At 36.7% G+C, this 288358-nt stretch overlaps 3 protein-coding genes across 4 annotated transcripts; all 3 read right to left on the bottom strand.

Moving 5' to 3' along the window:
- Positions 1-51774: 51774 nt before the first annotated feature.
- Positions 51775-195193, bottom strand: Cdh7 (cadherin 7). Of its 2 annotated transcripts, none has more exons than XM_015986427.3 (12): positions 195011-195193; positions 183521-183924; positions 138318-138612; positions 134828-134947; positions 123843-124010; positions 120718-120905; positions 99134-99387; positions 87202-87338; positions 86335-86456; positions 85388-85505; positions 82283-82534; positions 51775-54025 (listed from the first exon to the last, which is right to left on the bottom strand). In XM_015986427.3, the coding sequence occupies exons 2-12, from the start codon at positions 183728-183730 to the stop codon at positions 53535-53537; spliced, it is 2355 nt and encodes a 784-aa protein (XP_015841913.1). In that variant the 5' UTR covers positions 183731-183924; positions 195011-195193; the 3' UTR covers positions 51775-53534. The 2 variants fall into 2 exon arrangements, with proteins under 2 accessions (XP_015841913.1, XP_006992914.1); XM_006992852.4 differs by having other exon boundaries at positions 194213-195040.
- A 27403-nt stretch (positions 195194-222596) lies between these two features.
- On the bottom strand, positions 222597-276824 carry LOC143267878 (uncharacterized). The gene is made up of 3 exons (XM_076548249.1): positions 276687-276824; positions 228958-229873; positions 222597-225578 (listed from the first exon to the last, which is right to left on the bottom strand). The coding sequence occupies exons 1-3, from the start codon at positions 276822-276824 to the stop codon at positions 225121-225123; spliced, it is 1512 nt and encodes a 503-aa protein (XP_076404364.1). The 3' UTR covers positions 222597-225120.
- Positions 225583-228802, bottom strand: LOC143267750 (uncharacterized; the record flags this gene model as incomplete). The annotated part of the gene is given in 3 exon segments (XM_076547167.1): positions 225583-226828; positions 226830-228352; positions 228767-228802. Coding segments are annotated over 3 exon segments (2805 nt in total), but the record flags the coding sequence as incomplete, so codon positions are not given.
- Positions 276825-288358: the final 11534 nt, after the last annotated feature.

Below are 288358 nucleotides of genomic sequence, written 5' to 3'. Positions count from 1 at the left end.
AACAATAAATAAAGACAAAATTATGGGGAAAATTATGAGTAGAATTAGAAAGTATCAAGGAGAGAAATCACATGATGGAAGAAGCAGACTGAGAAGAGAAGCATCCATTATTGTATATAGGGGATAATTTTATTTTTAAAAATCTTGTTCTGGTTACTTTTCCTTGTCGTCTTGATACAAACTAAAGTCATCTGGGGAGAACGAACCTGTGCTGAAGAATTGTCGCAAACAGGTTGGCCTGTGGACACGTCTGTGAGTGAATGTCTTTAGTCATGATTGATGTTGGAGGGCCCAGCCAGCCCACTGAGTCATTACCATCCCTAGGCAGGGGAGGCTGGGTTGGGAAATAAAACAAACTAGCATGAGCTTAGCTGTGAAGCATTGTTCCTTCCTGTTTTTTTTTTTTTTTGCTCCCTCCCTGAATTCCCTCAATGGCGGACTGTGACCTGGAAGTGGAAACTAAACAAACCTTTTCCTCTCCAAAGTTTCTTTAGGCTATGGATGTTCTCACAGCAACATAAAATAAATTAAAACAAGTCTCTTTCTGGGAGGAGTGGGAGGGAGGAAAACTGGTGTCAGGATGTTTTGTATGAGAGAAGAATCTAATTTCAATTTTAAAACAGTAAGTTTTTTTTTCTTTTTACTGGAATGTATCATACGATTGAAATTTCATAAAGTTTTTGCAAAAACAGATCTGAAACTAAACTGAGATAGAGTTTGAGAAAGGAAACTAATCAAGGTATTGTATTACCTTATATTTACCTACAGCTATGCATAATTACGGAAAGTAATGCCTTTTGATGGACAAGGCTGCTCAGAAAAACAATAGGCTAACAAAACTCCAATAAGACAGGCATGAAAATATTCCTTTCAAAAGATTGTTCCAGGGAGTCCACATTACTCACAAAATAATACAGAATATTACTGTTACCTTTGCTTGCCCCTCAAAGTTTAAAGTTAAGTCTCTATTGCAGAAGACATTTCACACTTAGGACAGAGTACTAAGTTAATTTGAACTGAATATAACTTGGAAGATTTTTCCAATACTGTGCAAGTTGCTAAGGAAGGGAAGTGACTATAGTCCTTCCCAGATAAAACACCTGTGGACCAAGACAATGGCCAGCATGTCATTGTATGCGTAAGGGTACACTAAGTGGCACTCACGTGGTAGTGGTAGTTAACAACCTCTGTCTAATTGGACTTTAGGCCCACTGAATAGGAGAAAGATCATGTCTGGCACTGGAAAATTAGAAAATTTCCAGGATTAGTGAGGTCATGGAACTTAAAAATGAACCTACTTCTACCATATTGCTAGGCCCGTGAAATTCCTTACAGTGTTCTAATTGCTATGTATACATTTTTTTTAAAAAATTCTTGAACATTAAATTTTTAAAGTATTTCATATTCTTTTCAATCATTTCATGTGCTCATCTATCCACTTAGGTTCTCCTACTGATAATTTGGTAATTTTGGTTCTATTCTAAATACAAACACATTTTGCTTTAGTGTGTGAAAATCTCCTTCCAAACAGCTGCTGATTGGTAGTATTTTTCATGCTGTCCTATTGAAGAGAAGACTTTAATTTTATATAACCTCTGTTTCCATGGTTCCCACATCCTACACCTAACCAAGAAGTTAAAAGTGTTTTTAAATAATATACTGTATATGAATAGACATTTCTGACTGTACTGAACTTGTACAGACTTCTCTTGACCATATGATCTCAAAATTACTCCATAACAAATATTTACAAAGAGTACTTTCTGATTTTTACTGTCAATTTGACACAAACTATAATAACATAGGAAGAACAAACCTCAGTTGAGGATTGTCTCCACCAGATTGGCCTATGAGCACGTCCATAACGAGATTTAATGTTTGGTAACTGATGTATGATAGCCCAGCTCATTGGGAGTAGTATCAGCCCTGGGCAAGTAGGCCTGAACTTAACCCTGGAAATAAGATGCTGAGCTACATTCTTCTGCTTCAGTGCCTACTGGAATCCCTCCTGCCCTGACTTCCCTCATTGACGGACTGCTACCATTAAACGTACACCAAATAAACTTCTTCCTGTCCATATTGGTTTTGGTCAGAGTATTCTATCATAGAAAGAGAAAGAAAACTAAACCACAAAGAACTATATATTATCAATCTAGAGGTGGTTTAAAATTTAAGGGTGTTGTGTTTAAGTCACATGCCAATATTACATTGTTTAGTAAATAGAGTGAACCAAGTCTCTCTTGTATCTTGAGGAAGGTTGTGTATTCATATTTTAACTTTATGACTGGACTCCTGTTAGTGTGTTTTTGCATCCTGTTTATAGCACTCTTTTATCACTCTACAGGTGATACTGAAAGTATAGTAATATTTTACATAATTAGGCTTTTAATCCAGATGGTGTCAAAAGGAAAGCATATGTTTCATTTTCTCCCTTAGACAAATCAGTTTTCTCTGCACACTCCATAGCTCATTCTTTACTTTTGATTTAGGAATCACTTTGTTATACAAATTTTATAAAGTTGTATTTCCCAACTCATCAGTCTTCTGAAGAAACTGGAAATTATTTTATGTACTTTAAATTGCAAATTCTTTAAATTGAGTTTATACTTTTATTTATTCCTAAGATATCTTTTGAGTTTTTACCACATGAAAGCCTGAATCTTTGTTTCAGTGACTCATTCACTGCTAGTGAACGGATGATTACAAAAGATAGGAAGTTCAAGGGATGGATATTGCTAAGCAGGTTGCCTAAGTGCCTGCTGACATATAGGGATCAGGACAAACTTCACTATGAGTATGACATTTTGCTCGTACAAGTGAGTAGAATGTAGCCTTATGAGAAATAAAACACTATTTTTAATTTAATGAAACACTATTTTGAAGGTATTGGAGTGTATGAAAATTACTACTTTAGATACAAAGATACTGTTTCAGTATATTGGAGCTAAGAAAATGGAAGAAAGCTTCTTGCAATGAGATGTTCAGAACAAAATAAGGAGGTCTTTGTAAGCATCCAAAGACTAAACCCTTAGGCTCCAGCTGCAGTTGAGCTTCATTTTCCTTACTCATCATTGTTGCTACTTTTAAAATACAGTGTATAATTACACCTTGCTTTTTTCTGACTGTTTTAATTCCCCTCATTTATTTCCCTATGTTGTATAAAATCCCAACAATCACGTTATCATATTGTTAAACTGGGGATTTTCTTCATTATCTAAATAACATCATTAAACACATAGATATTAGATTTATTACTATTAGATTCCTAAATCAAGATTTCCAACTTTCTTATGATCTACCCTACACTATATTCTACACAAATAAAATTTCACATCTTTCAGAAATTATTTAATAAAGCATGGGATGGTTTTGATAATAAAGTAACTTCTTTGAATTAAAGTACTTCAAATCTTGCCACTACTATTTATTATTATTATTCAGACATTTAATCATTTGCTTAGGTTTTTCAGTTTTCTTTCTTGTTCTGTAAACATATCCAAAAGCATAATCTTTATTCACAAATCTTTTTTTAACTAAAAGTGTTTATATTCTTACATATTTCTAACATTTCTTTTTTATGCCATGGCATACAATAATTTTAAGGTGTACATTTAGTATCTCATTGCATGATGTAATAAATTGTTATTTCCTGTATACATATTGCTAAACTATCAGGCTTTACATAGATAAGACAGTCAAAAAACTTTCTTGATCTAACACAACTGTGCTTTTGGTTTTGAATGAGTACAAGCAGCAAATAGAGAGAAGCAGTGGATAAAGAGCAATATCTCATCAGACCAATGTTTTCAACATCTAGCAGAAATCAGATAAGGAAGCTCTGTTAAAATTGTGATGATACACTCATTGACCAAAGGGCTTTCGATAGAAAGTTGTCTCCACAGACAGGTTTTCCATTAGCCATTCACCTAAAAGCATTTCACATCCTGGGATAAAGCTTATCCGCCTTTGTGGGAAATAGTGCACCTTTCAAGTGTCCTCAAAGGCACACTGCTTTCACTACAGGCATTTGTTTTGTTCTATTTTCTTTCTCTTACAACATCAGGGAACAACCTGACCTAGGTCAGGAGAGTTTGAAGGAAATATTGACAGTAAATATACTTGTTCTGAAGATGGAGGATTAAATTGCACAATCTAAGCCGTTTCATTAGTGAGCTTAAACATCACATGTAAATCTACCAAGATAATATACATAGAAAAAACATCTGTTTCCCTGTATCCCTGAAGAAAGCAAACATGTAATGTCCTAAAGAATCACAGGAGAATGAAGAAGTGATTTTAGGATGGGTAGGAGACTCACTGTCAAGTCCAGTGAGGGGCTCAAAGGATTTAGCAGAGCAGATAAAAAGTATAAGTCAAGAGAAAAAGATTCTGTAGGAATCAACTGTGCAGGTCTGATATCTAATTAGTCTGATAAATGAAATGTATTTACCTTATCACATGGAAGTAAGGATACTCAGAAAACATTATACTCATTAAGCATTACATAAACAAGACAGACTAGGAAGGAATCCTTGTATAGACAAGACTGTAGTGCCCACTGGGAAGGTTGTGTTTGTTTAGTAAGTTAAGTTAGTCCAGAAAAGGGAAAGAGAGAAGACAGACATCTTTGTGAGCCTCAATTTACCTTTTGGAAATGGATTACTGAACAGAAAACAGAGGTTAAGAAGAACTCAGAAGTTTATAACAGTGAATGAATGAGGAGAAGATGTTTTAGTAAGAGCACAAACCAAGAAAAGAGGGTTGAGGGAGACCCCTGTAGTAAAGAGGCAAAGAGGAAAGACATCAGAATTCTGGAAGTAAGGCAAAAGCTCATGAAGGCCAACAGAACCTGGAGAGTAGGGAATAATCTCAGAGGGTCCATCATAACCTCAATATTGTAGCAAAGCGTGGGGGGAACCACCAGGAACCCCCCACCAAAGAAAAATGAAAGGTAGGTAAGAGAATGGAACACATGAGGGTTGGGACAGACAAGTGTAGATGGTCCTGACTTGAGTAACTCTTTGTAGAGATGGTAAATAGAAGAGTTAAGGAAAGAACAAATACTAGAAGAGGGAGTGTCTGTAAAGTAAAGGGTTTTTTGTTTGTTTATTTCATTTTGTTTTCAAAGGATGGTGTAGCAAAGTCAGAAGAACAAATGTAAGATTTCATAGAATTGTTAAGAGATTTCTTACATTTAATACACTTAAACAATATTTGTGTTTTAGACTCCAAATTTAGTCTTAAACATAAGAAGGTAATATATTGACATGGGTAAGCTAGTCCAAGATAATTTTAATTTTGCTCCTGTAATATTTTAACTCCCTATACTTATCATTGAGTTTAGCAATATGAACTTTTAAAAGAGCTTAACTAAGGTAGTCCATCTTGGCAAACAGTCACAGCAGAAGGACTTAATGTTGTCTTCACCTGTAGCTTTACCAGACTCAAGAGTGGTTATTTTTATCATGGGGCAATGGGTCTGCAATAGTTCTGAAGCAAATATGTTTTGGTTGTTAGCTTGGTGTTCTTGTGCGACTCTTAATAGTGGGTGTGTCTCTGACTCTTTCACGCATGCTTGGGACCATTTTCTTCCTGCTGGGTTGCCTTGCTTGCCTACTCTAATAGTAACGTTTTAGTCTATCTTTGGTTGTTATCCCCGAGAGGCCCACTCTTTTTCTGAGGGGAAACGGAGTTGTAGGTCTGGGTGAAAAAGAAGGTAGAGAAGGCCACTGGAAGGAGTAAAAGGGTAGGGAAACTGTGGTCAGGATGTGTTGTATTAGAGAAGATTAAAAAATGTTAAAAGTATCAAATATAGCAGGATTTAAAGCAACAAATCTTTACATTTATACCGAATAAAGTTCTAATTTATTACTGACAGCTTTTTATTTAATTATTAATATAGAAGGCTCAAGATTATAGGCACAATAAAATTTTGTATAATGGACCAAATGGATATAAGATTTTGTCTAGTAAAATTGGCTCTATTATCACTATATAGTTTAGTAGTAATTTCTCAATTAGTAATAGAATTACTATTAAGGCAGCATCCAGCAAGTAAAAGCTTTATCTAGTGGGAAAAACATGAATCATATTGAAAAACTATAATGACAAGCTATAGATGTCTCATTTAGTAAAGTATTAAAAAGAAAAACCTATTGTTTCTGTAAACACTATTGTGATTTGGTAGATATTACCAAAAGCTGATCATGACATAAGAAAATCTTGTTGTAAATAGAGGATCAGGAAGCAGTTTTATCTGGATGTAAGAGAATTTTTACCTTAATAGTTGCAGTAAATTTAGAGCCATATTATAAGCATCATATAACTATCTACATCAACATCATGTTATTAAAAATTTTTTCTTTCTTTAAACTTTTCAGCCACTATATACTTCAGATTTCATCTTTTTATTTTAATGGCCCTAATTTCTACAATTTAAACACTGAGAAATGAGTATGCTATATTCCAAATATTTAATGGTTGTACATACAGGCAGAACATGTTAATCATTTAAATATACTGAGACATAGCACTTCACACTCAGCTTTTCAAAGTTAAATCATCTTTGATTCCTTGGGAACATGCTGGCCATTCCTACCAGGGAAGCAGACTTTTCCACCAGAGGTGTCTTGAGTGATTAAAGATAAAGTAATGGAGAATGCTATTAGTCACTATGGAAAACATATCCATTTTTTTTCAATAAGATTAACATGTGATAATCATAGAAATTAGGGGATTGGAGCAAAATTTTTTTATTTCCTTATTTTTTCCACTTCCCAAAACCTATTTATAAACATTCACACAATTGATTTCAGACTGCATGAATAAACAGAAGTCTTTTGAATGGGAATAAAGAGGTTGAAAGAGCATGTGATTCAGTTATGATTTTTCCAGTATCACTGTAAATGCTATCTGTTTTTCCAGGAAATATTTTCCTTTTTGGTAACATAAAGCTATTCCATAAGACATTAACAAAAGTTAAATCACTTTTGAATTATATAATATATATACCCATATAGACATATACACCTGATCATGTGCATACACACACGTGCAAACATGTTAAAAGCAGGAATATCAGTATAAGACAATCTTAACAGTGTCCATGCATCTTATTGTACACATAAAACCATTTACATACATGTAATATTTAGCTGCAGGATCTAAACAAACTGAACACATTGAAACAAAAGAATTAGATTTAATAGCTAAGAGGGTGAAGGACAGAGTGAAACTTTTGTAGCCAAGAAGACTTCTCACATATTCAGTTAGTTTAGCTAATTTTTTTCTACAGAACACCTCATATCTTGCAAGGTGGCTGAGAACTGGATTGCTGCTGGGGGAATGGGGTAGGCAGGAGGTTCAAGGATAAGGTCAGAAAGAGAAAGGTCAGAAAGGTGATTGAAACCACCCTTCAGGCTGGAGAAGCAGTTTGCAATTCTGCATATTGAACACAGATTAGCTTTTAAAATAATAGGTATCTTGGAAGTCAGCAATGAAGTGAAGCTCCTGGGCATTTGTGATGGAAGCTAAATGGGTGAAGAGGAATTTCCCAGGGAGACCTTTGAGTTTCTCTGTGGGAGTATAAGAGGCAGGTTTCAAGCCAGAGCAAAGTGGAAGAGAAGTACTTTGCCAGTGCTGGCACCTACTGAGGGAAAGGTATTGAAAACAGAAATGGGAGGCTTAGGCATGAAATTCCCAATGCAAAGAGGGCAGCAGTCAAGAGCTGCCAAATGTGTGTGTGTGTGTGTGTGTGTGTGTGTGTGTGTGTGTGTGTGTGTGTGTGTAAGAAATCAAAACAGAAAAAAAGAAAGAAAGTTGAAAATTTTGCGTAGGACACTGGTAGAAAGGAATACACCATAAGGAAACAATTGCTGTTTAAACAACTACAGGAAGAAGGTTGTCTAGAGAAGTAGATCTTTAGCAGCAGGTTTCAGAAAGAAGCTAAAATTGGGAAAGTAAGCAGTATTCATTCATGAACAAGGCAACTTAGGAGGGGGATCAATTTTAGGAGACTGGTAGTGGGAGAAGTCACCATCTTTGATGCAGGAGAACCTGAAAGTCAGAAGCAGAGAGAGCAGACCAAAAGGCTAATCAGAGACAAATTCCTGAGTGCCAAAATCCTCAACCACCTTCCATTGTATCAGTGTATGGCCATCAGATATAAGGTCCTTGGAATATGGAAATTAAATACATTGCCCTCTTGCCGGGGTAGCCTTTATCAGGCAGTACTGTTGCCAGATCATGTTACTGTAGAAAAAATGTGAAGAGTCTCTAGGTAGTCATGCTTGTGTGTTGGGGGAGGAGGGGGGGTGCTTAAAGGAAAGCATACTTACAGGAAGTTCGATCCCAACCTAATGTTCTATTCAGTAAGAGGGCTCTGTCAAAATGTTTAGGTATATTTTACTCATCCAGGAAGACTGATTGGTTTGGTTTGGAGGAAACTCTCCACTCAGCACCCAGGTATTTGAAAAGTCCATCTGATTGACAGAAAGAAAGTATTTTCAGAAAAACAGAATAGAAATAAAAAGTCTCAATACTCACCCAACATTGTATTACCAATGGTGGATGTGAAGAGTTCAGTGGTGAGATGGTTTCTATCAAAGTTGCTTGAGTAAAAATGTGATTGGTGGTTTAAATGGGTAATTTAAGTCATCCATAAATTTATCACATCAACAGAAAAAGACAGAATATATGAGGAATTGGAGGGGGAAAGCATGAGAAAATGGAGCAAAGAGTCATTCAGGTCACCAAATAGAAACTTAGGTAGGTCAAAAGATAGTCAAGGGACAAGTTGTTTGTTATACTGAGGACATTATGTGAGAGGGAACCTTGTAGAGGTGGTGTCTGCAGGAAGCAAAGTCTACCATCTGCTTGGGTAATTATAGATCAAAAGGGGAAGAGAAAAGGAGTTGAAATTTACCTGTTTTGTCCACAGTATGCCATTGCTCAGGGTGAATAACTAGTGAGTAGACTGTTTAAAATGTTAGGTTATTAGTAAACATGTTTCCTGACTGGCCTTAGAGGGGGTTCCTTCGGTAGGGCAGCAAAGAATTTCGATAAACAAGTTACATGAGTTCTAGAAATCAAATTGTTAATATAAATGTTACAATTCAACCAAAATGAAGTTTTACAAAATAGTATGGCCCTTGCAAGCAGTTACCTTCCAAGCCCAAAGACCTGAAGTTGTTCTTCAGAATTAACATAAAAAAGCCAGGTGTAATGATGAATATAATCACAGAATTAGGAAGGAAGAGACACAGACACCTGGGGTTCCATGCACAGACTCCTCACAAAACAAGATGGATGGAATCTGAAAAATGACACCAAATATTGTCCACTGGCTGCAATGTATACACGTGCACACATATCTGCCACACAAATGTGGACACAACCACAAAAGCAACCCCGAGCAAAAGGATGTCTCTCCTAAGGACCCTTGTCTTATGGTTTTGGGTGAAATTTAGAGCTGTGGGCACCATGGTTCATGAACTGTTAAACTTTCTAGTTTTAAGCATAAGATCATCAAAAACGAGGCAAAACATTTACACTATGCTGAGTGTTAATTTAATATTCTCTTAAAATGTGAAATTCATGTTTGTTTTGACATCTGATACATAGAACAGCTGAAAATGTTAATTTTAAATGCTGAATTATAGAAACCTATGGGATTATAAAAATAAATTCATGACATATTGTAATGTTGACTCATTTTAGAAATAAACATTGCATGATTGATATTTACCCTTAATAAATTGGTGTAGTAATGATAAATACAAGTGAAGCAATATAATTCTGAGGTCATGAGTGCATATAATGTTAGAAAATAATTTTCATCATATGTCATGAGGTACATTTGACAGATGTAAATAATTAATGGTTATAAATCATTGTTAAGTTTGATGCATGACACATTTATAGCTTGGTTTCAAAAGAAGTAAATCTAGGTAACAGGAGAACACGTGCCTCCTTTTAACATATTCCTTACTTTTTTCCATCTTGATTTTCTCTACTTAGTGATAGAAAAATGAATTTCAGAGTCAGCTCAGACATAGAATTGAGCATCAGGGAACATGATCTACAGAGTGAAGAGAGAAAGTCAGCATGAGTCACAACAGCTAATAATAAAAAAGATGAGAAAACAACCAGTTTTTATATTATGTCATAGTTAAAATTAACAAATATGGGCAAATAATAGATGTTTTACTTTCACAATTATCTTTCCAAACCTTGAAAGGTTATCCAAGCATACAACTTTATTTCCCTCTTGTAGAATTCTAAAAGCATAACAAAAAAGTGCTGCCAAGTCATTCACAAGAGAATTAAGAGAATTGAACATGTCTTTATTTTTTTCAAGAAATTTTTTAAAATTCATTTTACATACTAATCACAGATCCCCTCTCCTTCCTCCTTCTGCCCCTCCTCCCTCCCCCCCAACTCCCCCCCCCACTCCCTGCAACCAACCTACCCCCTATTCTCTTCTATGAGGAGTCAACAAAGTCTGGTACATTCAGTAGAGGCAGGTCCAAGCCCTTCACCCTGCACCAAGGCTGTGCAAGGTGTTCCGCCATAGGTAGTGGGCTCCAAAAATCCAGCTCATGCTCCAGGGATGGACCCTGATCGTATTGCCAGGGGACCTCTTAGCAGATCAAGCTATACAACTGTCTCGCTTATACAGAGGCCTAGTCCAGGCCCATGGAGGTTCCACAGCAACTGGTCTAAAGTTCATGAGTTCCCACTAGTTTGGTTTGGTTCCCCATCATGATCTTGATGCCCCTTGCTCATAGAATCCCTTTTCTCTTTCTTCTATTGGACTCCTGGAGCTCAGCCTGGTGTTTGGCTGTAGATCTCGGTATCTGCTTCCATCAGTTACTGGATGAAGGCTCTATGATGACAGTTAGAGTACTCACTGATCTGATTACTGGGGTAAACCAGTTCAGGCACCCTCTCCACTATTGCTAGTAGTTTAAGCTGGGCTAATCCTATGGATTCCTGGGAACCTCCCCAGCACCTGGCCTCTCCCCATCCCCATGATGTCTCCCTCCATCATGGTATCTTCCTCACTGCTCCCCCACTCTGTCCCTGATCCAGCTTGACCATCCTGTTCCTTCATGTTCTCATCCTCCATCTCCTACCCTCCATTGCCTCCCCTCATCCCCAGTTTACTCATGGAGATCTCATCAATTTTCCCTTCCCAGGGTGATGCATTCATCCCTCTTCGGGTCCTCCTTTTTTAGCTAGCTTCCCTAGAGCTGTGTGTTGTAGTCTGCTTATCTTTTGCTTTACATTTAGTATCTACTTATGAGTGAGTACATGCTATGTTTGTCCTTCCAAGTCTGGATTACCCCACTCAGGATGATGTATTCTAGTTCCATCCACTTGCCTGCAAATTTCATGATGTCATTTTTTTTTTTTACAGCTGAGTAATACTACATTGTGTATAAGTACCACATTTTCCTTATCCATTCTTTGGTTGAGAGGCATCTAGGTTGTTTCCTGGTTCTGGCTATAATGAATAACGCTGCTATGAACATAGTTGATCATGTCTTTGTGGTATGATTGAACATTCCTTGAGTATATGCCTAACAGTGGAATAGCTGGGTCTTAAGGAAGATTGTGAACTCTTTAAAAGAGGAGGAGGTATGACATTTAGCACTGATATGAGTTAGATGTGTTTGTGTAGAAGAATTTCTAAACAGTCTTATTAAATAAGAAACACAGAGCCAAATACAGGGGTAAAAGTCATAGAGATCAGAGAAATAGTGAGAGCCACCAGCTAACCTTCGTTCACCATGCTGTTATAGCTTCCCAAATGAACCAACCTCTTCCTGTCTAACCTGTACCTTTATTACCTTGCTGTTCCACCTTCTCACTTCTTTATCACTGTCTGGCTGTATAGACCTCCAAGTCTCTATGGTTGGTACTGGGGTAAAAGGCTTGTCACCACACTTGGCTTTGTCCTTGAACACACAGAGACTTTGCTTGCCATGTGATTGGACTAAGGGCATGTGCTACCACCGCCTGACTTTTATTTATGGCTAGCTATCTATGTCCTCTGATCCCCAGGCAAACTTTATTTATTAATATACAAATAAAAAATCACCACATTTCACCTTTTTTTCTAATAAAAATAAAAAATAAAAAGTTAAAGCTAATATAAGAAAAGCTATATAAAATAAGTACAATAACTATATACAATATATACAAGCAATAAATATATAACAATGTCTAGTCCATTTGCACTTGACAAACTCAGAGAAAATGTTCCATTATCTATCCTATTTTGGTAAGTCCAAAATGTACCTGATTCACTTTCTATCCTAACTTGTATTACCAACAGAAAACTATCTTATAAAGTTTTTCAAACATATACACTTTACCCATCTTTAGTGAGTTTCTTTTCTGAAATTCTTAACAAGGAAAACTGTAGATGTAACCAATCTTCTTATTAAAATAAGAAACACAGAGCCAATGTAAAAGAGAAAGCAGAGAGGTCAGAGCTCAGAGATAAAATCTTACCTCCTGCAGTGCTCCTAGCTTCCCTGAGAGAGAGCTTCTTCCTGTTTGTCTGTCTTTAAATAGTCTTTCTGTTCTGCCTTCTCATTGATTGTAAGCCCAACCACATGACTGCCTCGTCACTGCCTATAAGTACCGCCCTCCAGGTCTTAAAGGCGTATGTCTCCAATACTGGCTGTATCCCTGAACACACAGAAATCTACCTAGCTCTTCTAACCACCATGCTCTTGCTATGGCTCTAATAGCTCTGACCCCAGGACAACTTTATTTATTAACATACAATTAAAATCACATTTCAGTACAAATAAAATATCACCATAGAAAACTATAACTATCTAATCTTCAACTCCCTCAGAGACCCAAGTAGGAAATAAACTTTTGATAACTGTTTTGTTATATGTAACTTTACTATGTTAAAGTTAAACCCTTCCTTTTTGATTAGACAGAAGGGGGGGGGGCTGTGGGATGTTCTGTATGCTGTGAATGTGTTGCTCAGATTGGTTGATAAATAAAGAGCTGATTGGTCAGTAGCCAGGCAGGGAGTGTAGGCAGAATAAGCAGACAAGGAGAATTCTGGGAGCAGGAAGGCTGAGTCAAGAAACGCCAGCCCGCTGTCCAGGGAGCTGCATGTAATGGCACACAGGTAAAGCCACAAAACATGTGGTGACATACAGATTAACAGAAATGGGTTGGTTTAATGTAAGTGCTAGTCAGAGGTAGGCCTGAGCTAATGGCTGAGCAGTTTTAATTAATATAAGTTTCTGGGTGACAATTTTATAAACAGCTGTGGGGTCCATGGTGCTGGGCAGGACTGGAGAAAACTTCAGCTACACGTTTGTGCAAAAAGTTTCTATAAATTTCAAAAAAATGGTACTAGATGCATAAGCATTCAATAAAACTTAGGAAAGATATTTTTCTTCTATATTTTCATGTCTGTGATATATGAGTTGGTATGTTTAATCCTGAGCTATGTGTGAAGAAAGGGTAACAATGGGCATCTTCCCAGGCAGCTCTCTATCTTATTTTAAAGCAGACTCTCACTAACCTGAAACTTGCTGTTCTAACTATGCTAAATGCTCAGCTATGTTTAGAACCTGTGTCTGCCACCCAGAACTGGAATTATAGGGGTGTACTGCTATGCCAGACTTTTTAGATATGTGCTAGATATCCAATTCTGATTTTTATGATTGCAAAAAGAGGACTTTACCTACTAAGCCATCTCCTAAGCCATAATAATGTTGAGTTTTAAAGTAAGAGGAAAAAAGAAAAAATCCATTATACTAATATTATTTAATTATTGCAATTGGAGATATAGATATAGTTTAGTAATTATATGGATATTTGAGCCAAGGTCAAATATGAAAGCTGAAGAGCATGCACCAAAAACAGGATGAGCACCCAGAGAGTATAAATATTTCTCTTTCAGAATGGGAGCAGTCACCCTGCAAAACAAATGTCTAGGAGAGGCAGTTAGCATACAAGGTTTCCAAATGTTCTTAAATGATCATATAACTTGAAAGATTCATAAAGGCCCTGCCATTTTAAGGATCACAGAGGGGACTAACATATTTTCAGTACACTTTATGCTAATTAACCAGTAATTAACAGAATAACTTTCTCACTCTAAAGGAAAAAAATGACAATATATTATTTGTCTTCCTTATCAAATAAAATTTCTCATGCAACTTACTGTCAGTGATCTATGACTATGATTTATACGAGGATATTTACAGAATGATTTAAAAACCTCCTTAAGAAGTTAGTATTCAAGCAACATTAAATATTTAATACTGAAAGGATATTTGAATTTAGATTCTGGTCTATGAGGAGAGCATTGGAGAATACAACTAAACTTACTAAAACTGATGAGATGTATGAAAAGCAAAATAAAAACATATGAAATTAAAATCATTGTCTTAAATAAAAGTATAATTAAAGAAAATGTACCAATCATTGCCTTCAAACTTGTTAATCCCACCAGGTGAGGATAAGAGTACTACCGCAATGTTTTAAGACAAATTGAACCTAGCTTTATTAAATACTTGCCAGTTCCATACCTGGGATTCCCAGAAAATGGCTATGAATTATATCAGTCAAGTGCCTAAAAGCATAACCTGCAGGGCTATGTACTTCCTTCTTTTCTACATCAGGGGCAAGAATTCATACTGATATACTTCCTACCAACATACCTCTCATCTTTTTGTGATCAAGCATATCCTGTGCAGTTGGGGCAACCAACTTCTGAAAGTGAAAATACAGGGCTTTTTTCTTACATGGACAGCCCCAGCATTACAGGAAGTTATCTCCCCTTGGGCAAGTGGGGCTCACAGGTCAGAGGCATTAATAATTTAAACTTAAAATATAACTTTAGTCCTCACAATGTAAACTATTTTGATTGATTAAGACATAAAATCACCAAGGGAGGTACTAAAAATTATCCAATTCAGGGGAGAGACATGGACGTTAAACCCCATGGAGCCATAGAAGAAAGTTGATGAAATTACAGATGAAGAAGATGACACTAATCCAAAAGAATAGAGCACAAAGGAATAGTCACTTCCTTAACCACATAAATTTATTGTAGAATATTATTTCAAGGTGTGTTGCTTTCATTTAATGATGCAAAGATGTGTTTGTGTAAATCAAATTCACCTCTGGTCAGGAGGCTGAGTCAGCAATTAGCTGATAGGAAGTGGTAGGGAGGAGCCAGGTGAAAAAGGGTTTATAAGGAGGGGCGAGAAGAAGCATAGGGCTTTTTGGAGGATTCCATCAAGGAGAGGAGGTGAGCTACTTGCTGTTCAGCCTCTGTGAAGAGCAGAATTCCACCTTAACCTTTGAATCTGGAGTTCTTCAGTGGGGCAGAGGTTTGGTGAGTTTCTTTTGTAGCTTTGCAAGAGTTAGAACCTAAGGGAACAGAATTCCCTCCAGCTACAGCCCTTGCAGCCTAACTGCTGCAGCCTAACCACGCTGGTAGCAATGGAGCTGCAGTTGCTGATTCAGACAGCTCTGGCTTAGAAGGCAGCAACAATCTAAAAAATGATAACATACACTTGTTTCAAAGAGTCTCTTTTCCCCCCTTTCTTTCCATTGTCTTGTTTCTATCACCTCAGTGCAGACAGGAGCAGTGTCTGATCCAAGGTCCTATTATAAGAACTCCATCTACAAAGACATTGGCATGAAGCCAAAATCTAGATTGTGAGCTTCGACTCTACTGTTACCTAAAGTTTCTGGGATAATAGAACAAATAAGAAGGAGGAGTTCCATTACATCAAAAGTGTTTCTGGGGAAAATACAGTGATATAGAGGCACCTGGAGTTAGAAAACTGGAAAATTTTAAGATGCTTTGAAAATGACTAAGCAGATTCCATGAGTAATTCACGTCCATTAATTGCTAAAGTTCCTCAAATATAACCTACATTCTTATGATCATCAACCCCTGATCATCAAGGGTGACTTTGATACATGGTTCCAAGTTCTAACACAGCCCTCACTTTTCAGTCCTGTTGAAAGTTTCTGAAGTTAGAAGCAGCTCTACTGATCTAACCATTTTATTTTAGTACATTGGATAGGATACTAGCTAGACTAATTTCTTGCTTAGTTTTTAAAGTCTCATTCAAATTAGTAAACATTGTAGAAGATAAACATTTAAACTTATGATGCAAAGAGAGATATTTTACTGTCTTTAAGCACCTAGCCTAAATTTAACTTCCTATAGTTACACATGCATAATTATATCATTCAAACATACCAATAAATTGGCTTGATACAAGAAATTTTGTGTCAGTTGAACAAAGTTCCAGGATTAATATTAGAAAAAAAGTTGCCCTGTGGGCTTTACTATGGGGCAACTTCAGTCAGTCTAAATAACAACGTAAGATCATTTATGTCTGTACTTCTCAAACTTTGGTATGCTTGTAGTTACTTGAAAGTGACGCATAAAAAGATTGCTAGGTCACACCCACAGTTTCTGAGCAGGTTTAGGATAACGCATGATTTACAGTTGTGACAAGTTCCCATGCAGTTCTGAGTACCTTCTCTGGGATCATGGGAACCACCAACTAAAACAAAAACGAAAACAATAAAACAAACACAAGAACAAAACCTATATAAATAAATAAATAAATAAATAAATAAATAAATAAATAAATAAATAAATAAATAAATAAATAAATAAAATCTTTGCCTTTTCATTGGGAAAAATGACACAGCCAGGAGCAAAAAAAAAAAAAAAATACTATAAAGCAATGAGGAAAATTTCCCAGACACTGAAAACAGATTAGAAGTAAACCACTGAAGACATCTTCCCTAAGATACTAGACTAGGTACACTACTGCTGTGGAATAATCATCTTGTATACCCTGAAGATGTGTCACTCTGAATGGTCTAATAAAAAACTGAATGGTCAATAGCTTGAAAGGTTTTCCAAGCACAGAGGACATCAGGAAGATGAATGGAAGAGAGGCCAGGAGACAAGGAGGAAGGTTTACTTATCAAAGCATAAGTAACGGTTTTACTAAAAGGAACACAGGTGAATGAACTGGCCTACATAGGCAATGGCTCACAATGCTTCTATTCAATTTTCAAGCAGCTAGTTTTATTACTGAAGCTATGTTACTGAAAAATGTTTTGTTCTTCAGCAATGGTTTATGTTTTTTGCTACATAAGTACATTTTCAGAAAGACCTTATGAGTTTGTTAGCCTCCTCATTCCCTACAGGAGAAAATGTTACAATACAGAGAAAGCATCACACAACTCTATAGGAACAACTATGTCACATGTGCAAAATGTTGTAGGCCTATATAGCTCAGGTAAATTCAAGCTAAAATGATCAACAGATATCATTCTATACGCATTTAAACTTCTGAAACTACAAACAAAAACAAAAACAAACAAACAAAAAACCCCAGGTATATGAAGTGTGGTGTGAGATTTGTAGTCCTGCAATGTTCTAGTGGTAGTTATGTTAATCAGTTAGTGCTACTTTAAAAAATGTCACAGATCTTTGTAATTCAGAAGGAATACAAACTTACTGAACCATGGCTCTGGAGCCTTGAAAGACTAAGTTTAAGAGACTGATATCTGACAAGGGCTTTCCTGCTGTATTAATACATGAAATAATCCCAAAAAGTGAATAAAAGAACAAGAATGACCAAGTTCATTCTTTTAAAAGGATGCCCCTATAATGAAGGCTTCGATTATTTCATGAATCATGAGAGACAGCTCTCATGACCTAGTAACCTGTTAAATCTCTCACCTTGGGAAAGAATTAGGAACAACCCAAACATTAACAAGAGAACAGAATCAAGTGTTTCCCCTTCAGCTGATTTGTATGGCATGTTGTATAGTCCAGGGGTGTGAAAAGGAGGGAAATATATCTGGGAATTGCAATGTTCAGCTGTAAAATTGACCAGCATCTGTTTTCATTGCCTATTTCAAGCTATGGTACAGTCTGTGTAATTGTTGAAATTGACAGTGGCTGTGGTGATAATCTAATTGTACTGAATTATTATTTTGATTGTATGTTAATAAATAAAGTTGTCTGGGAGTCAGAGCTATTAGAGCCATAGCAAGAGTGTGGCGGTGGTGGCACACGCCTTTAATCCCATAAGATCTCTGTGTGTTCAGGGATACAGCCAGCATTAGAGACATATGCCTTTAAGACCTAGGGGGCTGTACATTCAGACAGTGACGAGGCAGTCATGTGTTTGGGTTTACAACCAATGAGAAGGCAGAACAACATACTTTAAAAAAACGAACCGACAGGAAGTAGGTCTCTTTTCGCGAAGCTGGGACAGCAGGAGGAAGGGTGAGATTTTAGCTCTGAGCTCTGACTTCTCGGCTTTCTCTTTTACATTGTTTCTGTGTTTCTTATTTAATAAGACGGTTGGTTACATCTACATCTGGCGCCCAACGTGACAAGAATCCATTAAAAACCGCTTGGCTTGACGGCAGGTCCGCTTTCCCGCAAGGGCGGCAGGCGGTGGCAGGCGGCGGAGGAAGCGGCAGGAAGCGGCCGGCGTCTTAGTCCGAGCTGCCGGCGTCCTAGTCCGAGCTGCCAGCTTCCTAGTCTGAGCTGCCGGCTTCCTAGTCCGGGTAGCAACTTCTAGCCCGGGCCTAGGTCTGTGAGCAGCTTGCCTAAAGCCGGTGCTACAAACAACTCAGACCTGCCCTGCCGAACAGGGCCCTGCCTGTAAAGCCAACGCATGTGGTCGGAGCTTAAGGAAGCCAGACCCAAGCCTTGACTCGGCACAAGAGGGAACACGTGGCTGCATTTAAGCTTTAGCCGGCTACGCTTTCTTGTGCGTTCTCTCTTTCCTCTCTCTCTCTCTCTCTCTCTCTCTCTCTCTCTCTCTCTCTCTCTCTCTCTGGATTTACACCTGGGACACTAGGTGGCTGCTTTGAAAATCCCCTCGGATTTCTACTGTTCTATGCAGATTTGGTAAGTCATAATATATCAGATATTTTAAAGGAAACTATCTAAAAGATAATTTTTTCCACATTAAAAAACAAATGGGTTTTATGTGTACATTGGAAGAAAATTGGTTTTTGTTCGAAATTTTAGGCAGTCTGGCAATGGAACAACTATATAATATTAGTATTGGTGGAATTATGCACCTTATCACTATAATAATCCACATTTTAATATTTAAAAAGATAGTCAATTTAAGTGCCAGGATAACAGCTTTAGAAGAACTTGTTAAACCTGTAAAAATTCAGACAGAAGAAATTAACAGTGAAGTTGTTTCAAGTCGGGATCATAAGGTTGCAGAAAGAAAGCCTGTTTTCACACAGTCACCCTTAATTTATCCTGTAACTGTACAGCAGATGCCTGATCAAATGGCTACACAAAATACTTGGGCTCCAATTGAAATGTTGGATTTAAAAAGGTTTAAGGAGGCAATAGTATCTTATGGCATGCATTCCCCATATGTAAAGCAAATGTTAAACACTTGGTCAACATATAATAGGATAGTACCACAGGACTGGCGGGACCTTGCACAAGGTGTTCTGGAACCCAGCCAGAGACTCCAATTTCTGACTTGGTTTAAGGGGGAGGCTAAAAACATAGAAAAACAATGGAGGGATAAAGGAGTACAAGTTTGCCAGGATCAGCTTATGGGCGAAGGCCAATATGCTTCAGCACAAGCACAATGTTTATATGATGTCCAAACCCTAATTTTATGTCGAACGGCAGCCTTGAATGCATGGGACAAAGTTGAGGAACCAGGAAAAAAATCTGAGTCATTTACAAAGGTGAAGCAAGGCCCAAAAGAGTCTTTTACAGATTTTTTACAAAGACTGGCTTCAGCAGTAAAGAGAATGGTCTCGGATTCAGAAGCTGGTAAGGCAATAATTGAATCTTTGGCCTTTGAGAATGCGAATGCAGCATGCAAAAGAATAATCAGGCCATTATGGCAAGATCTGCACCTATGGAAGATTGGATTAGAGAAACAATTAATGTTGAAGCTGATGAGCATGATGATACATGGGTAGGAGAAGTAATTTCAAAAGGTTTGAGGAGTGTTAGATGTTTTAGATGTGGAAAGCAAGGACATTTGAAAAGGGACTGTAGACAGGTCATTTCCAGAAACAATGTTTCTTCAAGGAACAATGGCAACAGAATGCCCCTTCCTTCTGGAGTATGCAGAAGGTGTGGTAAGGGAAAACACTGGACCAACGAATGTAGATCAACAAAGGACAGACAGGGTAATCCTTTGCCTCAGTCTTCGGGAAACTCCCAGAGGGGCCCCAGTGCAAATCCAGTTCAAACCTTTCCGGCAGCCATAGAGGAAATGCCTGCTCTGGAGAGCGATTAAATAACCAAATGCCTATTGGAATAAATCATGCTGGTCAGAATGATGAAACAGAGAGAATAGAAAATTCAGGAGAAAACATAAAGAAAATTTTTTGGCAAACTTCTATTAATGAACAAAGACCAAAATTAAGGATAAAAATAAATGGTGTTTTGTTGTCTGGTCTGGTAGACACAGGTGCGGACGTTACCATAATAGCACCAGAATTTTGGCATCCAACTTGGCCTCTTCAGGAGGTAAACGTTCAACTGTTAGGAATTGGGACATTATCTCAGGTGAAACAGAGTGCAAGATGGCTCGAATGTATAGGTCCAGAAGGACAGAGAGGAAAATTGAAACCATATGTGGCTAACATAACTATGAACCTGTGGGGTCGAGACTTGTTGCAACAATGGAATACTCAGATTAACATCCCTCCAATCTCAGAAACAAATCATAAACTAGCACATGTTACTGAGAGAAATATTAGAAGATATTGTTCTAATGAGTGGTCACCAGCCATCCATATTATACAAGAACAGGGCACAGTAACTGATGATCTTCCAAAGACACCAACAGCTCTACCTTTAAAATGGTTAACAGACAAGCCTGTATGGGTCCAGCAATGGCCTTTAACAACAGAGAAACTCCAGGCTTTAGAAGAGCTGGTAGAAGAACAGTTAAATGCTCAGCATATTGAAGAATCAACCAGCCCTTGGAATTCTCCTGTATTTGTTATTAAAAAGAAATCTGGTTAATGGAGAATGGTAACAGACCTTAGAGCAATTAACAAAGTAATTCAGCCAATGGGCTCTCTACAATCTGGGATGCCTTTGCCTACTCTGTTACCAAAAGGATGGCCTCTCATAGTTATTGATTTAAAAGACTGTTTCTTTTCAATACCCTTACAAGAAAAAGACAAAGAAAGATTTGCTTTTACAGTGCCTACTTATAATAATTCTCAACCGGTTAAAAGATTTCAATGGAGGGTCCTCCCACAGGGAATGTTGAATAGCCCAACTCTGTGCCAATATTTTGTACAACAGCCATTGGAAGTGATACGTAAAAAATTTCCTAAATCTATAATTTATCATTATATGGACGATATTTTACTAGCTGACTCAAATGCAGATACTTTAGAAATAATGTTTGAAGAAGTAAAGAAAATTTTGCCTCGCTGGGGATTACAAATTGCTCCTGAAAAGATACAAAGAGGAGATTCTATTAATTATTTAGGATATAAAATAGAGCTACAAAAAATTAGACCCCAAAAGGTGCAAATTCGGAGAAATAGACTACAGACTCTTAATGACTTTCAAAGATTATTTGGAGATATTTCTCATCTATGAACTATTGTTGGGGTAAAAAATGATGAACTGACTAATTTGTTCAAAACCTTAGAAGGTGACAAGGACTTAAATAGTCCAAGAGAATTATCACCTGAAGCTGAGAAAGAATTAGCCTTGGTAGAAAAGAAAGTGCATGAAGGACACGTGAATCGTATTGATCCAAAGCTGGATTGCATTTTGGTTATCTTACCTTCTAGGCGTTCTCCTACTGGAATATTAATGCAGAGGGAAGATATTATATTGGAATGGATATTTTTACCAAATAAACCAAATAAAAAATTAAAAACTTATGTGGAAAAAATCTCTGACTTGATTTACAAAGGAAAAATGAGACTTCGTCAATTAGCAGGCATAGACCCAGCAGAAATTGTCGTACCATTAACTAAGGAGGACATTGAAAAATTATGGACAGAAAGTGAACCTTGGCAAAGAGCTTGCAGTAATTTTTTGGGAGAAATTAACAGCAAATATCCCAAAAGCAATAGAATTGATCTTATAAAGAGAGCTGATTGGATCTTGCCTCGAATTGTACGGCAAAAACCCATATCTGGAGTTCGTACATTTTATACAGATGCCAACAAAGAAGGAAAGGCAGGTTACAAATCAGAAATTTAAGTAAAGTGGTTCAAAGTCCGTATAATTCAGTTCAAAAATCAGAATTGTATGCTATTCTGTTGGTATTAATGGATTTTTCAGAACCTCTCAACATAGTAACTGACTCTCAGTATGCTGAAAGAGTGGTGTTACATATTGAGACTGCAGAATTTATCCCTGATGCTTCTGAATTAACTTCACTATTTATTCAATTACAAGATACAATCAGGAAAAGGAATCATCCTTTATATATAACTCACATTCGATCCCATACTGGTCTGCCAGGCCCTCTAGCACAAGGCAATGATGAAATTGATAAATTATTGATAGGAAATGTGCTGGAGGCCTCAGAATTTCATAAAAAACATCACGTTAATAGTAAAGGTTTAAAAAAGGATTTTTCCATAACCTGGCAACAAGCCAAAGAAATAGTAAAGAAATGTCCTACTTGTTCCTTCTACAATCAGACGCCATTACCAGCAGGATGTAACCCAAAGGGTACTCAGAGAAATGAAATCTGGCAGATGGACGTGTTTCATTTTGCAGAATTTGGAAAATTGAAATATGTACACCACACTATCGATACTTATTCAGGATTTCAATGAGCAACTGCTTTGAGTTCTGAAAAAGCTGATTCTGTAATCACTCATTTGCTAGAAGTTATGGCCATCATGGGTATACCTGCACAAATCAAAACTGACAATGCTCTATCATATGTCTCTGTTAAAATGAAACAGTTTTTTGCTTATTACAATATAAAGCATATTACAGGCATACCACATAATCCTACAGGTCAAGCAGTTATAGAAAGATCAAACAGAACTCTAAAGGATATGCTAAATAAACAGAAATGGGTAACAAAAACCCCCAGAAATAGACTGCATAATGCTCTTCTAACTTTGAATTTTCTGAATGCCAATGAGAAAGGAACAACAGCTGCAGAGAGACATTGGATAATAGAAAAAACTACAGAATTAAATCAGCCTATATACTTTAAGGATGTGCTGACCTCAGAATGGAAACCAGGGTATGTATTACATTGGGGACGTGGTTTTGCTTTTGTTTCTACAGGAGAAGATAAGCTGTGGGTAACATCAAAATTGATAAAGGTTCGATTTGAACAAGAGAGACCTCTTAATTAGAGGAGGTGATAGTTCATCAACCAGCATGAACATCCAATTTAAACTAACTTGTATCAATAAAACATGCCTTTTCATTTCATCAGATAATAACTTGCCAAAAAGGAACATCCCCAAAATTAGTCTTGGGGAAAGGTTTTTGTTTTTGTCTTTTAGGAGAATGAAGGTTAAGGAATCTGAAGAACACTGGACAAATGAGACAACTGAAGAAAAGGGACAAATCATCTATCCCAAGAAACAGAGTGAAACGGTGTATGGGTATATATTATCTAAAAAAATTTTATGTCTTCCTAAATGTTTGTTTCTGCTTTTCTCTAAAGATTTAACACTCTTGGTTTTCTAATAGTCCCAGCTCAATTAAAATTTAAAGCTGACTTTGGAGTTGGAGAATGGCTCTCTCCTTCTTTAAAATCAAGCATGTTGTTAAAAGGAAAATGCAAACTCCCTGTATCATGCCAGAATAAGAGCCATCTTCTGCTATGGTACAGGACAAAAGCAAAATTAATTAAGGGACTATTCTATTACTGATCTCAACTCTTTGATTCTATTCTGATTCTTTAAACTTTTCTCAAAGTATAAATTTTATATCAAAATTTACAAGGTTAATATATATATATACATTTTAAACTTTGTTGAGATATGAATGGTCACATAGAGTACTAACTAATTCTAGAAAAAAGGCTAGCTGCATATATATGTTTTTGTGTTCGAGTCTCTTATCAGTTTTCTGCAGGAAATCATGGCCAGGCCTAACATCAACTGAAGTCTCCAGAAAGAAGATGGGGCCCCACAACAACAACAATTCCACGTGGACAATAATAATATCATTAAGCTGACAAACATCATCCATAGTTCAGCTTTGAACTACAAGGTGCTCAGAGCAAATTTGAGATGACTAGCTGAGATGATCCAGTCTCAAAGACTACTTGAATAAGGACTTGAGATAAACCCTAAACTTTGGCATTATACACAGACTGGATAATGAAGGATATAGTTACCTCTCCTAGAATTTGACAATTAACCTAAAATTTTTCTTTCAGGATAAAGAAAACTTCGCCCATACCCAGCAGGAAGCAATTTTAAGAATACGACGCCCACATTCCCAAAGAGGTGGTGTGGGGCGGGTGGTTTTTTGGTGTTTTTAATGGGTTTTGGGTCTGGGATAATTTTCAGTATTTAGGGGGGTTGGTTACAAGTTATTGTCAAGGGTTAGGAAAAAGGCTAAGCAAAGGAGATTAGATTTAAGGTTCTTGTTTAAAAAAAAAGAAAGAGAAAGAAAGAAAGAAAGAAAGAAAGAAAGAAAGAAAGAAAGAAAGAAAGAAAGAAAGAAAGAAAGAAAGAAAAGAAAAGAAAAAAAAGAAAGAAAAGAGAAAGACAACTACTAGTTTTAAATACTTTACATTGGATTGAATTGTTTTATATTGTACACAAATTTGAAACTGATATTGTTAGAAAATGCTATATGTATATTTCTAATTGTATTTATTCCATCCATTTAACAATGTAATGCAAATTTCTGATCCTTGAATGTTATTATTATCAACTATTAGGATATAAAGAAATGAAAGCTAGTAGTTAGACATTATCATAGAACTTGTAGTCATATTGGATATGTTTTAAAAAATTGAGCAGAGATGTTTTAGACAGGTCATCTTCAAACCCTTCAGAGATCTACAGAATATGGCATTTAAAATGTTTTAATAACTTAGAAAATTTTTCTTTTTTGAGACATGTCGGCTCCTGGCAGTACCAATCTACTTTAGAGAAAATATGGGCATTGAAGAAAGTGCATATGGAGTCAACTTTCCTTGTGGCAAAAGTTAGCCACTGGACAACAAAGTATCCTCGAATCAACAGGACAAAATGGACAGACAGATCACGAAACAAGGGACTACTGATTCTTGCCAAAACAAGTGTGGTTATGGCTTTATCAAAAGGCATCTTCTGAGGCCAGGACAATATGGCCCCATCCCTGAAGTGGCCTTCTCATCCGGAAAAGGTACGGTGCCCTTTTCTTCGAAGGCAGCTTAACAGGCAGAGGGCCGATGGATTCTGTTGTACAATGGAACAGCAGCTGAAAGCTCATGCCTCTCAAAAGTAGACTGGCATTTAATAGAGGGATGTGGAGAAGAAGGGGATGCTGAGATGAAGCCATATATACACAGCCAAGAAGAATGGACAGCTGAATTAAAAAACTGTCAACAATTTCCAGAATTTAAAATCCTGAATCATGACAGGACACTAGTGGAATTCAGGTGTTTCTGGTACGTGGACTGCTCTCACCCAATGTGAGGTTGAACTGTTGACCTTGTGTACATCCTACTTCACAAATGAGTCTGTCAGATACACTAAGCCTATAGGCTGAAGATGATGCCCCAACACTGCGGAGAAACCTCAGGTGACTGCCCAGGCAGCTGGCTGTTTCTGTCAACTCACAAAATTTTTTGGAAGTTGCTTGCATGCACTTCCTGTTTTTATTTTTGTTAGCTACTATTATTCCCTTCTTGGGTCTCTGAGGGAGTTGAAGATTAGTTAGTTATGGTTGAAGATTAGTTAGTTATAGTTGAAAATTAATTAGGATAGAAAGTGCATTAGATACATCTTGGATTTACCAAAATAGGATAGATAATGGAATTGTTTTCTCTGATTTGTCAAATACCTGTTTAGGTATTTATTACTTGTATATATTGTATATAGTTATTGTACTTTTGTATATAGTTTTTCTTTTGTTAGTTATAACCTTTTGCTTTCTTTTTCTTTTTATTAAAATAGAAAAGGGGAAATGTGGTGATAATCTAATTGTACTGAATTATTATTTTGATTGTATGTTAATAAATAAAGTTGTCTGGGAGTCAGAGCTATTAGAGCCATAGCAAGAGTGTGGCGGTGGTGGCACGTGCCTTTAATCCCATAGATATCTGTGTGTTCAGGGTCAGAGCTATTAGAGCCATAGCAAGAGTGTTGCGGTGGTGGCACACGCCTTTAATCCCATAAGATCTCTGTGTGTTCAGGGATACAGCCAGCATTGGAGACATATGCCTTTAAGACCTAGGGGGCTGTACATTCAGACAGTGACGAGGCAGTCATGTGTTTGGGTTTACAACCAATGTGAAGGCAGAACAACATACTTTAAAAAAACGAACCGACAGGAAGTAGGTCTCTTTTCGCGAAGCTGGGACAGCAGGAAGAAGGGTGAGATTTTGGCTCTGAGCTCTGACTTCTCGGCTTTCTCTTTTACATTGTTTCTGTGTTTCTTATTTAATAAGACGGTTGGTTACATCTACAAGTGGCCATTAGTGTCAATTCTGAGTCATAGTGAGCTTGGCTTGTTGGATCAGGTTGGGAGTCCTAGAACAAAATTCTGTCAAAAATTAGTAAATGAATACATCCTTATTCTTAGGGACATTAGTTGAGTACGGAATTATGGGAAAAACAGAAATTACTACTTGTTTTTTTTCTTTCTAAATTACTTGAGAAGTATCTGTGAGGATCATAAGCTACAAGGCCACTTAGAACAATTCAATTATTAATGAAGAGTCACAGGTATTTTACAGGCGTTCTTCCTTTTTAATGTACAATTTAGCACATTTGAATGATAAAAAAATCTATTTGAAACTAAAATGATAATTAAATGTGAGACATATGATCTTGACCCCACTGCCAGGGCCCCCTCAAACAGATCAAAGTACACAACTGTCTCACATATGCAGAGGACCTAGTTTGGTACCATGCAGGCTTTCAGCTGTTGCTCAGCCTTAAAGCAGGAGGGAGGGGCTTGGTCCTGCCTCTGCTGAATGAACCAAGCTTTGCTGACTTCCCATGGGAAGCCTTACCCTTTTGCAGGAGGGGATGTGGAGTGGGTGAGGGAGGGAGCCTGGGGGGAGGCGGGGAGAGAGAAGAGAGGGGATCTGTGGTTGTTATGTAAAATGGATAAAAAAAATTAATAAATAAAAAAAGAAAAGAAAAAATATGGGACATATGGAGTTTATAATTCAAGGTAAATTGGTTCAAATGACTGGTACAATCACACATTAAAGCTGAGACCATGGAGCTGGAAGATATATAAATCTCAGGAAAATATATTAAATTGACAATAAATTCAGAGGTTCTTCTGAAGTGAAAACCGTCCATTATGCTTGGTCATCATAGGCTATGATGAGAGAAGATGTTTGTATTTCAGCAGCTCCATTCTCTTAACTCAGTCCATTGCTTAATTTGTTGCAAATAAAAGTTTATTCATAGGTATATATATATATATAAAATTCATGAGGAAGTGAGTGTGTAGAATAAAGTTGAAACAAAGACCAGAACCTTTTAACTTTCTATATTACTGCTATGATTGTCAGAGAACCAGATTGTTAAAAGATGAAAAAATATGCATTTTAACAAAAATTATTATCCATCTTGGAGAAATTATGGTGATATGTTTTTTTGTGTGTGTGATGCAATGACATCATTGCCAATGTATCTGTGTTTATTTCTTTACTGTTTATTACAAAAGTTCCCTAAAGAAAGCTGAGTCATTAGCAACCACTGAAACACCAGTAGCATTGTACCAATTGTAGGACGGTGATGTGATTTTAAAGTACTTGTTTTACAATAATAAAGAAAACAACTTCAGAATACAACAAAAATGGAAGCTATAATCATCACCTTACAGAGGAGGCAGCCCAGGTGTGTAAGTCTGAATCCCTGAGGTATAGCTACAACCCAGGCCCTGTCTATTTGATTTCTCTAGAGAAAGACTCTTAAAATAAAATCATCTCTAGTGTACTTCAGTACATCTTATTCCTCTGGCTTTAATAATGAAGATAGCTCTATCAGTACAGCATGTGATAGGCAAGCATGAAGATCTGACTTTGATCCCCAGTACCAACTCCCATAAAAAAACTGGGTATTGTGTTATTGGTGGCATGTGTTTGCCATACCAATACTGGAGAGTCAGGGATAGACAGACCCCGTGGGTTTACTGGACAGGTAGCCTAGCTTAATTTTCCAGCCCCCACTCCCAAGCAAACACTCCATGCCAAAAAGGAAAAAAAAAAGAGAGATGGATGGCTTCTGGCTACCAAGGAATGATACCTAAGCTGTTAAATTTGGTCTGGTCCCCACACTCTTGGGCACATATGCATGGTTACCAGTATACACAGAGCTACATGAACACATACACAAACACACACACACACACACACACACACACACACACACACACACACACACAATTTGTAAAAGATAATGTTAAAAGGACTCCGAGTCCTTTTTGTGCAATTCTGCATAAATTTTGTGCAATAATGAAGATCAAACCCTGGGCCTTACACATGGACCTTTACTAATGGTCTATGTCACTATCCCTTGCTTCCTGGAGTCAAGATTTTTGTTTTTTGTTTTGTTTTGTGGGTTTTGTGTGTGTGTGTGTGTGTGTGTGTGTGTGTGTGTGTGTGTGTGTGTGTGTGTGTTTTGTGGATCATGTGTCCTGGCTAGCTTTTATGTCAATTTGATAGAGGCTACAGTCATTTGAGAGAAGGGAACCCCAACTGAGAAATGCCTCCATAAGATACAGTTGTAGGCAAACCTGTAGAGCATTTTCTTCATTAGCGATTTTTTGTGGGAAGACCCAGGCCATTGTGGGTGGGACCATCTCTGGGATGGTGTGTAAGAAATCAGGCTGAGAAAGCCATGAGGAGCAAGCCAATATGCAGTGCTTCTCCACACCTTCTGCATCAGCTCCTGCCTCCAGGTTTCTGGCCCATGATTTCAGTTCCTGTCCTGACTTCCTTTGATGATAAACAGTGATATAGAATGTAAGAAAAATAAATCCTTCTTCAAGTTGCTTGGTCATGGTCATGGTGCCTCATCACAACAATAGTAACCCTAGAACATTTAATGTTTTGTTGTTGCTTTTTAAATTTTTTTTTTATTAAGAGCATTTTTTCATTCATTTTACACACCAACCAAAGGGCCCCCTCTTTCCTCCACCTGCTCCCTGAGCCTATCCCCCCAACCCACCTCGAACCCCCTACACAAGAAGGCAAGGCTCCCATGGAGAGGCACATCCAGTAGAGGCAAGCCCAAGCCCTCCCCGTGCCTCACAGAACCTGATAGAAGAGAAAGTAGGGAGTAATCTTTTTTTTAATATTAATCCTAAATCTTATTATATATGTTATCTAATATTGAATCATACCCAATAAGTTACAAAAATAGAAAGCCCATATTGGTCTTGATGAATTAATCCTTTTCATATTTCTTTTCAAGTAAATATATTTTATCTCTTAAGACTGAATCTCCTATTACAAAGGACCAAAGAACAGTCAATGGCCAATGTTTTTATACTACATTTAAAATTTCCAGTAGTTCTTTTCATTTTGGGTTTTTCTAATGTAGTATTTTGAATGAGAAAGTCCCATATAGGCTTATATTATTTAAATGATTGGTCCCTGATTGGTGAAACTGTTTAGGAAGGGTTAAGAGTTGTGACCTTGTTGAAAGAGGTGTGGAATTTGGGGTAGGCTTTGAGGTTTCAAAAGCTCATACCATTCCCAATTAGCACTGTATCTCTCTGTGGGTCAGATTTAAGCTCCCAGCTAGTGTTCAAACACCATGCTGCCTGCTTTCTGCTGTGCTCCTAGCCACAATGGTCTTGGAATGACCTCCTGAAACTGAAAACTCAAACTCTTTCTTCTGTATGTTGTCTAGGATGTGGTGTGTCTTCATAGCAATAAAGAAAAAAATAATAATTAAAACATGTAGGTAGCATCACTGTTGGTTTCTAAAAATTTGTCTCAATAAACTCATACCAACAACTATGCAGCAGCCAGAATAGCCGTGGGCATTACAGGAATCTGGAAAGGAGATAGACACAGGACTCTGGATTTACTTCAAGATTGAACAAATTTTTTCCCCCCCGCTACTGCTTATCTGTTGTTTAGCTAGCTACTAGAGATAGCAATGCAATCAGGGCTTGATCCAACAGATTCTCTGACTCTTCATCTGAATGCTTCCTTCCACACTTCCCTGCAAACATTTTAACTGAGCTATTCCTATTGAACTCTCATGTCCTTATGGCCTTCTTTTGTCCCAGAGGACATTCCTTCTGGGCTTTACGATGCGCCTGCTGTTTTCTGAAGTCAGGGGGCCACATCTGGGTCAATGCTTGTGAATGAGAGAGGAATTACAGGCCATCTGTTCCCCAGCACAATAATAAGAATTATCTTTTAAAAAAATGACAATGACCTTCCTGAACCTCCCCTATATTAATCGTAAGTATTCTCTCCAGTCTGTGTCTTGGTTCATTAAAGACAACATAAACTGACACCTAATATAAGAATTTTACACTTAGACCATGGGGAATCCAGGTTCTACATGAGCATGGTTTCATCCAGGTGGCAAAAATAAACATCCTATTTTATTAAACTGGAGTTCTTTTGTTCTTCAGCATGGTTTGATACAAACACAATGTGACACTCCAGTAGAACCGTTTGATAGCCAATCCTGCCTAAACCCTATTACTGCAGGCTTACAAGTTTCTCAGAGGTAATACTCCTTGCTTTCATCCTGAATGCAGAGCATACCAGGTTGAATTATGTGTTTATAATAATGTAATTTTCTAAATTTTGATTTGTGTTAATTCCATGAAGGAGAGTTTCTTTAAATTACATTATCACTTTGCTGACTCTGGTTAATTTTCAATAAAGTTTTAAATTGCATACTTCTGTGGAAAATAGAGTTCTATCAATGCAAAGACAAAAAAAGTCATTAATGGAATTTCAGACATTTTTATTTCTTTAATGATATCAATATGAAATAGCACTCTATTGAATTGCTTCTCCCAGAATATACTTTATGGGCACTATGACTTAATTGTGTTTATTAAAAGTATAATTTTAAATATGAGTCATTTTGTTACTAAAATCACTGCATTTATAATGCAATACGACTTTTTCCCCACTATTCCTGTTGGTAACTTGATAATTTCATAAAATAAAATAATAATTACAGAAATGTAAATTTGACACAGAAGAAAATGGCAATAGCATAAAATTTTACTTAAACCTAGGCCCTGTCTTGAATATCAGCCAAAACAAGCTCAACCTGACAGGCCACACAGCAAAAAATTATTAATGTGAACATAGTGATATTTTCATGAAAGTTATGATAGTTTTGATTTTCAGTTTTGACATGGGATGGGAAATTTAGTTTCAAACTGTTTCCTCTTTAACATCATGAAGCTTGCCAAGGACCGACATGACTTGAGAAGTCTTGCCTTGGGATTTGTTGCCTTAATATCAAATTTTGTTCTCTAAAATAAACAATTACAATTACTTTTAAAATTTAGTTTAGGGGAAAGATGAACTTCCACCTGTACCACTGAGCTGAGCTGATCTTACACTCAAATGCTTCCTGCTTTTCATATTAGTAGACAATTTTTAAGAGATTCATTGTGTTTTTTGTTATGTATTTATAAGGGTCTCTGTGTATGTGCTCATATGAGAGCAGGTGTCTGTATATTCCACATCAGTGTGTAGGATACCATGGAACTAGAGCTACAGATGACTGTGAGATGCCTGACACGTATGGTGGTATCCAAACCTAGGCTTCCACAGAGTAATATGTCTTGTTAAAGACTAATTCATCTCTGAAGCATATTCATGAAAGTTTTTAATATTTCTTCAGTGTTTCAATTATTGTTCTGAAGTAAGTTCTATCAGATAGATTATCTCTTATAGTTAGTTATCTCTGTTACTTATGGAGATAGTAACAGAGATAACTAACTATAAGAGATAGAAGGGAAGTCATGAAACATAATGGACAGTCATAATTAATTCATCATAAATGCATATATTTATGTATAGATAAAGCTAAAATGGAACTTCTAATTATAAGTGAATAATAGTTTGTCTTCTCTGGTGTTTCTAGGGCATACTTTGCCTGGTCTTTGACTTATCTTGTTTTGTTTCCTTTTCGAAAGGCCAGTTTCACATGAATAAAGTTTAAAATTTTGATGATATTAGTAACTGGTAACTTAGTCAATTAGATTATGTTAGAGGGGTATAGATCACATTAATTAACTATTACTAGTAGAATAGAATGACTTCAATTGGACTCAAGAGTGGAAAACTAGAATAACAATACAAATAAAAATAAATGCTAACATTGCCTACAAAGTACCTCTCTTTGTGCATATGGAATGAAGACATTATACGCGTTTGCTTATATGTATTTATTAGTAGCAGTGTACAGAAAATCTTTGACAAAAGGAATTTAGAGTGAAGTGATTTTACACAATCTTTACATTCCTGTTAGACCCAACAGAGGAGTACAATGAGAAAAGAAATGTGTGTTCATAGTTTTTAGACAAAGACAAACCTGTATGGGAAGCTGACTGAGGAGAATGAAAGCATATTTCAAAAAATGCATAAATATTGTGGGGGAAAAGAGAATGAGAATTTGCTTCAAAATTGGTTGATTTTTATTAAATCCTTTTGATTGCTTTCTAAGAGACAACAGCATCCACAGTAAATTTTCTTTGGATAATGTCTAAATCATTAATTAAGCCAGAAATTTTTTAATTATATAACTTTTCAGAATAGTAATTATTAGCAGTTTCTCAATACTGGTTGAAAGACAGAAAGTTAAGGAAATAAGGATAGACAAATGAACACCTTGCCCTAGAGAACTGGAGACTCTAGACAGCTTCAAGTCAAGAATGCCAGAAGAGTTAATATTTGCTGTGAAGCGTAAATACATAGAGACATTTATTTATATACAGTCAAAATAAGAAGGTTAAAGTAGTTTTTAGAGGGCCAGGCAAATATCTTGACAGCCTGCCCTAATAACTCAGTTAAGAATTAGGCCTTGGTTCCTGCTTTTTAGAAATGAGCAAGCAGTTTCTGAGGAATAGCCATAAACAAAAGACAATGTATTTCTAATACCCGCGAGGAAGCCTGGTAGCCCAAGCCATAAACAGCTCAAGGAGATAACCAAATAAGGACAAAGCCTGGGACTTGTCCAGGCCTGCCCCAAATGGAAAACTAGCCCTGATCTGTCCCTGACTAGCCGCAGCCAAATAGAACATACTAATATGATTGTCACTTGCTTAAGCCAATCATATCTAAAATGATGTAATTGCTTTAGGATCTCCCCTTGGCTATACTTAAAAGGGGTCCACACATCCCTCTCAGGGTTTTCACCATTTCGCCTTTGTGTAGGATTCCCAGCATGCTGGAATAAAAACTCTCATGTTGATTGCATATGTGGACGGTGGTCTTTTGTGGGACTTCTCCGAACTCTAACAGTTTAATCATGCCAAAGGTCTAGGTAGATGTGGTCTTTCTAATTTCCTAGCACTTGATCTACAATTTTTTTTTAGAAAATTCATGAGGATCCCTGTGTTGTAGATGTAACCAACCATCTTATTAAATAAGAAACACAGAACCAATGTAAAAGAGAAAGCTGAGAGGTCAGAGCTCAGAGCTAAAATCTTACCCTTCCTCCTGCGGTGCTCCTAGCTCTCTGAAAGAGACCTACTTCCTGTGTGTATGTCTTTAAATAGTCTTTCTGTTCTGCCTTCTCATTGGTTGTAAACCCAAACACATGACTGCCTGTCACTGCCTGTAAGTACAGCACTCCAGGTCTTAAAGGCATATGTCTCCAATGCTGGCTGTATCCCTGAACACACAGATATCTATGGGATTAAAGGCATGTGCCACCACCGCCACGTTCTTTCTATGGCTCTCATAGCTCTGACCCCGGGCAACTTTCTTTATTAACATACAATGAAAATCACATTTCAGCACAAATAAAATACCACCATACTGTGTAGAGTAAAAGACATGTTTTTGCTCTCTTGTGCAAACTTTGTGATCAATGATGCTGTCTTATCAGATTTTAACATCATTTTAACAACATCCCAAGCACATCTGGAACCACTCAAATCTTATTTATCAGAAAAACGAATAAAAAGATTAGCCACCCACTGAGTTGTAAGTTGAGAGCCACTATATATAAAATATGTGTACAGCAAATATAAGCACAACTCTGCTTTGAGACATCCACATCCACTGTCTTAGGATGTTCTAGTCTATTCTTGAACACAGGTACTCTCCCTCAATCCTCCATGCTTAAAGATTCCGACCCATGAGGGCACTCATTCCTGAGAAAAGCTAATTCTCCATCTTTCAGCAGTCAGTAGTTACCTGTAGAGGGGAAAAGGTTGTAGGAAAGGAAAAGGAGAAATAGTGTAATTATAATTGTAATTGTAATCTCAAAAAGGTAAAGGAATGGTTTTTAATGTAAAGAAAAAAAAACATTAAAAGCAATCCCAGTTACACTTAGCACCACCCTTGCTCTGCCACCACAGCTTCTCTCTACAACAGGTTTTTCCTTTCTCACATATATCCACTTTTAAAACAGTAGTTTTAATGTATATGTCTACATGTATATGTGTATGAGTGCACATATGCCAAAGTGTATGTATAGAGAGGCCAGAGGACAACAATCAGTTCTTCCCCTTCACTACATACTACAAATTTCTTGGGATCTAGCCTACATACTTCCATTTTTAAGTAAATCCTTTCCTTTTTGGTCTTGAGTCCATCTCTAAGTATTTTATAGATAAGAATAGAATATGGACAGTAAATGTTTGAATATCCCATTGAATAACATTTATATCATATTATGATCATTGCAATGCTGAAGTCTTCCTTTTGTTGCCTTCAGATAAATCCATTAGTGAAAAAAAAAAAATCCACATATTGTCCTGGCAAAAGATAATTAAAAACTTTGAATAGCATTCTGTGTCAAAAGTTTTAGTGTACCCCTACACAAATCAGTACAGTAAACCATACTTATTAAGAATTTAACTAAGGAGAATTAAAACACATAGACTGTTCTATAATTTCATCATAAAATTGCAAACATATAAAGCTAAGAAATCACATTGTACTTACTATCTATAGTTAGCAATTTTTTTAAAGTAGAATCTATGATTTAAAAACATTTTTGATTAAATTACAGCTTCACAATGAAAAACAACTAAATATTTTAGGTATAATTTTTAAGAACTGTAGTTTACTTTTGTTTGTAGATAAAATTCCTTACATTTTACTTTGTAGCTAATGATGGTGATATTTAGATCTGAAATTTTTGTTAATATATAAGAGAAATTGACATATGCATAGGTTTCTAATTGATGAATACATTTGCTGGGGGATGATTTTCAGTATGCTGTGAATATGTTTTGCTATGATTGGTTAGTAACAAAGCTGCTCTGGCTTATGGCAAGTCAGGTTATAGCCAGGAACGAAATCCAGGAGACAGGAAGAAGAAAGGCAGAGGTGGAGGAGACGCCAGCCTGCCACTCAAGGAGCAACATGCCAGCACACTGGTAAAGCCATGGAACATGCAGCAAAACATAAATTAAATAGAAATGGGTTAATTTAAGATATAAGAACTAGCTAGCAAGAGGCCTGCCATAGGCCATACACTTTACAAATAATACAAGCCTCTGTGTTACCTGTGTCCTGAGTGCCTGCGGGACCGGGCGGGACACAGGAAAACTCCGACTACATGCATTATATAAAATTTAAAAATAAAAACAAACATTTAAAATTGATAGAACTGATTTCATTTGCATAAAAATATAAATCCATATACATTATTTTAGTAAGATTTTTTTCTCTTGATACTTACAAAAAGAGCTTGCAATAAAATGACACCCCACCCCAAAACAGTCTTCTGCAAAGGCATAAGTAACCACAGCAAGAAAATTCCATATAACCACTCAGAAACCACAGCAATTTACAAATATTCTCAGTCTAGTGAACACTACTCACCGAGTCAGATCACAATTTAAATGCTAAAATGACATTTCCTTCCTCCCTGTAGTATACAAGTTGTTGATTTTCATGGTATTCTAAGGTTATATTTAGTAGCCAGCAAAGACAAAAGACATTTAAAGTTGCAGGTAATAGTTTAAAGTTTTTTGAAACATTTAATAATTGGAAAAATTCTTCAAAAATATATGATAAATTAGTAGCTGCTTATCTCTGTTTCTAAAGTACATAGTTTCATTAATTGTTTGACCCGTGTCAACCTTACTGAGTTTATTTCCACCACTATGTAGATCAAAGTTTGAACTACTGAATTTTTAACTGTAAAACTGTATTTCTTTCTTAGTATAATTATCTTTAATCTATGACCATGATTTTTTTAAATGAGGTTTTAGTTTGAGATTAAGAAACACAGACTCTCTGTAACTCTGTCATGCTGATCTTCCTGCCTGAGGTCCTCATAAGCACAAGACAGGGACACATGCTGGTCCCAAAAGCCTTTTCTACTGTAATTCATTAGTTTTAAGAGCCAAAAGCAGGTACTTAAAAACAGTTTGCACACAATGCAGATCTGGAAAGAGAAAGTTAAGAACAAAACAATCACAATATCAAAAACAACCCTAATAGCTATGCAGCACTGTTAGTGTATCAATGGCGGACTATTAGCAGTTTAAATGTATCAATGTGTTAATTGTAATCACAATACAAGATAATTCAATATAAGCATTTGATCTTTAAGAGTATCTGGCAGCAAAGACATCTCTCATTTATACCATTGAAGAGTTAACTCATCATCTTTCTTGACTAATTTAATTATTATATATTATTAATTTATTTTAGTTATTATATCTCTATGTATATGATAAAAAACTATCATTTGAACAGCTTATGTATGATCAGGGAAGTTCTTTGCAAAGATTGCCACTCAAGTGTTATTTTGCTTGCCAAATAATATGAAGAAATTATGGTTGCCTGGGTCTCTTTCTTATTAATCCTGTAAACTTTAAACTTGCTGTATATTAAGTCACCCAGTCCTATATCCATTCCAGGTAGAACAGTGAGCTGCTTCTGGAGGAGAATCAGGGCTTTTATGGGGCCATTGTCTAGCTATTGGGGAGCGGGGGGTGAACTGTGAAGTTTTTTGGGGGGAAAGCATAGACATCTTTTCACATATCTGTAAGATTAAGCAGAACAGGTCAGTATAGTTTGGGCAGTGTTCTTTCAAGGATGGATAATATAAAATGAAAAATTACAACTGCTGCACAAATCACTCTAGAGAAAGAACATTTTAACACATCGAATTAGGAAGGATGTTATCTGAAAGGTAGGACAGTCCTCTAATTTGTTTAAATCTAAATTCATGTAAGTGACAATTCCATTTTTATTATCTCATTTACAAGCCACTCATTGAGTGTATACAGTAATATATAAACTTTAGAATGAGAATCAAAAAAAATATAGAAAAGACAAAAAAAGGAAGGCATGGATAAAATGCAGAAGCATGTGTTTCAAACCTCAAGATCCAGCAACAGTGCCCTGCCATGTGACTTTTGGGACTGAAGTATTTTCAATGCATAGGCAGTATGCTTGCCCAAGTCATTTTGAACTTTTAACTAATTATATAGTAAGTGGCATCCTCTCAGAAGAGTTAAAAACTATGATATAAAATCATTATTGTATACAGAAAGTCACAAGAGTTTCATAGCAAACAAAAACTGAAAATGAATCTAATACCCCTCAACACATGAGTGGACAAACAAACATTAATGTATCTGTATGCAGATCATTAAGTATCTACAAACAGTAAGAAGAACAAACCAGTGACTCATCAGAATTGAGAAATAGGCATAAAACTACGTGGAATACAATAAAATGGATGGTAAAAGATGATGTGTGGCATAAGTTTGCTTATTAAAATTCTTTAACTATAAGTTAATTTATATTGATGGAAGGATCAGGGGCTTCTTGAAGCAGTTATTGGTAAGGACATAAAATTCAACAGCCTGCACTTTGCTGGATCTAGAATTAACTAGAGACAAGCAGCCTGACACACCCCTGGAGGCTGTTCTTAATTAGGTTAATTAATAAGGGAAGCTACATTCTAGATATGGGGTTTCCCAGCAGTGACAGCCTGAATTAGACAAGGACTGAGAATAACATTTCACAATGCTTGATTTCACATCTCACTGGAAAGTTCATCTAGGTTGTGGATGCTACCCCTGCACCAGTTCCTGATTCTAAAATCCTTCCCTGAAATCATAGCCCGACTTCTTCAGCTTTCCAATGTGCATTGAAGAAGTGGAATTGATTTGCAACAGTTTGGGACTGCTGAAACACCAACATCCTGGAATGAGCAAGTACAGAGTTCTCAGCGCATCCAACATAAAGAGAGATATTGTTGGACTATCCATACCTTATTGGGTGAACAAATCCAATAAATTCCCCTTTTATACATCTTCATGCTATTGGTTGTTTCCTCTAGAGAGCCCTGACTAATATAAACAGTAAGTATTAATATCTAAGCAGGCATAATTTCTCTGTAGATCATTCTACCTGTACCTTATATATCTTGAAGTTTTATTTGCTGTGTTCCACCTTAGAACACTCTCTAATTTAACTTGTGATTTTATTTAAATTTTAATATACTTGGCAATATTTCTAATGTTTTCTATATGCCTTCTCTTTCTCTTTTGTCCTAACAATCTTATTGTAATCAGACAGTACATTCTGTAAGTTTTCACAATTTTGAAACACACTGGGCTTTATTTAATGAGTAATCATGACCTCGGTCTTACTGAACATAAAATGTGAACTTGAAAAGTAATGCTTATCTTTCATTTATCCTTGTTACTTGTTACTTGTCTTGCAGAGTATAGGGCACTAAAATGGCAATTTCATCCAACCTGACCTTAAGCCAAATTATCTCTCTCACAGTAATTTAATATATTAAATATTATTTTCATTGTATTTTTAAATTTAATTAAAGTAGCATACAAATAAAATGTTTTGTTAAGTTTTGTGGCTTTTGTTTGTTTTTGTTTTTTTTTTTGTTTTTTTTTTTTTTTTTTTGTTTTTTTTTTGCATTTTTTTTTTATTATTATTATTATTATTTTATAACACCATTCAGTTCAACATAATAGCCACAGAATCCCCTGTTCTCCCCCTCTCGCCCACCCCTCCCCCCAGCCCACCCCCCATTCCCACCTCCTCCAGATCAAGGTCTCCCCCGAGGACCGGGGTTGACCTGGTAGACTCAGTCCAGGCAGGTCCATTCCCCCCTCCCAGACCGAGCCAAGTGTCCCTGCATAAGTCCCAGGATTCAAACAGCCAACTCATGCAACGAGCCCAGGACCTGGCACCAATGCACAGCTGCCTCCCAAACAGATCAAGCCAACTGACTGTCTCACCCGTTCAGGTGGCCTGATCCAGTTGGGGGCCCCTCAGCCTTTGGTTCATAGATCCTGTGCTTCCATTCATTTGGTTATTTATCCCGGTGCTTTATCCAACCTTGGCTTCAACAATTCTCGCTCATATAAATCCTCTTCTTACTCACTAATTAGACTCCCAGTGCTCCACCAGGGGCCCAGCCGTGGATGTCTGCCTTCAGATTCCTCAGTCCTTGGATGGGGTTTATGGCACCACTATTTGGGTGTCTGGCCATTCCATCACCAGAGTAGGTCAGTTCCTGCCGTCTCGCGACCATTGCCAGCAGTCTTTTGAGGGGGTATCTTTGTGGATCTCCGTGGGCCTCCCTAGCTCTCTGCTTCCTCCCCTTCTCACCTTCTCATGTGGTCTTCATTTACCATGGTCTCCTATTCCTTGTTCTCCCTCTCTTTTCTTGATCCAGCTAGGATCTCCCACTCTTTCCCTCGACTGTCGCCCTTCATTGTTCCCACTCATGACCAGGCTATTCATGTAGATCTTGTCCATTTCTCCGTGTCTTTTTTGGGGTCCCGTTTTCCAGGTAGCCTCACTGGTGATGTGAGTAGCAGTCTAGTCATCCTTGTTCCACATCTAGCATCTTCCTATGAGTGAGTACATACCATATTTGTCTTTCTGAGTCTGGGTTACCTCACTCAGGATGATTTTTTCTAGATCCATCCATTTGCCTGCAAACCGTGTGATGTCGTTGTTTTTCTCTGCTGAGTAGTATTCCATTGTGTATATGTGCCACAATTTATTTATCCATTCTTCAGTTGAAGGGCATCTAGGTTGTTTCCAGGTTTTGGCTATTACAAACAATGCTGATATGAACATAGCTGAGCAAGTGCTCTTGTGGTATGATTGAGCATTTCTTGGGTATATGCCCAGGAGTGGTATAGCTGGATCTTGGGGGAGATTGATTCCCAATTTTCTAAGAAAGCGCCATATTGATTTCCAAAGTGGTTGTACAAGCTTGCATTCCCACCAGCAGTGGAGGAGAGTTCCCCTAGTTCCACATCCTCTCCAGCATAAAGTGTCTTCAGTGTTTTTGATCTTAGCCACTCTGACAGGCGTAAGGTGGTATCTCAGAGTTGTCTTGATTTGCATTTCCCTGATGATTAGGGAAGTTGAGCAATTCCTTAAATGTCTTTCAGCCATTTGGGATTCCTCTGTTGAGAATTCTCTGTTTAGTTCTAAAGCCCATTTCTCAATTGGACTGTTGGTCCTTTTGATGTCTAATTTCTTGAGTTCCTTATATATTCTGGATATCAGTCCTCTGTCAGATGTGGGGTTGGTGAAGATCTTTTCCCATTCTGTAGGCTGTCGCTTTGCCATGTTGACCGTATCCTTTGCTCTACAAAAGCTTCTCAGTTTCAAGAGGTCCCATTGATTGATTGTTTGTCTCAGTGTCTGCGCTACTGGTGTTATATTTAGGAAGTGATCTCCTATGCCAAGGCCTTCAAGACTATTTCCTACTTTTTCTTCTAGCAGGTTCAGAGTAGCTGGATTTATGTTGAGGTCTTTGATCCACTTGGACTTAAGTTTTGTGCACGGTGACAGATATGGATCTATTTGCAGCCTTCTACACGCTGATATCCAGTTATGCCAGCACCATTTGTTGAAGATGCTTTCTTTTTTCCATTGTACACTTTTGGCTTCTTTGTCAAAAATTATATGTCCATAGGTGTGTGGGTTAATGTCAGGGTCTTCAATTCGATTCCATTGGTCCACATGTCGGTTTTTATGCCAATACCAGGCTGTTTTTATTACTGTAGCTCTATAGTAGAGCTTGAAGTCGGGGATTGTGATGCCTCCAGAAGTTGTTTTATTGTACAGGTTTCTTTTAGCTATCCTGGGTTTTTTGTTTTTCCATATGAAGTTGAGTATTGTTCTTTCCAGATCTGTGAAGAATTGTGTTGGTATTTTGATGGGGATTGCATTGAATCTGTAAATTGCTTTTGGTAAGATTGCCATTTTTACTATGTTAACCCTGCCTATCCATGAGCATGGAAGATCTTTCCATTTTCTGAGATCTTCTTCAATTTCTTTTTTCAGGGACTTAAAGTTCTTGTCATATAGGTCCTTCGCTTGCTTGGTTAGTGTTACCCCAAGGTATTTTATGTCATTTTTGGCTATTGTAAAGGGTGATGTATCTCTAATTGCCTTCTCAGCTTCTTTGTCCATTGTATATAGGAGGGCTACTGATTTTTTTGAGTTGATTTTGTATCCTGCTATGTTGCTGAAGGTGTTTATAAGCTTTATCAATTCCTGGGTGGAATCTTTGGGGTCACTCAAGTATACTATCATGTCGTCTGCAAATAGGGAAAGCTTGACTTCTTCCTTTCCAATTTGAATCCCCTTAATCTCCTTATGTTGTCTTATTGCTCTGGCTAGAACTTCAAGTACTATATTGAATAAGTATGGGGAGAGTGGACAGCCTTGTCTCGTTCCTGATTTTAGTGGAATTGCTTTGAGTTTCTCTCCATTTAATTTGATGTTGGCTGTTGGTTTGCTATATATTGCCTTTATTATGTTTAGGTATGTTCCCTGTATTCCTGATCGCTCCAAGACTTTTATCATGAAGGGGTGTTGGATTTTGTCAAATGCCTTTTCTGCATCTAGTGAGATGATCATGTGGTTTTTTTCTTTGAGTTTGTTTATATGGTGTATTACATTAATGGACTTTCGTATGTTGAACCACCCTTGCATCCCTGGGATGAAGCCTACTTGATCATGGTGGATAATTGTTCTGATGTGTTCTTGGAGTCTGTTTGCCAGTATTTTATTGAGTATTTTTGCATCAATGTTCATGAGGGAGATCGGTCTGTAGTTCTCTTTCTTTGTTGCATCCTTGTTTGGTTTAGGAATCAGGGTAATTGTAGCCTCGTAGAAGGAGTTTGGTAATGTTCCTTCTGTTTCTATTATGTGGAACAATTTAGAGAGTATTGGTATTAACTCTTCTTTGAAGATCTGGTAGAATTCTGCGCTGAAACCATCTGGTCCTGGGCTTTTTTTGGTTGGGAGACCTTTAATGACTGTTTCTATTTCCTTAGGGGTTATTGGACTATTTAAATAGTTTATCTGGTCTTGATTAAACTTAGGTATGTGGTATCTATCCAGAAAAATGTCCATTTCTTTTAGGTTTTCCAGTTTTGTGGAGTAGAGGTTTTTGAAATATGACCTTATAATTCTCTGGATTTCCTCAATGTCTGTTGTTATGTCCCCCTTTTCATTTCTGATTTTGTTGATTTGGATTCTCTCTCTCTGTCTTTTGGTTAGTTTGGATAAGGGCTTGTCTATCTTGTTGATTTTCTCAAAGAACCAACTCTTTGTTTCATTAATTTTTTGTATTATTCTCTTAGTTTCTAATTTATTAATTTCACCTCTCACTTTGATAATTTCCTGGCGTCTATTCTTCCTGGGAGACTTTGCTTCTTCTTGTTCTAGAGCTTTCAGATGTGCTGTTAATTCACTAGTGTGCGATTTCTCCAACTTCTTTATGTGGGCATTTAGTGCTATGAATTTCCCTCTTAGCACTGCTTTCATAGTGTCCCATAAGTTTGGGTATGTGGTGTCTTCATTTTCATTGATCTCTAGGAAGTCTTTAATTTCTTTCTTTATTTCTTCCTTAACCCATTGGTGATTCAGTTGAGCATTATTCAGTTTCCATGAGGTTGTAGGTTTTCTGTAGTTTTTGTTGTTGTTGAAATCTAGCTTTAAACCATGGTGATCTGATAGAACACAGGAGGTTATTCTGATTGTTTTGTATCTGTTGAGATTTGTTTTGTGGCCAAGTATGTGGTCGATTTTAGAGAAAGTTCCATGGGGTGCTGAGAAGAAAGTATATTCTTTCTTGTTAGGATGGAATGTTCTGTAGATATCTATTAGGTCCAATTGGGTCATGACATCGGTTAAGTCCTTTATTTCTCTGTTAAGTTTCGATTTGGGAGATCTGTCCAGTGGTGAAAGTGGGGTGTTGAGATCTCCCACTATTAATGTGTGGGGTTTTATATGTGGTTTAAGCTTTAGTAATGTTTCTTTTACATATGTGGGTGCCCTTATGTTTGGGGCATGTATGTTCAGAATTGAAACTTCATCTTGGTCGATCTTTCCTGTGACGAGGATGTAATGTCCTTCTTGATCTCTTTTGATTGATTTTAGTTTGAAGTCTATTTTGTTGGATATCAGGATGGCTACCCCTGCTTGTTTCTTAAGACCATTTGATTGAAAAGTCTTTTCCCAGCCTTTTATTCTTAGGTAGTGTCTATCTTTGAATTTGAGATGTGTTTCTTGTATGCAGCAGAAGGATGGGTCCTGCTTTCGTATCCATTCTGTAAGTCTATGTCTTTTTATAGGTGAATTAAGTCCGTTGATATTAAGGGATATTAATGACCAGTGATTCTTCATCTCTGTTATTTTTGGTGGTAGTGTGTGTGTACTTCTCTTCTTTGGGGTTTACTGTTGTGGCTTTATCTATTGCCTGTGTTTTCAAGTGTGTATCTGACTTCCCTCGGTTGGAATTTTCCTTCTAGTGCTTTCTGTAGGGCTGGGTTTGTGGATAGGTATTGTTTAAATCTGGTTTTGTCTTCGAATGTCTTGTTCCTTCCGTCTATGATGATTGAAAGTTTTGCTGGGTATATTAGTCTGGGCTGACATCCATGGTCTCTTAGTGTCTGCATTACATCTGTCCAGGTCCTTCTGGCTTTCAAAGTCTCCATTGAGAAATCGGGTGTTATTCTGATGGGTTTACCTTTATAGGTCACTTGGCCTTTTTCCTTGGCTGCTCTTAATATTCTTTCTTTATTCTGTACATTTAGTTGTTTAATTATTATGTGTCGAGGGGACTTTTTTTGGGGGTCTAGTCTGTTTGGTGTTCTATAGGCTTCTTGTATCTTCATAGGCATTTCCTTCTTTAAGTTGGGAAAGTTTTCTTCTATAATTTTGTTGAATATATTTTCTGTGCCTTTGAGTTGGTATTCTTCACCTTCTTCTATCCCTATAATTCGTAAGTTTGGTCTTTTTATGGTGTCCCAGATTTCTTGGACATTTTGGTTCATGACTTTGTTGGCTTTAGTGTTTCCTTCGACTGATGGAACTATTTCTTCTACTGTATCTTCAATGCCAGAAATCCTCTCTTCCATCTCTTGCATTCTGTTGGTTATACTTGCATCCGAAGTTCCTGATCTTTTACTCAGGTTTTCTATTTCCAGCATTCCCTCTGTTTGTGTCTTTTTCATTTTTTCAATTTCCCTTTTCAGATCTTGGACTGTTTCCTTTGTTTGTTTCATTGCTTTTTCATGATTTTCTTTCAGTGCTTTATTGTTTTCTTCCAGGATTTTAATGTTTTCTTCCAGGACTTTATTGTTTTCTTGGAGGGCTTTATTGTTTTCTTCTAATTTGTTTGCCCTTTCCTCTAGTTGTTTACAGCGTTCTTCCAATTTTCTTGTCTTTTCCTCTACACAAGCCTCTACCTTCTTCATGAAGTTACTCATAAGGCTACTTTCTTCTGCTTCTTCCAATTTTTGGTGTTCAGGTCTAGATGTTGGAGGCGAGCTAGGTTCTGGTGATGCTGTATTGCTCTTCATTTTGCTGTATGTACTTCTGCTTTGACGTCTGCCCATCTCCTTGTGATTCCTTCTTGGTCTTATCAGTGGACTTGTTTCACAAAGATCTGACAGACTCAGGAAGACTCTCTCTCTTGTCCAAAAGGGAGTTCTCTTGTCCAACTCTTTGGTCCAGAAGGGAAGTCAGGGGCAAGCTCTGGTCCAGAATGGCAGTCGGGGACAGGCTGGGAGCTGGGGGCCGGTCTCTAAGTCTCAGGAAGTGGGTGGGGTCTTGGGCAGATGGGCGTGGGGGCAGGGCGCGGAGACTGCAGGGGCTGCCGGGGGCTTGGAAATGGGTATCCCTCCCGGTGGGGCTAGAAGGGGAGCTGCCCGGTGGCCAGAACCCGGCGCCAAGCTGGGCAGGTCCTCCCGGGGTGGCTGGTGGCCAGGGATGGGGTCCGGGCTGGACCCAGGCACTCACCTCTGGTCCAGAAGGGAAGTTGTCGGGGCTTGTTTTTGTTTTTAAGACATAGCTATTTCACGATACATTCCTGGCTTCCCTAGAACTCACTTTCTCGTACAGGCTGAGTTCATAGAAAAACTCTTACCTATGTCTCTAGGGAACATACCGAGGCCAGCTGTGTCAGTGTCGTTATATGTATTTAGTTTGGATGATCCTCCTTTCCCCTCTGCCCTTCTCCACCCACAGCTGTTACCAAATAAGTTTTTACTTTTCCACTTCCATCCACACCACTTTTAATTCTCATGGAATCTATTTCCAATATTTAGCTTCAAATGTTAATTTGTTTCAGTTATATTAATTTGTTTCCATTAAGAAAAAAATCACTAAATATGGTTATTATCTTCACACTTTAATCAACTGTTCATTTTTATTATATTCAACTTATTACATACATTTTTTATGTTTCTTATAGTAATAGTTTAAGTTCTCGAGAATTTCTTCATACCATCTTCATGGTAATTTGTCTTGTGTGTTTGGTGATTTTCTTTGTTTTTTCAGTCAAATTGAAAAGAATGCAGGCACTGGAGACATAACTATCTTTTCTTGAATTTGGAATCTCTGTAGGTTTTGGCAGGTCCTCTGGCTATTCACAAAGTTCCATTCACAGGTTGGCAGCTGCCCGAGAGTACCTAGGCACCTACAGGTCTTATTTATTGAATCTACAGCTTCGTAGATTCACCCCTCTTATTTTTTTTCCCTCATTTTTATTTTTGTTTTTGTTTTTTGCTTGTTTTAACTTCTGTGTTCTTTTACAAATCTTCTGAACCAAGGTCTCAAATTATATGAATCATCAGAAAAGCAACTCTTCTGCTTGATATTGTCAACTTTGTCTGCATTTAGTGTACCAACTCAAACAGATAATAGGAAAGAGAATAGCAAAAATGTGATAGTTGTTTGCATTAAAATTATTCTATTTTCTCATTATTTTTCAACAAATTTAACATCATTTTTCTGATTAAGATATTTTAGTAGAAGAATAAATAAAAATCTAATCGACTTTGAAAGAATTGGAGCTTATTTAAATTTCAAGTCATACTTTGAAAATAAATTTTAAGACTTTCGTTTCTTATCTTTCTGAACCAGAATGCCATCCCTTCAATGTTAGTGATGTTACAAATGATGATGGACAAAATAACTCTGGATTATTTTTCATTTTCCATCTCTACCATTTACCTTCTGTGTTTTCTGAGATAAATTGCAAAAATTCTGAACTTCTGGGTTTTCTCCTTTGAAAGAGGGATGCCTGCTCTGCAGAAATAATGCATGAACCTAACAATTCTGCTCATAAGGAAAGAATCTCACACAATTCATCAGGATTTTTGTGGAACTTAAAATTGCATTTCCATAGAAAAAATTTATTATGATAATTCATACAAAATCAATTGCTTACAAAGAAACATCAGAGATTAATAACAATAATACCCATTGTAACAAGTTGTGAGGCAGAATAAATTGTAGTGAGAATGAAGACAGAGAAAGTAGGAATTGGGAAAAATACTGCAAGAGTATTTTATTTTCTGTCAGATTTTCATTATTTATTTTACTCTTCGCTTTTTTGAGATAGGATCTTGGTATAGCCCATGCTGGCTTCAAAATTACAGTCTTCCTACCTCAATATCCCCAGTATTAGGGTTACAGGTGTATGCTAACACATCTGGATAAGTTTTCTTTTACTTTTCTTAATACAACAAAATACACATTTAAAAAAAAACCTAAAAAAAAAAATACACACACACAAAAAAACTTTGAAACAATCTTAGCTCCTACAGTATTCCCACATTTTTTTTCTACACCTGACCCATTAGTTTACTATACACTTTATATACATTTCTTTATCACTGAGGTTTGGGAATTGTATGTTGTTTCCCACATCTATATTAAAATGTTCTATGCTTATTTCACTGCAAGGTAGTACTTATCCTGATTGGAAAGTGCCTTTGGAGTTTCTGCCACATATTGAACCCAAAACTTTAGCTTTTTTTTAATCTCACTTTCAAAGGCAAATGTAATTGGATTTTTGGGATTGAATCTATACTCAGTGGAATTAGCATTTCTGTACTCTATGGTATCTTTTTAGATAAGTGATTCTCAAATAAGCAAAGGAATCTATAAAAGGAATTTCAATTGTTTTTAAGAGAGCTACCCTAGAATCACATTAATACTCAGTTATAACTCCAGTGCAAGATATGCTGCAGTAATTTCCTATATGAAATGTTCATTGTCTACATTTTGAGAATTGTGAAATTTATAGTAGTGAGAAGCTTCAGCATTATGGTCTTTTATCAAATGTGTTAACATAACATTGTAGAGATTAGATCTGGTAGGTATAATTAATTTAAAAATGGAAAGCAAGTATCAAAAGCCACTTTTTAAATTAACCTTTAACCTACACTTGTATAAATGTGTGAAAATACTGAATATATATATATATGTATATATATATATAGTGTGTGTGTGTACAATATCAATGTCTTTATAAATATAAAATTTTAAGTTGTATATATGTTTCACAATTTTAAACTATATAGGTATGCAAATTTGAAGACATTTGAATCTGTATATGTACCTGTGTGTGTGTATGTGTGTGCGTGTGTGTGTGTGCGTGTGTGTGCGTGTGTGTGTGCGCGCGCGTGCGCGCGCGCAGTTACTGAATTTTCAAAAATCTGATTTTTTTTTTCTTTTCTGTTCTGGGTGCCTACATACCAACTGACTTCTGAGTATCATTGCTTCAAGAATCTCTAACATTTGTGCATATGTTTTGTTCAGTAGTAGTACTAAATCATCTAAGAGCCCACCCAGCCATGACATGAGTGAGAAAAATTTTACTGTATTTGTTACTTGTTATATAAATTGATAGCTCTAACGTTTATAAATGACTAAATAGACTGAGGTCAGATGTATTAAAATGCTCTAGTAGTTTTTTTTAGTCTATTTTCTATTAATTATACCAATTATCTGTTTCAACATTCAAAAATTGTCTGAATTTAATATATAAAGCAAATACAATCAATCATTTAAAAGAATTTCCATGTTATTTCATAAAAACTTAACAGTTTACTCTGCTTTACACTTTGCAAAATACTTTCAGTTAATCTCATAAGCATCTTAAATAAATAATATAGTCAATAACTCTGTTTAAATAATGAAAATATTAAAGTGTAGAGAATCACCCTTGTGCCTATGCCTCAGATGTATGTGCTTACATTTGATTCCTGGAATAGGTTTGTTGACCTTGGACAGCTAATATTAAAGAAGAAAAGTCTGATAGCAAATCACAAAAAACAGTTCACATTTCAGATCCTGAGTGAAAAATGAGATCACATCTACATGGCAAGGGAAACGTGACAATATACATCTAAATAAAAATTGCATTTTTTAAAGCATACTTAAATTTGGCAATAGGCATAATATACAACTTTAATCAGCTGACATTGCACTAATTTGTTTTCAGTTGCTCCAGACAAGTTTCTCAGTGATGCCAATCTCACACATGTATGGATACTCGGACAACTGTCAGTTTCAGGTAAACTCCAAGTGTGTAGACGTCACCAATGCAATTAAATGTGTGGGACTTTGATTCAAATTCATTTCTGCTTACAGTTTATACTGGGAATTTTCTCTTTCTAATTGTTTTCAAATCGCAGCATTAGCTATCTCTCATGTTCTTAAGCATTCATTACATTTCTTCGGAAAATAATCCAATTAAATGAAAAATTCAAGGGTTGTAAATTTTTTTGTATTCTTTATTATATTCAAGGCATTGGAGTTTGAGTATCAATCTTTTTCACTTATATTTAGTTACCACACATGACTGTATTGGGCTTCCCTGCCAAAGTTTTATATGCCATTGTATCTATGCACATTACTTATTATGAATAATTAAGACTGCCTATTCAAGATCAAAATAAATATAGACTAACAGAAAGTAGATGAACTCATGTATTAATTATCACATCTTTTACTTGCCTTCAGCTATCTCTGACTTGAAAGAGTTAAGATGAAGATTTAATCAAATATAATTAAATTAGATTAACTATAAATAAACTTCTAAATGGTGATTAAATAAAGCAATTAGGGCAATTAAAACAGTGTGTAAGTCAACAGATGTTGGGTTAAAATTGAAATGTGGTGATTAATATTTCTTGTTAGTGCTTAGAAAATTTAAACTGAATTGTTTTCCTTATACCATGTACTTACCAGCTTATTTTCAGCTCCTTCCAGGTTGAGACTGAATAGTAGTGTTAACACTGTGTTGGTGTTCCCATTGCTGCTTGTGAGTCATATGATGGATGTTGCTCATCCCTGTACGGCTCTCCTAATGGTGAAGAACTGTTGTCTGTTCCTGTTCATTACCAAGGCAAGTATAGATGGAATGGGTTCAGAGTTAAGGTAATTGAACATGTTTATAGATGGTAGAACCATCAGATCACTGTCATGTGTATACCCTGCACATTCTGTACCCAGACACAACTGCACTCTGCCCCAGCAGAAGTTTATAGCAATGGAACAGAGAGCCAGGTCCACTGAGCAAATTAATGGTACAACGTTCACATGTCAATTTTTTTTTCTTGATTTCATTCTTGATTTTTGTTTGCCGCTGGAAAAAGGTGTATTGTCTGGGGGATGGTTTATATCTTTATGATGATTTAAAATTACACAAAAATAATAATTCAAAAAAGTACTTGGGTATATTTCCTCAATTTACATAGTAATAAATGTTCATATTAGATTTTAAAGAAATTAACTGTTCAAAGTAAAAATTACTTTGCACACGATGCATTACTGTTTTGTAGAAATGAAAACTATTTAAATGTGTGGGTTACTTCCCTGGTTTTCTGGACTAGACTTGTTAAGACACTGAGTATCATAATAAAGCATGGGGTTTCTGCTGTCCACAGTTTACTTCCATAGGTGCATCTATGTTTAGGGATATAATTCAGTAAGTCTTTTAGGATCATTCTTTGATGTTACATTTATTCATAATATACCTATAATAATGAGTTAAGGTTTTATAAAATAGTTCAGGATTTAAAAGTCAGGCATGGTCACTTAAAACTTTAATTCAGGTAGACCAGAGATTGAAGTGAGTGGATTGCTGTGGGTATGAGGCAACCATAGGCTATTGGATAGGATCCTGCCCCCCAAATAAAAAGAAAACCAACAGATCCAACTCACATCAAAATCATATCAATGTAAGTGAATTTGAAAAATGAGATACATGTTGCTTCTTGAGCAACTTCTTACTGCTTAAAGTACAATGACAAATTTAATCCACTAAATGATAGATACATATATTTAAATAAACTTTGAAAAAGCTCAAAATATATGTAATAATTCATATCTTCAGTCAACTGATGCAATCTCTTAGCTCTGAAGTATTATGCCAGTTATAGCATTAGATTTTAGAACATAAAAAAGCTAAAAGAATAAATAATAACAAATTTACCCCATTGCTGTTAAGTTTGAAGTGTCATAAAAATTCTACTGATAGTAAGGACTTTTGTCTATCTATCCTCATCAATATCAAAAACTACAACAGAAACAAATCAGTATGTGATAGATACAATCAATTTCAAACCAGTAGTTAAAGTAGAACCGTTATTTTTTTCTCAAGCTACCACTAGCAAAAGCTGGATAAGATTTAAAGGGTAAAATCCATTCACTTTTTAAGGTGAGAAAATCTGCATGACAATGGTAGCTTCCTTTTGCAAAAAAGCAACCACATCATCATTTTGTGATATGTGTGAAAATCAGAAGTTTTGATGCCACTATTCCCTGAAGTAACTATTTCATTTTCTCCCAGACTTTAGGGGGTTTGTAATTTTTCTTAGCACTTTTATAGATTCAGCTTCTATATGATTCTGACACCACTATCTGATTTTATTGAACTAGGTAAGTATGAAGTTTGTTTTAATTGGAAAAACTTTCATATATGTCTAAGAGTTATCAACAGGACATTTTACTCTGTTGTAAAATTTTATGTGTATGTCTGTGAATACAGCAAGAAGTGTAGTCTCTCTAGTCAAGGACCAGCATCTAAATAAATTATTCAACTAAAGGTCTGTTTGCAGATAATCAAATTTATTGAATTACTGATAATATGAAGCTGAAGGCCTCTTTCACATACTCCATTTCTAATAATGGACTGCAAGTTACAGCATCCTACATAACTTCTCCTCACTTAATCAACATAATATTCTAGTTCTGAATTCTGCTTCTCAGAAGGAGATTTTTAGAACACAATTCTTATACAGTGTTCACCTGCAGGTTTACTCAGAACCCAACAATGAATTAATTTTGAAAGAAGAAAGTAAGGAAAAAAATAAATTCATTCTTACTTGATTATATGCACAATAAACTAGTATTAATCTAGGAAAATAAGTAGAAATATTATTATTTATAAAAGTCATCTTATGCTGAGACATCCATCTTAATCTTAAACACATACAGTTACTTGAAATTTCTCCCTTCCCTTTGGCACATCCAAACCATAGAGAAATTACATGTCTTTCAGTCCTTGGGGGACACAATGGGTTGAAAATGTATAGCATCATACTTTTTAAAATATATTTAAAAACTCAATCTTTCAGTCAATGTTTAGAGCAAAAGAAGTTGGGAAACAGTCCTTGAACAGTCTTTGGAGCACTTAGAGCTCATGATTTTGGAGAATAATTCCTGCATCAAAGAAAAATCTCTACTCTCCCCAAAGTCTTAATGAAATACAAATATTTTATTCCCACAGTTTTGTTCTCTCTAGTGGCTCAGAGGAAAACTTTGTACATCCTTGGAGCTTGGCTCCTCTTTGAGATATGGATGGCAATGAGGCTCAGCTGTTGTGCAGTTATTTTGCCATTTCCATATTTCATCTCCTTCCTGTAATCCAAACTGCAGAAAAGCCAGCACGTGCTGATGAGCTGAATACCATGAGGCAGTAAGATGAACCTGAACAGAGTGGAGGCTGGAGCTCCAAATAAACACAACACTATGTGTCAAATAAAAATATATTCTCCTGTATAAATCAGAAGAGATCATAAAAATTAACAAATAGACAGCAACTATTGTTTTAAATCATACCTACACAAGCATTTCAAAACTACTTGAACCTTGAAGAATTATTTACCTTTTCCTTATTGGGAACACTTCCTATAATTTGTTGGCAAAACAATAATTTATGTTGCCTTAAATTCAATTTTATTGTTTTTTTTATTGAGAGTTTCATTTAGGAAAGTTATTGTGAGGATTTATATATTAATAAATAAAGTAAAACATTTCTGAGCACCAGCAGAAATAAAATTGTGTTGAACTCTATCATATAGCAAGCCTAAAAGCTTCAATAGAAATCAAAATCTCCCAAGATTTGATAAGCAAGAAGTTCTGGGATTTTTCAATGGCACAGCATGCTCTATTCTTCTCAGAGAGTGTACCATGAATGTTTGTGCAGGCTGTCCTTGGCTCACTGACAACACAGATCATGACTTTATCAGGCAGTTTAGGTGCCCTTGCAAGTATACAAAAGTTGCTATCTATTCACAAACTACTAAGTATTTTTTTATCAAATAAATAAACAATTACAATTTAAAAAGAAAGAAAGAAAAAAAACTTTAAATGCTCAGAGTCTGGTCAGTGAAATCTAGTGAATGTTTCATCAAGGCAGAAACTGTAATAGCTAAAAATGGACACATATTTACAACCTCTTTTGGCCCACAAGTGAAAGTTCTTGTTTACTGCATGTGATACTTCCCCCTTTTCCTTCTCTTTTATTTATTTATTTTTTCTTTTTTTGATGCTGCCTTTTTATTCAGTACATTTCAAGTGAACTGTCCAAGGCTATGAGTACAAACTCTCTGGGCCGTTTCCATACATGTCAGCCAGCCGTTTAAAGCGGGGACCCCAGTCACTTAGGTAGTCATAATTCTGATCAGAGTTTGAGCTGATGGAATCTAAAGAACTGAGTGATTCAGCAACTGAGCCATTTCCTTCAAAAGCATAGGTCTGTAGAGAGTCATATGGAGGAGCTCCTGGATCCACGTCAGCTTCTTTCAGTCTTTCCCAAATAAATTCCCTAAAAATTACATTATCTGGGATGCTTTTAAAAGTCGGTCGACTCAAGAACTGAATTTCAGGAGTCACATCTCTGCGGGTTTTGGTGTCCCTCACGTTGAGGTTTCTCAGAGCAGCCATGTCAAAGGCTTCGGTATCCTCTTCTCCCCCACCTTCATCATCGTACCTGACAATGTTTTCTCTAATATCCCTCTCCTCATCAAAAATAAGAGGCTCTTTTTTCCGTCTTCTCATTGTGACGATGAGCAGGATCAGCACTGAAATGTGAAAGGGCAGAGAGAAAATGTCAGCAAGTGGAGGAATGCCCCTCGTGTGTGGTAGACTCAGGCATTCTGACACCTAGTTAGCAAAGGGCTGGCTTCCCTTCTCGGGAATTCAATCAGTAGATGAGCTAAAACTGCAAACGATGGCTATAAAATGGAATGCTTTTATACATCAAAAAAGTCTTTCCACACCTGTTCACAATCGATGTCTTGCTCTAACCTCCAAAATATTTGATAGAACAAATTGAAGGGCTAGTTCAGAATAAATATAACACTTTCAAAGCCACACAACACAAAGGGAACCTTTGAACTGCTTAATTGCTGGGAAGGAAAAATGTCATTTATAAATGTTTTGTGTCTAATTTAACAAGTGCAAGGCCAAATGGAAATGGATTACAAAATTTGATCAGGTTCTTTGAAGAAATGTCTGGTCCTTGTTATGAAATGCAGCTGTTTAATGAAATCCTGCATGCCCTGTCATGTAGAAAGATTAAAAGCTTCTATAATAAAGTGAGTCATTCTTTCAAGTGTGAAATACTGAACCTGGACTCTGTATTACACCAAAAGGCAGAAAGCGGGCGGCGAGGCTTTCAGCAGTAGCCAAAGATTTAAGAACAAATTACTTTAACATCAGGGATTTTCCTTCTACCTAAACAGACATTGAAGTGTTCAGTGTCTCTGGAAAGCAAGAGAGAGCAACAAGACAGCCTTAGTATAACACAGATTAAATGCATTCTGCACTGTTAATACAAACAAATTTAGGGAGACTTCATTAGCTACAGTGACCCCAAGACTGAGAACAGGTTACCTTCCAGACTTGAACTAAAATGGGGTAAAATGACAATTTTTGAATTTTGTGATTCAGAATGTATTTAAAACAACACAAAAGTATAAATGGCCTTTTTAATGAAAAGTATTTATTTTTATTGTGTGTGTGGATATTTTTCATGCAGGCATACCTGTACATTGTATATGTCTGTTGCCCATGAAGACTAGATGAGTCTTTCAGGCTGCAAGAATATATTGTAGAGATTCAGTGGTGTATTAAAGCTATACTTTGACTGGCCAAGGGTCTGTCAAAAAGCAAGCCATTATTATGAATATTTGGTGTTACACAGTTTTTAATATTTCAGCTATCTTCTGCTATGAAATTCTTGTGTGCCCAAATATTTCCAAAACATTTTGGCAAACAGTTAAGCTTCTGGACACTGTTCCACTAGGTACTAACTGCCCCCGCCCTCCTGCTGAGCCCAGGAGACTAACAGGCTACCAGGCTACCATATGAATAGCTTTGTTTACTGTGCAAATCAAGTTCAGCCCTTCCACTGCCCCAGAGCAACTTCTTAGATCAAAGGGGTTTCCTCTCTCCAGGTGCTTCAAACTGTGGTGCAGATTGACTGGCTATCAGAACTTCTCCCAGTCCTGTCAGAGAACAGGGGCAGTTTTATTTTTAGTGACATAGATTTCCTTACCCTATCACTTGTAGGTTTATAGTTTGGGCATATTTAGGATAGACTTGTAATGTTTACACTTAACCACAGTAAGGATATATTCCTACCACATAAATTTCCTTCTCTGATTTATTCCAGTTCCTATCTAACTTCTCCTTTATTCTCTTCCTCTTTTTGGGTTGCCAATGAAGTTGTCAGGAAGCTTCTGGTGAGGATCTTGCAATTCTTATGTTGTATTGTAAACATGAAGGTGTTGCTGTCTTGGAAAAGACATAGACAAGTCCGGAGAGAAGTGGGCAGAGAATTTTGGACAGAATGATGGTGGTGGATGAATAGAGGAGTTGAATGAAAGAGCTCCATGTATCTAGATTCATTCCCACGCTACTGCTGGTGGCATTTCTTCTGGGTACTCTGGGATAGTATAATATTAAGGCTGGACACACACTATTATACAAAAGATGAGGACATTAGATTCCCATGGAATTGCAGTTACAGAGTGTGGTTAATAACTATGTGCGGCCTAGTAATCAAGCCTATGTCCTCTGGAAGTCAACCAGTGTTTTTAACCACTGAGCTGTCTCTCCAGTCAAAAAAGGGGTGAATTATATTTTATTGCCTGCTAAAAACCAAAATACTTTTTAAAATAATTTTTATTACATTTGCTTGAATTTTTCTGGAAGGTTTCAAAGACTGAAAATACACACATTATTGTTTGGGTTATGTTATTCTTAGCCTATTTTTAAGTGTGTAAATGGAGGAGACAGATAGATCAAGTGAGAGAGAGAGAGACAGAGAGAGAGACAGAGACAGAGACAAGATAGAGAGAGGACATGAGCTTTCAAAGATGTGCATGCAGAAGTCAGAGGACTGTGCCAGGTGTAGATGCTCACTTCCTCCTTATTTGAGTTATGTTTCATTTTTTTACACCTGTGAAATAAAGACTACCTGACCCATAGACATCTGTGGACTTTCTTGTCACTTCCATCCACAACACTAAAAGAGTGCTGCGCTACCAGGCTTGGTTTTTATGTGCTTTCTGGGCATTCACACTCAGGTTCTCACATTGTGCAGAAGCATGTTACCTTTTGAGCTAGATCCCCAGGAGTCAGCATATTTTTTAAAAAGGTGCTTAATGGGCAAGAAGGTGTAGCACAGTTATAGAAGACTTGTCCAGTATGTGCAATGCATTCTGTCTGATGTCTAACACTACAAACCCTAAAAACAAATAAGGGGCTTGGACTAATTATAAAGTGTCATTGCTGTTAATGTCTGAAGGAAAAATAGAAGAGATTTCATGAGTGGACTGACTGAGAGCTGGTGAGGATGGGAACAAGAGCAATTAGATTGAGGGAACAGGACTGAAGTGTGGAGCTGGGGAATAGTTCAATGTGAAAAACATAAGCCTGAGGCTTGGAGTGAAAATCACTAGCAGCTAGGTTAAAACACAGGCATGGCAGCATGTCAACAACCCAAGTGTGAGAGACAGAGACAGGTAGAACCAGAATCTCATGGACCAGCATTCTATACAAGACAATGAGTCCCAGGTTTCAGTGACTGAGTGCCTCAAAAAATGAGTAATTGAGGAAGACATTCCAGCATCATCCTCTGGCTTCCATATGCATCTACATAAGTGAGTATACACACAAACACATTAAAATACACTATACTTACACAGATACACCATCAATTAAGGAAAGCCCCACTCATAGGAGATAACTCATGGCTGGTACTATCAATTTATCCAAGTACATTTTCGGTATAGAGATCTGAGACTTGAAGTGAGAACCTATTACTCCCAGTTCATAAGATTATATCATCAACTATTTTCTAAATGCCTAAATCTATAATCACACAAAAAATATTGCTCACATGCCATATGAACAAAGTTTATTTTTGCAACTGATGGAGACTACTATAAAAATGCACATTTGCTCAGAAATGCAGAGAATAAGTTAATTGTAGTGAGCTCAATCCCAAAGGATAATCTGTATCACTGTCAGGGAAATCATGTATGAGGCAGTGTAAAGATTGTAACAACCAGAAGTTCAGGACACCTGCTGATAGAATGGGTTCCTTAGACAGAGCTGGTATAATGCACCAATGAACTATCAACAATATGGTTGCCTAAATATGACAAGTATAATGACAATTACAGTTGATATGATGGGAAATTCCACCTCAGATGAAGAACTATAGAGGGCAGTAACTATTGTGAGAGGGAGAACCAGTTGCCTTCAGGGATGAGCTTACACATAAGTAGTCCTATTGTGGTATTTTATTTGTACTGAAATGTGATTTTCATTGTATGTTAATAAATAAAGTTCCCCGGGGGTCAGAGCTATTAGAGCCTTAGCAAGAGCATGGTGGTGGTGGCACACGCCCTTAATCCCAGCACTTGGTAGAAGAGCTAGGTAGATCTCAGTGTGTTCAGGGATACAGCCAGCATTGGAGACATATGCCTTTAAGACCTGGAAGGCTGTATTTACAGGCAGTGACGAGGCAGTCATGTGTTTGGGTTTACAACCAATGAGAAGGCAGAACAGAAAGACTATTTAAAGACAGACACACAGGAAGTAGCTCTTTCGGAAGGTAGGAGCACCGCAGGAAGTAAGATTTTAGCTCTGAGCTCTGACCTCTCAGCTTTCTCTTTTACATTGGTTCTGTGTTTCTTATTTTAATAAGATGGTTGGTTACATCTACATCTGGTGCCCATCGTGACAAGAATCCATTAAAAACCACTTGGCTTGGCGGCAGGTCTGGTTTCCTGCAAGGGTGGTTGACTCCCTAGCCTGGGCGGTCGGCTCCCTAGCCCTGGCCCAGGTCTGCTTGGCCTCAGGCAGAACTAACTGTGAGCTGCTTGCATAAAGCTGGTGCTACAAACAATTCAGGCCTGCCCTGCCAAACAGGGCCCCTACCTATAAAGCCAACGCAGGTGGTCAGAGCTTCAGGAAGCCAGAGCTAAGCTTTGACTTGGCTCAAGAGGGAACACGTGGCTGGATTTAAGCTTTGACCGGCTATGCTCTCTCTCTCTCTCTCTCTCTCTCTCTCTCTCTCTCTCTCTCTCTCTCTCTCTATCTCTCTCTCTCCTCTCTCTCTCTCTCTCTCTCTCTCTCTCTCTCTCTCTCTTGCTCTCTATCTCTATTTCTCTCTGGATTCACACCTCAGACACTAGGTGGCTGTTTTGAAATTCCCTTGGATTTCTACTGTTGTACACAGATTTGGTAAGTCACAACATATCAGATATTTTAAAGGAAACTATTTAAAAGAGAATTTTTTTCTACATTAAAAAATAGGTTTTATGTGTACATTGGAAGAAAATTGGGTTTTGTTTGAAATTTTAGGCAGTCTGACAATGGAACAACTATATGAGAAGATCAGTATTGTCGGAATTATGCAGTTTATGACTATGCTTATCCTCATTTTACTATTTAAAAAGATAGTCAATTTAAGTGCCAGGATGACAGCTTTAGAAAAACTTGTTAAACCTGTAAAAATTCAGACAGAAGAAATTAACAGTGAAGTTGTTTCAAGTTTGGATCATAAGGTTACAGAAAGAAAGCCTGTTTTCACACAGTCACCCTTAATTTATCCTGTAACTGTACAACAGTTGCCTAATCAAATGACTACACAAAATATTTGGGTTCCAATTGAAATGTTGGGTTTAAAAAGGTTTAAGGAGGCAATAGTATCTTATGGCATGCATTCCCCATATGTAAAGCAAATGTTAAACTTTTGGTCAACATATAATAGGATTGTACCACAGGACTGGCAGGAGCTGACACAAGCTGTTCTTGAACCCAGCCAGAGGCTTCAATTTTTAACTTGGTTCAAGGATGAAGCGAAAAACATAAAAAAACAATGAAGGGATAAAGGAATACAAGTTTGCCAGGATCAGCTTATTGGAGAAGGCCAATATGGTTTAGTACAAACACAATGTTTATATGATGTCCAATCCCTAATTTTATGTCGAATGGCAGTCTTGAATGCATGGGACAGAGTTGAGGAACCAGGAAAAAAAACTGAGTCATTTACAAATGTTATGCAAGGCCCAAAAGAATCTTTCACAGAAGTTTTACAAAGACTGGCTTCAGTAGTAAAGAGAATGGTCTCGGATTCAGAAGCTAGTAAGATAATAATTGAATCTTTGGCCTTTGAGAATGCGAATGCAGCAGGCAAAAGAATGATCAGGCCGTTAAAGGCAAGATATGCACCTTTGGAAGATTGGATTAGAGACACAGTTAATGTTGAGGCTCATTAGCATGATGATATGTGGGAAGGAGAAGCAATTTCAAAAGGGTTGAGGAATGTTAGATGTTTTGGATGTGGAAAGCAAGGACATTTGAAAAGGGACTGTAAACAGGTCATTCCTAGAAACAATGTTTCTTCAAGGAACAATGGCAACAGAATGCCCCTTCCTTCTGGAATATGCAGAAGGTGTGGCAAGGGAAAACACTGGACCAAGGAATGTAGATCAACAGAGGACAGACAGGATAATCTTTTGCCTCAGTCTTCGGGAAATTCCCAGAGGGGCCTCATGCAGGCCCCCATAGCAAATCCAGTTCAAACCTTTCCTGCAGCCATACAGGAAACCCCTGCTCAAAACGATTAAATAATCAAATGCCTATTGGAATAAATCATGCTGGTCAGGATGATGAAACAGAGAGAATAGAAAATTCAGGAAAAAACATAAAGAATTTTTTTTTGGCAAACTTCTATTAATGAACAAAAACCAAAATTAAGGATAAAAATAAGGGGTGTTTTGTTGTCTGGTCTGGTAGACACTGGTGTGGACGTTACCATAATTGCACCAGAATTTTGGCATCCAACTTGGCCTCTTCAGAAGGTAAATGTTTAACTGTTAGGAATTGAGACATTATCTCAGGTGAAACAGAGTGCAAGATGGCTGGAATGTATAGGTCCAGAAAGACAGAGAGGAAAATTAAAACCATATGTGGCTAACATAGCTATGAACCTGTGGGGTCGAGACTTGTTGGAACAATGGAATACTCAGATTAACATACCTCCAATCTCAGAAACAAATCATAAATTAGCACATGTTTCTGAGAGAAATATTAGAAGGCATCATTTTGAGTGGTCACCAACCATCCATATTATACAAGAACAGGGCACAACAACTGATGATCTTCCCATGACACCAACAGCTCTACCTTTAAAATGGTTAACAGACAAGCCTGTATGGGTCCAGCAATGGCCTTTAAGAACAGAGAAACTCCAGGCTTTAGAACAGCTGGTAGAAGAACAGTTAAATGCTCAGCATATTGAAGAATCAACCAGCCCTTGGAATTCTCCTGTATTTGTTATTAAAAAGAAATCTGGTACATGGAGAATGGTAACAGAGCTTAGAGCAATTGACAAAGTAATTCAGCCAATGGGCTCTCTACAATCTGGAATTCCTTTGCCTACTTTGTAACCAAAAAGATGGCCTCTCATAGTGATTGATTTAAAAGACTGTTTCTTTTCAATACCCTTACAAGAAAAAGACAGAGAAAGATTTGCTTTCACAGTATCTACTTATAATAATTCTCAACCAGTTAAAAGATTTCAATGGAAGGTCCTCCCACAGGGAATGTTGAATAGCCCAACTCTGTGCCAATATTTTGTACAACAGCCATTGGAAGTGATACATAAAAAATTTCCTAAATGTATAATTTAACATTATATGGATGATTTTTTACTGGCTGACTCAAATCCAGATACTTTAGAAAGAATGTTTGAAGAAGTAAAGAAAATTTTGCCTTGCTGGGGATTACAAATTGTGCCTGAAAACATACAAAGAGGAGATTCTATTAATTATTTAGGATATAAAATAGAGCTACAAAAAATTAGACCCCAAAAGGTGCAAATTAGAAGATATAGACTAGTGACTCTTAATGACTTTCAAAGATTATTTGGAGATGTTTCTAATCTACGAACTATTGTTGGGGTAAAAAATGATGAACTGACTAATTTGTTCAAAACCTTAGAAGGTGACAAGGACTTAAGCAGCCCAAGAGAATTATCACCTGAAGCTAAGAAAGAATTGGCCTTGGTAGAAAAGAAAGTGCATGAAGGGCATGTGGATCATATTGATCCAAAGCTAGATTGCATTTTGGTTATTTTACCTTCTAGGCATTCTCCTTCTGGAATATTAATGCACAGGGAAGATATTATATTGGAATGGATATTTTTACGAAGTAAACCAAATAAAAAATTAAAAACTTATGGGGAAAAAAAATCTCTGACTTGATTTGGAAAGGAAAATTGAGACTTTGTCAATTAGCAGGAATAGACCCAGCAGAAATTGTCGTACCTTTAACTAAGGAGGACATTGAAAAATTATGGACAGAAAATGAACCTTGGCAAAGAGCTTGCAGTAATTTTTTTGGAAAAATTAACAGCTAATATCCAGAAAGCGATAGAATTGATGATATAAAGAGAGCTGATTGGATCTTGCCTCGAATTGTATGCGAAAAACCCATATCTGGAGTTCGTACATTTTATACAGATGCCAACAAACAAGGAAAGGCAGGTTACAAATCAGAAAATTAAAGTAAAATGGTTCAAAGTCCTTATAATTCAGTTCAAAAATCAGAATTGTATGCTATTCTGTTGGCATTAATGGATTTTTCAGAACCTCTCAACATAGTAACTGACTCTCAGTATGCTGAAAGAGTGGTGTTACATATTGACACTGAAGAATTTATCCCTGATGCTTCTGAATTAACTTCACTATTTATTCAATTACAAGATACAATCAGGAAAAGGAGTCATCCTTTATATATAACTCACATTCGATCCCATACTGGTCTGCCAGGCCCTCTAGCACAAGGCAATGATGAGATTGATAAATTATTGATAGGAAATGTGCTGGAGGCCTCAGAATTTCATAAAAAACATCATGTCAATAGTAAAGGTTTAAAAAAGGATTTTTCCATAACCTGGCAACAAGCCAAAGAAATAGTAAAGAAATGTCCTACTTGTTCCTTCTACAATCAAACACCATTAAGAGCAGGATGTAACCCAAAGTGTACTCAGAGGAATGAAATCTGCCAGATGGATGTGTTTCACTTTGCAGAATTTGCAAAACTGAAATATGTACACCACACTATCGATACTTATTCAGGATTTCAATGGGTAACTGCTTTGAGTTCTGAAAAAGCTGATTCTGTAATCACTCATTTGCTAGAAGTTATGGCCATCATGGGTATACCTGCACAAATCAAAACTGACAATATTCCATCATATGTCTCTGTTAAAATGAAACAGTTTTTGCTTATTATAATATAAAGCATATTACAGGTATACCACATAATCCTACAGGTCAAGCAGTTATAGAAAGATAAAATAGAACTCTAAAGGATATGCTAAATAAACAGAAAGGGGTAACAAAACCCCCAGAAATATACTGCATAATGCTCTATTAATTTTGAATTTTCTCAATGCCAATAAGAAAGGAACAACAGCTGCAGAGAGACATTCAATAATAGAAAAAACTACAGAATTAAATCAGCCTATATACTTTAAGGATTTGCTGACCTCAGAATGGAAACCAGGGTATGTATTACGTTGGGGACCAGGTTTTGCCTTTGTTTCTACAGGAGAAGATAAGCTGTGGGTACCATCAAAATTGATAAAGGTTCGATTTGAACAAGAGAAACCTCTTAATTAGAGGACGTAATAGTTCATCAACCAGCATGAACATCCAATTTAAACTAACTTGTACTAGTAACACATGACTTTTCATTTAATCAGATAATAACTTGACAAAAAGGAACATCCCCAAAATTAGTCTTGGGGAAAGGTTTTTCTTTTTGTCTTTTAGGAGAATGAAGGTTAAGGAATCTGAAGAACACAGGAAAAATGAGACAACTGAAGAAAAGGGACAAATCATCTATCCCAGGAAACAGAGTGAAATGGTGTATGGGTATATATTATCTAAAAAATTTTATGTCTTCCTAAATGTTTGTTTCTGCTTTTCTCTAATGATTTAACACTATTGGTCTTCTAATAGTCCTGGTTCAATTAAAAATTTTTTTAGAGCTGACTTTGGAGTTGGAGAATGGCTTTCTCCTTCTTTAAACTCAAGCATGTTGTTAAAAGGAAAATGCAAACTCCCTGTATCATGCCAGAATAAAAGATCCATCTTCTGCTATGGGACAAGACAAAAGCCAAATTAATTAAGGGACTATTCTATTACTAATCTCAACTCTTTCATTCTATTCTGATTCTTTAAACTTTTCTTAAAGTATGAATTTTATATCAAAATTTACAAGATTAATATATATAAATATTTATTCATTTTAAACTTTGTTAAGATATGAATGGTCATATAGAGTACTAACTAATTCTAGAAAAAAGGCTTTAATTAGCTGCATATATATGCCTTTGTGTTCGAGTCTCATCAATTTTCTGCAGGAAATCATGGCCAGGCCTAACATCAACTGAACTCTCCAGAAAGAAGATGGGGCCCCACAACAACAACAATTCCACATGGACAATAATAATATCACTAAGCTGAGAAACATCATCTACAGATCAACTTTGAACTACAAGGTGCTCAGAGCAATTTTGAGATGACTAGCTGAGATGATCCAGTCTCAAAGACTACTTGAATAAGGACTTGAGATAAACCCTGAACTTTGGCATTATACACAGGCTGGATAATGAAGGATATAGTTACCTTTCCTAGAATTTGACAATTAACCTAAAATTTTTCTTTCAGGATAAAGATAACTTTGCCCATACCCAGCAGGAAGCAATTTTAAGAATACGACGCCCACATTCCCAAAGAGGTGGTGTGGGGCGTGTGGTTTTTTGGTTCTTTTAATGGGTTTTGGGTCTGGGATAATTTTCATTGTTTAGGGGCGTTGGTTACAAGTTGTTGTCAAGGGTCAGGAAAAAGTCTAAGCAAAGGAGATTAGATGTAATGTTCTTGTTTAAAAAAAAAAAAGGAAAAGAAAAAGACAATTACTAGTTTTAAATACTTTACATTGGATTGGATTGTTTTATATTGTATGCAAATTTGAAATTGATATTGTTAGAAAATGCTATATGTATATTTCTAATTGTATTTATACCATTAATTTAACAATGTAATGCAATTTTCTGATCCTTGAATGATATTATTACCAACTATTAGGATATAAAGAAATGAAAGTTAGTAGTTAGACATTACAATAGAACTTGTAGTCATATTAGATATGTTTTAAAAATTGAGCAGATATATTTCAGACAGGTCATCACAAACCCTTCAGATATCTACAGAATATGGCATTTAAAATGTTTTAATAAACTTAGAAATTTTTCTTTTTTGAGACATATCGGCTCCTGGCAGTACCAATCTACTTCAGAGAAAATATGGGCATTGAAGAAACTGCATATGGAGTCAAATTTCATTGTGGCAAAAGTTAGCCACTGGACAACAAAGTATCCTCGAATCAACAGGACAAAATGGACAGACAGAACACAAAACAAAGGACTACTGATTCTTGCCAAAACAAGTGTGTAACAAAAGATTATTGGGCAATAAATTACAGCACAGTCACACAGTAAAGGTTTTGCTACTGCTCTAATTTTATAGATTTAGAATTTAGTTTGATAACATTCCATTCAACATTTCTAAGCGAATCTACATAGGAAATCCTATTAGATACATGAAAAAATTGTAACAAGATGTGGGAAATAGTTCACACATTGTAGGCAATGTATACTCAGTCAAGAAATCAAAATGCCTCCCTTTTTATATGATCCAAAGTATTAAAAAAAAGCTTGCAGTCCACAAGAGTGTCATTCTCACCGTATTGGAAGATGACAGGAAAAGAAGCAGCGAAATGTACAAAAGTGTCAACGATGTACCATCCCTAAATTATTGTGTCCCTTTATTTTGTACTATTGATTTCTATTCTGATCTATTTCATGTTGGTCTATGGCAGATAATCATGAAGACATTTGAAATTAAACACAACTTTTTAGTAGTTAGCATCAATGTGCCTCCGTCTTTTGGTTTTCTTATACCTGCTCTTTGTGGAGACTATAGCATTATTCTTTTAAATGTTTACACAGATACAGAGAGCTCTTTCAAATGATTTTAATATTTATATATTAAAAATCAATTATCCAGTAGGCTGAGAGATGGCACATCAGTTAAGAGCACTTAGTTTTAATTCCCAGAATCCACATGGTGACTTACAACTGTCTGCAACTCAGTTCTAGGGCATTCAACTCCCTCTGTTGATTTCCAGGGGCACTTCTATGCATGCATGGGGTATACATACATGCATGCAGGCAAAACACTTATACACATTAAAAAATTAAACAATCTTTTACAAAATTAATAATCAAATAGCTATACATGATGAGTGGGGTTATACAATAATATAAAGCATACTATGAATACTTTATGAGAAAACTGATTATTTCTTCCCAGAATATTGTTGTGATGTGAACAGAAGAATGACCTGGGAGTTGACTTGGTGACAAGTTAGCATCTATAAGGTACTTTTCTCTCTGTCTTGTATGAACAAACACTTCCTTAGTAGGTGGAAAAGATACCTAAATTTTAACTTGTATTTCAATTGTGTTTTACTTATGAAACAAATATGTCATTGATTTAATTGTTTTAATAATTAAATATTAGATTTGTATTATTTTGGATTATACTAGAGGATAATTTATATATATATATATATATACATATTATAAAAAATATAATTCATTCTTAGTATCTATTTTACTTTTCTGTATTTTATTTTTAAAAAAGCCTACTTTAAATTTGTTAGTTATATATGTGGTATGTATCAGTGACTCCCAATAGACTTATTTTGGATGGCTTATCTAAACGTATGATTTAGAAATCCCAGGAAATCTTGATTTTATTAGTACTAAATTATTATTTACTAAATTTTCATTTCAAAGTTAAAAATTGACAATAGAAATAGATATTATCATTATAATTATTCCTGTATCCAAATAATTTGTATTTGACAAAATGAAAAACTCTAGCTTAAAAATCTATATGTGAATTGAAGAATTTCTTAGGAAAATTTCTAGATATTGATATACTATTTAGGCTTTTAATATCTTTCTATATTTTATTTATGGTATCTTCTTTGTTTCTTTTCATTTAAGATATAACACTAAAAGTTTGTCATATTGTATCTGTGAGATATTAATTAAATAGTACTAATTTGTGTGACAAGAACTTCATGTCTTGAAAAAAAAATGGAGAAGATATCAGAAGATAGAAAGATCTCCCATGGTCACGGATCAGTAGAATTAACATAATAAAAATGGCCATCTTATTAAAAGCAATCTATATACTTAATTTGATCCCCATCTAAATCCCAACACAATTCTTTAGAGACATTGAAAAAGCTAATACTCAACTTCATATGGAAAAACAAAAATCCCAGGATAGCTAAAACAATCCTGTACAATAAAATAATTTCCAGAGGTATCACCATCTCTAATTTCAAGCTCTACTACAGAGTTATAGTAATTAAAACTGCTTTGGATAGGCATAAAAACAGTCAAGTTGATCAATGGAATTGAATAAAAGGCCCAGAAGACCCAAAGAAGCAAAGACCCAAATCCACACACCTATGGACACTTTACTTTCGCCAAAAAAATGACAAAATTGCACAATGAAAAAAATAAAGCATCTTCAACAAATGGTGCTGATCTAACTAATGTTAGCATGTAGAAGAATGCAAATAGATCAGTATCTACACCCTGTACAAAACTCAAGTCCAAGTGGATCAAAGTCCTGAACATAAAACCAGATATACTGAACCTGATAGAAGAGAAAGTGCAGAATAGCCTTGAAAGCATTGGAATAGGAGGCAACTTCTTTAACAGAATACCAATTGCACAGGCACTAAGATTAACAATTAGTAAATGGGACCTTATGAAACTAAAAAAGCTTCTGTAAGGCAAAGGACACTGTCAATAGGAAAAAAAACACAGTCTACAGAATGGGAAAAGATCTTCACTAACCTCATATCTGTGAGACAGCTGATGTCCAAAATATATAAAGAAATCAAAAAATTAGATATTAACAAAACAAATAATCCAACTAAAAATGGGGTACAGATCTAAAGAGAGAATTCTCAACAGAGGAATCTCAAATGGTTGAGAAACATTTCAAGAAATGTTCAACATCCTTAGTCATCTAGGAAAGGCAAATCAAAATGACAAATTCCATCATATACATAACAGAATGGCTAAGACAAAAAAAAAAAAAAAACACAAGTGACAGGTCATGCTGACATGAATGTGGGACAAGGCATCATTCCTCAATGGCTGATGGGAGTAAAAACTTGTACAATCACTTTTGAATTCAACATGTTGGTTTGTCAGAAAATTGGGATGTAATCTACCTCAAGACCAAGCTAAACCAGTGTATATATTCAAAGATTTCTTCATCATACCACAAGGATACTTGTTCACCTATGTTCACAGCAACTTTATTTATAATAGACAAAACCTGGAATGAATCTAGATATTAAAAAAATGGATAAAGAAAATGTGATACATTTAGGCAATAGAGTATTACTCATCTGTTAACAATGAATTTGTGATGTTTGCAGGCAAATGGATGGAACCAGAAAAAAAGAATCTTCCTAAGTGAGGTGATTCAGACCCAGAAAGAAAAACATGGTATCTATTCACTAATAAGTAGATATTAGCTGTAAAGTAAAAGATAATTATGCTGTAATACACAGAGCATGAGGGACTAGGTAACAAGCAGGGCTCAATGGGAGACACATAGATCTCCCAGGAGAAAAAATAGAATATATCTCATGGGTGGATTGTGGGGAGGTGGGGATGGGAACAGAAAGGATCAGGCTGAGGTGCAGGATGAAAGTATTAGAAGAGACAGCTGGAAAAGGAGGGTGTTTTGGGGTCGGTAGAACCTAGTGCAATGGAAACTCCCAGGAATCTACAAGGGTGATCTCAGCTAAGATTCCTAGCAATAATCGATACAGAACCTGAACCAGCCATGTTCAAAAACCAGGCAAGGCTCCCAGTGTAGGGATTGAGAAACCAACCCAGTCACAAAATATTGAACCTACAATTTGTCCTGCAGACAAGATATGCTGGGGTAAGGGTGGCACAGAAATTGTGTGAGTGGCGTCAATGACTGGTCCAGTCTGATATATACGCCACTAGAGGGAACCCATCCTTGACACTGCCTGGAAGGCCAGGAACCAGAAGATGGATGGCCCACAGACCTAGGATAGAACCAAACACAACCGGAAAAAAAATGCCAATATAATGATGCTGTAATGATATTCTGCTATACTCATAGACTGGTGGCTAGCCAATTGTCATCAGAGAGGCTTCATCCAGCAACTCATGGAAACAGATGCAGAAAACCCACACCCAAAAATTAGGTGGGGCATAGGAAATCCTGAGAAAGTGGGGAAGGAAGGACGGTAGGAGCCAGAGAAGTCAAGGACACCACAAGAAAACCTACAGAATCAACTAACAGTGGGGCTCAAAGTGACTGATCTGAAAGTGAGTTTGCAAGGGACTGACCCAGGCACTCTGCACATATATGACAGTTGTGTAGCTTGATATTCTTGTGGGACTTTTAACAATGGGAGCAGAGGCTGTTTCTGATTCCTTTGCTGACTTTTGGGACCCTATTCCTCATACAAGTTTGCCTTGCCGGGCTTTAATACAATGGGAGATGCCTACTCTTCCTGCAGCTGGTATTTTATGTTTAGTTGATATCCCAGGGAGGTCTGTTCTTTTTTGAATAGTGATAGAGGAGGATTGGATGGTGGGGGGCATTGGGGAGGTAGGGGGAAGAGATAGGGAGAAGAGAAGTGAGGGGCATCTGTGGTCAGAATATAAAACAACAACAACAATAATAACACTAATAATAATAAATCATTTTTAAATTGCAGTGTGTGTCTGTTGGATATTAATTGCATTTTACTAATTTTATTGTTATTCCTCATGTGAATTTGGATTTTATGAGCATCAGATCATAAATAGTCATAATGAATAGACATCTAATTTTCTCTCCACTGAGGATCAATCTCTCAAAGTTTGTCCACTATTACCACATCTCGAATCTACCACGGCCCATTCTCTCATCCCAAGCCAATGAGAGAACTAACTGAAAACACTTTGCTGAATTCCTCCAAACAAAATCCATTTTCTTTACTTATATTTAAGCACAATAGTTTTTCCTTCTAGATAAAAGCTATCTGAATCCAAAGGTATTCCATCTGAGATTGTGATTGCTCTTAAATTAGAGAAACACCAGGCTTTTGTGTTATATTTCAGAGACCAAGGAGACCAATGAATGGATATTTTGTTTGCTAAAACTACTGTGGGACTTCTACCCTTTTTGTACATGGTACATCTGTTCTATGAAACTATGTGGGAACATAGTTTCAACCACTAGAAACTTAACATGAGTCAACTATCTGTACTCTTGACAGGAGATGATGGGGTTCTCCATAGCAAGTTTAAAAGAGAGTAGGAGCAGGAGAAGGGGGAGACAGGGAGAGTGGAAAGGTTAAAGGCTGTTGTACTTGCTTTGTCACTGATGTTAAGAAACAATGAGGGGAAAGAGTTCTCAAATTCTTTAATTGGTTACTTTCCTCTTTCCCCCCTCATTTTTCCTTGGTGAGTCTAATGCACTCATGCTTTTTCCAATCTTTAGAACAGAGAAACCTGGTATTCCCACACCCAAATACCCTTTCTGCTTTTCTGGATGAACAGACCCTATTTTAGAATGATTGCTGACAAGTTCACTGAAATGAGAACATATTAACAAAGCAGAACATAATAAAGTATCCAGAACTGTAATAGTTTTTTGTATTATTTTATCACTAACTCTCTCTCTCTCTCTCTTTTTTCTGGAGCTGAGGACCAAACCCAGAGCCTTGTGCTTGCTAGGCAAACACTCTACCATTGAGCTAAATCTCCAACACCCTAACTCTCTTTTTACCAACACTGTTCAGATTCATGTTACTTTCACTCACAGCATTTAAGAAATGTAGATTTAATATCACTATGTTTCATGTAATTTGTATCATATCATATGATTTTTCTCAAATAGGAAAATACTTAGGACAGAAACTTCCAGTTCATCTTTGATTCTAATGTCAATTTCCTTCTTGTCTTCATCTAATGTATACATTTTACTTCAATCAACCATAATTTGGGAATGTAATAGAGAGATGTGAGACTCTTAACATTTATTTACTAGATAGGTAGTTCTAAGCATAATTTACTTTTCTCTATCTTCATTTCCTCAAATACAAAATAGAGATAATATTAGTGTTTTATCATATAAGCTCTAATTCATAGTAATTTTGTAAAGAATGGGTGAGTTTGTATTTATAAAGTAATACATAATAAACATTTTCTGGTCCTATTAAATACTAATACATATCTAAGTAACTCACATAGTCAAGCCTTATACAAACTAGTTCCTATTGCTTCCAACATTGTAGCCAGTAGACAAAAAATAATTATTGATTATATTTTGGTCCACATGATTATAATGATCACCAAAAATATATCTAATGAATCTGATAATCATTGCATCTTCTGAATGATGGTCAATAAATAATCAGTACTGGGCTTTTCTTGAGTGTGTTAAATATATAGCAAAGCTTATAAAATCTATGTATAGTGAAATGATATTTATGGATTCATTAAAAACCATTTTGTCTCCTGTGTACTTTATTGTATATTGTAATAATATACTAGATAAAAGAGAGGGTGTGAATGAGAGTGAGACATGAATAACAGAGAGAAAGAGAAGAAGGAAGGGGAAGGAAGAGGGGAGATCTCATCAGTCTCACAGGGCTTTTAGGCTTCAGCAAATTATATATACATATAGTTTATACATGGTACCTGAAAGCTAAGTCAATAGATGACAGAAAGGTTTAATGAAAGCTAAAAACATACTAAGTAGGTATTGTGATATTGAGGACAATGAGAGTGAAGTTTGTTTATGATTATTCACAGTGGTGAGAACATGCTCCTAGAACGGCAAACATAAATGTAGGGTATAAAGTATTATGTGAACCTGAAAGGATGTAGGAAGAGTATTTCAGGAAAGTAGTAATTTTAAAAATGATGGAAACAAAGTTTCCCACAGCGCTTCCTCAGGGATGATGAAGGATCACACAGGCGGATACCTTTCTGGTGGTGACCTGTAAAAAAATATGTCCTGCTTTGAGGAAAACTTTTGGCTTCTTTAAATATATTCATTCCTTCTAAATTTTTTCAAGAAGATAAATATAACAACTTGTTTTACAATTACATTCTAAGAAGAACACGGGGATACTACTGGAGATCAGAAAAATCATGTCATCTGAAGTAAGTCCTAAGGTCAGTTCTAAAGGACAACTAGAGGACAAGGCTTTCAGTTTGGATCTATGGGCTGTAGAATCAGAAATACACACATATTCCCAGAAACAAAGGGGCAACAATTTAACTTACACTTTTAGGCCCACTTGACACATCCTTTAAAAGGAATTAATTATAGTTAATGTAGCCCAAGTGAGTCATTGAGACAAATATAAAAAAATACAAATACAAAATTTTCAACTGATGACAAGATATCTGGCATTTCTACTGGAATGTGTCCTTTATTTATTAGTGATTCATTCCCGCTTTTTTCTACACACACACACACACACACACACACACACACACACACAGAGCTATTAATTGGACCATAAAATGATCTTCCAAATATTGACCCTTAGGACAAAGAGGAAAATTATATTCCAATAGATATAGCATTCATGCATAATGTTAAAAATAAAAACAAATGTTCTTTTTTTGTTACTGAGCACATTCAGTTCATTTGGGTTATTCAGTGTAAACATATAGAATTCTTTCTCTGTCAGATAATCAATTCATGAGGTACCACATATAATGACATAATAATCTTTAGCCCCTGCCTTTGGAAGTAGCAGTTCATAAGAAGAGACACAGAGTAATAAAATTATAGATCCAAGCATTTGTGGCAGGTAGATATTTCTCAGCTAGTATGTATGCAATAACACTACTATAACCACAGTGTTAAAGGGCCTTTGGTGAGAGCACATGACTTGGATCCAGAAGCCAACAAATAGTGTCTGGAACACAAAACAAAAAGGTCCTCTTATAGGCAAGCTAGAGCATGCAAGACAAGAAAAATAAGCCCACAAAAAGCAATGTGTACAATTTGGCCTAAGCACACTGTGAGAGAAGAAACAAATAAGATAAACCTGAGAGTTAAACTCTGGTTTCTAAATCTGAGTTCAGTCTGCAGACAAAAAGGAGACATGGAAATATATTTTAAAGTAGACATATTTTACAGAAGCACATTTGGAATTTAAAAACTTATGCTGTAATTCTGTTTTCATGGGATTCCTGAGAGTGTGACTGAGAGGGTCTGTTTCTTGTGCCTTCCCTTAAACTCTTTTCCTTCTTGTTGTTTTGTTCAGTTTTGATATGATAGTTTTCTTTTATGTTTATATTACATTATCATTATTCCCTAGATATCTGTTTGTTTTCTAGGGAGAGACAAGAAGGAAGTGGATCTGGATGGGAAGGGAAGTGGAGAGGAACTGGGTGGAGTAGAGAAAGGTGAAACTATAATATCTATTTTCAATAAAAGGAAAAAAAATGTAGAGCAGTTTCCAAAATTTAAGAGTAAGAAGGTGGACCCTTGTAAAATCCAGGGCAGCACCAAGGGAATAAATGAACAACCTAAAGAACTGACAACATGAAATTGGGGCTAATTCATTATGGAAGATGAAATAGAGGGAAAGCTGACTCAGAAAAACAATAAAATGGGAATCTAAAGGAAGAAAAGAATAGGATGTAGGAATATAGTTCAAGATTTGATACTTCTATTGGGATTTCTAATTTCACCTATTTAACAAAACATGGAATATACATAGTAAGACCTGCTTTAAAATTATACCAACTAGAGATTTGCAAATGACATGCAAAAATAGATAATTATTACCATGTCTCAAGACATAGAAATATTTAATTACTACTGAAATTCATCCTTCTTTACTGAAGATGAGTATCCCAAGGCACCTCTTATTTAAATGTGATCATAATAATGATTTCATTTGAACCTGAATTAACACAGACCAAAAGTGTTCAAAGTATAATGAATATTTGTGTGCTATATTCTGTACCAAAATATATTCTTGAAATTAAAATATATAATTGCAAATGTGTTTTCTAAAGGTCAGAATTAACTAGAGTATACCACAAATTAAACACTGAATTAACTCAAGATCTAGAAACTCACACCATGAAACAGTAAACATTTCTGCTTTTATTGTGGTAGCTATCAGGCTTGCAATACTCAGAGATATTTAGACACTTCCCATGGCATCTTGGTATTTCATGTTGGAAGACACACTTTGAAGAACAGATTTTTCAAGAATATTTAGAGGGCACCTGTTTCTTCCCTTCTGCTGCTTCTGTTATGTTTCTGGGTATGATCGGCATTCACCCTGTGACTCTGTGACTATTTCCCTATTGTTTTGTTTGCTCTAGAAAAGGGGCATACAATAATAGTTGCCTTGGAAACAGTTTATGAACATTAAATCATACAATGTTAAAAAATAGCAAAGTACTTGGGTTAATGCCAAGCTCATTTCATTAGCTTATGAAAGCAATATATTTATCCTTCTTTCTGTTTTATGCTTCCTTTAAGTATGAACATATTTGCTATCATGAATTAGCAACTGAGAGGCTGAACATTATTGCAGATGTGAAAGACTGTCCATTGTTATAGATCATGAGGAATAGTACATTTCTTACATGTCTTTTCTTTTGTCATCATTATTCTCAGCGACTTGGTATACATTTTTGCACATTAGTAAAATTCTGACTCTACTTAAAAAAAAACATGAAAACATTTTCCAGGTGAACAAAATCATAAGCAGCCTCAGCAACAGGAGGCTAAATCTAGTTTAGATTTGTAAGGTCACCAAAGCACGATAAAAGGATGTATGACAGTGGAATGTCAAGCTGCCCATTTTAGACATATTGGAATTCTAGCTAGAATTTTGTGTGGTGAATGACGAGTTTCTATAAACACCCTATGGAGTGATGCCACTCTGTGTGATGAGTGAAGAACAGGAAGGGAGACTACATCACTTCAAACACTTGGAATTATGGTCCAAGCAGAAAAGCAAATAGAACCTAATATAGTAAATGCAGCATCAGAAGAAGAAATAGACATCCTTGAGCAGAATAAGGTAATCCAGCTGTAATATCCCCAAAATACTTGTGCAACTGTTAACGATGAGAAATATTTTAGACCAAAGCAGGTGAAATTGTTCCTCTGAGTTTCTGAAAGATTTACTTCAATAATGACTGAATATGTCAATTGTACACACTTTTCTTTAATTAGTGTTTTTATTCTGATAGAAAAACAACTGCATTTGATACAATATGAATTTGAACTTAATAACACATGAGAGCAAATTAGTATTGTTATTAGTTTTGGGCCCTAGTTTTTATTCTTTTCTTAGAATAATAAAATGCTTTCCATATATCGATTAAAACCTTTCTACAAAAAAGTATTTAAGGTCGCTGTTTGACTTCCATATGATGAAATCTGAAGCTGAAGATTCTGACTTCATTCATGATGTATTCAGTCGTAATAAAATAAACCTCATACTCTGAGTTTTGGGTTATTACTTTCATTTAGAGTATTGAGGTATAAATGTGCTTCAAACAAAGGTCAGAGCAAGCAGAAGCAATAAAAATCACTCAAAAGATTAGAAAAATACAGATGGAGGTGGAGATGGATGTTTCCAAATTTCCACATCATGAAATTTAAGCCAAAGGAGGAAAAGTTGGCAAGTGAATGGTAAGATCACTTTCTTTCCTGTTCAATCAAGTAGCAGTAACTGGGTTCTGGAGAGATGGCTCAGAGGTTCAGCAAACTGACTCCTCTTCCAGAGCACCTATGTTTAATTCCTAGCACCCAAATGGAGTCTCACAACTGTAACTTCAGGGGATCTGATGTCCTTTCCTGGCCTCTGTTTGTATGCATTCACTACATATATGCATGCAGACAAAACATATATATGCATAAAATAAAAATAATCATATATATTAAAATATATTGCTCTAAAAAGCAACATGAAACCAGGTGCAATGAGCCTGATAGAACAGAAAGTGGTTGTTACCATGAACTCATTGGCACAGGAAATGACTTTCTGAATAGAACACCAATAGTGTAGGCACTAAGATCAAAAATTGATTAATAGAACCCAATGAAACTGAAAAACTTCTGCAAGGCAAAGAACACGATTAATTGGCAAAGAAACAGCCTACAGAATGAGAAAAGAACCTTAGCAACTCCACGTATAGTAGAGGGCTAATGTCTAAAATACATGAAGAACTCAAAAACTCAATATCAAAAGAACCAATTAATCCAATCAAAAATTGGTTACATGGAATTCTCAATAGAAGAATTTCAAATAAACACTTAGAGAAATGTTTATCATTCTTAATCATCAGGGAGATGAAAATCAAAACTCATTTCAGATTTCTATCTTATACTTGTCACAATGGCTAAGAACAATAACACAAAAGATAACTCATGTTGGTGAGGATGTGGAGTAAGGGGAACACTCTTCCATTCCTGGTGGGAATGAAAACTTGTATAGCCACTATGGAAATCAGTATAATTATTCCACAGAAAGTTAGGAATTGATCTACTTCAAGACCCAGGAATACCACTCTTGTGTTTACACTCAAAGAACATTCCATCCTACCACAAGGAAACTTGCTCAACCATGTTCATTGCAGCTTTATTCATAATAGCCAGAAACTGGAAAAAAACAAGATGTCCCTCATCAGAAGAATGGTGAAAGAAAATATATTTCATTTATACAATGGAGTACTATTCAGCTGTTTAAAAAATGACATCATAAAATTTACAGGCTAATGAATGGAATTAGAAAAAAACTCATACTGAGTGGGGTAACCCAGACTCAGAAAGACAAATATGGTATGTACTCACTTATAAAGGGATATTAACCACTAAGTAAATGATAATAAAGCTACAATCTGTAGACCCAGACAGGTTAGGCAAAGGGTATGAGTTTAGAGGGGATGTAGCATCTCCCTGAGGGGGAAGATAGAATAGATTTTATAGGCAGAATACGGGCAAGTGATAATGGGGGTGTATCAGGTGAAGGATGATGGGGTCAAAGAACAGAGTACAGAGATGATAGATGGAATCAGGGGGAAGCACTTGACAGTGTTGTGTTGAAACCTAGTGCAGTAGAAATCTAGTACAAAATATGCTAGAGCAATGATAGCACAGAATTTGTTGGAGTAGCCAATCAATGTCTGGTTTGATGTAAGGCCTTCTCCATAAGAAGGAACCCATACCCAGCACTGCTTGGGTAATCAAGACCAGAAACTACATAGTTCAAAGACCCAGATAACACCAACAAAAATCTATAAAATCTAAATCTAAAATTAGGTCTAAAAATCAATAATTTATTTCTTATGATAATATACTATACTCTTAGATGAATGCCTTATACAGTCATCATTACAGATGGATCTTCTAGCAGCAGATAGGAACAAAACCAAAGACCCACAGCCATACATTACAAGAAGAGTGTCTAAATGGTATACCTCCATCAAATCCCTTGCCTCAGAGCTCAGGGAATCTCACGAAAGAGAAGGCAGAAAGAGTGTAAGAGCCAGAGGGAATAGAGAACACCAGGAGAACAAGGCCCTCTGAATCAACTAAGCAAGAAACAAATGATTTCACAGAGACTGAAGCAATACACACAGGGCTACATGAGTCTGCAGCAGTTCCTCTGCAAATATATTATAGTTACTAGCTTAGTATTTTTATGGGACTCCTGACTGTGAGAACAAGTGGCTTTCTGACTCTTTTGCCTGCTCTTTGGACTCTTCTCCTGTAGGGGTGCCATGTCCAACTTCCATATGATCATTTTTGCTTCATCTTATGATATATTATGTGGCTATGTTTTGTTGTAATTTCTTAGAAGCCCGTTTTTCTTTTTGTTTTGCTTTTTGTTTGTTTTCTGTTCACTTATTTTTTTTTATGTTACAACCAAAGTTTCCCCTCTCTCCCCTGTTCTAAGATCTTCCTCCCAGCCTCCACCCCCATCCAACCCTTCACTGTTTCTCTTCAGCTACAGACATCCCATGGATATCAGCAAACCATGGTATATCAAGTTGCAGTGCAACTAGGATTCTCCTTTTTTCTTAAGGCTGGATGAGTTAAATTATAGGAGGAATGGGTCTCAAAAGCAGGCAACATAGTGAGAGACAGCCCCTGCTCCCACTGTTAGGAATCCCACAAGAAGACCAAGCTACACAAATTTAACATTTATGCAGAGGGTCTAGGTCAGTCCCAGCTCCCTGGTTATTGGTTCAGTTTCTGTCAGTCCCTATGAGCCCTGCTTAGTTGGTTCTCTGGGTTTCCTTTTGGTGTCCTTTACATCACTAGGTCCTACAATCCTTCCTTCCCCTCTTCCAAATGATTCCCTGAGCTCTGCTTAATGTTTGGCTGTGGGTCTCTTCTTGTGTTTTTATCAGGTTTCTATCAATACCTAATTGATGAGAGTTTGGCTGGGCATCAATCTGTGAGTGCAGCACAATATCATTAGAAATGATTTCATTGACTTTTTTGTCATTCCTTTTTGGATATTGCCTGTGGAGAGACCTGGAAAAGGGAATGGGGATAGAAAACAGGAGGGATCAAGTGGAGGGAGAGAGTACTAGGAAAAACAATTGGAATCTGGGGCATCTCTGGGATGAACTAGAAACCTCCCAGAGATCTATGAGGGTGACTCTAGCTAAGACTCCAAGCAACAGGAGATATAGAGCCTGAGCAGACTGACCATCTCCTATAAGCAGGCGAGATTTCCAGTGGAGTGACTGGAATATCATCCTAGCCACAAACCCTTCAATGTACAATTTGTCCTGCCTATAAGATGAGCTGGGTAAAGGTGGTATAGAAATTGTGGGAGTGACCATCTAGTGACTTGTCCAGCTGGAAACTCATACCCTGAGCGGGAGCTCTCCCCTGAGGGCTAGGACCCACAGGCAGAACACCCCAGAGAAGTCTTGTTTTTTCTAATGAGAGAGAGAGGTAAGGAGTGGATCAGAGAGGAGGGGAGGTAGAGAGGAACTGGGAGGGAAACTGTAATTAGGATATATTGTATGAGAAAATAATCCATTTTCCACTTAAAAATTTTAAAGAAACAAAAGCAATAGAATAAGGAAACCTTGCTTCTTATCCTAGTATAGGCTCAAGGTTAGGATTGATTTATGGGAGACTATCCAGTGTTATTCTAACAACTTCAGTATACCATGTTTTGTCAAGTTACAAGTCACTTTGATCTGTCCCATCACAGAAGATGAATGTTGACACTCAGAAAAGTATTTACCTTTATGAGAATTCCAAGCCTAGAGGCTTCTATAGTTTCCTCCTTTATGAACATCAGTCTCAAGTTCTTTGTTACCAAGGGCAATTCTTTTGGTTCATTTTAATATAAAACATTTGTTAATGAGTTTGGAAGGTGCAGAAAATCTGGGCATCTAACATCCAGATTCTGGATTCACATCACTTTTTGATAAGATATAAAAATGAGCCACTTACATACTTGAATCAGGCACTTTTCAAGATATGTACTCCAAGTCCACACCTGTGAAATCTGAATTTCATTGGCTTCAAAACTGACCATGTCAAATGCCAGTTAATAATAATGAAGGTAGAAAGAAAAAATGACAAAATTTCTACTAAACTGTTACCATCTACTCAGGAAATAAAATTTGAAGATTATAATAATAATCTGAATGGCTGATTTTGCAAGATTCTGCTATTGTATAGTTTCACTGTAGATATGAATTTTGTAGGCAGAAGTCCTTGTTTCAAAACTTCAAGTCATTGTGAAAACATTCTGCTTTCACTGAGACTTGGGTAAAGCCATAGAAACTTTAAAAAGTAAATAAAATGTATGCACAGAAATTTGATACTTAGATATAGAAGTAACCTTTCGAATTCTCAGGTGACAAGTCTGAAATTAGTAGAAAGATGCTTACACTTATAATCTCCCAAGTCAGAACACACACATATATACACAAACCACACACACACATTCATGCTCACACATAGACACAAATGGCACACACATATATGTACATGCAAACAAACACAAACACTCTACACATGTATACAAACACATCACACACATCTCAAACCACACACACACACACACACACAGACATACACCACACACACAGCCACAATACATGCACATACACAGATATACTATGCACATACCATAAACACACATAAACACTCATACATACAGATATACAGCACACACAAATACACATACATGAAGACAACACCACAGAGACAACACATACACAAAACACTACAGGCACCCCCACACTTCCCACTCATGCACATACACATAAACATACACCACACCCCCCACCACACACACATACTCATACACACACACACACACACACTCACCACAAATCCCTCCACACACACACACACACACAGAGAAAGAGAGAGAGAGAGAGAGAGAGAGAGAGAGAGAGAGAGAGAGAGAGAGAGAAAACCAAAGAATAGATACTAATACATCTGTTTCCTCTCTCTCTGGTTTTTCGAGAAAGGCTTTCTCTGTGTAGCCCTGGGTGACCTGGAACTCACTCTGTAGATGAGACTGGTCTTGAACTCAGAGATTTACCTGCCTCTGCCTCCCTAGTGCTGAGATTTGCCGTGGATATGCTCTGTATAAATAAAATGCTGATTGATCAGTAGCCAGGCAGGAAGTATAGGCGGGACAAGCAGAGAAGAAATTCTGGAAACAGGAAGGTTGAGTCAGAAGACACTACCAGCTGCTGCCATGAGTACCAATATGTAAGGTACTGGTAAGCCACAAGCCATGTGACAAGGTATAGATTTATAGAAATGGGTTAATTTAAGATGTTAATGGGTTAATTTAATTCTAGATAGCTAGAAGTCTGAGCCATTAGGCCAAACAGTTTAAATTATATAAGAGTCTGTGTGTTTATTTTATAAGTGGGCTATGGGACTGCTGGAGCTTGGCGGGAGCTGGAGAGAAACTTTCCAGCTACAGAGATTAAAGGAGTGGGACACCTGTTTTACTTTAAATAACAGTTTAGTGACTATATACTGTAGAAGAATCAAGCAACATTGATTGAAAAGAAGCTAAATGTCACATAAGACATTATATATTGGAAGTGAAACAATCTTCATAAGACAGTCTTTTAAAATCCAAAAGTTAAATCACTATCAGAGATAATCAAATTGAGAGAGTACAGTTATCTGTAACTTGTTCCTGGAAGCACAGTATAATGGAGTGTGTGTGTGTGTGTGTGTGTGTGTGTGTGTGTGTGTGTGTGTGATAAATAGTAAAAGTTTCAAACATTGTCTACCTCTCTTTTTCAATTCCCATGATTTGGTTGTTTCAAAGTGAAGGCATTTTCTTTTTAAATGGAATGGAGATTTTATATCTTATGTCTGTAATTACTCTTTTATAAAGTAAAAGTAAATATTAGACTTTTGTGTTTATTATTATGCATTGGAAGCCAAAGTAGATCAATAATCATTTATTCACAATGCCTCCAAATTTCTTTCATATTTACTTTTAGTCCTTACATTATAATCATCTTTTAACTGTGAATTACTGGTCATTTCTAATAAATTTCAGGAAGATCCTGACTCCTGTTTACAGTTTTTTTTAAAGAATAGTATAATTATTTTTTTCTAGATTTATTTGGATAGCTAAAGTTATTGAAGAAAATAACTTCTATTTTATGAGACTCTTTACATTGTATTAGCATATAAATCTTAACTTGGTTAATAAAATGAGGACTATCGTTCTACCAATTACACTTAAATGTACACACTGAATATTCACTATGTAGTAGGTATGCAGTTTTGTGCATGAATCATCTCATTTAATTCTCAAATTATTATGAGTCTAGTTATATGAATTCACCAATGAGATTATGAAGATATTCCATAGAGAAGCCAGCACTCCATGTTACATGGTGCAATCAAAAGTGCAAACTTAAGTGCTTATCATCTCTGTAGAACTTACACTGTGAATGTGAACATTGCTTTTGAATAAACCCATTCATTATCCTAGTGGCCATGTTAGATAACTTCTAATATCAAAAAGGATGTTGTATAATCTCCGATGCAAATTTAAGTAAATGTAGTTCAGCCAAATAATAAGTTAGTCTTAGAAAAGTAGAATTAAATTAGGCAGCAATTCTCAAGAAATTATAATGTTTGTGTAGCTACAACTTCATTCCCTTAAAAGTCAAAATAATTTAAGAGACATATATTTTTTTTTGAAAAATTTGTCCATTATGCCATAATTTCTCAAATAAGCATAGTATCAAAACAACATGAAAAATACTCCTTCTAGACTAATATAATTGATAATTCTCACACAAAGAAACAGGATGAAATAAATTTAAAACTAAATGTTCGAAAAGCACTCATAGTAAGTTCAGATAATTTATTCTGTGTTTTTTTTTGAAAATGAAGTTCATATTCTTTTATTATGTGTTGTCCTTTAAAGCACACTGCTAGATAGAAAAGATAAGCAGCTAGTGTTACCATAACTGGTAAATTATTTACATGTCCTTGAAAAGATACTCAAAAGAAACGAAAATGAAGTAAGAAAACTTGTGGTGTTTGGTTGTTTTGGTAACTGCTCCTACAAAGCAAGAACAGAAAAACAGTACCTACCCAACAGTGTCAAGACACAGGCCAGGATTGCTATCAGGGCTCCGGTGCTAAGGCCGGCAGGCAGAACATAGGCCTCTGCGTTGCAGGTCTGCGCGATGCCATCGGCATCGCAGTCACAGACACGGATGGTGAGTGTGTTGGTGCTGCTCAGTGAAGGAGATCCACTGTCCACAATGAAAATTGGCAGATAGTAAACTGACTGTTCCTGTCTGCGGAAGCCATTTCTCCTGGTGAGTATTGAAGCTGTGTTGTCTAGGATGAAGAACAAAAACATAAAATAAGCCTTCTAACGAACTTTATCTTACCAAACTTAAGGGCATTCTTTTCCTTTTGCTCCTTAATTGTAAAATAGATGTGGCATATTTTTTTCAACATCCCACAATAAATCTTTTTAGACAGAGAGGCATATCTCCTATGAAATTCATCTTAAAGTATTTCTAAAGATAGCAAAGAAACAGTCAATGTAAACTTAAATGTTTTATTAAATGGGATTTTTATATTTTTGCATACCTAAAATTTCAAACCATATACTTGTAGAGAGATTGGTAAAAGTCACTAGTTAGTAGATGCTCTTTTAAGCATCATTTCAAATCCATCCCTTGTTTGGCAGGTTTCTAGATCAATAAAGAAAAAGTAAAATAGAATACCATAGTTTTATTTAATTGATTATGTAGTCAAGTGTCTTTGAACTAGGGCATATGCTCTGTGAAACAAGCCAGTACACTTCCTATGTTCACATCATGGTATACTGGCACAAACTAACTAAGATGGTTTGATTTCATTAGTTGATATAATTTTATGGGACTATCATCACAGACATGGTCCATCAATAACTGAAAAAAATCAATAAGCAGCACATTGTCAAACACAGATATTCACAAAGGGAATTATTGAATAAGTTTTATAAATCGTATTATTATTTACACTTTCTAAAGCAACATGATTTAAAATGTTTTATTAATATCACAGAATTTAATTTATATTTCATATTCTATCTGACCTAAGAAAGTTAGAGTAACTATGATTTGAAAGGTGATTAATATGTGTATATAACTACCATTTATATTACCAAAATAAATTTAATTTGAGGGTATTTCTCTGTGTATTTTCTTTTAATAAGCTAATTAGGATTTATAGGATTCTACAAACTAACGAGTAGGAGAAAAGAAAAGAAAAGAAGTCAGGGTCATACTGTCATCCAGTACGTAAATCCCTAATAGTTTAAAACTTGCTTATCTAATATTGACATGAAAAATTTAATAAAATTTTAAAGAAAGCAAGCTGACATCATTTATGTCTTAAGCAGCACAAAGCAAAAAGTTTATAACCAACATTAAGCAAAGAATTTACTGTGATTTTAGATTACATAAAATAAAAAAATTAGTGTCATTTTGTATTTTGTCTGTTTTCATATATGCAGATTTTTAAATGTTACTAAAATCTTACTGTTTGAAAATATTTAATCATACAATATAGATTTGCAAAATTCATTAGGGAATTAATTAATCATGGAATTATCTAGGAATATTCCTTATGTACACTTAATAATACACAGATTGATGATTTGATTCACACCAATGTTGATATTAACCATCATTATGAATTTAGAGAATATATTCATTCAGTTGTTTATTGGTAGTCTAACATGACTGATATAAAAATCTTTCACACATAGACACAGAATCATGTACACAGACACTATAAACACACACACACACACACACACACACACACACACACACACACACAAAACATTAAATTGAGAAGCACAGGCCAAATGCTCATCATATAAAAATGAATGCTATGATCAAGAAAGAGTTGTAGAATGCATGATGCTCTGTATTGCTCCCCGAATGTGGAAGACAACATGAATTATTTTTACCTATTCTTTTGATGCCCTTCTAGGTATACCCTGGGGAACTTTGGGCTTGTTGTATGTGACACAGGGATATTTCCAGCTATGTGGCAGTATGGATGCTTTATAAAACCAGATATTTTCTTGTGCATTCGGTACAGAAATCTTGATGCTATTGGACTGTGGCACATGAGGGATATATTCACCATCTTCTTGTGAAGGTCATATATTCCCTGGCCTACATCTTGCTCAAGGACTCCAAGAATTGAGAGTAAACCTTTCCAACTATGATTAAGTCAGAGAGTTTGGGATTACACACCGTGAGAATGCACTTCTTTTATATTACTAATGGGACAATAGAGTGTTCTCATTAGGTCATCAATGGGATCAGGAAAAAATTATTACTTTCAGATTGAATTTTCCTGGCTGAGATCATAGTTTTTGCACTAAAGCTATGGCCTTAGGCAAAAAACTTTGTAAATTTCATCTGAAAGCATGTCTGTTCTGGTAAGCCATTTTGATTCTTTATTTTAAAACTAAAACTTGAATCACATGAAAACCTGTATAATATGTAAGCAAATTCTAATGCTTTCTTTAGAAGGTCTTATGATTATTAATAAGTATTAAGCAAAACAGGAATCTGCTTACAGATACTTGTAAAGTGCCCCTACAATTACACTTATGACTTGGTAGGAATAGCTAACTAAAAAGCAAGGAAATTAAATTTGACATGAGAAGGAGAATTTTTTCTTATTATTTACTATTTTACCTTAGTTTATAATGATTTTTATTATTAGAGTTTTCACATATAACATTTATTTTCATGTAAAAATAAAATGGTGTTATTATTGATAATATTATGTGAATGTTGATTTAACTCGAAATGAATATAATACAATTATTTTCTAAGGTCTCAAGTAGTGTTAAAATAGCACAGTCCTTACTAAGGTCCTTAACAGGCATTTAATTTTTGAGATCATTTAAATAAAGAGCATGGTATATTAATGGGAGGCAAACATTCAGGAGTCAGACAAGAGAAATACAGGTAACTTTTTGCATTTGGCTTTATGCCTAAAATGATTTGAAGAGTGGCTTCTCCTCTATGACAGCAAATTCATGGATAAAAATTACTCAGAAAGCACAATGCCTTTTAATTACTTTCCTTGCTGTTTTTCCCCATAATAAGCATCCCTAAGGGAGAAACAGGGCTTATTTAGGAGCCAGTGCTTGCAAAGGCAAAGCTCCCTTACCTTTGTTATCTTTCAATGAAAAGTTGTGGTTATTTGTTGCATCTGTTGTTAAGCTGAAGTAAAACTGGTGTCCATTAGATGGCTCATCTTTATCTACAGCACTGATTTTCTGGATAACCTAGAGAGAATGTAAAAGAGAAAGCCTACTGGTGCAGTCTGCTGAGATTCCTACCTACAGCGGGACACAGTTATTTTACACCTCATCATAAATGTCATTCCCAAGAATGAGTTCAGGGAATGGATCAGGTGTACAAACTTGAACTCAATCTAAAACAGGCTTTGGAAAACAAATCATATCCTTTTCTTGTTTTGTTTTTTTGAGACAGGGTTTCTCTGTGTAGTTTTGGTGCCTGTCCTGGAGCTCGCTCTGTAGAGCAGGCTGGCCTTGAACTCACAGAGATTCGCCTGCCTCTGACTCCCAAGTGCTAGGATTAAAGGCATGCACCAGCAGCCGGTGTAAATCATGTTCTTTTCAAAGTGCATGTTTAAACTTTCTTTTGTGAACCTCAGAAACAAGCTGCAACAATTGATTAGACATCCCAGTCATCACACAACTCTGAGCAATATGAATGGACAAGCCAAAGCCACTTTGAACTGCATTTAATTCTTAGAAGTTGAGGTATTTAAATTCTACTGTGTAATGTAATGTGGGAAACAGCCCAATCAAACTTGATATGTTTTATTTCTTCTTAAAGGAATCCAAGCCTTTAAACATATAACAGGGCTTTTTACAATGTTTATCTTCTCTTCCTGAGGAATTTTCATAACCCAATTAAACTAGAATTTGAAAGTTCTTTTAATATTAGTTTGTGCTACACATCAACATGCTAGCTTTGCTGAAACATGCAGATTGTGAGTTATCTTAAAATTGGAAAGTTTCAGCAACACCACTGCTGGATGCTTCTAAACATTTCCAAACAAAGAAGAAGTTGACTCAAACTTCTCACCTGACCAGGCTGAGCATTTTCACAGACAGTGGTTTCATAGTCCATGGCAAACTCGGGTGCATTGTCATTAATGTCCAGTATAGTGATGGCCACATAGCCTCTCCCAACCTGAGATGGATTCTCTGGTAGATAGGAAAATATTTTCTAATTAACTTAGAATACTCACCACACTCTTGCTTTTTTAATCAATAAACATGAAAATCAACCAAAAAATTGAAAATTCCTTTTCTAAAGTATAATCTCAAATAAAAAATACTTATAATACCATATTATCTAAACCAAACCACAGATAATCTGACCCATATAAACTTGTTAATTTAAACATGTATATATTCAAACATATATTTTATGTTTGTATATAATGCATAATTGTATCTGTATTTATGCATTCCATATAAATATATAAATACATGTATGTATATATGTATATGCATGTGTGTCTTGTCCCTGATAAGAAAAGTGCTGAATGAGGAATAGTGAACCATGAAATTCAGCTCAATGATGTCACAGCTCATATTTATATCAGTATTAGCATATTATGTATACATGCATTTTCTATATATTTTATAAAATACTATATATTTTAGTAATATAGATATAATTATATTTTCTCTTAAATTATTTCAATTAGTTCAATTCACAACTATCAGGTTTTGCATTTCTATATTTTGAATTAACTATGTAAATATCAGCACAAGGGGCCAGTAAATCTAGAAATACTTTACAGTTTAGTGATTTGGGACTTTTTGGGGTTTGTCCAACTTAATCAAGCAACTATTACAGCTTAAACTGACCTCATCTCATAGGAACCCATTCTCTATTTTTACCTTGCTTAATCCTAATGTCACTTTAAGCCTTTCGACTTACGACTTTCCATTGCGAGGACTGTAATGTTATGAACAGCATTTGTCTCTCGATCCAATGATTTAGCAGTAGTGATAACTCCACTGTTGGCATCGATATTGAAATATCTCTCCAAGTCTGTGTTTCTGTCAATTGAATATCTAGTTGAAAATTAAAAAAAAATACTTCACATTCATGGTTGGTTAGAATATTCTTATTTTTTCATTGATTTCTTAGATGACCACTAAATCCTGCTGACTAATACCACTAATATATGTCATGTTTAAAACTCCTCTGTTTAGCTATATGCCCATAGGTTGTGTGCTAGTAATCTTTCCTTATGTGTTAAGGTTTTGAAATGACCATCATAGAATACATTACTTCAGCATGGCTTTGAACATTCCATTGCATCTCTACATGTATCACTATTACTATTTACAGTTGATCCTAGCACCAATTCTATACATAGGTCCCGGTAAAATCTTTTAGTTTTATGGGGCTATAACCTTTTGTTTTGATAATATCAATCTTAATATTTTTTTTTTTACTGGAATCATTACTCAAAAGTCTTAACTGGCTTTCCAAAGAAATGAAAGAAAGTTGAACACCTAAAATCGAATGTTATTTTAGGTTGTAAAATTCCAAACTCAGAATATCTTTGTTTATTTGTGTCTCACCTAACTTTGCCCACAGTACAGCATTTTATTTTTTGTACATGTAGGTCCTGAAATTTGATAAAGATTTCCAAATCTTTAATCATACTTTTCAGAATTATTTAGACATTTGAAGTCCTCTATATTTATACAAGTATTGTGTGTATATATATATAGCATAACTGCTGGAAATTCATTAATCCAATGAATTAACTTGTAAATAACTGACAATTTTACTTCTTAGTATGTTGAGCCATTTAAATGGTGAATAATTTTATTTCTGGCCAGATTTCTGTGCTGTGGATTATGCTAAGTTTTAATAATAAAGTCGATTGATTGTTAGCCAGGTAGGAAGTATGGGTGAGACAAACAAACTAAGGAAGGGAAGAGAAAGGTGGAGTGAGAGAGATGCCAGCTAACCACTGAGAAAGTAAGATGTGCGAAAAATGAGGTAACAAGCCACAAACCACATGGTAAAGCATAGATAAGAAATATGTGCTAATTTAAATGTAAGACTTAGTCAGTAATGAGCCTGAGATACTGGCAAAGTATTTATGATTAATATAAGCCTCTATATGGTAATTTGGGAAGCAACTGTTGGGTATTTGGGAGTTGCTGGCAGGACAGAAACTTCAACATACATATGGTGAACATCAAGGCTACTGGAAGAGATGATCCAGACTCACAGAATAAAAGTCAGGATTTGACCATTCTTCTAAATTTTCTCAGGGTTTCCCATAAGATTTCCAGCACCCTCAATCAGCAGGAAGTAGTTTAGAGAACAATGCCCAAATTCCCAAAATATTTCTTGTGAATATTTGTTTTCATTTAAGGGGGATTGGTTATAAATTATTAGTGGTCATAGTCAATCTTTTCCTAAAAGACAGTGGGGATAAGCATGATAGGATCAAAAGGTAGATTATCAGTTTTAAATAATTTACATTGGCATGGATTCTTATATATTGATACAAATTCAAAGTTATTTTTGTTATACTGTATATGTTTCTATTTCTGAGATATTTTTGTGTATTCATAAAGTTCAAAATTATTTTGGTTATATTATGTATGATTCCTTCATTTAAGGTATTTCTGTATGTTGATACAAATGCAAAATTATTTTTGTTATAGTCTCTATATATTTCTATGTCTGTTTAGGATATTTTTGTATATTGACACAAACTAAGGTGATTTTTGTCATATTGCATTATACATTTCTACCCCAGTTAAGATATTTTTGTATATTTTCCCTACTTCAAGGTTATTGTCCTTACACTGTACATCTGTTTCAATTTTGCATAAGATATTATCTCCACAGCTTGTTTATTTTTATAATGTGAAGCTTAGTCCTTAAGTTATACAGGTTAATAAGAATTACAGGTCAATAGTCAGTCACTCTATCTTGTGAAACTTAGAGTTATTTTATTTAGAATTTCTATGAGTGCAGAGATATGTCCTAAACAGTGAGGCAATCTTAAAATACTTCAAATATCTACAGAATAATAATTTAATGACTTAGAATTCTTTTGAAATGAGACACTCTGCTCCTGGCATCACTGTTTGACTCCAAAGAGGATGTATTTCTTTTAGAAAAACTGGCTTACTGGGCAGGAAACTGCCCTTATCTTGACTGCTGACAGGAAGCATGCTGTCTAATCTGGACAGGCAGGACACAAAGAAAAGCACTGCTGAAATTTGCTTAGACAGGGTAGGACAATCTTTCATATTTTTCTGCTTATGAAAAAGGTCTGTCAGATATTCTAGGTCTATAAGCCAAAGTTGGATGCCCCAACGTTACAGAGAAATTTTGCATGAGTGTCCAGGCAGCCAATATCTGCTTCCTACCCAAAATTTATAGCTGCATTCTGTGTGACAAGATTGGCTCTATTTCTCAGGAACAGGATTATTTATGTACGTGTATATCTATTCTTCATGTATAAACATATAGAAACATGCCGGGTAGTGGTGGTGCACACCTTTAATCCCAGCACTTGAGAGGCAGAGCCAGTCGGGTCTCCGTGACTTTGAGACCAGCATGGTCTACAGAGTGAGATCCAGGACAGGCACCAAATATACACAGAGAAACCCTGTCTCGAACCTCCCCCCGCCAAAAGAAAAAAAATTGAGACATTGAAATACACCAATATGTATAGACATACTACAAATAATATACACTTTTATGGATACCTTATCCAGCAGCAACAGTATAATTGATATCAATTATGTTAAGATGATTATAACAACATTCATGCAATCAGGTGAAAGCAATATTATAAATATTGTTCATTAATTTTCTTAGCCCTGTAACTAATCAAAAGATAATGTCAGTACATTCTTAAAATTTTGCATGCTAATGAGTATGTGATATACTTAAATGTACACATACATGTATGCATGTGGTGGTATTGTGTTCCCCAAAATATTGTGCACCCTAATAAACTTATGGGTCAGAGAATGGAACAGCCACTAGATACAGAGGCTAGAAAATGGTGGCACACACGCCTTTAATCCTAGCCTTCTGGAAGCATGGATCTCTGTGAGTTCAAGGCCACATTGGAAACACCCAGGCATGGTGACTCACACCTTTAATCCCAAGAACTGAGCCTTTAATCCCAGGGAGTGATGGCAGAAAGCAGATAGGTATATAAGGTGTGAAGACCAGGAACTAGAAGCATTTGGCTGGTTAAGCTTTTAGGCTTTGAGCAGCTCAGTTCAGCTGAGATTCATTCTGGATGAGGACTCAGAAGCTTCTAGTCCGAGGAAACAGGATCAGCTGAGGAATTGGTGAGGTGAGGTAGCTGTGGCTTGTTCTGCTTCTCTGATCTTCCAGCATTCACCCCAATAATTGGCCTCAGGTTTGTTTTTATTAATAAGAACTTTTAAGATTCATGCTACATATGTACATAAATGTGGATAACAGAATTTGACACAGAGTGTCTTCTTCTATCACATTCCACTTTATTTTTTGAGGCAGACCTCTAGCTTAACATGGGACTCACCAGTTCCTCTCATCTAGCTAAACAGTTGTTCCAGTGATCTATATAGTCTCTTTCCTAAAGCACTAATATTAAAGGTAAATAATTCCCACTCTGCTTTTTCTCTTTTCATGCAGATTCTGGGAATCTGGACTTCAGTCTTCATATTTCATACAAGCACTTTATCCACTGAGCTATTTCTTCAGCCCTATCAGGATACTTTTGATAAAATAGATTTATAAAAATTTCTAAAAAGTTACATTATACATAATGAAGGGTTTTATAAAGACATTTTCATTCAAGTATATTGTGAACTTTGGTTTGTAAATTAATAAAAGAAGAATGGGTAGAGAGTTGAAATGTATTTATTTAATTCCTCATTGAATTAAAGCTAATGACTAAATATTTGCCTCTATTCTTTATAGTCTCAATGATTCCAGAATTAGATTAAAGGGCATGTAAGTCAAGAGTTCATTTACTATGATGTTTTCAGACAGTATTCATTTCAAGAATTGAAAATAAGTGAGGATCTTGAAGTTAACAGGAAACCAAAGATTCAATCATTCAAAAGTTATCATTCTCAATTATGAACTCTATTTATTTAATTGAATGTGTATCTAAGCAGCTGTGATCTTTACATGGATCTGTAATGCTGATATGTATTTGTATAAGTGTGTCGGTAATGTGTATAAATGGTTAAAATTTCCTCATTTCTTCTTGTTATTCAGTCATACATTAGGTAACTATTTTAGCACATTCAACTGACACTCCTTTTCTGGAAATCACACATAAAGAAGTAATAACATTGATTATAAATAGAGGAATACAATATGTTTGATTGGTAATGTTAAGCAGAGAAAGAAAAGCTATGGAGAAAGAACTATGTATTAACTCAAGAAGAGATGGGAGGCTAACAATGCACCTTAGTAGACAGATAAATTGTCCAGGGAATTCTGTGCTCTTTATGTTCCTTAACGACAGGTTTGGGACAACCAAATACTAAAATATTATGTTACTCTTTATTCACTCATTAGACACAAGTCCTTATGGACATACCAATAAATTGCAGATGAATTATAAATCAAATGTCCAATTACTTTGTGAAAATACAAGTTGAAATTTAACCCTTTAAATAAAAAAAAATCAAAGAAAGTGAGTGGGTTTTTTTCTTTCTTTCTTTTTTTTTTTTTTTAGTATGGGAAGTGCAAACTTTCTTCACCTTATAATATAGAAAAATAGAGTGAACAAAATGTAAAGGAGGAACCTTAGAGAAGCTTTGAGTGGCACATTTCTGCAACTGTGCCAGTTAATTATTATCAACCAGACACAAACTGGAGTCATCTGCATAGTGGTGATGTCATTGTGGAAGTATCTCCATCAAACAGGCTTTTAGGCATGACTGTGGGGCATTTTATTAATTGCTATATATAAGCCCAGCCCACTATGGGAGGTGCTATCCCTAAACTGATGGTCCTGGGCTGTATAAAAAAGTAGCTGAGCAGGACTGTGGAAGCACAATAGGAAGTAAGCAGTTTCCCTTTCTCTGTTTTCATTTTGCCTCTGGGTTCTTAACTTGAGTTCCTGTCATACCTTGCCTCAATGACAGACTTAAACTTATAATTCAAATAAATCATTCCTTCCCCAAAATGAATTTGGCCAACTCTTTATTATAGTAACAGAGAGCCAAGCTTAGAATCTCAGAACTGCCAGGTTAATTTAAGGCAAAATGGGAAGTGAGAGGAGAGAGGCTTCCTTGGTGAGGAGCTACCTCTCTGCAGTTTCTGATGCTGCTACTATGAGGGCTCAGAATGACTGCTCTAGCTTCTTCTGAACAGCAGCCTGATTACTAGGCTTCCGTCAGTGTATGCTGGAGAGACTGGTTTCAGAGGTGACTCACTTGTTACTAAATAGCCTGGTTACTCTGCTTCCAGTGGGGTATGCTATGCTGTAGTGACTGGTTTTAGAGATGACTTACATGTTATTGTAGCAATGACACTTAAGCTGCCCTGTCCTTTTACAGATATGCATCTATCAATATATCCAAATATCTACCCCCAAATTTGTTTCGAGACTTTGTAGAGGGCCTTGTAAAGCTTCTATTATTCTTGCACAATATATTCTAAGAAAACATCCATCAGCCACTCCACCACAAAGAACCCCAACAAAACAAACAGAGAATATTTACCTTGTATGTTACTATTCTCGTTTTCAGAATACATAGGCTACCATTTTCCCTGATTTTTTATTGATACATAATGTTAGATGTAGGAGAGGCTTCTATTTGAGCATCTAAATTCTATTTACCCAAATTATTCCTAATTTCACTTTGCTTTCATTAGATAAAATGATGTGTTCATAAAAGTGTGCAATTGCTAACTTTTTTTGCAAATGTTTAGATGCTGTAGTACATAGTATTTGGGTATAATGATGCATATAACATAAATTTTATATAGATCACACTAATCTGAGGCCCAGAACACTCTAATTCTGTGACTGAGCCACATTTATATGTTTTCTAAAAATTATGGTGATTATAATAATGATTTTTATACTGATTAACTGAGAATATACTTCAAAATCAACCACTGAGTGCTGTACATAATGATAGAAGACACTGTTTGAGCCCTCATTCACTTCTGGTATCAGCAACTCAATATTCCCTCAAATAAAGGTGATTTAAACCTTCTCAAACTTACATAATTTGACAGTACAATCAAGGTACCCAGAACATTCTGGTTTGGTGACAGCATATATATCAAGAAATGACAAAATGCTCTTCAACATATCTGAACCTTAAGCAGGAGAGATGTAAACAGACTCATCCTTGTTGTTATATCCAGAGACTATTCATCATTGCTAATCATTTCTTACAGAGAATCTTACTCTTTCGTTTATCTCATAAACTAGAGTTTTATAAGTTTACTTTCTGTGAGATTTGTTAATTTGTTCCATAGGTTCCCTTTTTCCCCAAGTTAGTCATTTATCTTCTATTGATTACAATTAAAGCATGTTAGCAAAGCAATAGAAGATAAATCAGATTGAGTTCTGGAAACTTTCAAACTCATGGACAATTCCACCTCACACACACACACACACACAAACACAAACAAAAAATGTAGATTTTTGTGTTCTTCAACTAATCTGATGCTTTAATTGGTATTTTAGAAATGAGAAATACTGGTGAGGGATAAGTATGGCAACATGTAATTTTTAATAAATTCATTTTATCTATAGCCTTGAATAAAGCTAATTCAGAATGTCTTGGCAAAGAATTTAATTCCAGGACAATATCTTGCAAAATTAAAAAACAAAAACAACTCTAATAAATTAGTCATTTTCTGCTTTACATGCTTTTAAAATTATATCTTCATAGAAAGAACACTAGTATAACAAAACACTTTGTTGGTTTCTAAAGTATTGGGATGTATATTTTTTTAAAGCATTTTTAGTAGCAATTATGTTAAAATGAACAACAGTTTGAAATGGAACATACTCCTAATTTCCTCACTGATCTGGTTCCTGCTACTTTTCAGATTAACCATCTGCACTGTTATCGCTGCTTCTGCATAGCACTAGTTCACTTTGTGCGGTATAAAAATGAAAAATTCATAAATTATGTAGAATAATGCTCACAGATATATGCATGCATACAAGCTACTTAAAAGCACACACTAAATTATTCAAACACCCCAAATGTGTTCACACTACCATACTACATGATGGTATTTCTGACACAATTTTGTCTTTTATCTGAGAACATGCAACACAATGAATGTTAATGTCTTTAGTGAATACAGTGCAAGCATACTGTAACATTGACATGTAGTTTTTGATAGAAATAGTAAGAAATCATGAAAATATTGCTTAATATTTTTTTATACAGCCATCTTCACAATGAATCTTATTTTTACTAATACCATACTTCAACACACAGCTACTTTCAGCATTCTGTCTTTCAGTTTGTTCTGGTCCTTTAGTAATCAGTCTTCTCATAATTTAGCACCAGGTTCTTAGAATATAATTAAATGAAACATCATCATTCTCTGCATTATATTTGTTATTAGCTTATCCAAAGACTATAATACCCAAAGCTCTATTGATGCTATCATTCCTCTGAGTGAAGCCTCTTGTCCAGTGATCTGAGTTGCTTTGATTTGTCTCACAATTTTCCACATTACATCAAAGGCATTTTTTCCCTTGTAGTTCTTATTTTTAATGAGATTTTGGTACTTCCTCTAGATCGTGAGTTCCTAGGTGTTGGAGGAAATGTTTTATTCATCTTTATTTCTTATCAGCATTTTCCCAAGAGTTTTTCACAGAACAGATTCTTAATAAATGTATATTGAGCCATTGATCAGCCTGCCAATGCTGACTTGAAGAATGAGTTGAAGTTCTGTAATCCCTATGGTCCTTTATGGTTCTTACAATCTTGGACAAGAACTACAAAGTGAAATTGCTACTGTTTTAAAAGACAATGAGATAGAATGGGCTGCAACCCATCCTTCCTTTTTTAGTAGATATACCTACATGTTTAGCATTCAGTCCTGAAATGACATAAAATACTATACAAATATTTTGAAACAAGCCAGAGAAATGCTTACTCTCTATTATCTACAATTGCTTAGAGAAGAACAAATAGTCACTATTTTTTCCCCTGAGAAATTTTAAATATCACCTAATTTTCACCTTGTATTTCACTGAAGATTTGTTTTTTCACATATGGAAAATGGAAAGCAAATTAAATGTAGTATGGTACACTTTAAATAAGCTATCTGGATGAGAGTAAGGCCACAGAGAGACCTAATATTTCCTAATGGTGTTGTACTGTAGACAATCACACAGGTGTGGGTTCCTATAGCCTTTTCATTTGTACCAATTACATCTATAACAGTCAAAATGACAATGTTATGACAGTGATGCAATCATGCAATTTCTTCTCAGCAGAGGACAGATGCACACAGAAAAGTTACATATGTAGGCTGTGTTTAATGCATTAGCAAACTGAGTTTTCCTTTTGGATATGAATACATATGGATGTAACATGATCCACATCACATAAGAAGAGTATCTTATCTTACTTTTGTTTTACTGGAAATTTGTACTTATATTTCTACTTAGAATCACCCCCATTTAATAGTAAATTTCCTAAACATGAGTGGCATATGTCAGCCTTCCATCTGGTATCATAATTTGCTAACATTATTATGTTAACTGATGATTCAATGTCTGCACTATTTAGCACTTCTAATAAAACTGTCTTCCCTTTAAATAACTACAGTAAAGCAAACACTTCTTTTTTATATCTCAAGGACAATAGGGTTAGCAATCAGAACCCACATGGTGAGAAGGGAGAACAAGATTCAAAAATTAACTTCTGATCTCTACACTGTATAGCCACTTTGTGCAAGTATATACAGACTTGTATGTGCACAAATATGCACAAGTGTAAACACAAACACACACTAAATAAATGTGAAACAAAATGAACAACATTTGTAAAGTCATAGAATCAAGATCATAATTATGAAGACTCATCACATTCTACAACCATCTGGAAGTTCCTGTTCCCTACTTCCTCGGAAGACTGTTGTTTCTCTGTAGATACAAGTTGAAGGGGTGCTTACAGTCTGAAAACTAACTGATCTCTTAATAAAAATACAATTTTTCTTCCACAAAGCCATTGTCCATGAGTTTGAAAGTTTCCAGAGCTCAATCTGATTTATATTCTATTACTTTGCTAATATGCTTTAATTGTAATCTATAGAAAATAAATGACTAACTTGGGGAAAAAGGGAACCTATGGAACAAATTAACAAACCTCACAGAAAGTAACTCTAGTTTATGAGATAAATAAAAGAGTAAGATTCCCTGTAAGAAATGATTAGCAATGATGAATAGTCTCTGGATATAACAACAAGGATGAGTCTGTTTACATCTCTCCTGCTTAAGGTTCAGATATGTTGAAGAGCATTTTGTCATTTCTTGATATATATGCTGTCACCAAACCAGAATGTTCTGGGTACCTTGATTGTACTGTCAAATTATGTTGAACCAAGGTCAGGCATGAAGCAATTTTAGTGCCAGTTCTTTGCTTTGAAAACTCTAGCTCATACCATTAAATACATAACTCCCTATATAAATTCTAACTGTCTTCATGAACTCCTAATCTTAGTTTTATGATACAAGACTCGAGGATCAGCCAACTAACTGTTTATGTTTAGGTCCTGTGATGCTTTAAGGTCATTGTCTCTTGAGAAAGTGAGGGGCATTCAAGCACTATGTGCCTCCTGCCTGTTTACCAGGGAGCATGGCTGACAGCCAAGCATTGGTTTCAATCAGTGCAACATTCCAAGTCTGAGAGAAACCCTGTAATACCATGTATGTAATCAGAGTGACTCTGCTTCTTATTGTTTACTCAAGAAATGTAATGTGACCCTCAAAATGTAACTCATATATTGTCTAGAGTTTTCTGAGAGAAAAAGAGTTTTCAAGATTCAGTAATAAAGTTACCATCAGAACGTGTGTGCTCCTTTTCTACACCTCAGATAGAAACAGTTTATTTCTCACTGACATCATGGATGTTTTTCTCCGTGAGAAAATAATGTAAGATTGTTGTTAACTTCCAACTCATCTTCCATACATTTTAGAAAAGGAAAACAAGGTGATAAACAGTGGACAGGCATGTTCTTTCACTGGTAAAAGTCATATGATCTTAACCTACGTAGCCTTAGGCATGGCTATCTCTTTTGGAGATCAACCTTGGAACATATTTCGTCTATCCTAATGCCAGTGACTATCCATTTAAGCCTGTTTTGCCTTTTCTTCCCTTTAATTATATCATTACTATTGCCTCATTTCACATAAAAAATTTTTGATAAATGCAATGGTTTCTCAGGAAAATTTCAATAATATAATCTACAACGGATTTAATAGTGAAAATAAAATTAAGATAAAAAATACCAATGGACTCTTTAGATGTTCATAAATACCCTTGTTCATTGTGGCACTAAATAATGGTAAATGCTAGTATGATTTCATCCCTTTTAATACTCTCAGCCACTGGAAAAGACTACGATCCCCCTCATTAAATTAAATAATTTAAGTAGAAGTACAATTATCATCAATATCTGATCTATGCTTACTGTGAGCATGAATGTGAGGGTTTGTCTTAATTAAATTGATTAATGTGGAAAGACTCAGATCTCTAGGCCTATGGAGGAACTCCTAAATTGTGTAAGAGTGGGGAAACATTTCCTATCCATATTCTACAATTTTAGGAAATTGCACAAGGTTACACCTCTAGATGAAGAGTTACAGGCACTTAATGGCTACTGAAAAAGAAAATTAATCTTCTCTAGGGACAAGCTTTTTGATAGATTACCTAATCACACATCATCAACCCTAAATACATGTACATATGAGAAACACTAAATAAACTCAGCAGGCTGTATATGTAAATTTATATGTGTGTATATGATATATATCACAATTAATTGGTGAATGAGAGGCATAAAAGAGTGAAGAATCCAAGCCAAGCACTGATAAGAAGCAATTGAGCATGCATACATTTGTTTACTTTCTATATTTGACTATTAATATGACGTGGTCAACTGTTTATGTTCCCACTGCCATGATGGACTGTAACATGGAACTGTGAGAAAAATAAACCCTTTTCTTTAAGTTGATTGTTGTAAGGATATTTTAGCACAGAAAAAGAAATTAAACTAGAACAGCCATTGAATGTGGAAATATATTACATACTTAAAATAAAATACAATGTCCATAATTGCTCAAGCATATTTTTCCTACTATGTTCATCCAAAGCTACAGAGATCATTCATCACATTCACACAAGCACATGCATACATGCTAACACACTAGCAGATCTCAGATGGAAGGGTGTAGATAGTTTGAATTGCTTACATAACATAATTGTATTATATTCCATGAGATTATTTTATAACAATGCATTTATTCTAATTCTAAGAATGGTAATTTAAATTAACTGCATGCATACATAATGTACTGTTTTATTTTTACAACTAGAAACAATAAAGTTAATAAGTACAAGCTGTCTACGGAGATCAATTTGAAAGATTACTTATTTAATTAATATGCAATTTAATTAATTAATTAATTAATCCCTACACTGAATTAGTAGAGATGCTGTGTGGTTCTTATCCTTTTGAGAGTTTTATACTATGGCCTTGCACGGAGAGAAAGTAGCAGTTTATTTGTTACAAACCAGAAAAGACCATTATGCAGAAGCATGAGTGTGAACACAAGAATAGTGATAAGAACAGTAGGAAAGGGGGAGCCACAAGCCTTTACCTTACAGGGCTGTTAGAAGAATCCGGGTCATGAGCTGCTACAGTGCCAATGACATTTCCCACCTGCGTAGCTTCTGACACCGCCATTGGGTACAAGGGTGAGGAAAACTCAGGGGGCTCGTCCACATCTTCCACGATTATCTTTACGGTTGTTGTGTCACTGAAGGGACCCAAACTTAGGAAGCGGGGATCAGCATCACGATTTGCAGCTTCTATGCGCAGCGTGTAACTTGTTTTGGATTCAAAATCGAGTTCCTGTAAAGGAAGTTATTGGGGAAATTAAATTACCAATTAGATAGTCAGCAAAGCAAGCCTTTTCATTTATGAATGTCAATAACCGTAGAGGGGACTCTGTCATGAAAATGCACCCTCAGCATTCCAACACAATAAGAGTTTATGCCAATCAGAGTCCTTGTTAGTTTTCTGGCTCAGACTATGGTAGTGCTTTTGAGCTGACTTTAATCCACTCTACTGCCATGCACATCTGGGGCAGACACAAGTCTTCATAACATTATCTGAAAGAATATGGTCTGATTTAAAATAATTTCCAACAAAGCATTAGTTTAATATTCTTAACTCATACAAACCATCTACCTTACTTAGGAATATATGCTAAAATTTAAAGGAAAACCCCGTGTCTACTCAATCGCTCATTTAAAAAATAAGTGGCTTAGAGGCTGTGCTCATATTTAGAGTTCTCAGGTGCTCTAAATGTAGATTTAATGGAAGTGGAAGCATATCAATGTTTCTCAGATTCATTCTACAGCCTTTATGTAAAGCACTGCTCCTTTCTTTATTAAAGCACTCATCAACACTGCTTTCTTTAACAGCTCATTGCTAAACAAAAAAAGCTCTCTATTTAGATGTCCGATAGTTATATTTCAGAATTTTATATTTGTATGTGATTTCCTAAGAAGACTAATGATGTTAAAATGTTATTTAAAAGCATTCACTGGAAGCTTGCTTACAAAATTAAATGTTACACTAAAAAAAGCAACATCTGTTCAAATAAAGAACTATATATATGTGGTATGAAGCTGATTGGAACAATAACTCGTGAAGAGTGATCACTTTTCATAGGTTCTGTTCTCAGTCTCTTCACTGAAGAAAATCTCAAGTCCTCTACATATAATGATACAAAACAGAAAGACTTTAATAATAAAGAACACGATAGATATATGGCCAATTCCAAAGGACATTTTACTTAGTAGAAGTATTTAACAAGAAATACATTGAAAATTTAATAGTGGTAGTTGGAATGCAAATTTACCTAATGTTCTTACAGGCATATGTATGCACATATGTGGATATTAAGATAATCCAATTCATCTCAAAAAGTGTATAAAATCAACTAAAATGTATTCTAAATAATTTACATTGTATAGAATACATTAGCATATATTAGATGCAAAAACATATACTATATCCTATATGTCCTTATAATATATAATAGCTATGTATATAGTACCTATAGTATAAACTATGTTTTATTGATACTATAAATGAAATAATATATTTTATTATTATAGAATAGATAAAATTGTATAATGTTATTATATTATTTTATTCTATGAATATAAAATACACATATATTTATATGTACATTATGTATACTCTAGTAGCTGTAGTATAAACTATATTTTACATATATGTATCAACACTCTTATACACATATTCATATCACACATACACACTATACAACATTTATTGCTCAATGAAATTTTGCTGTTCCTCTTTTGCTAATAAAAAAGAAAAATATATAAATTGACACACAAAATTGGTTCATTTCCTAACCTAGACAAATATGTCTCATGTGATAGTTGCTACCCAGATTGTTTGGTCCCATACTCTTATTCTCAGTACTCAATTTGCTTTAAGTTTAGAAAAGAAGCCCAACTAATTCTCACCAAATTGGAGCAAAAATACCAAATTAAAACATTGATATTGCACACAAACCACCTAAATATCGAATTAGACCTTTGACCCTGATGATCCTTATAACCCAAATGGAACACAAGGAAAGAAACACAATGACATATATTTTGCTCTTGATCACAAGCAAAGCAAAACAAAACTAACTGTGTTAACAGCTCCATGGAGGAGATTTAATAGTGTGAATCAAATTGGAGCTTCCATACAAATTGCTGGATAAATGGTGACACATATCTTGGTAGAAACTATGCAGTATTTTAATGAGATAATTTCATGTTTAAGTTTTTCATTTTTATTTTATTGTGGGTACTATATATGTTTCTAAACTCATACAAAGGTATAACTGTGGAAATGAGAGGACAATTTTGTGGAGTCCGTTATCTCGCTCCACCTTTACGTGGGACCCTGAAATCAACCAAATATTCCATGTTTGCTATGAAAGGACTATCACAGAACTGAGGCATCTCCTGAGACCCTGCCTGTTTGTCTATAATTTATGAGCATATACAGACACTTATGATTTTCCTGCTCCTACTATGAGGATTTGATTTATGATATTCAGGATATGTACAATTACAGAAATGTTTTACCTATTGGCCTGAAATCAAACATATGTCTTAATATAGCAATTAAACTATAAGTTTCTTTATTGATGTGCTAATTATCACTAAATATTAATTACAGAGTTATGCACCTGGATATGTACAAGCACACGTCTTTTTAGGAAGTCCATCAGGTAATTCTGACACAAATTCTCATTTAAAAACTTTACAAAGGTACTGAAATCTTCCTGAACTTACACTTAAAATCCAACAATTGTATTTTTGGTTGTGAGCCTAGCCTTTAATGGCTGAGCCATCTCTCCAGGGGGGTGGGCTGGGGGGAAGGGAAGGGGGGAGGGGGGGAGAACAAGGGAATCTGTGGCTGTTATGTAGAACTGAATAGTATTGTAAAATTTTAAAAAAAAAAAGCCCCCATTCCTAACCTGTAAATACACACTTTTCACAAAAAGCAGCCATGTAGCATTTTAAGTTGCATTCTGGCCATTTAGAAGATTGGAGATAAAAAAAAAAAAATCCAACAATTGTTTGTAGGGGTGCCAAGAAGAGAGCAGAGAATCTGTATTCATCTGAAAGCATTTTCACACAGACCTTGACAGACAATGAACATTTTGTATATAACACAAACCATAAGAGAAAGGTTCTTATCCAATATTATGTTTATATTAAACAGGGAAGGTTACGGTTGCATTTCTTATCTCTTTGCAAACCAGTGCAACCTCTCAACTACCTTCAAGATATTCAATCAGGCTTTCAACATTAACAAAAGTTAAAACAAATACTTCTGTGTTCAAGAAAAAGTTTGTCTCATATACAAAAAAAATTTTAAATTAACTATGAAAGTGAATGCAATTATTTTGTAGTAACATATTGTAAACATATCTTGAAGGCAGCAACAAGAATTATAGAATCTGGCTGTTATAAATTAATATAAAAACAGCAGTATGTATGAAGACAATCTGTCTAGAAGCATTATGAAAATAGAATTATCAAGGAATTTATGCAAAATACTATAAATCAAGACTCAAAGAATTGGTACATAAAAGATAGTTGCAGAATATGTCAAAATAAGTCATGAATCCATTGTTCAAAAAGGAAGTGTATTATAAAATTCTATAGTATTATGAAACAACTTGAACATATTTTAGAAATGACATTTTAATTGATTTTTCCTCATTATTGTTATGCTATGCAGGAAATACATTTAAAACTATTATATTTGTTTATCAGAATAATCCTTCACAAAGTGGCAATGATAACTGAAAAAGGCTCAGGAGAAAAAAGATGGACATAGAGACACAGGGACAGAGTCTGACCTTGTTCTCTTTAATGTCTGAGACACATAAGACTGGGAATCATATAACAAACCAGTATCACATAGATGCTTCAAATACATAAGTGTACAAGTAAGATTAATGAGGCTGGGCTTCCCTGAATCATAAAGATCACAATTAGTGAAGTCACATGGGAACTACAGCTGCCACTTTGTCACCTGTGAATGGATTCTGATGTCAGAAACAGAAACAAAGGCAGAAGCAGCTGGTTTGATAAAATTTGTTCACTGACGGTAAATGACAGTTTTTCAAATTTACTATCAGCAAGGATGAAAAAAATTAGCATTAAAATAAAGTTTTATATATACATATATATGGCCAGAGTCAGCTGGTTTCCTGTCTGGAGCCAGACAATAAACCTCAGACTTTGCAGGCTGTGTGTTCCCACCACATGTGAAGGGACAGGTATAGTTTCACATCAGCGATTCTACAAAGATGAACACTGGTTCAAAGTCTGTGTAATTTCTATGTATCCCAAAGCATCCTTGTTTCCCAATGGCTTAAAATTCTAAAACATTGTGACCCATGGTTTTATGAAAAACAAGTACAGTGGTTTTCAAACCACTGAATAAAAAATCCACAGATGACAAGACTACCATTCAAGGCTGTCCACAACAACCACACTATACTAACTGATCACTTCTCTTCCTTCCAAACATTTCGTTATAATTAAAATGAACTGAGCAGGAGCAGGGGAAGGAGGGGCAATTGTGGTTGGTATATAAAATGAAAAAAAAGAACATTTAAATAAAATGAAAACAGAAAAAAAGGAGCTGTGCACACAGAAAGCACACATGCCACCTGCTGGTCCTCTTTCTCCTGCAACTTCATTTTTTACATTTATGGAAATTGTTTTGGAGACCATTATCTTCTGTATGGACAAGCCTATAATTTCCTTGCATAAGAAATAATAGACTTTTATATCAAGAAACATTCATGACCAAATAATTTTGTTCATATTTTTCGTTAAGATGTATTAGAATTTTTGAAATTATGTGTATGCATGTGTATCTGTGTGGGGGTATGTGCATTTGAATGCAGTCATCCAAGGAGGCTAGAAGAGAACCTCTGGTATTCTGCAGCTGGAATTACAGGCAGGTGTGAGTGACCCAGTCCTCTACAACAGTAATGAATGCTCTGAACCTCTGTGTCATCTCTCAGGCCTCTCTGTTCATATCTTTAAAACACATTTAAGTAAATGTGAAGCTAGCATTTGTTTTGGGTTGATTATTTATGCTCTTTCAAATTGTCATGCTGATGTCTTAACTACCTCTATGGCATTGGGAGGTTAGCATTGATGGGGCTTTGAGGAATGCAGTCTTTCCTCAACTTGCCTGTAAGAAGGAGCTTCCACACACTCCATGCTCTATCTGCCATATGAAGGCACATTGAGCAGAATCATCTCAGAGCTAGGAAGAAGGTCATCAACAGTAATTGATTCTGCATTGACTTTGGACTGCCTAGGTTCTAATTTCACAATAGATTTTTATTGCTTAGACAGAACCCTTTGTTATTTCATTATAGAAGCTTTAATGAGATTGTATAGTTTTTTTTAAGAGTTGTGAATACAAAATAGTAAAGAGTTTTAGAGAAAGTTCAAAAAGTCCATATTTAAAAGACAGAAATGTCCTATGAACTCATAGCCACATAGGCTCCCCATCAATTCCCTTTCTGCTCTAACAGACAGGATTTCTTCAAAATTTCAAAGTAACCTTGTATTGTATATTATCATGTCTAGGACACCTGCACACTTCACTAACAATAAAGACTTTTATAAATTTGGAAGACTACAAAAGTTATCAATAGAGGATGGGGCAGCATTTACACATTTATTAGTTCCTGTCCTTTCTGTGAAATAACAGATGCATCACAGATGAACAAGATCACCATTGCCTTAATGGCATATACAATTAAACCACAGCTGAGATGAAGTTTAAATAAATACATGTTTAAAAAGGAAAGAATGGTAATAAATATCAGTACCACAGCTTTTCATTTCTGCTTCCTCTCATATCTATATCCATGTAGGTTAAAGATATATTCTATTCATTCACAAAACAATAAAAATAATAGAGCCAAGCATGCTTTTTGCCATTTTAACAACATATTCTTTTAAAGTATTTCATAAAGTAATTACACCACATTTTTCTGTTCAGTCCACCTTGGCTCCTGTTCTATAACCAAGCACATTCTCATTCTGCTCAGTGATCTCCTTTAGGTATTGCACCTTTGGCCAAAGCTTTTGGTGATAAATTAGGAATGTATCCGTTAAGTCTTTCATTCTGTTCTATTAAGTATAACACCATGGTGACAATTGGGCAGACTAATATGTGTATGATGTGTGTGTGTGTGTGTGTGTGTGTGTGTGTGTGTGTGTGTGTGATTTTATGTTTAATATTGACTTGCTATAAAATATGTCTGGTTTCTTGCCTTTAAAAACATTCAACTCAAGGACTGGAGAGATGGCTCAGTGTTTCAAAGCAATTGCTGTTCTTCCATAAGTCCCAAGTCCATAAGTCCCAATTCTGAGCACACACATCAGACAGCTCACAACCATCTATAACCGCAGTTCCCAGTGATCTGACATGTCTTCTGGCAGATATGTGCACATATCATATAAAGACATGCCATAGAAATAGACACATACACATAAATATAAAATACAATTTAAAAAGAACTCTGCTCTGACTTGATCTGTTTTGTAGCAGACATAAATCTTGTCTTCCACTACCCTTCCTTCTTGATTTGATGCTTATCAAACTTATTATTTCTAGGTTAGTGTCTGTGATTAAGACAATGTCAATAGGCAAAATAGCCTGTAATAAAACTCTCCCTTAAAGATAATTTTACTCTACATATACTGACTTCTTTGAATCTTCAAGGTGATCTAAAAGCATGGAGAAAGCATGCCTACATAAAATAATTCTGCACATATCATATAATAATTAAGCTATTTCCCCAGTAGATTCTAAAAGACAAACACAACCTATTTATTATGCACAACAGCACTCCTGTCCTTTCTTGTTGTTCCCTGGGTTGTGACCAAGAAGGTCTTAATGTTCTCTTCAGCTTTAGTAAATTTAGACAGTCTGCTTTTGGCCTCTTTTTCCTAAGAACATTTTCTTTAGAAATCATTTCATGTAAATAGTTTCTCTGTTCCTTTGAGATTTAAACCTTTTTAAAAGCTTTTAGCCATTTTTTCACAACCCAGGGTTATCTCCTTCTATGACCAAAGAGCAAACACAATGAAATGCAGCCACCGAGATGAGGCAACCTCTTACATCCAGTCAAGGGAGGGGTTGGTGACTAGATTTAAGGGTCCTTTTCATAGTGTAGAACTATCTGTTGTCATAAAGAAGCAAGAATGGCTGTAAGCAAACACTAATGAGCCATGAATTCTCATTTTCAAATTCAGTTTTTAAAAAAGTTTGAGTTAATAAAGTTGTATTCAGATCTCAGTTTTATGTAGCAACTTTGATTTTTTTCTCTCTTATTGCAATTGTCTTGAATTAAAGCCTACCTTGTCTGATTAATTTTATCCAGTGTTGTTTTTTGTGTGACAACTACAAGTAATATTGGAAAAATGAGGGTTTGTCTTGTTATTATTTTGAATCATGAAACATACACTAAGCTATGAACAGAAGTAATTCATTATAGGAAGGTAGTGAGGATAATATATAGGGAAGACATTCTGGTTTTATTTTGATGTACACTCTTGATGATGTCACAGAGGTTCATAAGTTGAGATGACAAGAGTTGTCTGGTATAGCCTGCTCTGTGAGAGGATCGACTTTTTCATGTCCATCACAGTAGTTTTAAGACAGGATAATAAAATAGTAACCATAGATATCTACAGTAGATGACAACTATCTTGGATACCATAGAGATACTTTGATTCATAAATAAACTAAAATATCTAAGGTAAAACAACTTATGGGAAATACACCAAAATAAAGTTTAAGTATTTAAGAGTGAGTCAAAAGCAAAACATACACCCCCCACACACACACATTGCGAGAGAGAGAGAGAGAGAGAGAGAGAGAGAGAGAGAGAAAGAGAGAGAGAAAGAGAATCTCAGAAGGTATAAAAAAGTTGAATAAGCACTATAAACTTAAGAGAGACAAAATGTTACTCCTTTTCACCAGTGCCCACTGGCATTATATGTCAACTTTAAGTACAGAATGCCTGGCTAAGTCTACAAGGGTTTTAATGAATGTGTCTCCTTCTCCTTTATATTTTTTCATCTAGATTAGTTTTCATTCCCATAGAAATGCTCAAGCTTGTCTTCTCCATTATTTTCCTACAGATATGATAGCAAAAATATACAAATTTCATGTTTAAAAAACATGAATTTGTTATTTAGTAGTTTTGGTACCAGGAGTTGAAATTCAAGTTCCTAACTGAGTTGCATTCCTTCATAGAGGCTGCAGATTCCATTAAATAAAAGAGGAGTTGCAGGGGGTGAACCATAATCAGAATATTTTGTATGAAATAGTCTATTTTTTATAAAACAAACCAAACCAAACAAATAAAAGATAAAATGAGTTTGTTTTCTGTTACTGTAAGAAAATGCGTGAGAAAATACCACAAGTAAAAACTTAATTTTTCCAGGATTTCAGAAATATGAATTTATGTTTACAAGGTTCCATTGCTGTGGGCCGGTAGTGAAGCAGACAATCATATCAGAGAGAAATGCAGAGTAGTATGTTCTGCTCACCTCATGACAACGGAAGGGGCAGGAGATAGAGAGCGTAAGAGGAAGAAGAAAGCAGGAAAGGGAAGGAAATACTTACATCAAAAACCAATACATAGTTGAAGAATCCAGACTTTTACTAGTTATGACCTTAATAATGTGTTGGTAATGAACCAATATTACTTGGGATGTGAGTGTGAGGAGACCTCAGTAATGTCTGTTCTTAGTGTTCCTGGCATAAATTAAGGATAATGGCTATCTAATAAGAAGCACACACCCAATCCCTCTTTGCTGTGAATATCTGTTTCTCTGATTGGTTGATAAATAAAGCTGTTTGGCCAATTGTGAGGCAGAATAAGGTTAGGCAGTACATTCCAACTAGAGAGAGAGGAAGAAAGGAGAGTGGGGAGAAACCAGCCTGCTGCCCAAGGAGCAACAAGATGCTAGCAGACCATTAAATCCACAATCAGGTGGCAATATAAAGATCAATAGAAATGGGGTAAGTTGTAAGAGGTACCTAATAAGAGGCCTGACACATAAGCCATATAGTTTGTAAATAATATGAGCCTCTGTGTGTTTACTTGGTACTATGTGGCTGTGGGATGCAGGTGAGAGAGATTCGTCCTTACTGTGGGCCTGGCAGGACAAGAGAAACTTCTGGCTACAACTCTTTTCTTTTTCCCAGTCACAAGCCTGCTCCACAGAGGTAGAACTAACTTACTTCATCTCATGTGGCTGATGCTGAGTCTTTGAGCTCATCTAAGATAAGCAGGAAAATCATTTAAATGTCTCCATTCTGGAAGAATAAAACAATTTGCTTCTCTGAGTCTTTTTCTGATCTCTTAATGGTTTTCTTGTTGTTGCTGTTTTAACAAGCAATGTCTAACATTCTTGTATCCTTTTCATACATTCACAGTTTGCAAGTGTACTCAACCACACTGTAAATTTATTGCATGTACAGGGACACAGCTTGTTCCTTTAAACATCTATCCTGCTTTATGTTCTCGAGCATCAAACCTTGCTCATGACCCAATAATATTTACTGCTATTCAACAAGCATGCCATAAAGGACATTCCTAGGTACATGGCTAGTTTGTATAACCCAATCCTAAAGGAACAACAAAAATATCCATCCATTAGTCACTGTTGTTGCTTTTAAATGTTCCCTTTGACCATTGTGCATATCATATAATGATTTAATCCTGTGGAATCTATTTTATTTTATTTTACAATACAATTCAGTTCTACATATCAGCCACGGATTCCCTTGTTCTCCCCGCTCCTGCCCCTCTCCCCTTCCCCCCAGCCCAACCCCCATTCCCACCTCCTCCAGGGAAAAGCCTCCCTCAAGGACTGAGATCAACCTGGTAGACTCAGTCCAGGAAGATCCAGTCCCCTCCTCCCAGGCCAAGCCAAGTGACCCTGCATAAGCCCCAGGTTTCAAACAGCCAACTCATGCAATGAGCACAGGACCTGAACCCACTGCCTGGATGCCTCCCAAACAGATCAAGCCAATCAACTGACTCAGTTGATCCAGGTGGGGGCCCCTCAGCCATTGGTTCATAGTTCATGAGTTTCCATTCGTTTGGTTATTTGTCCCTGTGCTTTATCTAACCTTGGTTTCAACAATTTTTGCTCATATAAACCCTCCTCTTTCTCGCTAATAAGACTCCTGGAGCTCCACCCGGGGCCTAGCCATGGATCTCTGCATCCAGATCCCTCAGTCCTTTGGATGGGGTTTCTAGCACAACAATTAGGGTGTTTGGCCATTCCATCACCAGAGTAGGTCAGTTCCAGCTCTCACTCGACCATTGCCAGCAGTCTATTGTGGGGGTATCTTTGTGGATTTCTGTGGGCCTCTCTAGCACTTTGCTTCTTCCTATTCTCATGTGGTCTTCATTTACCATGGTCTCCTATTCTTTCTTCTCACTCTCTGTTCTTGATCCAGCTGGGATCTCCCAATCCCCCAAGCTCTCTTTCCCTCGACGCTCGCTCTTCATTATCCCCACTCATGTCCAGGCTGTTCATGTAGATCTCATCCATTTCTCCATCATTGGGTGGTCCCCGTGTCTTTCTTGGGGTTCTGTTTTCCAGGTAGCTTCCCTAGTGATCTGAGTAGCAGTCCAGTCATCCTTGTTCCACATCTAGTATCCTCCTATGAGTGAGTATATACCATGCTTATCTTTCTGAGTCTGGGTTACCTCACTCAGGATGATTTTTTTTTCTAGTTCCATCCATTTGCCTGCAAACCTCATAATGTCATTGTTTTTCTCTGCTAAGTAGTATCCCATTGTGTATATGTACCATATTTTATTTATCCATTCTTCGGTTGAAGGGCATCTAGGTTGTTTCCAGGTTTTGGCTATTACAAACAATGCTGATATGAACATAGCTGAGCATGTGCTCTTGTGGTATGATTGAGCATTTCTTGGGTATATGCCCAAGAGTGGCATAGCTGGGTCTTGGGGGAGATTGACTCCCAATTTTCTAAGAAAGCACCATATTGATTTCCAAAGTGGTTGTACAAGCTTGCATTCCCACCAGCAGTGGATGAGAGTTCCCCTAGCCCCATATCCTCTCCAGCATTTAAAATGGCTTTATTGGAATTGGCCAGTAAAACTCATTTAGAAATCAACATGTCATCTTAAAAGACAGGAAGTAAGGAAACATTTTTCACTTTTATGATTAATATTTTTTGCCTTATAAATTTTATAAATTTCATGACTTATTGAAAAATATTTCTCTCTCTCTCTTACACACACACACACACACACACACACACACTGAAATAACTGTGGTAGTAACTGTCAAAACCAAAGGAAAACACATCTAAGGAAAAAGTCTTAGTGTCTTTCACAAATTTACCATGTGTTGGCATCTAGATTAATATCAACTTTCATCAAAGAATGCTGATTCCTTATTGATGGAGTAGATGTTACATCTGCATATGTACATGTATATATTGTTTGAGATCCATCTAAATAACCAATCATAGGGTTTGTATTGATTCATCATATCTTGTTCTCATAAAAGCTCCAAATGTATCCTTCATTCACAGCCTAAAATAAAAAACTACTTTTACTACAACATGAGAAAACTTCTCTGCAACTTAGCTAATTAGATCAAATCTATGAAGAAAAATTTGAGTGAGAAAAGAAAAACAAAAACACCTGAAACTCTATTGTGTTCTCCGTGCAGCCTCAGCAAGAATTTAAGAAGTAGTGAAATTCAAACTTGCCTTTGGGAAGTTTCACTGTTTCACGTATTAGGCAACATACACATTTGCACACAGGAAAGTAAACTCTAGATATGACAGCTCTGTGCATATGAGCCAAAGGTTGAATGAACAGCACACATTCTATCTCTTTCTTCCTCACAGAAGAGAGAAGACAGCACAGTTACCAAAAATTCTACAGTTATGCTCTACAATTTTGGCTTCATTCTCTCCCTTCCAGTTGTGGATATGAGGAGACTGTGTAGATAGTGTTGTCCTGATGCAACATGAACATATTGTCTGGACACTGTGACAAGCCATTTGTGGGCCAGAGGCTGGAAGTAGTTAGCCTTCAAAGGAAATACAGTTTGAAAATGCACAGTTTTTACTACATTATAACTATAATAACACATTTTATAAAAGAAAATTCCATATCTAATCCCAGCTGAGGTTTTATATTGAAAACTGAAGCACACATCTCTAAGGAAATTTATAAAAGACTGAAGTTCTTACATTGTAAATTAAGGTATAGAAATGTACTCTAGGTAGAGTGAAAAATTCAGTTTCACTCAGATGGGATAATCTTTATCTTGATACTGTGTGAATCCCAAATCCCTATCTGAGTCATTATAAATAGTATCATGAAAGTGTTCATTAATGGCCACAGATTAGCCAATGCATTGCTCTAAATGTCTAACACTGTTATTTTATCACCATTTTCATCTTTTTACAACATAATCATTCTATTCATTATTCACAGAAGTTGTGCTTAAATTTTGGAAATAGTGTAAGTACTTAAGCACACACCAAGTCTTATGGATATTTTACTGCTGATCTCTTAAGCATTTTCTGTAAAGACATTCATGCAATAATTTCGTAACTGAAAGTAGTTTTTCACAATTCTCTCTCACAATTTATAAAGGTTCAATTTTCCTGTTTCTCCTTGTTCCTGAGCTCACTCCATCTTAACTCTAAAATATGCAAATGTTAAGACATGTGACAACAAATTACTCAAATTGCAATAAACATTGCTATGTGAGACTATATTGAGACTATATAGATAATGAAAAGGATATGAAGTTAAGTTCAATTATGCTATGAATCAGAAAAGAATACATTCAGATGATAATAAAGAATACACTCCAGATAAAATTTATAATCAAACTATAATAACTAATTGGACACTGGAGCACTTATCAAAATGTGAGAGACTATTTACATATTTGGAATGAATAGAAGAAATAAACATGTCTTTATCTGAAATCTTGCCAGTGAATTGACAATCTGGTTGTAAACATTTTCTTGTATTTAGGATGAAATGGAAAATTTACCCACAAATGGAATTTTTTTGTGAACTGTCCATAGTGTTTTATTGTTTGTCTTAGGAATTTTTTAAGTATTCACAGCAAGAAAAAAGGAGAGCTCAATGATTTTATTTCAGGATTGCTCAGTTATACTTAGAATATGAATAAGAAAAGGCCCTTCAGATTTCACAAACAATGCCACAAGGTTTTGGCACAAGAAAGCATGGAAATGAGATGTGCCATTCAGTGTCCAGAAAATTCCATAGGTTGTGCAGGGTCTCTGGAAATGTTTACATGGGCCTTGGCTCACTGAGGTCTTGGCAACATAATGAAAATGAAAATCCCTCATTTTGATTACACAATTAGATATTAGCCAGATATATGAATTCTAAGAATAGAAATTTGAATTCTGCGGTTACTCCAGCACAACTTCAGGTACAAAATATCAGCCAAGAATCTCTTCTGATGTGAAGAAAGTAAATATAGATTTCATTGGCTTCAAAACTAGGGGTTTGAAGGTCATTCCAAGATGCCCAAGGGTACTGTGGCACTTGTTTGGGGAGTCTAGAAATGTGAAAGTGAGGGATTGAGAGTCTACACACAATTCTCACAAATTTGCCTTTCAGGTAAGCATGATGGCTAGAAGATCACACAAGCATTTTGATAATTTGAGTATAGTAAAGCTATTGATGTTAGTGTAATTTTATTAGCTGTCACTAATGGAAATCTCATTACTCCTAAGTGATGCTACTAAATGAACAATTTTTTAGAAGTATAAAGTATAAAAATGTAAGATATCTGATTCCCATACTCTATCATAATGAGCATTTCACTATTTTTATTAAATTAGTTATTAAAATGCCTTATTAAACAAGCACAAATTAAACTATTTCAAAACTAGTTGAAACCATAGAGACAACTTTTATTGATTCTGGAACAACAATTATTTTAAAAGTAATGATTTAGGATTTGAGCAGGTACAAAATGTTCTTGGTCTGATCAACCACTAAAATCATTTAGGACTGAAACCATGATCATCAAGCTGTTCTGCATCAGCAAAGGTCAAAAACAAGAAAAGAAAAAACTTAAATGAATGCAAGTCTATAAACTTGAAAGAGTAAGACTATAAGAATAACAGACAAGAAAGCAAAGAAGTAAAAAAGAAAAAGTATGACAGAAAGAGACAATATCAAAGACATAGATCCTCATTATAACTAGTATTTAGAAAGAATGAGTGTTTGCAATGAATTAGAATCATTAATATAAGGCTCAAATGAAAGTAGCTAAGATTTACATTCTCTCTCCACAATTTATTCAGTTGAAGCTTGAAGAAAAGTACCTTATAATATTTACTATTTCCATCCCATTGTTTCTCTATGCCAATGAGCACATTTTTCTATGTTCACCAAGTGCAGACCACTGAAGGGAATATTAGCAGCCAATCTTTCATCTCTCTTGGACTCTACCATTGTCTATACTACTTCCCACATTTTATCCAAGTAAATATCCTGATTCCAGGTCCCTGAATATGACACATCATTTCCTATAGAGAAATCTTTGAATGATAACTGTTGCAAGGAGGTCCTGCTTTTACAACTCTACCTGAGGAAAAGAGCAATTCATTCACTGTCCAAGTATTGAATTTTAGTTTGTGGTTGTGGTGATCTTTTATTTTTCATATTGAGGAAAGTGTGATTGTTTGTATCAATGACCATCTAGATTGGATCCTCAATCACTTTAGAGAAAAGTCTCTGTACATGTGTGTGAGAGAATTTTTATATGCATTGATTGGGGTATGTCAGTTTCAACTGTGGGTGACACCATTCAATGGCTTGGAATTCTGGATTATATAAAAAAGAAAATGAGTTTAGCACCAGCTCTCTACCTCTGATCTTCATCTACCTCCTGATTGAGGACAACTGTGAGAGGCAGTCCCAAGACCTGCCTCTATGACTTTCTTCCATAGTAGATCACACTCAAACTGGGGGCAAAGTCTTCTTTCTTGAATTGTTTTTGTACATTGTTTTCTATCAGTAAGGAGGAAAAGAGCCATCAGAGCAGGTTCCTACCACAAAGTGGGAGGCATGAAGAAGCATTAGGAAATTTGGGCTAGAAATTTTATAAGATGTTGTAAACAGAGCTTAATGGGCTATTTTAATCTAGTATAGGAAAATCAGACTGTCAAGAGATATGTGGACTGTAGGGCCTTCAGGGGAAAGAGAACACGAGAGAAAAATGGTTTAGAGACTATTAAGTGTTTAGCTCCATTCTTTCTTTTCTCTGAGAATGTCAGTGAGTTTAAATTGTAAAGTGTATTTGTCTGAGGAAATACAAAGGCAGCAAAGTGTTCATTTCGTAGCACTGATGTTACTTATCACTCTTATCAGGTTCTACAGGGCAAAGAGCAACAAAAAGGGAAAACCCAAAAAAGTTTGTAACTTTTAGAGGTGGACCTCCTGTTCTACATAGGGCAGTAGGACAGGTGTCCAGAGGAAAAGAACTCTCTCATCTAAAGCTCCAATTTGTGAAAACACAAGTACATTTGAATGGAAGAGCCTAAACTGTGAATGCCAAAAGGGTACCTGCTTTATGGAGAGCAACTTTTTAGGTAAGGATACCCCAAAGATTAGCAAGGAAGTTGCAGCCACTCTAGTCTAAGATCCAGGATCCATCCCTAACTGACATTGTTGACCATGTGGTACTGGCTTTTCAGGCATGGAACATTCAAGATTTAGAGGGTCATGGAGTATATGGGCCAGGGAATTTACTATAAGGTCAGTAACTTGACAAGGAAGCATTTAAAGGGCCCATAGTGAATCTGTGAAGTGAAGACTAAGTTGCAATGGAGACCCCGGGATATTAGGAATACCAGGAACACTACAAACATGAATTGGATTTAGATGAAGAGAGAGGCTATGTGTGCTGTGGGCAGCTGTGATTCAAAGATGTGGCTATCTAAACCATTTAGATCACACATTAGTCTAAATCAAGTCCTAGATTTCTTACATGGAGCTTCAGGATTTTGCAATTTCCCTGCTGAATTTAATTATTGCTATTATTGGTTCTTTCCTTGTTATAGTCCCATTCATTCTTTTTTTTTAAATAGTTTTTTTTTTATTCTTACACCATTGGATAGCAGAACTATGTAATTAATTATTATTGTTGTTTTATTATATAGGAGCTCACATTTTGGATATTACCTTTAGTCTGAGAAGTGAACTGGACTTTATTTAAACTATCTTGGGAATCTAAAAGACTATGGAGACTATTGATGTTGGACTGAATGTATTTTATAACATGAAATAGCCATGAGCCTATTAAGACAGATAGTTATGACTTAAATATGACATGTTAGAGTATCAATTTGATAAGGGATGGTTAATTGTCAACCTGACAAAATCTAGAATTATATGAGATAAGATTATGAGTATGCCTGTGAGGGGTCAGCTATGAAGATTGGGACCATTGAGATGGAAAACCCACCTTTACTCTGAGTGGCCTTGTTCCATCAGCTGGTGTCTCAGATTGAGTCAAAGAGTACTTGTAGTGGATGTCTGTCTTATCTATGACCTTGAAGTACCACTCCTAGAGATGTAGTAGGTAAGTGTCTTACCTACCTATGACAATGAAGTACCTGCCCCTTGGGCATGACCTCAGGGCTAGCCTTAGGACCTGAGATGCACATATTCCTCTCTCTTCTCTCCCTCGTGGGCTTAGATGCTGGGATGGACTCAGGCAGAAGAACAGCGTGGCACTGTACCTCAGCCTTCCAGGACCCTACAATAAATCTCCTGTTCTGTAGTGAGCCTTCTTAGTATATTCCTTTACCCTAAAAGCAGACTCCATGCATTTCTCATAAGTACTAGTAGTCATTACTCCCTGATTCCTGTATTCTATGTGAACAAATTCCTCAAGCTCCTGCTACCATGATGGACCACACCCTATGAAGAAAAATAAACTACCTTTTTCTTAATTTGTTTTTACCAGGGTATTTTTTTATTACAGAAAAGGGAAATGTAACTATTACAGAGAAATTGGGGAGGGGACTAGCTATGCAGCCCATGGTGGCCTCAAATTCATGAACATTTCATTTCAGTCTCAAGAATGTTTGAACAATGGGTCTTTTTTTTAAAACGCATTATGGGGTCCAGCTACTTCTTTAGATATCATTCAAAATTGATGTTAGCTTTGCTCAAAGTAATCAATTGAGTACCATTTTCAATGTTCTTAGACCTTCTCCCAAGCTTTGGATAATGACCACAATCTTTTAGGTCAATACAATTTAGAACTTGGAATATTTACTAAATTGGAGCATCTGAGCTTGTAAAGTAATTCCCTTCATTTGGGAGACATGAGTATGCACACCAATGTTCATTTCCTTTCTTGTAAAGAAATTAGATATATAAGAAAATTTGCCTCCTTTTGTTAATGTTTAAAGAAGGAAAGAACAAAGGAGGCCACTTTATGGACCACTGTATTAATCAGTTTGACCAAAAAAAAATGTAATTAGGTAATTTTCAGTAATTTAATGAATTCTTATTTAAATCATAAATTATTTTAAGTAAGTTAATACCTTCAAAATAATTATTTTAAATATGGTAATTATTCACCTTGTTTATCTAAGTTAGTCATAATTTTAGAAAGGTGTTTCAGAGTGAAGAATTTTACAAATAGTAATTAGATTGATATACAACAACAAAATCTCTCAGTGTCTCTTAGTAAACAACATGAAGGGTAGAAACTAAGTAAGTGTGAAGCATCATTTTTTTAATGCTTGAGATACTTACCTTTCACAATAAAACCTTAGATTGTGCTTTTAATTGGTTTTGTGTAGATATTTATATAATTAATAGGTACCATTGGTTCTTTAAAAATTACTATTTCAAGTGACAAAGATTCCGGTATCCTCTCTTAATAAGAATCTATTCTATGATTATAAGCTAATAACATCAACATTTGGTAGAGACACCCTGTGTGGGTCATGCTATTTGTTGACCTAGACTGGCAAACTTTTAGAATTTAATAGCTCTGATCACTGTGTTGACTATATCTTCTAAATTAAGATAAAATATAGAAAGCATATCAATCTGTCTCTTTAATGAAGTAAAGTAAATTTAGGAAGCCTGATTAAGACTAATTTACTATTGTTGACTCCCCAGTTAAGACTTCTGTTTAAATAAAAGTTTATCCTAGTAGGTTTAGATCAGTACAGAAAATCATGTTAGGATTCCACAGCTGAGTGTTCTTGGTATATTTTATTTATTTATTTATTTATTTATTTATTTATTTATTTATTTATTTTGGTTTTTCAAGACAGAGTTTCTCTGTGTAGCTTTGCGCCTTTCTTGGAACTCGCTTTGGAGACCAGGCTGGCCTCGAACTCCCAGAGATCCGCCTGCCTCTGCCTCCCAAGTGCTGGAATTAAAGGCGTGCGCCACCACAGCCCAGTCTGGTATATTTTTTAATTTAAATATATTATGTTGATATTTGATTAGCAGAATTTGATTTTCCATACATAAGATGTCAAACTAAATAATTTGTTATTATACAGTAAATTTTTCTGCCTACTTACGCTATGGCATTACAATAATGAAATGGCTTATTTTCATTGTACTTTTCTTTTTCCTTCAGTCATTATTTTTTGCCATACTAAAGACTCAATATTTGGGACATTAAAGACATTGTCTTGTATGGTACTTTTGTATACTATGTGTGTTCAGCAGTTTCAAAAATAGTTGTTGACATTATATAAGAATGATTATTATATTATTCATACATTAGAAACTGCTAGAGAAAAAATTTGATTTTAATTATCAATAACTTTAATCTCATATTTATCCAGATACAAATATAAGATTATTAGGTAGCTTTACATATAATATTAAATTGATATTGCAATAATAAATTATATAATAAATAATAATTAGATGAAGGTGATCTTTCAGATTCATTTGTCTGAGTAGAGAATTTCTCCATCATCATAAATTAAAACATTAGTGTAAATTTAGAAGGAACTGAAATATTTTAGAATTTTAATTGATTAGACAGAAGAGTATACCTTTTTAGTACTTATTAATGCTCTATCAACAAAATAAGATTAAACCCATTAAACATAATTTTCATGAGTTATTTCTGCACCTATATCAGTTTTTCTAAGCAAAAGAGTTGAATATTAAGTGCATGAATATATTTCAGATTTTTTTCACTAGAGTAAAAATGTATAGTATACATTAATTATTTGACAATTATTTCATAAGATTTCATTCTACATAAATATAATTGTCATAAAATTATAGCAAGGCTCGGAAAAATTAAATAATACTTTTGTTTTCAGTTTTTTTTCTTTAAGGATTTTCAAACTGCTTAATATGATAAAGAAATGTCATCATGTCACCTTTTGAAATTTTCTACATTTTGTTACATAACCATTTCATCCATTGTGAGACATTTAATAATTTTCTCATATTTTATCTGAAATAAATAATAGCTTCACAATGTTGATGGAAAGATCTGGGAAGAATATGCAAGTAAGTATATTTATTAATTATAATTAATTATTTATTAATTAATAAATAACTATATTGTTCTGATAGATATTGATAGCCACATACAATGGAAGTTTATTTGTGTGCTGTTTATATATGTCTAAGTTAGAGTCTGTTTCCCTTTGAAGTTCTTTCATGCACTTTTAATATTTTTTAATTATAGAAATTATTTTAATATTTAAAAATTGAGAATTGGGGCCAGTAAGATTGCTCAGAGGGTACAGGCTTCCACTACCAACCTGAGGAACTGGGTTTGATTCCACATAGTGGAAAGAGAAAACTAATCTTGAAAGTTGTTTTCTAATCTCCACATATTACCACATAAGGCCCACACACATGCCCCCACACACTGTTACTCCATACCAGCACAAACACATATTTAGTAAAATAAATAAAAAACTAAGTATAACCTTTAAGTTTTCTATTATTGACTTCAATATCTTATACTAAATATAATTTCAATTATTTAAAGCATGTCCATTAACAGCTATAAAACATATTCATGTAATGAATAAAAATACTTTCAGTATGTTTTCAAATTTTTTAATATGAAATCTCTGAGCAGATGTGTACCTTATTGCATTCCTTTTATTTTAGACAACAAAGCAAAACATTTTACTAATAGTTAGCCTATCCTACTTATTAAAACTCTTGCACAAAGATTGTTATATGGAGAGTTAAAATAGCATCTGTCCACTGGAATAATGACAAAAATGTTTTGCCCATTGGCCTGAAATCAAACATATGTCTTAATATAACAATTAAACTATAAATTTCTTTATTGCTGTGTTAATTATCACTAAATATTAATTACAGAGTTATGCACCTGGATTTTTAGCCTTATAGACATCCCAATTTGAGGAAGATTGGGAGTACATAAACTTTTAACACTTCATGAATCTGATATTTTACTATTTTCTTATTTTGCAATCAACTCTGTTAATTTTCTTTTTGCTAAAATTTTCCAAAGTTCTAAGATCAACACTGAAGAGAGGATAAGGTTACAAGTACCCATACTTAATCAATGATGGATGGGAGCAATTTAAATATGCCAAAATAAAGAAATAATATTTTTTATTATCCTGCTATTTGATTTTTGATTTTTTTGAGACAGGGTTTCTGTGTGTGGCTTTGGAGCCTTTTCTGGAACTCACTCTGTAGCCCAGGCTGGCCTCGAACTCACAGAGATCCGCCTGCCTCTGCCTTCCGAGTCTGAGATTAAAGGTGTGCGCCACCACTGCCCGGCCATACTGCTCTTTTATCTAGCTTTTTGTGTAAAAGATTACAATAAGATTAAAGGTAGCCATGGTCTTTTACTATAAATTCCTCAAGTCATAATTATTATATATTTTTAAACAAAGTAATTGCTAATGCAGCAAGACTTCCTCACTTTGCTTCTTCTAACTGTATGTATATTGTTTTCATATGTGAAGCAAATACTGTTTGTCTTGAATGAAATGGCTTTGGGTTGAATTTAAGTCCCCATTACTGTAATATTCAAGAAAGAAGCATTTCTCGCCGGGCGGTGGTGGCGCACGCCTTTAATCCCAGCACTCGGGAGGCAGAGCCAGGAGGATCTCTGTGAGTTCGAGGCCAGCCTGGGCTACCAAGTGAGCTCCAGGAAAGGCGCAAAGCTACGCAGAGAAACCCTGTCTCGAAAAACCAAAAAAAAAAAAAAAAAAAAAAAAAGAAGCATTTCTCTCTTTGTGAGTATTCAAATGTACACACTAGACAGTGGTCTAATTGTTACAGGGCCTTGGATAATAGTAATGATTTTACTAGGTGAATAGAATTGAGAGGTAATATTGAAAATGCCATTCAAATTCCTACAAAAATTTGAGAAATAAATATAAATACATAGCTTATCCTGTAATAAATTTAAATAGGAATGGTTCTCTATGACATTGAGTGTGTTTGGTACATTATTCCATCAAAGCAGACCCTGTAGTGTGATAGTCCATGACAATACCCTTAAAGAATTAAAATAACCATGGAAATATTACCTTTTGTATTGTAATGATTCCTTCCTGTGTGTCTTTGTCAGCAGATATCTTGAAAATACCCAGTCCATCACCATCCACTATTTTGTATTCCATTTCTGCATTAACTCCTATATCTGCATCAGCAGCTTTAATTCTGGCCACGACTGATGCCACAGGCAAAGATTCTGGAACATTATACTGGTAAGATCCTGTGAAATGTCAAAATAAACAATGAACAGAAACTTCTAATCACCCACTTCCAAGAACTACTGATTTTTCATAATATATTATTGTTCTGTTTTCCAAAGAAGGAAAAGCTAAGACAATATAAAATGAATAAGTTTCCTGAAGCCTCAAGAAATTTGAGATTGATGTTTCAGCAATGACAAGTGACAGAAACAGATTACTGAAGAAATTCAGATTAGATGTATATCTATTAGGGATAAATGTGCTTCCTAAAGCAATGAAACTAAACTTATAATTAAAGTATAATGATTAAACTTATGGTGCCATTTAGATATAATTAACCACCACAATAATGTTAAACAACAAAACACCTCGTGCTTCAAATGTCCAAAGGCATGACTAATATTTCTGATAAGTTAGCACTGGAATTTACTTAGTATCTTTTACAAAGAAACTTCCACAAAACTGGACAAGCAGCTGTGGGGACGGTAATATAAGTCTGTTTGTAAAATGTTAATATTCTTTTAGAGAGAAGAGGTGAATTTGTGATTTCTATAGCCATGACTTTGGACATAACAGTGCAAATGAATAAGTAATATTATTTTTAAAGGGCTGAAGAAAATAAAAAGAGAGATGACCCATACAACCTTTTTATTTCACTGCTGTATTAATCCCTTTCACCCTTTTCCAGCTAAAATAGTATATTGAAGAGCTGATGTGGAAGTTGGTTGAGGAATATGATCCTCGACAATTTTTTTCTAATCATTTATTTTTCTTGCCCCTTAACCTTATTTCATACTGCATTAAATGTAAAGCCATGATGCATTTGGAGTTTGGCATATAAAAGGGACAGACTGTCTTTAAGAGGAATCTAGAAAGGTAAGGGTGCACTGTCAGTTTGGACTGTAATTTCTAGAATACTAAATACTACAATTTTATAATGATTGCAACATATCTGTATCATTTTCAATGGGTTCCTCACACAAACAGATGTGTCCTTAGTAAAATTCAAATATTTCAAGATACAGTAGTTAAATAATTTGTAGAGAAATGGGAAAAAATGAAAAGTATTTGGGTTTCTTCACTTTAGAATCCAGGAAAGGCTCTGAGACTAGAAAACCTGGGCTCCATGTGAGGAAACTGGGAGAAGCACAGATCCTGAAAGCGACAATATCATCTCTTCACCAGCTTTAGAGAAAGCAGACTTTTTACAAGGAAACTAAGATAACAATAGAATTAGTTTCTAAAACTCTTTCCGTCTTCCCATGGTAAGCCAGAAAAACCACAAAGGAAAGCAGTGTGTGTGTGTGTGTGTGTGTGTGTGTGTGTGTGTGTGTGTGTGTGTAACTAAAAATGTGTCTTTTTATGTTTTCTGGAAGCACCATTATGATTCTTGTAAAATCAAACAAGTATTGAAATATACAAAATATCCAAACATATTAATTGATTGAAAAAAAGAATAAGACTTTGCACAGTAGCTCACAATGGTTGTTTCATATTGTTTATTTCTCTCAGTATAGAATTGAGTTTCTTGCTTCTACTGGATAACCATTTTAGAGACATTGCAGACAGACCTCCTAACCTGTCAGTTTTAGGAAAATGGTGGTTTATGGACTCTGGGGAAAAGGAGCCCCTTTCCTTAAAGTGGTCAAGTTAAAGATAACCTTGTATTAGTTATGATCTGCCCATTTGCCCAAACTCATTCAGGCAATGCAAAGTAAATGCAGTGGGCCACAAACAAACAAAATGTGGAGGACTCATTGGGAAGAAGGAGGTTCTGAGGAAGAGAGAAGGGAATAAGAGTTGGTGATAATAGAGAATATCATCAAGGTAAATTATATATGTGATACAGTTATGAAAGAAAGAAAGAAAGAAAGAAAGAAAGAAAGAAAGAAAGAAAGAAAGAAAGAAAGAAAGAAAGAAAGAAAGAAAGAAAGAAAGAAGAAAGAAGTTTTCTTTAACATTCTAAAGGAATCTCACATGTTACAAAATAAGAATTGTAGGACAAAATGATTTTGTAAACAAGACACAGCTTCCTTGACAACACAGGTTTTTATTTTCATTTTTCTCCTTATTTCTGGATAAGCCAAAAAACCACTTAAGACAGAAGCTCATCTGAGGTTATATTTCTGATGTTTTAGACTGCATTATTTTTAGACATTTAATTTTGCATGAGAGGAATATGGTATAACTGTGAAAGGAATGCTCAGTGTATATGATCTGGTCAAAAAGCTTAAAGTGAACATATGATTATAGTATGATGCATATCATTAATTTGTGCACTTAAAATGTTAATAGTTATAATGAAACTTACTTTAAAAATAAAGCACTAGTATTTTAAACCCTTGAAAGCAAAGTAAAACTTTTGTGTTTAGAACAGAGAAGTAATGTTTGTAATTGACAACAACTGTAGAAACAGTATGAATTAAAATAAAAAACCTTGGTAAGTATAAATATACAATTATAATTAACACTTATACACAATGTAAAGTATAAATTCAAGGCAGATTGTGTTGTATTTAAAGAGAAATATGAAGATGTGATACCATCTCCCTATTAGCCATGCTACTACATAGTCTGAGCTCAAATTAGGCCTTTGATAAAATACAAATTTGGAAGAAATTCATCTGAGTCTTCTGCCTACTCTTGGGACTCTTTTCCTACTACTGGGTTGCCTTGCTCAGCCTTAATATGAGGGTTTGTCCCTAGTCTGATTGTAACTTCACATGCCATGCTTGATTGATATCCCTTGGAGGGCCTCCGTTTTCTCCAAGGGAAAGGAGGAGGAATGGATCTGCTGGAGAGGGGAGGTGGCAGGGGACAGACTAGGAGGAGAGGAAGGAGGCAAAACTGGGCTTGGATGCAATATATTAGTGAAGAATAAATAAGAAAGAAAAGTAATATTTGAAAGGAATTGTAAAGATGTTTCTCACAGGCAGTAATCACATTGAATTACTTACGTCGTGGAAAGCGAGGTGGGTTATCGTTGACATCAGTTAGGGTCACGGTGACTGAAGTGGTTCCAGACAGTCCGCCATTTTGACCAACCATATCCTTTGCCTGAATGACAAGCAAATACTGGTCTTTAGCCTCTCTATCCATGTTTGGAAGGGCAGTCTTGATGACTCCTGTAAGATTTTAAATCTCAGTAAATAGCACCATGATTCACTGCATTATAGTAGCAACACACATCTACAAAGGAGCAACATGTCACTCTTCAGTTGTGGTCTTTTGACTTTTTTGGCCTGCTTTCGTTTTTTGAGCATAGATTAGAGACCATGGGTGTATGTATGTACTTTAGGTACATTCACCTGCACATCATACTAAAAATATATATGTTTATACTTAAACAGTATAGTAAACAGCAGAGAAAATACTATAGTATAGTCTTATCAGTATTTATTTGAGGAAATTATTCTTAGGTTTTGTTACCCTGATTAGTGCCTGTATGACATGGTTAAACTTCTACTCAGCTCTAATATTGCATATCTCTTTTGCCTGTAGATCCAAATTTCTTCTTCTGGTTATTTAACTTGCAGTATCTAAGACAGCTGTCAGAGGGACTGGCAGAGAACCTCTAACTTCATTATAACTTCCTCTGCATGTTAAATAGTACACCTTCAAGTGTTCGAGTAGTTAGCAGTTGCCATAGTGATAACTAGAAGAAACCACACAAATAAAAAAGAGATGGCACTTCGAATTCTCAGAAAATCCTCAGGCACTCACAGGAAGATGTGAGCATTCATCCCATTTGTCAGCCTATCCTTTCTCATTTCTTCTCTTCCGTATCTTTTACCTCTTCACCTCAAAACAGTTGAGAAGCTGATTGGCCAGTTTAATCTGCTACCTTGCCTATACTTAGGCAAGTCAGCTACACAGTGACTTCCATGCCAGCTTGGCTGCAGAGTGAACCCTGGTATCTAAAAATCAAAACATGGCCAGGAAGTCTATAATCCTAGAATGTGAGAAGTAGGGAACAAATGGTCAGGTGCTCAAGGCAATCAATCCTCAATGAAAGTGAGCAGCAGAACAGCCTGGATTACTCTGTCTCAGAAATCATCAACAACATCATCATCATCATCAACAAGAACAACATCCAAAATTCTCTTCTGCTGCTCAGCAGATGCTCAGTCTTAGTTTTGGTTACACAATGCAAAGTGGTAAAAAGACCACCGTGGAAGCAAGAGCTACTAAAAGTTCTGAACAAAAATAGTGAAATCGGTAGCACTTTAAAAATGAACAAAGTAGTCTTCTTATTTCTAAAAATGTGAACACACAAGACAAAGGATATGGTAATTAATTTATCCTTTCTTCTTCTCCCACTTCAAATACTTATAATAATTCATTATCAAGTACCAAGACTCCAAGTTGAATGGCATTCGTACCTTGTATAACCATATATTTATGCTTATTTCTACCACTGTCTCTAAAACATAAGCACACCTACAAATACACACATGCACACATCACATCAGCAATGCATCTGCATCTATACATTTGAGTAACACATACTCACATGGGCCAAATTTTATTTCTTGACATCACTCACTTTTTCTAAGCAATCTGTATAACTGGGAGCAATGGGTACCTGCATAGCATCACAAACTAACATTTTCGGTGGCTTTTTGCTGTCTATATACTACTTATTTATTTTTGAAATGTTACCGTAAAATGAAAAAAAATGTTACATACTCAACAGTTTTATATGTGGAGTGTCTGATACAAAAGTATCCTTGGTGAATTGCAGTGATTTTAGGAATATTTCTTGCTTCTTCATTATTTCTAACTCTATAGCAAAACAAGCATATGGACCTCACTCAGCATAGCTATTTACAAATGAACTTTCTTATGCTATGGATTCTTGAATTTAGGTATTTATGTCTTTTTCTTTTTAATTGTTTTTATTTGTCTTTAATAAGTATAGTGTGTTTTTTTATTAATGACTGATAATCTTGAAAATTTGGAGAATAAACATATTTCATCTTTATGAAAAAAGACTTATTTTACAAAAAAATGTTCTATTCATAGTTTAACGCTTTTATTTCAAAGCTTTCTTACATCTTTCTTCCAACATCAGTGTGTGTTTGTTATCACCTTTGCAAAACAGTATGTTAGAAAGACATTTAAAGTGATCGAAAAAGAAATGCTGGGAAGTAAATGTGGTTGTTTGGTGAATAAAGCACTTGCTTTGCAAGAGTGAAGACCAGCTTTAATGCTCAGTGCCAATGGACAAGTCCAGCAGGTGTGGTGGCCCTCATTAATCCTAGCTTTCTGAGGCAGAGTCAGTGGATCACTGGGGCAAGCTGGCCAGCTACAATAATAGAAATAGCTGGCATGCTCCAAGATCAGTGAGAGACCTTCCTTATTAAATAAAATAGGGGGAGTTTGAGGAAGACTCCATTGTCAACCTGTGACCTCCACATGTCTTTGTGAATACATGCATGCTCACTGTAACATAGAAATGGTTTCACACACATGAGGAAATGCATAACACACACACACACACACACACACACACACACACACAAAGGAAAGGAATCTGATGCCTCTGAATTCCTAGATTTACTTATTGACATTATTTTTTGAAGAAATTATAACATCATTAGACTATAAATCGGGATACCAAAGTTTCCTACCTACTTTTCAAACCTCTAACTGTCTCTTTTTAAAAGATCTTACAAATAACATTTTCTCAACACTAAAACAATCAAAAAGCTTACAAGTGAATGCAGCTCGCAGAAGCAATTTCCAAATCCCTTAGGTACTACACAGAAATGAAGTAATAGGTAACACTTGAGTTTAGATACAAATACTTGGCAATATTTCATTTCTAGTTATTTAAATTTTGTTTGCTTTTAGTTACAAACTAACATTTCAAAATAATTCTTAGATATTATATTTTCTTTTTGTCCATAATTTTGTAGTCACAGGCTCATGCATGTACACACTCAGCAATTTTTAAATATAATCTTCTATGAACTAGTAGAAGATAGTTTAATATAACTTTATCCCTATAATCTGTGGTAGCCTTATGAAATTGAAAATTTTTCAATAATCAATAATGTATGTCATATATGGTGAAAAAATAAATAGGCCATTAACTATTGAGAAAATATTTAGCCTTCTTTTCAGCTTTCTATGTCTTCTTATTTTAAACTAATACATCAAATATGAACTTTATGCTTGGTAAAATATTTTTATAACTAAAAAACTTTTATTTAGAATTCACATTCAGAGAAAGCCTTCTAACACACACACACACACACACACACACACACACACACACACACACACACACGCACACACACATGAGGCATGAATATATTTTGCTTCATTCAACAATTGTCTGTTCTGTAGTCTGAGGGAAACCACTGATGATATTCTAACGTGCCACAAACTATGATAACTTTTTAAGACATATTCTGTTGGGAAGATTAATTTTGTACTGTGATCATTTGTAACAGGTAAGAACTTGTTTCCTGCAATCACTCACAGTGTAGGTAACTGCTTGGTGCTTGCAATTTTTCTGCACACTTTGCTTTGATCTTGAAAAGTACATGCTCTTGGCGAACACTGGTATATTTATGTTGTGAATGGTCAACTCATTGGCATTTAACTTATTACAACTAAATCAACATTTAAAATCATACTTTGAGTAGATCAGTAATAAAATTTGCATCTCAGTGTTGAGATATCTGCTTTCTCAGGTGTTTCATTATTTGAGAAGACTTTCTTCAGGAAAGACAAAGAACCCGTGCTCACTTCCTTGGGAAACTGCTAATGTCATGACGGCCTTTATTTTACATAGTCATTGTGACAGTTCCAAGAACATAAAATAAATATTAGCCATATCAGCTTCCTTGTGAATTCTGAGGACTTAATAATGCATGTAAGAGGTGAGGGCCATAAAGATGCTTGACACAAACCTCTGAAAAATTGGAAGAGCCCATCTTGGAAAGGATGCTGCTAGTATTAGCCAGGACTGTATGCGTACATATAGTATATCAAAAAATCATGTCATCTGCCCCCTTCCTTTGTTTTTAATTGGTTTTCAAGTCAGTGACCTTGGTAGCTACTTCAAAGATAATAGTTTTATGGGAATATACACCTGTGAATAAGGACAATATATGTGACTATGAACTGAGTATGTACATATGCTCTGTACTCAGCTTCTGTCAATATACCTTAGAAATGTTAAAATTACTACCAGCATGAGCTTCTTTGGTTTTATATAGATGAATGTCATTTTACATAATGTTTAGAAACAGTGCACAGCTAGGAAAGATCTCCAACACAATGCTTTGCTAGTTGTCTTAGTTAGGGTTTCTAGTGCTGTTACAAAACATCATGACCAAAAAGCAAGGAATTGGTTTATTTGGCTTACACTTTAGCATTGCTGTTCATCACTGAAGGAGGTCAGGACTGGAACTCAAACAGGGCAGGATCCTGCAGGCAGGAGCTGATACAGAGGCCGTGGAGGAGTGCTGCTTACTAGATTACTTTGCCTGGTCCACTGAGCCCACCTTCCTATAGAGCCCAGGACTAGCAGCCCAAGCATGGCACCACCCATCATGAGCTGGTCCCTCCCTCAATGATCACTAAATGAGAAAATACCTTACAGGTGGATCTCACCCAGGCATTTCCTCATCCGAGGCTCTTTTCTTTCTGATGACTCTAGCTTGTGTCAAGTTGACACACAAAGCCAGTCAGTACACTAGTCACGATCTAACTACATGTTTTAACACAGTATAATGAGATGCTGAGTTACAGGTGAGAACTAGACAGTACTCCATAGGTATTGAGATTGGGTAGCAAGAGTGGCCTCTGTAATCTCTGCCCTAATATCACTTTCCTTTTTTATAACAGATGCCACTTTCTAAGCAGAATAAACCCAGTAACTCATTTGTGATGAAACCTAGAAACTGGTGAAAACCAAATGAATTATAAATAACTGAGACTGTAGTAAGTCAGGAAGTAATTAGGAAATAAAATCAGACGTCAAGCTGAGTGCAGAAAAGGGACACTCTTAGGAGTGTTTACCTGTGAGGCTTACACTGCCTTGGAAAATAAATGCACAGAATTATATAATAGAAGCTATCGGGTCTAAATGTTGAGAGTTATAGTGTAAAATATCCATAAATTTACAGAAATAATGCGAACTAGGGTAAACCAACAGCCTTTGTATAATTCTGAAACAGGGCCATGATGAAATAAGTCTTTGATAAAGCACCCTTCAATTTTACAGATCTTGAAAATAAGATTTCAGAGGGATTTAGAAATTAAATTACTAAAACATTTAAATCTTGCTGCTTTAAGCAAATATTTCGTATTAGAGTAAATACAATGGTAATTGTGTTAATTCCAAAAAGGAGCAATAAGCTCAAATTTGGTACATTTTTTACTGATATTAATTAGCAATCTTCACCAGACATCCATGATTACACCAAAGCATGACTTTTGCATGAGAATGCTACCCCTTTACCTGAAAAAATTCTTAGGAGCAGAAATAATTTCAAAAAGAAATTTTAAATATAATTATATAATAACTAGTACTTGGTATAGAAAAATATTAACACTTCCTAAACTCTGTGTTTCTCCTTTAATTTTAACCTAATTTTCATATATTTTAAAGTGATTATTTGAATGTAAAATGTGAATTGAAGGCTCAGATGTTCTAGCACTTTGTCCCTGCCTGGTGATATTGGTTCTGGAGGCTGTTCAATCTTTAGAAGCATGAGCCGAGCTAAAGGAAGTTAGTCCCTGGGGATTGTATCTTGAAGGTTACTGCTCACTGTAGTTTTTGTTGAGTTCTCTGATTCTTGGATGATGCCATGCTGCAAGACCCGTAGTTGTGGAGAGGGCCACTCCAGCTGTTATATGGGATTATTTTGCCATACTTAAGGAGCCAAATCAGTTTCTAATTCCTAATTCATTTCAGACATAAGCTATGAAGATAATGGAGGCACTGAAAGCATCAGCACCTGAGTTTGATTTCCAGAACCCAACTGAAAGAGCTAGACATTGTAGTGTGCACTGAGGATGTGGAGATAAGCGAATCTTTGGGTTTCCTGGCCAGCCAGCCTACCTGACTTGAACACTTGATGAGAGAGCTTGTCTTTAAAACACTGTATGAATCATTTCAGAGAATGGGGACTAATGGAAAGCATATGGGGTAGATTTTTCGATGTTATGATGAAATTACTAACAGAATTACTCTAAAGCAAGTCCTCAGATAATATGGCAAGAATTAAGTGATCACAACTAGTGAATTCAAGAAAGAACTCCTCAATGGGAGCTGGAGAGATGGCTCAGAAGTTATTCCTAATACTTGCATGATGGATCACAAACATCTGTACTTCCTGTCCCAATGAATCCTGTAGCCTCTGTTGGCAACATGTACTAATACAATGCACAGACATGCAAGTAGAAAAACCAATCATACACATTCAAACCAAAACAATAATCTTTATTTAGTATATTATCAACACCTTTTTGTGTCAAAATTCTACTTTCTTATACAAAATCCTTAAATTTGAAGAAATGGAAAACAATACTATTCTTCTCATAGATAAAAGTCACAGGGAATCCTGTAAGGGAAATGTTAAAATTTGATTCCTGCTCTCTAGGCCCAGATGATTGAAAAATTTTCCATTTTTCCACAATTATATTTTAAAAGTATATTCTAAATAGTATAAATATTTTAATAAACCAAGATGCACAAAATTTGTCTGAGCTAATGGTTGTGGGGAGAGATGCCCCAATAATTGCCATGATTACAGTATTAAAAATAATTTATTTCAATTCCTGCCAAATAGGATGTATTATATCTTGAAATGAAAAATCAAATTTACTTTCTTCAATACTAACAATATAATCCTATGGCACATACAACTGGCCAAGTGACTAATTAGTGCAATTTCAGATCTACATTTTGGAGGAAAATTCCACAATTTGCATCAAGAATAACAGTCACAAGGCAAGCATTGGGAGTGAAATATTTATCCCTTGGTATCACCAAGTGCCATTTGGAGTAGGTGATGTAATGCAAGAACATATAATTTGTAAGCAAATCCTCAATGGTCCAAAATCATTCCAGGCTGAAGACTCCCATTCATAAGAAAAATTGATTGAATTTTGTTTCTCTAATCTGACATTCAGTTAAACACACACACCTTCTACACTGACATGACTCATATAATAAGTCAAATGTTTTCATTTTTCACCTTCAACACTCACTTGCTTAATTATAACAATTTCTTCTCTAAATTCGATTTCTATGTATTTTCCAAAGTAATCATTGATTTGATGTATATCAGGCCACGTCATATATTGCTGACTGTACTGAACTTCTAATGACTGAGTAGAATTTTATTTACGTCTTATGCACATAACCACTATTATTTACAAGAGCATTCAGAATATTTGCCCTTGCTTTAAGAATGAAATAATATTGCTCCCTTGGGAAATATGAACAATGTAATTGTTGCCTTTAAAATATTCAATTAGAATCATACTTGTAATCCAATATGTTTAAGAATACATTCACCTGCCAGGTAGTGGTGGTACACGCCTTTCATTCCAGCACTTGGGAGGCAGAGCCAGGTGGATCTCTGTGAGTTCAAGGCAAGCCTGGTCAACAGAGAGAGATCCAGGACAGGTACCAAAACGTCAATAAGAAACCCTCTCTTGACTCCTCCCCTTCCCTCCAAAAATGCATTCACTTTAGGAATTCTGCAACTTAAAAAGCTAAATTTTTATTTTTATTTTTGTAATTTAATCGGGACAAAATATTCAATAAGGCATATTTAAAATATCGAGACAAGCCAGCTCTCCATACAATGACAGAGAGTAAAGAAGCCAATATTATATAATCATTTTGTAGCAAAAATAATGCTTCAAGTATAATATAACTCAATTTAAACTTTTGTTTGTTTGTTTTTCAAGACTGGGTTTCTCTGTGTAGCCCTGACTGTTGTGGAACCTACTCTGTAGATCAGGCTGGCCTTGAAGTCACAGAGATCCACTAGCTTCTCCTGCCCAGCTGCTGTAATTAAAGGTGTATGCCTCTACTGCCAGGTAATTCAACCTGTAGATGGATTTCTAAATGGTCTGAGTGGCTTTGGACTGGGTGGCACACACGAAAACTTGCAGCCACATCAATCCATACTATACTTTTTACTTAAAACAAAACTATTTCTAAGCCAACTCTATAAATATTATATTAATAGAACTTTGCATCTTATAAAAATTTAATATGAAATGAAAACTTATTTTGTTTTATATTTAGTATTTAACAACCTTTATAGTTTCTTCTAATTTTCCTACAAATTGGCGTCTGGAAGTATGAATTAGACATACCTCATATCGTAGGCTTCACAAGAAAACATTTTGCTTGTTTTAAATTATGAATTTTCTAATTTTCCACATGGATTGATTAAAGAAAATAAAAATGAAATGTGCAAGCAGGTAAACAAAATAGCCTAATAAGTTCAGGAGTCACATCTGAAATAATTGTGAATAGCATTGGATTTAGTATTTTCATGGATACAGGTAAATGGAATAAAATAAGGTGAACTCCTTCCTAATACAGTTATTTTTGGTAATTTGGACATATATTGAGAAAAGCAAAATAAAAAATATCCAGTATTAGTATATTGATAGAAAATAAATATTAAGTATAAGCTGATAGGTGCTAGATGAAAAACTATAGTTAAGGAACTATCACTATTACTACTAAACTCATGATCCTTGGTTTTATTTTGACTCCTTGAAGCTTTTCTTTGCTTTTTCTTTTGTTTTCAAGACAGAATTTCTCTGAGTAGCTTTGTGTCTTTCCTTGAACTAACTCTGTAGGCCAGGCTGGCCTCGAACTCAGAGAGATCCACCTGTCTCTGTCTCCCAAGTGCTGGAATTAAAGGCATGTGCCTCCACCGCCCAGCTGAAACTTTTCTTAAGGTATGAATATTATTTCAAAAATTATAAGATCACTATATATCTATATATATATATATATAGATAAATATATGTGTAATATACATATTAAACTTTTTGTCATGATATTAATGTTCCTATAGAGCACTAATTATTTCTAGAAAAAAAGACTTCATCTAGCTTTCTGTACTTGATTTTGGGTTTGTATCTTTGTCAGTTTTCTGCAGTGAATCATTACCTTTGAAGTCTCCAAAAGGATAACGGGACCCCACAATGATGATTCTACAGGGACTATGATAACTCTACTAAGTTGAAAACACCACCTAAAGATCAGCTTTGGACTACAAACTGCTCAGGACAATGTCAAGCTGTCTAGCTGAGATGATCCAGCTTCACAGACTACTCAATCCAGGATTTGAGACAAGCCCTGCACTTTCCCATTACACAGGAACTGGACAACAAATGATACAGCTACCTGTCTCAGGACTTGACAATTAACCCAAATTTCTCTTTTTAGGATCCCCTAAAGATACCATCACCCCCAGACAGCAGAAAATAAATTTAAGAACACAATGACCACATTCCCAAGAGGTAGAGTGGTGGGTTTTGGTCATTCAGTGGGTTATGGATATTTGTTATTGTTTAGAGGGGTTGGTTACAAGTTGTTACTGGTAATGGTCAGGAAAACGCTGAACAAAGGAGTTTAGATTCAGGGTCCTTGTTTTGAAAAGAATAAAGGGGGATATACATATCATAGGACAAAAGGGTAGATTATAGAATCTACTTTTAAACCAAAAAAGCAACTACTAATGTAAAATATTTTACATTTATATGGATCTTTGTATATTGATACAAAGTTGAGATTATTTTTGTTAGAACATACTGTACATACATTTCTAATCTTGTTCAAGGTGTTGTACCTATACATCTCATTTAACAATGTAATGCAAATTACTAGTCCTTGACAGTTAATATTACCAACTATTTAGGATAATAAAGAAATTCAGGTTAGTAGTTAATCACCTATTACAATCACAATTGTAGTCATGTTAAGTACATTTTAAGGGTCCCACATATATATATTCTAGGTAGACAGGTGGTCTTGAAACACTTCAGAGATCTATCTACAGAATATGGCATTTAAAATGTTTTAACAACTTAGGTTCTTTTTTTATGACATTGAGACAAGTCTGCTCCTGGCAGTCGCAATCTACTTCAGAGAAGATGATGGGCATCAAAGTAAGTCCATATGGAGTTTACTTTCTTTGTGGCAAAAGTTAGTCATTGGGCAAGAAAGTGCCCTCACCTAGACTGCTAACAGCATGTTAGAATTAAACATGGGTGCCACCAATGTCTGGCCTCTATGGCTAACTAATGCCTTAGCTCCATACTCTAATCTTCAGGCAAGCTTTATTTGTTAGATCACAAACAAAATATCACCACATTTCCCCTTTTAGTCTAAAATAAAAAAAGGTTATAACTAATGTAAAAGAAACTATACACAATAAGTACAATAACTATATACAATATATACAGGCAATAAATACATCAATAATGTCTAGTCTATTAATATTTGACAAATTCAGAAAAATACTATATTATTTTTCCTATCTTGGTGAAGATCTCTGTGAGTTCAAAGCTACCATAGGCTACACAAGATTAATCCAGTCTAAAAGAGAAACAGAGCCTGACAGTGGTGGCACACACCTTTGATCCCAGCATTTGGGATCTCATGACTTTAATCTCAGCACTAGAGAGGTGGAGACAGGAAGTGATATGGCCGGGTGGAGAGAGAAATATAAGGTGAGAGAAGACAGGAGCTCATTTCTTTCAGGCTGGGGAGTTGGCAAGATAAGAGATGGTGGCTGTGGTTTGTTCTTTGTCTCTTTGATCTTTCAGCATTTACCCTTGTATCTAACTCCATGTTTTTATTATTTAGACCAATTAGGGTTTGTGCTATAATAAAGGCAGCATATAAATGATAACTACAGTAAGTGCAGATTTTATTTCCTACCTGTCTTTGGTTCCACAGAAAAGTATGGCTGTCCTTGCAGAATACTGTAGACCACCCGAGCACTGTTGCCATAGGTAGGATCATCAGCATCTGTGGCCGTCACTTGTACCACTGAAGTCCCTAGGTGACAACCAAAAAGTCTTTGAATTAAACTTCTCAAGTATGGGGGCACTAAAGGCTCACAAATTGTCACAAATTCTAGGCTTCTTTTTTTGTTAGTTTTAGTTATCTTCATCAAAGCACGAGTTATCAATCTAGTATATTTTTATTTAAACCAAACAAAGGAAATAAATGTTAATAAAAATTCTTGAAATAGGTGATATGAAAGTGTAGTTGGTAGCTGTTAACTTTCTTTTTAGACAAAAGGGGGAGATGTAGTCTGCAGCTGTTCCAGCTTTATCCTGGAAGTACTACGCCCAATGAGGCTTCCGGTAACTGTCAGGCCTACAAGGCAGGGCCGAGACAGGAGTGCTTCAGACCTGAGATCCAGATGTATGTGCTGGCTTTCTTGGTTCCTGGATCCTGAATGCTGGAGGTAGACCCAGCAGAGTTCTCCAGAGAACACTGCTATATTGTGCTTCACCTTTCCCAGACCCTGTAACCTTTCCCTTCACTTGTAAGTTACCCTACAAAATAAACCTCCCTTTTAACTATGTGGAGTTGCCTTAATATTTCAACCAACATGGAAGTATGTAGGCAAAGACACTACAGAATGATGAATATTACAGCCAAATGAGGTTAGATAATAGGTGTCTCGCGCATCATGCTCTGATTGATGCATAAGGAAAGGTACCAGTTTGGTACTTTGAGTATGAGTTTGGTTAAAATTGCTCCTAAATATGGAACTTTAAATCTACTATCATCTTTACTTGTGCTTTGGATGGATTTTTTTCTTAATGATTATTTCACTCAAATAATTTTTTTTCAGAATTCCACTCAATTTCCATAATATGATATTCCTTACTAATTCCATTTCCCTTATAGTTGAATAGAAATTTTAAAGTTAAGTTATAAAAATTGTTTGTGCTTTGTACCTTCTTTGGTAAACTTCATTGACTATGTCTCATAAAACCAATATTGTGAATGATGTGTATTCCTAAATCAACCTAAAAGTTACATTTTAAAGATTTGTAAATGTGAAAATTAAGTAAATTTTTAGTTTACCAGCACATTTAAATTATTTAATAAGCACATATACAGGCATATTTGCAAGTACAGTTTGAGAGTGTGTGTCAATGGCTGTGTGTGTGTGTGTGTGTGTGTCTCGAGTGTGTTTGGTACACTTGTCTGGAGGCTGGAGGTCAACCATGTTGCATCCTACTAAAACACCATTGGTTTTTGAGATAGGGTCCTCCTCTGGACTTCACAGAGTAGATGGAATCTCCCTGTGTCAGCCTCCCAGGGTTGGGGCTGTAAGTGTGCACTGCCAGCTTTGGGCCATGGGATTGAGCTCAGAGCCTCATGCTTTCATGGCAAACACTTTGCTGACTGAGCTTGCTTCCTAGTCTCTGAATGGAAGGCTTCTATGCTTTTCTAAGCTCTGTAGCAAATTAGAAATTATCCTATAGCCTTATTATCAGCTATAAAACATGTCGTACTGTAATTTAAGAAGAAGAACGCTAGTATTCGATACTGAATGCTTATGAGCTATTCACCGTATCAATCAATGCTATTATAACTATTTTGTGAGAATTAAACACTTTAGTAAGCTTCAATATATTGTTACTAAATTTCAGTTTTTATTGATATTCATTGTTCAAAGTTTGAAAATTTTATTAATCAAGTAGTTTAAATAAGTGTTCAATAAATTCTAAAGGTATTTAAAAACAATTTTCTTAAATGTTTTAACTCATTATATCAATTAATTTAATAAAATAATTTACATGTGTGTATAATAATCATACTTCTTGATACTGAAGTAGAGTCCTCCAAATCAAATCAGTGGTTCTTTAGGTAATCTCTAAAATATAATTTTGCATACAACTAATTAGAATATTCAATGCTAAATTTACTAATCAATGAAAAATACCACAAATACCATTAGACAGAAGTATGAAGCTCAATCAAACTGACCTCAAAATTAGTTTTACCAAACATTATTAATTGGGGGAGGAAATTGTCAACTTCTCATAAACCCCCACTCATTGTCGCTGTATTGCTACTGTTATTCTTGTCAAAGAGCAGTTGCAAGAAACACTTTGAAGGGATGGCCAGAATTAAGAAAAAGGGAATTCATTTGCTTTGTAACAGACATGCACATCTCTATATTATTGCTAGAACCTCCCCCTCTGTGATTTAGAACATTTAATGACTACAAGTCCTGATGGTTTTCTGTTTTCAGACTGAATTTCTCTAGCAGCCAGAGCCACATGTCCCCAGCAGACTGGGTTGTGAATTGTGATGCCCTGTGTGGAGCGCAGACCTGTGCAATCCCCACCCCGGTGGTATAGCATAAGTCAAAGGACTGAATGAGTAAAACAAGACAAAGCATGGTGGTTAAAATGTCCATGTGCTATAAACTTCAGTAATGTCTTAAATGAGCTTCCTCCTTCAATAATAAAACCAACGATTAGATTTCCTATTTTACAATCCCATTAAAAATAATTTATATACATGAATTACATACCAGCTTAAAAAACATGGTGTTGGAGAAGTACTCTAAACACTGAAATTTAAAGCAGAATTTATAATATCTGGCATAAAGTAAAATGAGTAATTTGCATATTTTTGTAATGGAGAATTGCTGAAAGACCTTAGAGTAAGAGGCTTTTTATTGTTTTCTCTTTCTCTAACTATTTCTTTACTTTTATGAAAAACAACTCAATATTTAATTTATATGTGAAGAAATTACAAAAGGATTAGTGGTGGTGAGCATTGGATACTAAATAGAGGTAGGTAGTGGAGCAGCAACCCTGTACTGACCTGGACTGCCACCAGCAACCTTCTTGTAACAACAGAAAGGACAAGATAAGGGGATCATTGCCCTAATAGTCAGAGAAGAGTTTGCTATTTTGCTTGTTTTTTTTTTTTTTTTTGGGGGGGGGAGAGTCTCTAGATCAATCTTCCACTAAAAAAAAGAGAAGAATAAAGAAGGAGGAGAAAAAGGAGAAGAAGGAGGAGGAAGAGGAGGAGGAGGAAGGATGAAAGAACATACAGTGAAAGATACTTTTTTTTTTAAATAATTTGTCAGACATGATTGTAGTCATATTTCTAAACAATAATTATTTGATAGAAAGGAAAATGCACAAGCCATTTCTTAAAGACAATGAGAGTTGGGCCAAAGGAACTGTATAAAGTTAATATAAAGTACAAAAATAAAAAACACCAAAGTAAACCATCTCCTAATCTTCCAAACAGGTAGGTGAAGGTTTGAATGAACGTGTCTTGGCTGCTGTGCGTCACCAGTTTTCTTTCATTCTGACCGTCACTGCATATATACCAGTGTATTTTTTCACATACTTATTACAAAAACAGCATGCTTTTTACTTACCCACAGGAGACATTTCAGGAACTCCTGCTGTGTATGGGCCATCCAGAAATTTGGGCTCATTGTCATTGATATCCTGAATTTTGATCACAAACTCAGATTCGGGCTCCACAGGCTTGTTGGTGAGTCTGTCCAGAGCTTGGGCTCTGAGTGTGTAATAGGCCTGCTCCTCCCGGTCCAGTCTCTTGGTGGCATGAATATCCCCAGTGTTCTCATCAATAATGAAAATGGAACTCGCCCCTTCGCCTGACAAGATGTATTTGATGGAACCATCTCCTTTATCAACATCAGAGTGAAGCTGGTGAAAAATTCATGTAAGATGAGATTAACTTACAAGACAGTCAGCAATATGGAGATATGTAAAAGTCATTCATGTCAGACAGCTGTGTGAGATTTCATTGTTCTTGGTAAGATAAGCTGATTGTGCACAGAAACCAGCATGTTACAATTTGATATTCTGTGCTGTGAACAAGTTGATTTCTTTTCTTTCCGTAAATAGTCTCATTTCTAAACATATCTCCATCCCATTTCAAATTTAAGAATTTGTAATATATTACATGTATAGATGGAAATATGTATGGATTTAAATATATAAATATTTAGATATATATTTAAATCCATACACATTTCCATATATTTAGATATATATTTAAATCCATATCTATTTATCTATATCTATATATAATATATCTATAGATACAGGTACACATTTTTTAAAATTTGTATTTCAAGGCCAGCTTTTTGCCATTTTCTAAGTGGGCAGACATCAAGTACATATGCATATATACTTGATTTGACTTTTGTTCTTTTAGATTTTCTGTACAATATTTGTAAATTTGGTTCTGATATACTCATTAATTTTCATATATATATATATATATATATATATGAAATTCTATCTTAGGAACTCTATCTCCTGTCTCCCCAGCCTGTCCCCATTTACAGTTTACTTGATGGTTAACCAGCATGGATGAATGTCCAGTCTTCAAATCTGTCTCCAAAGCTTATTCAGCTTAATGTTGAAGTTGGGAAATTATTGCTCTGGAGAGTAGTGATTTTAAATCAATACATGCATGGGACTTCACCTCAGCAGTTCCTGAAATACCAAGAACTGCATTAGATTTGCATGATTAACCCTGGCATCAACAGCAGGGCAGCATCTTTTGATTTGAACTTAATATCTGAAACTGACCCTGCTGTATGTCATAGCATAATGTTGAACAGACCAAACTTGGGAAACATAGAAATAATTACATATTTTCCTGAACTTCATAACCTTAGAAACATGCTACTCAATCCATTATTTCAACAATCGTTCATCACCTTTACTGCTGTCATCTTGGACTTTGGTTAATATCAATATAAAAACCCAATTTAACAAATAACAAAACTTTTCATTGCCCTATAGAACTACATTTGTAATTTTCAAGGGACAAGTTTCTAAAACTATAAAAATTTGGGAAACCAATTAAGACATTGTGGGCACGCCATTTTCATCCTTCTGTGATATGAAGGATATAGCATCTGTCTTCTGCAATTCTGCAAGTGATTTTCCTTCACTCATACAGTTGTGTTTACACTCTGCTTCAGGTTTTATGCTTTGGTTTCTTAATAAACAGCACAAAATGGCATTTTCACACGAGTTATATATTTATATGTGTTTTTTTGTGAGTGTGTGTATACTTGAATCATGTGTGTTACCACTTGATAAAGGAAGTGAATCTCTTAATTATATCAAATAACTCTGAGAATTACTAATATATACATATATATTAGTAATTTATGTAATAGTGTATATATATTATAATGTGCATATATGTGTGTATGTCTCCCTGTAACTTAAGAAGTAAGAAATGTAAGAATTCTATGGTTGAATAGATTAGACACTCGTAAGTATCACTTTCTTAATGTTATCAACATGGTATCTTATTTAATATTTATGAATTATTTACTAAACCCATCAACAGGTGAAGGAGCTGATGAAGGGGAAAACTAAGTACCTGCCTGACAAGACACAAACTGCTCTCTGAAGCAACAGAATGTTGAAAACTAACTAATTCGTGTAAGTATTGTCTACACTATTTAAAAATCGATCATTTCTCTTGGGTAAGAGCTACTGTCTTCTTGGGATGGAGCTACCGTCTTGTGCAGGACTAACATATGGAAATACCACAAAGGAAATTTTGGGAAAAAGAAGTAGAGCTGACTTCCACCTGTGCACTGGCCACAACTCAAGTTCAAAGCTTAAAGTTTGTCTTCAGGAATTCATTCCCTGACTCATAAAACAGTCATTTCTTCCTACTTTATAAGACTAATAAATACCATTTTCAGCAACACAAATCAAAATACTTCATTCTGAGACAAAGGCACATGGAATAAGCTGTTGTAAAGTAGCTACTTCTTAACCCTGCCTTCATCTTGACACCTTAGGTGCAGCATCTGTGAAGTGGTCCTCAAGGTTCCTATGAAAGTCCTGTGGAGCACCAGGGAACTTTTGGGGATTCATGAGACACAGTAGACACACAGATTGTGTTTCTTGAGAACTTTTGTGTAAATTACATCCAGTATTCACAGTTTCATATCCAATCCATATGACACATTTAACTAATTCCAATCAACTGATCATTATTTTAATGGCATGGTTGCAGAGTGGCCTTTTGTATGATAGGTACAGGAAAAGATAATATACATTCAGTCATAAAAGTGAAATTCAGCCTGAGCTTTGATGCTACATTTTGCATTATCATGTTGATTGTTCTCCATGAGCAATATCACGAGTTTAAAGACAGATAATTAATACTGTTTGTTTCCCCATTATTCCAAGAATTTGGATCCGTCTTGTCTTCCCCTCTTCTTCCTGACACACTTATACATATGATTTCTGAAGGACCAGAACATTAGCTCCTCCCTATCACTAACAACTTCCTCTCAGCTGATATGATCACTGGGTTGTGATCATTGCCACACTGAACAGCGAATTTTACTTGGAATCTATTTTCTGTTCTTGCAAGCTACTTTGATTAAAAACAGTGACCAACCTTGAATATTAAGAGAAGTACACTATAAACCTGGGTGTACTATCACAACCTTAAGAGGCAGAAAAATTTGTTGTTTACTCATCCTAGTGAAAAAGAATACTCAGCAAAGAAGGAAATGTTTCATTAAAAATATCAAACAGCATTCTTAATTTTTTTTTAGTTTTAATTATGCCTGTGTGTGTGTGTATTTGTGTGTGTATACATGACTGCAAATGCCTGTAGAGCCCAGGAAAATGTTTTGGGTCCCCAGGTGTTGTATATAAAGGAAGTTTTGTGCCACCTAGTAACTGCACTTGAAACCAAATCTGAGTCCTCTGTAAGAGCAGCAACTGCTTTTAACTGTTACTCTAATCCAGCCCAGCAAATGACATTCTGACATTCTTAATTTGACCAGTACCTATATAGTTATGCACACACACACGGTATTTTTCTCTGTGTGTATGTGTTTATATGTGTGTGTTTCTCTGTGAATAACTATTATAATTTAAAACTTTTTTTTTATATTTTAAAATTTCATACATTGGTTCCATGTTCATATAAGAAACTTTAATTGGACTCAGGATTTTTTAATAGTAAAAAAAAAAGAAAGAAAAAGACAAGCAGCTGGGAGAGAGAAGGGATGGTGGTACCAGGAGTGGGAGGGAAGTAGTGGTGTGTGGATATGATCAATAAAAATCTGCTAAAATGTGTTTCTTTACAATCCACTGTTATATCTTAAATTTACTCCTCACTTTCTCTGCAGTATCTTCTTTGTATTTGTTATTTCTCTGCCCATTTTCCCTGGACTAAACTCCCATTCTATATTTTAAACACTATCTTATTTTTTAGATTATGATATAATTAAATCATTTCCTCCTTCCCTTTACTCTCTCTCTCCTACATCTTTCCATCTATGTATCCATTTCCTCTTTCAAATTTATGACCTTTTTTCATTAATTGTCATTACATACATATATTTATATATCTATATCTTCATAAATACATAAATACAGCCTGCTCAGTCTGTGTAATGTTACATATAAGTAACAATTAAATATTTGTAAGTTTCAATATTTTCATTCAATACTTAAAATTTGTACTTAATCTACAATAAAAGTTCTCATTCATCCCTTGATTTAATGCTATCACACATTTAATACTATCTTACTATCTATACTATTATAATTGTCTGATACAATTTTCCTTAGAAAAGTACTAATTATGTTGTTCCCCTTGGTAAATGTATATATTGGTGTTAAGAGTATCTGAAATGATGAGAACCAAAATTCACTGCTGATGTATGGACCCACCTCACCTTTGATCAGAAAGGTTGATTTTTATAGACTTCAGGGATGGGTAAACACAGACACCTGACAGAGGTTGCCTATGGTCCCTCAGATGGTGGCTACCTGTTTCATGGAGTTTCAGTTGAAGTATTTATGTTCTATTAACATCCTGTAGAAATAATATCTTTGCTGAGAATCTAACTTTAGATGTATCAATTCAAACTGAATATAACATTGCTGTTATATTGACTTTCTTCATCACATTTTTGTTCTTTTCCACATGTTCATCAAACATGATTATTTATCATCAATGTGTTTTCAGATTTTCTAAACATGGGTCAATCTATCTCTGTTCTATCTATCCAGCATTACCTTTCACTCACTATCACAAAGTATGTCCTTTCACCAAAGAAAGGTGAAATAGCATCTGTTGCATGAATGTAACTAGTACTGTACATCCATTCAGAACATGCCCTTCAGTGAACTGTAATCAACTCATGTCCAATTCTGATGCCCAAATGCTCATTTTTACTGAACTCCCATAGTTCTGCCAATGTAAAATCTCTATATTAACTACATACACAACATACTCCACTTTCAATAAATAGAATGTTAGCACTAAACTTGGTAAATTCATAATCCACTTCATAAAATGGCAGTATTTGTTTAATTTCACTACTGGTCATTTTAAATTCTAATGACACCAGGGAATGCAAGGAGCTTCAAATCTAAAGGAGATAAAAATACTTGAATGACTTGTATGTCTTTGAATGACAAAATCTCTATATATTTCATCAATTTCTTTATTAATTATTTATTTTGCAACTTGTGATTGTGAAGCCAAATTAAGATTTTTGTGCATATCTTTTAACCACAGACATCCTGGTAAGCATTACCAAACCAACCATGTTTAATTGGTTTCCTTAAAATATCAACTACAAATGATAAACATTACTCAAAGAAGACTGAGGTTAAAAAGAAGATCCATATATTGGCCAACTTTTCTTTTCTACATATTACCCTTAAACTGAAAACTTGTGATTTTCCTTAAAAGCTTGTCTTTATTAATGACTTGTATCCCAGCCCTATGTAAAACTGAGATAAAGAAATCTGAAGTTCAATGAGGAGTTATGAGTATTATTTGAAATATTGCATGGAGCATAATTCATAAAGGTAAACTTAGTTTACCATTAGTATTGTGCTTCTTAATATATTCATACTAAAATTTTGTATCATATAAAATACAAACCTACACATAGTAGAACCATTGGAGGAATTAATATTTATCATGACAATTTTGATACTCAAAGTAACATTAAATTGTAGACTCACCTATACACACTGATTCAGTTATGAGAAGACTAGTCATTACTCTACCTCTATAAGAGTTGTTTTTTCCTTGTAAGTAGCCCTGATAAGAAAAAAATGCAGATGAACTATTAAATACAATCTTGTAAGTCCTTGGAGTTGTGCATAAAAAAATGGAATAATGATGTTGGGATAAAACAAGTAAGTTCTTTTCATCTAAGGATGATGGTAGACACCTCTGAGACTAGGACTCGGAAAACTATGCATGATTGAGACCAACATGGGAGCTATAGTGTGACTTTCATCAAAAAGTAAAGACATTCTTTTGAACAACGTGGAGTGACATATTAAATATTAACAAAGTCATCTAAAATGAATGTTCTACTAGTGATTTATTTAATATAGATTACTGTCTTTTAATGTTTAAGATAGTGTATTTTGGATTGTTCCAAGCTGTGCAAGTTACTTTTACAATGTTAACATCCTATACAGAGGGTAGTTTTACACAATATTTGGTAGAAATGAAGTTACTGTGGTGTACATACTACCTCCAGATTTTCTTTTCTCCTTATGACTTTTAATAAATATTTTCCATGTGTCATAAGACACCTTGTAATTATTGAGCTGTTGAAGAAATATTGAAGATAGAAACAAGTGAGTGAGTCATTTCTTTCTGGTTGAAGTATTCTTAGTTCATAATTATCAAGTGGTCCAGGATAATGAAACACAATTTACTTGTGAAGCATCTTTGATTAAGACGCGTGGTTTAAGACATTTAAATACTAATTACCATACATAACGAAGCAAGAAACAGCGACAAGATTCAGGAAGTGCAGAGGCAGTGACAAAACTGCCAAGAAAACTTCGTTTACTTTTTAGTCAACAATAAATAAAAAAGATTGGGCTTCTCATGTTGTACTAACAATCACAAAGATTTCTCTGTAATCCACTTGTGGTCTGTGTTCAAATTGGAATCTTTATTCATTTACTCAAGGGAATGGTGCCCCTTCAGGGTCAGTGCAAGGAGCCACAGGTGTGGACAGTGACTCCTGTTTGTTCTTTGTTGTGCTCTCTTCATCATCATTAATTCTCAGTTTACTCATCTGCTACAGACCGTGTTGTAAATTATCACTTGGACTTGAATGTTTAAGAGCAGATAAAATGAAATAATGCTTATGGATGTAATACTACAAAGCAAAAATGTGTACCCATATTTATAAATGGTTATCCAATGGCAGAATACATTGATCTGTGCGCCTTGGAGAAAATGATCTTGCTTTTGTTTGAGAAGTATGTATATTGGGGCCTACAGTGTACTTACTCAGAGCTGGATAGTCATAGCTATGGCTTTTTGATGAGAGGACAGGAGACAGCAGCTCACAGAGAAAGCAGCCTGTCTTTCACACAGAAGTGTTCAGTCCCTAATAAAAACTTCACAAATTCACTGTAGCTCCTACTGGTTACCCAGGCCAGATGAAAAACATTTGCGCCACTAAAGACATCTTTCCCGAATCATCTTTGCTTACTGCAAATGGGAACACTTCCCATTCCAGGGAGAACCACACCTTCATCTGTCAGGTATCAGCTCCAAGAATAAACCAGAAGCAGTTAAAAGCAAATTCTTGAAAGACCTGACATGTTTTATTTCAAGGAAAAATGGCTCATTTTACTATTTAAAGTGGATCTAGTTAAAGAGTTGAGTTAAACAACACCATTGAAAGTATTATCTGAAGCCTGTATCATTTTACCTAAGAAGAGGTAAGAAAAGAAATGGATAATAAAATGCTTAGCAATTGTTATATTGATGTATGTCATAAAGTTGATACACAAAAATAAGAAACAAACATTAGGGGTGGATTTTAATGTAAGTAATTCATCTTGTAGCATTTTTAAAATTACTAGAAAGTCATCCTGTGTTATTAAGAACTCTGTATTCTCTGTTATTAATAAATAAAAAGTAAGTAAAAAATTCTACCATCTATACCAAATTAGCCCTTCCTCACAGATCATAGTGAAGATCTCAGCCAGTGGGTTTGATTTTACTTGAAAAGTCTTAACCTGACACCCTCTTCTTTGCCCTAACTTCAATGATGGCATTTGGCACAATAAAGACAGAGGACAAATAGAGATCATCCATGAGACTTTCATTTGGCATTTTGGAAAAAGCATCAACACACATTGTAGAGTACATTGCCACAATGGTCCTGCAATACACTTCCTGAAATTTTCCAAACTGTGATGTCTTCTTTTGTGGATTAGAAAATGGAAACATTACTTCATGATTAAGTGGAAATACAATGTTAGAATATGAATTGAAAGGAAAGAGATCAACACTTGTGTAATCTAAAGAGAAAACAGTTTAATAACTTCATTTCAAATAGAAGATTAACATGTGTCCAATGTTAACTAATACTGTCAGTGGTTGGTAAAACAGTGATGACTACAATGTTATAAATAACACTGAGCAAGGAAGGTAGGGAGGCAGACAGAACTGGAAAAAGCCCAATAAGAATTCAGGCAGGGAGTGCATTAACCGTTCAATAATTAAGCTTCTTAATTAGTTTTTAGTAAGCAAATTTGAAAAACCTTCCCTCTTCCACAGCTACTGACAATTATCAGCCACTATAAAAATCATGGAGTTCTGGTCAGCTTGTTCAACTCTTTGCAGTGTTGAATCCCACTTACTCCTTTTCCATTCACAAACACTTATGCCATCAACCTCCAGAGGTAACTCCTATCTCACAGTGCATTTCCCGAGGAACCTGACAAGCTAGTCCATACATTGACTCCCTCGGTGAACGAGGAAGAGCACCTCTGCTGTACACAAGTCAATGCTGGTGCTAACATACACCATTTCTCCTTCTGAGAACAACTGTAGAGTCATAATGACACAATTTGATGAGAGATTTGTGGATCTAAGCAGCAATAACTGAAAGAGGCATTGCAGTATAACAAACTTGATGGAAGTCATAACCCATAGTAGAGTACTCTACTGGAAACTCCTGTTTTACACATGCTCACAAATGTATTTGTTGTATCAAACTTCATTAATAGTATATCATTTAGGTGTTTTTATTTGACAAAAGCAAAATTGCCTAGACTTGATAAACCTACCTACTTCCTTCATCAGCAATAAAGCTTCAGGCCACTAAAAACTAATAGAACCAGAATGTTTATCTGTGAATCAGACTTTCTCATTTGTCTGAATCAAACTATTATACACGCAAGATATTAACCAATGATCTAAAAGGAAGAAAGAATGACACAGTGCATCTGAGAAAAACACTCTATTGTGTTTGAAAGACAGGGAAAAATAGGATAATTAACTAAATGTCAAAGGGAAAAATAAATGTATCTATAGAATTTTGACAAGAATGTGGTAAAACTATAAAAAATTAAAGAATCCCTCAAAAAAAATCTCTGGGGTAGCTTTAATAAACTCTAAAACTTCCTAAACAATAACAACAAAATAAGCCAAGCTTGCAGGATGGAATCTTCTATGAGACTGGAAAATGTCTTGTCCAAAATACAGCAGATATGAGCATGAATAGACTCATGGTCCAACTTTGTTGCCATAAGCCCTGAAGGGCATTTTATCCTGTAAGCAACAGCACACAGAGCTAAATGGCAATCTCCTCTGAAAACTCTGCTCCCTTTCCACATGTCTGCAGCTGTACTGACCTTCATTTCTTGAATTTCTACACTTACCATTGTGACTACAGCATTTAATGCCCTAAGGATAAAGTTCTTCACAAACCATTGTGTTGAACATGTTAAAGAAATAGAAAGAAGGCAGAAGAGTACAAAGAGTACTTAACTGCCACCAGAGGACAATAAGTAACTAGATGAGACATGTTGAGGCATATTTAAGAATATATCTGGATTTTCTTGAAGAGACTGGCTATTGCTTTTCTGTCTTTTCATATGTAAGATTTTCTAATGCTAGCAGGAGAACAATACTAGGAAAACTAAAAGCAAGGGGCTACCATACATTACAGTGTAAACCCAAGGAAAGGGAACAGGATAAGTGAGGTTGAATAACACTGCTGAATGAATTTCTAAACAGTCTTATTAAATAAGAGACACAGAGCCAAATACAAGTGTGAAAGCCATAGAGATCAGAGAAATAGTGAGAGTCACCAGCTAATCTTAGCTCACCATGTTGCTGTAGCTTCCTAAAAGAACCAAATTCTTCCTGTCTAACCTGCGTCTTTATTGCCTTGCTGTTCTGCTTTCTCATTGGCTCTTAGCCCAGCCATGTTGCATGAATCTTTTTTTTTTTTTTTTTTTTTTTTTTTTTGGTTTTTCGAGACAGGGTTTCTCTGTGTAGCTTTGCGCCTTTCCTGGAGCTCACTTGGTAGCCCAGGCTGGCCTTGAACTCACAGAGATCCGCCTGGCTCTGCCTCCCGAGTGCTGGGATTAAAGGCGTGCGCCACCACCGCCCGGCTATGTTGCATGAATCTTAAAAGTTCTTATTAATAAAATCAAACCCGAGGCGAGTTATTGGGGTCCATACTGGTAGATCAGAGAGACAGAACAAGCCACAGCTAACCTCACCTGGTCAACTTCTCAGCTGGTCTTGTTTCCTCAGACTGGAAGCTTCTGTGTCCTCATCCCAATGGCTCTCAGCTGAACTGCTGCTCGAAAGCCTGAAGCTTAACCAGCCACATGCTTAACCAGCCAAATACTTAACCAGCCAAAAGCCTCTAGTTTCTGGTCCTCACGCCTTATATATCTTTCTACTTTCTACCACCACTCCCTAGGATTAAAGGCTGGCTTTCTGGGATTAAAGGTGTATGTCACCATGCTTGGCTATTTCCAATGTGGCCTTGAACTCACAGAGATCCAGAGGGATTTCTATCTCTGGAATGCTAGGATTAAAGGTGTGAGTGCCACCATTTTCTAGCCTTTGTATCTAGTGGCTGTCTGTTCTCTGACCCCAGATAAATTTATTAGAGTACACAATATTTTGGGGAACACAATACCACCACACAGCCACCTCACTTCCTCATCACTGCCTGTCTGCACAGACCTCCAGGTCTCTATGGTTGGTACTGGGATAAAGGCGTGTGCCACCATGCTTGGCTGTGTCCTTGAATGCACAGAGACTCTGCCTGCCATGTGATCTGATTAAGGGTGTGTGCTACCACTGCCTGACTTCTATATTTACTTAAAATTGGCTGGTTATGTCCTCTGATCACCAGGCAAACTTTATTTATTAACATACAAATAAAATATCATCACATTTCAGCACAAATAAAATATCACCACATTTCCCCTTTTTTTCCTAAATAAAATAAAAAAGAGTAAAAAAGTTATAATTAATATAAGAAAAACTATATCCAATAAGTACAATAACTATATACAATATATGCAAGCTTTACAGGCTCTAGTTCCTGGTCCTCATGCCTTATATACCTTTCTGCTTCCTGCATCACTTTCTGGGATTAAAGGCACGTGTCACCATACCTGTCTCCAGTGTGGCTTTGAACTCACAGAGACCTGGATGGATCTCTGTCTCCAGAATACTAGGATTAAAGGTGTGTGTGCCACCATTTTCTGGCCTCTGTGCTTATCTAGTGCCTGTTCTGTCCTCTAACCCCAGATAAGTTTATTAAGATGCACAATATATTGTGTCCCTCAATATATCACCACATAACACTGTAGCTTGATTATGGCTGGGCTTCACAAAATTATATTCAGCCTTCTAACTGATGAAATGTTGTTAGACTTTGAAAATGTAGTAAATTATCTGATGATTTTTAAAAACTACATTTATTTTATCATCAGATACTCTGTACCTTCTTTTCCAATGTGAATCAAATATAAGGACTCTATTCTATTATCCATAATTTCACAGAAGTGGGATTCAAGAGGACTACATCAAATACTTTAGCAACATATTAACAATCATCCAAGAGATTCAGAATAACTTAAATCAATTTGTATTCCTATTATATAACAAGAAATATAGAAAGACATATAGGGCCAAGGGTCTAGTGTCCTAATGTTATCTAAAGTTGGACAACCTAAGACTTAGTACAAATCTCAGGGAAATAAGAACCATTTGTGTAGTCAGTAAGTATGTAACCAAGTATGTCACCACCCTATGAACACTTTTGATTCCAAACACTGCACAGACTGAGGAAGAGTATGCCATTTTACCTTACTTTAAAATAATTTTATAAATTAAAATGCAGGATTACCACCAGCAGATAAAATTAGGAATTTCTAAAACATATTCAAATCTTCTATCCTTAAATAATGCCACAGATATATTTGTGTAAGATTTCATCCTATAACTTAGCAATGTCTGCTTAACAATGATATGCATAAAAAAGGTATAGCAATGACATGCAAAAAAAAGTAAGGCCTTAATTTCTGAGAACTTGGAAGTGATGGCTAATGTTCGCTTCTATATACCAGTTTGCAATTTGATCAAGATGGTTCAACAGAAGACATAAGCTTTTGATTTAAAACTGTATGTCAAGAACACAGACAAAATATCCTTAAGGGTATGTCAGTACAATATGTGACCTGCAATACAACTCTGACAGCTTTATTAAATGTGAATTTATTAAAAAATGCACATTATGAACAGAATTTGTAATTGATTTAAAATCTAATTCACAATTATACTCAGGATCACTTAAATGGCTAAGAAAAGCCATTTGCTCTTTTGTCTTCTGACAAAGAGTTACTATATATATATATATATTTTTTTTTTTTCTGTACTCTGTACAGTATATATTTTTAATGTGATCTGTCACATTATTGTTATAAGCTTTAGATGTCTTAGTTTTTTTTACTGCAGCAATAAAATACTATCACAAAGATAACTAATAAAAAGGATTTATTTGGGTTTACAGTTGTAGAAGGCTAACGGTCCATGATATCAGCGCAGAGGAACGGTGCCTGGAGCAGGAGGTGGAAAGCACATATCTTAAAAATCAATAAATGAAGCTGAGAGCTCAGTCTCAAACTGGAATAAGTCTTCAAACTCTCAAAGGCTCCTTCCATTGGGTCATGTTTCCTTAGCTTCTCAAACAGTTTCTCAGCCTAGGGATCAAGTATTCAAATGCAGAGACTATGCCAGACATCTAATTGAAACAATTTCAACTTAAGCTACCCAGAACTTCTTGACAGAGTGTGTGGATAACATCATCCTGGCAATGACTTGTTATTGGGGAATACTAATAAACAGAAATGTCTCTGGAGGCCATGATTTGAGACAGATGTTTACATCATTATTACAAATGCTGTTTCCAGTTATTAAGATACCATCTATAAAACAAAAGAGAGTTCCAAATAAGTTCCCTTTATAATTGAAGATGAATCAAAAAGAAAAAAGGGGAAAATTATACCTCCATGCCTACGTGTGTATAGGCTAAATATAAACTATCAGTAAACACTGAATTGGTTGACACATTACTCAGTGAAATGGGACCATTTTTGCCACCAAGTTATGACAGAATATTTCATAACAATTGACCAGAACAAATTTGAAGTTTCATCCCTCCCATTAAAGCAATTCTTCTCTTATTTTTGTAACTTCTTATTTCCTATTAATAACCCCAGCCTTTACCCACTCTGCTTGAAGGTGGTGTTAAGTCTATTTCATTCAAGTGGCAAGGGGATAATAACTTGTGCCAAACACTCTGGAAAAGAGGCCTTTAATTTTTCTAAGAAAGTATTATGATAGGGATTATACTGTAATTTTATACATGAGAAAATATGAGTTAGAAAGTTTAGTGTTTTTTTTTTCTTATCTCATGTAATAGTTGCCCATATTTGAATGTAGGTCTTTCTGAAGATAAAGTTTGCCTTCTCGCTAGCTAGGTATGTCTACTGCCAATGACAACTCTTCTCTCTTTCTAAGAGCTGGCCTGGATATCCTTGGATTATTTCTGTTCCATGTGAAAAATCCAACCATTCCATAGGGAAATATGAATTTATAACTATTGAGTTGTCAAGTGTTTGTCTCTATCCCCTCCTCACTTTTTGACTTTCACCCTCAACTCTATCCCTGCTTCATTCCTGACTAGCCTAGATTGGGATTTCTTTATTTCTACCATTGACTAACACTATAGCAATGTATACTGTGTAGGGATTTCCTCTGGATTAAAATGTTTTCTCCAGGAGACAGGACAGAAATCACCAGACTCATAGCAAAGTTATCAGGATGCAAAAGAAAGTTCCTAGACTCATGAGGCTCTATAGTCAGTAACAGTTTCCTGGGTGGGGAGTGCATCCTGTTACGTCTGGCTGACTTGCCTATGCTATTGCAAGTGGTCCCTCACTGATGCATCTGTAAGTAATTCCAGGAAATCCACTGGTCCAAGAATCTAGGCTAGGGCTGAGCCAATTCTTAGACCTGTCATTGTTGTCCTATGAGGAAACACTGAGAGGAGGGAATAAAGACATTTGTTCACATCTCCCAGAAAAAGTAACATGAAACAGTGAAAAAAGCCGAGAACTCACCAGTCTTAACTTGGCCTCCCATAACCTAATGCCTGCAGCATACAGTGCTATGCGATTTCCCTATGCTTCTGACTAAAACACAATATTAGCTAGCCTTCAGATAGTTCCTTAGAATATTGCATGCCAAAGTTTAGACTGGTAGTCAATATGTTAACTCTCTGATTTCTCTGTAATATGCAAGATAGTTTACAATTATAATTAAATGGGGAAATACACCATAAGAGAACATTTTATCATGCCATTTATTACAACATACACCACTGTTATGGACATTATGGTAAAATGCTGCAGCTTATCATTGATACTATATGCTTTGCTCTTTGATTCCTGTATTTCACTTCCTAACTCTAATTTTTTCCAATTTTTTCTACATTTCCCTTCATGCCGCAGCTTCACAAAGCCACACTTTAACGCCTAGGGCCTTTGGACAAACAAATCCATCAGATTCCATGCTGCATTTACTCATGTGTTGCATATACCTAAAATAAAAATCAAGAAACAGCCAATAGCATGAAGTAATGATCATTACATATTACTCAAAGTAAAAGTTTTGAAAAATGCTAGCATTCTGTTAAGTGCTGTTACTGCCTATGTATTTTTTCACAACAGATTTTCTAATTCTATTTTTCTTTCAAAATCAAATTTCCATTGCAGTCAGACTGAGTGACATGTTTCAGGCCATTTACTGTTACCACCATTGGCAAAATATCTTATTTAATTCTTGAAGTGATCTACAAACTATGTTGTGATAACGTTGTTTTAGGAGCGTTTAACACAGTTCTGCTTAACAAAATAGAAATAAGCACGTTCACTGAAACTCCTCATATTTTTACTTCCGTAGAGTAAATGTCTCAAGACTTGCAGATGAAGAGCAATACCCTGATATCCTGAACAGGAATGCTGAACTTATAAGGGATAGTGTATAAATTCTTAGGTATAAGTAAAGATAAGAGGAACAAACATGGAAGGAGAGGAGAAGTGAGGTGAATTGAGAAAGGAGAAAGGGAAAGCTTCCTTTTTACAGCTGACGGCCTTACAGAGGAACATGTTGAACTCAGAAACCTTCAGTGCAGCATGCTGGAAGTGGAAGAGCCAAGGACAAAAACATCAGATAATGACTTGCTAAGAGAAGTGGTATGACTTATTTACATTTAATAATTATTTTTTAAATACTGAAAAATACACATTTTAATTGGATTTTTTTTTATGGCTACTGGCCAAGAGTTTCATTCTGATGCACAAAGAAGAGAATCGGGCTGCAGAGATGAGACAGCTTTGGAAAAGGGGCAGTAATGAAGAGAATGAGGTGAGTATGGCCTGACTGATACAGAGGGTTAAGCCTCTGAATGCCACACTGAATATGTGAAGGAAAGCTATAAATCAAATACTAGGTATAGCATTATCCACACAATAACTGTCTTAGAGGGCTGATACTCATGTCCTTCCATGTGCACTGTCTGCTTTGGCTGGTTCAATATAAGGTGAAAATTTAAAATATGTGATAGCTAAACCTTCTACAGAGACGGACAGGGCTTGCTGTTCCACCCACAGTCTTCTTTATCATGGGTAGAACAGAGGAGGCTTTCCAAAGTTCAAGTATGTCGCATTGTACAAGTAGTACAAAGACGCAGTTGACTGCTTGTTCTTTATAGTGGACTTGCCGAACCCCTGTTATACAGTATGGGAATCATAAAAGCTTCCCATTTCCCTTTGTTATCCTCTGCATTCCCTAATATATTTTACCTGTTTTGCACCTTTTGAGTAAACACCGGTTGCAGACGCATTTCTCAGGCGCCATTGGGTGCATTGAGAAAGTCTAAAGAACATTTGAAAAGCACCGACCCTCAGCCTGAGGAGCCCTTAAAGAGGACATCTAGCATGTCATTACAGAATAAGTAGCTAATGCTGTTTTAAAATGTAATATCCAAGCATGATGTAAACAAATAAGTATACTAGCATGATTAAATTTACTCAGTCAAATGAAATTTAATTAAAGACAAAGGCAGCAATTTAAAACAATGTCCAAAGAGAAGCAGAAGGATTAGAAATAACAGAGAAAACATACAACTATTAGGGCAAAAGGAACGAAACTAATCAAGTTGTGTTGTTTTCTAACAATTTTGTAATGTTCAATGAATTATTGTGAGCCTAGTGGCATATGTAATCCCAAAATGGCCATTAAATGATTACAAATATTGTATGACATAATATAGCTCTAATGAATCTTTAAGATATTGTCCTTGTTTCTAAAGAATGGAAAACAAGTCTCCTCTGCTAATTGTAATATTACTGTACTCATTTCCACAGTGACACTGAGATGTTTGGCAAATGAATAAATATATATTGCCACCACAAAAGAAGTGATTTGCAATCAGAGAGGTGAGGCCATGGTTTGGCTTTACTTCTTCTGTTAAAGTATGAAACTCTCTTTCAGCTTTATGCCTTCTCAGTTACAGAGATAATATCTAGTCACAGTGTGGGATCCAACTTCAAAAACTGTGAGACTCGGCCGGGCGTGGTGGCGCACGCCTTTAATCCCAGCACTTGGGAGGCAGAGGCAGGCGGATCTTTGTGAGTTCGAGGCCAGCCTGGGCTACCAAGTGAGCTCCAGGAAAGGCGCAAAGCTACACAGAGAAACCCTGTCTCGAAAAAAGAAAAAAAAAAAAAAAAAAAAAAAAAACTGTGAGACTCTAATGACATATTGAAAGGAGATTTGATTATACAGCCCACTCCACTAGAAAAGGTCTGTTTTCACTATGCTAGTTTAAACATACTCATGTAAAGAATGATACCCATATTGAAGCACTTTACTGATTTGTATACACAAATGAGCTCATAGGATTGGTTGATTATTCTTATATTTAAATTCAATTTGCATATATGTATACAAAAATTGTTAAGATAATGATAAGCAATCTGAAATAGAAAAGTGCCATTGATAAGAATCTAGTTAGTTATTTTTAACATTAAAATTGTCTAGAAGAATTATTTATAAAAATGTTAGTGCTATTTCTTATAACAGAAGTTCAATATTATTTCCCAAATTGTTTTCCTTTGGTGATGTTCAATTTATTGTTATATGAACAGTCTCTAAAAATGTATGCTTCATACTATTTTTGGTGTATTTGAAGCTAATTCGAGGTCTTATATTTCTTAGTCCTTAACAATGAGTTTTAGACAGACTCAAAGGCTATAAAATGCAAATATTTGATTATTTGAGTGATCAAATATGGTGAATGAAGACAGAGAGAATGTAAAAAAAATTAAAAATTAAAAGATGTATTACAGATTGTGTGTCCCGTATCTTTATTACAAAGAGGTCCTTTATAAAAATCTTAAAAGGCAAATTATAGATAGAAAGGCACTTAATACCAGATGCTTTGCCTCCAATTAAATACAATTAACAATTTCTTAAGTACTGCTTATGGATAGAAACATGAGTATTTTATTCACCTATCCATATGGATATCCCTCAAGCAACATCATTCAACATGATCAATCAAGCCACAACTTATATTGGTATTTCTTGTTTTGAATCCAGAAACATTAAGTTTATTACTCTGCTTCAGCATTGACCTTCAGGAATCTCAAACCTATAGACAGTGTTATTGCAACACTGTTATTACTACACTGTTATTGTTGTATGTTGATGAGGTTCCAACCTAAGAACCCAGCAACTGAATTACAAAGCAAAAACATTGTGAAATCTCATGACCTTTTGAGTATGTTCATATTTTTGTCTTAGGCCACATTCATAGTCATTATCCTTAGTCACATGTGGTCTATTGGGTGTAGATTGAACATACTTGTGAAATGCAGATACCATGGCAGATGCTGTAAACACAAGCGTGAATAAAAGACAATATCCCTTCACAGGCTCTAAGGTCCCTCCTAAATAATCAACTGAAGTTAATTGTTAAGCTTCTCACAACTGCTCCATTTTCTTAGTAATACTTATTCATCCAATCCCTCTACTGTCATACCATTTCCTTCTCCGGATTACACAGATATCTGGTAAAAGGCAGCGCCAATAAAATCATCTAGTCAGAGAGGCCATAACTTTGGGGGGTGGTGAGACAGAAGAGACCCAGTATCTCTGTGCTAGTTAAACAACTAACAGATGGTCCTAATCTCTACACTAGAAGTGATCATCTAGGAACACACAATTGATATTACATAAGATACGACAAATTATTTCCGTCTTTCCTTACTGCATTCATCCTCCCTGCCTCTATTGCTCATTGTTCATCTATCTTCTTTCTTTCCTGGATTTCAGTGCTTTGTTTGTGATTTAAGATAAGCAGATTAGATTGTAAAACCCCAATTCCTTTAGAAATGGGGCTACAAAAGAATTTAAGCTTTTATCTGTCTATAAATGGCATTGATCACTTCACAAGGTAGGATAGAATTTGATTCAAAGTATAGTTGGAATTCATTTAAGAGCATCAACTAGGTTTAAAGACCTTTGAGAATATAGTACTCCTATATTCACTCAGGACATACAGTGCAACTCATGCTCCCCGTATAACCACCCTCTGTCCAGTCAAATTTTAACAAATTATTCACACAATCAACATAGTTGAATTTATGATTGTACATGCATGTTTTCAGAGAATGTTCTAACAAACTTCAAAGTGTAATAAATGTATTGAAAGAAGTAGAAGTTATTATGGCTAAATTCTCTTTTTTTTTATTTCTTCCCTAATATACTAAAGCAAGGTTTCATAGCTTTTATTTTAATAAGGTCCCTTTTGCTGAATGGTAATGCAATTACTTTTTTCTATTCCTCACAATACTTGTTCCTTGTTATGTCTTAAATTTCACCAAACTTTTTTAGAAAATATATTACCTATACATCTTGTGAATGCACATCACAATTAGTCTCAGTCTGCTTTGAAACTAATTTTATGTGTCTGTTTTGTATATTAAAAATAATTAGGTTATTTGCCAGTTATTGAGAATGTATAATTTGAGGATGGGTCTTCCAGTCAGTCATGAATGCATGGGATTCTATGTCCCGGGGTAAAGACTAAGCAATATAATTATAATATTGAATAATTATAAAAATTTAATTTTTAGATTTATGAAATTATACTATACACATATTTTTATTTTATATCAACCTGTGCCACAACATCTCATATTTATCTCTAGTTAACTTTAAGGGTTTGATACAATTCTGATATCATGTATTAAATATGACATATATTTATATGAAAACATATTTCATCATTGATCACCACAATACAACCAAGCACATTAATTTTAGAAATACGGGTTAGAATATGTGAAAAATGCCCTATTCAAAACTGCAAACACTCATGTTCTAGGTATGTTATTGAGTAGCATTAACTTAGAGAAACTGCTATCATATATTTTAGTACAGAGAACATGGGAATTTGGAGAAAGAAAGACTCTGAATGCCTATGTCAATGATGCATGGATGCAATGAGATGCCAAAGCAATTGTAATCTAAATCATTTAATGTATTTAGAGTAGTCGGATAATACATGCTCAGAATATTCTTTCACTCTTTATATGATTCCACATTGCATTTCCTGTGTTGAAAAGCTCAATTCTGTCAATGACTTTGTTTTATTTTATTATGCAGAAGGATAATGTTTGTATAATAGAAAGTATTGTGTCACCAAAATATCTAAGCACTTTTCAACAATATAGAATGCAGAATACAGTTATTAAAAGTTAATATTCCCTCCAGGATGATCCAATGAACCATAAACTAGTACTATGAAGGAAATGAAACATGGTTTACAAACAATATTTGTTGTTTCCATTGTCTTGTTCACTTCTCCTGCTGAACCATGTTTAAGTTTTTCTACTCCATGGAGAAAAGTTATCTTGAAATGCTGGCTAAGAATTCACTTTTTATATGTTATCTACTAATATCCTGTTTTTATGTACAGAATGTGGTTGTTAAATGAATAGTATTCACCTTGACAAGAGCACAATGTTATGCTACCATTTTCAAAAGGTATAGTTTCACTGAAACAACATTTAAATTAAGTATAATAATGTCTAAAACATTTTTAGCATTTTCCAAGGAAATAGTATTATGTTTATTTCCTTGATCTCAGAAATTTTTTGAAAATATATTTTATAAGCCATAATCTTATGTCATGTATAGTTATGTTTTACACAGCTATTTTATTGGCATTTTTCAGAGCTGCAAACAAATACCTGCAAAGCCAACTTAACGAAGGAAGGGTTTATTTGGGTTTCCTGTTCTGAGGCATCCCACCCATAATGGCTGAGAGGCATACTGGAAGGAACCACATGGACCATGACTCTGATTAGGAAAATGAAAAGGGGAAAAGCCAATACCCAGCTTTTACTTAGTCTCAGACTCTAGCCTTGGGGTAGTGCTACCTACATTCATGGCAGGCATTTCACTGAGTAAATTCTCCTTCAAAACACACACAATACACACATACAAACACACACACACACACACACACACCAAAGGCACACACACACACACACACACACACACACACACACACACACACATATCCAAAAGCATAGCTCATTAATCTCACTAATCTAGTAGAGTTAACCATATAAATTAACTTAACATCAAATGCAGACATTTCATAACCAATTTCATAGAAAAATTACTTTAGATGTTACATAATCTGTTTAACTATGTCATAGTTGGAACACATAACAATAAAAAGATTAAAATACGACACAGAGAACTTTTGGACTCATGCATGTCACTTGGCAATGAAGTAAGTTCTAATTTTTTTTAAAGGAGTGAGCTTACAGCTTTAAAGATCGAGCCTCAAGATTAAGCACACTATTTTGACATTATAATATCTTACTGAATTTTCCCCAGAAAATGATAAAGCCACTTCTGGGGAATAGAGTTAATGGAGGTCATGAGTGATGTCTGTACAATAAGCACAGAGATGTATCATCTAGTACTTTGCTTTGTTATGGCATATTTTAGCTTCAGGCCAACCTTGAACTATCTAAGAGAACTGTAACAGAAATGCTGTGATGGGAGAGAAAATGTGCCTTCCTAGTGATGAGCTGGTCCCACTTCCCTTTCCTCTTGTGTGATACTCAACACAAACAAACCATGTGATTACTAATTGTTTACCTTACAATAACTAGACAGCTGAGAGGTTCTGTTTCTGATGCTCTGACTTCCCTTGCTTAATAGCCATTTCTGCGCCTTCATTTACATTATAAGATACTGTCTTCAAGTGTGGCTAACAACTCTGATAAAAAGAATTATTACTTCTATTTATTTATTTATTTATTTATTTATTTATTTATTTATTTATGGTTTTTCAAGACAGCATTTCTCTGTGCAGTTTTGGTTCTATCCTGGATCTCACTCTGTAGACCAGGCTGGCCTCAAACTCATAGAGATCCACCTGCCTCTGCCTCCTGAGTGCTGAGATTCACCACTGCCCAGGGAACTATTACTTCTCTATTGGTATATTATCCATTCTCATGTATGTTTTCTTTCCTTTTCTTTTTTTTTAAATTCTGGTGTATCAGGCACTGAATGGCCTGGGAATTGAATCGGGGTCCTCTGGAACATTAGTCAGTGCTCTTAATCACTGAGCCACCTCCCTCCTCCTCATGTACATTTTCTGTACATGTTTATAAACATGCATGACATTCTACTTATTTTATTTTGCCTGTAATTCTCAACTCCCATAGTATGAACTCCATTACCTTCATGGTGTCTTTCCTTGACATTAGTTTCAGTCATGACTGCATTGATGACAAAGTCAAGATCCTCATCATAAAGGCTAGACTAATAAAGAATGATACGAGGCACTTGTAAAGAGTCCACAATATCTGTTGTCCTTCTTCAGCCTATGTGGGGATTCAAGCTTTCCATAGAATTGTTTGTTTTGCTGCTGGATTTTCCATAGGCAGCCTCTGTGTCACTCAGAGATTAGTCAGTGTAAGTTCCTGACTAAGTTAGCTATTCATAACCGGCTGGGTTATGATGATCACTCAGAAGTAACAGAGGTGCCGTGAAGCCCTGTGCTGCTTTACCAATCTCCTGTGACATATTTGAACACAATGAAATGAAAATCTGCTTTGTATTTTAATAGAGGACCATAGCTTTTCAGTGATGTTTTTGATGTTTTCACAATTTTCATTCATGACTACAATCTCTTTACAACTGTTTTACTCCTCTTCTGCCACCATCATGTTTAGTTACCTATGGATTGACTATTGATTTATTTGACAGAACCAATTTCCTGAGAACTGAATGTTTAAGTGTTTGTGGGCCACATGGGTTTTCTTTCTTCTGTGCCAAATAGAAGCACTTCAACTTCACTATTTTGGGGCTTTGTTTTTAATAATTAATTTATGAAATACAATGAGGTAACCTGTGGTCATTTGTTAATACTAAAAAAGAAGTATAAAGCTATTGTCCTGCTTTACATAACTGCCTCAAAGCTAAAGATAGTACTGCTCTCTTATTTAAGATTTCATGCTGTAAACAATTGTCAGCCTAGCAGTACATCTTTTTGACTACATGGGGCTTATTTATGATTTGGCAGTTTGAAATGGCTCCAGTGCAGAAGTGTTCACTGACTGTGAGTTATCATAGAGGGTCCAGCATGTGTACACTGAATCAACTTGTTAAAGCATGAGTTGAGTTTTGGTTGTAAGTTAAATGTTAGCAGATCCACATTCTATATTAAATATGGAGTCTTTAAGCAGAAATAGATATAAAACAGATTAACAGTTGGATAATTGATGCAAATTACAAAAATGAGAGTTTCCTATGATTCAGCATTAGTCACTCTAGCTTTCAGAGTAGCTGTACTGGAGAAGCACCATATGAAAGGAGTCAATTACACATTCATATTCTCCCATACAACAAAATCAGTGTTCCAAATTTCCTATCAATATCACCCAAAAATTCAATTACTATCTATAAATAGAACTCAATATTTGAAAGCAAGAATAATTCCCTATTTTAAAAAGTTTACTCCCCTGTTAAATGTAGTTTAGTTACTAAAATGAGAAGCAACAATAGTTAGGAAACAAAAAGATAGTGGAAGGAGAAGAAAATAGGGAAAAGTGAAAGTAAAATGTTTGAAGTGGGGACTTGCAAAGTGGCTCAGCTGGTAAACACTCTTTTTTTTTAATTTTTATTTTACAATACTATTCAGTTCTACATAACAGCCACAGATTCCCTTGTTCTCTCCCTTCCTGCCCTCCTCCCCTTCCCTCCAGCCCACACCCCATTCCCACCTCCTCCAGATCAAGGTCTCCCCCAAGGACTGGGATCGACCTGATAGACTCAGTCCAGGCAGGTCCAGTCCCCTCCTCCCAGATTGAGTCAAACGTCCCTGCATAAGCCCCAGGTTTCAAACAGCTAACTCATGCAATGAGCCCAGGACCTGGTACCACTGCCTAGATGCCTCCCAAACAGATCAAGCCAATCAACTGTCTAACCTATTCAGAGGGCCTGATCCAGTTGGGGGCCCCTCAGCCTTTGGTTCATAGTTCACGTGTTTCCATTCATTTGGTTATTTGTCCCTGTGCTTTATCCAACCTTGGTTTCAACAATCCTCGCTCATATAAACCCTCCTCTTTCTCACTAATTAGACTCCCAGCGCTGCATCAGGGGCCTAGCCGTGGATGTCTGCATCCAGATTCCTCAGTACTTGGATGGGGTTTATGGCACAACTATTAGGGTGTTTGGCCATCCCATCACCAGAGTAGGTCAGTCCCAGCTGTCTCTCGACCATTGCCAGCAGTCTTTTGTGGGGGTATCTTAGTGGATTTCTGTGGGCCTCTTTAGCTCTTTGTTTCTTCCTTTTCTCATGTGGTCTTCATTTACTATGGTCTCCTATTCCTTGTTCTCCCTCTCTTTTCTTGATCCAGCTAGGATCTCCCACTCTCTTTCCCTTGACCCTCACCCTTCATTGCTCCCACTCATGTCCAAGCTGTTCATGTAGATCTCATCCATTTCTCTGTGTCTCTCAACAAAGGAAACTCAAATGGCTGAAAGACCTTTAAGGAATTGTTCAACATCCCTAATCATCAGGGAAATGGAAATCAAAACAACTCTGAGATACCACCTTACGCCTGTTAGAATTGCTAAGATCAAAAACACTGAAGACACTTTATGCTGGAGAGGATGTGGAACTAGGGGAACTGTCCTCCACTGCTGGTGGGAATGAAAGCTTATACAACCACTTTGGAAATCAATATGGCGCTTTCTTAGAAAATTGGGAATCAATCTCCCTCAAGATCCAGCTATACCACTCCTGGGCATATACCCAAGAAATGCTCAATCATACCACAAGAGCACTTGCTCAGCTATGTTCATATCAGCATTGTTTGTAATAGCCAAAACCTGGAAACAACCTAGATGCCCTTCAACTGAAGAATGGATAAATAAATTGTGGCACATATACACAATGGAATACTACTCAGCAGAGAAAAACAATGAAATCATGAGGTTTGCAGACAAATGGAAGGATCTAGAAAAAATCATCCTGAGTGAGGAAACCCAGACTCAGAAAGACAAATATGGTATGTACTCACTCATAGGAAGATGCTAGATGTGTAACAAGGATGACTGGACTGGTACTCACATCACCAGTGAGGCTACCTGGAAAATGGGACCTCAGCTGGTAAACACTCTTATTTCCAAGGATAAGGATCTGAGTTTGATCTCTGGGATACGGATGATGGAAAGAGAAAACTCCTCACTATAGGCTGTCCTCTGACCTCTGCAGCTAAGTTTTCCTGTGTCCTGCCCAGTCCTGCAGCTGCACAGACCCAGAGGCTTATATTATTTTCAAACTATATGGCCTAATGCCTCAGGCTTCTTGCTAGCTAGCTGTTACATCTTAAATTAACCCATTCCTATGAATCTATCTTTTGCCACATGGCCACGACTTACCGGTACTTTACATCTTGCTTCTCCTGGCAGCAGCTGGCAGTGTCTCCTTCCCTTTGCCTTTCTCCTTCCTCTCTCTGTCTAGTTGGAACATCACATCTAACGTTATTCTGCCTCACCACTGGCCAAACAGCTTTATTTATTAACCAATCAGAGCAACACATTCACAGAATACAGAAAGACATTCCACAGAAGACCCCCACTTCTGTTCTGTGGCACATGCCTCCTCGTCCTCACAATAAATAAATTTTAAAAACTAAGTTTTCATTTTATATATTGCTTTGTATTCTCTTCTTTCTTATACTATCACCCCTCAAAGACCCCAAATTTTTATTTATATGTCATTTCTCTTAAGTACAGCAAATCCAGATGGACAGCATTGGACAGAATTATGTAGATGTAACCGAATTATCTAAATTCTAAGGGGACTCAGAGCTACATTACAAATGTTTGTGTAAAATTTCATATATTCACATATATTTTCTAACTTTTTAACTCTTGAGTGCAAGTATTAGTGAGGATGAAGAGAAGATGGGAGTCTAGTGAAGATAGGAATATGGCTAGTACAGGAGGGTCACTGTCAAAGACCTGGGACGGAAAATTCTCTTATTTGACTCTTGGTTTAAGGGCTGGGATGTAGGAGAGACAAACATGGCAATCAGACCTGCAACATTGAAGGAGAACATCTGTCTCAATTTGGGTAACTGTAATTCTGCCCTTGTATTTTCATAAAAGTTAAAACTTTTTCTTTGTTGTTGTTTTGTTTTTCAAGACAGGGTTTCTCTGTGTAGTCCTAATTGTCTTGGAATTCACTCTAAACCAGGCTGGACTCAAACTCAGAGATTTACCTGCTTCTCTGACTCTTGAGTGCGAGAATTAAAGGTTTGTACCACCACCTCTACCAAAGAACTTTCTTAATATTGAGTCTCTCACAGCATAAAATCTAATCAAGAGGTCATTCTAAGAATTACACCAATTCTGACAATAGAATAGGAAAAAAAAAAGAAAGATGGTGTGTGTCATAGTTAGTGTTGGCAGTCAACTTGACACAGTGTAGAATTACCTGAAAAGAACCAAAATGTTATTGGATTGTGGGCATGTCAGTGGTGGATTGTCTTGAGGGCCACCCTCCTGTGGATAAGACCATTCTCAGGAAGTTGTTGCTAGGCTGTACAAAAAGATAGCTAACCAAAATGGAGAGATGGCTCAGCCACTAAAATGTAAACTTTGCTTGCAGAAGGAAGACCCAACCAAGTTTCATTCTCAGTAGTCATGCAAGGGGACTCACAGCTATGTGTATATCTAGCTCTAGGGCATCTAACACCCTCTTGCAGCATATATGGGCAACTGTCCTTAGGTGATCCATATCCCCTACACAGACATATATGCATAAACATAATTTTAAAAAGTTAAAATAAAAAGCTAGCTAAATGTGATCTTTAGAGTGAGCCAGCAAGCAGCCATCCTTCATAATTTCTACTTCAAACCCCCGATGGTTGTCTCTGCTCTGCTTTCCCTTGATAATCTGAAGCTGACACAAACCTTTTTATTTGCATTTGTATTTTTTAACATTAAGTTACTTTGGGTTTGATTGTTTTATCACAGCAACAGATATGAAGATAGAAGAGTATATTTGCCCTAAAATAAAAATAAGATGTTCCCTCTGAAATCTTCCACATTTTGGTTTTGATTCTAGCACATTTCATAAAACACAGATGAATACATTGTAATGTGCTTGTGAAATAGTAGTGGGACACTGGTGCTTGACAACAATGACAGCGACAGTCATTTAGGCATGCTTATTATTTTACTTTGCAAACTTACTGTGAATTACTAAAATAATTCAATGGCTGATGACTTCTCTCAATGATATATTACAAATGCTGAAACAAATAATCCAAAAATTGTCAGATTGTCTAAGCTGACACCAGTGAAAAGTTGACAAAAGTAATGCTTTGAATTATTATATCCTACAGATGCTTGTCAAGTTATTCTTAGCTGGATATTAGTTAAACTCATGTAGTACAGAGAGGAGGGTTTTGCATTCTCACTAGAACTTTTTACTTCATGAATGGCAGAGAGAAGGGGAAAAGTACATCATCTCAAGTTACCTTGTGAATAGTCTGTGGTACTGAGAAGTTCATTCTCTTCTCAGATGCATCTATTTGTTGTTCTAAATCAATTTATCCACATCCATGGATATCCTTATTATAGAGCTGCAGTGTTGCCTTCCTTCTGTTAACTAATCAATTGCAAAAGACATATACCAAGTATCATGTGAGGTTTTGTATAGCGTTAATAATCATTTCCTCTACCATTGTCCTAACACTCATGCACTTTACATCTTAATGTGTGATCAGCAGGGATACTGTTTCTTCAAGAAAAATGTAACACCATGTTCATCTTCATCTTTGTCATCCTTAGCTCAGCTGCCAATTTCACACAAACCTAGAGTCACACGGAGGAGGGAACAGTGATGAGAATTGCCTGGATCAGATGCATCTTTCGGCATGTCTCTGAGGTATTTTCTTTTATGCTATTTGATTCTGTGGGGGATGTCATCAGTAGGCTGTCTTGATTATATAAGAAAGTTAAGTTGAGCAAGCCAGAGAGAGCAAGCAAGCCAGTAAGCAGCATTCCTTCAAAATGTCTGCCTTAAGGTTCTGCCTTGAGTCCTGCATTAGCTCTCCTCGGTGTTTCAGCATAACCTGAACTATGCAATAACCCTTTCCTCCCCAAGTTATTTTGGTTGAGGGTTTTATCACAGCAACAGAAGAGCAAACTAGAAGTTCCCTATATCTCCAGAAGCCCCTGCCCCTTCTCTAACAAACTTGTCCTTTGGATTTCAGCTTCATGATTTTCACTTTATTTCAATTAAGAAAAAAGGGAAAATAGCTCATTTATCATTTTTCCCGTGTTTGATTAATTATACTGTGAAACGTCTGCCTATATAAATCACTGTCTTTGAGTGACACTTCTCAGCAGCCCTGTAATATTTTCCCTTATAGACAACATGTACTACTTCTCTATATTAGTAAGGTCATCACAATAGAAAATCACTAGATTCTATTCATACACCTCTTTTAAAAAATAGAGGAAATGAATATTGCTTATGTGAGTACTTAAATTGCATAAAGATATTTCAAACTTCATTCTCCTTAAAATATAAGAATGTCACTGCTCTCTAGAAATGTGATGTTATATTGATTCTTAAGGTGGAAATGTTTAATGTTACCAGTTGCCCAACTGATTTCTGATTTAGTCAAACACAGTTTCTGAATTCAGAACTTCATGATTTATAACATCTTTAAGCCCTAGCAATATGTCAGATTTTAATTTCAAAGTAAATGAAGATCTGACCTATGACATGGCCTTAAGAATAGAAAGATTATCAAGCCCCTTTATCTGGTTCCACAAAGCATTACAGTAACATTCTAATGGTTCTGGAAACTCTTGCATTCTGGCAAACTCTCAAAGATTTCATTGTCTTCCAAGATTTAAAATGTATTTGTAAATGAAACTTTCTTATGTATGCATGTGTGAGGTGTTCAACATTTTAAAAAAAATGTGATTATATGTATTATATTTTTCTTTTCCCTCCCTACAAACTTTCCCATATTCCCCTACCAACTCTTCTTTAAAATTTTGGCATTTGTTACATTTAGTGTAAGGCATGCATGTAACATAAATATGTATATGTATGTACATGTATGTACATGTATATCTATATATGTGTATGCACACACTAACACTAATATTATCTTTTCATCATTTATTTTGTTTGTATTATAAATTTTTTGTTTGAAAAACTGTTTTAAGTAAGTCAAATCTAGTTTTACTCTGGGAGTAAATTATTAAAACAAAAGATCAATTTAGGGTATATTTTTATCATAATCACCAAAAGATCTTGTCCAAGTATCATTTATGCTTATTTGCCAAAAATATTGGCACTACAGACACCATTCCTACCCTAGCGTTTTAACAGTGTAACCAGTTTACAATGTTTCCATTTAAAGTCTTCCATTTAATACTTGATACTTTGAACATCGAGAAGCTTCTAAGACATTTGATCAAAATTTGATTTTCTTTTTTTGAGAAGGGCGAGATGACATTACTGTCCTAGTGTGATAGAGAAGAAAGAAGTAAAAAGTCTATGGTCAGGAAATGTCAGTGTGATGAAGCATCCTTGTTTTCCCTAGAGATTTTGATCATCCTTAAATATGCTTAAAAAGAAAGTATCTTACTTAGACTAGTGATGTATAGAAAGTAGCAAATGTGAAGCAAAAATATTTTTTTACTATTTAAGCAACAGCAACACACAAAGTATAAATGTTTTTGACTTAGCAAACATGAAGTGTTTTTGCATAGAACACCTTACCTAGTTCAAATAAGAACTGCCTTATATAGTGTGTACTATTAAACCCATTCAACACAGACGAGGCTGAGAGAAGTGGATCATGTGGGACATTGGTACTTGGATCTCATTGGCTCATGAACCTGAATTCACTATGAAATTAGTGTTTCTACAATTCCTGTACTTTCTAATAAATGAACCAAAGGATTCTCATTCACTCATTGACAACACAGAACAGAGAAAATATTTTAAAACCTCAAGTGGTTCTAATATTTAAAATATATGCTAATCTAAGTTGTTTACGGTTTTTGGCTATTATGAATAAAGCCACAATTAACATAATTGGACAAGGGTCTTTGTGGTAAGATGGAACATCTTAGGTATATACCCACTAGACGTCTCTCTATTGCAGGATGAATAAAGAAAATGTGGTACATTTACATAATGGAGTATAACCCAGTGCTGAAAAAAGTGACACCATGAAATTTGCAGGTAAATGAATGCAACTAGAAGAAAAAATCATTCTGAGTGAGACCTGAATGACAAATATCACATGTAGGTGGGTGTTAGCTGTTAAATAAATTATAAATCAAGCTGCAGTCCACGGACACAGAGAAGTTAGGTAAATAGTAGGGTTATAGGTGGAAATCTTGGCTCTCCCTTGGAAGGGGTAAATAGAATAGATTCTGTAGGTGGACTGGGGACAGGTAGGATGGAGAGATGGATGGGTCAGGTAGAGAAGGAGAGGGAGAGAAAGAAAAAAATTAATTAAATAAAAATCAAACTATGCTAATCATATTATTTGTCTTTTATGAATAGCTAAAGAAAGGTACAGTCCTTATCAATATTCTGGAGTAGTCTATGAATTCATTACTATATATAGTTTCTTAGTTACATAACATATTCAATAATGTGATACAAAATACAGATTGTCCAGTCCCACAAAGAAAACAATAAATAACAAAGCAGAAAACTCTCAATTTTTCTAAAGCTCAAAGTTCTCCAGGTACAACTTATACTTTCTATCCTCTGCTACACTGACCAGACAACGAGCTGAAGTCTTCTTTTTGTGTTCCTCAGTCAGGCAGAAGGATGGATAAAGACTGAATTATTTGTACAGCAACCGATGCATCCAAATCTCTCCGTGACTCGCATTTTCACTTTATTTCCTTCTATTTGAGTGTTAAAAATTTTAAAATAGAGTGAGGACTCTGGTAAGAATTATATAAAATAACTTGATGATTATATATGCTTAGGTGATATAGCCACAACTCAGTCTAGATCTCCCTGTACCCTGGGCTACACATTAGAACAATACAGTCCTTATATCTATGAGCCATAAAATGCTCAGGGTCATGGAAGTGCTTTAAATACTGCAATGCCAGAAATGAAAAAAAAATTTCCACTTGTATCATATTCAGCAACATGGGAAAAACAGAAACCAACACTGATAGCATGACATATTAACAACATAAGATAACAACAACATTTTCTACATGGAGGATAGAGCATATGCCCCTCAACTGAAAAATAAAGAAAATGTGGTAGACTGAGACAAGGGAGTATTATTCAGATATTACAAATAATGATGTCAGGAAATCTGAAGGCAAATGGATGGAACCGAGTGGGGTAACCCAGTCTCAGAAAAACAAACATGCTATGTACTTACTCATAAGTGGATATTAGCTGTAATTAAAGGATAACCATGCAATAATCCACATCCCCAGAGAGGCAAGGTAACAAGGAGGCCCCAAAGGAGGACAGAGATGCATGAATTTCCCTAGGGAGGGAAAATAGAAAAGATCTCTTAGGTAGATTCAGGAATGGGAACATGAGAAATTGGGTTGGGGGAATGGATGGAGGGGGAGAATAATGAAAGAGACATTGCATTTTGGATTAGATAGAAATCTGGTACAAGGGAAGCTCCCACAAATCTACAAGAATGGCCCCATCTAAGACTTCCAGCAATAGTGGATAGGTCGCCTGAACTGGCCATCTGCTGTAATCAGATTTGTGACTACCCCAATTGTAATCAGAGAGCCTTCATCCAGAGATTGATGGAAACAGATTCAGAGGTCCACAACCAAGCACTGGGCTGAGCTAAGGGAATCCTGTTGAAGAGAGAGAGGAAGAATTGTACTAGCCATGTGGTCAAGGTCATCACAAGAGAGCCCACAGAAACAATTAGCCTGGACTTATAGTAGCTCACAGACTCTGGACCAACAGCTAGGAAGCCTGTATGGGACTGATCTAGCGCCTCTGCATATGTGTGACAGTTGTGTAGCTTATTCTACTTGTGGGACTCCCAGTGGCAGAAGCAGAGCCTGTCTTTAATGTTTGGCTGGCTTCCAGGAACCTATTCCTCATACTGGGTTGCCTGGCTCAGCCCTACTACAAGGGGAAGAGCTTAGTCCTACCTCAACTTGATATGCCATGCTTTGTCAACACTGATGGAAGGCTTACCCCTTTCTGAACAGAAATAGAGGAGGAGTGGATTGGGGGTGCAGAGGGGAGATGGAGGGAGAGAATGGGAGGAGAGGAGGGAGGAGAATATAAAAATAAGCAAATAAATTTAATTAATAATAATGAAGAAAAGTTTATTTTATCTTATTACACAGAATAAGACAGAAAGACCCAAGAGATACGGGGGATAAGCAAATAGAATCTTGGGTGTAGTTTTCAGAGTCTATTCTATAATAGATGAGGAAACACTAAAGTCTTATTAAAATGATTAATATTTCTGAGGAAAGATTTTGGAGAGATTCATTTTGGCTTTTACAGCTAGAATTTAATTTTTATATAGATTCCTATTAGCATATTCCTTGGGTATGTTTCAGTATATAAAGACTCCATAATTTACCATTGCTTGTGTTATTGTCCTTTTGAAAGGACCATTAAAATGAAGTCAATAACAATTAAAAGACTAAGACAATCACAGCTTATGGTGTTACTAGAAGCAGATAATTCACACTAAGTATCAATGCCATTAGGGGCCTTGGTGCCTGTATTTGAACTGGACATAGAATATAAAATACTGTGTGGACCTTGGTCCAGTTTGTCATATTTTCAGGCATCTAGAAACAAGCACAGCTAAGTTTGAAGACAGTTCTCAAAACCATATCACATAAAATGCTTGAGACTAATTATTTCCTTTGAATATTTTAATTCAAATTTCTAAAACCAACAGTTTGCATAAAGCCGAGCCTTTGCTCCCAGCAGCACCCACCTAACCTTAGGCTGTTGTGAGCTACAGTGCAATTCCACGCTGCTGCGGAGGACGAACAGGTCCTAGACTTGAGTCATACACAATCCCCTCATGAAACCTGCTGATTTATAGAAATAAACATTCTCCTTTGGAGGCCTCATTGTATGACTTAATGTGCATTAATAGTCCTATGAAGTTTGCATTATTGTACTTATTTTCATAAATGACAATGAAAGGGGAACCAGGCTACTCACTTGAAATCACATTTCGAAGTGGCAGAGCAAATGCACAAACACAGACCACATACCTCTGAAATATTGCTTTCATAATTCCTATACATTCTAAAAAAAAGAGTTACAGACTGCTCAGTCACTCATTAGGAATACATCATGAAGAGTTCTTGGTTGAGGAAAGAAGGGCTAATGAATTTTAATTCCCATGCAGTTCTAACATTTAATCAATGTGTGTGTGTGTGTGTGTGTGTGTGTGTGTGTGTGTGTGTGTGTGTGTGTGTTCAGAATATGTTATTCACATACAGATTTTGATCAGACACATACACTGTAAAATAATTATTTTGTCTGATGCATAGTGAACATTGTCTTCTTACCAAATCCCTGAAGCCTTACTCACTTATATATACTTTCTATCATCTATTGTACTCATATTTACCACAAATGACCTAGTCAATGGGAAAATAGTCTTGTTTTAGACCATTATACTGCAAAACTCATCTACCAAATTCACTGATCATAGCTGCTCCATCACAGATAAATGTTTACTTTCAGGTGTTACAATGGTCAAGCATATTGAAAATTATCCTCTGTAATAAATTTTGAGGTTTACCATGAAAATCAAGCCTTAAACTGTACTTTGATACTATCCTTAGAACAATTACAATTTCAAGTTCATATATACAAGCCTCCTTTTTATTTTAGTATAAATATTTCCTTATCAACTCTATGTATGGCTTTAGTTATTTAAAGGTACCCATCCCAATGTCACAATGTATAATGCTTGATGATGTTTTTAATACTATATTTTTATGATAATTGTAGCTCTTTGTAGAATTCATGTTCTGGTATATAATTAAATTTAATCTTAGTGCATGGAGCTTACTAATCTCTGCTTTTCTTGAATAAGCAAGATGTAGCAGCTCTGTTGTGATTCAATTCAGAATATTATGTAAACTATGTCAGAAATAAGGAAGATGTGCAACTCAGAACTGAGAATCTTGGATGCTATGGGAAAGAAAATGCCAGTTTTCATCCTATTTATTCTTCATTCAAGAGAACCAAATGCAGAATATATAATCTTTCCATACATATTCGGCTCCAATGTGGACCCTTAAATGACTCACAAATCAGAAAAATCTAATTTGAGCATGGTTTGACTAATTCCACTAGTGATTATCACAAATTTTTCAAACACACATCTGTTGAACATTATGTATATGTGGGCCGAATTTTGTGTGTTTCCAGCTAAGTACCTTAAAACAAACCAGCATTTTAACTAAGGAAATATTCCAAGAAAAGATTTGAAGGAAAGCATTCTTATCAGATAATTGTAGAGTGTTTATATACAAAACTTGCTAGAATGATGTTAATCACTTTGTTTCTGGTACTTTAATTACAATTCATGTAAGACAGCCACATCTTGAAAACTTGCCCTTCCGCATTTATCTTTTAGAAGACAGGAAATATAGTCAAACTAGAAATGATGATTGCCTTGCCACACTGCTTCATCACACATGAATCTGAATCTGTCTTTTGTCTCTAGCTCATAGCCAGACCCCAGCTCTGTCTGAAACGAGCCTGATGAATTTCAGTTGCTCCACAAAATAATTTAATCTATATATTTCAAAAATGCTCGGAGAGAATGGCTAAGTTCAAAAACACTGGTGATAGCTTATGTTGGAGAGGATGTGGAACAAGGGGAACATTCCTCCACTGTTGATGGGAGTGCAAACTTATACAGCCACTTTGGAAATCAGTATGGCAGTTTCTCATAAAACTAGGAATCAATCTACCTCAAGACCCAACTATAACACTCTTGGGCATATACCCAAGGAATGCTCAATCATGCCACCAGGACACTTGTTTAATTATGTTCCTAGCAGCATTATTCATAATAGCCAGTACCTGGAAGCAACCTAAATGCCTCTCAACCAAAGAATAGATAAAGAAAATAATATGGTACATATACACAATGGAGTATTACTCAGCTGTAGGAAAAAAAAGGCATCATGAAATTTTTAGGCAAATGGATGGAATTAGAAAAAATCATCCTGAGTGAGGTAACCCAGACTCAGAAATATAAACATGGTATGTACTCACTCCTAAGTGGATAGTAGGTGTAAAGCAAAGAATAAGCAGACTACAACACACAGCTCCAGAGAAACTAGGAAACAAGGAGGACACTAAGAGGGAATATGGATCACCTTGGAAAGGGGAAACATAGATCTCCATGAGTAAACTGTAGATGGGGGGCATTAGAGGGTAGGAGATGGGGGATGAGAACATGAAGGAATGGGATGGTCCAGCTAGGGGAGGAACAGAGTAGGAGATCAATGAAAGAGATATCTTGATAGAGAGAGACATTATGGGATAAGAAAGAAACCTGGTGCTAGGGAAATTCCCAGGAATTCACAAGGACAACCCCAGATTAGACTATCAGCAACAGTAGTGAGAGTACCTGGCTGGCCTACCCTAGTAATCAGATTGGTGAATACCCTAACTGTCACTATAGTGTCTTCATCCAGTAACTGATGGAAATAGATGCAGAGATTCACAACCAAGCACCAGGCCGAGCTCCGGGAAGGCAGTTGAAGAGAGGGAAGAGGGATTACATGAGCAAGGCAGTGTGTGTGTGTGTGTGTGTGTGTGTGTGTGTGTGTGTGTGTGTGTGTGTGTGTGAAGATCATGATGGGGAAATCTAAAGACAACTGAACCAACATTGTAGGAACTCACAAACATTAGACCACCAACATCTGTGGAACCTGCATGAGGCCAGACTAGACCCTCTGCATACTGGAGAGAGAACTGTGGCTGGGTCTGTTTGAGGGGCCCTTGGCAGTGTGATCAGGGTCTATTCCTGGTACATGAGCCGGCTTTCTGGATCCCATTACCTATGGTCAGACACCTTGCTTACTCTTGATGCAGTGGAGAGGGGCTGAGTCCTGCCTCAACTGAATGTACCAGCTGTCCCTCCATGGGAGATCTTACACTTTTGGAGGAGGGAATGAGGGGTTGGTCAGGGAGGGGAAGGTGGGGAAGGGAGTTGTAGCATGAAGAGGGATGAGAGGGTGATCTGTGGTTGGTACGTAAAAATGAATAAATAAAAAAGAGACATTAAAAAAAGAAAATTTACTATTAAAAAATGCTCTGAGAACTTCTAATTACCACAGCCCAAACCAAATTATAGAATATGTAGTTGGCCTTATAATATGTAAAATCATTGTATTTTAATTAAATGATATTAAAAAGAATTTGATAGATTTTTTCCATAGATAGCAAAATCCTCAGATGCTTATGTCCCCCTATAATGACATATGACTTGCAAATGTCCTCCATACAGTCTAAGAATTTTCTAGATTATAATGTTACTAACATAATTTAGTTGCTATGTAAATAGTTGTAAGATATATTGTTTATGAGATAATGGCATATATATAGTCTTTGTGTTTACTGAAAAGCTAATGGGCTTTATAAAAAATATGTCTAATGAATGGCTCAAGCTATGAATGTTGTACTTGTAAGTATAAAGGGCCAAATTAATGGACTATTGTTAAATATTATTAACAATTTTGTATTTTTAGTTAAAATATATTAACATTTGAATTGTGACTTCTTTCAAAAATTCTTATGCTTAATGCTGCACTCTCAAAGGACTGCATTGTATATATGCCTTATGTGCACTATACTATATGTAATTCCTTATCTCTAGAAATGAAGGGAGAAGTGGTTAGGACTAAATGAGGTTATAAGATTGAAGCCTCACCCTGTAGAAATGGTGGCCTCACAAGAATTAGCAGGTCCCTGTTTTGCCTTGTGAGATGCTGAGAGAAGGTGACTGCACATCAGGACATGAATCATCTCCAGACAACAGCTCCATAGGTGCTTTGACCTTAAACTTTCTGCCTCCAGAATTATATGGATTATACAAACACCGTTCACTGTTGTTCAAACAATCTAGTCTAATATTTTCTTATGGCAAATTAAAGAAACTAAAATGACATTGAAAGTTTTAAAATATGACTTTTGTTACCTGAAACTGCTTGAAAAAAATAAAAATAAGGACATTATTTAATGTAGGCATAAGGTAATCTTTCTAATTCTAAATATAGCCCCAATTTCTATTCCCATTTGTCTTAATCCCTATGTATCTATTATCTATTTTAACTTTTCAATATAATTTTGACACAACTCAAGGCTTTTTGAAGGTGTACTTATTATTGAGAATGAACCCAGTTGTATCTCTAAAAAGGTTAGAAGGAACTGTTAGCAATTAGTCTTTTTTACATTGATATAATTCTATAAAAATTGTATATTAAAATATGTTATGAGATTATATTTTCCAATGTTTTTTGCCATATAGAATTCTAAAGACTTATTATTTTCTGAAACAATGATTTATTTACAATTATAATGGCTATATATTTATAAATCAATCTTATTATGTCAAAGTTCTTAATATTTTTTCTATGTAACAAAATGGAAGCAGATATTTTAATTTTAGATAATCCTAAATGTTCTTGAGTTTCCAGATAACAAACGATGTTATTTTACAGAATTTATTTTCTCCTGGATGTCCTAAACTAAAGTACCTTTAAGAAAAATGTTATTACTACTACAAAGTTAGTGACTTTAGAAACAGCATTGTGGATTTAAATTAGACTCACATTTAAGATGAACATATTGTGCACCCTAAAAATGGGCGTGAAAAAACATACCAATAACATTTTGTTTCTTCACCAAACTGACTGCATTGTTTATTCTTATCTGTATATTGCTATTAAAGAACTATCTCAGTTCAGAAAATTTCATACTTTTTTATATTTTAAAATTTCAATAAATGAATTTTTATATTCCTTTCCAATAAAGGAAACCATCAGATACCCCCATACCCAAGCAGTCAAGTCAGCTTTACTATTAATGAATCAGATAACCATGCAGTAGCTCTTGGCATAGTAATGGTATCATTGCCTAAAGTACATCCCCCTCCCCTGTATTCATTTCAAAGAGACACAAGGCAGGTTAGTATTGTGTGATATTCTAACAGGTTACTGTAAAGATTTATAACACAGGGCATGCCCAAGCCAGGCTATATTTAGAATTAAAAAGATTACCTTATGCCTACATTGCCCCGATACGGCAAAGTGTGTATGAGCTGTGATCACTAACCAAGAAGCTATGTCCAACTGGCATCTACTTGCAAATTAAAAAGTACATTTCCTTAATGGATTCTCACTGGGTATAACAACCACAAACCCAAGCGGATGGCCAACACAAAATGAACTCAATGGTCTTTTTGTAGATGTTTTATCTCATTTGGGGCCTTTTTTTCTTACAGATCTTTTGCATGTATATTGTGGTTTCCAATTTTGTGCCTTTACTATATTATGGGTTTTGGATCTCTCTCTCTCTCTCTCTCTCTCTCTCTCTCTCTCTCTCTCTCTCTCTCTCTCTCTCTCTCTCCCTCCCTCCCTCCCTCCCTCCCTCCTTCCCTTCCTCCTTCCCTCCCTCCCTGTGTGTGTATGAGTATGGTTTCTTGTGTGCATTTTTTTCTGATTTGTTTGTTTTTCTGTTTTCTAAAGATGGAGAGAATGAAGGATGGAGTTGAATTACTAGAGTAGAGATGGCCTGGGATGAGTTGGAGGAGTGGATACTGAACAGAATATATTTTATGAAAAAATTTCAATTAAAAAAAAAATATATATATATATATATATATATATATATATGAATTACAACAGTCACTAGCTAGATGGCTCACCCTGTACAGTGTTAGCTGTAGAAACACAGGTACCTGAGTTTGAATCCCCATAATCCCCATATTAAAAAATCCATACATCATGGCACAAGCCTGTAATCCCAGCACAAGAGACAGAAAGAGACAGAAGCATCCTTGAAGCTCATCAAGAGCAAGTAAGCTAGTCAAACTGGTGAGCTTCAGATTCGGGAACAGAAACTGTCCTAAAAACTGTGGTGGAAAACAATTGAGGATGGCACAGACATACACCTCTGGCCTTTATGTGGACCCACATTGACACATACACATACATACAAACAATGCATACACATAAATACAAAAACAACATGAACCCCAAATGCCTTTCAGCTATAAATTACATCAGGTTGGAAAAGCTTAAGGAGATAGAGCAAAAGAAAATCATGACACTGGGTTGATTTCCACAAAGAAACTCACTATGACAAAATTTGAACAGAACTTGATTAGTAAATGTGTTATTTACAATACTTAGGATACTAATATTTGATGGAACTAAATTTTGGAAGAGTAGCTTAAAATAACTTAGAATTTTTAAAAGTATGTATCTTCATTTGACAGATAAAGAAATTAAACCTAATTGTTTCAATGACTTGCTCAAAATAATGAGAAAAATCACAGCTGTAATTTGTTTCTGCTTACTGATTTTCCTGCTTGATAATGATCACCCAGTAAAATTTAAGAAGGCTTTGCTACACTTCCTAAGTCACTTACCCCTCTTTACCTTGGTTTGAAGAATGTAGGTAAAATATAAAACAATTCACAGAGAGGTTTGGATGCTCATGCAAACATTTGTTCATGAATTCCTAAGTCAACACTTCTATTCCTCCCTTCTCCAGAGATATGGTTTAATCTTGAATTTCACTAAACTCCTTTGCCAGATGGTAACGGGTTTTACTTATGAATCAGAGTGGACATTATATTAAAACAAATCTTTAGTCTTAGCTCTCCCATCAAGCTCTGTAGCACAGTGTCTCTTAGAGTAGTGCTGTCATATAGATTTGAGAAAGAAATGATAAAAAAAAAATGCAAAGGTCAGGCTTAACAACTCCTGAAAGAGACTTAATGGAACACAATAATAAACCTGTTCTAACCAAGACTTACAGTAATATGTTAATTCATCAAAACGGTTAGGACAAAAGTTATCCTTATAGGAAATATCTCTATATTCTTAAATCAGAACACCTGTGTCTGCTTTATTTTTATTTAATTCCTAATTATCATAGTGAGCCAGAGAAACTGCAGTAAAATCAATGGCTCTGTGTCAACAGGATAACCACTTAGAACATGTCAAAATAATGACAGTGCACTTTATGTAGAGGCCTAATCAATATTTCAGTTTATGTCATGTCTTCTATACTTAAAACACAGCATAAAAACAAAGCCAGTGTAGCCCATATTATATTCTTCATTTTCACTGCTTCTGTTACAAAATGGTTGGCAAACAGAATGTCAATAAGCAGAAACAGACATCAAGGTGAGCAAGACAATTCAGTCATTCTGATCAGCATAGATTGAATAGAGACTTTTCATCCAAAGCTATGTGGTTGTCTGAAACCCAATCCATATCTGAAAGTTCTGTAATCCTCCAACTTTTAGTTTTATAATTCTCCAATAGTCTTTGGGATTTGTCATTTTCATTTATAAATTAATAAATAGTAAAGATGGAAATATACACTTAAATAATTGTGGGTTTCTGAATTTTACTATCACATTAGGATATATTCTCTGTCTAATAGTGTGAAATACATACCAGACACAAATTTTGAATTATTGATTTTATGTGGAGAAAATTTATTTAATTCTTTATCTGATACTGTATTGTTATGAGCTAAAAAATAACTGCCTGGAAGTATTTCTTTAAAAACATGAATTTATTTGTATCTCACAGAGCTGATCAATGTCTAAATTCTTTTGAAACCAACAGGAATTCCAGGCTTCTATTAGCAAGCTAAGAAAGTAAGGATAAGGGTCTTCACCAACTAACTGGTTATAGAGATATTGTAGAAACTATTTCCTATCTGTTCCTACAAAAACAATAAGGACAAAAACGCCACCACTTTCTCTTATATTTTGATCTGACTAAACACAACATACAAGTTTAGAGGATGAACAGTTTTCTGTTTGATATATATTTTTTATACTGCAGTATATATAACATATATTCAACCATAGAGATATGCCTTTCCTAAGTAATTAGTACTTTGGATTTGTTATTTTCCTTTTGTGTGTTTTATTTTTAAAACATCCCAAAGGAATATGATTTGAAATTCATCTCATTGATGCTATTTACTTTGTGGTGAAATTTCCTTTCTGCAGCAGTGAGTGCAGCCACAATATTGGGAGGTATTGAAGCTTGTGGAGAAAGGTGAGCTTGTGTGTACTGAAGGACATGAGTGGGGGATGTTCACCAACACTTTCAATTTAAAGGAATGCGAGTCAGGAATACTGCATTTCTATGAATTTGATTTCTACTGGGTAATAGCTATAAATTCTCCCTGAATGGGTGAGGAAGAAGGGGGAACAGAAAAAAAAAAGCCAAGAGTGATGTTAGCAACAAGAGAAGCCTACTGTGGAAGTTGCAGGAAGAACATATTTCTGTGAAAGTAATGGCCTAGGTGCAGCCATCGGCTGGTAGTCCATAACCACTTAATACCTGGGACAGAGTCTTGGTAGTTTTGGAAATAGATTTTTTTGGGGGGATAGGGTCAGGCAATTGGGGCACGTTAAGTGAGAAATACCAAGGTGAGTGGAAAATTGTGCTGAAAAACTACACCAGTGTCATGTGGTGGGTGGGAAATGTGGCCTCCTGTGTACAGCAAACAGATACACTCTGACATGCCCAGCAGAAGCAGAAAGGCTCTTCACTCCATTTCCTCCCATAAGAAATGATAAGAAATGTTGAACAGCAGTAATTAACCCTGAGGAAAGTACACTGTTACTCTAAACAGAACTCAACCATGGTAACATAGGGGCTTTTTCTTTAATTCTGTGTGTATTTACAATCAATAATTTATTAATTCATATTTTACAAAAGCAAAGATAATGATTATTACATTGAATGCCCAATCCAAATATATTTTGTATATTTTTAATATTTAACTGATATGTTTGTGTGTATATTTGTGGAAGGTTGTTCACATGAGTATAGAGTCATGGAAGAAATCTGTGAACTACTCTACTTGGCTACAGGGAACTGTACTTCTGCCCTCTGCTTATTCTTAGCCTTAAAGACATCTCACCTGCTCCCCAATATCTTACATCAATATTAAGTAATAAAAATAAATTATAGATGTCAGTATTTCTGTTTTAGATGTGAGAAAACAAAAATTTACACATTATACACCCATAATAAGTGGCGGAATCAGCAATACAACCTGTTAATATGATACTCTCTGTACTTAAATTTTATGACCCAGTAAAGCCATGAAGCTTATCACAGTCATTTGTGACTTCTTCTAATATCTGTAATTCTAGTTATTTAGCTTGTGGCCAACTCCTTAGCATTAAAATGGTTTGACATTATCCGATGTCTTTGAGAAGCATTTACGCTGTCACTTTGTCTCTCTTTCTGATCAGTTGCTTAGGTATTTAGGTATACTCCATGTCTTTGTCTACAATATTTACTTCTCTGTCCTGCACACACATCTGATCACAGTCATTGCATAACTTAACTAAGCAAAAAAAATTAATTTTTATTGCCCTATGAAATGTAATGGATTCAAAGTTATTTTCATTTTTCTGTTTCTTCAGATCCCTAACCCCCCCCCCCCAATTCAAATTGTTAGTTTATCTTTACGGGATATATATGCTCTGTGTTAAATACAAATTGTTACTATGAGGTCTAATACTTGTTGCTCTGGAATATAAGTCCCTTTCTCCATCTCAAGTTCTTACAGCTTTTTACTTTTGTATTTTAGTCATGGGTGGTTTTATTGTACTCATTCGTGACTTGTGCCCTTCATTGGGAACACTTATACTAATACCTTTCAATGCACATTATGCAAGAAAAAACACACTTACTTGCATTCCAATAATATCTGTCAGCAGTTCTGATTGTGTAACACACACACAACTTCTTCTGTGATATAGACTATTACACAGCACAGTCTGGTCTTCAGTTGCTGTGTGGCCAAGAATAAGGATGACCTTGAAGTCCTTATTCTCCTGTCTCTATTTCTCAAATGGGATTGAAGACATGCACAATCATGCCTACAAATCTTGTAATATTTGCCATAGGAAGTAAACACAATATTGCTTAATAACCCAATCTACATTTGCAATTGAAACAACTTACAGCACGATTATTTTGTAATTTTAACTTGATATTTAGAGTTACATCTATTCTGAATTATTTTATGAGACATAAAGAGGGATATATTACATATTTTATAATTTTGTAGATTTAAAAAATGTCAATTTGACCCTAATTATTCAGTTTTAAATCAAGCGATTAGGAATATTTTGGCTGTGTCTAAAAGTATCTATACATTGTCACAAAAATATAGTTTTGTGCAAAATATTCTCTTTGTGAATTATTTGAATATCATGATCTATCTAAGAAAGACTAAAGAAAGCTTAATACATATATTACATAGCATAAAATGTTAGATTCTTGGCCAAAACCTTGGATTATAATTATTGTTTTCATTATTTTTTAACATTTAAATTCTCTTATCTATCAGTTAGGGACCCATGTTGGGGGTGCATGGGTGGTATTCAGAGCACAACTTTCAGGGTTTAGTTTCTTTTTCCACCATGTGAGTCCTGGGGATAAAATTCACATCATTGCTTGGTGTCATTGCTTGGTGGCAACTGGCTTTTCCAGTATCATTTTTTGTGCAAGGAAACAAATTAAAATGGAGTGAGAGAAATTTCAGCACATATAAAACATCAATGATCTTAATAGTTGCATAAGGGAATTACTGTAATATATATTATAATTCCTTGATATTTAAGTGTGCTTTTTTTTTTTAACTTAAGGAAAATGCAATCACTGGTCCAAACTGAGTCCTGATCCACAGGCCTAAGACATATTAACAATTTATATCTTTCTGCTTCCCATAAAAAACCAATTGGTATCTTAAACATTACAAAGAAACAATAAATATTAAAAAATTAACTTGAACTATGTAGGTATTCATTAACTTTTATTTCAAAATTTTAACCTATTCATGTGAAAAAAACCACCAATATAAAATATCTAATATTCTTTTTTGATCTTTCAAACAAAAAAATCCCAATTTCTCAGCAACTGTTTCAGTAAACTATGCTATATTTTATGAGGAATATACAGTTAAAATTAGTGAGATGGAAGAAAAATATATAGCGGTATAGTTCACTGACTGATCCATTCTATTCAGAACTCGTTTTTACTAGTGCTGAGTTCCACACTGAGGAATCTGGGACATCTTAATACTTTGAAAAGCTTATCCCCTGGAAATAAGATCTAAGAAAAGTGAGCATCAGGCCATGTTGTCTTAACACGCACTTTAGGTCAGAGTTCTCAAACGAATGTTTCCTATCCAAGTATTTAGACAAAAAAAAATTCAAAAGTTTAAAAAAAAAATCTCCATTTGGCTGCTAAATGCCACCAATGCATACACCATAAACTGTTGATTTATCTAATAGCATCTCAAATTGAGTTCTACTCATGCTCATATATAACAAAAAGAACATTTTCCAAATCAAAAAATAATAATAATAACAGTTCTATGAAGGTAACCAAGAAATTGAATTTGAACTGCTTATAACTGAAGCCATGAGGTCAAAGAATTTCATGTTGCAATTTGTAATGCTAAGTATGGGGAAAGATACTTAAGTATAGATGTAGACATAATTGATAAGGTATAGACATAATTGACAAGGTATCACAAAACTGCCTACTAGAGAATCAATGGTAATGTTTTGAGAAAGAAGCAGATCTTTTTTTCTATTGCATAGACACTGGTAAGTTAAGGATATTCCTGTAAATAACTCTACAAAGTCTCACCCATGCTCTTATATTTTTGGTTGTGAGCCTAGCCTTTAACGGCTGAGCCATCTCTCCAGCCCACACCCATGCTCTTATAAATAACCCTGATGAAACTTAGTGGATCACAGAAATGAAACAAAACAAAAAAACACAGCAAAGGAAAACCATGAAGGCTGATGATGGGGTACTAGCTAGGGAGGCGAAGGATATCAGTGGAAGTAGGAGGAAGGAATTTCTTGAGAATATTATGTATAGCTTTGAATATGGTCAAGATTAATTATATACATGTATGAAATTGTCATAATGAAACTCATCATGTCCAATTATTATGTACTGATGAAAACCTTTCAATATCAACTGGTGGAAGAACCACATCACTTCATTTTTTACTAGGTCATCTTGTTCTAATTGTGGTAATAAGAGCTTAGCAGCACATTCCAGTAGTAGTAAACCAAGCCTCTAAGATTTAAGACAAGAGCACCACTCCTTAAGCTATGGCTTTACTATTTCACCCGACACAGTAGTTAATGACAGAACCATCATAAACTCTTTCAAAAAGGAACAATTTCTGCTTTTATCACGAAATAAAAAAGTAGCAGCTCTTCATCCAACCACAGACATTGACAGTAGCCATTTGGAACGTTGAAAGGCCAAATGCCCTACCTTGCCTACATAGAGGGGATCTGAACCCATGTATTCTTCCAGCACGAAGAACTGATTCCACACCCAACTGCGCTTGGTTCGGGATCTCCCTGACTGAAAATACGGCTTGGATCTGGACCTTGGCAGCTCAGCTTGACTTGTCCCAGAGAAGCACAGGAAGAGAGCTATAAGCTGTAGAAAATGGCACAACTCTACTTTGCCCAGCTTCATCTTTTTTTTCTTCTTTTTCCCTGTATAAGAAAAAAACCTTGACAAGAGAATAGGCGCAGTTCTAGCTGGCTTGGTAGCTTTTGCCTCCGGCAGTGTGTCAGCTGGGAGTCCAGAGATAATAATTTGTAGAGTGCTGCACTGGAAGAGGTCACCAGTGCTGAGTACCCTTTGCCAAGGAATGGTGTAATAGGTACCTAGAACAAAGACAAGAGCTCGTGTCAGAAACTAGAACAGGTAATCGGGCTAAGAATTCAGTCATGAACAATACTGAATTTCCAAAAATAGTGTTTGGATAATCATTAAAATATTAATATGTACACTTAGAAAATTACAATAATAGTAGATACATTTATAAATTACATAATTACTGCCATTTGCAAAAATTATCTTTTTTCTACAGCACAATTTCCAAGTTTCTTCTAGGGTATAGCATTTAATCATATGATTTCCTTTACACAAATGTAGAACATTATTTTAAAACATTATTTTAAAGTTAGCCTCTTCAGAGCCAGGCGGATCTCTGTGAGTTCGAGGCCAGCCTGGGCTACCAAGTGAGTCCCAGGAAAGGCGCAAAGCTACACAGAGAAACCCTGTCTCGGAAAACCAAAAAAAAAAAAAAATAAATAAATAAAGTTAGCCTCTTTATAGATCTTAATGTCAGTTGCAGTCATTGTTATTAGGATGTGAAAACTAAATATCTCAAAGCAGGGATTTAAGTAACTGGGAAGGATATGTGCTGGTTTAAATCTCTTCAGTGAAACTGTAAAGAAAAATAAAGTACATAGTGATTCACTACTGACTGATTGATTCTGAGTCACAGAACACCAGCTGTTTTGAAGTGTTCTGATTTGATTGTGATCATCCAAAAAGCCGAGTGACTTCCATTTTCTACCCTTCAAACTTATTGTCATGTGCACTGTGCAGCATGGTTGCTGTGCTAGTTCACTTAGTCATTTGTTATTCCATGAATCTTTATTAAATGCTTTATAATATAACTTCTGCGTAGGGGCCTTCCTCCATAAGCAGTTACAGAATTGACCCATAATGCACCATAGGTAGGCAAGGAAACAACTGTATTTGTTGAATCTTATTGATTTTTAGCTTGCAACCAGGTGGTGCTTTAGGGACAGCATAAGAAAAAATCCTTTCTCTGGTGTCGACTTACTCCAGGCACAGAATCCTGATTATGCAAGAGATATAAAATCAGTTACAAAACAAACTTCCTTCTATACCCCCAAAACACAGAGGAATAAGAATTTACTACAAAATTCTCACTTAAATCACTATGTTACACTCTGTGAATTCATTTTACAATAGGATAAATATAAAGGCTCTCCCCACCCCCTCTCTCTTTCTATCTCTCTGGGTGTGTGGTGTGTGTATGGATGTGTGTGTGTGTGTGTGTGTGTGTGTGTGTGTGTGTGTGTGTGTGAGAGAGAGAGAGAGAGAGTGAGTGTTTTAAGAGCAGATAAAATATCAATAACATAAGGCCAAACGTTCCCTACCTATTAAAACAGAAAAAGTATTACCCTTAGAAGTTCTTATATCTTTCATATTTTAACTTTCTACTCTGAAATAAAACATGTACCAATCAATAGATAAGTTCTTTAGACAGCCAAAAATTTAAGAAAATAGTATGTAAATATAAGAAAAATGAACATAGAATTACCTAAATTTCTTGAGAATGTAAACCAATTCAAAACTGGAAGAAGAAACAAATCCAACTGACCTTTAGCTTTGTAAAAACTATCATATAACTTTAAAAAACTATCTGTATAACATTTTGGTATTCCATAGAGGATTTCAGAAAGATCCAATATTCAGAAAATAATATACTCTTCTAACCACCAGAATGAGGTACTTCCATTAAACTATAGGAACTATAGCCTGTGGTGAATTCAAGGTCCCCAAATCCAGGGGCCAAAGGTGAAGTGAAACAGAGACCAGGAAGAGACAGAGAGGATGCTCGAATTAAGTTACAAAAATACAAAGGGATAGGAAGGCTAATATGCAGCAGAGTAGATTAAAACTACTCTGTGATCTATTATGTGTTTCAAACACAGCAGATCAGTAGGGAGAGTCAAGCAAGCCCAAGGGTGCAGTGAATGTGGTTAAGGAGGGGTAAAGCAGTCTGCCTTTCCTGCATTTAACAACAGAGTGGATTTCTGGGCACCAAGAAAAGATACTGTGGTCAAAGTAGTCAGATGGCACACAACAAAGAGGAGTTCCAGTTTCTCAGCTCTCATTTCTTTGGAGAAATTACTTTTTTAAAATTCAAACTGGATTTTTCCTTAGGACAAATAAATAAATAAATACAAGGCAACCAAATTATATTACATAAGTTATGGAATGCCTGAGAGAACTTTGTGCCATTGTTTCAGCATGAAAATATATCAAATTTTTAAAATAAATAAACATTAACAGCAAATTATTTTTTGAATTCAAAACTTGGGGGGTTAGTCCAAATATATGTTGGGAAAGAATATGGGTGTTTCCATCTGATACACCAATATTAAACTTAACAATTCATAATTAAGTTTATGAATAAAAAATCCATGGTGTTTGATAACAAAAAATTAGAAGAAACTAAGTAAACTCCAAGATAAGGTCTCAAGCACCTTAACCTACCTGATGAAAGTAACTGCAGAACAGCAACAACAGCAATAGTATCTTGGTGGAAATAGGCAAGAAATTATAAAATGCCAGGAATAGTTCTTGGAATATGTAAAGGCTATTAAAATAGCTGTTATAGTTATTATTATCATAGTCATTTTCTGTGTTTGAAACATTATAAGAAAATTGAAGGTTGTTAGTGAACTAATGTTATTTTTTATTTCAATATTACCAATAGTAAAATCATTTAGATACTTGTTACCCTAAAAGAAAACATTCTAAAAAAGGGGATTTGATGGGCAGGGGGTGGGGTGGGGGGACGGGACAGCACACTCATGAGTCAAAAACAGCCCCATGGATGAGAGGCTCCAAGTGCTTGCTGGTGGAAATTTAACTATTTTCAAGACGTTTTGGTAAATAAAACACTGGATGAAAACAGAACTTAATTTAAGTTAATCAAGGATATTCACTTATGCTGGAGAAAGAGACCATAATGCTAATGGGGCCAGATGACTAGGGTCTTGATATACATCCTTAGATCCCTCTATAATTTCATTTTCTGTATGTAAAAATAATTAAAAGCCTAGAGTAAATATCACTACAAAGTCCGAGGTATTTTCCCAAGTCCTACTTTTAGGATTTTAATAATTGCTTAGGAGTAATATTGCCAGCTCTAAAACTGTGATGACGAGCCTATTGTTAATAATTAAAAAATGAAGAATTTGAGAAGTTTAAAATGGAATCAGATTGTAAAAGAAGCACTTGGCCTTCTGAAGCACATTGTGCTGTGTAACAAACCTTGTTCAACTTATTTTCATTGTCTCTTGATTATTTCTCACTTATACAAAAACGGAGATTGGTCAAAGCAACTAGAACACAGAGACAAGTCTAATCACTGAACACATCATGACTCTTGAGAAAATATAAAGAAAGGAAGATACCTGATAATTGTATGCTCTCTTGTTTAATAAAGGATCTTAAAAGTAGCTGAAATGAGAGCTAACCTTGATGCACAGGTATGTACACATTGTCATTATAGCTGTGGAATCTAGAACAGGGTAGAAATTCAGAAACGTCTTCAGAGAATGTCTGTATTTATTCTAATCTATTTAACCTGCAGTGTGGAAAAGTAACCACATAACAAGTCAATATATGAATTCTTTGGCAATTCTAGAATGTTAATGAATATCAATCATTTTGTAAACAACTGTAATATATTTTGCTCTAGCATTTGAGTTATTTGTTATGCTCTTAACCAATCATCTTTATTTTTCTTTTAGCCTGAAATATTACACCAGAATAATTTAATTGGTTTTGTGTACAAGATAGGATAGTGGATTTCTGTTATGCGATGCAGATAGACGTCACTGTAATACTCTTTATAGAATTATTTTAAAAACCAGAACATAGTATTTATATAACTGTGATCTGAACTTAGTGTGCTTGTGTCATATTCACCAATATGTCTTTCAAGGTCAGCATTCTCTAAATCTTTGCTTCCTTTGCAAACCAATGTGATTCTCAAGATAAAATGACTATATAGCATTTTAACAAACTCACTGTGCCCTGAGTTGGTATATCATGTAAGAAAAAAAGAACTCTAACTTTTATTTTAATAAAGATAAACAAAAATATAACAACAACCCTGGAGTTATTTCTGTATATATCAAACAGAAATAACTAAAATTTGAAATTTCATCATGCATTGTGTAACTTCTCCAGATAGTTTTCCTTTGTTCTCATGATATGTGTAATAGAGTCATAGTACCCCTTATCATGTGAATGATTTTAAGCACTGAACAAATCACATTTGTCAATATTTCATAATAAGCTCAATATTATCTCCTAAATCTGTGTCCTAAAGCAAGAATGATACTTCCTTGTTTTCCTGCTGCCGTCCCACATATCTGAGTTTTACACACACATGTTAACAAAGAACTTATGTCAGAAATACACAAAGACAGCAGTGTCCATACTCTAAGCTGGATATCCTGTCCTCGTGGAAAAACTAAGTTGGGTGGTTAACTTTCTGGGGTTTTGAACAACTGATCTCTTTTCTACTGGCTCAGAAAATGTATAAACAAATGTACCGATATAAAATGGAGATAATTTCTACAAATCGTGATCACTTTTGGGATGATAATAGATTTGGAGCACTGCAACTAAGAAAAAAGGATTTCCTTATATCTGAGAAGAGGACTAAAAACGGTTCAGAAAAAACTGTTTATGAGGGGACTGCACTAGCTGGAAATGTGAAAGCAAAATATTGAAAGAGATTTTAAAATACTTTTGTTTGCTATTTATACTTTAAGGGAAAGATTTATATTTTATTTATAATAATTTTTTCTGAAGTTGTTTATATAAATTTTACTACAAGTATTACTATGATAAGTGTGATATACTTACTAATCAATCAGATTAAATATCAGTGCCTTGGAAAGGAAATGTTAAATGTATTGAGGAAAAAGGGAAATGTATTGAGAAAAAGGGAAACGCTGAGCATCAATCAATCTGACAGTACTTACCTAACCAACACCAGTTATTTGAACTAAAATAACTGCATTAGCAACCACTTTGTTCCATACATTAGCATCACCAGAGTTGCAAGGAATTATTTCCGAGTAGATTGTTTATTATATATTTAGGCTTACTAGAGAATATTATTTTATCAAGATGAGTTCATTGTTATAAATTTTTGAATATTTTCATTTCTTGTAATTTCTGTCAAACCACTTTTAGAATCTAAACAAGTATCTGTTATTCTCTTAATGAAATGTTTTATTTATAGTTAGAAGCAATGATTGAGGGTCCCTCCCTAACCAAAAAAATAGTAAAAGTTTTTATGCTTCAGCATATCATCAATCAGCAAAAGTGCAAATCGCCTAGAGCCTGCGCCATCTGAGTTAAAGTTAGCACACTAGGAACATGATGAGCAGTGTAAAGTAGCTCATATTCAGCCCCTGCATGATAGCAGATAGCTATAAGAGCTTTTAAAGCATACCTAAGAACGCATTAAGGGCTGGAAAGATGGCTCAGCCTTTAAAAGGCAGGGTTTACAGCTAAAATGCACTGAGGTGCTCCCTGTGACTCGAGTACCTGGGAGGCAGAGCATAGCATTCAAGGCTATCCTAGCTTATATACAGACACCTTGGTTGAAAACAAATATGAACAGCAACTAAAAGATTTTTCATACAGTGTAGATGTGTACTATTGTGTTTTGAGAAAAGAACACTGTGTTAAATGCTTTATAGAAACAGATGTGATATGTAATCATGGATAATATGACAGGAAACACATTACTGGCTTAGATTTTGTAGTAATTGGAATATATTTATTGATGTCCACTCTAACTAAGCAACAGATTATCTCAATTCAAGAACTTCTGTTTTCACAGTTTTGCTAAATTCTAGGCAAGGAACAACTGCTTATGTTGTCTGGAGTCTGTATCAAGTCTAGTTCTGAAACTGCTTTAAGATATAGTTAATAGATCTCATACTAACACATAATTTACTTTCTATTGATAATATTGATTTAACGCAAGAGGGCCTAGCACTTTAAAATTAGTATAATTCATGATTAAATAAAACAGGATAGTGCAAAAGTAAGTGAAACAGTTTGCATTTTTTTTTTTTTTTTAGAAAAGTAACAGTATAACATTTTATATTTGAAGACTGTTAATGCATTTAGTAGAAGGGACCATGAGATCCAGAAACATATCCATAACAGTTGCCTGACAAGCACTTCCAGAATCTTAACTGCTATTCCTTTGGGTGCGTTGTTGTCTTATCATTAATAATTACTAATACAAAATTATTGATGTGATAATAACAACTGAAGAATCATTGTGCTGTTGATTTATTGGAAGGAAACTGTCATGTCCAAGATTGTTTTAAAGTTTTAGTACATTTTGAGAAACAGCACATTTGTAATGAATCCTTATGAAAAAAAAAAAAACAACACACTTGCTTAAAAGCAGAAATGTAAGAACACCAGTAGTTGGAAGGTACTGTACAGAATATACATATTCTGTATATATATAAATTCTATATGTATATCCCTTTAAGATCTTCATGCACCCTTGCTTCTTCTGGATAGCAGGCACCTGTGAACAATGAGGTCCTTTCTGTTATTTAAAAAAGTTAGAGTAGTTGGTTTGACATAATGTATATTACATCTCATAGTTGCTTTTATTTATTTATAAAGTAAAATCATTTAATACATTTTAAATAAAGAGATGCATTATAATATCTCTCAATTAATGGCTGAGCACGTCAGAATTCTGCATTTGAGAGAGAAGACTCAGACAAGAAGCCTTTCAGAATATTAGCCACATTTCTTTCCTACTATGTCAATACAAGCCGTGCAAGTAAAGCAATTTCTATGAAACAGTCAAAGAAAATGTCACTTCAATACTAAGAATGAAATACTCTGGGTTTTTTTTTTTTTTTTTGAGAGTTCATGCTGGAGAAAAACATGAAGAACTCACAGATATTTTGCTCTTGATACTTACTGAAAGGTGTTGATAAAGCCACAGAGGAGTAACATAAGAAAAATGAATTCTACAGAATCCTCATGAAAAGTCCAAGGTCGCACAGATCCTTCCTGATGGTAGTGGGGACATGCAGGTGGTGGCAGTATTTTCAGATGTTTGCTAAGAATTACTTAGGTAGTCAATCCCTTTGTTATGTACAATCCTCTGATATCCCATCTTTCTCATGAGCAAAGTATACACAATCATGTTAAAAGTTTTTATTAAACCTTAACTTGGAATTTTTAATGTAAGAAATAATTTTGATTGTCATTCAGAAGGATGGGGGCGGGCAGGATAATGGTAAAGGGTTAAGGGACCTGTTTTCTAGCAACTTTCTTCAATGTATTAAAAAATAGACAATGCACAGTATCCAAAATTAGGATTAGCGTCTCACGACTAAAATTGTCAAGGTTGACAATCAGAAGGTAAGTTAATATGCTAAAAAGTTAACCATTTCCATGGAAAAACTGAACAATATTCCACTGGGAATTTTAGAAATAGGGCATAAATTTAGAACAGTATTTTATAATATAAACTGAATAAATGGGACCAATTTGTTTGTCAAAATTACTAACATACCAGTTGTACCTTATGTGTTGTTACCATAAATCCTACCATTTGAAGATGTCTGCTTCTATTATCATTCTAAATTTAATTTTCCATCTTCACATTCTAGTATAGCAATTCTTACTGGGCAATTAGCTCAATGTCTATACTATTTAAAGTTTTTCATAACATTCTGTGAATTTAATATTGGTGAAATTCCATCCCTTTTTATTATGAATTACACACACACACACACACACACACACACACACACACACACACACATAATTTCAATTAGTGAGCCTTGGGACTTTCTGTGATATGACAATTCTCTGGAATGAAACCATGATGAAATCCATTAGCTCCCTAGGCCACACAACATACCACAATCTCCTACTGATATCTGGCCTCAGTATGCAGGCAGGGGCCCTGGAAATGAATCACATAGCCTGTAGCATGCATCTGTTTATCAAACAGGGGGTCAACTTCCCTAAGTGAACTATAGAGTTGATTTCACTGAAGTACAGACAACCACTACTTTGAGAGAAAGAAATAAAAAATGAGAAAGACACATGGTTTATATGGAAGGAGGAGAGAAGCCTGTATAAATTAAAAAGTAAACAAAGTGACAAAGCACAGGCGTTCTGAATTATTTATGTAATAACTGAATGGAGATATTGTACTCACAGGACTATATCTTTATATTTTATTCTTATAAGAAATCATGACTTTTCCAATTTTAAATTTTAATTTGCCCTTGTATTTACCTTGTTCCAGGTGTGATTTCCATGAAAGGCTTCATGTTTCAGTGAACACTATACAAAATAGCAGGAAGTAAAGTCTGTAATAATGAAAAATCTGTGCTATAATAAGAAATGAATGCACGGGCAGGCGTCTGCATATTCGATTACCCTGGAAATTTTGTCACTAAGGAGTCTTGCAGAATGACAAAGGTGGGGGAGGGGCAGTGATCAGAGGGGCTTCTCTGCAGAGCCAGCAAGTTCCCATGGGAGGCACTGTTGCACTGCTGGTCACAGCTAGATCATCTCTGCTTGCTAGAGGCAAGGCAGCCGGTCACACAGGACTCACTTACTCATCACATGGCTTAGTGGCTTGTCCTCAGCTCCCCTGTGTCACCCCAGTAAGGAGCATTAGACTTCTTTATTCAAGGTAGAAACACTTGCATTGCACTCCCTTTGAGATTAACTTATGCATGCTGGTTATTCTAGAAGTTTCTGAAACTCCCAATTTAAGCTATGCCTTTAAAACCTTCCAAGCAAATAAAAACATATATTTTTTTCAACCAAGAGGAAGAGCACTGGATGTGCTGAAAGCTGTTAAAGCAATAAATGTAAAACATTGTAAAATCCACAAAAATTGAAATCTCCCAACAATAAATATGTACAACAGAGAACAAGCTATGGATTTAGTACTTTATAATACACTTTTGAGAGATCTAACAATGTATTGAACTTGAAACATAGATGTATTCACTTTATCTTATCCACATACAGTCTGAGAAGTTTAGACCAGCATTGCCATTTAGAAACCAAAATGCTGAATAATAAGAATGCTGGAAAGAAAATGATGCCTGAGACGAGACAGTGGTTTGATTTTTCAGACCAAAGAAGACTGAACAGTGGCCAACAAAATGTGCTCTCCTCTCTCTTCCCCATTGGACACTAAAACCTAGAGTCAATTCAACGAGTTGCAAGAATATAGATGTCTTACAAGTATCCCTTTAAAAAAAAGAAAGAAAGAGTTCTCTGCTATTAAATCAATAAAAACAGACGTAGGAAGAGTGGTGTGTCTGTCAACCGAGAGTTGACACAATTCTAGTGACCTATCACAGTCCTTAATTACAATAATACGGCACCCTGTGAGTGCACATGCCCTTTTAGTTACACCGCAAACTGTAATACCTTCAAGGAGGGGGATGGGTTTGCTGCTTTATTTTTCTTCACACACAGAATTTCAGCAAGCTTTCTCAGACAAAACAATTAAAACTGGATGTGCCTCACAGCTCCCCCCAGTCATTGACAACTAAACAACACACAAGAAAGATTTCCATAAAGTTGCTGGCCTGACTAGCACCCACACTTTATCATTTTACATCACACTTTTCAAAATAGCCCCTCAAAATGAAGAAAAACATTTTAATGCATTTCTCTTTCACACAGAGTAACAAGAAAAGCATTAGGGTCAACATAATGTCTACCTAGTTCTTTAGAAAATAATCCGTTCTGGTGGGTTTCTGGTAGCTGCAAATGTAATTGCTTTTTCCCTTAGCTCTTCCTTCCTATGAACAACTTCTCTTTATAAAGACAAAAAAAAAAAAACTACTTAGATGTTGCTTATATTGCATCAACACAAACTTTCCTTTTTTAAAGCTTGCTACTCTTTAAAACACACTTTTTTTGTATGTGTTGACAATCCGTCTTTACCAATGTATATCATAAACTTGCAATGTCGATATAGTGACATTAATTTTTACTCTCTGTATAGACACAGATATAAAGTTCTGTCCACCTGCCTCTATATAAAAATATTTAAAAAAAAAAAAAACTTGCTGGGCACTGACATCGTGAAGGGCAAGTCTTACTTTTATAAATATTGAATTTAGTACATGACCTAAAAGGACAAAATGTTTCCTGCAAAGTAAAAAGTGTTCTACAAATATTCATGGTTTAGTATGCAGATTTCCAGTCTTGAGGTGTTCAATCTATGATTTTTTTCAACAGCTTATGATTACTCCAGTGGTGGCTTAACTCATTTTGATAATCTTTACTCACCTGAACTATGACATCTAAGAAATCCGAAGGGTTAAGGATATAAAACGTGAAGGCATTCAGAGCAAAGATCCTTTTGTATTAATCCACGCTAGAAGGCTCAATACCAGCAACTAGCCTTGTGCCAAGTGAACCCACGAAGAAGTCCAAGTACAGCATACATTCCAGAGAAGCAGGGCGCCTTTTTCCCAGCTCACACCTAAGGTTCAACGAGGAGGAGCCAGAGGCAAACCCTGCAGATGCACTCGATCAGCGGAATACTAATTACAAGGAGGGAAAGCAGCCTTAAGTGATTTCCACATCCACACAAGGCCAAAGAGGTCTAGTGTAGACAGTTCAAAGGATTCCTGCTCCCACAGGCACACACCTCCTTCCAGCCAAGACCTCTGCAGAAGCCGGCGGTACAGGCTGCCGGAGTTGCGCCAGCATCAGTCCAAGGTTCAGGGAAGGGTCCGCTGGGTACCTCTTTGAGGACAGCGGTGCAAACGGCGGTTGTTTACCTCTGCATCTGGAATGAGCTGAGATTCGCTCTTACCCTACTTGTCTCTCATTGCGCCTGGTGTCTGTCAACATTGCTTTCCTGGCCAAGCGCGTGAGAGCTCAGTCCTCACGCCTGTCCTGCCAGGCAGAAGCACATCTCACGACAGCACGCAGTAACTTGGGAACGCCGCGGGAAACTCCTCACAGATACCCCGCCCGCTCTCTATGCTCACAAATTTGTCCTGCTCCCCGTGGTGCGCTGCGAGGGCGCGCGTTTGCCTGGGCGCCCTCCCTAGCCCCAAGCCCAGTACACACACTCACCTAGTGCCTCGCTACCCTGCCAGCCGCGTCAGATCCCTGAAACCACAGCGTTTGCATCCGAAAGGATGAGCGCTTGGCGTGGGGGATGGGGATGGGGGGGCCCACGGGTGCCCAGAGACGCAGTGTTCGCAGCTACGCGCGCTAGGCGGACATGGAGGCAGGCGATCCGCACCTGCTTAGCCCGCGGCCGTCGCTCTTCCTCCAATCACAGCGCACTCCGCGGGGCGCGGGGACCCTGCGGGGCCTTGAATGCCAGGGTCCCGCTCCCTGTAGAGTCTGGATGGGCCAACGTCTCCCCCACCCCCGACCGCCGACACACACACACACACACACACACACACACACACACACACACACACACACACACACACACACACACACACACAAGCTAGCTCCTCAGCATGGTAGTCTCGGGTACTGGGTCGGGAGCCAACCCGAGCGCGCGTCCCCGGAGAGGACGAGAGGGCGAAAGCGGGTGACAAGGAGAGAGAGCGCTGGGGACCGCCCGGGATTGAGCGCTAGAGGATGGTGCGCATCCCAGCGGGTGACCACTGACAGCACCTAGTGGAAGAAGCCACTGGGACTTCAGGACCTCCTTGAGACCCGGGAAGAGCTGCTGGCTGTCCGCTCCAAGAGGGAGCCAATTATCCCGCACGCGCGCGCACACACCCACACCCGCGCATCCTCCTCCTCCTCCTGACTGATTGATCTGCGCAGATGGATTTTTTCTCAGGGAAATAAAGAAGATGGTTGAAAGCGGGAGGGGCCCAAGCTTCCCGGTCACTCCTCCCTGCCCCCAAAGTATTTGCATCTGAAAGCGAGAAAGTAGGAGACTTTTGAGTTTAAATAATTCTTTTTTTTTTTTTTTTTTTTTTTCAAGTCCCGGTACCCCATCCCTCCAATGCCTGTCTAGGAAGCCTTTATCAATTAAGCTCTTGAGGCAGGAAAGCAGTCATAAAACTAGCCAGAACGTAAAGTTTTCTTGCTTGATAGTCTTGCCCTTCCATTCTCCTCAGACTGCCCTACTTTTACTTTCTTTACTTGCAGAAAATACTCTTCCTAGCTTTGCTCTCTAAAGCAAAACTTCTGAGCTGTGTGATTTCCAAGCTGGGTGGAAACCAAGAGTCGTGAGGCCGCCAAAGGGGAAGGAAAGAGTAGCTGGGCTTTTATTCACAATGCTGGCAGCGCAATGGAACACGGTTTGTTTGTCTCTGTTGGGTGCCTGATTTAACCCAGTAACTTGGTGTTTGGTAGCCGCGGAAATCAGTTGAACAGATCAGTATCGTTGATTTTCGTTTTACCCGTTCCTCTAATGGACTCCTACTTCTACCTATTCAACTTAAGCAGCAGCTCCACAGGAAGAGCAAAGACTTGTCCCCCAAGGTTCTGATCCCTTGATTTCCTGTTCACTGGCGCAAGCTTCATCTTCAGTCCGTCCTGATCTTTGACCTTCCACCTCCCTCCCAACCCCGCCGCCGCCAGGGTTTAAAGTGGACAGCACTCAAGTGACTAAGGAAAATGGATTGGATTGTGAAATTAAAGCTATCTGGGCTACACAGAAACACCTTGTCTCAAATAAATATAAACAAAAAATATATATAATATGGAAACGAGTTCTGTGCTAGGAAGCCAGTCTCTGAACTCCTCATTAACCCTGTACTTCCTTAGTAATAGCAATAATATTAACCCTGTACTCCTTAGTAATAGCAATAATAGCAATATTACTTCACTTCGTGTTAATTTGCCCAAGACTGTACTCCCGTGACCAGGAAAAATTCATTGTCAGATATCGCTATCTAGCCCTTAGTCCCCAGCGCTATGGTTTCAGTTCTTTGAGAGGCTCAGTCCCAAGTGTTTGCTGGCTCCTGGCATGCAGTCTGCACCGCTGTTTGCTTGTTTGTTTCTTTTTCTGGTCTAACCTTGCATACACTCGCTTCCTTCTGGAACAGTAACTTTTACTACGACCTGTCTGGAATGAACACTCTAGGAGGGTAAAGACAAGGATGTTTTTGTAATGAAGATGTGAATGTCTGTGTATCGGTTGGCATTTAACTATGATCATATTAGACTAACTGTAGACTGCTTTCTGCATGTCTGTGTGAGTGATTCCACTGAGAAAGATGACACTGTGATTGGCAGTCGTTGCAGTCGGTCACAATACCATTTTTTCAATTTACTTTTGGGAGGGATGGTCCTTTGTAGCTTCAAACTTCAATCTTTCCATGTAGTCACTGCTAACCTCGAGCTCCAGACCTCTTTTAAAGCAAAGAACATTATATAAAATAAAAAAAGTTTATAAACAGTGAAAACAATTTATTTTAATACTTTAGTTTTCCACTTTTCCCTCCTACATTGAGCCTGTGCATAAAGATTGATTATAAATGTTGGTTGTCATCCCAAACCAGATATTGTCATTTTACCTGACTTCCTTACAAAACTTTCCTTAAAGCGGAACCTGTACAACAACAGTGAAACAGGGTGAAGTGTATTCAGTCAACCAGGGGAGGTCCTGGTCATCCTGTCCACCAGCAGGTGTTTACCCAGCTTCTCATCCCATAGGAAGGTATAGATTCCTTTCCATAAAAAGGCATATCTGAAAGAGACAGGGTGAGGACTGGGGATGATAAGGCAGAAGCAGAAAGAAACTCACATCTGATGATCAGGAACTATTTGCTGGTCATATGATTTTTATAATGACAAAATACCTCACAGTATGAGGAAAGACAATTATATTCAGAGCTTCAGAAGGCCCAGTCCATGATGACTGGAGCATAGGCCAAAGAAGCTTCCATACTTCTCGGTAGAAAGAAAGCACTAGGTAGCTGAAACAGTAGACAGGGCAGCATACAGTCCCAAGGACAGATGTCCATTTACTTAATTTCTCCAGCCACTTCCCATTCTAAACCATTCCCTTGACACCCAATGGTCTGTTTAAAAATTTAATACATCAACAAAATAAACAATTAATTATATCAGAAGACTGGTGGTCATAGTTGTCTCTGAAAACACCCTCACAGATATACCCAGAAGCATACTTTAATAACATCCTAGGTGTTTCTTTATCAAGTCGACAATCAAGAATAAATATGTCAGTCCCTCTCCAAGCAGATGGCATTTAAGTTGAAGTAGGGTGATAAGAATTGTAGGGTTTGTGGAGATCTGAGGAGAAATGAATTGTGCAGAGTAAACAAGGGGGAGGCTGCAGAAAGGGTGGGTATACGTGAGAAGCATAACTCACTGCAGAAAGCTGGGCAACTGTTATGTCCTGAGTCTCTCAGGACCTTCTCATTCTTGGAAGATATATTTACACTTTATTCCTAGGAAGAAGCCAAACATTAAGGCCAACAGTAAAAGAAGAGCTATCAGCTTTAAGCTGCAGTCATTAGGACAAAGACATGCTTTATTGGCTTATTACTGCTCTCCTTTCCTTGTGGCTCCTTGCCTATTAGGAAACCTAGTTTTCTGAATAGCACAAATAAAATTGCTGTCAGTATATGAACCCAAATGTGCTATCAACAACCTTATGTACATGCATATCAAACATGATAATATACTTTCTTATAAGTTCCACATTTGATTTATAGTATCTCTATTCATATGCATATACATATTATATTGATAATATATATCATACATAGTGAAATATTATTTTAAGATGTGTTAATTTGTTTATGCTGTGAAACATTTGTTTAATGATGCAAAGATGTGTTGCATTCTTCTGCTGCATTTGTTTAACTGTGAAGCTGCGTTACTTTGCCTGTGTAAAACACCCGATGGTATAATAAAGAGCTGAAGAACCAATAGCAAGGCAGGAGAAAGGATAGGTGGTGCTGGCAGGCAAGGATTTTGAGATCTTGCCTCATAGAGAATATTTTGACCTTGTGCAAGTCTAGCTCCTTTTGAGTTTATTACTGAGTGTGTGTAATAGTGTGTGAATGTATGAGCATGTGTGCATGTGAATGTGTGTGAGTGTGTTGTGTGTGTATGTGATTGTGAAGGAGAGATCTGTGAGGAAAAACAAGAGCAGGAGAACAAAGAGAGGAGGATGCTAGGGGCCAGCCACCCAGCTACACAGCCAGCCACAGAGGAAGAATCAAAGATATACAGAAGTAAGAAAAGGAAAAAGCCCAGAGACAAAAAAATACATGGGATAATTTAAAGTTAAGAAAAGCTGGCAAGAAAGAAGCCAAGGTAAGGCTGGGCATTTATAACTAAGAATAAGCCTCCGTGTGTGATTTATTTGGGAGCTGGGTGGCAGGCCCCCTCAAAAAGCCAAAGAGCAAAAAGTGAAAACAACCAACATCATGAGAGAGAGAGAGAGAGAGAGAGAGAGAGAGAGAGAGAGAGAGAGAGAGAGAATGAAAGAGGAGGGAGAGTGAGATCTGCTCAATCAAAGGCTTTATTTCCTCATTATTATATGAAAGGTTATTTGATAAACTATACATTTCTCTTTTGCATTACTTAGAAAGACTTCTTTTCAATTTGAGTAAATTATATATTCAGAACAGAAAAAATGAATAAGTCTATCATGGCTTCTTTCTGTGTGGAAACTATTTTGATCCTCTGAAGTAGATTTTCTACAAGAAGTTTCTGGTGAGATTGCCACTCACATCAACTTCACATCCAGTTTATTCATATATTTCTTTAAAACCAATGTATGGCTAGCTAGATGGCTCAGTATGCATAAATACCCTTGCCACCAAACCTGACACACTGAGGTAGATACCTGGGACTCACATAGTGGAAGGTAAAAACTGAAACCTACTTATTTTCTTCTGACTATCATATGTTCCCAATGTTATATTCATGTGCACATACACGCATACTCACAATCACATACACACACAACACACACATACATGTGCACACACTCACACATGCTCATATATTCACACACTATTACACACACTCAGTAATAAACTCACATAAACACACACAAACATTCATGCACACATACACTAAATAAGTAAATAAATAATGCAATACAAAATGTAATTCAGATAACTGATAGCTATTAATTGCAAGGAGCTTATTTTGGGGGACCCAGTTCAAAACATTCTTGGGTGCTAGAAATCAAAATTAACTAGACATGCACGAGGTCAAAATGTTCTCTTTGAAGCAAGATCTCAAAAGGTTTATACTGTTTATACTTGTTCATTATAAATATAACGTTCATAAAATATATTTTCATTATATTAGCATTTTCTGAATCTGTCCATTTTTAATTTATTGTGCCTAGGAAAACATAATTCTTTTCTTGAAAGGTAGCACTTTAAATGGGAGATTCTGCCTCGGGTGGTCTGTTCAGTTATTTGGTAAGCAATGCCAGAACTATTCCTTTTTGGTCTCCTAGGTTGAGGAATAGTAACACAGTGATAGATTATATGAACTGTCTTATATTCAGGACCTTCCAGTCTATTATGAACCAGTGTATGCAAACATTTTCACACAGCACATGGTGAGGAGGACACACAGCCTCAAGTGTGGGAACACAAAGAAGGGCCATATGATGAAAAGTCTGAAAAGAGAAGATAAAATATTTGAGATCCTCCAGGAGGATTAGGAGCATTGTGTTGAAGTATTTTTTCTTTTGCAGGAAAGGATCATATTTTGTTAGAAGGAATCCATTAGAAGCATTAAGTCTCTCTTTGTTTGAAGGTTATGGAAATATTTGTGATGTTGCTGAAACACCGGCAAGAAAAGTCTTGGGTTAGACTATCATCATGACATCAGTCATATATGACTATCTTTTCCATATAGTCAGCAAATATAAGTATATTTAAAGACTTCTTGAATAGAATTATCAATAGCATACTACACAATATATCTTTAATAGTATGTTATTTATAAACATTGGCTCTACTTAAAATACTAACTTAGAAGGATCTGCTTCATTGATGGGTTCAAGATCCCAAGGTTCCACAGACCAGGATGAAGGAATGGACAAGCCCAAGGCTCATTCTCTGGGGATTCCAACAAGGTGCCGCTTGAAGTAATGTACTCCAGTGAGTTTGGCAGACAAATCCCACATGAAGGAAGTGGAGGCAAAATGTAAAGCAGAGGTAAAGAATACACTTAGCCTTGTGGTCTGCAAACAAACTCCCCAATCTCCTCTGCATAGTCATAGATCCTCTCTTGGCTTGAGAATATCTGAGATTCAGATGGTCAGTGGTTAACATTTCAAAGTAGAAATTTAATTTTATGCTGCAACATGTCAAGTTTTTCAGTGTTTTCTTACTGAGGAACAAATTCAAATGGATAAACATTTGATTTTGATTCAGTATCAAATGCCAAGGAGAGAGTGAACACTTACTTATTGAAGGAGCATATGATATTACTAATGTGTCATTATGTCTCTGGATTCAGTATAGTTGGGATAAAAATTACTTTTTAAAATGCAACTCAAATCAAAATTGTCAGAAATAATACAACTAGGTCTGTGCTGTCTCTTGAATTATAGTTTTTCTATAAAAGCCTTCTAAGACCTTGAGAGAAAAACCAATAATACAAATTTCCACTGAATGCTGGTCTATCTATCTCTTTGTGATAAGCTATAGATTCTTTGGGGAAAGTAGGTTTTTACACTAAAATAACTTAGTTAAAAAATATATATGGGATATACTCTGTATAGCAGGTTTAGTGGCACAAACTGAAGGCTCTACAAAGAAAATAAGGCCAAGCCCCCAGAGAAGAGTTCACACATGCAAAGCTATGTAAAAGCAATAAAGCTGTATGGATAAGTGAATAACAAACAGTGAGGTATAGGATTAAAAAAAACATATGCATGTAGTAGAATATTATACCACAGTGTGTGAAGATGTTTTGCTGTTTTACCTTGAGTGCCTAAGGCATCTGATTGGTTTAATAAGAGCTAAGGTTTAATAAGAGGTTTATAATAAGAGGTTAATAATAAGGTTTAATAAGAGCAGGACTTCCAGGCAGATATCAGACTCCGCTATACAGAGAGACATATTTCACCAGTGAGACACAGAGGGAAGCAACCATACATTATGGAGGATAGATAAAGAGCCATATAGCAGGACATAGATTAATAGAAGTGTGTTAATTTAAGTTGTAAGAGTTATGAGGAAACAAGCCTAAACTAAGGCCAAGTTTTTATAATTAACAATAAGTCTCTGGGTCATTATTTGGGGGCTGGTGGTTCAAAGAAAGTCTGACATATGCAGGCTATATGGAGAGTTCTAATAGCATGTAGTGACCTGATACTTCATGTTGGTCCAACAAGTGCATAAAATGGAGACAAAAATGATGGAAAAATCAGGGAAATATTTGGAAAAATTCCATGCCCAAGGAGAAAAATAAAGGGTTAATAAAAATTTAATTAAATTAAAGGAGATTCTCATGAATTATTTTTTTGTTGTTAAGCAGAAAAGAGCCTCCTTAAGAATGCTCCCAGGTTTTCTATTTGTATTTGTGTATGGGACATAGCTCCTTACACTCCCCATAGCTGTTGTACTTCTTCAGTAACACTGCCCTCACTGCCCTCTGTGTGCGCTTGCTTTGAGTTCTGCATGTTTTATAGCTGGTGCTACTCAATTCTCTTTAGTGCTCTCTGAACACACATAAAATGTGCAGGCAGGAATGACCCTACTGGCAGCAGCTGCACAGAGGCAAGAGTGCAACTCCCTTATGTGTGTGACTTTGGGGTTAAACTCATATTCAAAACGAATATCCAGTAAGGGAAAATAGGAAACTGTATACCCAAGGAAGGAGGCTTTGATGAAATGAGCCACTTTCTTCAAAGGTAAAATTTTAGGAAGGTAAGAACATTTAATAAAATATCGAAATACCACTGTCCTAGAAGGTACTTACAGAAGAGAGCAGCAGTCTTTTTATGGTCTTTTTATGTACTTGAACTAGTTCATACACAAAGGTGAGTTCTGAAGGAGTAACTATCTTTCTGTGAATTGTTTCCATTTTCTCCTTTCACATCTTAATGACTTAAATAAATATAAAATACATCTCTGCCTATACCATACCCATCTGAACCCAAAATTAAGCAAGAGTGGTTCACGATGAAGGATGCAGAATACCATGTATTAGGAACAACATAAAAAAATAGATATCAAGAAAAAAATGAAGCATGATACTCCCTAGCTCATCTTCCTGGGGCTAACTTCTGTTGAACATGAATAAGCATTGTGTCATAATTATTTGCTTAGAGTTTTTCACATTTGACTTCGGAAACTGTGTGGTATGTAGTAAAATATTGGCTTTGAAAGATGGTTGTAGATCTAAAGGGGGGGGCTTGAAAGAGGTAATTAGCCTCATTAAGCCACAAAATTACAAGGGAAACACAGTCACTGAAGGTAATTGGGCTCAATACCTTATGCATGAAATGACCTATATAAAACAGCTTTGAAGACACATAATCATATTCTTTTATTTTACCAGTGATTGAATCGAAATGCAGAAATGCAGAAAGATTAGCTCATAACCTCATGAGAACTTTAGGTATGCAAAACAGAATCAAAACTCAGTCCTAAAGCCTGGCTGGTGTATTCTGAACTATTCTAAAAGGGATTCTACAGACCTACATATCCAGACACAATAATTTGATATTTCAAATTACAAATACCAAGAAAATTTTTACTTTATATTTCCTAACTTATGGAAGAATTAGAACAAATATTTGGTTATAACTGTTCTCATTTAAAATTTTGTATTTAATTTAACTTGACATTGAATTGATTTATTATTAGAAAAATTGAATATATTTTTTTTATTTTTTATTCATTTTACATACCAAGCATAGATCACCTTCTCATTCCTCCTCCTGCTCACCCCCTACCCCTCATCCCCTCCTCCAAAAGTGTAAGTTCTCCCATGAGGGGACAACTAAGCCTGGTACATTCAGCTGAGGCAGGACCAAGCCCTCCCTGATTTATCAGTGGTGAGCAAGGTGTCCATCCATAGGTAATGGGATCCAGGAAGCCAGCTCATGCACCAGGGATAGATCCTGATCACATTACAAGGGCCCCTCAAACAGACCCAGCTACACAACTGTCTCCTGTATGCAGAGGGTCTGGTCAGATTCCATGCAGGTTCCACAGCTGTTAGTCTAAAGTTCGTGAGATCCTTTGAGCTTGGTTCAGTTGTCTCTGTAGATTTCCCCATCATGACCCTGACTCCCCTTGCTCATGTAATCCCTCTTCCCCTCTCTTCGAATGCACTCCCGGGGCTCGGCCTGGTGCTTGGTTGTGGATCTCTGCATGTTTCCATCAGGTTCTGCATGAAGGCTCTGTGATGACAGTTAGGGTACTCACCCACCGATCTGATCACTAGGGTAGGCAGCTCAGGCACCATCACTGCTGTTGCTGATAGTCCAATCTGGGGTCGTCCTAGTGGATCCCCGGGAATTTCCCTAGCACCAGGTTTCTCTCTTATCCCATGTGTCCCTCTATCAAGATGTCTTTCATTGTTCTCCCATTCTGAACCTCCCCCAGCTCTACCACCCTGTTCCCTCGTATTCTCATCCCCCATTCCCTACCCTCTATTGACCCCCATCATCCCCAGTTTACTCATGGGGATCTCCTCTGTTTACCATTCCCAAGATGATCCATACATCCCTCTTAGGGTCCTCCTTGTTTTTTAGCTTCTCTGGAGCTGTGGGTTGCAGTCTGGTTATCCTCTGCTTTACATCTAGTATCCACTTATGAGTGAGTAAACACTATGTTTGTATTTCTTAGTCTGAGTTACCTCACTCAGGATGATTTTTTTTCTAGTTCCATCCATTTGCTTACACATTTCATAATGTCATAGTTTTTTACAGCTGAGTAATGCTCCATTGTGTATATGTATCATATTTTCTTTATCCATTCTTCAGTTGAGGGGCATCTAGGTTGCTTCCAGGTCCTGGCTATTACAAACAATGCTGCAATGAACATAGTTAAGCAAGTGTCATTGTGGTATGCATGAGCATCCATTGGGTATATGCCCAAGAGTGGTATCACTGGGTCTTGAGGTAGATGGATTCCCACTTTTCTGAGAAGTTGCCATACTGGTTTCCAAAGTGACTGTACAAGTTTGCATTCCCACCAACAGTGGAAGAGTGTTCCCATTGTTCCACACCCTCTCCAACATAAACTGTCATCAGTGTTTTTTATTTAAGCCATTCTGACCGGTGTAAGGTGGTGTCACAGAGTCATTTTGATTTCCATTTCCCTAATGACTAAGGGTGTTGAGCAATTCCTTAAATGTCTTTCAGTCATTTTGTATTCTTCTGTTGAGAATTCTGTTTAGATCTGTAGCCCATTTTTTAAACTGGATTGTTTGGTATTTTGCTGTCTAGTTTCTTGAGTTCTTAATATATTTTTGAGATCAGCACTCTGTCAGATATGGGGTTGGTGAAGATCTTTCCCCATTCTGTAAGCTGTCATTTTATCTTAGTTACCATGTTCTTTGCCTTAGAGAAGCTTCTCAGTTTCAGGAGGTTCCATTTATTAATTGTTGCTCTCAGAGTCTTTGCTACTGGTGTTATATTTAGGAAGTGGTCTCCTGTGCCAATGCATTCCAGGCTAGTTCCTAATTTGTCTTCTATCAAGTTCAGTGTAACTGGATTTATGTTGAGGTCTTTGATCCACTTGGATTTGAGTTTTGTGCATGGCGACAGATATGGATCTATTTGTAATCGTCTGCATGTTGACATCCAGTTATGCCAGCACCATTTGTTGAAGAAGCTTTCTTTTTTCCATTGTGCAGTTTTGGATTCTTTGTCAAAAATAAGGTGTTCACAGGTGTGTGGATTAATGTCAGGATCTTCAATTTGATTCCATTGGTTCAAATGTCCATTTTTATGCCAATATTAAGCTGTTTGAAGTCAGGGATGGTGGTAACTCCAGAAGTTGCTTTATTGTAAAGGATTGTTTTAGATATCCTAGGTTTTCTGTTTTTCCATATGAAGTTGAGTATTGTTCTTTCAAGGTCTGTGAAGAATTGTGTTGGGATTTTAATGGGGATTGCATTGAATCTGTAGATTGACATGTTTATTCTGTTGGTTCTACCTATCCATGAGCATGGGAGATCTTTCCATTTTCTGATATCTTCTTCAATTTCTTTCTTCAAGGAATTAAAATTCTTATCATACATTCTTTCACTTGTTTGGTTAGTGTTACTCCAAGGTATTTTATATTATTTGTGGCTATTGTGAAGGGTGGTATTTCTCTGATTTCTTTCTCAGGCCATTTATCATTTTTGTATAGGAGGGCTACTGATTTCTTTCCAGTTAATCTTGTATCCTGCCACATTACTGAAGGTATTAATCAGTTGTAGGAGTTCTCTAGTAGAATTTTTGGGGACACTATATAGACTATCATCTGCATTTAGGGAAATTATGACTTCTACTTCTCCAAATTATATCCCTCTGATATCCTTTTGTTGTCTTATTGCTCTAGCTAGAACTTTGAGTACTCTATTGAATAGATACGGGGAGAGTGGACAGCCTTGTCTTGCTCTGATTTTAGTGGAATCACTTTGAGTTTCTCTCCATTTAATTAGATCTTGGCTGTTGGCTTGCTGTAACTTGCTTTTATTATGTTTATTATGTTTAGGTATGTTCCTTGTATTCCTGATCTCTCCAGGACCTTTGTCATGAGGGTGTTGGATATTTTCAAAGGCTTTTTCAGCATTAAATGAGTTCATTATTTTTTTCTTTCAGTTTGTTTATATGATGGATTAATTGACAGTTTTTTATATGTTGAACCATCCCTGCATCTCTGGGATGAAGACTACTTGGTCATGACGGATGATTTTTTAATGTGTTCTTGGATTTAGTTTCCCAGTATTGTATTGAGTATATTTGCATCAATGTTCATAAGAGAGAGAGATTGGCCTGTGATTCTCTTTCTTTGTTGCATCTTTGTGTGGTTTGGGTATCAGGGTAACTCAAGCCTCATAGAAAGTTTGGCAATGTTACTTCTGTTTCTAATGTGTGGAACAGTTTGAGGAGTATTGGTATTAGCTTTTCTTTGAAATTCTGGTAGAATTCTGCACTGAAACAATCTGTCCCCAGGCTTTATTTGGTTGGGAGATTTTTAATGACTGGTTCTATTTCAATAGGAATTATAGATCTATTTAAATAGTTTATCTGTTCTTGATTTAATTTGAGTATATGGTACCTATCCAGAAAATTGTCCATTTCTTTTAGATTTTTTCAGTTGTGTGGAGTACAGGATTTGAAGTATGACCTGTTGATTCTCTGGATTTCCTCATTGTCAGTTGTTGTGTCTCCCTTTTCATTTCTGATTATGTTAATTTGTATATTCTTTCTTTGCCTTTTAATTAGTTTGGATAAGGCTTTGTCTATCTTGTTGATTTTCTCAAAGAGCCAACTCTTTGTTTCATTGATTCTTTGTACTGTTCTCTTTGTTTATATTTTATTGATTTCAACCCTCAATTTGATTATTTCCTTTCATCTACTCCTACTGGGTGAGTTTGCTTCTTTTTGTTCTAGAGTTTTCAGGTGTGCTGTTAAGTCACTAGTGTGAGATTTCTCCAACTTCTTTATGTGGGCATTTAGAGCTCTGAACTTTATTCTTAGTACTGCTTTCATAGTGTCCCATAAGTTTGGGTGTCTTGTACATTCATTTTCATTGAGTTCTAGGAAGTCTTTAATTTCTTTTTTTATTTTTTCATTGACCCAGTAATATGGTGATATTTTATTTGTGCTGAAATGTGCTGAAATTTATTTGTATGTTAATAAATAAAGTTTTCCTAGAGATCAGAGAAAATAGGAAGCATTGATACAAAAGTCAGGCAGTGATAGCATACTCCCTTAATCCTATCACTTAGCAGGCAGGGTCTCTGTGTATTCAAGGTCATACTAGGGAACAGAGCCAAGCCAACAGATCTCTAAGGCTTTTACCACTATATTTGGCTCCGTGTTCTTTATTTAATAAGACCACTTAGAAATTTGTCTACACAGTGATCATTCAGTTAAACATTGTTGAGTTTCCATGAATATGTAGCCTTTCTGTAGTTTATGTTGTTGTTGAATTCTAACTTTAAGCCATGGTGGCTCGATAAAATACAGGAAATTATTCCAATTGTTTTTATATGTGATGATATTTGCTTTGTGACTGATTTTGTGGTCAATATTAGAGAAGGTTCCTTGGGGTGCTGAGAAGAAGTTATAATTCTCTTTTGTTTGGGTAGAATGTTCAGTAGATGTCTGTTAAGTCCATTTGAGTCATCATGTCTGTCAGTTCCCTTATTTCTCTGTTAAGTTTCTTTCTGGCAGACCCGTTTATTAGTGAGAGTGGGGAGTTGATGTCTCCCACTATTAGTGTGTGGGGTTTGATGTAAAATTTAAGTTTTAGTAATGTTTGTTTTACATATGTGGGTGCCTTTGTATTTGGGGCATAAATGTTTAGAATTGAGACTTCATCTTGATGTTTTTTCCTTGTGATGAATATGTAATGTCCTTGATCTCTTTTGATTAATTTTAGTTTGAAGTATATTTTGTTAAATATTAGAATACTAGCTTGCTTCATAAGTCCATTTGACTAGAAAGACTTTTCCCAACCCTTTGCTTTGAGGTACCATCTGTCTTTGAAGTTGAGGTATGTTTCTTGTATGCAGCAGAAGGATAGATTCTGTTTTTGTATCCATTCTGTTAGCCTGTGTCTTTTTATAGGTGAATTGAGTCCATTGATATTAAAGGATATTAATGACCAGTGATTGTTAATTCCTGTTATTTTTGTGGTAGTGTTGTGTGTTTCCCTTCTTTGGTATTTGTTGTTGTGGGGTTATCTCTTGCCTGTGTTTTCATCAGTGCCTCTAACTTCCCTGGTTCGGATTTTTCTTCTATTGCTTTCTGTAGGGCTCTGTAGGCTTGTGAATAGGTATTGTTTAAATCTGGTTTTATCATGGAATATTTTGTTTACGCCATCTATGGCATTTGACAATTTTGTTGGGTATAGTAGTCTGAGTTGGCATCCATGGTCTCTTAGTGTCTGCATAACATCTGTCTAGGACCTTCAGAGTCTCCATTGAGAAGTCAGGTATTATTCTGATGGGTCTGCCTTTATATGTTACTTGGCCTTTTTTTTGCAGCCCTTAATATTTTTCCTTTATTCTGCATGTTTAGTAGTTTAATTATTATATGGTAAGTGGTATAGCTGAAGTTTTCTCCAGTCCTGCCTGGGCCCACAGCCGCTCAGACCCAAGTAAACGTACAGAGGCCTATATTAATTAAAACTGCTCAGCCATTAGCTCAGGTTTCCTACTGACTAGTTCTTACACTTAAACTCAGTCCATTTCTGTTCATCTATATATCGCCATGTGTTCTGTGGCTTTACCTGTGTGCCATTACATGCTGCTCCCTGGATGGCGGGCTGGCATCTCCTGACTCAGCCTTCTTCTTCCCAGAATTCTTCTCTCTGCTTATCCTGCCCATACTATACTTCCTGACTGGCTACTGGCCATTCAGCATTTTATTTATCAACCAAATCAGAGCAACACATATTCACAGCATACAGAATGACATTCCCATCAAAGGGGACTTCTTTTTTTGGGTCCAGTCTATTTACTGTTCTGTAAGCTTCTTGTACTTTTATAAGCATTTCTTTCTTTATGTTCGGAACATATACATATCAAGTGATGATCAGGAAATGGAAGGAAGATAAATAATATTTAAGAATTTGCCTTGAGTTGCTTATCCACCCTTGGGGAATCACCTACCACTTTGTAAATCTTCTCGTTTCAAAACCTAAGGAATGTCTTAAAATAAACTTTAACACACTGTACTGTTCAAAATAGATAAATGACAATTTAATCTATTGCATGTGTAACACATTATATATACAGCAATACTGGGTGGAAAGCATACAAAGTTCCCATATTTCTGCCATTTGGTACATGCACAGCCTCAGCCACTACCAGCACTTAAACAGTCTTAATTAAAAACCCAGAGCTGAACAATCAGAGAAATAGAAAAAGCCAGGCACAGTTCTTACCACTAGGAAATCCTTGGCCCAAGAGAGCTACTTTCTATATTTTCACATCTTATATACCTTTATGTGCCCTGCCATCTTCTTCTCTCTGCCCAGCTACATCACTTCCTCTTTCCTCCCAGCTCTATCACTTCCTATCTGTCTATCCAGACCTCCAGATCTCTATGGTTAACTAGTGCTGGAATTAAATGTATGTGCCACCATGCCTGGCTCTGTTCCCACTGTGGCCTTGAACTCACAGAGATCAGGATGAATCTCTGTCTCCTAAATGCTAGGATTAAAGACATGCAACCATTGCTTGACCCATATGTTTAATATAGTGGCTGGCTTTGTCCTGTGATCCCCAGGCAAGTTTTATTTGTTAGAGCACAAATAAAATAGCACCACACCTGTTCAGTTACTCAGATTTTCTATTTCCAGCATTCTTTGGTTTGTGTCTTCTTCATTGTTTCTTTTTTGATTTTCAGGTCTTGAACTGTTTCCTTTATCTGTTTAAGTGCTTACTCTTGGTTTTCTTTAAGTGATTTATTGATTTCTTCCCATTTTTTGTTTTGTCTTTTTCTCATATTCTTTAAGGGAATTTTTCATTTCCTTTTTAAAGATCTCTATCATCTTCCTAAAGTCACTTTTAAGATTGTTTTCTTCTGCTTCTTCTATGTTGGGATGTTCAGGTCTTGCTGATGTAAAACCACTAGGTTCTGGTGGTGTCATATTGCTCTTTATGTTGTTGAATATATTCTTGCACTAGTGTCTAACCATCTCTTCCTCCAGTTGGTGCAAATGATGTCTGTTCACAGGGAGCCACAATTGGTACAATCAGGGCTCTTGGTACAATTGGAGCTGGCAAAGTCTGTGTCTTAGGGAGCAGCAATGATCTCAGAGGATTGGGGAAGATGGCTGGGTTTAACGGGTGGATCGGGCTTGTAAGTTACAGGGTATGGTGGGGGATGGTGGTCAGGACTGCCTGCAACACCCTGCTTGCTGGCCTTCAACTGGCTGTGCCCCTTTGCCTAAAGTTTAGAGCAAAAAATTGTATGTATTTTCATAAGTCTGTAAACATGATTCATCACTCCTTAAAATTATATTTGAACACTAATTTAAATCTTCAATTCTTAGAAGACTGAAAATCAAATTAGCCATTTTATCAAGAGTAAAGTGCTGATACATTGGAAGACTATAAAAATGAAAAAAAGAATATGTCATAATTAGCCACATCAATTCATAATTCAGTCCCTTCTAGCAGGATATATCAAGGTACTTTCTTCTAGATATTAGACAGTTAAACCCTTTGTAGTAGGTTAAAACATGGTTATAAATTACTTGTTTGAAATGTATTAGATACTCATAAATATTTAATTATTTCCTTATAGATTGAGAAATCAAGTTATATCTTTGGTAATTCCTCCCCAACAGTTCCTTAATTAACCATGCAAATTGTCCTAACTGAAGTTTCAGATTCAAATAGGTAATAAAAGGAACTGGTCAAAGTGTCTGCATGTTTTTCCTATTGGATAATCAAGGTCTGCCAACAACTCCTTCACTTATATCCAGCCTCAGGTGAGTCTAGACACATCCTGTCACCTGTTATTGCCGTTTTATTCTTGTTCTCATTTTTTACATGGTTTCTAATGTTTTTTGTTTGGAGACTTTGCATAATGTTAAACTTAGTGAAACTGACTCCTTATCTTTGTTTTCATACTGTAGGATCTGAATTTCAAGGTAGTCTGTACTTGCCTGATGAACTGTTCTCAAGCTCACCATAGTCAATTCCTTTATCCATTTTCAGGTAGAGCCCCTGCAGCCCAGTAGGTTTCATACTCTTCATGTTAGTGGTGTGACATATAAGTAAAGTTACTTCAAAGGCTAAGACTTTGTATTCATGGAATCTTTTCCCTCCAAGACCTTGACGGTTTTTTTTTTTTTTCTGCCTTTGCACTTGGGATTGAACCTAATGCATTCTACCACCTAGATGTCCCCAGCTCAACTTTACCTTTTATTTTGAGAGACAAGGCTTCTGGGATTTGACAAGAAGGCTTCTAGTCACTCTATCCAAGGATGTTCTTTAACATGAAATCTGCCTCAGCCTGCTGAATAACTAGGTTTACAAGTCCAAGCCTACCGGTCTGGCTTTAGGAGTAGTCAAAATGAATGGAATCATTCAATTCAGTTCAAGTCTGTCTGCATGACTCCATACCTGGGAATTTTTACTTCATCCACTACATTGAATACACATTATTACAGGACAATTTGAAAATGACCACTGCTGTGTGATTAAAGTCTTTCGTGTTTGGCCCTTTTGTTTTTTTCAAACGGATATTAGCAGCTAGAGGTTTGTTTGTTTGTTTGTTTGTTTTTGAAAACCAGGCAAAACATGAATTACCATATGCTATAAATCCAAGAAATTGTCTGTGATAGTTTTTTTTTAATGTAACTGGCTCCCATAATCTCAGGGAGTGTCACTATTAGGAGGAGTGGCCTTGCTGGAGTAGGTGTGGCCTTTTTGGATGAAGGGTGTAACTGTGTGGGTGTGTGCTGAAATTTTCTGTGCTCAGGATGCTGCCCAGTGTTTCAGTTGACATCCTGTTGCCTTCAAGATGTATGACGGTCAGCTACTTATCTACCACTACCTCTGCCTGCATGCTGCCATGCTTCCCAGCTGATGATAATGGACTGAACCTCTGAAGCTTTTTATTTATTTATTTATTTATTTATTTATTTATTTATTTATTTATTTATTTATTTTTCTTTATTAAGAAATTTTCTACTCATTCCACATACTATCCACATATCCCCCCTCCTCCCTCCTCCCACCCCCAGCCCTCTTTCCCAAGCTACCCCACATCCCCACATCCCCCAAATCGAGGTCTCCCATGGGGAGTCAGCAGAGCCCAGCACACTGAGCCTAGGCAGGTCCAAGCCCCTCCCCAAGGCTGTGCAAGGTGTCATGCCACAGGCACCAGATTCCAGAAGCCTGCCCATACACCAGGGGCAGATCCCAATCCCCCTGCCTGGGTGCCCCCAAACAGTTTGAGCCAAACAACCGTCTTCTGTATCCAGAGGGCTTAGTTCAGTCCCATGGGGGTTCTACAGCCACCAATCCACAGTTCATGGGCTTCCACTAGTGTGGCCGGTCATCTCTGTATGTCCTCCCATCATGATCTCGACGTCCCTCACCTGCAGTATCTCTCCTCTCTTTCATCAATTGGATTCCCGGAGTTCAGCCTGGTGCCTGGCTGTGGATCTCTGTATCTGCCTCCATCAGTTACTGGAAAAAGGCTCTACCATGACAGCGAGAACCTCTGAAACTTTAAGTGAGCCACTTCAATTGAGTGTTTTCCTTATAAAAGTTGCTATGTTATGGTGTCTCTTCAATGTTGTTTTTCATTCAATTCTGTAGCTGCCCCTTAAGCAACTGCTGTCCTAATTAGCAACTGCAACTCAGCAGCCACCACCAGGAGTTTGGTTTAGCCACTAGGGCCACAGCCAGAAGAATTCTGTTCCCTCAGGCTCTGGCCCTCTCAAGGCCACTAAGGGAAAATTTATCTAGATCTCTATCCCTCTAAACAACTCAAGATTCAAAGGTTGAGGTGAAACTCAACTTGCTCAGAGAGGCTGAATAGCAAATAGCTAACCTTGTCTCCTAGCTCATATATCTGGAAAAAAATACAGCACACTTCCGCCCCACCCTCATTTAAGAACCCAAGGTACACATGGACCTCCCCACCACTTCTTGTCAGCTAGTTGCTGACTAAGCCTCCTGACCACAGGTTAATTTTATTTAATCAAACAAATGTAATACATCTTTCCATCATTAAATAAATATTTCAGAGCATAAACAAATGTAACACATCTTAAAATAATATTCTATATCAAGTCATAGCAATAGAAACACCACATAAGACACTGTCTTAGAGTCTCTCTGTACCAAAAAGATACTCCATATACTAATCAATGCAAATTTCTAAACGTATCTTTCATTAAAATAGTTACTTCATTCATGCCCAGGCTATTCTAGTACATGTATATTACTAGATTTTATATTCCTCCATTCTAATCATAACTAATTTATTTGAAATATTTATTTTTATTGATAGTTAAAAACATGAAAACTTGATAACCACAAATAAAAATGAACACACTAAATGCCAGAAAACTAATAATGCAGTTAATCTAAGAGGAGTATGTTTAAAGTTTTGAGACATTATGCTTTAATTTTGAAATAAAAGAAATTATAACCACTTTAAAAAATTTAACTAATTCTTAAACATATCACACTAGTAAATGATAAGGATGCCAGACCCATTATTACATATTATAAAGACCCAAGTATAAAATCAGACATTATCAGACATGATTATATGTATTTATTAAATATGTTTTATAAACATTGAAATGTTATACAAAACAGTCATTGTCTTTGTAGGCTTAAATATTTATGGTTACATTTTTTTGCATGTATTTTCAAAAGTGCAGAAAGAATTCCATATATATGTATATATTCACCGATGTGCACATGCACAGTTATTGAAAGCATAGATAGTGAAGTTGATTTTTATTTCCTTCTTTCTCTGTTTTTCCCCCTGATTCACACACACACACACACACACACACACACACACACACACACACACGCATACCATGCTATACATATTTCTTATTTATGGAAAGAAAAAGGTAAAGATCTGAGTCAATGATACTTTTCATGAACAATTTCTTGCAAAACGAAGTGCATGATTTTCCTATACAGAGCAAGATAAGATAAATTCATAGGAAAATCCAAGCCACTTATTCTTTTGATGGATAGAAAAACTATATTGATATAGTATGAAGGAAAACTCCAAAGAAGGAAATAAAGCAATCCATGTGTTTCTTCACACTGCTAATCTTCTGAGACTGAGATCAAGCTATTGAGGATAAAAGCAAAGAGGAGCGAAATGTAGCATATCTACAGTTCCTTAAGTTCATTAATCACTGATTGGGAAAATTATTTTTTTCTGGCAGTTTCATCACAAAAAGAAAACGTTCTATTTACCCATTTTAAATAAAGTCATAAAAGTGCTTACTGTGTGCCTGGCAACATGTCCATTTTCCCTTCCATAGAGATACTTATTTTATCTACTTCATCAGGATGTTACCCCCTTTTTGAAACGTTATTGTGCTCAGCAAAGACCTTTGTGAAAGGCAACTGTCGTTGCTAAGAATATACCAGCCTGTTGGCTATCCTGTTTCATTTTTAAAAGAAGAAGAAGAAAAGAAAATGGAGCAAGAGAAAGGGGATTAGAGACCAAGCTTTGCTTTAAATCATTGCACCATTTTATACATCAGCAGATCTGTTTGCACATGCTCTGCTGGCCTGGCCAAAAGGGCTGAGCCTTTTACATTCTGTCTGAGGGCAGTCCTAATGTGATGGTCAGTGCCTGTCCCACAGAACAGCTGCCTCTGATTGTCAGAACAAATTGAGGTGATTCAAACCACCAGCAGGGAACAAGTATAACTTCCATTTACTGGGAAGGAAGAAATGCTCAGAGCAGACCAACCAGGGTTGCCTACCATAAACCATAGGATTAGATTCAATTTACTCAGCATGAAGACACAGTCATATTGGAAAGTAGGAAATGATGACATAAGAGAGTTGTATGAATGACAATGAGGAGAAACCATAATTGAGCATTATTAAGTTACACCTAAACATCAAATACCCTTGGGTTCAGGTTCCCTGTTTCCTGTACTAGAGGATTTCTCAAGGGTATACATGTATACAGCTTGCTCATGAGATGCTCATGTGAAAGGGCTGGCTGGGGATTTTTATGAATGTGAAACAAACAGTACCCAGGATACAGATATAGTATACAGTACCTAGGATACATAGTGATAGATAAAGCTAATAAGGCCACCTTCTGATATAAATGTAAAGTTGTACACATAGTTTGAAATGATTAAGTTAGACTTATACAGGCAAAAATGCAAAGGCCGCAGAAGACAATAAAGTTCAAATGGTTTCTGAAATTAAACAAATGCAAATTAAATGACACTCATTTTGAATTGAAAACTTGGAAATGGTAACACAAAGAAAATCAGGTGTGCATGCTTCTGTGATCTTTTATTTAGTTTTACATTAAACTTTCAGAATTTCTTAATTTGTATAAGAATATACAGAAGTTTTGAATATAGGACTTAGCATCTATCTTACTTTTCTCAGGATGCAAAACTTAACGTAAGGTTAAAGTTCAGAGAGTTACTGCCTGACTACCAGTCTCAGCTCTCCCATCCAGAGGCAGTGATGAGCTTTTCTGATGTAGAAATATCCCTGCAGTATTTTCTTCCTTTTTTGCACACTGGAGGGTCTGGCTAAAATATCCATTGTTCACAGTTAGTAAATGGGACCTCATGAAACTGAAAAGCTCCCACATGGCCAAGGACATCATCATGCAGACAAAGCAGCAGCCTGCAGAATGAGAAAAGGTTTTATCAGCTACACATCTGATAGAGGGCTAATATCTAAAATACATAATGCACTCAAAAAACTGGACATCAAGAAAACAAACCAATTAAAATTTGGATAAGATCTAAAGAGTGTTCTAAAAAAAAAAAGAAGCATAAATGGCTGAGAAACACTTAAATGTCCAACAGCCTTAGTCCTCAGGGAAACACAAATAAAAACTTCTTCGAGATTTCATCTTACACCTGTCAGAATAGTCAAGATCAATAAAACACATGATAACTCATGCTGGAGAGGATATGGAGTAAGGGGAATTCTCTTTTTTTGTTGTTTGGTAACGCTGGAGCAACAGTTGCACAAAGCTTGTGGTGCTAATCCACTAACAGATGACTGGGTTTAAGGCCCTCTCCATGAGATGGAACCCATCTATAACACTTCCCAGGTGGCCAAGAACCTAAGGAAAGTAGCAACAAAACGACTCTTGATGAGATTTTGTGTAGTAACCGCTTAGTGACTTGAAATGGCATCATCAGAGACACTTCTGCCTATAGTAGACAGGAACATGTGCAGAGACACACACCTGAAAAATGTGAGTGACCTTGGAAAACTCAGTCCTTAAGTGAATTTATTCATCTAATCCCTCTGCTTAGAGCTCAGGGAACTGTGTAGAAGAGAAGACAGCATTCATGTAAGAAGAGCCACAGGCTATAGAGAACACCAAGGTAACATCAAGGCCTTCTAAACCCAATACACATATGACTCACAGGAAATGTGGGAGCATTCAGGGCCTCCGCAGGTCTGAATCTGATGGGGTCCCAGTGCTGATAGTGGAAGTGGACATATGCCCCCATCCCTTACTATGAAGCCATCTCCAATTGATGACCACTTGCAAATGAAAAATTAGTTTTCTCCAATGGAGTCTCACTTGGTATATAAATCAATCTTAAATCCATGCAGCATGCCTATCTGTAGATGGCCGGTACCAAACAAACCAGTCAATGGTGTTTTTATTTTTTTGTTTCATAATGCTTTGCCTGCTCTCGCTCTCATTCTCTTTCGCCCTCGCCCTCACTCTCACTCTCCTTCTTCTATATTTCATACCCTATAGCTCTTTTACTTACATACTATGATTTTCAATTTTGTGTTTTTATTGGATTTCTGTGGTGTGCCTCTGTGTGTGTGTGTGTGTGTGTGTGTGTGTGTGTGTGTGTAGGGGGAGCACACATGCCAGAACATGAGTATGAACATCAAAAGATAACCTTATGAGTTGGTCCTCATCCTCTCCTTCTGTTAAATTGGATCTCTTCTTCATCACTACAGCATCTGCAAGGATAACCAGCCTGCAAGTTTCTGGGAATTCTACTGTCTTCGCCTCCAGTCTTGTCACATGAGCACTCAGATTACACAGGGCCTTAGGACTTAAATAAGTTTTCAGGATATGAACCAAAGTCCTCACAGTTCCTCTGAGCCATTTCCTGAAACTAAAAGTGTACATGTCACTTAATTCCATAGTCATTTAAATCATACTTGGATACTATTTTTAAAAAGACATTCTAAATTTTCTATAACATTTGAAATGAAGATTTTTCATGTGTGTTCCTCCATGTATCACTCTTTTGTAATTGGGAATTTAAATATGCTGTTATTTCTCTTTCCCTAATTTATCTTAACACTATTTGGAGGTTAGAAATCATACCTTAATAATTAGAATTCACAATGACATTGGAAAGTGTCAATATATTTTTCTTAAGTGTATTCAATATAAATGGGAGTAGATCTTCTAGACATATTCTATTGATAGTAAAGATAGGGAATGATATCTTTGTTTGGAAGTTAATTTCTCTACTAATACCACTGCTAATAGCTCTATGCCACATATAAAGTCAGTGTATTCATTTGTTAGGATGTAATCAAGATGGTGTGTGAGAACAAATTGCAATTTGCAGGGAAGTCAGTAGAAGGAAATTTATACATGGCCGCATATCAGCGTGAATAATCGACACTTGACATGGAAGTGATACCAAGGATGAATTTTCAGGAAAAAAAAAAGAGTTTATTAAGGTACTCCTCCAACTATGTAGGGAAACACAAAATGAGAGGGGAATTGCTAATTACAAAAAAAGTTGGCCTATAGCAAAAGAAGACAGAACAATACATTAAACATGCACATATGCTTTTATGTTGAGTAACTCTCAAGGATTAACAATCTATTTAGGGGAATCCATGGATCTCCCTGGGAGGGGAACTAGAATATATTTTGCTAATGAAATGGGGGTGGGTGAGGTCAGGAGCATGAGGGATCAGATGGCAGGGAGAGGAGGGATGAGAGAGTACAGGAAGAGACAGCTGGAAGAAAAAGAAAAGAAAAACAACAACAATACACAACTCTTAGCCCTTTGTAACTGTGAGCAACAGGATGTGAATGAAAAAGTTATCCTAAAATAATTAGACATTCATAGGAAGAAGACTTGCATCTGCAGTTACAGTACACTAGCTATGATAAGATTGCAGCAGCTATCAATCTTCATGCTTCAGGGCAGAAGCTGTTCAACAGATGGGTCAGGAAAATATTCAGCCCTGTGGTACAGTATCATGAAATTAAATATATTATGGGAAGTTTATTCCTTTTAGTGAAACATCTGGCCTTGGCCACCAGACAAGACATACCCACTGTCTGTTCCAGAATGTTAACGCCTATTTCTCATAGAATGTTCCCTTACATCAGTGGAAGGCATGCATGCCACCCTTACTTATACTTTACATTTCTCTTTCCAGTTCTTAAGGGCTTTTCTGATTTCACGGAACTTCCAAATAGCAAATGGGGAGTTATTTGGAAATAATTTCCATTTACTATGTGATTTTGTTTGTATTTATTTAATTAACAGTAATGCATCTGAAGGGAAAATGCCTATAATGACCACTTGTCTAAAATTGGCATCTATACATGAATATTGGCATTTAGCTTCTTTGAGGTTATAAGAATGGGATATATTTTTTAATCTCTGTTGAGCAGGGAACAGTAAAAAATACACATTTCTCTATGTAAAATATGAATTAAATAATACAATTATCACTTCATCTGCTTATGAGGAAATTTGCAACATTGTGTTCTGTGTCCCCTTTTCCTAGTGTTTAAAAGAATTTATTCACAACAACTTTGGATTCCATGTGGTCTGTGTGGCAGATGGACTGTTGTTCCAAGTCTTACGTGATTTTTGTTGTCAAGGAACAGCTTACCCCTCACCCAATATTATATCTGTGATAAATGGGCATCTCTGAGTCTGGACCATTGCATTTTGGGTTCTCTCCATTATCAGAGTTTGCCAACTTCAATTAATCAATGCTTCTCATAATCAACTATTACATTTCTTCTTGATAGCTATTCATAATCTCTACATAAGTATGACTACAATAAGTATAAATATTTTAAATTAATTGTACTGGAAATGTATTAAATGCATAGATTCTGAATTTAAATCAGTGAAACTTCTTATACAACATTCTAGTACTTGGGCACCTTATTTAATGATGCATACTATACTGATATTTTGTAATTAACCACCATGCTATATCTTCAGATGTTTTCAAAATGTGAGGATTCTAGGAACAGATTTCTTTAATTAGAATTTTGCTTGTGATATCTATTAGCAAAATGATGTCAAGTAAGTCACTGGACCTCAGTTTTTTCATCTCTAAGATGGAAATAAACAGTTACTCCATTGCCAATCTACTAGAATAGATAAACATACGTATAGTAACTTAAAAGCATCTAATTCTTTTGTAAGCACTTAACAAATGTTACCTATATATAATTAATAAATCATAATTTTGCAGTCATGACTAAGAATTAGTATTTCTATATACACAAAAACTTCTCCCTTGAAGCAATGTCGTCAAGATGGCTAAATCATTATTACCAGCCTGAAGACATTTAAATGGAAATGTTGAGAAAGATATGTTGTTATATTTTCATGTTATGAAAACTGTCATATAGTTTCCAACTGGCTTCACTGAGAGCAAATTCTATGTACCTGACCCCTTTTCTACTTCAATCATATCTGTGACAGTTAGCCATTTGTCACTGCCCTCTTTTTGAGTGTACTGTGCTCCTGCTTAATTTTCTTGAATATAAGATTTGCAAAGAAGTCATATGGCAAACAGTGGTTGTACTATATAGCAAAGGTTGTTATTTCCTCTTTGATTTGTTTTTAGTGAGTGCACTAACAACAACTTTATTCATTTATTACAGTTGCTATTTTGTGTTTGGTTGTTTGAAATTGTACTATCTACATGAAAAGACAAGGTGTTGTATGGGAAAATTTCCCCCCTTAGATATAATTTCTCTAATTTATATTGTTATGACCATTTACACTGCAATGTCTTTCTTTAGAGTAAGTTATCATAATATATTTTCTATAACTGTTGGCATTGTAACAGAAAACAACATCAAGCATGGAGCCCAGCAAGGTTTGTTGACACTTTACTTTAATTCTAGCATGAAGAAAGCAGGAGCAATAGGATCAGCAGTTCAAGGTTATCTTTAGCTAGACTGTGAACTTGAGTCCAGCCTGGCTGTGGACTCAACATGGGTCCTGTCTCACATGGGACAAGACAAGCACAGAAGCAGTGACCGTAAAGAAAGGGAGCCCATTTTAACCACAGTCCTTGGTTTGTTTTTCATTTCAGAGTAATTTTATTTCTCTATTTTTATTTCCTCACTTGTGAAGGTACTCTGGCCAACTCTAGTGTGGCAAGCACGGCTCTGGCAGGCCTTGCTCTTCTTCCTGCTTCCCTCTACCTTACTAAAAAACCATTATATTACATTACTAAAGCTAGCCACCAAGGTCTATTCCCTTCTTTGGCCACTGCCTCCTCCTGAGGCAGACTACCAAGATCCAGCTATAAAGTATTAAAGTCCACCAATCAAAACCCCCTTTTGTTCACCTAATTCACATGCCCAGTCAAAACACACCATCATATCCTAATCCAGTATCACACATACCTTTCCCTTTTCTCTTCTTAAAAAAGTACACCTGCAAGGTCATTTGCTGCTGGTTGTTTGTTTGTTTGTTTGTTTTGGCTGAGTCAGAAAGCAGCCACTTTAACTTTTCTTCCCTGCTTAATAAAAGATTACTCTGAATGGCCGGGCGGTGGTGGCGCACGCCTTTAATCCCAGCACTCGGGAGGCAGAGCCAGGCGGATCTCTGTGAGTTCGAGGCCAGCCTGGGCTACCAAGTGAGTTCCAGGAAAGGCGTAAAGCTACACAGAGAAACCCTGTCTCGAAAAACCAAAAAAAAAAAAAAAAAAAAAAAAAAAGATTACTCTGAAAACAGGTGGATGTGGTTTGTGTCTAACCTGTGGTCCAGGAGAGAAACATCACTATGTGAGGGTCTCCTTTCCTAGTATATGTTTTAATTTGAAGAAATTGAAATATTCAATTAATTTCACCAGAATTACAGCAGCAGACTCCTTCTGCAATGTGTGTTGAAGATTGTTTACAGAAAATAAAGTCTGTACTAGATATTCTGCTTTGCATACCACAGAGAGTTCAGTAAGACCTCTCAGTGTTTCAACTGAAGATAATTACTGAAGGAATCCAGGAAAGAGAAAACATTGCAAGAAGCAGTGGCCCTGATGATATTGATATATACACATATAAGAATATTTTATTAAATATATAAATTCTCCTTTATTTGTACAAGTTCCAGTGATAATCAAAAATTTAATATTTCTTCTCTCTTCAAGTTATGTCATGAACAGGGATCTTCATTGTATGACTACCTAAATGTTTCAAAAATTTGAGAAAAGCAATATTACTTTCCTAAAAAATGTATAATTTTTTTAAGTTAAATGGATGCCAGGAGGTGGTAGTGTACACTTTTAGTCCCAGCACTTGGGAGGCAGAGACAAGCAGATCTCTGTGAGTTCAATATGGTGATAATTTATTTGTATTCAAATGTTATTTGTATGTTAATAAATAAAGTTGCCCGGGGGTCAGAGCTATTAGCAAGCCATAGGAAAACAGGGCAGTGGTGACGTACACTTGTAATCCCAGCACTTGGTAGGCAGAGCTAGGTAAGTCTCTGTGTGTTCAGGGATACAGCTGAAAGACCCCCAGGGGAGATCTTCCCTCAGGGAGAGACCCCAGACCCGGGAAACACACCGAAACCACAGATCAGATGCAAACAGCAAGAGGCTTTATTAGGTGCACAGGTACCTGGGGCCAAGTCTCTCGGAGGACTTGCGCGCCTACCGAGGGCAAAGGGGACTTTTTATGGGATTTCAGGGGCAGAGGCGCGGTTACAGAAGCGAGAAGCATAGTTACAGGGTCCCTATTGGCTGTTTTACAGAGGGCCAGGGTGAACTTGGGGTCGCGTTCTTTAATTATCAGAAGTTTGATGTGTGGCTGACTTAGCCTTGCCCAGGCCAGCTGCCTATTCTTCAAGGCCAGGGGCCCGCCATAAAATATCAACTGTCTTACTCCCAAGGCCGCTGACCCAATTATCCCCTATCTTAGGCCCGATGGCTGGCCATAGTTATCTTTTTCTTCCAAGGCCGGCTGGCTAGTTAGTCACAGCTGTGAACTCCTGTTTTTCTGATTCCTGCAGAATGGCGTTTCTAAGGCCAAGTTATTGGGGGGGCATAACATCGGCCCAACGCCCCATATCCTCATAATGGAGTGGGGTCCTTCATTCCCCCATTTTCTTTTCTCAGGGAATGGAATCTTTCATTCATGGGGAAGAATAGGGATGTGGCTCCATTTCCACCTGGCTGAGTTGTTGGTATTGTTGGGTCAATACCAAGGTCTGAACAATAGAAACACGTTCCCTGATAAATTGGACAAGTCTGTTTAGGATGCAGGGCCCAAGTGTCAGAAGGAGCAATAAAATCAGAAGGGGCCCTATAAGGGTGGAGACGAGGGTGGTGAGCCAGGGGGACCTTTCGAACCATCCTTCAAACCATCCCTGCTGTTCTTTAAAAAGTTTTTGTCTCTGTTCTAATCTCTTTCTTAATTTGGCCATGCTATCTCTTACCATCCCAGTATGATCCGCATAGAAGCAACATTCTTCTCTGAGGGCAGCACATAACCCCCCTTCCTGCAGGAAGAGGAGGTCTAATCCCCTCCGGTTCTGCAGAACTACCTCAGACAGGGAGGTGAGTGACTTTTCCAAGGCACTCACGGATTCCTCCAGTGCCTGGATATCAGTATGCATGGCAACCTGGAGTTGTCTGAACTGGTTGGTTTCCATGAGGGCAGTGGTACCTGTGCCTATTCCGGTGGCGATTCCTCCCACAGTTAATCCACCTAGTATTAGGGCCAGGGTTAGCGAGACTGGCTCTCTTTTTATACGGGGGACCCCTGTTTCATATCGAGCATAGATATCTTCAGGTGTATGGTAGACTATCCTGGGGTACAGTTCTATTAGTACACAATAATCGGCCATGTTAGCTAGTATTGAGGGAGAGAGGCATGGTGTAAGTCCAGTGCTACAGGCCCAGTAATTTCCGCTGGGAGCCACGAGATAATGGGGTCCTGGGACAAGTACCTGGGTGCGATTACACAGGTGTTGATGAGTGTAGGGTACGGTCCCCAGACATAGTCCTTGTCCTGACACCTCGGAGATTGTGAGCTTATGCTGAGGTGTCGAGGTACATCCTGGAGGGGGTGAAGAAGAGTTGGTGAAGCTTCCGACTACGGCCACCCCCTCATAATAGAGAGGTGCGGAAACTAGGCATAACCAGCACTCCTGAGTCCGATTTGGGTTGGTAACATTGAGGGCTGAGTAAGCGCCCTCTATAAGATTCAATAGCCGGTCTCCCGCACCGGGTCTGGGTGGCTGGAGGGTGGCTGGGGTTACAGCGGCATTCGGAGCCGTGCTTGGGCGAATAGCGGGGAAAGAGGGACGCTTTTGGTCAGAGAGAACCTGGTTGGGACCTATAAAGGTGGAGAGCTCCGTGATTTTAAGCTAATCGTAAACACAACTCCCTGGTCCCGTCTTGTCATGTAAAGTCTAAGTCCCCATGTTTTACCTTTAATCCAGTCTTGTGTGGTCTCCCTTCCCTTCTGAGTGAAAGATATATTCAGGGGTTGCATGTGAAATTTACACAGGGACCCTCCCCCTTCCAGTAAGTGTTATCTCTTCCTGACGTGACAGTTCCCCAACAATGTCCTTGGGTAAGGGGACGCCACGAGTGGCTTTTTTCTTGGGTAGCTCTTTTTACCCTAATGAGGTCCCAAGTGGATGAAGGCTTCCAATAGGTATTCCCAGTTGTTTCACATCCCCATGTTTTACAGAAGTAACTTTCATAACCCCCACATTGGCTAATCATCTTTTTGTCTCTACCATCCCGGGGGCAGACATAGAAGGGTAGTTGTGACAGGGCTGCCCTGGCTTCAGGGTGACCACATCCGTATTTCCCGTCATTACATTTGCAAGTTCCCTTACCGTCCTGACAGACGTCTGGTGCTCTGGGGTTCATGGGGTCAGTGGTAGGGATGTCCCAGTCCTCTGACCCTGCTGCTAATTGGTAGAGATCTGGATGTAAGTTAGGCCACCATGTAAAGGGGGTGTGAAGGGCGGTTGTTTGCCAGACCGTCTCCCCAGTTTGTGAGATGACCTGCCAGGTAATTTTTTTAACCAGGTGGGGGCTCTCTGGTGATGCCCCTCCTAATGTCAGGAGGAGGACTATTAGGGGGATCAAGGGGACCCCCGAGTGAGTCTTATCTTGAGTGGGTTCGAAGAGCGTTGAACTTTCCATGTTGATGTCTCGGTGTTCTCAGCTTCGTCGGGTTCCTTGGCAGCCTTCACATGTGACGCGTGGACCCAAGCCGCTATCCCGTCAACCTTGAGTGCGGTGGGAGTAGTTAACAGGACGGTGTAGGGTCCTTTCCACCTCGGCTCTAGGTTCTTGGATTGATGGCGTCGGACCCAGACAGAGTCCCCAATCTTGAATGGATGAGGCACCACCGGGCGATTCAGTTGCTCCCGGTAGGCATCCGCCAGGGGTTTCCACACCGTCTTTTGCACCAGCTGGAGGGCTTGGAGGTGTGCCTCTAGGGTAGGGCTGGGAAAAATTTCTTCTAGGAGCTTCTTGGTTACCACGTTAGCGGTCTCCTTCTTGGTAGGGAAGATCTCCATCCACCCTGAAAATGTGTCTACAAAAATCAGAAGGTATTTATATCCATATAGTCCGGGTTTTACCTCGGTGAAGTCAAATTCCCAATGGACTCCTGGGCGGTGACCTCGCAGGCGGCTCCCTCTGCTCAGATGGGCTTTTCCTGGATTAACTTGGGCACAGGCAGGGCAGCTGGAAGTCACCTGTTGGAGGACCTGTTCCTGATTCAATAATACAGTGCCCGAAGTCTCATCAGCCAGAAGGGCCCTCATCTTGTTTTTGCTCAGATGGGTTAACGCGTGGAGGAACTTGAGCATGTATTTGGTATGGGAGGTTGGCATAACTAATTTGTTATCCATTATATAAGCTTGTCGCTCGGGGCTCCATTTCGCCCCCATTTTCTTCGCTAATTCCTGGTCCTCCGGGCTGTAAGACATGGGGTCTCTACTTGGCTGTTGGTCCTGCAAGACCAACAGCTGGTCGCCCCTTGGGGATTGTAAGGCGACTGTCCGGGCTGTTAGATCAGCCAGCCGATTTCCCCGTGCTACGACAAAGTCATCTTTTTGGTGCCCCGGACAATGTATGATGCTGAGCTGATGCGGGAGGAACAATGCCTTTAAGAGTTCTAAAATTTCTTTTTTGTTTTTAATTTCCTTACCCTCCGAGGTCAAGAGGCCTCTTCTTCTGTAGATTTCTCCATGTACATGAGCAGTGGCGAAGGCATATCTGCTGTCAGTATAAACCATGAGTCTCTTACCTTCCGCCATCCGGAGGGCCTGGGTCAGGGCGATCAGCTCTGCTCTTTGGGCCGATGTTCCAGGCGGCAGCGGTGAGGCCCAAACTACCTCTGATTCGGTGGTAACAGCTGCTCCGGCCCTCCGTTCTCCTTCTTGGTAGAAGCTGCTCCCATCCGTGAACCAGATAAAATCTGGTTTCGACAGCGGTTGATCTGTTAGGTCAGAGCGGGTGCCATGGACCTCCGCCAGAATCTGGAGGCAATCGTGCTCCTCGGATGGGTCTGGCAAGGGCAGCAGGGTTGCGGGGTTGAGGGAGACAACTGGTCCGAACACCACTCGGTCTGTGTCTAGCAACAGAGCCTGGTAGTGGGTCATCCTGGAATTTGAGAGCCACCTGTCTGGGGGCTGCTGGACCAGAGCTTCCACCGCATGAGAGGATAACACAGTTAATGGCTGTCCCAAAGTCAGTTTCCCTGCATCCTTGAGCAAAACAGCAATAGCGGCTACCCCGCGCAGACAGGGGGCGGGCCATCCTGCAGCTACCGGGCTTTTATGGCCCCAGTCTCTGTACCAGTACCCCTTTTGCAAAGCCTGAGTTCTCGTCCACGAACAGTTCAAAAGGCTTGGTCAGATCTGGCAGGCCAAGGGCTGGTGACTCAAGTAAGATGTTCTTAATTCGTTGAAAGGCCTGTTGCTGCTCCTCTCCCCAGTGGAACATGGTCCCAGGCTTGGTGAGAGGATACAGGGGGGCAGCCATCTCAGCAAAACCCGGGATCCAGAGGCGGCAGTAGCCGGCTGTACCTAGGAACTCCCGCACCTGGCGGGGGTTCCTTGGAGGGGGTATGGAGAGTATGGCCTCTTTCCGTGCTCTCGTGAGCCATCTCTGTCCTCCCTCTAGGGCATAACCCAAGTAAATGACTTTGCTTTGGCAAATCTGAGCCTTCTTAGCCGAAGCCCGATAGCCCTTCTGTCCCAGTTTAGCCAAAAGGGCCCGAGTGCCCCTCTGACATTCAGCCTGGGTTCTGGCTGCTAGGAGGAGGTCGTCCACATATTGGAGCAAGATTAAGGCCGGGTGTTCAACCCGGAATTCGGCTAAGTCTGAGTGTAAGGCTTCATCAAAAAGAGTCGGGCTGTTTTTAAACCCCTGGGGGAGCCGAGTCCAGGTCAACTGTCCTGAAAGTCCCATCTCTGGGTCTCTCCATTCAAAAGCGAATAGCAGTTGGCTCTGGGGGTGCACTCTCAAACAGAAGAAGGCATCCTTCAAGTCCAGTATCGTATACCAAACGTGGGTTGGCGGAAGAGTGCTGAGGAGGTTGTAAGGGTTTGGCACCGTGGGGTGTATATCTTCAACCCGTTTATTAACCTCCCTCAGGTCTTGAACCGGTCTATAATCCCCTGTCCCAGGTTTCTTTACAGGCAGGAGGGGGGTATTCCAAGGTGATCGACAGGGCACAAGTACTCCCTGGTCCAAAAGCCTCCGGATGTGCGGTTTAATGCCCTCGTGGGCTTCCCGGGACATAGGATACTGTTTGATTGAAACCGGAGTGGCGGAAGCTTTCAACTGAATAACAAGTGGGGGTTGGTCGCGAGCCAGCCCCAAGCCGCCAGTCTCTGCCCATGCTGAGGGAAATTCCCTCAACCAGTCCTGCATTTCTTGTGGTGGCCCCTTAGAGGGCTCAGATTCAAACAGGCGGTATTCCTCTTCCAGTTTTAGGGTTAGGACTTGTAGGGGGGTCCCTTTGGGTCCTGTAACAGTCGACCCCTTATCATCAAAATAGATCTGAGCCTTGAGCTTAGTCAACAGGTCTCGGCCCAATAATGGGTGAGGGCAGTCAGGTATATGCAAAAAAGAGTGGGTTACCTGTCCAGATGCCAGCTGAACCTTTCTCTTGGTGGTCCATCGATATCTCCTGCTACCTGTGGCCCCCTGGACCAAAGCTGTGCGGTCACTGAGAGAGCCTCCGGTGTGGGTCAGGACTGAATGTTGAGCCCCGGTGTCCACCAGGAAGGTCACTGGCTGCCCCCCAATCTTGAGAGTTATCCTAGGCTCAGGGGGGGGCTCCTGGCCTTGACCTCCCTAATCCTCCAGATTGAGGAGGTCCGTGGCCCTTGACTTAGGCCTCCGAGACTCTTGAGGCTTCTTTGGGCAGTCACGAGCCCAATGTCCTCTCTCTCTACAGTAAGCACACTGGTCTTTGTCAAGTGGTGGCCTTCTCCGATCTCTCGTCCTAACTCCCTCGCTGACCTGTCCCTGAGATACTACAGTGGCCAGGACTTTAGTTATTTCCCTATGACGCTTTTTATCTCTCTCTTCCTGCCTCTGCCATAATCTCTCTTCCCGCTCTTCAGGAGTTTCTCTCTTATTAAACACTTTTTCTGCCTCTCTCAATAAATCTGACAAACTGAGTGAATGCAATCCTTCTAGTCTCTGTAACTTGGCCCTTATATCTGGACTTGACTGATAGATGAAAGACAGTATGACACCCGGCGCCTGTCCTGGATCTTCTGGATCGTACGGGGTATACATTCTGTATGCCTCTCTAAGTCTTTCTAAGAACGCTGCCGGCGTTTCCTCCTTTCCCTGGGTTACATTTCTAACCTGGGCCAGATTGGTAGGGCGTCTAGCCGCCCCTCGGAGACCCGCCAAGAGCAACTGGCGATAGAGACGTAGGTGCTCCCTACCTTCCGGGGTCGCGAAGTCCCAGTTCGGGCGGGTGAGGGGAAAGGCTGCGTCAATGATATTAGGCAATTGGGTGGGTCTTCCATCGTCTCCTGGAACCCGCTTCCGAGCCTCCAGGAAGACCCGCTGCTTTTCCTCTACCGTCAGGAGGGTCTGCAGTAACTGCTGACAATCTTCCCAAGTGGGCTTGTGGGTCACTAAAATGGACTCAATCAGGTTAGTCAAGGCAACAGGGTCCTTAGAGAAAGGGGGGTTATGTTGTTTCCAGTTGTAGAGATCAGAGGCTGAGAACGGCCAGTATTGGAGCTGGTGGTTAGGACCTTCCCTAAGGGGAAAGGCTCTGGACTCCTTGGCTGGCTCGTCGCGCTTTCCTCGTAGGCGACCGGCAATTGGGGAGGGAGCCGGAATCTCATCTTCCCTCTCTCTCCTTGGAGGCTGTTCAGGCGCCTCCGGGGGGGCCGTCGGTCCCTCCGGTGCCATTGCAGGGGCCACCGGTCCCTCCGGTGCCCGATTCCCTGGGTATGGTGGTGGGTCCTCTGTGAGGAGGTCAATAAGAGGTGAATTGGGGTCCGGGGGGAGGACGGGAGCCTTAGGGGAATCCTTTCGTGGGAGAACAGGGTAAAGGGAGGAGGAAGGAGAGGCGGGAGGGAGCAGTGGTTTGGCGATCATGAGTGGCGCCGTCCCTCCTGAGCCCCCTTCCCCAAATTGGGGCTCCCCAGTCGTCCCAGAGCCGGTCGGGGAGCAGTCTCCCGCCGATCCCATCCCCGGCCCCGCCTGAGCGCCGGCACCATAACCTGAGGCCGCCTGCGCGCCCGCCTGCACGTTCCCACATCCCATAGTCTCCTGCGCATCCGCCTGCGCGTTCCCATCTCCCGCACCTGCCTGCGCACCTGCCCGCGCGCTCACCGGAGCAGCGGCCTGCGGGGAGAGGAAAAGACTTGTTGGTGTGGGGTTAGGGAGGAACAGGGAGTGGGAGGGATCCGCCGATCTGGCTTCCTCGGCCCCGGGATTCGGCGAGCGCTGCTGCTGCTGGGGGGCCGAGGGGAAGAGAAACGGCTTAACCCATGGGGGAGGTTCTGTTGTCAGGAGTCTCCACATGGCAATGTATGGGACCTGGTCCGGGTGGCCATGGGGACTGGAAGCAAAAACTTTTCCCTCCACCTGTGAAATAAGACTGAGGTTAAAGGTTCCCTGACGAGGCCATCCTACATTCATTTTAACCCAATCGGCCTCGCAAAGAGTGATCCATTTTTTCTTCTTGATTACGACTCCTTCGTTGTTGGCTCGTATCTTTACGTCTGACCAGTGTTTAAGCGTGAGGCTCAAGGGGGTGGTGACAGTCTGTCCCATGGTTGTTTCTAGGAGGAGAACGGTTAAACAGAAAACAAGGAACAACAAACCAATACAAATAACACTAACACGCGCTGCGCGGCTTCGGTTCCAAACCGAAAGCAAAACCTCAGAAGGAGACTGCGAGGGTCCAACCCCCTCTTCTCCAACCAGCACAACGTATCCCTCAGATACGTGAGTGGCCCCAAAAAACCGTGCCCCAGAGGGCACTACAGATTCCCGTGGAACGTCTTCCAGGGTTCCAGATTCCCCTGGGACGTCTCCCAGGGTTCAGTGGTGAAGTCCAGGCCCGTCGGCCCCCTCTTTCAGATCCACTGACACAGACAGATTATCAGGCGCAGGCGCAGAGACAAACAAACAACATTCAACACTCAGGCAAACAGACAACACTCAGACTGGACAGGGATGACATAAACCAAGGCCGGCCGGCTTACCTCCTGATGGTGGGTCGGTGGTCCCAGGGAGGGGTCTCAATCCCCGTACGGGCCACCAAATGAAAGACCCCCAGGGGAGATCTTCCCTCAGGGAGAGACCCCAGACCCGGGAAACACACCGAAACCACAGATCAGATGCAAACAGCAAGAGGCTTTATTAGGTGCACAGGTACCTGGGGCCAAGTCTCTCGGAGGACTTGCGCGCCTACCGAGGGCAAAGGGGACTTTTTATGGGATTTCAGGGGCAGAGGCGCGGTTACAGAAGCGAGAAGCATAGTTACAGGGTCCCTATTGGCTGTTTTACAGAGGGCCAGGGTGAACTTGGGGTCGCGTTCTTTAATTATCAGAAGTTTGATGTGTGGCTGACTTGGCCTTGCCCAGGCCAGCTGCCTATTCTTCAAGGCCAGGGGCCCGCCATAAAATATCAACTGTCTTACTCCCAAGGCCGCTGACCCAATTATCCCCTATCTTAGGCCCGATGGCTGGCCATAGTTATCTTTTTCTTCCAAGGCCGGCTGGCTAGTTAGTCACAGCTGTGAACTCCTGTTTTTCTGATTCCTGCAGAATGGCGTTTCTAAGGCCAAGTTATTGGGGGGGCATAACATCGGCCCAACGCCCCATATCCTCATAATGGAGTGGGGTCCTTCACAGCCAGTATTGGATACACATGCCTTTAATCTTAATACCAATCAATAGAAAACCTGGAGGTCTATACAGACAGGCCGTGATGAGGCGGTCATGTGGTTGGGTTTACAACCAATGAGAAGGCAGAACAGAAACACTATAAAAAGACAGACAGAAGAAGTAGCTCTGGTTTGGAGAGGTAGGACCACCGCAGGAGGAAGGGTAAGGTTTTAGCTCTTAGCTCTGACCTCTTGGCTTTCTTCTTTGAATTGGTTCTGTGTTTCTTATTTAATAAGACAGTTGGTTACATCTACAAATGGCACCCAACGAGTGGGCAAGAGTTTCCACCTAAAACCTGAGAAAAGATTCTAAAATGGAGCTAAAAATAGCTTCCTAATTGTCTCTCTCAAATGAGCAGCAGCTTGCTGTTTTGAGCTCCTGGTGCGTTCCTAGAGTGTGTGGAATGAGGGCTCTGCAAGTGACACATTAAGCTGTGTGGTGGACTTAGCCTTTGCTAGTACGAAACAAAAAAAGAGGTTTCTGGGCTACACGCTGCTTTGATAAAAGAATAGACCCATGATAGCTCCCAGAGCTGGCAAGAAACTACCACCACCATGTTGGGAAGCTGAGGTGGGCAAAGTCAGCAGCCATAGCACCGTTTCAGTCTTAGAATGTTGCATTTTAAAGCAATAGATTCACAATAAGACAGATTCAGATGGAACAAGACTTTAAATGCTTTACAGTGTGTGTAAAAATGTACATAGGCTTGGAAGAGAGAGGAAAAGGAACATACACAGTTATATAAAGAAACAGAAAGTTTTAAAATAAAAAGTCTTTAAAGAGAAAGTAAAAGTAATATAAAAAATAAGCCATGTAAAGATGAATATTACACAGAGAATCTGGATTGTGTTGTCTTTGGGATTTTTTGTTTTTGTTTTTGTTTTTGTTTTTCGAGACAGGGTTTCTCTGTGGTCTTTGGGATTTTTAACTGCAGAAAAACATTTGATAGTTAAAGATGTTGAGTTAAACCAATATGTATATATTAAAGATACCTTGACTTTAAAATTTGGATGTAAGGGTGTGTTACTTTGGAAAGGAGACTCTGCTTGTGTTTCCACAGAAGGCCAGAGGCTATGGATTTGTTCCAGATTAAGATACATCAGGTTTGACCAGCCAAGACCCCCTGAAAGGTCTCTGATGATACCATGGCCCAGGTGATCCAACATCCAGAATGGTTTCAAGCCAACTGGCTCAGACGATACAGCCTCATGGACTATTCCATAATCCTAAAATTTTCTTTGTATCCCCATAAGATACAGTGCCCCCCTCCAGCAGGAAGTAGTAAAAGAAGCTACGCCCAAATTCCCAAATTATATGTAATTTTACTTTGTTAAGGTTAAAACCTTCCTTTTTGGAAAAAAAAGGAGAAGTGCTGTGGGATGTTCTGTGTGTCCTGTGGGAACCCGTTCTTGTGTTCCTCGTGGCTTTACCCAGCAGGTCCGTATAGAGGATGATTAGGACCACAGGCCTGAGTGCAGGTGTCTGAGATGGTCTGCACTTGGCTGTGCTGGGGGATGGTCTGTATGTCAAATTACTCTGATTGGTCAATAAATAAAACCTGATTGGCCCATGGCTAGGCAGGAAGTATAGGCGGGACTAACAGAGAGGAGAAATAAAAGAACAAGAAGGCAGGAGTCACTGCCTGCAGAAGCCGCCAGGACAAGGAAGATGTAAAGTACCGGTAAGCCACGAGCCACGTGGCAAGGTATAGATTTATAGAAATGGGTTAATTTAAGATATAAGAACAGTTAGCAAGAAGCCTGCCACGGCCATACAGTTTGTAAACAAAATAAGTCTCTGTGTTTACTTGGTTGGGTCTGAGCGGCTGTGGGACTGGCGGGTGACAAAGATTTGTCCTGACTGTGGGCCGGGCAGGAAAACTCAAGCTACAGTTCAAGGCCAGCCTAGTCTACAGAATGAGTTCCAAGACAGGCTCCAAAGCTACACAGAAACCCTGTCTCAGAAAAACCCCAAATAAATAAATAAATAAATAAATAAATAAATAAATAAATAAATAAATAAATAAATGTAAGAAATTCCAGGAGTCTGGAAAACAATAAATGAAATATGTCTTTGGATAATAAATAATAAACATTGCAATGTTGTAGAATAGTTATATGTACTAGTTACGGATTTCATCTTGAAATTCACAGTCTGAGCTATAGAAGGCAGAAAACCTACAGAAGAGCACCATGTTGCTTTGAAGGACATCTGTATGTTCTCATAGCAGAGGTGGGGCTGTATGTACTACTGGATAATGACAAATTCATTGAAAGAAAATAGTCATCATTAAAATATCCACTTTAATTTCAAGGTTGATGCAACCATCTCATTTTTTAAAGGTGACTATTAGTGGAATAGTCCCAATTTACACTAACAGTGGAATAACATCCTCGTCCTTTAATTTTTTTTTTTTTTTGGTTGTCACATTTCACTCATAAATATGATCTGCCACTAAGCTCTGAATTATAACCTCACCTTGACTCTGTGACAGTATTCGGCCAAACATGCTACTTTATATTTTATCTTCTCCTGACCTTCACTCTGCCAATAGTGGCAATTACAGTGATGCAATTCATAAAAGGTGCAATCAATGAGAAGTTGGAAAGCTAAAGCAAAGAAATTCTATCTATCTCCCAAGAAGCTTCTCAGGGTGACACTCTCAAATCCATCATGGTACAGTCTTGGCTCAAAGACTAGAGAGCTTCGAAAACTGATTTTTCAACATCCTGGAAACAGCAAGCTTCTCCAGTTAACCTAGTTCAAAAAGAATGATGCACACGAGTTTATCAATTTATAATGAGCAATCTAACTGTAGAGGCAACCAGACACTCTACCTGCAGGCATGCCACACGGGAAGCCACAGTGTAATCAGGCTGATACTTGGTGAGCATGAAATCACAATGAGGGTTGTTAGATTTATGATTTAAAATAATAAAGGCAAGAGGCTCAGCCGTTCCTGTATGCCTAGCCAAATGTTCTATTATGCATTTCTATTTCTGATAAACCTCTCATTCTTATTAATGCACCTCTAGATATGTTAAAAAGAAACTTTTGTTTGCTTGACTGATCGTTGCTGTGTATTTTACTCCACACCTTGTCTTGTCTAGGAGTTATTGTCCTTATTATTTCATCACTTCATCCCTCATCGCTCCCTTAAGTGACACACAGAGCTCTGTCTAGTTCTGAAGTCTTCCTTCTCTGCCAGCTCCCACTGTACTGGCAGGTTTGTGTGTCAGCATGACACAAGCGAGAGTCATCAGAGAGGACTTGACACATGCTAGTCATCAGTTGAGGAAATGCCTCCATGAGATCCAGCTGTAAGGCATTTTCTCAATTAGCAATCAATTGAGAATGGTGCCATCTATGGGCTGGTGGTCCTGGGTTCTATAAGAAAACAGGGTGTGCAAGACAGGGGAAGCAAACCAGTAAGCAGTGCTCCTCCATGGCCCCTGCATCAGCGCCTGCCTCTAGGATTCTGCCCTGTTTTGAGTTCCTGTGCTGACTTCCTTCAGTGGTCAACAGCAATGTGAAAATGTAAATCAAATATACCCTTTCCTCCCCCACTTGCTCTTTGGTCATGGTGTTTTGTCACAGCAATAGAAACTCTAAGACACCCACCAAAAGCATTTCCAGAATCACAACAGCAACATTTCCCAGTGGTTAGGAGGTATGATAGTAGACTTATATAAAAGTAGTGTTTTATATAAGAGCCCACTAATTATAGTAGCTTTCTTTATACTATATTTGAATTAGGCTGTCACAGGGAGACAGCCTTTGTGTCTGAGTGAAAAGCACATGAAATTCTTTGGTGAAACAACAGAAATAATAGAAAAAGAAAATACCAGCATTTAGTGAGAGATGCGAGTATGTTATCCTCAGAGGTGCCAAGAGCAATAGGCTTCTTAGAATTATTTGGGGGAATATTCATGGCTCCAAATATCTGCTCCAGCTTCAGCTTACTTCTCTGCATAGTATCATATTAAGTCATAGCCTAGCATATATTAATTCATGTAAGCATCTGGCTTTATTGGAAGGAAACATTTGTGGTGCATATTTTAAAATCACAGTGTCCATTTGGGAACATTTGTGAATATGCTAATGAGATTTGCCTACCATATGAATGGATGTTTTTGTTATTCCTTTACTTTTTAAAGGCAGGAGTGGACCGCCTTTATATTTTGAATGACTTAAACTAGCCAATATTGTTCCATGAAGACAGTTGGTATTTAAAATTAGGATTTTTTTGGGTGTTAGGATAGTTTAAATATCTGTATCAACATTATTGGGACAAAGTTTATGGCTAGGATACTCAATATATCATTGTTTCTCTGCTAGAGCTGTAGGATCTCCTTTACGGATCCATGTCTCCAGTGGAAAGAGCACAGGACTCATGTTTTCCTCCTAATGTCTGCAATCCCTACTTTGAGAGATCTGATACTGCTTTGTCTTCTGTCTCTCCTCCTTGTTATCATCTCCCTATCAGTGCTCAGCCTTAGCCTGATACCTAGCTGGGCAATGGAGGACATTCCTAATGATTTTCAATGCCTCTGCTTTATAGCTTCTGCTTTTACATATTTACTTACTTATTGATTGATTGATTGATTGATTGACTCTACATGGCTGACAGTCAATTCTCTAAACTATTTAGATTATTTCAATAATTTCTGTCCCAAACCTGCTAAGCCCCTATTACCTAAAAAGAACTGCCAAAATTTCTCCAGTACACAGAATCTGCCCCGTGAGGGCCTTAGAACCATATTTGGAAGCACACTTTCATACTTGGATAACAACTTACCATTCCCTGAACATAGAAAAATTTTATGCCAATTAATTTTGCTGATACCGTTTGCTCTTCTACTATAACAAAGCCTATTCGACCTTTAACTCTCCCTTCAAATGTTATTTCTCTCTCTTAAAGCATCCTCTGCTCACACTTGTAGAGTGTTCTCTTTCAGTTCCCCAGAATGTTGTTTCCTAAAACAAAACCTGTGCTTTCAAGCCTTATGTTCTTATGATTCTTCCTACCATGTCTGCAGTAAGTAGGGCCCCATCAGAATAGTGACAATGTCTTTGGTGGGTGTATGTGTGTGAGAGAAAGAGAGAGAGAGAGAGAGAGAGAGAGAGAGAGAGAGAGAGAGAGAGAGAGAGAGAGAGAGAGAGAGTGTCTTTTGAGCTGTGTGCTTTGGCCACTTGATTTTCTATAACACAGGCAGCACATGGTGTCATCTGGACAGCTTATAAGAATGGCTAGAGTGGTACCAGCACCAGTGCCATCTTCCTTCCTTCCTTCCTTCCTTCCTTCCTTCCTTCCTTCCTTCCTTCCTTTCTCCCTCCCTCCCTCCCTCCCTCCCTCCCTCCCTTCCTTCCTTCCTTCCTTCCTTCCTTCCTTTCTTTTTCTCCCTTTCTTCCTTTTTTTGTTTACCATTTGCTTCTAATCCATATGGGGATAAATAATGATCCCATTCTTAACAATTATAATTAATCATGAACATTAAAGAAACATTAAAACAAAGAGAATCATTGCTTATCCAACTTAGAAAGGAGCCCTTTAGTCAAAAATGTGTTTAGTTTTATATCTGTAAGAAAGACCCAATACCCAAGGATTCCTTTCATAGTAAGTATGATATAATTATTCTTTAAAATATTGAAATCGAATTAAAATATAATAAAATAAGCCTTACACTCATAATAACAAAAGTCCTTTTGTTAGTTTATAACAGTATAACTATGTTTCACCTGAGTTAATTGCAAAGATAGCAAGTAGAGAAATTTAAGGAATGAATACTCCTACTGTCACTGGGGTGTGGAGGGTTAGGATGTGGTACACGGAAAAGAGGTAAGGTATCTTTCTGAGATTTCCTGTTTCTTGATCCAGTCTATTGTTTTTCCCTTATGAATATCAATTTCTTACTATCTTAGCTTCTTTTCCTATTTCTGTGAGAAAATACTCTGACAAAAACAACTTAAGGAAGAAATAGTTTATTTGGCAACCAATTTTAGATTACAGTCTATCACTACAGGGATGTCAAGGCTGCAGCTCTTCACATTATATCTAAAGTTTAGAGTATAGAGCCATAAATTACTGCCCATACCTTGGTATGTTCAGTTTAAAATTTATTGCCAAAGAATGGTCTCATCTTTAGAGGGCAAGTCTTCCAACCTCTATTAATGTAATCAAGATAATCCCTCATGAACAAACTAGAGGCCTACCTAATCTAGTTAATTCTTCATTGAGAGGCCCTTCTGTGGTGATTCTAAATTGTGTAAAGTTGACAATTTAAATTAAACTGTTGGTCTACTATATATTTATAACCTTTTAGAGTTGGTAATTCCAGTAGATAGCATACAAATTTGTTCATTTAATTTTATAAGAGGAGAAAATAATAACCAAGAAGTTAGATGACTCCAGTCTCTCTCAGACGATTAGTATTGAAGCCTAGCCTAGAACTCATGACAGCTGTCTTCCTTCCTGGAGCGTTCTTCTCATGATTCATTGCTTCCCATAATTGCCGACAGATTTAGATGTTCCAGGTCTGCGCCAGCACACAGAGCCTTTGTAAGTCACCTTTATTTTCTCAAATATTTGATCTCTTCCTTCCCTCCCACCGCTGGCACATACTTCTTGTAATCTGTAGGTCAAGGATAAATATAAAAAGCCCATATCTTCATCTGAACTGGCCTTTATGTACATACCTCCCCCGCCCCTCCCCTGCTCCTGGTTCTTTCCTTTCAATCGTTTATCACAGCCAGCTCTTGTGACTTGATAGAGCACTGAGCTGGTTTGCTGCTGGAGCTTGTGTCCTTTATCAAATAGATGATTCTTGGTCACTATTCATTTGTAAGACAGTGTTAGTAACAATATATATTATCTCCTGGGGTCTCTGGAAAAGCAAACCACGGCAAGGCTGTTTGTAGACTTCAGGATGCTGTATTACTTAATCTCTTGTTGCTGTGATAGAATACCATAACCAAGGCAACATATGGAAGAATGAGTTTATTTGAGCTTAAGGTTCCAGAGAGTTAGAGGCTGTAATGGTGGGGAAGCGCGGCAGTAAGTGGCAGGCACAGCAGCTGGAGCATTAAGCTGAGAATAGCAAGCACGACACACAGAACACACACTGGAAGTGATACCGCTTTACTCTCAAAGCCCACCCCTCCTGACCTACTTTCTCCAGCAAGGCTGTACCACTTAAATTTCCCCAGACAACTGTGTACAAAGTTAAACATCTCAGACTATGGCAGGAGGGGGGCATCTCACTCAAACTTCTACAGACCCTGAACAGTTATAAACTTCATTTTAACAAGTATGATCAAGACACCTTGAATCTCCCACATATCTATCAGTCACTAATGTTCTGGCTAATGTCTGAGTAGATGTATATCTTCCCTCATTGTTTCCTCTTCTCATAATGGGAATTAACTCTGTTGCTCAACTATGACAAAATATTGGATTTAAAATGTAGAATTTTAGAAATACATACATCTTTTTACACAGAACTCAGTTCTTTACCCAGCATTTAGATTTTTGTTATTACTGCTAATTATAATCATCTTCATTATTGTTGATGTTTCTCAAATGTTTTACTTACTGTTTAGCTCTTCCTACTAATACTTTAGCATCTTAACATCACTGATTAATCACAGAATTCCTATAATAGGTTTGAATGGACTAATTTGTACATATTTTAAATTTTCATCATTTTTATTTAGAATTTCTTCTTAAGCACTCCCTCAGAAAAATCAATGGTCACAGATGAAGGCAGAGGAAGATTCACACTAAGATGTTCCCTTACACATTCAGTCGCAATCGAGTAGTGGAAACCTTGAAAACAACACGTTTTGTTGCTGAATCCAATTTTCAGCTTTTTTTCAAATAGTTTTGTAACACACTTAAACAAAATTGGGTTGCATGTAGCAAAGCAGACAATCTTGTGCCTTCACTGAATATATTGTTGTGGACAAATCCTCATCATTTAAAAAGGAAAAGAGGGGATTTCTTTCTAAAACACTTAAAGCTGATGATAAACAAAGAGGATTTTTTTTAGCTATAATAAATTTCCTGGCAATGAACAAATGAGAAGGAAATTGAAATGGAAAAGTGTTATCACTCAGCATTGAGTTTCTTTCTATCTCCAAACTGCTGGTGTCAATATACGTGTAGTGTTTTCACATTTAAAAGCAAGATGAATATTGCCTCTTTGACAAAAAGGAAAACATCACATAAAAAAAATAAAAAGCATCAGTAAATGTTTTAATTTAAGTGTGATGCTGTTATAATTATGGTATCTTCTTCCACTGAAGGGTTTCCATACTTATGTAAGAAACATATGAAAAGAAAGAACCTTCCCTGTGTTTAAAATGTTTCTTTAAATACTTAATTTTCATGGAATGTATAGATCACCAAAATATGAATGGAACAATCTTTAAACCAAACTTTAAGTATGTGAGTCCCTTAAAAACAGGACATGATATTATATTACTTCTGAATGTAACAGCTGTATGATATACTTATTTACATTCCTCCTAGATACACACACTTTTCCCGATCTAAAGAAAATCAGACAAGGCATAAATTCTCCAAGAAATCTGAAGGTAGAAAATGGCTCATCTGTTTTTAAACACCAAAGCTCGCTGTTTCCCTCCTTAAACATTCCAAAGAAGGGCTAATTCCTACTCATTCTCTGCAAGTGATTATAGACACTAAATGGCCACAATTATGTTGCTGCATATGAATGTGGTGTTTGATGAATGTAACTACAACAATCACAAAGCAATAGAACGAAGAAGAAAAATGTGGTAAACTGTCATTTTTAAAATTGCCACACTGAAGCAAAATTATAACATATATACTCTGAAAGACATAAATTACCCACTAGATAAAATCTGTTGGAAAGAAAATTTTATTATAAATAACAATAACTTGATATTTCCTTTCCATTGCATAAAATGGTTGTGTTTATTGTGTAGAATGTGTGTATGTCATAGGGACAGAGACCATATTTTTATTAATAGACAAAAATATATATGTAATTAATAAAACATTATAAAGGAGATAAACTGGATAGTGAAAATTCACACATCCATTTAGAATCTGAACTGCAACTTTCAACTTTGGTTCATAAAAATAACTTAGTAAACACATTATCTATTCTTTTTAAATAATTGTCTATTGGGTCTGATTCCTCTTACAAAGTGCACTTTTGCCCCACCCAGTGGTTGCCCCATAAGCAGTCACTGTTACCTGAGTGATAGAATCCATTCCCTGATGGCACTGGGGTGAGGAGCACAGAAGGACAGCGGCTGTCCCTGTTGCTCAGATTTGCACATGAGGCCATTGTCTCGATCGGTGACTCTGCCATCTGTAGTCTGCTGAGGGGCAATAGCATAAGTGTGCCAGTAGCTTCAGGGCTACCACCTGTTTCACTGCGAAGGGAGATCTCAAAGTCAACCTACACATTCATCCCAGTCATGAAAAGAAAGAAAGAGGCACACATCTAAAATACTAAGATTGGATTAGTGAGAATAAGAGGGAAGGGGTAAACACATGTATCAAAAATAAATAAATCACTAAGGAAATAGATGAGCAAATCCAAGAATGTTTACCATGTGTTTACCATCTGAATTTGTGGGTTAGTTTAGCCTGTTTCCTGTATCTGTAAAGAAAGAGGTATTGGATTTTGATTGCTTACACATTACTCTAAAGGTGGAAAATGTTTGTGTAACACAGTAATTAAGAGGTAAAAATCTCTGCTGAACTGCAGGAAAATGTTTACATTTGTGTTTTACATATTGTATGTATGCTTCTCTGTGTTCTCATATGCATAAACATGTTCTTACATCTGTACTATACAGATTGTGAGTTATGATTCTCTGTGTTCTCATCATATGAAACTAGTGAAAAATCTCAGACTCCTGTTAAAATCACTGAAAGACCACAGACAGGTTAAAAAATAGACAAAATGTCTCCGTAGTATCACCCTGTAAGAAATAAAGGCTATATGTGGGTGATTACAAAGACTGATTTCTTTCTTATGGAAGGCGATATTGTTCTTATTATTTGGATAATACTATCTGATTTAAGAAGTTGCCTACGAATAAATGATTTTTCAAAAATATTTTTGAGTTTCTGCATACTGATGTACTGGAAAATAAGTGCTACCATCAAATCCGTACTATCTGAGTACAAGCACATGCACAGCAGAGTGGTGTGGTTTGAAGATCAGCAGTTCAAGAACATTTTCACCTACATAGCAAGCTTGAAGGACAGCCTGACTGTTATGAGTACCATCTCAGAAGAGGAGGAACAAGGAGGATGAAGGGGACAGGAAAAGGTAGGGAGAAAGAGGAGGAAAGATGAAAGGGGAAGGGGAGAGAGATGTGAACTGAAGGTATGTTGGGGAGAGGAGGCAAGGGAGAGGTCTTAGCCAGAAAGAACGGGGCCTGAGACAACTTACAGCTAAATCAAGTTCTCTTACATTGGTATGTTTCTATTTCTGTCCAAGTCCATAGAGATTTAAGATATGTTCTTTTAAAAAGAACTTCAGCTATTTTCTCATACATTCATTCAATAATTATTCTGAAGTCCTTTCAACTGTACATAGTTCTAAAACTGGAAGACATTCCCATGCCTGTGGAAGTACATGCTTAAGAGGGAAACTGCAGAGATTGAAGATTTGTCTAAAGGTTCCAAATTCTCTGTAACATTGACATTGTTCTTTTCTTTACAGTTGCTGCTGCTGTGATAACTGCATGCTGACATTAAATCCATCTAATTGTTTCAGTTGTACTTCTGTGTCTCTAATGCTGAGGGTTGTTCCCTATACTTATTGGCTAGTCTCTGCAAAAACATGCATATTTTCAAAAACTTAATGCTTTCTCTTATTGTTGAATTTTAGAGTTTCTTTATATATTATAAACATAAAGTCTATTTGAAGAACTATTTGTGTCTGGATGTGGTGCTGCATACCTTTAATGCCAACACTCGGGAGGGAAATGCAAGCACATCTCTATGAAGTCAAAGCCAGCCTGGTCTACAATGCCAGATTCAAGCCAACCAAGACTACACAGTGAAACCTGCTGTGGAATGTCCTTCTGTATGCTGTGAATGTGTGTTGCTCTGACTGATTAGTAAAATGCTGATTGGCCAGTCGCCTGGCAGAAAGTATAGGTGGGATAAGCAGACAAGGAGAATTCTGGGAAGATGAAGGTTGAGTCAGGAATCACATCCACACACAGAGGAAGTAAGATGACAAGGCAGAACTGAGAAAAGGTACCAAGCCACATGGTTAAACATAAGTAAGAATTATGGATTAATTTAAGTGTAAGAGCTAGTCAATAATAAGCCTGAGCTAATGGCCAAGCAGTTATAATTAATATAAGCCTCTATGTATTTATTTGGGTCTGAGCAACTGTGGACCAGGTAGAACCCAGGAAAACTTCCAACTACAGAAACCTTGTGTTAAAAGAGCAAAACAACAACAAAAAGAAAAAAATTTACAAATTCTTTAATTATGTACATACTCTTTATTTGTCCTTACTATTATCTACCAATTCCAAGTGTTTTTTTTTATTCTGATCAACTTCAATATTGTTAGTGTCATAGCTAAGATTCCACTTGCAATTTCAAGGTCATGACAATTTCTTTCTAAGATTCCCTATAAGCTATGTTTTTTTTTCTTTGCTCGAGTAATCTATTTGCAGATAGTTTTGTATATACTGATGTAAGATCCAATCAGCTTTTGTATGTGTAATCCAGTTGGAACATCCTTCTTTTTAAAGACTGATATTTTTTCCCTATTAAGTGGACTTAGTGAAATGTAACTCACAAATAGACTATAACTGGAAGACCATATTTACGGTCTCTCTTTGCTATTCCATAGATATTTTTGTATATACTTACGCCAGCACTATGCTATTTTTACAACTACAATCTTCAGTGAATTTTGAAATTAGGAACTGGGGGGTCTTAAGCATTTGCTTTATTCTTTTCTAAGCTTGTTTTAGCTGCTTGGGTTCCATTCAAATTCCACATAACAGGGAGATTCAAATGTTCATGTTATGCAGAATTGGTTGGTGTTGGGATGTACTTGTACCTTGATACAGTTTTATTTTCTATGGTTTCAGTTACCTATGGTAAATTATAGTCTGAGAATGTTTAATGGAAAATTCCAGAAATTATGAATGACTGCTTTTAACATAAATCTGAGTAGCATGATGAAAACTCACATACCCCATTCTGTGTGCTTGGCTCATGAACCATTTTGTATGTGGAATGTGTATATTGTATGCTGCTGCTCTCTTCCTGGTCTTACACTGAATTAACCTTTATTTTACTTAGAAAAGAGTGATAAAAATAAAATGTAGCAATTAATATCCACCAGGTGCTTCTTTATAAAATATAAGTTCACATCAACACATGGAGGGTGATGACTGTACAATTTTATAGTTTGTAAATACCTTATAACATGACTCTTACTACATATTTTTTTCATTCACTGAGACTTGTTTTAGGGACTAACTAATTTTAAACCTAACTTAGAGAATGTTCCATGTGCATTTAAAAATAATGTTTGCTGCTAATGTTAGGTGAAGTGTTTCAGATATGTCTGTGGTCCTGGCTGATTTATTGTGCTGCACAAGTCATCTATTCCCACATTGATCTTCTGCCTCGATGTTCTATCCATTGTTAAAAGGGATATATTGATGTCTCCAACAATTATAGAAATGCCATTTCCTCCTTCATTTCTGTCAATATTCATTTCATGTTTTGGAGAGGAAATTAGTTTTGCTTGATGTATATATTTTAATTGATATGCCTTTGTGAGGAATTAAAACTGATCAGTATATGACACCCATAATGTCTTTTGCAACCTTTTAAATATAGAGTATATTTTGCCTAATAATCATATGTTTATACTAGCTCATTTTTGGTTATTATTTGCATACACAATGTAGTTTTCTATTTTTCTACTTTTTATTTATTTTTGCTTTTTAAAATAAAAATGAGACTTCTATGAGCATCAGGGAGTAATCTTTTTTTTTTATGTCATTGTGCTGATTATTGTCTTTGGACTTGAAAGTTTCACCTGTTTCATTTGAAGCTTCCCCCACCTCTCTCATTTTTCCTCATGATTGAGGCTGGCTGTACACTTGTATGACTTTTTCCTCAGCTTCCCTAGTGGATTTACAAAAGTACACTGCCGTGCTCAGCACTGAAGCAGTTATTGAGAATGGAAGACTGATTATTTTACCATTTGTTTTCTCCATATATTTAAAAAAATATTTTACATGTGTAGGTATTTTATCTCCAAGCATGTGTGTGTAGCATTTATGATTGGGCCCAGAGGAGGCCAGAAGAGGGCATTTGATCTCCTGGGACTGGAGATACAGACAGTTGTGGACTGCCATGTGGATGTTGAAAATCAAGCCTGAATCCTCTAGAGTAGTTAGCCAGTGTTTTTAACTGCTGAGACATCTCTCCACTTCCCTGTTTCCTTGTAGGGGTTTTCTTTCCGTCCCTTACATTTTGGGGCAATTTCTTGGTTTGTGGATAATTCATGATTTTAGTAAACTGGAGTCTCTTTGGTGTGTATGCATGTGTGTGTGCGTGGGTGCATGTGAGCATGTGTGTATGTGTGTTTGTGTGTGTTTCTGAAATATTTATTTGTAGTTTTCATGGCAATTACATGTCAAATCCTAAATTGATAGTAACTTACCTTTAATAGCGTACACCATTCATACACCATTGTATGTCCAAATTTGTTTGTTTAGACAAATTATAGCTTTATAGGCTTCAGACAAATCATTTAGATTTTTCTATGTTGTATCTTTGTGCTTTGCATAATTCATTTCATTTAAAAATACTATTTCTACTTCTGTGAGTATCATCCTGAAATTTCCTATAATCTAATTTTTATAATACTGCTCTGTAATTGAGAAAGACCAGTTATTCAGGATTTAACTGTAGACTGAATTTCTAAGACTAAATGCTTTATCATATCTTATATGATAAAGTTTTAAAAAGGAATTTCTCATAAAGTATTTTTAACCAGTTTATTGTCCATTAAAGTAATTTCATGTCCATTTTTAATATCACCTTATTATTTACAGAAAAGTGAACAGAATTATTGAGTATGGTAAATTATTTAAGTAATAACAAAGAAGAATTTTCAATATTTGAAGAGCATACTTTCAATTTCTTTATGGACACTCTTAAGTAGAGAGAAGATTAATATGAGATGAATGTTATAATGATAATCATATTATCATATTATATATACTATATATACATATAATATAATATATTATAAACTTTATGGATAATCATATTATTGACTTTAAAAATAATAAGTACTTTATTCCTAGGTCTCTGCATTTTTGATTCATCATTATAATAGCTCTCTATTTAAAAGGAAATTTGTGCTCATATCTAGAATAAAATTATCTTTCAATTCTATATCTCCTGAATTTTACTTTAAGATTTTAAAAGACTTCATTATCCTGTTATAATCAGTACCAAATATTTAACTTATAATCCCTCAAAATCTGAATCTTTGTTATCAAGCAAGCACCTTTAGGATTTGTTTCAAATAGTAAAGGCCAAATCTAAATGATTTTAAGATTAAGGTAATGTTTGAATCAGATGGATTCTCAAGAGTTTTAAGAATATATAAAACATTTTCTTTATCTGCTTTCTTCTGACAGATTTGCAATTTTAATGCTGTTATGACTTCTGACATAATACAACCCTATTCATTTATTGAGGGTATTTTTGTTTTTGTTTATTTTGAGAAGAGTTCATTAGTAATATTTCCATTCACCACATATGTGCTGACTAGTTTTAAGTCTACTTGACACAAGGTATTGTCATATGAGAGGAGGAAACCTCAATTGAAAATGCCTACATCAGATTAGGCTGCAGGGCATTTTGTTAATTAGTGATTGATGGCAAAGGGCCCATGTTATTGTGTCTGGGGCACTCTGAGGAGGTGGTCTTGGTTTCTATAAGAGAGCATGATAAGTAAACCATATTGAACAAGTCAGTAAGCAGCATTCGTCCATATCCTCTGCATCAGCTCGTGCCTCCAAGTACCTGCCCTGCTTGAGTTTCTGTTCTCACTTCCCTCATTATTGGACTATTACCTGGAGGTTAAACTGAAATAAACCTTTTCCTGTTCAAATTGCTTTGGCCATGATATTTTTTATCAGAGTAATAGTAACCCTAAATATTACATCGTAATTAAAGCAACTTACATGAACAGCCAATTTGTGGTGTTAGCAGTTAACTCCTCAGCTTTGTGTCAGGAAGCACATGAAACACCTATTAGTAATTATAATAGATTTACATGTTTTGTTATCTGTAAGCATAAACACACACCACCATATCTACCTAAAAGAAGTTAGTCAGATAAAACCTTAGCATATTTCTTAAAACAAAACTGCCTCAATTTTTGTATATACACATGTAGCCTTAAAACTAGAGATCTTATCTAAAGTGTCAAGTAGGGATCCATGGCAAGGATTACAGGAATTGGATTGTTCGGTGGTTTGAATGAAAATGGCCCTCATAAACTCATCAGGAGTAGTATTGTTGGAAATGTGACCTTGTTGGAGTAGGTGTGAACTTATTGGAGGAAGTGTGCCACTGTGAGGCAGGTTTGACATTTCAGAAGCTCAAGTTAGCTTCAGTGTTCCTCTCTCTTCCTGTTGCCTGTCAATCCAGATGTAGAACTCTCAGCAACTTTCCCAGCACCATGTCTGCTGCACGCTGCCATGTGTCCCACCATAACTAAATCTGACATTGTAAGCCAGCCCCAACTAAATGTTTTCCTTCTTATGAGTTGCCATGGTCATGATGTCTTTTCAGAGAAACTGGAACCCTAAATAAGGCAGAATGTTTCATTTTATGTTAAGTAATTTCATTTTCTATTTGTGAACATGATCATTAATGTATTTATGTAGCTGTTCATTGGTTTGATAGGTAACAGCTTACAGCAGGTTGCTGTGTTTCTTTTTATAAATGGCCAAGGCCTTAGCTTTAAGAATAAAAGTTCATGCTTCTAGTGTCCTGTTTAGAAAGCTGAGAACATTACCAAATAACACAAGGAATCAGATATAAATCTTATAATCTGAAGACATCAGGGAATGTTTTGAGGCTTTGACAACTGGCTAGTTTAGCATAGCTCTAATATGCTTAATACTGTGTTTACCCTCTTAGGATAAAGTGAAAAATAACAGATGAATATCTGGAAAGTGGTTTAAAAATAATAAAATAAAAATACATCAGTATTTTAAAGTATTAATGTTATTGATAATTTCATTAGTATGTGTTATAAAGAGAAAATTTACTGTTAATATAAATCAATAATCTTGATCTGGTAAATGGTTTATTTGATGATCTGTTAACATTGATGTTCAACCCTTTCTAGAAGCAGAACAAGCAATAGCTGTTAGCATTGACACTGAATCTTGGCAAACACAGTGGAGTCTGATCACCCAGGTGTGATGACCAGAACCTTGTCTTCTGCCTGTGCATTGCTTCTCAGTCTGATGACTGCGTTTCTCCACTATCTCAACCCTTTCTCCAAACAAAGGCAGATTAGAGAACAGACCACTAAACTACCTGGAGTAATAGTCATTTGGAAACTGTACAAATGAATATTTGTCTTTTTTAAAATTAATCTATGAATTAATTTTTACCAACCTAATTACAGTTTGCCCCCCTCCCTCCTCTCTGTCTAGTCCCTCCCCTCAGTCCCTCCTCTACCTTCCTTCAGATAATTGTAGGCCTTCCATGTATATCAGCCAGCCATGGGTATCAAGTTGTAGTAAGAATAGGCATCTCCTCTCCTACTAAGGATAGATGAGGCAACTAGTAGGAGGAAAGTGTCCAAAGAGCAGGCAAAATGTCCATCAACCAAAGAATGGATAAAGAAAATGTGGCTAAATTTTCTTTCAATTTTTTTTTAATTAGAACTGTTTGGCCATTAGCTTAGGCCTACTACTGACTAGCTCTTACATTTAAACTAACCCATAATTCTTATTCATGTTTAGTCATGTTGCTTGGTATCTTTTCTCAGTTTTGCCTTCACATCTTGCATCCTCTGTGTCTGGCTGGTGACTCCTAACTCAACCTTCCTGTTCCCAGAATTCTCTCTGCTTGTCCTGTCTATACTTCCAGTATGGCTACTGGCCAGTCAGCGTTTTATTTATTAACCAATCAGAGCAACACAGTCACTGCATGCAGAGTGATATCCATAGCACTTCCCATTTCTTTTCTTTTTTTCAAAAGGGCAGGTTTTAACTTTAACATAGTAATATTACATATAACAAAACAATTATCAAGTGAGAATTATAGTTACAATTATCTAGTCTATAATATCTAGTCTATTTGTATTTAGCAAAATTAAAGAAGATATCCTAATTAGCCTATATTTGTGAGTCTGAGGTTTCATATCTAACTTATCTTTTATCATAACTAAGGAAATTATAACTATCTAGTCTTCAACGACATCAAAGACCTCAGGAGGATATAATATTACCTAAGTAAACAGGAAGTACATATAAGCAACTTTCAAAAATCTAGAATGACAGAGCGCTGGCTGTCTTGACAGTCATCCAAAGTTCCTCTGTAAAATTGGGGCATCTGTCTTCAGCCCACAGGCCTAAAGTTTCTAATATTTTTATTTAAAGCAGGTTGATTATAAATGTGATATCTTTTTAAAGAAGAAAAGGGGATAGTATAGATATGATACAATGAAATGGTAGATTAATGAACCTATTTTTAAAGAGCAACAACTTGTTTAGAAATACTTTACATTGCTATGGATTTTAGTTTATTGATAGAAATTTGAAGTTAATTTTGTTATACTGTATGTATATTTTTATTCTTGGTTAAAGTATTATGTGTATACAACTGATTTAAAAATTTAATGTATCATTAAGAAATGCAGATTAATAGTCAATCATCTGTAGCTGAAGTTTTCTCCAGTCCTGTCTGGCCCAGGTCAGGACCAATCTCTTTCACCCACCAGTCCCGCAGCTGCTCAGACCCAACTGAGTAAACACACAGAGACTTATATTGCTTACAAACTGTTTGGCCATGGCAGTCTTCTTGTTATCTAGTTCTTCTATCTTAAATTAACCCATGTCTATAGATCTATACCTTGCCACATGGCTCGTGGCTTACCAGTATTGTACATGTTGGTACTCATGGTGGCTGCTGGCAGCGTCTCCTCACTCAGCCTTTCTGTTCCCAGAATTCTCTTCTCTGCTTGTCCCGCCTATACTTCCTGCCTGGCTACTGGCAAATCAGCATTTTATTTATACAGAGTGATATCCACAGCAATTATCTATGATAATCAAACTTATAGTCATGTTACTTTAGTTTTCTAGATATACATAGATATATTTCAGATAGATAGGTAATCTTCAAACACTTCAAAGACCTACAGAATATGGCAATTAAAGTGTTTTAAAAATGTAGACTTTCTGGACAGTGACACATCTGCTCCTGTCAGCACCAATTTACTTGGGAAAGGAGGATGGACAATGGAGACACTCCATATGGAGTTTATCTTCTTCTTGGCAAGGATAGCCATTTGGACAGGAGACTGTTCTTGCCTAGACTGCTTGACAAAATGTTGCATCAACTGGACATGCAGGCCCCTTAGGAAGGTGACCACTGAACTTTGCTTGGTAAAATGGTCCTTCAGGTTCCTGCTTCACAGAGGAAATTGCCAGATATTCTACAGGACACAGAGAGAAGTGACTGAGAGGCTAAATTTTCTTAAATTAATTGTCCTGCCTACCTTTTGCCTCTGTTTTTTTTTTAATCTTTCTTTATTTCTGGTTATCTTTTCTTTCCTTCTTATTCCATGTCTGGCTATGTGGCTGGATGGCTGGCCCCTTCTTTTCTCATTCCTCCTCTTTGCTTTCCTTCCAGATTTCTCCTATTTAATTTCTTTGCTTGTCAGCCCCGCCTTTCATTTCTCCTGCCTTGCTGTTGTCTGCACAGCACTTTATTAGACTATCAGGTGTTTTAGACAGGCAAAGTAACACAGCTTCACAGAGTGAAACAAATGCAACATAAAACAATGCAACACACCTTTACAGCACTGAACAAATATTCCACAGCTTTAACAAATGTAACACATCTTAAAATAATATTCTACAACATTTCCCCCTTTTTGTCTAAACAAAAATGAAAGATTTTTAACTTTATCATAGTTAAACTACATACTACACAAACAATTACCAAGTAAGAATTAAATTTACGATATTCAGTCCATTTGTATTTAGCAAATTCAGAGAAAACACTCAATTATCTATTCTATGTTAGTGAATCCAAAGTTTATATCTAATTTACTTTCTATCATAACTAAGGAATACTATAACTCTAATTATTTAGCTTTTAAGTCGATCAAAGACACAGAAGGATGGAATACTACCTAACAACAGAGATATCTTACTGTCTGGACAGTCACCCAAAGTTCCTCTGCAACATTGGGGTGTTCATCCTCAGCCTACAGGCCTAGAGTATCTGGCAGACTCTTCTATGAAGCAAGAATTTTGAAGGACTGCCATGCTTTGTTTCGGTAAAGTTCAGAAATCACTTTCCTGTGTGTTCTGCAGAATATCTGGCAGACTCTTCTGTAACATAGGGATTTTAAAAGACTGTCCTGCCTTATTTTGACCAAGTTTTGCAGTCACTTTCCTGAGGGTCCTGCATGTTCAGTTTATACAGCATATTGTCAAACAGTCAAGACAAAAGCAGTTTCTTGCCCAAATGGATAACCTTGTCACACTGAAAGCATCCTCTTAAGGAGTTTCTTCAATGCCCATCTTCCTTTTATGAAATAAATTGGTGCTGCCAGGAGCAGATGTGTGTCATTGTCATAAAAACCATCTTAAATGCCATATTCTGTAGGTCTTTGAAGTGTTTGAAAATCATCTATATGTCTAAAATATATGTTTAACCTTGAAAGCACACAACATATCTACAGATTTGATTGTTAAAGTAACTAATTACTAACCCTTGTTTCTTGATTTTTCTAAATAATAATAATAGCTTTCAAAAACTAGAATTATACCTTACATTTTTAAATTAACTGCATAGGTACAATATCTTAAACAAGAGTAGAAACTTACATAAAGTGTAACAAAAATAACTTTAAATTTGTATCAATATACTATATTCCCCTAAATGATAACAAATATCCATAACTCACCAGTAACCAAAGACCACCCATAGCATCTCTTGGGAATTAGGGCATCCTTTTCTTCAGACTGCTTCCTGTTGTCTGTGGTCAAAGCATCTTTAGGGGTCCCTGAGAAAAATTGAGATAATGGCCAAGTCCTGGGAAGACCAGCTATATCCTTAGTTGATAGATATCATCTGTCAATTTTCAGGAACTCTCTCTTGATCAAACCTGATTCATACTAACCTGGAACAAATCCACAGCCTCTTCTTTCCTAAGGAAACAAAAGAAAAACTGCTTCTCAAAAGAAATGCATCTTTTAAGTTCAATTTTAAAGTTAAGCCATTCTTAACATATCTAGACTGGTTTATTTCATCAGTCCTTCTTTCAATCCATGTCTCTTAGTAGCTATAGTTTGCTTATCAACAATCAAAATATTCAAAATCAACACAATCCTACATAGGATTCAGACTCCTTGTATACTTCCATTTTTATATGGCTTTTTTATATTACTTTAACCGTCTCTTTAAAGACTTTATTTTTTTAAACTCTATTTCTTTCTTTGACTGTCTATACTCATTGTCTCTTCTTTCTTAAACCTAAGAACTTTATATATAAAACACACTGGAACTTGTTTAGAGGTTTTTCCTGTCTGGACCTTTTTTTATCACTAGTCTTTTTTGACCATGTGAGCAAACTTTTTTTTTTAAAATATATTTTATTTTATTTTTATGTGCATTTGTGTTTTTGCCATGCATGTAAGGATCCCCTGAAACTGAAGTTACAGACAGGTGTGAACTGCCATGTTGGTGCTGGGAATTTAATTCAGGTCCTCTGGAAGAAGAGTCAGCACTCTTAACCCCTGAGCCATCTCTCCAGCTCGTGAGCAAACTTAAACTGCTAAGTTATAGCTGAGTTCTCTGGTCAGCTCCATCTTCTGGCTTTGCCCAGTTCTCAGTCCAAGAAAGCCAAGCATAAAGCTCAAGGACAGGTTGGGTGCTTTTGACAGGGAACTGCACATAGTTCCTGAACTATAGAATGCCAGTGACCTACATTGTGCAGGCATTTTTCACTTAGTTTCTTGTTTCTATTTAACCTTAACATATTGGCTGCTCAAGGGCTCACTGTCTAGCAGAAACTGTCAGGCAGAAACTCTTAAAGGAGCTGTGTCCTCTTTTGTATTTTTTTAATCTTTCTCAGGCTCTAGAAGGGTATTTAAGAGCCCCACCTTGGTATGCCAAAATTTTGTTGTTGTTTTTTATTTTTCTTTTACTCTTTGGGGAGCCTGCCACCAAACTCTCCAATAAATACACAGATGAAGGCTTATTCTTACTTATAAATGCTCAGCCTTAGCTTGGCTTGTTTCTAGCTATCTTCTGTTAACTTTAATTGTCCTGTCTATCTTTTGCTTCTGGACTTTTTATGTTTCTCTATTTATTTATATCTTTTCTTTCCTTCTTTTTTGGTGTCTGGGCTAGGTGGCTAGCCTCTCCTTTTCCTGCTCCATATTCACATGCTCTTATATGCTTTCCTCCTATTTTTCTCCTATTTGATTTTTCTGCCTATCACCCTCACCTATCCTCTTTCCTGCCTTGCTATTGGCCAGTCAGCTCTTTATTGGACCAATCAAGTATTTTAGACAGACAAAGAAACACAGCATCACAGAGTTAAACAAATGCAACTTAAAAGAATGCAACACATCTTTGCATCATTGAACAAATGTTCCACAGCATAAACATGTGTAACACATTTTAAAATAATATTACACACAATACCCATCTAAATTCCAACTTAATTCTTCACAGATTTCAAAAGAATAATACTCAATTTCATACGGAAAAACAAAAAACCCAGGATAGCTAAAAGAATCCTGAACAGTAATGGAACCTACAGAGGCATCACCATCCCTGACTTCAAGCTGCACTATAGAGCTATAGTAATAAAAATAGCTTGGTTTTCGCATAAAAACAGACACATAAATGAATGGAATCAAATCAAAGTCCCTGATATTAATCCAGACATCTATGAACATCTGATTTTTGACAAAGAAGTCAAAAATATACTATGGAAAGAGAAAGTATCTTCAACAAATGGTGCTGTCATAACTGGATGGTAGCATGCAGAAGAATGCAAATAGATCCATATCTATTGCCCTGAACAAAACTCAAGTCCAAGTGGATCAAAGACCACAACATCAATCCAGTTACACTGAACCTGATAGAAGATAAAGTAGAAAGTATCTTTGAATGCATTGGCACAGGACACCACTTCCTAAATGTAACACCAGTAGAGCAGACACTGAGAGCAACAATTAATAAATGAGACCTCCTGAAACTGAGAAGCTTCTGTAAGGCAAAGGACATGGTAAATAAGACAATGACTGCCCCACATCTGATATATGATCTCCAAAATGTATAAAGAACTCACAAAACTAGACTTCAAAATATCAAATAATTCAATTAAAAATATTGTACAAATAAAAACAGAAATTCTCAACAGAAGAATATCAAATGGCCAAAATATACTTAAAGAATTGCTCAACATCCTTAGCCATCAGGGAAATTAAAAGCAAAACAACTCTGAGATACCATCTTACACTAAGATACATATCTTAGTCAGAATGGCTAAGATAAAAAACACTGATGGCAACCTATGCTGGGAGAGGATGAGAAGTAAGGGGAACACTCCTCCATTGTTGGTGGGAGTGCAAACTTGTACAGTCACTTTGGAAATCAGTATGATTTCTCAGAAAACTGGGAATCAATGTATCTTATGATCCAGCAATACCACTCTTGGGTATTTACTCAAAGGATGCACATTCATACCACAAGGACATTTGTTCAGCTATGTTCATAGCAGCATTATGCTTAATAACTAGAACCTGGAAACAACCTAGATGCCCTTCAACCAAAGAATGGATAAAGATAAGTGTAAAGTACATTTACACATTTATTTATATTTATTATATATAATATAATATTAAAATATAAATATACTTGTATTACTCAGCTTTAAAAAAAATGACATCATGAAATTTGTAGGCAAATGGATGGAACTAGAAAAAAACCATCCTGAGTGAGGTAACCCAGAACCAAAAAGACAAACATGGTATGTATGTACTAACTCACAAGTGGATATTATATGTAAAGCAATGGATAACCAGGCTACAATCCACAACCTCAGAGAAGCTAGGTTGTATTTCCCTAGAAAGGGGAAATAGATAAGATCTCCTGAGTAAATTGGGAGCATGGCAGATGGAGGGAAAGAAGATAAGGGAAGATGGCATGAAAACATGACTGAATGGGTTGGCCGAGTTGGGGGAGGAACAGAGAGGGAGAACAAGGAAAGGTATAGAGGGATCTATTATGGGGTTAGGGAGAAACCTGGTACTAGGGAAATTCTCAGGACACCATAACGATGAACCCATCTAAGACTCCAAGCAATAGCAGAGAGGGTCCCTGAACTAACCTTTCTCTGTAATCAGATCAATGACTACCCTAAATGTCACTATAGAAACTTCATCCAGCAACTGATGGAAGCAGATGCAGAGATCTGAACACTGAACACTGGGTGGAGCTCCCAGAGTCTGGTCAAAGTGAGGGAGGAGGGACTGTATGAGCAAAGGGGTCAAGATCATGATGGGGAATCCCACAGGGCCAGATGACCCAATATAGTTGGAGCTCACTGACTCTGGCCTGACAGCTGGGGAACGTGCATGGGACCAAACTAGGCCCTCTGAATGTGGGTGACAGTTATGTGGCTTGGGCAGTATGTGCAGCCACTGGCAGTGGGACCAGGACTTATCCCTAGTGCATGAACTCACTTTTTAGAGCCCATTCCCCATGGAGGGATACCTTTCTCAACCTACATACATGGGGGAGGGGCTTGGTACTGCCTCAACTTGATGTGCCAGAATTTGTTGACTCCCCATGGGAGGTCTTACCCTCTTTGAGGAGCGGATGGGGGAGGGGGGAGGGTTAAACTGGAGGAGGGAATGGAGAAGGAACTGTGGTTGGTATGCAAAATGGAAAAAAATCTTTTAAATAAATTTTTATAAGTTAAAAAATAATAATACTCCACAAAAGGCATTATGAAATTTGCTGGAGAATGGATGGAACTAGAAAGGATCATCCTGAGTGACCCAGAAGGACAAATATGGTGTATACTCACTTATAAGTGGATATTAGCTGTGAAGTAAAGGATAACCATGCTACAATACCCTGACCCAAAGACGCTAAGTAAGAGGAAGGCTCAAGAGCTAACACAGGAGTCTGGGCTTTAAAAATGGTGACCAACTGTATTAATAGTCTACTACATGGCACATATTAACTAATGCTGTTCACAACCTAAAATATTTAATTAAATTAATCTCACTACTGTCTGTCCATTTTCAAATGGATTGATAAACTGAATGAGCACATTGTAGTAGGTTATAAAGCCAAACAACTAACTTGATAAAATGTTCCTGTCAGAATAATGCAGGAGCAAAATATGAAGTGGTTGATCTCCCTCCCCTCTGAATCCAGTGAGCAGAGGAGAACAGTCTTGAAAAAGAGTAACTTTGGTGTATTACTTAGGGTTAAGCAATTTCAACAAAACTAAATGCAACTTGTCAAATTTTGCATGCTTTTATAATAATGGAGAGGGTGCCTGAACTGGCCTACCCAAGTAATCAGATTGGTGAATACCTTAACTGTCATCATAGAGCCTTCATAGAGTAACTGATGGAAGCAGATGCAGAGATCCACAGCCAAGCAACAGGCTAAGCTCTAGGAGTCCAGTCTAAGAGAGTGAAGAGGGATTCTATGAGCAAGGGGCAGCAAGATCATGATGGGGAAATGTACAGAGACAATCAAACTAAACTAGTGGGAACTCATGAATTGTGTACCAATAGCTATGGATACCCCATGGGAATGGACTAGGACCTCTGCAAAGGTAAGACAGTTGTGTAATTTGATCTGCTTTAGGGAACCCTTGAGAATGGGATCAGGATCCATCCCTGGTGCATGAGAGGGCTTTCTGTAGCACACTGCCTATGGTGGGACAACTTATACAGCCTTGGTGCAGGGAGAAGGGCTTGGACCTGCCTCTACTGAGTGTATGAGGCTCTGCTGACTCCCCACCTTGCCTTGGAGGAGGTGGGAATGGGAGATGGGTTGTGGGGAGAAAGCTGGGGGTTGGCAGGAGGGAGGGGAGGGGCATCTGTGGCTGGTGTGTAAGATGAAGAGAAAATTTCTTAATAAAAATATTTTAAAAAATCTTTGTTCCTTGTAGATGTAACCAACCGTCTTATTAAATAAGAAACACAGAACCAATGTAAAAGAGAAAGCCAAGAGATCAGAGCTCAGAGCTAAAATCTCACCCTTCCTCCTGCGGTGGTTTCAGCTTCCCGAAAGAGAGCTATTTCCCTGTGTCTAAGTCGTTTCATGGTCATTCTGCCTTCTCATTGGTTGTAAACCCAAACATGTGACTGCCTCGTCACTGTCTGTATGTACAGCCCCCCAGGTCTTAAAGGCATATGTCTCCAATGCTGACTGTATCCCTGAACACACAGAGATCTATGGGATTAAAGGTGTGCGCCACCACCACCATCACACTCTGTCTATGGCTCTAATAGCTCTGACCCCTGGGCAACTTTATTTATTAACATACAATCAAAATCACATTTTAGTACAATTAGAATACCACCACAGTTCCTATTAAACAATGCTTTTCCTTTTAAGAAAGAATTTTTAAGGGGAAAAGGAGATAATTTTTTAAGTCAGGGTAAAAGTGATTTCTTATAAAAGAAATAGGACACTTTGTTCAAATTTATATTTAGACCATTTTAAAACAAGGTAACATTTGCTTTTTCTAATAGTATGGAAAAATCATTTGATACTCATATCACTTTTCAAGCATGTCATTTTATTTGAAACCATATTACACTCATCCAAAAGATTGTCTGATTTTATTAGTTTATACAGACATTTGTTTATTTTTGGCAAATTTTATCATATAAATATAATTTTATTTTAATATATTTGTTTATTTTATAAGTATGTTTATGAGCACCATTTGTGTCTAAGAGGCAGTAGAAGTCAAAGAGAGTGGTGCATTCCTGAAACTGTAGTTGCAAGTTATTTTGAGTCATAGTGTGGTTGCTGTGAACCTGGGTACTCCACAAGAATAACAAATGACCTTAACAGTGGAACCATCACTCCAGCCGTAATATTTTCAAAGCTATGTTTAGTGCATCTACAGTAAACTGAAATATATAGTCAAGTCATTGAAACAAATAATTCACTTATTTTATAGAAGTAATTCTTTTATTATATAAATTTTTTTAAAATAAACATTTTCTGAGAGTACTCAGAGAAACTGTGGGTTATTAAACAAAAATTCTCATTCTACAGTAGATATATCTCCTTAAGTGGCAGGTCAGGGATTCACCATAGACCCTCTACCATGAATCAACAATATAGGCTCTTTCCATTCTCTTTGAGTGCTCACAACTAGATAATAAGACCCTATTACTGAACATACCAGAAATTTGAATTAATGGTATAGAGAAATCAAGTAGGGAATTAACCAAGATTTCCTTTCATATGACTAGCTTTCATAGTTTCAAAAGGTGCTCTGTGGAATATTTGGAGAGAAGAGGTATTAATGGTCTTACCTGGTTGAAAGTCCTATGATCTATAAGCCCAGACTGCAAGGCAAGATGTGCCTACTTGTGAAATAGTGATAGTATTGTTACTGCAGTAACCAACTGTTTTTTGTTTATTTGGGTTTTTGTTTGTTTGTTTGTTTTTAGATTTAAGACCTGTTTCTCAGGTGGAAATCCATTCCTGTTGTTGTAAATTTAATAAAAAAAAAAGAAACAAAAAAACATGGTGGGGGATATCATAGTCCTTATGAAGGAAGTAAATACTTCAGTTGGCAAACTGATGTGGTGTCATACATCAAGTTGTTTCTAAATATACATGTTTACTACCATTGATAAAGGATACTTTTATCCTTAATCAGAGAAGCTTATCCTTCCAGTGAATGGTGGTCAATGCAGAGACTCATAGTTGCAAAGGATACTAAGAATTAATGATGGAAGAGTGCTCAACCATAACCAAGACATTTATATCAGACCCTCTAAGGTTTAACAGATACTGTAAAATTGGGGATAGAATTAATGTAAGAGACAACAGGTAGGGGAAATGGCCACAAAATGTCATCTCCTAGAGAGAGACAGCCATTGCAATGCAGAACTCCCAACAGCTGAGAATACTTGTACTAGATCTACATAAAAGCGGACCCATCATAAATCAGCCTTTCATATGGAGGGGGTCCAGGGTGCCCTATCCCTCACTGTTGAACTATTTACCACTGATAGGAACAGGGAGAAAGAGAATCGTTGTTTTAGGTTCTATATCCTCTGATTACCCAGCTGGGTACAATCCAGTAATAACACAAATGATGATGGTTACACAAAAGAAGCCACACACACCCCAATTAGATAGACAGATGATAGACAGACAGACAGACAGGTAGATGGATGTCATGAATCTGGGAAAGTGACTGATATTGATTAGGGGAGTGAGACTTGATAGGAATGGGAGGGAAATGAGATATGGTTTAGGAGAGAGGGTAATCAGAATGTTTTATACATGTATGCATTGTTGCCTGTGGCCATGTCAGAGGAGCAGTGTGTGGCAATTTACTTCAGGAGATCAGCCCACTGGAATGCAAGGCCCTGACGGGTGAACCCTGTATAGGCAAGACCTCAAGGGCTACAGTTCCAGGTTGTCTCTTGATATTGCTGTGTCTTTGCATGTTTGTCTCTGCTGTTTTTCTCTGGTACCTGGCATGGTGTGAATGGGTGTTGGGGGCATTCCCACTGCCGTTGGTTTTGTGTGATTATCCTATGGAAATATCCCATTCTACTTAGAATTTTTATCTCTGGATTATTATGAAGATGATTTCCTCTTAAGCTGTGCTGTTCAACTAAAGCAGTAATTTTATACAATAATTGTATTAGCTTAAATAGAATTTTGATGGCTGGGGGTTTTAAATAAATTTAGTAAGGGATTGTGATAGATGTTAGTTTAATGGGAAAATGAATATAGGTAAAGTCGGGATATTGTGTTGCCCCACCTCTGATAAAACAGGGGCTACAGAGTGTAGAAAATAGAACCAAGGAAGTGTCATGCATCTAGAACTTACGAGTTTCTCTTGAGGAACAATATAGACTGTGGCTTAAGATAATGATTAAGGGAAATAATTGTGTTCCAGAAGCTAAGCTAGCTCAAGTTCTTTTAACTTTAATGTTGAGAGATGTCATTGATTTCAGTGTGCATCATAGCTGAAACAAGGTTTTAAATGATAACATTAGGTTAAGTTATTTATTTTTACAGGTTTTGAGTTAGATCTTGGGGAAAATTTAAAGTTTAGGAAGGGAAATAGTTGAGTGAGGGACTCGTTGAGGTCAAGAAACTAAAACAAACACTGCCTGGTTGTTATTAACTGATATGCCTTTCTTGCTAGGGTGGGTGGGTGATCAAGGGTGATGAATAATTCTTTGTATCCATTTCTGCCCTCAGCTTCCTGATACAAAAAAACAAAAAACAAAAACAAAAAACAAAAAAACAAACAAACCAAAAAACTGTTGATGAATGGATATGCACAATGAGTTTTTAAAATAGAGCTGACTGGGTGTTTTACATATATAAAAGTTTAGATTTGTGATTATTTTAAGATTTTTTGTAAGATGATCTATTGAGATAAATAAAAAGAGTGACCAATCCTTCCTTTTCTTTTCTTTCTTTTCCTTTCCTTTCCTTTTTCCTTTCCCCTTTCCTTTCCTTTTTCCTTTCCTTTCCTTTCCTTTCCTTTCCTTTCCTTTCCTTTCCTTTCCTTTCCTTTCCTTTCCTTTCCTTTCCTTTCCTTTCCTTTCCTTTCCTTCCCTTCCCTTCCCTTCCCTTCCCTTCCCTTCCCTTCCCTTCCCTTCCCTTCCCTTCCCTTCCCTTCCCTTCCCTTCCCTTCCCTTCCCTTCCCTTCCCCTTCCTTCCTTCCTTCCTTCCTTCCTTCCTTCCTTCCTTCCTTCCTTCCTTCCTTCTTTCTTTCCTTCCTTCCTTCCTTTCTTCCTTCCTTTCTTTTGTTTTTCAAGACAGGGTTTTTCTGTGCCTGTCCTGGCTCTCACTCTATAGACCAAGCTGGACTCAAACTCACAGAGATCCACCTGGCTCTGCCTCCCAAGTGCTGGAATTAAAGGCATGCACCACCACTGCCTGGCCAATCTTTTCTTTGTTAACCACAAAAATGCAGCCTTCTGCTGAAAGAACTGGCTGAGAAAAATACCTTGCTTGCTTACACTCTGTTAATCTACAAAAAGTTGCTTGGGCATGTGCGTTCATGGAGATAATTTTTTACTTGTTATACATAAAATGTTTAATCATGTAAGGGATATGGAAAATATGTTGCTTTTTATTTGAATTCATTGTAATCATTTACTTAAAAAATAGATTTACCACATTGTAATTTTTATATTGCTTGAAATATTTTGTAGGCGTATATAATCTGTAAGGGAAAAATAAAGACACGAGAGAAAGAAAACACCAGGAAAGATATGGAAGGAAGACATAAGAGAGACAGATGGATACATCTGAATAGTGATAAGAAAGAAAGAAAAAACAAGATGATAGGGAGACCTTAAAGGTGTGTGTGTGTGTGTGTGTGTGTGTGTGTGTGTGTGTGTGTGTGTATGTGTGTGTGTGTGTTTTCCCTTTTTCACCATGCACAGGGAATTGTTTTACTCCCTCAGATAGGTACATCAAGTTAAGGGATTAGTTCACTGACTCTGTGGATCCCCCTTAACCCCTGAGCTGCTGAAGGCTGGTCGTCAGAGCAGCAATACACTGTCTTGTCAAAATTTAATTTTTTTCTTAAATTGCTTTGAATGTGTCAGAAGTGATATATCTCTATGTGCCCTCAACAAATCTGAATTAATCAAATAATGCAAAACAATTAGAATTAAAGAAAAGCTTCCATTAAAATATCCTAAATATATTCTCAGCAATAGCCAAAATTACATGTTTATAAAAAGTGCTACTCTTTAATTGATGTATTATCTTGAAACCACTAATTCTACAATTGCAACTAAAGTATTTACTTAATTTGGTGAAAATAAGTGATTGATAGGTCAGATAAAGGCCTTGAATTAATAATTGTAATGGAGATTGACCAAAATAGATGAGGCAGTGTGAAAACACCATTCCTTAAGTTCTTTATTGTTAACAGGGACACTGTGGATTCACTAGACTCAGCCAGGCATTCTGTCAGCTCTGAACAATACAATTTATGAGACACTGCTACCAGTATTCTCACAGAGGTTCTGTCTGTTTGGAACTCACTTTTGAGATAACACAATCATATGCCATTTTTTTTTCTTATATTCTGAAAACGTTTTACCTAAGAGACATTATTGCTAGATAAAATAAGTAGTAAAGAACTAAATTAGTTTTGAAAACAGAAAACAAAAACCTTGATTAAAATTAAAGTACTGAAAATAATAAAAGAAAATATCTATATTTAGAAGGATAATAGATAAATTATGAAAACAACTTAAATGCTTAAATTACATATTTTGATTGCACTGTTGGTGCTACAAATTATACATATACATTGTGTTTCTATGTAAAATATAATAATGTGATATGCGATACTTAGGGAAACTATTAAAAGTCTGGAAAATGTTAAACCATTAACTGTAAATTGAAGATAATTATAGTAAGTTATTTATTAAGTAGTAGATACTTAGATAATGGTAAATTATTTAAGAAAAAGTAAAACAGTTCAGTCAATTGTGTCCATAGCATGTGTTCTCTGGATTTGGAGACATTTAGTTCTAATGCCTAATATTCTGCAAGTAATTATATTAGTATTATCAGTGATACTAAATAAGTGAAAGTGCACTTTAATTAAAAAAATTTTGTTTTAAACAAACATAATTTGTTTCAGTTCAGATACAAATGCATCAACTGCATGATTATCTTAAATATATATGTATTATACACACACCACACACAAACACACACACACACCACACACACACACACACACACACACACACACACACAATTCCCACACTAAAATATCTCTATAAATCTCTCACATACATGTATTGTTTGTGGAGTCTATTCATCATGCAAGATGATGATTTAATTAGCACACTGTCCTGTACATGTATCATGAAGTTTGATCTTACTCATAACCATTTTATCCTCTTCTGTCCATTTGTATTTTCCCATTGTCTTCTTCCCAGTTTGCCTTCTGCTTTGAAATCTTATTTCTTAAAGATGAAGATTCTTCATATCATGCAAGGTTTTAATTAAAACCCTTCTGTTCTAATAAATAAGGACATCATTTACAGGAATCCCCTGCTTTTGGCAAATTATATAATAGACAATTGGCTTTTTTCTATTCCTTCAACAAGGATTCACTTGAGGAAGTTCTTGCTAAGAACAATTATTGGTATTGTTTATACTTACATGTTCTATTTATGAATATTTTATTTGGATTTATAAATAGCATTTAATTTAAGAAGCATGGATAATTCCTGAAAAGCTTTTACACTGATTACAAACTGTAATTGATGGGGAAGAAGTAATCTTCTGCCTAGCAGATGGTACTTCTAATTCTTATTTTGAAAACTTCAGAGTGGGGCACACTCTCAATACACACTTCATTGATTAATTCAAATTTCCCATCCCAAATTCTTCCTTTACAAATATGGGAGTTTTCTGCAGTATCAGTTTTCTTATGCCAAGAAGTATATTGACATTTAAATTATGGGTAGATGTCCATTTATGCTTTACTAAAGACTTACTACAGGGTAATCTCTAAAGCTAGTGGAGATAACAGTAATAACAATATAAGTGCTTGTTTTCATAGCTTATCTTTAGACGTTGCATTTAATAGATTGAGTGAAATCAAGATACTTAACAATAATATCTAATAATATTAAATAAATACCATAAAATTAAGCTGGAAAATTTAATTATGCCTACAAATTTCCCTCTGTAATTTTATATGATTTCATGTAACTAAAAATTTTGTATACTATTTGGAATTTTTTTGGAAACCTGTTTGGAAGTATTTGAGTTTATGTTTATGTTTTTTTTTCATTATGTGTGTGACTGTGTGTGGGTTTGTGTGCATGAGTGCAGTTACCTGCAGAATCCAGAAGCTGCTGTCAGATTCTCCAGTGCTGGAGCTACAGATGATTGTGAAATTCCCTGATATGGGTTCTGAGAATGAATTCAGGTCCTCTGCAAAAGCAGAATATGCTCTTAATTGTGGAGCCATATCTGCATCCCAGTGTACATTTCTTTAAATCCAGTATCTCTTCACAAAAATGTTACTAAGATTTATAATTTATTATTGATTTCTTATTTATTTATAGTTTATTAAATTATTTTGGGTAAAATGTTAATTCATAATTTTAAACATAGAATTCAATTTATGTTAAAATTTACTATTATATTTTCTGTAAATCTTGGATAGTACTAGAGAAATCACATTGCTTCTGATGAGTGATTTAAATGGGAAGTTGATCTTTGGTTTTTGCGGGTTTTTTTTCTTCTGAGCAATTGATATTTTCACACCAAGACCATGCACGAACTGTACAGGAAGCAAGTGCTGTTTCAGCTATCAACTCTTACACATGAGAGATGTGCATGTGCGTGGTTCTTTTTAGAAATTCCTCTTTCTTGTATATCTCAGTTAATAAAGAAATCTGTCACCTCCTCCAATGTTGATTCAAAAATCTTGCTCCATCAGAAATATCTACAATGTACATCATGCTTAAATTACAATTGCATTTCTAAGACTACTTATTTTTCTCAGTTTTGTTTATTTTTTCTTTACATCATGTTATTTAAAAAATTATACTACTTATATGAAAAGGCTATCATCAGCAAATATAAGTTAATGGAAAACTTTGGGATACATTCTGAACAAAATAAACTAAAAAGATCCTTAGAGTTTTGCACTAGCTGCATTTCTACAGCTCTCCCGATGTTTAGTCCATACAATATCTCAGTGTGGAGTGCTGCATTGCTGCAGTTATAAACAGTCTGTAAGTATTTAAATGTGAGAGACAGTTGGTGATTAGATCAAGACAGAAGACTGTTCAAGAGGGGCCTCGCTGAACATTGCAGGATGCTGCTTCACTGTTTCCCTCCAACCAGTGACATTCAGGAACCTTTCTTCAGCAACCATAGTAGTCAATGCCTATCCCCTGAAAGGTTCAAGTACTTTGAAATGTGAAATTATTAGCAGGTTTCACTTCTTTCAGAGAAAGCAGATCTATTTTTTCTCCATCATAAGGAGAAATAAAAGCTAGTAACAGTACAGAAACTTTTTATTTCTTGTGATGGAAAATGGATTATAATCTCATTTTTACCGTTTTTGTGAAGCATGGTCCGGTGCAGAATGAGAAAAGAAACTGAGATAGGTTTGAAGACTCTTAGGAAGATAAGACTATGATAATTAGTGTTAATTGTCCACTTGAGAGAGTTTGAACCAACTGTGAGGAAAGAAACTATCCAGCTATGCCTGTGGGGATTATCTTGACTATACTGGTTAGTGAAGGAATCCTAAGCTTGATGGTGAGCAGGCTAGTCTTTAGGCATGGGAACCTAACTGCATGAAGTGCTTCAAGTGAGCTGAGCACTAGCAGTCACTCACTTTACCTTGCTGCTGATTACAGATGCAAAGCTGCTTGTAGCTCCTGCCTGCCTTGATTTCCCTACTGAGATGCACTTGTGCCCTTGATTTCCGGGCAGAAATAAGCCCATTCTTCCTTCGGCTGGTTTTGTCAGAGTATTTTATCAGAGCAAAAAGTAAGAAAATGAAGACAATGATCATGCCAAGTTCCTCTATGGAAGAACTGTAAGTATGGACTTCGTCTTTCGAATTATGTGCTGGATTTGTCTGAATGTTTTTTCCCTAGCATAGATAAGTAGAAATCAAATTAGCATAGAGAATACAACTAATTGTGGATTTATTTCAGTCTATAACTTATGAGGACTAGAATTAAAAGTAAACATTTATTATATTCACAAGACTATGACTAAGAAATAGACCATATAATCTAAGATGGATACAAAGTGATAATGAAAAGGACACCAAGAGAAATGAAAAAGAGAAAGTTTGAGTTTAGAAGTGTCATTAAGTTGAAAAGCAAATAATAAAGCAAAAAGGGTGTAGAATCTTGGCCACTTGGTCGTGGAGGGAATTGGAAGTTCTAATTTCAGGGAAAAAAAAAACCTGAAAGAGAATCTTTCTCAAAATTTTACCGTCCCATTTATTTCTTTTTAATCTAATATTTCCATTTGTTCAGTTAGTATTGAGACAGGGTCTTACTCTATGAACCAGGCTGCCCTCAAAGTGATAATGATTCCCTTACACGTGCCCCTTAGCCCTACCACAGTTATGTGAGTAATTGATATTGTTTACTTATTTCAAATGGAGACCTGTCTATAACATTGATTTACTAAAAAAAAAAAAAAAAAAAAAAGAAAAAAGAAAAAAAAGAAAAGAAAAAAGAAAGAAAAAAGAAAACCACCACACTCTGTTTTTCCATTGTTCCTGAAGTACACTTTTCAGGTTATATCAAAAAAAAAAAAAAAAGTTAATGTACTATGAATTGTTTTCACATTCAAGCAAGAGACTGCCAGAGTTTTGTAAGGCTCAAGCCAAAGCAATAAGGAAGGCCATTTTCACAAGCTTTTTTAGTTTATTTTATTCTTCCTTGACAGAGCAATTTGAATTCTACCTTGTTTAGTAGAAACAAAAATAAGCAAGTAAACTCTAAATTGTTGATTTTTATTTAGTATATTGATGACAAATAGTCTGTGGACCAACTTCCTAGACCTGGAAATATTTTTTATTTTATTTTTTTAATTTTGAGATTATAATTACAATATTTTTTCCTTCCAAAACATTCTATATCTCTGGATCACTTTCAAATTCCTGAAAGCATTTATAAACTGCAGATGCTTTCCATAAATAAGGCCTTTCTTATTCCATTGGCTTTAGCCTTACAAAAAACTCTTTTTTCATTGTTAATATATGCATATATGTATAAGTTTATACATATGCATTCTTCAACATAAATATGCAGTATATATTCTGTTCCTTGCATGTATTTTTTTTCAGGGCTGAACAAAGTTTTGTAATGGAATTCTATTTGATTAAACTGTTATCTTTCCTTTGACATTGTGCAAAAAGAATTCTTAAGAAACTGTCATTTTGAGCAGATGTGAAAAGTGACACTCTTATCAATGCTTTTTTCAACAAATTATAACACGTTTGAGAAATATTTCTCAGAATACAGTAAATTAAAACCAGTGTCTCCATCCTCCTTTCACCTTTCAAAACGTTACATCATGTAATATGAGAGGTAGCCACAGGAAAATAGCTATCCTTTGTGCCCCTCCAATTCTTTGATCTACGCAGTAGGCAAACAGCTTCCAAGAGCTGTTTGGCAGAGATGCTGGTCTCTCAACAGGGGGAGGTGGTGGCACAGAACCAAAGCATATCTACACCATCTGCTCCTGTTGGCAAAGCTCATGTCAGCTGCCAATGGTAGCACCCGACTCTGCCCCAAAGGCCTTGTACTTCCCTTCAGGTTATTATAATATATTAAAGCTTTCAGTGTCCTCATGAAAGTTGGTGTTTCTGTGTCATCTTAGGCATTAAAAAAAAAAACAGTAGAAACAGCACATTTCATTTTAAAATTTTTATTCATAAATATTTCACTTAAGCTATATTTTTTGCAAAATTCCTTCAATTGTTCTGGATAACAACTTATACTAGAATTTATATTTCTTGGATATTTCTGGATGTAGTTCATCCTATTGATTGTTAAATATTAATGTTCTAGAACATTCTTTCCTTGTTTCACTTCTCTTTCTTCATACACCCTTGAGTAAATTTAAACTTTAGAGAATGAATATCTTAAGCTGGTTGAATCTGTACCATAGTTTTGGTTTCTCATAGACATCTCAATCTACATCTGTCCCATATTAAAGCAATCAAATACACAAAACAATACTCTTCCTCTTATGATTTTTAAATTTAAATATAGTTATACCACTTTCTAAATTTCATCTCACCCCAACAGCTTCCTTAACCACCATCCTCGCTCCCTGCTTCTTATCAATTTCAGAGTCACTACTAGGTTACTTATTATTGTTATATACTCATATAAACATTAGATAGATAGAGAGAGAGAGATAGATAGTACCAAGCCTGTTGATTATATAAATATGTATTTATGGCTGTGCTTGATATTGGATACCTTATGTTGAAGCAGGTCATTGCTGCCAATTTTGATTCTTCTCTCCTCATGCATCCAGTTATAAATGAAATAATCCAACTATAAGGTCTAAAATTTGAGCTAGTCTATTTTCTTTGTTGTGATTCCAGACCATTCTCACATTTTAGCTAGCTTATTGTAATAATGTAGTCTCGAGTATTCAAGCCTCCAGATTGCACCCCAATGTTCCTTCCCTACACAGCTAAGATTCTGAAAACATTTTAGTCACATCGATGAGCTGACTAGACCTGTCAAAGTGCCTCCTGCCAAAGCAAGAATGGCTTTGGGAGGTTGTGTAGAATAGACAGGTAAAGACACAAAATAGTAACATGACTAAGAGAATGGTACTATTTTTGATAGAAGGTACAGTTTTCATTTTTTTTCACCTAAGACCATTAAATATATTTCAGTGAGAGAAGGAAACCTCTAAAAATTTAAATTATGAAAGATGACAAAATATGTGAATATAGATCAATTAAAAGTACAAGTATAAATTAGCTCTGATGAAAACACAATAGTGAAAGATTATTTTAAGTAGGAAACAAATAATTAAAAACTCATATTTATAGCATACAATCCATTAAGTACTACTTTGAGGTAGGTAGGAACAAAAGTTTTGTGCTCTGGAAAATAATTGTGAAGGCCAAAAAGAAGTTATTTACAATGATTTAAAAAAAAAGACTTTATATTTTTAAGAGGAATAGCCTACAACACAATTATGAAAGATTATTTTAAAATAAAAACCTTTGTCAATCTTAAAAAAATGATATGATTTTTATATAATCACATTTAAAAATGAGTACCTCAGCCTGAGAAGATACAGTCACTCTTTGCACATATACAGTTTGGGTTCCATAACACAAAACTCACATATTCTCGTTTGTTTTATCAAATGCAAAGTATTTGCATCTAACCAATACTGCTTCCCATACAATTAATTCTAAACCACTTTCATACATAATACATTATGCATGCTGTGGAAATGTCTTTTATCACCTGTTGTTAAGAGAACAATAACATTGTGCTGTGGACATCTTTCTGTATGCTGTGAATATGTGTTGACCTGATTGGTTTAAATAAAACCATTTGGCCTATAACAAGGCAGTTTAGAGGCAGGCAGAAAATCTAAATAGATAGACAGGAAGATAAAGGAGAGGCGAGAGAGATACTAGTCACTGCCAGGAGAAGCAAGATGTAAAGTACTGGTTAGCCACAAGCCATGTAGCAAAGTATAGTTTTATAGAAATGGGTTAATTTAAGATATAAGAGCTAGCTAGCAAGAAGCCTGCCATTGTCATACTTTAAAAATAATAAAAAAACCTCTGCATGTTTATCTGGGTCTGAGAGACCATGGGGCCGGGCATGATGTAGAAAAACTCCCAACTACAACACTGATAAAAGTTTTGTTCATGTCCAGTACCAGCATAACCTCTTTTGTTGTGGAATTTGAGTACAGAGGGCCACCTGCTTGTGATACAGAAATATGCTAATAAAAATGTCACACTTTATCCTAGAACCATACAATGGCGAAATCACATCCCCATACCAAACGTGCCAAAATTTCATATCCAAATGTAGAAAGTAAAACAGGGTCTTTCACCTGCAACCTATGCAAATAATCAAGATAGACCACTGCCCATGAAGCAAACATGGATCATTGAATTTACTTGAAGAAAAAACAGGGAAACACCTTAAGATTTAGCAGTAGGCAATTCAATTCTGAACAGGACTAGCAAGAGTAGACAAATGTTTCTTCCTGGAGACTGAGGCTGATCTTTTACTATATTCAATGGCTGTCAGATCTAAGGATACAAAAGTTCACTTGAGGACAAACACAAAAATGTTATGCTGCTTTAGATCTCCGGGTAGACCTGAGTGAAGTTTCTGTTCACTCAGCTTCTTACTCCCCCTCCCCCAACCCTCATTCCTCCCATCCTTATCTGTATGCTTCTAAGAGGGCCCTCGAGTAAATATTCCCCATCAAGTTTTGTATGTTCTGTTGTATCTTCAAGGGCATTTGTATCTAGGACAGTTAGTATCAGGAAACATCTTAGTAAACAAATTCTAAAATGGGATTTGGAGAATGAATCACTTCTGGACAGCTGGCAGTGTCAGCACTCTTGGTGCCGTAGGTAGACTATGAATAGCTTTTGGCATGCTGTGCCAGTGTAATAGTTAAAATATTTACCAGTGATGCTCTGGATGGAATTCTAATAAAAGAAAATATTCTGGAAGAGTCAATGTTCATTTGAACTTAAGTATAAAGAAAAACTAACCTTAAGATTGCTAAGTTGGGTCTCTGTTGTTTATTCATAGCAAACAATGACTCATCAGATCAGAGTGATTAATCACCAGTTCAAAACAAGGCGTGAAGCCAGACTCATGTGTAGAGATCAGAATCTTCTGCAGCCTGACCATGAGCAGAAACACCTAGTATCCTGCCTTAATCAATGGGGAAGAAATCTTCAGACATATGTGTATGCCATTTCTGGAATATTCACATATTCTAGGATAAACTCACAGTCATTGTAGGACATTGTAAGCAGAAAAATGATTAGACCTTGATATTTGGGATGAAAATATGTAGGCATGTACCCCAGAAAAATTTAAATTATGCATTTCCTATAATTCACTGAAGTGGAGGAAGCACCCTTGGTTGATCAGAGTGCTCTTCTACCTTCGCAGTAGAAAATGTAGGAATGAAGAAGCATATTGAGTGATTTCTTCACAAGTCAATCATGATCATTCCTGGAAATTTAAAGGGACATGATTAAGTACATAGGGTCCTTGGATGGCTCCAAATGAGCAGAAAACACCCAATATACAATTGCAGAAAGCAGATTTATTTTTCAGAATAGACCAGCATGCTGGAGCCCACCCAAAATGGATTATGATTAGCTCATGACATCTGTTCAGCAACTGTGGTTGTGGTGTCAGGGGTCTTCCTACTGTGTTAAGGATCTGTCTGAGTGAAATTAGCAAGAAGAGATCCTGCTTGTGGCTGGATAGGATCCTGTTTGACTACCAGACTGGACGTATTTTCTGAGGGTCTGGTTGAAGCCAGACATGAGTAAACATAGGTTGGTGGGGTAATATGGGGTAAGCTGATCCCTGGGAGGAAAAAAAAAAAACTGGCACTGGTCCCTTTAAGTACTAACAAGTGTCACTGAGAATGAATAAGAGAGGAGGTAGGTTAAACAAAGAGGTTTCAAGAATTAGCTAATTTCCATCACAAGCTGGAACATGCAATTCTGACTTTAATAATTCTGAGTCCCATGGATCACAGCAAAACTTTATGTAATGAAAAGTACATTCTGATGAGATTGCAAAAGAGCTTGAGCTCTCTTGAAGTGCTAGCGAGAAATCAAAATGGTGTCACTCTGTAAACTAGCTAGGATTTCTGAAATAAAAAACCAGCATTTATCATATATGTTCATTTCACATGTCTGCGATAGCTTAAATGCAATGAAAGTGCACTGTGAGGATGGCTATTAAAATTACCTAAGCATGGTTGCCTAGAACAGAATATTATTTATTACAATTTAACAAAATTGTTTTCCTCTACCGAAGTAAGGGAAGCCCAAGTAGAGATATCTGGTATTTTTCTCCCCGGTAAACAAATTAAATTGAAACAATCCCGGTAAACAAATTAAATTGAAAATCATCCCACATCCAAAGAGGAATAGCAATGATTAGATTTATCTCCACCCAGTTTTTATTAATTCAGCTGTAGTAGTATTAGTTACATCACAATTTAATCCACAGATGTAGCCATTACAGAAAATACAAGAACAGTAGCTGAGACCTGCTACACAGAAGCGAAAACTAACCTCAATTGTACCTGTAGTGATGAACATAGTATCTTTGTTATATTAACAGGAAGCTATATTAACACAAAGAAAACTTCAAGCCTGTGTCAGCCTTTGGTCTGACAAATGAATACTTACCCTTCCCTAAAAAGAACCATCAAAAGCAGTTTGAATATATGAGAAACACACAAGAATTCACAAATTGCAATCTTTCCCAGTTTTCAATCATGCTCTGCTACTCTAAGAATATTTGATTACCACATCAAATATTATGTATCACTCTAACCAACGAGCATGAATGGGAGGGTATGCTAGAAATTATACTTGTATTCTAGGTAGGGCATTCCAGTGATACATTGAAGAATTAAATGATCTGGTAAATTCACTAAGAAAGAAATAGATTTTTCTTTTAAAAAAAATTATTTATTTTATGTATATAAGTACACCTTTATTTCAGAAGAGGGCATCAGATCCCACTATAGATGGTTGTAAGCCTCCATGTAGTTGTTGGGTATTGAACTCAGGACCTCTGGAAGAGCAGCCAGTGCTTTTAACCACTAAGCCATCTCTCCAGCCCCAGTTTTTTCATAGACCTTTATGAGTTTAAAAGGTATGAAATCCCACATGTGTTGTTTGAACATGTGTTCACAAGTTTAACAAGTCCACACATTTAAACAACGTCCTGCCTAATTTTGATGAGATCTTGTGAAGAAACCAAGCCAGTAAACAACATTCCTTCATGGTCTCCCCTTCAGTTTCTGCCTCCAAGTTACTTTCCTGAATTCCCTCTGGAGGAACTTATAAGCTGGAATAAACCATTCTCTCCCCACCACCATAAAATAAAAAAAACTTATGTAGCAGGTTCATACCATAGGTGTTGAGGTGTCTGTGGTAACAAAATATGCTGTATAGAATTATTTTTAGGTATTAGGAAGTATATGTCATTTCCATGATAGAAATGTGTATCATTCTAAAAACTGTGGCTTATGGCTTGCTACTTGTTCTGGTGGAAATAAAAACATTACAAATTGGAACTTGACATTCTGCACAATAATTTCTCACTACTAACTATGGAGAGGAAGAATGACAGTTGCCAATTAACCTACAGAAGAGGAACATTTGGGTAAGTAGAAGCAGGAGTAGACATCACTGTTGGCTGCACAAACATACATCTTGTACCAAACACTGTCCCTCTGGTCAGCACTATAATCACAGTTGGATTTCTCCTGCTCCAGCTACCAGAGAGAGAAAATCTAAGTAATATTCTTAGTTGATATAGCTTAGTGTTCACAAGGAGGACATATATTTTTGATGAACTGTAAGTGAGAATCAACCTAGGCAGCATTCCTGAGGGCCTGATTTATGTAGGACAGAAGTGAAGGGGAATGCAGGTGCTGCCCCATGGATGTAAGGGTACCTGTGGAGGTTGGAAGAGTTGCATATCCCCTGGAGATGAAGTTACAGGTAGCCATGAGCTGCCTAACATGAGAGCTGGAAACAGAAACTTTGGTCCTTTGGAAGTTCTAGAAGCAGGCAAGCACTCTTAACAGCTAAGCCAAACCTCCCCCCACCCACGTCTAATTGATATCCACACAGATATACTTATGTCTAGTTTTGTAACCTCTCTCAGCACGTGAAAGTTTAACAAAGCAATTGTGTGCTGCTTAGAGCCTGATACTTGCACTGTCCCCTTTCACTCAACACAAATCTCTCTCTTCCTGACTGAAGGTGCAGTGTGGTCGGGTACTATCTGTTCTGTAGCCATGCACTCTCTTCTGTTATGGACAGTGTTTTCCAGAGCTGTGGGCCTAAGCATGTTTTTTCTCTGTTAATTTCTTTCCGTCCAGATAGGTAGCTATGGGTACAACAATGAGAAAAGTCACCAATTCACGCAATAAGCTAAATATAAATACCACTCAACAATATCAGAAATGCATCACAAACTGCATGAGATCAGAATCATTTGAAAGAACAAAATTTATGACTGAGCTTAAGATATCAAATAATGCAATTTAAATGAAATATCAACTGTAGTAGACAGACTACATCAAACAGAACAAGGAAACTGTTAACTTAAAGATTAGTAGTTAAAAATGCAGTTCAATGAGTGGAAAAGAAAGACAAAGAAAACTTCCAGTTATACACATGTTCTAAGACCAAATGCAGAACATGCATAACTTAGCTAATTGCATTTGAAACTTTATGAGATTATATCTACAGCATATTTCTGCATACAATGTTATTTGAAGTAGAAATTATGTTCATTATCTTGGTTTAGGGTAATCCCTTTATGGTGTGTGTGTGTGTGTGTGTGTGTGTGTGTGTGTGTGTGTGTGTGTGTGTGTGATCAAATATATGTGTTTATGTGAGATTTTAAGTGATGGATACATTCTGAAAAATACATTAATGTGACAACATCATAGTGCAAGTATTTTGGATATAAATCTTTCAAATGGCAGGTATGAATGAATTATTTTAAATAGCTTCTTAATGAATTAAAAATATATGGTTAAAATGAGATACAAACCTGCTCCTGGTAAAACAAAACATTCTTTTTTACATTGAACTTACTTTTTCTAAGTAGGATCATACCTTCAAATCACTAATTAAAAGGTATGCCATATTCTATAATAGTTTATAATTTATAGAGCAGAGTCATGTTTTATCTCTTCTAAGCAATGTATAATACACATAACTATATGTTCTGTGTATGAAAGTTTACACAATTCTAATCTTGGGAGCATCTCAAATCACCATCAGAACAGCACCCCAATGAAGGATTATCTAGATTAGTTGAACTGAATTGGGGAGACATGCCTTTACTCTAGGTACAACTTTACCATAGGTTACAGTAAAGAGACAAACAACTAATTTGTGATTCTTCATATAACTTGTAAGCACAAAAACATGGGTAACATATGCTAGCATGTAAGGACACTTCATCACAACATTTTTGGTTTATAATTATTAGTGTGTGTATATTATATCTTAAAGTAAATGTCATTAAGGAACACCTCATTTTAATTCCTGTCATTATCTTGTATACTTTAAAATATGTACCATGCTTCCATCATTTTGCTTATACTATATTCTTAAAAGAATTTGTAAAATACAATCATTCAGGTCACTATGTTGGACCTGCAATCTCCAGAGATTTCCCTATGATAACTATTATGATACCACAGAAATGTTAATCTTGTAAAATAATTCTATGTCCAAAACTACAGACATATCTGCAAAAGAAATCTTTTTTGGAGGTTTGATCTCTCTTCATGTAGGAACATTTGCCAGCTAAAATAGCTACTCTTTCCTCTTTGCTTGTGAGAGATCTGTATTGTTTTATATGATCTCTTTTCTCCCCAGATTTTATAGTATGTAATAGTGATATTAAATAATTTAGACTTAAGTAAAGAAAGTTTTTAGATTAAGTTAAATAAATAAATAAAGGTAATTATCTTTCTTTATTTGTTCCTTTTGTCTTTGTTTTATCATCTTTATTATGTATTTATTCCTGTTTTGTCATGTCATGGATCAGTCATACCTTTGACATTCTACACAGGCAAGTTCTTCCTGAGCTAAATCCACAGTTCTATATGTAACTTAAAATTTGAAGGATTTTTTTTTGTATGCTAAGTGTCTTACATACTAAGTTATTTTTCTTTGTGTTGTGATCAAGCAAGGGTAATTTAGTAAAATGAAAATAATTATTCTAGCCAGGAGTCTATAAGTGATAGTTATCCATGTAAATACATATTTCTCAACAAAAGAAATGAATAATTTATATATATATATGTATATATATATGTATATATATATCCATTTGACTAGAAATATGAAAGAGTAAAAGTACTTCTCCTTAAGCCTTGGTTCTATGGACAATGTCAGTTATAGATTAAGAGAGGAAATGATGAATGAAGTTTCATCCCTCAAGCCTTCACTGATGTCTGTATACAATATAAAATATCAATATGGAGGGCACGTTATCAGTGATAATAATATTTATCAATGATTTTATATAATTTTGAAAACAGATCTGTGCATTATATTACTAATAATTCATTCTCATTTATAAATAGTAATATGATTTTTTATCATAAAGAGGGTAAAACCTTCACTTGGAGTCCCTTTGGATATCCTGTGGTCCTGTGCCATGGAGATCCTGCAACTTTGTTTCTGCAGAACTGGCCCCTTCATGTGCTCCAGCAGATGATAGATGCCATGGATTTTGGGATGGGCTAAGTCATAGCTCTGGTTCTGGGCTTTGTCTATTACTGCATTGGTCAGCCTGCCAGCTCTCCTTCATCCTCAATACCAGGGGAAGCTCTTCTGCACTGCCCTGTCTGGCTCACCCTAAGCCATAAGCAGCAAGGGCTGGTATGGTGATATTTTATTTGTATTAAAATGTTATTTGTATGTTAATAAATACAGTTGCCTGGGGGTCAGAACTATTAGCAAGCCATAGGAAAGCAGGGTGGTGGTGGCATACGCTTGTAATCCCAGCACTTGGTAGGCAGAGCTAGGTAAGTCTCTGTGTGTTCAGGGATACAGCCAGCATTGGATACACACACCTTTAATCTCAATACCAACCATAGAAGACCTGGAGGTCTATACAGACAGGCCGTGACAAGGCGGTCATGTGGTTGGGTTTACAACCAATGAGAAGGCAGAACAGAAACTCTATATAAAGACTTTAACACAGGAAGTAACTCTGGTTTGGAGAGGAAGGACCACCGCAGGAGGAAGGGTAAGGTTTTAGCTCTGAGCTCTGACCTCTTGGCTTTCTTCTTTGCATTGGTTCTGTGTTTCTTATTTAATAAGACGGTTGGTTACATCTACAGGCTGGGGACCATTTCTCCTGCTCTCATTCCTTCTGGTCTGGTTCACCTACATCTATACTACCAGGGTCAGTTCTACTGTGTTGCCCAGTGAAGTGCAGGGCCTATTCTGCTGAGTGCAGCAACTGATGAGAGGCAGGTCCGGCTCTTTTGATCTTGTGACCTCATGAGCAGCTACAGCTCTCCCACCTGCCGCAGTCATGTGAGCGGGCAAATTCTCTCCCTTCCCAAGCCACCCTATGGCAAATGAAGGGCAGAGCCAGATCTCTCATGCTCATATTCTTATTGCTGGCTCACACACATGCCCTGTCAATGGTGTCATTTCTACTGTGATGTTCATGTGAGGTGCAAGGTCCACCTGCTCTCCCGAGTGCTGAAAGCAGTGAGGGAAAAGATCAGCTCTTCTACTCTCAGGACACAGGGGGTCTGCTCTCCCACCTGCCATAGGCTGAAAGGGATAGAGCGCAAGGAAGGGCATCTGTCCTTTGCCCATGCCACCACTTGACAGAGAAGTAGTGGGGCCAGCTCTCCTAACATCACACCCTCGAGCAGGCTCACCTGTGTCCCCACCAGCAGGCTCAGCTTTCCTGTGTTGCCCAGGTGAGGTGCAGGGCCTGCTCTCCCTATTGCTGCAATTGGTGAGTTGCTAGGCTGGCTCGTCAGGTCTCATAATCGTGACCTCAGGGTCACTCTTCTATCTGCTACAGGCAGTGATAGGGAGGGCATCTCCACCTCACTCATGCCACTGTATGGCAGATGAGGGGTAGTGTCATGTCTCCCATGCTCACATTCTTAATGTCAACTCACTGACATTTTTATCAACATGACCAGCTCCAGTGTGCTGCCAAGGCAAGTTGCAGGGATTGCTGTCCCTAGTGCTGCACTTGGTGAGGGCATAGGTCAGCTCTTCTGCCATCCACAGATGGTAAGGAGCAAGAGTGAGACAGTATCTTTCCCTTTCAATTGCTACCACATGGAAGATGAGAGGTAGCAGAAACCAGAGTCCAGAAGGCTAATGATTCTTTGCAATGAACACTTGCAAGTAAGATATGTGGACTAAAGGGTATAGTGTGTGAATCACTGTCACACTACAGCTTCCAGAACAAGATTCTTCTTTTGTTTTGTTTTGTTTTAACTTGGTGGGAAGATATTTCAGAGAGAAGAGGGTGAATGTGAAGAGGTGGGGAGATGAGTGGGATTGAGATGCAAGGTATGAAAGCCACAAAAAAAAATCAATAAAAAGTTAAATTAAAAAAAAATAAAAAAAAAAAAAAGAAAAGAAAACAGCCGGGCGTTGGTGGCGCACGCCTTTAATCCCAGCACTCGGGAGGCTGAGCCAGGCGGATCTCTGTGAGTTCGAGGCCAGCCTGGGCTACCAAGTGAGCTCCAGGAAAGGCGCAAAGCTACACAGAGAAACCCTGTCTCAAAAAAAACCAAAAAAAAAAAAAAAAAAAAAAAAGAAGAGTTGAAGTACAGATTCAATATTAAGGTTAGTCATTATCAGAAGTCATACACTGAGCCTGGCACTTATTGCCTATTGGTTGTTAATATCCTACATCGATTGGGAAACTTGAATTATTTAGTACATTTTGGAGAAAATTTATGATATGCAATTGACACATTGCTGTCAGTTAAAGTTAAACTAAGAGCACTCAATCAAAAGTTTCTTTTCAATATCTTGTAACAAGGCTTATTTTGGGCATGTGATGAATGATTTAAGTTATTTCAACCAGGATATCCAAGAGGATAAATACTTCTTTGCATATGACTAAGGGTTACTGACTACTTACAATTAAAAAAATAGAAAATTGGCTAATTGTTAATCCCTCTGTTTGTAAAGATGGCTTACAATTTTGTGGACTCTGTTACTTTTTTCTTGGATGAAATGGCTATCAGCACAAAAGACTCACCAAGGCTAAAGGTTATTTGCTGTCAAATATCAACATTATAACCTGGTGTCTGAACAAATTATTACTTACTTTTTCAACAAGGGCTCTCTTAAATTATTCATTCTGCCTTAAGGATTTTAAAGAAATGTATTCAATTTCCTTAAATTCAAGGTCAAAATTTTGTGTGTTTATCATAGCTAACACAAGATTTTATTTTTAAGCTTTCATCATTTGTTATTATTTTCTGATTATGGTAACCATAGCAGGTGTTTCACACCACACAGAGCACTTGTGGTCAGAGGGCAACATTGTGGAAGCTGTTTTCACTTTCCCACCTCACATAGATTCTGGGGATTGGAATTAGCACCAAACACCTTTATCTAAACATTAGCAAACACTTTAATCCATTGAGCTCTCTTGCCAGCCCCACAACACTCCCAGTGTCTGTGTTGTTGATGCCCTGCCTTCTCACCCCCTCAACCAAGGGAGCCAGCTATTAGGACCCAGCCACAAGCTACCATACTTTTTGCCTCATAGAGTAAGCACTGAGAACATTTACCATTTGGTCTGCTGTTTCAAGAGAAATCTGGGAATGTGTTCATGACTAGAAGTAAATGACTGCACCATACATGTATTGCTTTTCTATGAGTCTGATCAGCAGCACCTGAATTTTGAATCATATGATGAATAAACTTCTATAGTACTGAGGAAGAGTAACCATTAAATTATATTAAATCACCACTAATACAACATTTCACATAATTTCAACATAAATATATTTAGAATGCAAATGACAATCTTGATAGAAAGGAAAAGGTTTCAGACTTGTCAGAGTAAGCCTGCACATCCTCAGCTATGTCCTCAAGTGCCGTCAGGGATTTGTCTACCATTGGAGGCACTGCAGCCCATCTGAAATCCCCATGATTTCACCCACAGTTGAAATGCTTCCTAATTCAGCTTTAAAAAGAGAAGTGCCAGCTCACTCATTTGAATAAGCCCTAGTTTATTACAGGCAACAAGATGATCAAGTAAAAGCCCAGCTGAATCTCAGCTACAGAAGGGATCTGTTCATTTATTCTGTGCTCTTAAATGAGGGCTGTGTCAGCACATGATTCGCATTTAATAAGGCTCCTCCTGATACCATCTCATACTTTCATAAAATCTTTCACATTTATCTGTCAGACTTCAAGTAGAGTTCTTAATCTAAGTCAACTTTTTAAGCAATACAAAGATTTCTCTTCAAGATTAATAAATTGTCCTTTTCTAGTTTTTTTAAATTAAAAATAACATAAATCACAAATCGGATAAAGACAAGTGTTGCTCTATTTCAAGTGTATTTGAACTCAGTTCATCCCTCAATTTCATCTGAAGATGCCGACCTGCACTTGTATTTGTTAACAAAAAACAAATATATTGAGCAAGAAAAATTAACCCCTTTATTAGTATCTGTTGTTTCTTTGAATAAAAATAAGCTTAGTCATGCACTATTGTAACACATATGGAACAATAAGTAATTTTATTTTTAAAAATCTATTGGTTAACTCTTGATGAAATGCTATTGTAAATATCCCTGGTTTATCAGAATCTAATCAGCTCCTGACATTTAGTACTATGTTGTTAGATGTTATAAAACTGTATACCATTAATTTAAACTGTACTTCTCAACTCCATACGAATCCCTTTCTTTCTTGATTGTACATTACTGTAAATGTCTATTTAAAAACTCTGAGATAATGCAAAATGCAAGCTACATGGTCATAAAGGGTCTTTGGTGGATGTGTTTGCTCACTTTTTGTAGGGGAGAACCTCACAGAATGGTGTACATAGGTTAAAGTATAAAACTATTTTTGAAAAAATAAACTTCAAAAAATATACATATATAACATGCACATATATATAATAAACTGTTTGCTTTTGGTGCTTCCGATTATTAATAATTTCTTCAAGACAACAGACATAATTTGAGATGTATAGTCATTCAATTCTACTGTTATTTAAAATCAAATTATGTAAGATTAATAATATATTCAGTAAATACATGAGTCTCCTTAACAATGAGTAGCTGGCTTAATTGAGATTTAGGTACTGGAAGAAGTTGATGAAGCAAATGCTGTGGAATGGTCTGTATGTCAAATTGCTCTGATTGGTCAATAAATAAAACACTGATTGGCCAGTGGCTAGGCAGGAAGTATAGGCAGGTCTAACAGAGAGGAGAAAAGAAAGAACAGGAAGGCAGAAGGACTCACTGCCAGCCGCTGCCATGACAAGAAGCTTGTGAAGATGCTGGTAAGCCACAAGCCACGTGGCAAGGTATAGATTTATGGAAATGGATTAATTTAAGCTATAAGGACAGTTAGCGCTGGGCGGTGGTGGCGCACGCCTTTAATCCCAGCACTTGGGAGGCAGAGTCAGGCGGATCTCTGTGAGTTCGAGGCTAGCCTGGACTACCAAGTGAGTCCCAGGAAAGGCGCAAAGCTACACAGAGAAACCCTGTCTCGAAAAACCAAAAAAAAAAAAAAAGAACAGTTAGCAAGAAGGCTGCCACAGCCATACAGATTGTAACCAATGTAAGTTTTTGTGTTTACTTGTTTGGGTCTGAGCAGCTGTGGGACTGGCAGGTGACAAAGATTTGTTCTGACTGTGGGCAAGGCAGGAAAACTCTAGCTACAAGCAAAGTTTACCATGCTGCAGTGAATCAGATTAAAGTGAACTCTGGGCATGAAGCTGGGAAGAGAGTGAATGTTGGATGTCCATCATTTTCTGAACTGGAGAACTTGGTTTACTCAAAACTGATTATCAGTCCATGAATTCTCATAATACATGATCAACCTGTTATGATATTTTAAATTTTGATGTGTATTCTAACACATGGCTATGATCTTTTACTAGATATTCTTTTTGAGGCCTCAAATGTCAAGTAAGCCTTGGCATTTAGTATTCATGGCTGTGTATATTCTCTTCCCTCTGTGCAGTGATAAACATCATGAACACATATGTTATTATGGTCTTCATCATAGCAAGAAGCCAGGCTGTTTATAGTAATTAAGAAATATTTACTTTTAGTAAAATGAGGTGATCAGCCAATGCCTTAATGCCTTGTAAAATAGCAAAGAAAAAAAGGTTATCAAATGGTAAAACCACTCTGTCTCACACTCTGATCTGTGTAATGATGATTCTCTTTCAAGCCTGGCTACTTCCTTGATACAAAATTCTTGTGTAAATCCTTCACTGAATCTGTAACATCTCGATCAGTACTGTGAACTAGATACTGCTTAGGAGATATTTTGAACACTGCAAAGGCAATCTGATCCAAACAGCTGCAATAATTATACATTAGGAATGTAAAATCTCACTTCAGCCTACTGGAGTACAGAGTAAGTTCAAGGTTAACCTTGCAGTTTGGCATGCCATGTCCCCAAAAAGGGGTGATAGAACACTGACTTGGTACATTCAAAAGTTTATGTTTAATGCTCAGTATCCCCCAAAAGGGAGGAAGAGAGGGTAGGGAGGAAAAAGGAAGAGTAAGCAGAGATCACAGGGAGGAAGAAATGATAGGTAGAAGGAAGAAATGGAGGGAGAGGAGAGAAGGTGAGGGCAGGGAAGGGGAGGGTAGGGAAGGGAGTGGAAGAAAGGAAAGAAAATGGATTTGTTCTTCTAAGTAGAGCAGTTATGATATAGCAACCACTGTACTTCTCTTTTCAGACTCACAGCATGCAAATGTTTTCCTGTACATGAACAATCATTTCTTTCCTCTTTTTACTTTCTTTCTTTATTTTTTGTGTCTTTCATATCATGCATCTCAATCCCATTAATTTTCCCATCCCTTCATACCTGCCCTGTGCCCTTGTAATCCTACCCCCAAAATAAAATAAAATAAAATTTAAGAGGAGAAAAAAAGGGAAAAAGATGAATCTCATCATGGAAGTTGTAGTGTGACACAGTGAGTCACACAGTATACCCTTTTGTCCATATATCTTTACTTGCAAGTGTTCATTGCAAAATGATTGGTTTGGTTTGAGGCCTCTGGTTTCTGCTATACTATTGATGCTAGGCCCTCATTGGGACCCTTCTTGAATATCTGGTTGTTGCTCTGTGACATGGAGATCCTGCATCTTTGGGTCTGTAGGAGAAGCCCCTTCATGTGTTCCAGCAGATTATAGATGGGATGAATGTTAGGGTGGGCCAACTCATAACCCTGATTCCAGACCTGGGTTGTTGTAGGGTTGGTCAACACACCAGTGTAGTGGGTAGCTGTTCCAGCTTTGACCCTGAAGTACTTCCCCCATTAAGGCTTTGGTAACTGTCATGCCTGTAAGGCGGGGCTGAGACAGGAGCCCTTAAGATCTGAGATCCAGATGTGCCAGCTTTCTTGGTTCCTGGATCCTGGACGCTGGAGGTAGACTGAGCAGAGTTTTCCAGAGAACACCGCTGGACTGCACTACACCTTTCCTGGATCCTGTAACCTATCCCTTTACTTGTAAGTTACCCCACAAAATAAACCTCCCTTTTCACTATGTGGAGTTGCCTTAATACTACAACCCATACAGCAGCTCTTTCCTGTCCTCACCAACAGGGTAAACTTTCCAGCATTCTCCTGGCTAGTTCTCCCCTTGCAGGCATGAGCCAGGAGTGGGGCTATTCCTTCTGCTTTCCCACCCTCAGGGTGGGCTGTCCCATACCTATACCATCAGGACAGCTCTTCTATGCTGCCCAGGCTAGATGTAAGGCCCAGTTTTCCAAGTGGTGCAGCTGGTGAGGGGCAAAGACAGCTCTCCCACTCTTAGGACATCAGAGCAAACTCTCCCACCTGCCACAGGCCTAGAGGAGTTGCAGGAGAGGGCATCTCTCCCCAACCCACACCACTCTATGGCAGATGAGGTGCATGGCCAAATCTCTCATATTCACATTCTTCACCTGGCTCACCTGCACTCCTGTCGATAGAGTAAGCCCTACTGTGATGCACACGAGAGGGGAAGGACCCAATTTCCCGAGTGCTGCAGCTGATAAGGGGAAGGGTCAGCTCTCTCACTGGAAAGGCCGGAGGGCACTTTTCCCTCAACTTCACCACCACATGGCAGAAAAGGTGTGTGTGGCCAGCTATCCACCTCTCACACCGCCAGAGACAGCTCACCTGCACCTCCACCAACAGGGTTGACTACTATGCTGCCCAGGCAAGAAGCGGGGCCTTCTTTCCTGAGTGACATAGCAGTTGATAAGGGAGAGAGGGTCAGTTCTCTCACCTGTCACAGGCAGTGAGGGCTAAGGGAGGGCATCTCCACCCTGTCTATGCCTCTACATGACAGATGGGTAGTTGTTAACAGCTCTCCCATGCTCCTAACTTCAGGGCTGGCTCATGCACACCTCTGCCAACAGGGTCAGCTCTACTGTGCTGCCCAGATGGGGTGCGGGATCTGTTCTCCTGAATACTGTGGCTGGTGAGGGGCAGAAGCAGCTCTCCTGCTCTTATGACCTCAGGGACAACTCTCATTCCTCAAGTGTAGAGGGCAGGGTGCGGTGGGGTATCTATCCCCCACCCATGCTGTCATATGCAGATGAGAAGTGGGGCCATTTCTTGGGCCAGCTCATCCATACCCCGGTCAACAGGATCAGTTCACCTGTGCTGTCCAGGTGAGGTGTAGGGCCTGTTTTCCTGAGTGTTGTAGCTGATAAACAGGTGGGTCAGCTTTCTCACTAGCTGGAGGAATTAGGGGTGAAGGGGGAGAGCATATTTTCCTCTCCCCCAACACTACAATAGCAGCTATGCAATATGTATATGCAGGGCACTGAACATTAATTTTTCTAAGTGTAGATAGAGTAAATCTAATGGAATATGGCACCTAGGCGTAAGTAACTAAAAAGAGTAAAAGGATCCATTTGAAGGCCAACTACAAAGAACCTTGTCAGAAAAGAATGGGGATGACTAGGTGCCTTGGTTGTTTTCTTGCAAACCTCACAGTGTATGGTAACTTTTTTTGATAAATTGAATAATCTGGGATATTTAAAATGTAAGAGTGGATGGCATAATAAGCATATCTGTCACTTCTCCACTTTTTATGTATTTGGTGATCCAGTTAGCATTAAACAAACAAATAAACAAAAAACCCAAACCAACAACAACAAAAACCACACTCATATAGGAACCTTTATGCCTTAACCTTTCTAAAGTCAGGGTAGATTTGATTGACATTCTGGTTATATATACCATTTGTCTTCATATAAACTGAGTATATGTTAGTTAAATACGCTAAAGAATTAACTTGTTTGTATTTATTGCATTTGTCTTGTTTAGTGTTTCACATACTTATGCTTTTTTTTTCTTCCATTGATTGTAAATTTGTAGGGATAATGAATTTAATAGAACTTACCTTTAAATAAAAGAAAGCATGGTGGAATTGGGCACCCAACTGCCACGAGGCTTGTTATCCTCATTTTACTTTGTTGTTGTCAAATTAGTGATTACTTTCATTAATTTTTTTCCATACACTGTATTTTGGTCATATTCTTTCCACTCCCATAACTTCTCCAAGCTCCTCCCCATTCCTTTTCCCACCCAACTTCAGATTCTGCCTCCTTTTCTCCCATTCTCACTCAAACCCCCAATCAAAAACCAGACTTTAAAAACAAACAAAAAAGCTACAGTAAGATAGAACCAAAACCAAACAATAAGCACACACAAAACAGAACAAAATCATGGAGTCATTTTGCTGTTGTTATTGGTGAACAACTCCTGGGCTTGGGGGCCTATCCTGAAATTTAGTGGATATACTCATTGACACTCCACTGGAGAAAACTGATTTTTCATTTCTCAACAGATATAAATTGGAAATATAATTTTACATTTTTAAAAAATTGTGTTGTTTGGACTAAATGGTTTCTAAATTTTCTGTTTATATAAACTTTCAAAAATTATTTTTTCAAAATAAAAATATATACTTATTCATATGCGCAATGGAGTATTACTCAGCTGCAAAAAAAAAATGACAACATGGAAATTGCACACAAATGGACGGAACTAGAAAATATCATTCTGAGTGAGGTAACCCAGACGCAGAAAGACAAACATGGTATGTACTCACTCATAAGTGGATACTAGATGTAAAGCAAAGGAGGGGCAGACTACAACCCACAGCTCCAGGGAAGCTAGGAAACAATGGGGACCCTAAGAGCGGTGTATAGATCACCTTGGGAAAGGGAAACAGAGGAGATCCTGATAAGTAAACTGGGGATGAAGGGAGACAGTAGAGGGTAGGGGATGGGTGATGAGAACATGAGGTAACAGGATAGTCAACCTGGGGGAGGTTCAGAGTGGGAGATCAATGAAAGAGATATCTTGATAAAGGGAAACATTATGGGGTAGGGGAGAAACCTGGTGCTAGGGAAATTCCCAGGAATCCACAAGGATAACTCCAGATTAGACTACTAGCAACAGTAGTGATGGTACCTGAACTGGTCTACCCTAGTAATCAGATTGGTGAGTACCCTAATTGTCATCATAGAGCCCTTATCCAATAACTGATGGAAGCAGATGCAGAGATTTACAACTATGCACCAGGCCAAGCTCCAGGAGTCCAGTTAAAGAGAAGGAAGAGGGATTACATGAGCAAGAGGTGTGTGTGTGTGTGTGTGTGTGTGAAGATCATGATGGGGAAATCTACAGAGACAACTGAACCAAGCTCAAAGGATTTCACAAACTTTAGACCAACAGCTGTGAAACCGGCATGGGACCAGAATAAACCCTCTGGATATGGGAGACAGTTGTGTAGCCAGGTGTGTTTGAAGGGCCCCTGGCAATGTGATCAGGATCTATACCTGATGCATGAGCCAGCTTTCTGGATCACATTATCTATGGTTGAACACCTTACTCACCCCTGATAAAGTGGGGAGGGCCTTGGTCCTGCCTCAACTGAATATACTAGACTTAGCTGTTCCCCCATGGAAGAACTTACCCTTTGGAGGGGAAGAGGGGGAAGGTGAGGGAGAGTAGGAGGAGAGATGAGAGTGGGATCTGTGGTTGGTATGTAAAATATATATATATATATATATATATGTATATGTATATATGTGTGTGTGTGTGTGTGTGTATGTATATATTTACATCATTTTTTTCTTTCCCTTTTTTCCACCCAACCCATACTACATGCCCTATCTCACTTTGTCTCTCTCTCTCAAAGTCATGGCCTCTGGCCCCTTTTTCCTCAATTGCTATTACACACACACACACACACACACACACACACACACACACACACACAAACATACACACATTCACATATACATAAATCCAGTCTGCTCAATCTGTATAATCCTACCTCAATGTATACAATTTCAGGGCTGAGTACTTGGTGCTGAATAACCAGTTGGAGACCTCGTTCTTGGAGAAGACTATTCTCTTCAGCTCTCAGCATCCCTTAGTATTTTGCAGTTCTTTATCTAGAGCCAATCTGATTTTATGGAGGCATTTTCTTAATTGAGGTTCCCTCCTCTCAGATGACTTTGCCTTACATCAAGCTGACATAAAACTGTCCAGCACACCTATTTTCCATAGTGTGTGTTAAGTTGATAGCACAAAGAAAGAAAGCAGAGTCATCTGAGTGGCAAGGGCCCCAGTGAGATTTCCCCCTCCCTGTCCACATGTGACTTGGGTCCCAATGAGATTATCCCTTCTGTGTTCACATGTCCATTGGTATCCTGATTTTCAAGTCTTACTTCTGTCAACATGTGCCATGCCCACCTAGCTATGACACTTATTGTAGGGAAAAAGGGGCTGGCTAATGAAACCCACCCTGACCCTGGAGCCCAGAACTAGGGAAAGGTAGCTCAGATAAGAAACACAGTTTGGCTCAAATCAGAGCCATCTCTGCCTCTGGCCAACTGACTTGTGAAACCAACCAATCACAGAGCAGGACAGTAGAACCCTGGCCCAGGGCCAGGGAAAGAAATACAGCCTGGGTTTGGGACCTGAGCCAGAGAAATGAACACTTTATCCTCAAACCCAGAACCAAGAAAACATGCCCTGGCTCTGAAACAAGTGTCAAAGAAACACTCCTGGTCCCTAGAATCAGAGTCAGTGAAAGATGTGCCCTGGCCTTAGAATGTGTCAAAAAGCTAAGCAAGGCCAGTGAAAGAAACACAGTTTGGCTCAGATCAGAGCCATCTCTGCCACTGGCCAACTGACTTGTGAAACCAACCAGTCATAGAGCAGGACAGTAGAACCCTGGGCCCCAGGTCAATCCCTGGTTGACTCTGCCCTCAAGACATCCTATATAAAATGTCCTGCCTGGTCAGTTAAAAAAAATAAAAAAGGCTGTTCTCTCCACCCTGGTAGAGGCATCTACTCTCCTCCTGGACTCCTCCTTCCCAAATAAATCTAGTTCTTAAAAGAGTTTGGGTGTGAAGAACTTTATTCACTGGCATAGAGAAGATCCTTGCTAAGATGCCTCTCAGTGGACAGAGGAGGAGGACTTGAAGAGAAGGTCCTTGCTGAGAAATCCCTCAGTAGACAGAGCAAGAAGGAACTGAACAGAAGATCCTTGCTGAGATGTCCCTCAGTGGACAAAGCAAAGGAGAGTTGTCCCTTTGTAGCTTCAGCTGTCAGAGCTACCCTAAGCAGTTCCAGGTGTCGAGGCTATCTCCAGGCAGAGCTGCCCCAAGCAGCTTGAGGTGTCCAGGATACCTTGCTCTCCAGGGTAGAGCTGTCTCTTTGCAGCTCCAGTTGTCAGAGCTGTCCTAAGCAGCTCAAGGTGTTGCCCGACTCCCCAAGTAGTCAGGATACCTTTCCCAGAGTTGCAGAACTCACATTTTGGTGCCAAACCCGGGACCAAACCCATAGAGTCACAACAAATTTACT

Source organism: Peromyscus maniculatus, chromosome 11, assembly GCF_049852395.1.
Source record: "Peromyscus maniculatus bairdii isolate BWxNUB_F1_BW_parent chromosome 11, HU_Pman_BW_mat_3.1, whole genome shotgun sequence".
Taxonomy (NCBI): Eukaryota; Metazoa; Chordata; class Mammalia; order Rodentia; family Cricetidae; genus Peromyscus; species Peromyscus maniculatus.
The sequence above is the reverse complement of the archived record's forward strand: the minus strand, read 5'-3'. Positions and strand labels throughout refer to the sequence as shown.

What these genes read in the sequence shown, in the direction of transcription:
- LOC143267878 (XM_076548249.1), bottom strand. Translation starts at nt 276,824, where the DNA reads ATGACTGCGGCAGGTGGGAGAGCTGTAGCTGCTCATGAGGTCACAAGA. An exon ending in ACACAGTAGAACTGACCCTG is followed by an intron (nt 229,874 to 276,686) that starts GTAGTATAGATG and finishes CTCTCCCCGCAG; the next exon opens with GCCGCTGCTCCGGTGAGCGC. An exon ending in GGACTTCGCGACCCCGGAAG is followed by an intron (nt 225,579 to 228,957) that starts GTAGGGAGCACC and finishes TGATTTTTGTAG; the next exon opens with ACACATTTTCAGGGTGGATG.
- Cdh7 (XM_015986427.3), bottom strand. Translation starts at nt 183,730, where the DNA reads ATGAAGCTGGGCAAAGTAGAGTTGTGCCATTTTCTACAGCTTATAGCT. An exon ending in AGTCCTCGCAATGGAAAGTC is followed by an intron (nt 86,457 to 87,201) that starts GTAAGTCGAAAG and finishes CCTATCTACCAG; the next exon opens with AGAATCCATCTCAGGTTGGG. An exon ending in TTCATTGAAAGATAACAAAG is followed by an intron (nt 82,535 to 85,387) that starts GTAAGGGAGCTT and finishes TCTTCATCCTAG; the next exon opens with ACAACACAGCTTCAATACTC.